Source organism: Pristiophorus japonicus, unplaced genomic scaffold, assembly GCF_044704955.1.
Source record: "Pristiophorus japonicus isolate sPriJap1 unplaced genomic scaffold, sPriJap1.hap1 HAP1_SCAFFOLD_79, whole genome shotgun sequence".
Lineage (NCBI taxonomy): Eukaryota > Metazoa > Chordata > Chondrichthyes > Pristiophoridae > Pristiophorus > Pristiophorus japonicus.
The window spans coordinates 545,917-825,804 of NW_027254707.1; the positions used below are offsets into that span (position 1 = coordinate 545,917).

At 46.9% G+C, this 279,888-nt stretch overlaps 1 protein-coding gene, 1 long non-coding RNA gene and 89 other non-coding genes across 93 annotated transcripts; 90 read left to right on the plus strand and 1 right to left on the minus strand.

Annotated features, from left to right (window-relative positions):
* Window positions 1–5,982: 5,982 nt before the first annotated feature.
* On the minus strand, window positions 5,983–19,253 carry LOC139256891 (uncharacterized). The gene is made up of 3 exons (XR_011592213.1): window positions 19,188–19,253; window positions 15,835–15,921; window positions 5,983–6,143 (listed from the first exon to the last, which is right to left on the minus strand). It is a non-coding gene; the product is annotated as an uncharacterized lncRNA (long non-coding RNA).
* A 38,117-nt stretch (window positions 19,254–57,370) lies between these two features.
* trnas-uga (transfer RNA serine (anticodon UGA)) lies at window positions 57,371–57,453 on the plus strand. Its single transcript has one exon. It is a non-coding gene; the product is annotated as a tRNA-Ser (tRNA).
* Window positions 57,454–71,293: 13,840 nt separating this feature from the next.
* Window positions 71,294–71,382, plus strand: trnar-ucg (transfer RNA arginine (anticodon UCG)). The gene is given in 2 exon segments: window positions 71,294–71,330; window positions 71,347–71,382. It is a non-coding gene; the product is annotated as a tRNA-Arg (tRNA).
* Window positions 71,383–71,620: 238 nt separating this feature from the next.
* On the plus strand, window positions 71,621–71,702 carry trnas-gcu (transfer RNA serine (anticodon GCU)). The gene has a single exon. It is a non-coding gene; the product is annotated as a tRNA-Ser (tRNA).
* A 2,256-nt stretch (window positions 71,703–73,958) lies between these two features.
* trnas-gcu (transfer RNA serine (anticodon GCU)) lies at window positions 73,959–74,040 on the plus strand. The gene has a single exon. It is a non-coding gene; the product is annotated as a tRNA-Ser (tRNA).
* Window positions 74,041–75,969: 1,929 nt separating this feature from the next.
* Window positions 75,970–76,058, plus strand: trnar-ucg (transfer RNA arginine (anticodon UCG)). Its single transcript is given in 2 exon segments — window positions 75,970–76,006; window positions 76,023–76,058. It is a non-coding gene; the product is annotated as a tRNA-Arg (tRNA).
* A 239-nt stretch (window positions 76,059–76,297) lies between these two features.
* Window positions 76,298–76,379, plus strand: trnas-gcu (transfer RNA serine (anticodon GCU)). The gene has a single exon. It is a non-coding gene; the product is annotated as a tRNA-Ser (tRNA).
* Window positions 76,380–78,304: 1,925 nt separating this feature from the next.
* Window positions 78,305–78,393, plus strand: trnar-ucg (transfer RNA arginine (anticodon UCG)). The gene is given in 2 exon segments: window positions 78,305–78,341; window positions 78,358–78,393. It is a non-coding gene; the product is annotated as a tRNA-Arg (tRNA).
* Window positions 78,394–78,638: 245 nt separating this feature from the next.
* Window positions 78,639–78,720, plus strand: trnas-gcu (transfer RNA serine (anticodon GCU)). The gene has a single exon. It is a non-coding gene; the product is annotated as a tRNA-Ser (tRNA).
* Window positions 78,721–80,645: 1,925 nt separating this feature from the next.
* Window positions 80,646–80,734, plus strand: trnar-ucg (transfer RNA arginine (anticodon UCG)). The gene is given in 2 exon segments: window positions 80,646–80,682; window positions 80,699–80,734. It is a non-coding gene; the product is annotated as a tRNA-Arg (tRNA).
* A 2,254-nt stretch (window positions 80,735–82,988) lies between these two features.
* trnar-ucg (transfer RNA arginine (anticodon UCG)) lies at window positions 82,989–83,077 on the plus strand. Its single transcript is given in 2 exon segments — window positions 82,989–83,025; window positions 83,042–83,077. It is a non-coding gene; the product is annotated as a tRNA-Arg (tRNA).
* A 245-nt stretch (window positions 83,078–83,322) lies between these two features.
* trnas-gcu (transfer RNA serine (anticodon GCU)) lies at window positions 83,323–83,404 on the plus strand. Its single transcript has one exon. It is a non-coding gene; the product is annotated as a tRNA-Ser (tRNA).
* Window positions 83,405–85,329: 1,925 nt separating this feature from the next.
* Window positions 85,330–85,418, plus strand: trnar-ucg (transfer RNA arginine (anticodon UCG)). The gene is given in 2 exon segments: window positions 85,330–85,366; window positions 85,383–85,418. It is a non-coding gene; the product is annotated as a tRNA-Arg (tRNA).
* A 2,583-nt stretch (window positions 85,419–88,001) lies between these two features.
* Window positions 88,002–88,083, plus strand: trnas-gcu (transfer RNA serine (anticodon GCU)). The gene has a single exon. It is a non-coding gene; the product is annotated as a tRNA-Ser (tRNA).
* A 1,929-nt stretch (window positions 88,084–90,012) lies between these two features.
* Window positions 90,013–90,101, plus strand: trnar-ucg (transfer RNA arginine (anticodon UCG)). Its single transcript is given in 2 exon segments — window positions 90,013–90,049; window positions 90,066–90,101. It is a non-coding gene; the product is annotated as a tRNA-Arg (tRNA).
* Window positions 90,102–90,340: 239 nt separating this feature from the next.
* Window positions 90,341–90,422, plus strand: trnas-gcu (transfer RNA serine (anticodon GCU)). The gene has a single exon. It is a non-coding gene; the product is annotated as a tRNA-Ser (tRNA).
* A 2,257-nt stretch (window positions 90,423–92,679) lies between these two features.
* trnas-gcu (transfer RNA serine (anticodon GCU)) lies at window positions 92,680–92,761 on the plus strand. The gene has a single exon. It is a non-coding gene; the product is annotated as a tRNA-Ser (tRNA).
* Window positions 92,762–94,686: 1,925 nt separating this feature from the next.
* trnar-ucg (transfer RNA arginine (anticodon UCG)) lies at window positions 94,687–94,775 on the plus strand. The gene is given in 2 exon segments: window positions 94,687–94,723; window positions 94,740–94,775. It is a non-coding gene; the product is annotated as a tRNA-Arg (tRNA).
* A 245-nt stretch (window positions 94,776–95,020) lies between these two features.
* Window positions 95,021–95,102, plus strand: trnas-gcu (transfer RNA serine (anticodon GCU)). The gene has a single exon. It is a non-coding gene; the product is annotated as a tRNA-Ser (tRNA).
* Window positions 95,103–97,027: 1,925 nt separating this feature from the next.
* On the plus strand, window positions 97,028–97,116 carry trnar-ucg (transfer RNA arginine (anticodon UCG)). The gene is given in 2 exon segments: window positions 97,028–97,064; window positions 97,081–97,116. It is a non-coding gene; the product is annotated as a tRNA-Arg (tRNA).
* Window positions 97,117–99,371: 2,255 nt separating this feature from the next.
* Window positions 99,372–99,460, plus strand: trnar-ucg (transfer RNA arginine (anticodon UCG)). The gene is given in 2 exon segments: window positions 99,372–99,408; window positions 99,425–99,460. It is a non-coding gene; the product is annotated as a tRNA-Arg (tRNA).
* A 245-nt stretch (window positions 99,461–99,705) lies between these two features.
* On the plus strand, window positions 99,706–99,787 carry trnas-gcu (transfer RNA serine (anticodon GCU)). The gene has a single exon. It is a non-coding gene; the product is annotated as a tRNA-Ser (tRNA).
* Window positions 99,788–101,712: 1,925 nt separating this feature from the next.
* Window positions 101,713–101,801, plus strand: trnar-ucg (transfer RNA arginine (anticodon UCG)). The gene is given in 2 exon segments: window positions 101,713–101,749; window positions 101,766–101,801. It is a non-coding gene; the product is annotated as a tRNA-Arg (tRNA).
* A 2,255-nt stretch (window positions 101,802–104,056) lies between these two features.
* On the plus strand, window positions 104,057–104,145 carry trnar-ucg (transfer RNA arginine (anticodon UCG)). Its single transcript is given in 2 exon segments — window positions 104,057–104,093; window positions 104,110–104,145. It is a non-coding gene; the product is annotated as a tRNA-Arg (tRNA).
* Window positions 104,146–104,390: 245 nt separating this feature from the next.
* On the plus strand, window positions 104,391–104,472 carry trnas-gcu (transfer RNA serine (anticodon GCU)). Its single transcript has one exon. It is a non-coding gene; the product is annotated as a tRNA-Ser (tRNA).
* A 1,929-nt stretch (window positions 104,473–106,401) lies between these two features.
* On the plus strand, window positions 106,402–106,490 carry trnar-ucg (transfer RNA arginine (anticodon UCG)). The gene is given in 2 exon segments: window positions 106,402–106,438; window positions 106,455–106,490. It is a non-coding gene; the product is annotated as a tRNA-Arg (tRNA).
* Window positions 106,491–106,735: 245 nt separating this feature from the next.
* On the plus strand, window positions 106,736–106,817 carry trnas-gcu (transfer RNA serine (anticodon GCU)). Its single transcript has one exon. It is a non-coding gene; the product is annotated as a tRNA-Ser (tRNA).
* Window positions 106,818–108,745: 1,928 nt separating this feature from the next.
* trnar-ucg (transfer RNA arginine (anticodon UCG)) lies at window positions 108,746–108,834 on the plus strand. The gene is given in 2 exon segments: window positions 108,746–108,782; window positions 108,799–108,834. It is a non-coding gene; the product is annotated as a tRNA-Arg (tRNA).
* A 245-nt stretch (window positions 108,835–109,079) lies between these two features.
* trnas-gcu (transfer RNA serine (anticodon GCU)) lies at window positions 109,080–109,161 on the plus strand. The gene has a single exon. It is a non-coding gene; the product is annotated as a tRNA-Ser (tRNA).
* A 1,929-nt stretch (window positions 109,162–111,090) lies between these two features.
* Window positions 111,091–111,179, plus strand: trnar-ucg (transfer RNA arginine (anticodon UCG)). Its single transcript is given in 2 exon segments — window positions 111,091–111,127; window positions 111,144–111,179. It is a non-coding gene; the product is annotated as a tRNA-Arg (tRNA).
* A 245-nt stretch (window positions 111,180–111,424) lies between these two features.
* trnas-gcu (transfer RNA serine (anticodon GCU)) lies at window positions 111,425–111,506 on the plus strand. Its single transcript has one exon. It is a non-coding gene; the product is annotated as a tRNA-Ser (tRNA).
* Window positions 111,507–113,420: 1,914 nt separating this feature from the next.
* trnar-ucg (transfer RNA arginine (anticodon UCG)) lies at window positions 113,421–113,509 on the plus strand. Its single transcript is given in 2 exon segments — window positions 113,421–113,457; window positions 113,474–113,509. It is a non-coding gene; the product is annotated as a tRNA-Arg (tRNA).
* A 245-nt stretch (window positions 113,510–113,754) lies between these two features.
* On the plus strand, window positions 113,755–113,836 carry trnas-gcu (transfer RNA serine (anticodon GCU)). The gene has a single exon. It is a non-coding gene; the product is annotated as a tRNA-Ser (tRNA).
* Window positions 113,837–115,765: 1,929 nt separating this feature from the next.
* Window positions 115,766–115,854, plus strand: trnar-ucg (transfer RNA arginine (anticodon UCG)). The gene is given in 2 exon segments: window positions 115,766–115,802; window positions 115,819–115,854. It is a non-coding gene; the product is annotated as a tRNA-Arg (tRNA).
* Window positions 115,855–116,099: 245 nt separating this feature from the next.
* trnas-gcu (transfer RNA serine (anticodon GCU)) lies at window positions 116,100–116,181 on the plus strand. Its single transcript has one exon. It is a non-coding gene; the product is annotated as a tRNA-Ser (tRNA).
* Window positions 116,182–118,109: 1,928 nt separating this feature from the next.
* On the plus strand, window positions 118,110–118,198 carry trnar-ucg (transfer RNA arginine (anticodon UCG)). Its single transcript is given in 2 exon segments — window positions 118,110–118,146; window positions 118,163–118,198. It is a non-coding gene; the product is annotated as a tRNA-Arg (tRNA).
* Window positions 118,199–118,443: 245 nt separating this feature from the next.
* On the plus strand, window positions 118,444–118,525 carry trnas-gcu (transfer RNA serine (anticodon GCU)). Its single transcript has one exon. It is a non-coding gene; the product is annotated as a tRNA-Ser (tRNA).
* A 1,928-nt stretch (window positions 118,526–120,453) lies between these two features.
* On the plus strand, window positions 120,454–120,542 carry trnar-ucg (transfer RNA arginine (anticodon UCG)). Its single transcript is given in 2 exon segments — window positions 120,454–120,490; window positions 120,507–120,542. It is a non-coding gene; the product is annotated as a tRNA-Arg (tRNA).
* A 245-nt stretch (window positions 120,543–120,787) lies between these two features.
* Window positions 120,788–120,869, plus strand: trnas-gcu (transfer RNA serine (anticodon GCU)). Its single transcript has one exon. It is a non-coding gene; the product is annotated as a tRNA-Ser (tRNA).
* A 1,924-nt stretch (window positions 120,870–122,793) lies between these two features.
* trnar-ucg (transfer RNA arginine (anticodon UCG)) lies at window positions 122,794–122,882 on the plus strand. Its single transcript is given in 2 exon segments — window positions 122,794–122,830; window positions 122,847–122,882. It is a non-coding gene; the product is annotated as a tRNA-Arg (tRNA).
* A 245-nt stretch (window positions 122,883–123,127) lies between these two features.
* On the plus strand, window positions 123,128–123,209 carry trnas-gcu (transfer RNA serine (anticodon GCU)). The gene has a single exon. It is a non-coding gene; the product is annotated as a tRNA-Ser (tRNA).
* A 1,928-nt stretch (window positions 123,210–125,137) lies between these two features.
* On the plus strand, window positions 125,138–125,226 carry trnar-ucg (transfer RNA arginine (anticodon UCG)). Its single transcript is given in 2 exon segments — window positions 125,138–125,174; window positions 125,191–125,226. It is a non-coding gene; the product is annotated as a tRNA-Arg (tRNA).
* A 243-nt stretch (window positions 125,227–125,469) lies between these two features.
* Window positions 125,470–125,551, plus strand: trnas-gcu (transfer RNA serine (anticodon GCU)). Its single transcript has one exon. It is a non-coding gene; the product is annotated as a tRNA-Ser (tRNA).
* Window positions 125,552–127,784: 2,233 nt separating this feature from the next.
* On the plus strand, window positions 127,785–127,866 carry trnas-gcu (transfer RNA serine (anticodon GCU)). Its single transcript has one exon. It is a non-coding gene; the product is annotated as a tRNA-Ser (tRNA).
* A 4,059-nt stretch (window positions 127,867–131,925) lies between these two features.
* LOC139256881 (zinc finger protein 239-like) lies at window positions 131,926–142,891 on the plus strand. Of its 3 annotated transcripts, none has more exons than XM_070874346.1 (3): window positions 131,926–132,117; window positions 133,136–133,222; window positions 142,086–142,891. In XM_070874346.1, exon 3 carries the CDS (start codon window positions 142,192–142,194, stop codon window positions 142,723–142,725), a length of 534 nt encoding a protein of 177 aa, XP_070730447.1. In that variant the 5' UTR covers window positions 131,926–132,117; window positions 133,136–133,222; window positions 142,086–142,191; the 3' UTR covers window positions 142,726–142,891. The 3 variants fall into 3 exon arrangements, with proteins under 3 accessions (XP_070730447.1, XP_070730448.1, XP_070730449.1); XM_070874347.1 differs by lacking the exon at window positions 131,926–132,117 and adding an exon at window positions 132,278–132,414; XM_070874348.1 differs by lacking the exons at window positions 131,926–132,117; window positions 133,136–133,222 and adding an exon at window positions 132,278–132,414.
* Window positions 142,892–164,870: 21,979 nt separating this feature from the next.
* On the plus strand, window positions 164,871–164,959 carry trnar-ucg (transfer RNA arginine (anticodon UCG)). The gene is given in 2 exon segments: window positions 164,871–164,907; window positions 164,924–164,959. It is a non-coding gene; the product is annotated as a tRNA-Arg (tRNA).
* A 245-nt stretch (window positions 164,960–165,204) lies between these two features.
* trnas-gcu (transfer RNA serine (anticodon GCU)) lies at window positions 165,205–165,286 on the plus strand. Its single transcript has one exon. It is a non-coding gene; the product is annotated as a tRNA-Ser (tRNA).
* A 1,928-nt stretch (window positions 165,287–167,214) lies between these two features.
* On the plus strand, window positions 167,215–167,303 carry trnar-ucg (transfer RNA arginine (anticodon UCG)). Its single transcript is given in 2 exon segments — window positions 167,215–167,251; window positions 167,268–167,303. It is a non-coding gene; the product is annotated as a tRNA-Arg (tRNA).
* Window positions 167,304–167,548: 245 nt separating this feature from the next.
* Window positions 167,549–167,630, plus strand: trnas-gcu (transfer RNA serine (anticodon GCU)). Its single transcript has one exon. It is a non-coding gene; the product is annotated as a tRNA-Ser (tRNA).
* A 1,924-nt stretch (window positions 167,631–169,554) lies between these two features.
* trnar-ucg (transfer RNA arginine (anticodon UCG)) lies at window positions 169,555–169,643 on the plus strand. Its single transcript is given in 2 exon segments — window positions 169,555–169,591; window positions 169,608–169,643. It is a non-coding gene; the product is annotated as a tRNA-Arg (tRNA).
* Window positions 169,644–169,888: 245 nt separating this feature from the next.
* On the plus strand, window positions 169,889–169,970 carry trnas-gcu (transfer RNA serine (anticodon GCU)). The gene has a single exon. It is a non-coding gene; the product is annotated as a tRNA-Ser (tRNA).
* A 1,926-nt stretch (window positions 169,971–171,896) lies between these two features.
* Window positions 171,897–171,985, plus strand: trnar-ucg (transfer RNA arginine (anticodon UCG)). The gene is given in 2 exon segments: window positions 171,897–171,933; window positions 171,950–171,985. It is a non-coding gene; the product is annotated as a tRNA-Arg (tRNA).
* A 245-nt stretch (window positions 171,986–172,230) lies between these two features.
* Window positions 172,231–172,312, plus strand: trnas-gcu (transfer RNA serine (anticodon GCU)). Its single transcript has one exon. It is a non-coding gene; the product is annotated as a tRNA-Ser (tRNA).
* A 1,926-nt stretch (window positions 172,313–174,238) lies between these two features.
* On the plus strand, window positions 174,239–174,327 carry trnar-ucg (transfer RNA arginine (anticodon UCG)). The gene is given in 2 exon segments: window positions 174,239–174,275; window positions 174,292–174,327. It is a non-coding gene; the product is annotated as a tRNA-Arg (tRNA).
* Window positions 174,328–174,551: 224 nt separating this feature from the next.
* trnas-gcu (transfer RNA serine (anticodon GCU)) lies at window positions 174,552–174,633 on the plus strand. Its single transcript has one exon. It is a non-coding gene; the product is annotated as a tRNA-Ser (tRNA).
* A 1,928-nt stretch (window positions 174,634–176,561) lies between these two features.
* On the plus strand, window positions 176,562–176,650 carry trnar-ucg (transfer RNA arginine (anticodon UCG)). Its single transcript is given in 2 exon segments — window positions 176,562–176,598; window positions 176,615–176,650. It is a non-coding gene; the product is annotated as a tRNA-Arg (tRNA).
* Window positions 176,651–176,874: 224 nt separating this feature from the next.
* On the plus strand, window positions 176,875–176,956 carry trnas-gcu (transfer RNA serine (anticodon GCU)). The gene has a single exon. It is a non-coding gene; the product is annotated as a tRNA-Ser (tRNA).
* A 1,927-nt stretch (window positions 176,957–178,883) lies between these two features.
* trnar-ucg (transfer RNA arginine (anticodon UCG)) lies at window positions 178,884–178,972 on the plus strand. The gene is given in 2 exon segments: window positions 178,884–178,920; window positions 178,937–178,972. It is a non-coding gene; the product is annotated as a tRNA-Arg (tRNA).
* Window positions 178,973–179,217: 245 nt separating this feature from the next.
* Window positions 179,218–179,299, plus strand: trnar-gcg (transfer RNA arginine (anticodon GCG)). Its single transcript has one exon. It is a non-coding gene; the product is annotated as a tRNA-Arg (tRNA).
* A 1,928-nt stretch (window positions 179,300–181,227) lies between these two features.
* On the plus strand, window positions 181,228–181,316 carry trnar-ucg (transfer RNA arginine (anticodon UCG)). The gene is given in 2 exon segments: window positions 181,228–181,264; window positions 181,281–181,316. It is a non-coding gene; the product is annotated as a tRNA-Arg (tRNA).
* A 245-nt stretch (window positions 181,317–181,561) lies between these two features.
* Window positions 181,562–181,643, plus strand: trnas-gcu (transfer RNA serine (anticodon GCU)). Its single transcript has one exon. It is a non-coding gene; the product is annotated as a tRNA-Ser (tRNA).
* Window positions 181,644–183,571: 1,928 nt separating this feature from the next.
* Window positions 183,572–183,660, plus strand: trnar-ucg (transfer RNA arginine (anticodon UCG)). Its single transcript is given in 2 exon segments — window positions 183,572–183,608; window positions 183,625–183,660. It is a non-coding gene; the product is annotated as a tRNA-Arg (tRNA).
* A 245-nt stretch (window positions 183,661–183,905) lies between these two features.
* trnas-gcu (transfer RNA serine (anticodon GCU)) lies at window positions 183,906–183,987 on the plus strand. Its single transcript has one exon. It is a non-coding gene; the product is annotated as a tRNA-Ser (tRNA).
* A 2,262-nt stretch (window positions 183,988–186,249) lies between these two features.
* Window positions 186,250–186,331, plus strand: trnas-gcu (transfer RNA serine (anticodon GCU)). Its single transcript has one exon. It is a non-coding gene; the product is annotated as a tRNA-Ser (tRNA).
* Window positions 186,332–188,259: 1,928 nt separating this feature from the next.
* trnar-ucg (transfer RNA arginine (anticodon UCG)) lies at window positions 188,260–188,348 on the plus strand. Its single transcript is given in 2 exon segments — window positions 188,260–188,296; window positions 188,313–188,348. It is a non-coding gene; the product is annotated as a tRNA-Arg (tRNA).
* Window positions 188,349–188,593: 245 nt separating this feature from the next.
* Window positions 188,594–188,675, plus strand: trnas-gcu (transfer RNA serine (anticodon GCU)). The gene has a single exon. It is a non-coding gene; the product is annotated as a tRNA-Ser (tRNA).
* Window positions 188,676–190,603: 1,928 nt separating this feature from the next.
* Window positions 190,604–190,692, plus strand: trnar-ucg (transfer RNA arginine (anticodon UCG)). The gene is given in 2 exon segments: window positions 190,604–190,640; window positions 190,657–190,692. It is a non-coding gene; the product is annotated as a tRNA-Arg (tRNA).
* A 245-nt stretch (window positions 190,693–190,937) lies between these two features.
* Window positions 190,938–191,019, plus strand: trnas-gcu (transfer RNA serine (anticodon GCU)). Its single transcript has one exon. It is a non-coding gene; the product is annotated as a tRNA-Ser (tRNA).
* A 1,928-nt stretch (window positions 191,020–192,947) lies between these two features.
* On the plus strand, window positions 192,948–193,036 carry trnaq-uug (transfer RNA glutamine (anticodon UUG)). The gene is given in 2 exon segments: window positions 192,948–192,984; window positions 193,001–193,036. It is a non-coding gene; the product is annotated as a tRNA-Gln (tRNA).
* Window positions 193,037–193,281: 245 nt separating this feature from the next.
* trnas-gcu (transfer RNA serine (anticodon GCU)) lies at window positions 193,282–193,363 on the plus strand. Its single transcript has one exon. It is a non-coding gene; the product is annotated as a tRNA-Ser (tRNA).
* A 1,928-nt stretch (window positions 193,364–195,291) lies between these two features.
* On the plus strand, window positions 195,292–195,380 carry trnar-ucg (transfer RNA arginine (anticodon UCG)). Its single transcript is given in 2 exon segments — window positions 195,292–195,328; window positions 195,345–195,380. It is a non-coding gene; the product is annotated as a tRNA-Arg (tRNA).
* Window positions 195,381–195,625: 245 nt separating this feature from the next.
* On the plus strand, window positions 195,626–195,707 carry trnas-gcu (transfer RNA serine (anticodon GCU)). Its single transcript has one exon. It is a non-coding gene; the product is annotated as a tRNA-Ser (tRNA).
* Window positions 195,708–197,635: 1,928 nt separating this feature from the next.
* On the plus strand, window positions 197,636–197,724 carry trnar-ucg (transfer RNA arginine (anticodon UCG)). The gene is given in 2 exon segments: window positions 197,636–197,672; window positions 197,689–197,724. It is a non-coding gene; the product is annotated as a tRNA-Arg (tRNA).
* A 245-nt stretch (window positions 197,725–197,969) lies between these two features.
* On the plus strand, window positions 197,970–198,051 carry trnas-gcu (transfer RNA serine (anticodon GCU)). The gene has a single exon. It is a non-coding gene; the product is annotated as a tRNA-Ser (tRNA).
* Window positions 198,052–199,979: 1,928 nt separating this feature from the next.
* Window positions 199,980–200,068, plus strand: trnar-ucg (transfer RNA arginine (anticodon UCG)). The gene is given in 2 exon segments: window positions 199,980–200,016; window positions 200,033–200,068. It is a non-coding gene; the product is annotated as a tRNA-Arg (tRNA).
* Window positions 200,069–200,313: 245 nt separating this feature from the next.
* trnas-gcu (transfer RNA serine (anticodon GCU)) lies at window positions 200,314–200,395 on the plus strand. Its single transcript has one exon. It is a non-coding gene; the product is annotated as a tRNA-Ser (tRNA).
* A 1,928-nt stretch (window positions 200,396–202,323) lies between these two features.
* trnar-ucg (transfer RNA arginine (anticodon UCG)) lies at window positions 202,324–202,412 on the plus strand. Its single transcript is given in 2 exon segments — window positions 202,324–202,360; window positions 202,377–202,412. It is a non-coding gene; the product is annotated as a tRNA-Arg (tRNA).
* A 245-nt stretch (window positions 202,413–202,657) lies between these two features.
* trnas-gcu (transfer RNA serine (anticodon GCU)) lies at window positions 202,658–202,739 on the plus strand. Its single transcript has one exon. It is a non-coding gene; the product is annotated as a tRNA-Ser (tRNA).
* A 1,928-nt stretch (window positions 202,740–204,667) lies between these two features.
* trnar-ucg (transfer RNA arginine (anticodon UCG)) lies at window positions 204,668–204,756 on the plus strand. The gene is given in 2 exon segments: window positions 204,668–204,704; window positions 204,721–204,756. It is a non-coding gene; the product is annotated as a tRNA-Arg (tRNA).
* A 245-nt stretch (window positions 204,757–205,001) lies between these two features.
* trnas-gcu (transfer RNA serine (anticodon GCU)) lies at window positions 205,002–205,083 on the plus strand. The gene has a single exon. It is a non-coding gene; the product is annotated as a tRNA-Ser (tRNA).
* Window positions 205,084–207,011: 1,928 nt separating this feature from the next.
* Window positions 207,012–207,100, plus strand: trnaq-uug (transfer RNA glutamine (anticodon UUG)). Its single transcript is given in 2 exon segments — window positions 207,012–207,048; window positions 207,065–207,100. It is a non-coding gene; the product is annotated as a tRNA-Gln (tRNA).
* A 245-nt stretch (window positions 207,101–207,345) lies between these two features.
* trnas-gcu (transfer RNA serine (anticodon GCU)) lies at window positions 207,346–207,427 on the plus strand. The gene has a single exon. It is a non-coding gene; the product is annotated as a tRNA-Ser (tRNA).
* A 1,928-nt stretch (window positions 207,428–209,355) lies between these two features.
* Window positions 209,356–209,444, plus strand: trnar-ucg (transfer RNA arginine (anticodon UCG)). Its single transcript is given in 2 exon segments — window positions 209,356–209,392; window positions 209,409–209,444. It is a non-coding gene; the product is annotated as a tRNA-Arg (tRNA).
* A 245-nt stretch (window positions 209,445–209,689) lies between these two features.
* Window positions 209,690–209,771, plus strand: trnas-gcu (transfer RNA serine (anticodon GCU)). Its single transcript has one exon. It is a non-coding gene; the product is annotated as a tRNA-Ser (tRNA).
* Window positions 209,772–211,699: 1,928 nt separating this feature from the next.
* trnar-ucg (transfer RNA arginine (anticodon UCG)) lies at window positions 211,700–211,788 on the plus strand. The gene is given in 2 exon segments: window positions 211,700–211,736; window positions 211,753–211,788. It is a non-coding gene; the product is annotated as a tRNA-Arg (tRNA).
* A 245-nt stretch (window positions 211,789–212,033) lies between these two features.
* trnas-gcu (transfer RNA serine (anticodon GCU)) lies at window positions 212,034–212,115 on the plus strand. Its single transcript has one exon. It is a non-coding gene; the product is annotated as a tRNA-Ser (tRNA).
* Window positions 212,116–214,043: 1,928 nt separating this feature from the next.
* On the plus strand, window positions 214,044–214,132 carry trnaq-uug (transfer RNA glutamine (anticodon UUG)). The gene is given in 2 exon segments: window positions 214,044–214,080; window positions 214,097–214,132. It is a non-coding gene; the product is annotated as a tRNA-Gln (tRNA).
* Window positions 214,133–214,377: 245 nt separating this feature from the next.
* Window positions 214,378–214,459, plus strand: trnas-gcu (transfer RNA serine (anticodon GCU)). The gene has a single exon. It is a non-coding gene; the product is annotated as a tRNA-Ser (tRNA).
* Window positions 214,460–216,386: 1,927 nt separating this feature from the next.
* Window positions 216,387–216,475, plus strand: trnar-ucg (transfer RNA arginine (anticodon UCG)). The gene is given in 2 exon segments: window positions 216,387–216,423; window positions 216,440–216,475. It is a non-coding gene; the product is annotated as a tRNA-Arg (tRNA).
* Window positions 216,476–216,720: 245 nt separating this feature from the next.
* On the plus strand, window positions 216,721–216,802 carry trnar-gcg (transfer RNA arginine (anticodon GCG)). Its single transcript has one exon. It is a non-coding gene; the product is annotated as a tRNA-Arg (tRNA).
* Window positions 216,803–279,619: 62,817 nt separating this feature from the next.
* Window positions 279,620–279,701, plus strand: trnas-gcu (transfer RNA serine (anticodon GCU)). Its single transcript has one exon. It is a non-coding gene; the product is annotated as a tRNA-Ser (tRNA).
* The last annotated feature ends 187 nt before the right edge of the window (window positions 279,702–279,888 follow it).

Here is a 279,888-nt window from a genome sequence, read left to right on the forward strand (position 1 = left end):
GAGATGGGACTTGTGTTGTGTGAGGGTCCTCCGGGAGATAGGACATGTGCTGTGTGAGGGTCCTCCGGGAGATGGGACATGTGCTGTGTGAGGGTCCTCCGGGAGTTGGGACATGTGCTGTGTGAGGATCCTCCGGGAAATGGGACATGTGCTGTGTGAGCCCCTCCGGGAGATGGGACATGTGCTGTGTGAGGGTCCACCGGGAGATGGGACATGTGCTGTGTGAGGGTCCTCCGGGAGATGTGACGTGTGCTGTGTGAGGGTCCTCCGGGAGATGGGACATGTGCTGTTTGAGGATCCTCCGGGAGATGGGACGTGTGCTGTGTGAGGGTTCTCCGGGAGATGAGACATGTGCTGTGTGAGCCCCTCCGGGAGATGGGTCATGTGCTGTGTGAGGGTCCTCCGGGAGATGGGACATGTGCTGTGTGAGCCCCTCCGGGAGATGGGACATGTGCTCTGTGAAACCCTCCGGGAGATGGGACATGTGCTGTGTGAGGATCCTCCGGGAGATGGGACATGTGCTGTGTGAGGGTCCTCCGGAAGATGGGACATGTGCTGTGTGAGCCCCTCCGGGAGATGGGACATGTGCTGTATAAGCCCCTCCGGGAGATGGGACATGTGCTGTGTGAGGGTCCTCCGGGAGATGGGACATGTGCTGTCTGAGGGTCCTTAGGGAGATGGGACATGTGCTGTGTGAGGGTCCTCCGGGAGATGGGACATGTGCTGTGTGAGGTTTCTCCGGGAGATGGGACATGTGCTGTGTGAGCCCCTCCAGGAGATGGGACATGTGCTGTGTGAGCCCCTCCGGGAGATGTGACATGTGCTGTGTGAGCCCCTCCAGGAGATTTGACATGTGCAGTGTGCCCCTCCGGGAGATGGACATGTGTTGTGTGAGGGTCCTCCGGGAGATGGGACATGTGTTGTGTGATGATCCTCCGGGAGATGAAACATGTGCTGTGTGAGGGTCCTCCGGGAGATGGGACATGTGCTGTGTGAGGGTCCTCCGGGAGATGGGACATGTGCTGTGTGAGACCCTCCGGGAGATGGGACATGTGCTGTGTGAGGGTCCTCCGGGAGGTGGGACATGTGCTGTGTGAGGGTCCTGCGGGAAATGGGACATGTGCTGTGTGAGCCCCTCTGGGAGATGGGACATGTGCTGTGTGAGCCCCTCCGGGAAATGGGACATGTGATGTGTGAGGGTCCTCTGGGAGATGGGACATGTGCTGTGTGAGCCTCTCCCGGAGATGGGACATGTGCTGTGTGAGCCCCTCCGGGAAATGGAACATGTGCTGTGTGAGGGTCCTCCGGGAGATGGGACATGTGCTGTGTGAGCCCCTCCGGGAGATGGGACATGTGCTGTGTGAGGGTCCTCCGGGAGATGGGACATGTGCTGTGTGAGGGTCCTCCGGGAGATGGGATATGTGCTGTGTGAGCCCCTCCGGGAGATGGGACATGTGCTGTGTGAGCCCCTGGCCTGTATGTTTAATAGCTCACTGCACTCTGGAATGGGCCTTACAGATAGGAAGGAGGCTAAAGTAGTCCCCATTTTTAAAACAATGTGACAAGGCAGACCTGGGTAACTATAGGCCCATCAGTTTAATATCAGTAATAGGTAAGATGCTTGAAAGAATCATAAGGGATGCAATATATGAATACTTGGATAGGGAGGGACATATTAGGGAAAGCCAACATGGCTTCATAAAGAGTTCATGTCTCACAACTCTAATTGTATTTTTTGAAGAAGTTACAATGTTGGTGGATGAGGGAAGCCCAGTAGACATTGTCTGCTTCGATTTCCAAAAACCTTTTGATAAGGTATCGCACAAGAGGCTTCTCTAAGATCGGAGTCTCTGGTATTAGTGAAATATATTGAAGTGGATACAGAACTGGCCGGCAGGATGTAGGTAAAGAGCAGTTTTTGATGGATTTGGATCTGTTTGGAGACCAGTCACCAGTGGTGTCCTGCAGGGATCAGTGTTGGGACCATTGCTTTTCCCTATTTTTATTAATGATCTGGATTTTGGGGTTGGGGCACAATTTTGAAATGATACCAAGATCTGTGCGAGTGCTCGAACTGTAGAAGTGGCTCGTCTGATTCAGGCAGATGTTGAAGTGTTGGGACACTGGCCTCATGACTGTGTTGTAGGTATTAGGCACCCTCGGGCAACGGCACCTGTAGGATAAGGTTAGAATTAAATATGTAACATGTAACTTGTACCATAAAATGGTAACCAGTGAAGCCTCAAGGGATTTCTGTTAGCTGAAATAGACTGCATTCCTGGAGACTGATACTTGTTGTTTCCCACACACAGGACCAGCATGCAAACTCTGCAGGTGTCTCTAATCAGCATACCTCAGGACCAAATGTTCTAGTAACAATACGGCTCTGTAGCTGGATGGGGATAAGGAGGCTACCCAATTCCAGCATCCAAGGACAGTAAGATAAGAGAAGCCCAGGCCATGTTACAAGACACATGAGTCATCCCTAGCAACACACCCCTTCGCAACACATCTCTTGGCAACACATGAGCCACTTTACGTTTAGAGACTAACGCTATTGGTCTAATGTAACTGTAGTAAACTGTTGTATGTAACTGTAGCAAACTGTTGTAAAACCTATAAAGATCTATGAAACCCTTTGTTCAGCGGAGAGAAGCCTGGACTCAGTCTTGCGATTTCCTCCCCGCTGGCGTAATTAAAGGACGCACTGGCGTTGGAACCGACTCTGAGTGTTGAGTGATTCTTCTGATAAAAACTAACACTAACAACTGGAAAATGATGTATAACTTAGATAAGTTCAGTGTTATGCATGTGGGCAGGGCAAATGCTCAACATTCATACACCCTCCAGGGAAAGGCATTAAAGATGGTGGAGATAGAAAGAGATTTAGACATTCTAGTGAATACACCCTTAAAGGTACACGAGCAATGCAGTGCAGCGACAGTTAGAGCAAATAGGGTGCTGGGGTGTATCCATAGGACAATTCAGTATAAGACGAGGAGTACTGTTTTGTCCGAGTACAAGACCTTAGTCAGGCCACACTTGGAATACTGTGTCCAGTTTTGGTCTCCTCACATGGTGGGTGATATTGAGGTTCTGGAAAGGGTCACTCGACTAATTCCAAGTCTAAAGGATCTTAGTTATCAAGATGGGTTAAAAGAGTTGGGACTCTTTACCTTAGAGCAGCGTAGACTTAGGGCGATATGATTGCGGTTTATAAGATAATGAAAGTGAAAGAGAGTGTTCCAGCTGACTGTTTATTTCACTTAAATAGGTTAGGCAGGACCAGGGGACACAAATTTCAGTTGTACAAGGCTAGATCTAGGTTAGACATCAGGAGGTGGTTCTTTTCCCAGAGAACAGTAGACCTCTGGAACAAGCTGCCCTCTCATGTGGTGGATACAGACTCATTGAATTCCTTCAAGTAAAAGCTGGATTTGTTTCTGGCTGCGGCGGAGATTAACACTTACAGAAGGTAGGTACTGCAGGGAGTTTCATGGCCAGAGTGATCTCCTGGACTAGGTTCCATCACTTGGGTTGGAGAGGAATTTCCCAGATTTTATTTTCCCAAATTGTCCTAGGTTTATTTTAAATCTGTATTTTTGCCTCTCCCAGGAGATCACATGGATTCGGGTGGAGTGGAGTGTATACGCTGTGATATATCGCAATTGTGTGGGACAGGCTTGATGGACCAGATGGTCTGTACCTGTCCGTCATTTTTCGTATGTATTAAAATGCTTCATCTACACTGTCCCATTTAACACGACCAGAGCAGGTACAGCACGGCTTAGATACAGAATAAATCTCAGGCCCCGAATTAGAGCCCACAGGCCCCGTGGTGACAGGCCCCGGGTGAGCGGTGTCACTGGCCGCCATCTTGCACAGGGCGGGATCAGGGCGCATGCGTGGCCATCTTCGTTCAGGATCAGAGAGTGGGCGGGGCTTCAGAGTCTCTGTTCCCAACTGGGTCCCAGTGCCTGGGAGAAGGAGCATCCTGGGCAACACATTTTTCTTCTTCATAGAATCAGAGACTGGTTACAAAATGGAAGGAGGCCATTTGCCCGTCGAGCCCATGCCGGCTATCTGCAAGAGCTTCTGCTAATCCCACTCCAGCTACTCTGACCAGACCTCTAATGATTTTGAACACCTCTGTCAAATCTCCTCTCAATCTTCTCTGTTCTGAGAACAACCTCAACTTCTCCAGACTATCCACGTAATTGAAGTCCCTCATCCCTGCATTCATTCTCGTAAATCTTTTCTGCACGCTCTTAAAAGGCCTTTTGCATGCTTACTAAAATGTGGTAGCCAGAATTGCTCCAGTTCAGTCAACAAGCTCCCCGCTGGAGTAGAACTATACTACAGAACCAGTGGGAACCTGTTCAACCTTCGTCGTCTCCAGGCCAGGTCCAAGACCACCTCAATCTCTGTCGTTGAGCTACCGTACGCGGATAATACCTGTGTCTGCGCATATATAGAGGCTGAACTTCAAATCATAGTCGACGTATTTACTGACGTTACGAAAGCATAGGCTTTACACGAAACATCCATAAGAGAAAGGTCCTCCACCAGCCTGTCCTCGCCACATAGCACTCCCCACTTCACCCACTAGTCATCAAAATCCATGGCACGGCCCTGGACAGTGTGAACCATTTCCCATACCTCAGGAACCTCTTGTCAGCAAGAGCAGACATTGACGACAAGATTCAACACCGCCTCCAGTGCAGCCTTCGGCCGCTTGACGAAAAGTGTCTTTGAAGACCACGTCCTCAAATCTACAACCAAGCACATGGTCTACAGGGCTGTTGTAATACCCACCCTCCTGTATGGCTGAGAGACATGGACTAAGTACAGTAGACACCTCAAGTTGCTGGAGAAATACCAATAACGATGTCTCCGCAAGATCATACAAATTACCTGGGAGGACAGACACACCAACGTTAGCATCATCGACCAGGCCAACATCTGCAGCATTGAAGCACTGACCACATTTGATCAGCTCCGCTGGGCAGGCCACAATGTTCGCATGCCAGACACGAGACTCCCAAAGCAAGCACTGTACTCAGAACTCCTTCACAGCAAACGAGCCAAAGGTGTGGCTGATGAAATGTTACAAGGACACCATCAAAGCCTCCCTGATACACCTGGGAGTCCCTGGCTAAAGACCGCCCTAAGTGGAGGAAGAGCATCCGGGAGGGCGCTGAGCACCTCGAGTCTCATCGCCGAGAGCATGTAGAAATCAACCGTGGCATCAAAAAGGGCGTGCGGCAAACCTGTCCCATCCACCCCTTCCCTCAACGACTATCTGCCCCACCTGTGACAGGGACTGTGGCTCTCGTATTGGACTGTTCAGCCACCAAAGGACTCATTTTTAGAGTGGAAGCATGTCTTCCTCGATTCGAGGGACTGCCTATGATGATGATGACGACCCAGAACTGCACACAATACTCCAGTTGAGGCCGAACCAGTGTTTTATGCAGGTTCAACATAATATCCACACTTCTGTACTCTATACCTCTATTCATGAAAAATAGGATCCCGTAAGTCTTTGTAACCACTTTCTCAACCAGCACTGCCACCCTCAGTGATTGGTGCACACATACTCCTGGGTCTCTCTGTTCACGCACCCCTTTACAATTGTACCCTTTAGCTTATATTTCCTCTCCTCTTTCTTCCGACAAAGATGTATCACTTTTGAACATTTCTACGTTAAATTTAATCTGCCACATAGACACGCTGGTGTAATGGGTGGGCTGTTCAGCCACCAAAGGACTCATTTTTAGAGTGGAAGCTAGTGGGCCTAAACACATTGGAGTGCAGAAGAATGAGAGGTGATTTTATCGAAACATAAGATAATAAGGGGGTTCGAAGTCTATCACTACCTCCTCACGGTTCACTGTACTTCCAAGTTTTGTGTGAGCTGTAGATTTGGAAATTGTGCCCTGTACATAGGTCATTAATGTAGATCAAAAAAAGCAGTGGACCCAATACCGACCCCTGGGGAACACCACTTCCTCCAGTCTGAAAAACAACCATTCACCACGACTCTGTTTGTGTCACTTAGCCACTTTCATATCCATGCTGCCACTGTCCCCGTTATTCCATGGGCCTCGATTTTGCTGGTATTGGTAACACGCCTGGAATCACTAAACACAAAACCCAGTCTGTTAATCACTTTCAGCTACTGGACTTAGCATGTACCCCACAGCATCTCTTCTACCTTTAATATGTGAATAGAGCATCACGCCTGTAAACCTGGTTTAAGTTCATATCCACTCAGCAAATCTATTAAAGAAAAGCCTATAGGCCAATGACACACTGTTAAGGTGCCAGTGTGTTGCTGGTTTGATTAGCATTTTGCCTGTAATAGACTCTGTATTTTGGTCTCCATATTTACAAAAGGATATATCTGCATTGGAGGCTGTTCGGAGATGGTTCACTCGGTTGATTCTGGAGATGAGGGGATTGACTTATGAAAATAGGTTGAGTAGATTGGGCCTAAACACATTGGAGTGCAGAAGAATGAGAGGTGATTTTATCGAAACATAAGATAATAAGGGGGTTCGACAAGGTGGATGCTGAGAGGATATTTCCACTCATAGGGGAAACTAAAAGAAGGAGACATAGTCTTAGAATAAGGGACCACCCAATTAAAACTGAGATGAGGAATTTCTTCTCTGAGGGTTATAAATCTGTGGAATACTCTGCCCAGGAGAGCTGTGGAAGCTGGGTCTTTGAATATATTTCAGGCGGAAACATAGACAGATGTTTGAGCGATTAAGGGAGTAAAGGATTATGGGCAGTGGGCAGGGAAGTGGAACTGAGTCCATGATCAGATCAGCCATGATCTTATTGAATGGCGGAGCAGGCCCGAGGGTTCAAATGGCCTACTCCAGCTCCTATTTATTATGTTCTCATGTTCTAACTGAACATTTCTACCAGTCTAACCTTGTCTGTAATGAAATATGTGTCATTTAATAAGCCTCAAGTCCTTGCTCATGTCTGCTGCAGATTCCAGAGTTGATTCCAGAGATGAGGGGATTGACTTATGACGATAGATTGATTAGGTTGGACCTAGACACATTGGAGTTCAATAGAATGAGGTGATCTCTGTGTGGCCCTGAAGGACTGTGTCCAGGCTGAAGTTCTGTTCCCCCTGTAAAATCCTCCCCACAGAATGTCCTTTCTCAGCTCCAATCAGGTGATGCGAAACACTCAGGTGGTAAAGACAAAAATCCACAGCAATGTGTTGAAAGCAACACTAATTTGTGTGTCTATATCCCAAATATTAAACTCCAATCCAGTTACAGGAGTTATTAACATCAGCGTTACAGGATTTATAAACCCCAACTATCAGAATTAACACAATTTAGTCCAGGATGTGATTACCAGCAGCAATAACAACAGAATCCAACCCCTGCATTCACTTGTGAACTCGCTGGTGTCTCAGCAGGTTGCCTGACAGAGAGAATCCCTTCCCACACTCAGAGCAGGTGAACGGCCTCTCCCCAGTGTGAACTCGCTGGTGTGTCAGCAGGTGGGATGACCGAGTAAATCCCTTCCCACACTCAGAACATTTAAAAGGTCTCTCCCCAGTGTGAAGTCGCTGGTGTTTCAGCAGGTGGGATGATGCAGTGAATTCCTTCCCACAGTCAGAGCAGGTGAACGGCCTCTCCCCAGTGTGAAGTCGCTGGTGTATCAGCAGGCTGGATGATGCAGTGAATCTCTTCCCACACTCGGAGCAGGTGAATGGCCTCTCCCCAGTGTGAACTCGCTGGTGTATCAGCAGGCTGGATGATACAGCGAATCCCTTCCCACACTCGGAGCAGGTGAACGGTCTCTCCCCAGTGTGAACTCGCTGGTGTATCAGCAGGCTGGATGATGCAGTGAATCCCTTCCCACAGTCGGAGCAGGTGAACGGCCTCTCCCCAGTGTGAACTCGCTGGTGTATCAGTAGGTGGGATAACTGAATGAATCCCTTCCCACACTCGGAGCAGGTGAACGGTCTCTCCCCAGTGTGAACTCGCTGGTGTTTCAGCAGGTGGGATGATGTAGCCAATCTCTTCCCACAGTCGGAGCAGGTGAACGGTCTCTCCCCAGTGTGAACTCGCTGGTGTATCAGCAGGTCGGATGACTGAATGAATCCCTTCCCACAGTCGGAGCAGGTGAACGGTCTCTCCCCAGTGTGAACTCGTCGATGTGTTTCCAGCTGGGACGGGCAGTTGAAACGTTTCCCACAGTCCCCACATTTAATTGGTTTCTCCCCAGTGTGACTGCACTTGTGTCTCTCCAGGTTGGATGATTGACTGAAGCCTTGTCCACACACAGAGCACGTGTACCGTTTCTCCCCACTGTGAACGGTGCCTTCTGCTTCCATGGTCAAAAGCTGATGATATTCCAGTCCCGATGTATTGAGTGACCGTCAGATCTTGAGGTGATGTTTGGTTTGAGCTTCCAGTCTACAAATCCTCTCCTTTTAACACCCTGTAAAGTGAATTTTAAACAGGAAAAAGTGAGTGTGAGAGAGAACCCACAAAAACACAAAGGCAGGTTGTGAAATTGAGCTTAATGAATCTGGTCATTTGTGGGGCCGGCACAAGAAAAAAGTGACCATGAAAGCTGCCGGATTGTCGTAAAAACACATCTGGGTCACTGTTGTCATTCAGGGAAGGGAACACACTCCCTCGACAGGCCCACATGGGAAATTGTTGTTCCCACTGGGCCCAGAATTACTGGGGGTGATACCCAGCAGCTTCTCCCCGCTCTCCATCCAGCTCAAACTGATGTAACAAATAGACCCACACAGGAGGCCAGTGAATAACTTCCACATCCAGCGCCCACCCTGATACAGAGCGGCTGGGAATTGCTGGGCCTGCTGTATGTTGTTGTTTGCCTGGTGTGGGGGAGGTGCTGCCCCCGGGGATTGCTGGGGCCGGGCCCGCTGGCTCTGACTCGGGGCCCGAGAGCCGCGTTTGGCATTGCCCGGGGACCGAGAGCCGCACTCGGTGTTGTCCAGGGACCGAGAGCCTCACTCGGTGTTGCCCGGGGACTGAGAGCCACACTCGGTGTTGTCCGGGGACTGAGAGCCACACTCGGTGTTGCCCGGGGACTGAGAGCCACACTCGGTGTTGTCCGGGGACTGAGAGCCACACTCGGTGTTGCCAGAGGAATGAGAGCCACACTCGGTGTTGCCCGGGGCCCGGAAGCCGCACTCGGTGTTGCCCGGGGACTGAGAGCCGCACTCGGTGTTGCCCAGGGACTGAGAGGCACACTCGGTGTTGCCCGGGGACTGAGAGCCACACTCGGTGTTGCCCGGGGACTGAGAGCCACACTCGGTGTTGTCCGGGGACTGAGAGCCGCACTCGGTGTTGGCCGGGGAATGAGAGCCACACTCGGTGTTGCCCGGGGACTGTGAGCCGCATTCGGTGTTGCCCGGGGCCCGGGAGCCGCACTCGGTGTTGCCCGGTGACTGAGAGCCGAACTCGGTGCTGCCCGGGGCCCGAGAGCCGCACTCAGTGTTGCCCGGGGCCCGGGAGCCGCACTCGGTGTTGCCCGGGGACTGAGACCCACACTCGGTGTTGTCCGGGGACTGAGAGCCACACTCGGTGTTGCCCGGGGACTGAGAGCCACACTCGGTGTTGTCCGGGGACTGAGAGCCGCACTCGGTGTTGCCCGGGGACTGAGAGCCACACTCGGTGTTGCCCGGGGACTGAGAGCCGCATTCGGTGTTGCCCGGGGCCCGGGAGCCGCACTTGGTGTTGCCCGGTGACTGAGAGCCGCACTCGGTGCTGCCCGGGGCCCGAGAGCCGCACTCAGTGTTGCCCGGGGCCCGGGAGCCGCACTCGGTGTTGCCTGGGGACTGAGAGCCGCACTCGGTTAAAAAGGAGGCAGACAAAAAGCAGGAAACTATAGACCAGTTAGCCTAACATCTGTGGTTGGGAAAATGTTGAAGAGTTCATTTTTAAAGAATCAATAGCACGACATTTGGAAAAGCATAATTCGGTCAGGCAGAGTCAGCATGGATTTATGAAGGGGAAGTTAAGTTTGACAAATTTGCTGGAATTCTTTGAGCATGTAATGAACAGGGTGGATAAAGTGGGTCTTTTGTATTTGGATTCCCAGAAGACATTTGACAATATGCCACATAAAAGGTTACTGCACAAGATAAAAGTTCACGGGGCTGGGGGTAATATATTAGCATGGATAGAGGACTGGCTAACTAACAGACAACAGAGAGTTGGGGTAAATGGTTCATTCTTGGGTTGGCAATCAGTGACTAGTGGGGTGCCGCAGGGATCAGTGCTGGGACCCCAGCTATTAACAATCTATATTAACGACTTGGAAGAAGGGACCGACTTTAACGTAGCCAAGTTTGCTGACGATATGAAGATGGGAGGAAAAGCAACGTCTGTAAAAGGACATAGACAGGCTAAGTGAGTGGGCAAAAATTTGGCAGATGGAGTATAATGTTGGAAAGTGTGAGGTCATGCATTATGGCAGAAAAAAATCAAAGAGCAAGTTATTATTTAAATGGAGAGAGATTGCAAAGTGCCGCAGTACAGCGGGACCTGGGGGTACTTGTGCATGAAACACAAAAGGTTAGTATGCAGGTGCAGCAAGTGATCAGGAAGGCCAATGCAATCTTGGCCTTTATTGCAAAGGGGCTGGAGTATAAAAGCAGGGAAGTCTTGCTACAGTTACACAGGGTATTGGTGAGGCCACACCTGGAATACTGCATGCAGTTTTGGTTTCCATATTTATGAAAGGATACACTTGTTTGCAGGAAGTTGAGAGAAAGTCCACTGAGTTGTTTCCGGAGATGAGGGGGTTGACTTATGAGAAAAGGTTGAGGAGGTTGGGCCTCTACTCATTGAATTCAGAAGAACGAATGAGAGGTGATTTATCGAAACGTATAAGATAATTAGGGGGTTTGACAAGGTGGTAGCAGAGAGGATGTTTTCACTGATCGGGGAGACTAGAAATAGGGGCCATAATCTTAGAATAAGGGGCCCTCCATTTAAAACTGAGATGAGGAGGAATTTCTTCTCTGAGGGTTGTAAATCTGTGGAATTCGCTGCCTCAGAGAGCTGTGGAATCTGGGACATGGACTATATTTAAGACAGAGATAGACAGTGTCTTAACCGATAAGGGAATAAGGGGTTATGGGGAGTGGGCAGGAAAGTGGACCCGAGTCCATGATCGGATCAGCCATGATCGTATTAAATGGTGGAGCAGGCTCGAGGGGCCGTATGGCCTGCTCTTGCTCCTATTTTTTATGTTCTTATTTTTTAATGTAGTCTCGTATGGGAGTGTGGATTTTACTCATATCTGTCCATCTCTGGTATGTGGATGAGGATTTTACTCTGTATGTTAGTTTCTGATACGAGAGCGTGGATTTTATCCTGTTCCTGTCAATTTCTGGTAATTGCCTGTGGGTTTCATTCTGTATCAAAAAGGGCCACATTACTACATAATTCTAAAAGGATAAAGAGTGTTAAAAAAACAAGCCTGAAGGCTCTGAGTCTCAAAGTGAGGATCATTGGTAATAAGGTGGACAAATTAACTGCACATATAGCTGTTAATGGATATGATGTAATTGGGATTACAGAGACATGGCTCCAGGGTAACCAAGGCTGGGAACATAATATGCAGGGGTATTCAATATTGAAGAAAGAAAAGGAGGTGGGGTAGAGTTAATGGTTAAAGAGGAGGTTAATGCAATAGTAAGGAAGGACATTGGCTGGGATAATGTGGAATCTGTATGGGTCGAGCTGCGAAACAACAAAGGGCAGAAAACGTTTGGTGGTCTGTAAACAAACCCAACTAACAGTAGTAGGAAGGTTGGGGATGGCATCAAAAAGGAAATTAGGGAGGCATGCAATAAGAGTACAGCAGTTACCATAGGTGACTTTTACCTACATATTGATTGGGCGAACCAAACCGGTAGCAATATTGTAGAGGAGGATTTCCTGGAGTGTATAAGGGATGGTTTTCTAGACCAATATGTCGAGGAACCAACTAGAGAGCCGGCCATCCTAGACTGGGTCTTGTATAACGAGAGAGGATTAATTAGCAATTAGTCGTGCGTGGCCCCATAGGGAAGAGTGACCATAATATGATAGAATTCTTCATTAAGATGGAGAGCGACACAGTTAACTCAGAGACTAGGGTCCTGAACTTGAAGGAAACTTCGATGGTATGAGACGTGATTTGGCTGGGATAAACAGGCGAATAATACTTAAAGGGTTGATGGTGGATAGGCAATGGCAGACATTTAAAGATCACATGGATGAATTAAAACTATTATACATCCCTGTCTGGCGTAAAAATAAAACATGAAAGGTGGCTCAACCGTGGCTAACCAAGGAAATTAGGGGCAGTGGCACATAAATTGGCCTGAAAAAGCAGCAAACCTGAGGACTGGGAGCAATTTAGAATTCAGCAGAGGAGGACTAAGGGTGTAATAAGGAGGGGGAAAATAGAATATGAGAATAAGCTTGCAGGGAACATAAAAAACTGACTGCAAAAGCTTCTATAGATATGTGAAGAGAAAAAGATTAGTGAAATCTAATGTCGGCCCCTTGCAGTCAGAATCAGGTGAATTTATAATGGGGAACAAGTAAATGGCAGACCAATTGAACAAATGCTTTGGTTCTGTCTTCACTAAGGAAGACACGAATAACCTGCCGAAAATACTAGGGGACCGAGGGTCTAACGGGAAAGATGAACTGAGGGAAATCCTTATTAGTCAGGAAATGGTTGTAGGGAAACTGATGGGACTGAAGGCCGATAAATCCCCAGGGTCTGATAGTCTGCGTCCCAGAGTAGTTAAAGAAGTTGCCCTAGAAATAGTAGATGCATTGGTGGTCATTTTCCAACATTCGATAGATTTTGGATCAGTACCTATGGATTGGAGGGTAGCTAATGTAAACCCACTTTTTAAAAAATGAGGGAGAGAGAAAACAGGGAATTATAGACCGGTTAGCCTGACATCGGTGGTGGGGAAAATGCTGGAATCAATTATTAAAGATGTAATAGCATAGCATTTGGAAAGCAGTGACAGGATCGGTCCAAGTCAGCATGGATTTATGAAAGGGAAATCATGCTTGACAAATCTTCTTGAGTTTTTTGTGGATGTAACTAGTAGAGTGGATAAGGGAGAACCAGTGGATGTGGTGCATTTGCAATTACAAAAGGCTTTTGACAACGTCCCACACAAGAGATTAGTCTGCAAAATTAAGGTACATAGTATTGGGGGTAATGTATTGATGTGGAGGGAGAACTGCTTGGCAGACAGGAAGCAAAGAGTGGGAATAAACGTGTCCTTTTCAGAATGGCAGGCATTGACTAGTGGGGTGCCGGAAGGTTCAGTGCTGGGATCTCAGTAATTTACAACATCCATTAATTATTTAGATGAGGGAATTTAACGTAATATCTACAAATTTGCAGATGATACTAAGCTGGGTGGCAGTGTGAGCTGTGAGTCGGATGCTAAAAGGCTGCAGGGTGACTTGGACAGGTTAGGTGAATGGGCAATTGCATGGCAGATGCAGTATAATGTGGATAAATGTGAGATTATTCACTTTGGGTGCAAAAACAGGAAGGCAGATTATCTGAATGGTGACAGATTAGTAAAATGGGAGGTGCAAAGAGACCTGGGTGTCATGGTACATCAGTCACTGAAGGTAGACATGCAGGTCCAGCAGGCAGTAAAGAAAGCAACTGGCATGCTGGCCTTCATAGCAAGGCGATTTGAGTATACGAGCAGGGAAGTCTTACTGCAATTGTACAGGGCCTTGCTGAGACCACACCTTGAGTATTGTGTGCAGTTTTGGTCTCTTAATCTGAGGAAGAACGTGCTTGCTATTGAGGGACTGCAGCGAAGGTTCACCAGACTAATTCCCGGGATGGCAGTACTGACATATGAAGAAAGGCTGGATCGGCTAGGCTTACACTCAATGGAATTTAGAAGAATAAGAGGGGATCTCATAGCAACATATAAAATTATGACGGAACTGGACAGGTTAGAGGCAGGAAGAATGTTCCTGATGTTGGGGAAGTCCAGAATCAGGGGTCACAGTCTAAGGATAAGGGGTAAGCCTTATCGGACTGAAATGAGGAGAAACTTTTTCACCCAGAGTGGTAAACCTGTGAAGTTCTCTACCACAGAAAGTTGTGGAGTACTGTTTGTTGGATTTATTCAAGAGGGAGTTAGATGTGGCCCTTACGGCTAAGGGGCTCAGGGGGTATGGAGAGAAAGCGGGAGTGGGGTACTGAAGTTGCATGATGAGCCATGATCATATAGAATGGTGGTGCAGGCTAGAAGGGCCGAATGGCCTGCTCCTGCACCTATTTTCAATGTTTCAATGTATCTTTCCATTTTTGGTGAGTGAGTGTGTATTTTGTGCTGTATCTGTCCATCTCTGTGATGTGAATGTGAGCTCTACTGCATACCCGTCATTCTCCAGTATGTTAGTATTGTTTTACTGTGTACCCCCAATCTCTTATAGTATTGGTTTTACTTTCTAACTGTCAATTTGTGTTATGGAGGTGAGTGTTTATGCTGAATCTGTCGGTCTCTGGTAAATGAGTCTGAGTTTCACTCTGTTTCTATCTGTGTCTGCGATGTGAGTGTGGGCCTTTCTCTGTATCTCCATTTCTGTTATGGGAGTCTAGGTTTTATTCTGTACCCGTCAAGTTCTGATATGTGATTGTGGGCCTTACTCTATAACTGCCAGTTTCTGTTTAATTGCGAGTGGGCTTTCCTTTGTACCTGTCAGTTTCTGGAATGAAAGAGAGCTCTTTACCTTGTACCTGTCAATTACTGGTTTGTGAGTCTGGGCATGTCACTGTATGTCAATTTATGTTATGGGAATATGGATTGTAATAAGTCAGCCTCTGATGTGTGAGTGTGGGTTTTATACTGTATTTCTCAGTCTCTCATATGCAAATGTGTGTATTTTTCTGTAACTGTCGGGTTTTGTTGTGTGTTCAGGTTTAATCTGTGCTTCTCAGTTTCTGCTATGTTAGACTGTACCTATTTGTTCCTGCTTCTTGATTGTATGTTTTAGACTGTACCTGTCAGTTGCTGCTATGTGAGTGTGGAATTTACTCTGTATCTGCTTGTCTCTGGTATGTGAACATGAGAATCAATTGAACTTTTAACCTGTATTTCTCTGATATGTGTGTGAAGATTTTGCCTTCTACCTGTCATTGTTCAGATATGTGTGTGTGGGTTTTATTCTGCCCCTATCAGTTTCTGCGATGCAAGTAAAAACTTTACTGACTGCCTTTCAGTTTTTCGATATGTGCTCATGGGATTTACACTTTACCTGTCACTCTCTGGTATGCAAGTGGGGATTTTATTCTGTTACTGCCACTTTCATAAATGTGGGTGTGTGTTGTATACTGTATCTGTCAGTCTGTGGTACGGGAATGTGGGGTTTATTCTGCACCTGTCATCTTCTGGTATGTTCGGGGGGTTTAAATACTGAATCTGTCAGATTCTGAAACATGAATATGGCTTTTGCTCTGTACCCATCAGCTTCTGATATGCTAATGTGGTTTATACTATCTGTTTGACATTTTTTCTGATAGATGATTGTCTTTTATTCTCTACCTGCCAGTTTCTGGCAAGTGAGTGTAGGTGTTTAATGTCAGTGTGATCTGTTTCAATGGTGAAACAGCATCTGATTCTACTGCTCCATGTGGCTGTAAGATTCACAATGTATCTCTGCCACTTCGGATCACTGTGGGACTGACAGCTTCTGCTGTCTGTGACGATAGACTTGAGGCCAGTTCTGTGTGTCTGTGCTCTGTGAGTGATAATCTACTTACTGTGTGTGAGAAGGAGCTGCCTGCACTGTTCCTTGTGTTCTGGGTGGAGGAAAGATCACATTTGTTCTGGCTGGTTGAATAATTTTGCTGTGAGAATAATAATACGAGAACATTATTAGTTCTAAGATATGGATGCAGGAGAGAATATGATGTACCTGAGGGAGCAACAATGTAGCTCTCAATCACCAGCAACACGGTTTTGGTGAACTCAGCTCACCGAAACAATATAACCCGTCTTTAAAATATCTTCTCCCACACTCCTCTCCTGTTGCCTGCAATAGATGACCTTGTGAAACTCCCCACATCCTCACTGTCAGGCTGTTTCCCCCGGACTCAATGCCGATCTCTGAGCCCATCTGCGGACACGCTCCCAATGCGCTGTGCTGCTGTAAGGAGGCTGCTGCTCGCTGCCTTACCCCGGGGCTACTGTGTCACCATTCCTGGCTGTTTTAAACCATCTTCTTCCGCTCACTGAGTGAATGGTGATTGCAGGCAGTGCTGGGGGAGGGGAGGGTGCATGTGCTCTTCTGCTCACTGGGAATTGACACAGGGGGTGGGGCTGAACCGCGCATGCGCAGCTCTCTGCAATAATTCAGCCTGTTAAAATCAAAGTGCACTTTTCCCAATTTACTTTTATCAGAATCTGAGCAAAGGAACTGGGCTTGGGGGGAAAGGACAGAGAATGATTAAAGCTGGGAGCTTTGTCCCTTGGAGATGCTCAATTTGAGATCATTCCGTGCAGGGTGTTTCTCTCCATGAGCCCATCTTCACAAAGCTATCCTGCAGCAACATCGGAGGGATGAGGGAGTGGGAGTGTTTGCTGGGACCGTGCAGGAGTTAATATCTAACAGAAACAAACTGAGATCAGTTTAATTAGAGTAAAACACTCGGTCACTGAGAGTAATACCGAAGTGGATAATCAAGGGGCTTTCATGAGGCAGGAACTTAATACAATCACTATTCATTATGAAGTAGAACTCGGTAAAATAATGGGACTAAAGGCAGGCAAGTCACCTTGCCCTGATGGCTTACATCGTAAGGTCTTAAGAGAAGTGGCTGCAAAGATGGTGGACACATTAGTTGTAATCTACCAAAATTCCCTGGATTCTGGGTTGGTCCCAACAGATTGGAAACCAAAAATGTAATGCCTCTATTTAAAAAAGGAGGCAGACAAAAAGCAGGAAACTATAGACCAGTTGGCCTAACATCTGTCATTGAAAAAATGCTGGAGACCATTATTAAGGAAGCAGTCGCGAAACATTTGGAAAAGCATGATTCAATCCAGCAGAGTCAGTATCGCTTTATGAAAGGGAAATCATGTTTGACAAATTTGCTGGAGTCCTTTGATGATGTAAGAAGCAGAATAGATAAGGCGGAACCAGTGGATGTGGTGTATTTGGATTTCCAGAAGGCATTTGATAAGGTGCCATATAAGAGATTACTGCACAAGATAAACCTCATAGTGTTGGGGGCAGTATATTAGCATGGATAGAGGATAGGTTAACTAACAGAAAACAGAGAGTCAGGATAAATGGGTCTTTTTCCGGTTGGCAAATGGTGACTAGTGGGGTGCCGCAGGAATCGGTGCTCGTTCCTCAACTATTTACAATCTATATTAATGACTTGGAAGAAGGCACCGAGTGTAATAGAGCCAAGTTTGCCGATGATACAAAGATGGGGGGGAAAGCAAATCGAGAACACGAAAAATCTGCAAAGGGATATAGACAGGCGAAATGAGTGGGCAAAGATTTGTCAGATGTAGTATAATATGGGAAAATGTGAGGTTATCCACTTTGGCAGAAATAATAGAAAAGCAAATTATAATTTAAATGGAGAAAAATTGCAAAGTGCTACAGGACAGAGAGACCTGAGGATGTTTGTGCATAAAACACAAAAAGTTAATGTGCAGGTACGGCAAGTAATCAGGAAGGCGAATGGAACATTGGCCTTTATTGCAAGGGGGATAAAGCAGAGAAGTCCTGCTACAATTGTACAGGGTTTTGGTGAGACCACACCCAGAATACTGCATGCAGTTTGGTCTCTGTATTTAAGGAAGGATATACTTGAATTGGAGGCTGTTCAGAGGTTAATTCTGGCGATGAGGGGATTGTCTTATGAGGATAGGTTGATTAGGGTGGGCCGATACACATTGGAGTTCAAAAGAATGAGAGGTGATCTTATTGAAACATATAACGAGGGGACTGGACAAGGTGGATCCAGAGAGGATATTTCCACTCAGGGTAAACTAAAACTAGTGTGCATAGTCTCAGAATAAGGGGCTACCCATTTAAAACTGAGATGAGGAGAAATTTATTCGCTCAGATAGTTGTAAATCTGTGGACTTCTCTGCCCGAGAGCTGTGGACGCTTGGTCATTGAATGTATTTAAGGCAGAGATAGACAGGTTTTTGAGCGATAAGGGATTAAAGGGTGATGGGGAGCGGGCAGGGAAGTGGAGTTGAGTCCATGATCAGATCAGCCATCATCTTATTGAATGGCAGAGCAGGATCCAGGGGCCAAATGATCCACTCCTGCTCCTATTTCTTAGGTTATTATGTTCTTATGAGATAATAACCCTGTGACTGTATATGGGGACTCTAACCCTGGGACTGTACATGGGGACTCTAACCCTGGGACTGTACATGGGGACTCTAACCCTGGGAATGTACATGGGGACTCTAACCCTGGGACTGTACATGGGGACTCTAAACCTGGGAATGTACATGGGATTCTAACACTGGGAATGTACATGGGGACTCTACCCCTGGGACTGTACATGGGGACGCTAAACCTGGGACTGTACATGGGATTCTAACACTGGGACTGAACATGGGGACTCTAACCCTGGGACTGTACCTGGGGACTCTAACCCTGGGACTGTACCTGGGGACTCTAACCCTGGGACTGTACATGGGGACTCTAACCCTGGGACTGTACATGGGGACTCTAACCCTGGGACTGTACATGGGGACTCTAACCCTGGGACTGTACCTGGGGACTCTAACCCTGGAAGTGAACAGCTCTGGGGCTTTCCTGTTACAATTGTCTGGGATGTAACCAGAAGCTGAGCACTGAGCAGCGCCTTTAGGAGATGGTGAGAAATCCGAGGCTTCAGAATATAACTCAGCTGTTACTTTACCAAGATGGCCGCGCATGCGCTTTGCTGCTCACTGAACAAAGATGGCGGAGAACAGACTCTGCCTTCCTGTACAAAGATGGTCGCCGTTATGCGGCCTGTGACCGGGAGAAAGCCTCGAGGCTGCAGGCGCCGATATTCCGGTTATTATTCCGGGCTTCCGGAAGGCACCAGGTGTTTATGAAGCCTCCCCGACTCCCCGCTGGTCCATTACTCACCTCCGCCCCGCTGAAAGTGAGCTGTTTTACGGAGCACATTTCACCACAGCCGCTCCGCCATTACACGCACCGCGCATGCTCCAAATACAGCCAGTTCTCGCGCGTGCGCACTGGTCCCCTGAAGTCTGGGGTCGGCACATTCTCCATCGCGGGGAATGCTGGGTAAATACCCAAGACTACTGAAGTGACTGGGACAGGAATTACTGGCCTCCCATTGGGCACTGAACCATGTTCATTCTGGCACTGAGACTTTGTTTCTGCTGCTCCAATAACCCTGTCCCTGAGCTGGAGATTAATGTTCTGTCTCAGTATTGTTTCAAACACCGGGTGTCCAATATTTCATTTCTCCACAACCATCATCATCATCACAGGCAGTCCCTGGAAGCGGGGATGATTTGCTTCCACGCCAAAAAGGAATGAGTTCACAGGTGTTTTAATGAAGGACCTAGTATTCCAGATCCCGAGCTACATCTTGAAGGGTGGAACCTGCCTGTGTTTGGATTTTGCACACCAGTCACCACACTGGCTTGTCAGAGCTCGGTCTTGGTCCAGTGCCAAGGATTACCCCAGACGACTGGAGACCAGCTGTGCTGCACGGACTGAGCGCACACATATACAAGTTTGGGCTGGCCCATGCTGCCCCTAGGCCCTTGCCGCTTCTGGGCCCTAGACTCATGCCTCTCCTGGGCCCCGGTCACGTCCTTCTATAATCTATTGCCGCTCCTTCGCCCCTCCTGCTGTGCCTGCCCGCACTGCAATTAGCGACGTGACTTTGCAGCGTTTACCATCCTACAATGGAATGCCACCGCCGCACCCTGCTCCCTCTGATGGCCCCGACCTGCTGATGGTCATCCAGGCCGGGACCATGCCGCTGCACGGGAGACTAATTCATGTTCCCTTCCCTTCCATTTTGGGCCTTTTCTTACTCTAGATTATTTCACTTCTCACGCAATTCATCTTTTGCGACATCAAATCCCAAGCTTGTTTCCTTTGAGCATACGGCTTGTGGATGTCATACACTGAACCGGCGTGTCTCACTTTACACTCATTTGACGTTCCTTGAAAGAACTATCTTGCTTAAGACTGGAACTCTCTTATTTTCTATATTGTTTAACGATTTTTGAATGCGGTTAATAGATCTCCACACATACTGCATATTGCCTTTGAAATGTTCTGGTCTTTGTAATTGTCTTTGCTAATTTTGATGGGTTATTTGATTATAATTACTTGTTACTAAATGCGTTGCAGAAATTTTTGCATCAAAATAATTGTTTAAACACTTCCTTTATCGGGTCTTTAGCTTCCCCACTGATCTCTGTTTCCTCTTGTGGGGGGAATCTAGAACTAGGTGGCAAAGTCTGAGCATAAGGGGTCACCCATTTTAACCGGAAATGAGGATGAATTTCTTCTCTCAGAGAGTAGTGAATCTTTGAAATTCTCTACCCCAGAGAGCAACGGAGGCTGGGTCATTGAATATATTTAAGTTGCAGAGAGACTGATTTTTGAAAGATAGGGAAGTCAAGCGTTCTGTGGAGAGGGCAGGGAAGTGGAATTGAGGCCAAGATCAGATCAGCCATGATATTATTGAATGGCAGAGCGGACTCAAGGGGCTAGATGACCTACTTCTGCTCCTATTTCTTATGTTCTTAGCATTGATTATGGGCTGGGTTTAGATGTAGGTTTAGTGGTTAGTGGGTGTGGTTTGTGGCTTTGTGTTAGGATTGGGATTAGTGATTGGGATAGTCAATATGATATTCGGCTTAGGATATAGTGATTAACGTAGAAAGCACTATTGGCAATATAAGTGTCACTGAACTTGCCCTTTTCCATTTCATGTTTTTAACCTCTCACAGACGAGTCACAAAACAGCCTCACAATGTGTTAATTCAAGGAACCTTCGTTTCTGCGCAAGCCTCATTTCCTCCCTTCTTTTACATCTCTACATTTCTCACAGAAAAATCAATTAGTGACATTAGATTTGTGGATTTTGGGACAATAACAGACGGATACAGTTGTTGTGCTGGTTACATTTAATCCTCAGCCTGCTTGAAAAGGGCTTCTGACAATAATCTGTCACCAGGCCTCACCAGTCACCGTCTGATTCCACCATCATATCTTCATTGATTACCCACCTTTCCCCTTAACTAGAGCTGCTTTCAGCGGCAGGGCCATTCCCCATACTGAGGCTCTCTAATTACCGAGCAGAGCATGAACACCGGCACAGACTGGTTTGTCTGAATGGCCCATTTCTATCCCATATATCTGATGTAATTCTATAGTCTCAGTGTAAGTGGTCCAAGGATTTGGTGCCTCAGTGTTATTGGTCCCTGGATTTGTTGTCACGTTATTAGTAGTCCCTCAATTTGGTGTCACGATGTAATTCATCATGGATTTGATGTGTCATTGTAACTGGTCCCTGTATTTGTTGCCTCAGTGTAAGGGGACCCTGGATTTGATACCTCAATGTAAGTTGTCCCTGGATTTGGAGTCACAATGTATGTGGTCCCTGGATTTGGTGTCAACAACTCTTCGTCGCTGGGACTGAGGGTAAACACGCCGCCCAGCCACGCATTCAGCACAGAATGATCCCACTCAAATCTATTCCCAATTAACACTGCCCACGTCTAACTTCAGTGAAACGCACAATACAAAACATTTTAAAGGAAAAATAAACCCCATCATAGTTCAACAAAGACAATTAAAGGGCTGTAAATCCCATTCACTCATATACCTTCTTCACCCCTACTCTCCACCTCCCCCTCCCCAACTACTCTTTGAACCCAACTCCCCAACCCCTCACCCCAACTCCTCTATCACCGTATTTCTCTCAAACCCTCAACCCAACTCCTCTTTTACGCCTACTCTCCAAACCCTCCTCACCCAACTCCTCTTTTAACCTACAATTTAATTTTTAACATCACTTACACAAGTCATCCATACTGGAGGTAAATCTCAGGACCTTCTGTGTAATGGTGAGGTGATCACTGGGCAATAAAATGCAGAGACTGGTGGGAGGCTGCTTATTACCCTCGGTGAGGTTTAATCCCCTCTCCCACAGTATACTGCGGACAAGTGGTCACCTTGGTAACATAGAAACATAGAAACGTAGAAACATAGAAAATAGGTGCAGGAGCAGGCCATTCATCCCTTCTAGCCTGCACCGCCATTCAATGAGTTCATGGCTGAACATGAAACTTCAGTACCCCCTTCCTGCTTTCTCGCCATAAACCTTGATCCCCCGAGTAGTAAGGACTTCATCTAACTCCCTTTTGAATATATTTAGTGAATTGGCCTCAACTACTTTCTGTGGTAGAGAATTCCACAGGTTCACCACTCTCTGTGTGAAGAAGTTTCTCCTCATCTCAGTCCTAAATGGCTTACCCCTTTTCCTCAGACTGTGACCCCTGGTTCTGGACTTCCCCAACATTGGGAACATTCTTCCTGCATCTAACCTGTCTAAACCCGTCAGAATTTTAAACGTTTCTATGAGGTCCCCTCTCATTCTTCTGAACTCCAGTGAATACAAGCCCAGTTGATCCAGTCTTTCTTGATAGGTCAGTCCCGCCATCCCGGGAATCACTCTGGTGAATCTTCGCTGCACTCCCTCAATAGCAAGAATGTCCCTTCTCAAGTTAGGAGCCCAAAACTGTACACAATACTCCAGGTGTGGCCTCACCAAGGCCCTGTACAACTGTAGCAACACCTCCCTACCCCTGTATTCAAATCCCCTCGCTATGAAGGCCAAAAAGCCATTTGCTTTCTTAACCGCCTGCTGTACCTGCATGCTAACCTTCAATGACTGATGTACCATGACACCCAGGTCTCGTTGCACCTTCCCTTTTCCTAATCTGTCACCATTCAGATAATAGTCTGTCTCTCTGTTTTTACCACCAAAGTGGATAACCTCACATTAATCCACATTATACTTCATCTGCCATGCATTTGCCCACTCACCTAACCTATCCAAGTCACTCTGCAGCCTAATAGCATCCTCCTCGCAGCTCACAATGCCACCCAACTTAGTGTCATCCGAAAATTTGGAGATACTGCATTTAATCCCCTCATCTAAATCATTAATGTACAATGTAAACAGCTGGGGCCCCAGCACAGAACCTTGCGGCACCCCACTAGTCACTGCCTGCCATTCTGAAAAGTACCCGTTTACTCCTACTCTTTGCTTCCTGTCTGACAACCAGTTCTCAATCCACGTCAGCACACTACACCCAATCCCATGTGCTTTAACTTTGCACATTAATCTCTTGTGTGGGACCTTGTCGAAAGCCTTCTGAAAGTCCAAATATACCACATCAACTGGTTCTCCTTTGTCCACTTTACTGGAAACATCCTCAAAAAATTCCAGAAGATTTGTCAAGCATGATTTCCCTTTCACAAATCCATGCTGACTTGGATCTATCATGTCACCATTTTCCAGATGCACTGCTATGACATCCTTAGTAATTGATTCGAGGTTCCAGGAGGTGTTGCTACAGTTGTACGGAATGGTCAGTGTGACATCACTTTCGAATCAAGAGCACACAAGAAATGGGTCATCAATAAATGGGAAAGAGATTGAACACTCTGCAATTACATTGTAAATAAGAGCAAATAAAATGCTGGAAAATAACTGGCGAAGACAATAGCTTATCTCTGTGGAATTCATTGTCAAACATTAAGAATGATGTGTTTTGTTTACATACACGCACACACACACACATATATAGCAAAGACTTTGTGTGTGCACTTTTCAGTTGTTGTGCTTAACCAGATGCGAATAAATTCTTCGGTCTTTAGGACCTTTTGGGAGCCCACCGGCGGTGCTTGCTGTGTGAGGATATAAGGAGACCCCGCGCGTTTGCTCCTCCCAAACCTGGGGGAATGGAGCAGATATTTAAAGGGACTCGGACTCCCTTTTCACTGCCTATTTATACTTAAAGGAACAGTGCAGTTTATCTCGGAGTGTCGGGGGACTTCACGAACCGACCTCCCATTAACAGTTGTTCCCTTCTGTACTGTGCAGTGATTGAAAAGCTGTCTATTTCAGTGACTTGCGCCTTTCTAAAATGTCACACACATTTTGATGATCCATTTGACTTGAATTTGGAAAGACTTCAGAATTGTGCAGTGTGACGAAAGTTTCGTTTAAAGCTGGAATAAAATGTGTTTCAAAATATCATTTCTAACCCTCCCCCCCATCCCCCAAATTTTAGAACACTCTGCAATATTGACTGGGAAGTTCCCAAGTTCGTTCCTTGATCTGTGCTGTTGGTTGATCTCAGCCAAGGCAGCAGTTCAGTGGTTAAATTTGTCCTCGGTACCAGTTGGCTAAATATGATTAAAAATTAGCCAGTGCCCCTGATCTTGATACCGATCCAATGACCTCAACTGGGAAATGACCTCAACTGGGAAGTGTGTGGTTGTAATTTGAGGGCAGGACTGGACTCGACTCTGATGCCTAGCACAGTGGAAATGTGTATCCTGTCCTTAAAGTAACAACGTTTGTAACCTCAATTTGCAGGGTATTAGAAGGTGAGGGTATACAGCTGGGAAGCTGAAACCAAACATCATGGCAAGATTTGAGAGATTCACCGGATTGATCAGGAGCACCCTATCATCAGCCTTTGGAAAAACACCAATCACAGCGGTGAGAAACAGGACACATGTTCTGTGCGTGGATGCACCTTCAACCAATCGTCTAGCCTGTGAGACTCGTGTGGCCAGCTGACTCAACACTGTGAATGTAGGGACAATGGGAATGGATGCAGATGCACGTTGGGTGGAAAGACATCAGGGAAGAGACCGTTTACCAGCTGAATGTGGAAAGTGATTCAGTCTCTCATCTCACCAACTGACATTCGAGGACGTAGATAACAGACTTTCTCCTGTGAATATAGAGCTGGGTTACTGGGCCGTGATATTTTTACTTGTTGAGTGTAAACCTTTGCCAATTACTTGACGTGATGGGTTTACTTGTACATTTTTCTTTAAATACATTTACTGAGTGGATTCAAATTTAAATTGAAACCAGATTTGCACGATTCTCTATTCACACATCGAAGGTGAGAGAGATGCTGCCAGGAACGCGCTAAGTCCTGTAGCAGAAATAGATTAACAGACTGTGTTTTGTGTTTAGTGATCCCAGGCGTGATAGCTATCCCTACTCTGGACACCAAGGCAAGGAGCGGCAGTCTGGAAGGTATAATTAACTGGGACTTCTCCCTGAGAGTAACCAAAGGCATGAGAACAGAAACAATCTAGAGATAGAAAGGAGAAAAGGACCAAAATATAACAGGACATCAATTAGTCTCCTCTTATCAAGGATATTTCAAATATCGACACATTGTATTATTTGAAATAACAAAATATTAAACTCCATCCCAGTTTTCGGGGTGAGTAATATCAGCAGAAACAAATCCCAACTGACAGAACGAACACGATTCAGTCAGGATGCGATTAACAGCAGTAATAACAGTAGAACATAACCCGTGCAGTCACTTGTGAACACGCAATTCAGATGACTGAGTGAATCCCTTCCCACACTTCCCCAGTGTGAACTCGCTGGAGTTTCAGCAGGTTGGATGACTGAGTGAACCCCTGCCCACACACAGAGTAGGTGACCGGCCTCTCGTCGGTGTGACTGTGACAATGAATTTCTAGATCAGACGGGGAACTGAATCCCTTCTCACAGCCTCCACATTCCCACGGTTTCTCCATGATGCAGGTGTCCTTGTGTCTCCTAGGTTGGATGATCAGTTGAAGTTTTGTCCACATACAGAACACGTGTAGTATCTCCCTGCAGTGAATGGTGCAATATTTTTTCAGCTGTGTATCTGATTGAAGCTCTTTCCACATTCAGTGCACTGGAACACTCTCACTCGGATATGTGTGTGCTTTTCCAGTCGAACTGATGTTTGAGATATTTTCCCACAGACATGTGGAAAAATATTTCCGAGACTGTATAATATATAAAGAGAGGTTTATTAAATCGGAGACAAAGCTCTGGGAGAAGTATTAGAGACCACTGTCTCTGAACCAGCTTCTCAATTTGATATCTCCAGTGAGGTTCTTTTATCTTACAAATTACGTCACTTTACATCACATGCTTTAGAACTAGTTCTTAAGTCTAATCATCGCATTACAAAGTTTACAAAGCTTTTCATACAATTACTATCCAAGGCTGAGCTCTTGATATAAACCATCCTCGCATTGTGACAGGGCATTATAAACAAGTGCAGGCTTTTTGCACCGGTATAGACAAACATACCCCCACTTATCTCTCCAGTCGTTCATTATCTCACTTTCCTATATACATAACTCAAGGCCAGCAGACCTTGAAGTCAAACTGTGTTTTTTTTATATAAAGCATAATGCATCAGTATTGTCCCTTACAAAATTCATTAAAGGGGAAAATAAAAACAAATGTTTGGTCCCGTATACTAGTCAAGTATATGTCCAAAAATCCGCTCCAACAATATTCCCCCTTTTGGTCCTGGAGGATGTTCACGAAATCCAGATGACCACAATGATAGTAGCATGGTGTCATATATTCGTCCTTTGGGGTATGTTACTTCCCTGATGTTGCGTATGTCCACCTTGCTTGTAGCTCTAGGCTACCCTTCAAAGACAGTGGTCGGTGTCATCGTCATCTGTTTCTTCATCCTTGGTGTCTTCAAGTATTTCCATCAGGTGTGCTTCTTCTTCGGCGATTACACTGGCTACTGCCAGCAGTCGAGCGATCATAACTTTACAGCAGATATTAAAACACCCGATAATCAGACAGCTAGTAATTATTATTACAACCAGAATAATTACTCCATGCATAAGATAGGACCCACAGGATTCCGCTAACAGCCAGTCAAACCAGCCAGATCCTCCTGCTGTCGTGGATAACTTCTTTACCTCCCTTCTTAAGTGATCAGCGAGGTTGGTTATGTTTTCTGAACTATCGGGAATGTAAGTGCAACATTCAGCTCCAATTAAGGCAAATGTGCCCCCACTTTGTGCTAATATATAATCTAGGGCCATTCGGTTCTGGAGTACCATTGTGCCTATGGCTACCATTTCAGCCGTTATGCCCTGCATTGCTTCAGCACTGTTGTTAACTATCTGTTCCAGTATACTCTCTAGATTACCTAATTCATCTATGGTGCATCCTATCCCGAATGTGAGCATCATGACCCCAAATAGCCTCTCTACCGGGGTAAGATATCGTCTTAGTCGACCCGGTGTCTGTACTTCTGCTAAAGTACGTACCCGTCTGACAAAAGGGAACACATATCCCAAATGACAGGACCCCCTCCAGTCCTGTGGCAATCAGGGGTAGGCCTTATGCCTGCACACAAAATACATGCCATTGTATGCTGTTAGATTCGATCCCAATCTCTCTCTCATTCCCCATCGCCACCTAATCTTCGGCTCCCAGTCCTGGCTACTTGTCTGATTCTTCAAACCCTCTATTTCAAAGAACCCCTGGTTTGTTGTTTCGCTGGCTATTATGTTACACCTGGCGTGGTTAAAGTATCCTACTACAAAACCTGTTTCCTCACCAGTCAGGGTTCTAGTGAAACAAATGTCAGCAGTGGGCCTTCCAACACCTGAGGTGTTGGTCAAAACCAGGAACGGGGTCGTACCTACCTATTGTATTCCGGCTGGTACCATCCGTCAATGCATCCAAAAGGTAACCCCCCCCGATCTCCACGTTTCTTTATCTCTACTCTGGTTCCAGGTATCATTTACTTCCCCTGTACCGTTTTGTCGCATTACCCACTCCGCAACTTCCGAGATGTTAAGGGAGATTGACCTCAAAGGGATGCCTCCTTTGCTATGTATGGGGATGTGCGAACATACCCAGCAACTGGAAAAGTTCTCATTTTGCGCATAAACATAAGACATGTACAAAAAGGTATTCACATGTAACTCTCGTTTCGGTCTAGCTAGCAGGCCGGACCTTACACGAACTATGATAATCTCACCGATTGCAATATATAGTTTCATCTTATTACTCTACAATTAACAAATAGTCAAAGGCAAAATGGCCGTATGGCTTTGAAGAATCTCTCGCTGTCAATCTGCAAGTAGACAAATAACAACAACTAATACGTGTGCTAAACGGCTGGTTCAAAAACCTTAAGCTGGGTCCGATGCTTCCATTGTCCGTTCCCTTTAACATCGATGCAGGCACAAGTATCCCTGCTGATTATAACCTCATACGGTCCTATTCATTTTTGGGGCAAACCACGGTTTTCCCGGGAGGACCCTTACCATAACGCGACTTCCCGCCAACGGGACTTCAGGGAGCTTTGTAAGCTCTGCTTCCGCGTCTCTTTCTTCCTGATTGTCCCTAACTAATTTACACATCCCTTTTAATTGAGTACTTAGTTCCAAAACATACCGTTTTATTTTGTCTTTTAATGGGCCTACATCGGCCCCCCCTGTTATGATGTTCTCTGGTAATTGCATCGCCCATCCTGTCATAAGTTCATAAGGGGGTAATCCGGTTGTCCGGTTTGTCTTGGCTCTTAACTTCATCAATATAATGGGTAATACTTCTGTCCACGTTTTTCCTGACGTTTTCATGGCCTTTGCCAGGGCGTTCTTAAGGGTATGGTTCATGCGCTCTACCATCCCAGAACTCTGCGGGTGGTAGGGGATGTGGAATTTTTGTTTTATGCCCATCAGCTGGCATATTGTTTTTACAATTTTCCCGGTGAAGTGGGTGCCTTGGTCAGAATATCCTTGCCACTGTTGAGGCAGTGCAATCACGTGTGGGGAAAGATTCCACCCACCGGGTAAATTGATCTATAATCACTAGGCAATATATTTTTCCATGGGATGGGGGCAAAGGACCTGTGAAATCAATTTGTATGTGTTCCCATGGCCCCCGTGGACGGGGCTGATGTCCAATTTTAATTTTAATGGGCCTGCCTGGATTATATTGTGCGCACGTAACGCATCGATGGCAATATTTGGCGATATCTCTCCCCATCTCTTTCCACCACCAATCTCTTCCAAGACTCCCGGACATGGCCTCTCGTCCTGAATGAGACAGGCCATGATGCAACTCCAATAAGGTATTCTGTATGCATTCAGGCGCCATTACCTTGTCGTTTCGTCTCCAAACGTTATCCTTCCCTTGTGTTGTGCCCTGCTTTGTCCACATACCTATTTCCTCCTCAGAAGTGTCCTGGTGTAGTTTCTCAACACTTATCAGTTCGTCTCGGGCCCCAGCGGCACTGACTGAGGCTTCCTCACACGCTTCCTGCTCTAATGCCTGCTGTGCAGCTACATCTGCAGCTTTATTTCCCTGGTGACTCAGCCAATCTGGTCTGGTTCGGTCCGGCTCCCTCCTGTGGGCTTTAATTTTAATAACCGGTACCTGTTTTGGTTTATTACTGGCTGCTAAAAGAGCTTCTCTTCTCAGCTGATGCTTTATGGGATGTTCGCTAGTTGTGATAAAACCCCTTCTCCCTCATGCTGTCATATAATCGTGTACTACCCCCAATGCATATCTACTGTCCATATAGATATTAACAATCTTATTTTCCGATAATTCCACTGCCCGTGTGAGGGCCACCAGTTCTGCCACTTGAGATGACGACGCCCATTAATTCGCCCTGATTCAACTCTCTCTAGATCCTGGTTAACTACGGCCCATCCGGGACGAGGTAGTCGCTCTACGTATTTTCGAGAGCCGTCCACAAACAAGGTTTGTTCTGCGGTTTGAAGGGGGGCGTCTTTTATTCTATCCTCTTCCATATCCTCACATACCTCTTCGCAAAAGTGGGGTTCCCCCTCACCCATCGTACCTTCTGCGGGATTGTTTCCTGCATCTCTCATTATGGTTACCGCCTTGTTGGGTGTTAAGAGGACTGCTTCCCAATTTGCCTGTCTCATATTAGATACGGTTCTCAGTTTTCCTGTGCTTAACATTTCTACCAATGTGTGTTTAGTGTCGCGAATGATGTTTCCAGTCATCACCACAGGCTCGCTTAATTTTTACCGCCCAATCTGCGCAATCTAGCGCGGCTATACATCTGGATAACCCAGTCACCACCGAGCTTTCGGTGGTAGAGTAATAGGCTATAAGTCTCCTTTTATCCCCGTGATCTTGGGTGAGCACGGCCATATAGAACCCATCTACATTGTTACAGTGGATGTGGAAATCCTTACCCATGTCAGGCAGTCCCAATCCAGGTGCGGAGACTAGTTCTGACTTGAGTTTACTATACGCCTGTTCTTGTTCAGGGCCCCACTCTATGAGGTCTAGGGCCGCTTTCCCCCCTTTCACTAATCTTTGTATTTGCTCAGCAATTTTTGCAAAATCAGGGATAAAGTTCCGGCTGTAATTAAAGATGCCCAGTACCTTCCTCACCCCCCCTTACCATTACTGGTCTAAGCATGTCCTTGACAGCCTTTTTCCTATCCGAGAGCATTTTTTTCAGTCCCTTTAAGAGGCAGTACCCTAGGTACAGTACCTGGGATTCCCCTACCTGGGCCTTTTTGGGGTTAACCTTAAGACCCACCGTTTCCAGAGCCCTTTATACTAAGTATAGGTTTGCCTGATGTCCTTCCTTGGTTTCTGAGGCTATTGTAAAATACTATTTCCTGCCGGTACCTCTATTTGTTTTAGTATATCCCTCATGACTCGATGGAATATGGCAGGACTATTATGGAATCCTTGCGGTAATCGGGTCCAAGTATATTGTTTATCCTCCACCGTGAAGGGAAATTTTTCTTGTGATTCTAGGTCGAGGGGAAGGGCCCAAAAACCATTGGCTATGTCCAGGACTGTAAAGATCTTATGTTCAGGTGATAATCCATTAAGGATTGTGGAGGGGCTGGCCACTATGGGGTGTAATTTGGGGGTGACCTTGTTTAGGGCAATGTAGTCGATAGTGAGTCTATAACTCCCATCTGGTTTCCCTACCTGCCCTGTTGGAGAGTTAGTGGTGCTAACTGTTTCTTTTACGATACCCTTTTCCACTAGCCCTTTTACTATTTCTACAACCGCCGTTCTCGCTTCAGGGCTTATAGGGTATTGTCGGTGTGGTTTATGAGGTGGTCCAGGGACTTTAATAGGGTCCATCTTCGCCTTTCTAGTATCTAACTTTGTCTGTGCGCTGACCCCGGGCACACAGGCATATATGCCTCCATACCCTCCAGTCCCGATAAGCCAGTCAGTTTTTGTGGCTGTAGTTACACCTATAATTTCCACATGGTGGGCTATCTGTCCTAAATCTTCCTTACTGCCATCGGCCTTTGGCCATGTCAGTTTCCCCTTGCCGCAATCAATCAGGGCCTTAAATTCCCTCATTACATCATTCCCCAATAGTGTTCCCTCACGATTCTTGCATACAGAAAATCTCATGGGTATATATAAGTTATCAATTTCCACCAATTCTGTGGTGCTCAGGTAGGCCAGTGTGGGCCGTCCATCTATTCCGTTTATCAGAGACTTCTTGTCGGTGACGAGAAGGGACATATTGGTAATGGATATTGAGGCTCCCGTGTCCACTAGGATTTCACACTGTCAGCCCCCTACTAGTGCAGACACATATATCCTTCCCTCCTTTTTACTTTGTACAGGGGCCGCCCGACATCACCGGTGGCTTTGTACGCCTGCCACTTCTGGTATTCCTGTTCTGACAGGGTCCTTGCCTTATTAGGATAGCCATTTTTACCATAGCATGTCGCTTCCAGGTGCCCTTTCTTAACACAATACGTACATTGCTTTTCACTGGCTTTCCCTTTCCATTCCTTGGCAAAATGGCCCGGTTTTCCTCAATTATGGCAAGTCCCGCTTTTCTGCCCTCCTCCTGTTCCCGTGGCAGAGACCTTTTCCTGCTTTATCTTTGTCTGAGATTTTTCATCGGCCCCTCCCTGGACGCCACTAGACCACTCGACCAGTTCATCATAATCCTGGGTTACAATTACTCCCATTTTTATAATGGTCTGGTGTACAGCGGATAGTCCATCCTTGAATGCCTGAATAAATGTTCGGTCACCGCGGCCTGGGTTTCCCTGTCCAGAGCATTCTTGATATATCGGGAACAATCGTTCCCCATACTCTGAGGCTCCTTCCCCTTTTTGCTGTTTGGTTGTAGTAATTTTAACCCAATTAGTAGGGGCGTGCCTAAAACCCGTTGGATCTCGGTTTTAAAAGGGACAAAGGCCGCCTGTTGACCATCTACTTCGGTGGTTAAAGGTACCGCGTGTGTCCAACGTCCCCCTGAAAAGTCGACATTGGCTGCTACCGCGGCTCCTCCGGCCACTACTCTCCACCGATCTGCCGGGCAAGCCGCTCGGACTAGTTGGTGCATATCTCTGAGGTGTAGTTGGTGGCCCACCCAAACTGTATCCAGCTCTGCCCAAAATTTAATATTCGCACATCGGGTCTGTAATTTACCCAGGGATGCTATTATCTGCTGTCTTTTGCCGGGGGTAAAGGGCTTATAGGTCGCAGTGGGATTTACGGCCGTCCCCCCTCTCGTTACCGGCGCCACCGGGAGGGTTTCTAAATCTTCCTGACCCGGGGCGGTTGCTTCGCATTGATAATTCTCGTAAGGGGGCAGCGATCCCCCCCATTGAGATCGATCCTGGATCTGTTGTTCCAGCACCAGGCATTTCTTTTCCCACTCTAAGTTTTTCCTTTTTGCCTGGTTTAATTGTTTACTTTTTTCATTCATTTTCTCTTTAACCTCCTTAACCTGTTCAATTAGTCCACCTAACTGATGCACCAATAATACTCCGGCTTTTTTAGTTTTATCTTTCTTTTGTTTAACTATCCAACTTCGCTGTTGTTCTAACGTCTGGGATACATCCCAAACGTACTTTTGCATTTTCTTGATTAAGACCTGTCGATCGGTCATATAGGAATTAATTAACGACCCAGGCGGCCCGTGTTTTACATTCCCTTCCTTACCTTCCATCTTTGCCAGTCTCGGACGTTTCCGTTTGTTCCTGTAATACTCACGGCCACGACTACTCAGTGGGGACTCTTTGTCTTCACAACAAAGCTAGCGTGTTTCCTTGTCACCGGAGTTTTTCGGCTCTTGGTTGGAGTGATCAGTTCCCTTCCGCAACGACCTTATTTACCAAAGGGTAAAATCAAACTGTTAGTCAGCCTCTTCCCGCTATCTAGTTACTCGTATCTTATACACTATCCCGTCGTGCCCGTACACCTCTATTTTCAGTCTCTAACACGAGATTCCAGATACTGTCTTAAGTGATCAAGTCTGATCGGACAGTATCCTGTCGTGACGCCATTTTTTTGTGGAAAAATATTTCCGAGACTGTATAATATATAAAGAGAGGTTTATTAAATTGGAGACAAAGCTTTGGGAGAAGTGTTAAAGACCCCTGTCTTTGAACCAGCTTCTCAATTTGGTATCTCCAGTGAGGTTCTTTTATCTTACAAATTACGTCACTTTGCATCACATGCCCTATCATTGCATTACAAGGTTTACAAAGCATTTCCTCCAAGGCTGAGACTTTTTGATATAAACCAGCCTGCATTATGACAGAGCATTATAAACAAGGGCATACTCTTTGGCACCGGTATAGACAAACATCCCACTTAATTATCTCTCCAGTTGTTCATTATCTCATTTTCCTATCTCCATAACTCAAGGCCAGCATATCTTAAAGTCTAACTGTGTGTTTTATACAAAGCATATTGCATCAGTATTGTCCCTTACAAAATTCATTAAAGGAGAAAATAAAGCAAATGTTTGGTCCCGTATACTAGTCAAGTATATGTCAAAAAATCCGCTCCAACATCCATTAGTAAGGGTTCCATTATTTTCCTATCTAAGAGACAATTATACCCCTTGACCAACGATCTGATTAGCTGAGACAAGCAGGGAGTGCAGTTTATTTTCCGCCGAAAGTGATTCAGCCTATCCCGCTTTCTACTGCGTAATACAGCGACATCAAGTTGTACTGTAGGTCTCGGATTAGTCTTTGTCTGTTTAAAATGGTTGTGCTGTCAGTGCTGCTTCACTCGGTGTGTGTTTAAAAATGCAATGTGCTATCTGCAGTGGTAATGTGCTTAAATCGTTGGATTCGGAATTTAATGGAATTGTTTCCGAGTCGGTTAGAGCCCTACTCGTAGTGAATCAGTAGGTGTCGGCATTTGTTCGTAATCCGCTCTGATTGGAGTTCATTTGAGCTGAAATTCTTCTGAATTATTTTGCAGCAACTTTTCGGCCACCTGTTGCATCACACTCCCCGAATCATCCACTCGTGTGAGTCCAGAGGATTGGGACATTTTTAAAATCCAGCCAAGAACTACAAAAAATATGATTAAAAGTGGATAGATTATGAATGTTAACTTACACGAAATATAAAATTAGATAGTAAGAGTTTCTACAGGTGTATAAAAAGGAAAAGAGTGGCTAAAGTAAATGTTGGTCTCCTGGAGGATGAGAATGGGGAATTAATAATGGCGAACAGGGAAATGGCAGAGACTTTGAACAAATATTTTGTATCAGTTCTCAGGGTAGAAGTCACTAAAAACATCCCAAAAGTAGATTATCCATGGGCTATAGGGAGGGAGGCACTTAATACTATCATTATCACGAATGAAGTAATCAGAGGTAAAATAATGGGACTAAAGGCGGACAAGTCCCCTGAATCTGATGGCTTATATCCTAGTGTCTTAAGAGAAAAGGCAGCAGAGATACTGGATGGTTTGGTTGTAATCTACCAAAATTCCCTCGATTCTGGGTTCGTCCCAGCGGATTGGAATACCACAAACGTAAAGCCCCTATTTAAATAAAGAGGCAGACGCAAAGCAGGAAACTATAAACCAGTTAGACTAACATCTGTCGTTGGAAAGAAGCTGGAGTCGATTATTAAGGAAGCAGTAGCAGGACATTTGATAAAACATGATTGAATCAAGCAGAGTCAACATGGTTTTATGAAAGGGAAGTCATGTTTGACAAATATCCTGCAAATCTTTGACGATATATCGAGCAGAGTGGATAAGGGGGAACAGGTGGATGTGGTGCATTTGGATTTCCAGAAGGCATTCGATAAAATGCCACATAAGAGATTACTGCACAAGATAAACGCTCACGGGATTGGCGGTAATATATTAGCTTGGATAGAGGATTGGCTTACTAACAGAAATCAGAGAGTCAGGATAAACGGGTCATTTTCAAGATGGGAAACAGAGACTAATGAGGTGCCGCAGAGATTTGTGCTGGGTCCTCAACTATTTAAAATCTGTATTAATTACTTGGATGAAAGGACCGAGTGTAAAGTAGCCAAGTTTGCTGATGATACAAAGATGCGTGGAAAAGCAAATCGTGAGCAGCACAAAAAAAATCTTCAAAGGGATTTAGACAGGCAAAGTGACTGGGCAATAATTAGGCAGATTGATTATAATGTGGGAACATGTGAGGTTATCAACTTTGGCAGAAATATTAGAAAATCAAATATTGGCCCTGAAATTCCGGCTTCCCCGGGTCTGTACAGAGTTCCTATGGACCTGGGAAGGCATCGGAAATGCCGGTTTTCAGTGTGCAAGTTTCTGACATGAGAGATGGCCGTATGTCTGGAGCAAGGACACTTGCAAGTGGAAATTTCCGATATTTATTCTTACTAATGTGCTCAACAATCTTGCGCCTGTAAAAGCAGGCGCATAGCCGAATTTTACAGGCGCAAATGTTTTACAAAACACAAAAACATATAAAAACAATGTTATTATAACATATTTTATCATTAAAAACCCTCCCCATAACGGTAAGTTTGTTAAAGAAAATGTTAAAAAATCGTGAGTTTTTTAAAGACATTATTAACTTTAATTTAAATGGAAGTAGTGTAATTATTTTCTTTATAATGTTTTAGCTGTTTGGATCTGTGTTTTAATGTTTCAGGCTCTATCACAATTATCGTAACAGGAGCACAGGATCCTGCGGAACTCCTATTACTATGATACCTCATTTGATTGGCTGCCCAAAGCCATGTGACTCCAGCTCCAGACCGTGCACACGCTGCGAAGCGCAATCGAAGGAGTCCTCAAGAAAGTCGAACGTGGTCAACAGCTTAATGTAGATGCGTATGTTTTGTCTAAAATGCCCGCGGGAAGGCCAAAACGGCATTTCATGGCCCACAATTTAAATGGAGAAACGTTGCAACATGATGCAATAAAAGGAGACCTGGGGGTCCTTGTGCATTAAACACAAATATGTTATTATTCAGTTACAGTATGTAATCAGGAAGGCATACAGCTTGTTGGCATTTATTGCAAGGGAGATAGAGTATAAAAACAATGAAGTCCTGCTACAGCTGTACAGGCTACCACGTGGAGTACTGCGTACAGTTTTTAAGGAAGGTTATACTTGCGTTGGAGGCTGCTCAGAGAAGGTTCACGAGGTTCATTCCGGAGATGAGGGCGTTGATTTGAGGATAGGTTTGGAAGGTTGGCCCTATAGACATTGGAGTTCTGAAGAATTCGAGGTGATCTGATTGAAACGTATAAGATCGATCGGGAGCTCGACTATAAGATCGATCGGGAGCTCGACTAAGTGGATGCAGAGAAGATATTTCCACTCATAGGAGAAAATAAAACAAGGGGATATAGTCTTAAAATAATGTGCCACCTATTTAAAACTGAGATGAGGAAACATTTAATCTCTCAGAGTTTTGTTAAACAATGCCCCAGAGCGCTGTGGAGGCTTGGTCTGAATATATTTAAAGCGGAAATAGATAGCTTTTTGAGCAATAATTGGGTGAAGGGTTATGGAGTGCGGACAGGGAAGTGGAGCTGATTCCATTATCAGATCAGCCATCATCTTATTGAATAGCCGAGCAGGGTCAAATAGCCTACTCCTGCTCCTATTTCTTATGTTCTTATGTTCCAAATACAACACATCTTCTGGAAACGGCAGTAGGGTGTGGCCCAGTGGATATGGCGTCTGACTTCGGTGCTAACCATGACCTGTCGGGGCCGTACAACTTACCGGGTAATACATTTTCTATTCTGCTGTGAAACTGTCTCAAAACTGGCCATTTCTGATACTCCCTCATCTAAAGTATTGGAAGGGCTTTTGCTGACAGAAGCTGATTGTAGACTTTGAACGTTGTCGACCTGGATGCTCGGGCCATTCAAGTGGTGAACTGCACTCTGTCGCAGGGTATATATGTTTGGATGCAAAAAAACAGGAAACCGAAGGGCAGATCGCACTTTAGGCCTCAGAAAAGGTGGCCGTGTGGTTAAGTCGATGTACTGCTGATCCCTTATACTCTGCACGTGTTGGTTCGGATCCCATTCTCGTAGTTTTTTTGTGGAATGTTTCATGCCTCTGTTTTTTTTCCATTGTACTTTTACCTTGAAGCTCATGTCCAAATTCATCTTTTTCTACCAAGCATGTTACACTCAGCTCATGAAATTTCTCAAATTAATATGCGAGCCTCGATGGCTTTTAGATAAAAGTAAATATATACTTATGAATTTGCTCCATTTTCCCCACATTTTCCGAAATCTCAGAGCTTCACATGAGCAACTAATGAAAACTAATCAACTGAGTAAAGTTAAATGTTTCCCGGTGTATGATGCGCTGTGTCGACTTGACGTCTGACACCCGTGTTCCATTCAGCACGCAGGAACTCGCCTGAATTTGGATACATTTAAATTCAGCGTCAATCTCAAAATAATCTTGAAAAATCCTCTGCACTGTATTTTAGTTAGTGCCCATTCTCTAGTGCTGAAGGTATTAAGGAGCTGGCCTTTGAATTAGTATCATGTGTGCCGAATGCATACGATTATTTAGGATATACAGAGCAGGCGCAGGCCATTCGACCCAACCAGTCGATTATCACCTTTATGGTCTACTGGACATCCTCTCGTCAGAATAAAGCTATATTCCTTTTTCGCACATATACTTATCTAACTGTCCTTTAAATGATTATATCCTACTTGCTTCAACAAATCCCTGTGACAGTGAGTTCCACATTCTCAATCTATGATAAATACGTTTCTTGTGAATTCTTTATTGGATTTGTTGGTGACGATCTTATATTGATACCTTCCAGTGACGGTCCTCCCCACATGTGGAAACTCTCTCTCTGTGCATTTAACGTATCAAACCCTTTCATGTCGAGCAGACCTCTATTCGGTCACCCTCAGACTTCTCTTTTCAAGCGAAAAGAGACGCGACCTGTTCATCCTTTCCTGATATATATCCTCGCATTTCATGTATCCTCCTTGTAAATCCTCTCTTTACCCTCTCCAGTTCCATTTTATCAATTTTGTAAATAATATGGCGACCAGATTTGCACACCGTACGCCCAATGTGGTCTATCTGTAGAGTATTCTGCAATGACTGGGAATGAACCCGGCGTCGCCAGGCTGTCTGATCAGAGTAAAAGGCTTCATTCGATAAGGTAGTTTAGAGCATTTCTGAAGGCATTTTGCTTGCAGAATCAGATTCTACATTTTGAACTTTGTCAATCTGGGTGCACGGGCAGGACTTTGAAGGTGAGGGGGACGTTCTAGCAGAGTATTTCTGGTTGGAGACTAACAACACCAGATTGAATAGCTGAGTTGTCTTCGACAGTCGACGGGATGTTAAGGCAACTGCCGCCTAAACCGTTCTGCTCATTTACTGTAAACTTTTGATGCTGAAGAATCAGTCCAGAATTTGACTGAAACTTACATACAATAGGCATTGAATCCAAATCTCCTTAAAACCACTGGTCTCTGCCCCAGCATTGTTCACGTCTTGTTAAAATGAACACTGACTATTGGAATTCTTCACTTCTTGAATGAAGGTGGAACAGAGATCCGGATCGGAGATGGAACTTTTCCTCACTTCTTCCTTCAGATCATTCGTCTGGAGTGAACTGACAAAGATTTTTTAAGAAATGACATTCAAAGAGAAAACGTGCACGACAGTTCTCTTTACCACAAGACCTGCCCGTGCACCCCGATCAACAATGTGAAAAACTGACAATCAGCTTCTGTGAGCAAAATTAATTTCGCTAAGTCCGTTACGTAAGGTCAGAGACTGTTAGAAATGGTCGGGTAAAAACAGTTCCTTTCCACGTTGGAAGCCACTGGACAAACCGACCTCAACAGACTTGAAACCACAATGTTATTTTCCATGAGGAGAGGTTGAGTAGACTAGGCCTATATTCTACAGAGTTTAGAAGAATAGGAGGTGATTTAATTGCGGAGCAGGCTCGAAGGGCCTTTCTACTAATGCTTATTTTCTTATGTTCGTCGCATGCTTTGCGGATGCCGCCAGATCGACAATGTGGAAAACGCAGAATCAGTCTCTGTAAGCAGGCGTTTCCATAACTTCAGTTGAGTAACTGTCAGAATTGGTCGCTTTTTGGGGAGATTCGGAACACAGAAGAATAAGTTTTGCCCGGTCAGTTAAACAACCGGAGCACAAGCCGAACCTGCAATCTTCTGACAACATCACGATTAAAACTGACGCGGATGCCTTATTCATTCGGCAATGTGTCCACAGCTGGTCACTTTGTTGTGGAGAGAATTGGGAGCTTTTTCAGGGCTTCAGCTATGATTAGAGAAAGGGTTTTACTCAAATATAAATACATTTTGAATTATTCAACAGGCGCGCTGTCAACTGGGTTCACTCCTACGCAAGGAAACCCATTTCGCTTTCAAATATATCACCTTAGAAATTCGGTCTTCACAACTGTAAGCACACTAATATTAAGCAGACACACGCACAGGATGATCCTGGACAGACAGCACATCCCTTTTATACTGACAAAGAATGAACTGAACTGACAGCATATCCATTTAAAGAGACACAGAATGATCCGGGACTGACAGCACAGACATATTTAAACACATATTGGTCTACTTTGCTCAATCCTAAAACTCCCCCATCATCATAGGCAGTCCCTCGGAATTGAGGAGGAGTTGCTTCCATTCCCAAAGTGAGTTCTTTCGTGGCTGAACAGTCCGATACGAGGTCCACAGACTCTGTCACAGGTGGGACAGACATTCGATGGGGGAAGGGGTCGGTTGGGCTGGATTGCCACGCACTCCTTCCGCTGCGTGCGCCTGGGCTCTTCATGCACCTTGCGTCAAGCCTTAAAGAGCTCAACGCCCTCCCGGATGGACTTTCTCCACCTCGGGCGATCTGTGGTCAGGGTCTCCCAGTTGTCTGTGGTGATGTCGCAGTTTACCAGGGAGGCTTCGAGGATGTTCTTATAACGTTTATGCTGTCCTCCTTTGGCTCGGTCACCATGAAGGAGCTCCGCCTGAAGCATTTGCTTCGGGAGTCTCGTATCTGGCATGCGGACTATGTGGTCTGCACAGTGAAGCTGATCGAGTGTGGGCAGTGCTTCAATACTGGGTATCTTAGCCTGGTCGAGGGCACTGATGTTGGTGTGCCTGTCCTCCTCGGAGATTTTCACGATCTGGCGGAGACATCGTTCGTGATATATCTCCTGCGACTTGAGGTGCCTTCTGTACATCGTGCATGCCTCAGAACCATACAGCCCTATCAACCATGAGTTTGGTCGTAGATTTGTTAAGATCCGATCTTAAAACACTTACTTCCGCAGGCGGCCGAAGGCTGTTCTGGCGCACTGGAGGCGATGCTGAATCTCTGCATTCACATATGCCTTTGTTGAAAAGAGGCTGCCGAGATATGTGAAATGGTCCACGTTATCCAGGGCCGTGCCTTGGGCCTTGATGATTGGAGGGCAGTGCTGTGCGGCGCTGGCAGGCTGGTGAAGGAATTTTGTCTTACGGATGTTCAGCGTAAGGCCCATGCTTTCATATGCCTCAGGGAATACAATGATTATACCCTGGAGTTCAGCCACTGAATGTGCACAGATGCAGGCATCGTCCGCATAGTGCAGCTCATTGACAGAGGTAGGGGTGATCTTGTACCTGCCCTGGAGGCGGCGTTGTTTAAACAGCTTCCCACTAGTCCTGAGTTTAAATGGGGAGCTTGTTGATTGTGAGGGGGAGAATGGCGGCGAGGAAAATTGAGATACGTATATGAGGGAGAAGGGAATAGAACATTAGGCTGATAGAGTTGACGAGGAAGGACAGGATGTATTTAATGAATTCAATTTAAATTCCACAGCTGCCATGGTTGAATGTGTACACATGCCTCTGAATTACTCAACCAGTAACATAACCACTGTGCAACCGTACTCTTAACTTCATCCTTTACTTGTGCAACTGGGTCAAGGGGGTGAATAGCCTCCTTCAGCTCCGATGTAACAAACTTGAGTGGCTGAATGACCTGCTCCGTTTCCTAAATACAAGGGTCGAGGGCATGAATCGCCTCCTCCTGGATCGACTGGCTTATATTAACTGGAATTTAGAAGAATGAGAGCGGATTGCATAGAAACAGATACAATTCTGACGGGATTGCACAGGTTAAATGCAGGAAGAAGGTTCCCGATGTTAGGGAAATCCAGAACTAGAGGTCAGAGTCTAAGGATAAGGGATAAGCCATTTAGGACTGAGATGAGGAGAAACTTCTTCACTCAGAGAATTGTGAATCTGTGGAATTCTCTATCACAGAAAGTTGTTGCTTCCAGTTCGTTAGATATATTCAAAAGGGAGTAAGATGTGCCACTTACTGCTAAAGGGATCAAGTGGTATAGAGAGAAAGCAGGAATTGTGTACTGATTTTGCATAATCAGCCATCAGCTAATGAATGGTGGTGCAGGCTCAAAAGGCCGAATGGCCTACTCCTGCATCCATTTTCTATGTTTGTATGTTTCTATGCATCCTGTTGATGTCTAATAGGCTGAACAACGTTTAATCATCCCCTCTATTCCAATGTAAGTGTTTTGAGGGGCCGAATAGTGTGCTTCTGTGTAACAATTTATGGAGGCTGAATGACGTCCTCTTGTTCCACTGCCACAGGCTCGAAGGACTGAATCGCCTCTATCCGTTCCAGTGTAACAGGCTCAAATGGATGAATGGCCTCCTCCTATTCTTGTGTAACAAGCTCGAGTGGCTGAATGCCCTCCTGCTGTCTTGTCTAACAAGCTTGAGGGAGTGAATGAACTCCTCCTGTTCCTGATTAACCAGCCTCTGTGGGTTGAATATTCTTCTCCTGTTCCTATGTAACTGGCTCGGGAGATTGAATGTCTTCCTCTTTTTCTAGTGTGGGAGCACCTATGGGCTTAATGACAACCTCCTGTTCCTATGCAATGGATTCGAGGGGCAGAATTGCCTTTTCCGATAACTATAAAACTGTCTGGATAGTGCGGAATGACCCACCTCCTGTTCTTATTTAAAACGCTTGAAAAGTTGAATGGTGGCCACCTGTTACTATTTAACATGTATGAGGGGATGAATAGCCTGCTCCTGCGTACAAGGGTCAAGGTACTGAAAGGCTTCTTCCTGTGCAATAGCCTCACATCATCATAGGCAGTCCCTCGGAATCGAGGAAAACTTGCTTCCACTCTTAGCATGAGTTGGTAGGTGGCTGTACAGTCTAATACGAGAACCACAGTCTCTGTCACAAGTGGGACAGACAGTGTTTGAAGTAAAGGGTGGGCGGGGAGTCTGGTTTGCTGCACGCTCTTTCCGCTGCCTGTGCTTGATGTCTGCATGCTCTCGGGGATGAGACTCGAGTAGCTCAGTGCCCTCCCGGATGCACTTGCTCCACTTAGGGCGGTCATGGGCCAGTGACTCCCAATTGTCAGTGGTAATGTCACACTTTATCAGGGAGGCATTGAGTGTGTCCTTGTAACGTTTCCACTGCCCACCTTTGGCTCGTTGGCCGTGGACAAGTTGTGAGCAGAGCGCTTGCTTTGGGTGTCTCGTGTCTGACATGCGAACTTTGTGGCCTTCCCAACGGAGCTGATCATGTGTAGTCAGTGCTACAATGCTGGGTATGTTGGCCTGGACGAGGATATTAAGTTTGGTGCGTCTGTCCTCCCAGGAGATTTGTAGGATCTTTCGGACAAATCGTTGGTGGTATTTCTCCAGCGACGTGCGGTGTCTACTTTACATGTTCCACATCTCTGAGCAGTCCAGGAGGGCGGGTATTACGACGGCCTGTCGACCATGAGCTTGGTGAAAGTATTGAAGTTCTGGTCTTCAAACACACTTTTCCACAGGCGGCCGAAGGCTGCACTGGCGCACTGGAGACGTTGTTGGAACTTGTCGTCAATGCCTGCTATTGTTGATAGGAGGCGCCAGAAATAATGAATTGGTCACGTTGTCCAGGGCCGTACCTTGGATGTTGATGACTGGGGGGGCAGTGCTGTGCAGCGAGGACTGGTTGGTGGAGGACCTTTGTCTTACTGATGTTTAGCGCAAGCGCCATGCTTTCGTGTGCCTCAGTAAATACCTCGACTGTGTCCTGGATTTCAGCCTCTGTGTGAGCACAGACGCAGGTGTCATCCGCGTACTGTAGCTCAAGACAGAGGTTGGGATGGGCTTAGACCTGGCCTAGGGATGACGAAGGATGAACAGGTTTTCCCTGGTTCTGTAGTTTAGTTCCACTCCAGCGGGGAGCTTGTGGACTGTGAGGTGGAACATGGCAGCGAGGAAGAATGAGAAGAGGGTTGGAGTGTTGACGCAGACTGCTTGACCCCCGATCCGGAAGTGGATTGCGTCTGTGATGGATCCGTTGGTAAGGATCACGGCCTGCATGTCATCGTGGAGCAGGCGGAGGATGGTGACGTACTTTTGGTGCCGTCTGAAACGGAGGAGGACGCTCCTTCGGCTCTCGTGGTTGAGAGTGGGAAAGGCATTTGTAAGGTCGAAGAAGGCCATGTTACCTGCATTTTTCCTGCAGCTGTCATGCTGCAAAAAATCATGTCCGTTGTTCCCCGGAAGGGACGAAATCCGCTCTGCAACTCCGTGAGGAGCTCCTCGGCCACAGGGAGAAGTCAGTTGAGGAGGAGGCGAGCGACGGCTTTCCAAATGGCTGATAGCAGGGAGATTCCCTTTTAGTTGCTGCAGTCGGACTTATTGCCTTGTTAAAGATGTTCACGATCATTGAATCACTAAGATGTCCCGGCATGCTTTCCTCCCTCCAGATGAGAGAAAGAAGGTCAGGTATTCGCGCCAGCAGTGCCTCACCGCCATACTTTAGTGCCTCAGCAATGATTCCGTCAGCCCCCGTAGCCTTGTTATTGTTTAGCTTTCTTATGGCGTTTTCCACCTCGTGCAGTGTTGGGTTCTCATTCAGGTGGTGGCGGGAATGGAGGCAAGTACACTCATGTCAAGCATTGGATTACATCGGATATACAGCACTGAAACAGGCCATTCGCCTCAGCCAGTCTTTTATGCTCCACTGGAGCCTCCGCTCAACATTCCTCAACAGCCTAATGCTCTATTCCCTTCTCTCTCATATGCCTGTCTAGCCCCTCCTTAAATACTTCCATACAATGCTCTTCAACCACTCCCTGTGGTACCGAGTTACACAATCTCACCACTCTTTGGGTAAATAAGTTTCTTCTGAATTCACTATTTTGATTTCATGGTGACTATCTTATATTGATAGCGTCTAGTTATTCTGATCCCCACAAGTTGAAACATTCTAACTGTATCCACTCCATCAAAATCTTTCATAATTTTAAATGTCTGTATCAGGTCACGCCTCAGCCTTCCTTTTTCAAGAGAAAAGAGACACTGCCTGTTCATCCTTTCCTGATTTGTATACGCTGGCTGTTCTGGTATCATCCTTGAAAATCTTCTCTGCATTCTCTGAAATGCCTCTCTATCCTTTTTATAATATGGCGACCAGAACTGTACGTAGTACTCTCAGCGTGATCTAATGAAGGTTAAATACAGGTTTAGCATAATGTCGCTGCTTTTCAATTCTGTATGTCTAGAAATAAATCAGCGTGTTTGGTTTGCTTTTTTATGGCCTTGCTCACTTATGCCGTTATTATTTAGAGTTTTTGTATTTGTTCTCCGATATCCCTTTGTTCCTGTACACTACCCAGACTGGCACCTTCCAATAATAAGTCACTAAGTCTCCTACTTAATTGTAACACCTCACATTTATATGGTTTGAAATTCATTTGGCAATTATATGCCCATTTTGCAAGTTTATTAATGTCCTCTTGTAAGTTGCTGCAGTGTTCCTCCGTATTGACTATCCCTCCTAATTTGGTGTCACCCGCACATTTAGAAATGTTGTTTTTAATTCCGAGGTCTAAATCTTTAATATAAATTTTGAACAACAGTGGTCCCAGCACCGATCCTTGTGGAACACCACTACCCGCCTTCTGCGTCTAAGAAACGCCAACCTTTACACCTACTCTTTGATTTCTGTCTTGAAGCCAGCTAGCTATCCATTCTGCTAGTTGTCACTTGACTCCGCATTCTCTGACCTGGCTTGAGGCTCTTCTTGTTCCGATGAACAATCTATATTTTTTATTTTATTCATTCAAGCATGTCGACATCGGTAGCAAAGGCCGGATTTGTTGCCATCTCCATCTGCCCTTGTGAAATTGTTGGTGAGTCACTTTACGCAACCGACTAACTCGCCAGGCCATTTCAGAGGTCAGTTAAGTGCCAACGACATTGCTGTGGGTTTGGAGTCCCATGTCGGCCCAGACCGGTAAGGACGGCAGAATTCTTTCCCGAAAGGAGTCAAGTGAACCAGATGAGGAGTTTGTTACAATGGTCATCATTATTGATACTTTTAAAATTCCAGATTTACTTAATTGAATTTAAATTTCCCCACTCTCGTGGTGGGCTATGATTTCTTCTCTCTGGATTATTAGTCCAGTGACATAACCATCATGCTACTATGATTGACCTCCATCTATGTAATGCGCTCAAGGGGCTGAATGACACCTCCTATTCCTTTGCAACAGGTTGAGGGAAGGAATGGTGTGCCCTGTTCCTACGCAAAAGGATCGGGAGATTGATTAGCCTCCTCCTGTTCCTGTATAACAGGTTCGTGAGTCGCAAATGCCTCATCCTCAGCCTTTCGAATGGCTAACTGGACTTCTACTCTTCTTATAGATAAGTCTCAGGGACCTGAATGGCTTCCGCCAGTCCTCTGCCTCAGGCCCGAGGGGTTAATGGCCTTCCCCTATCCTTGTGCAACAGACTGGAGAGGCTCAATGGCATCCTACTATTTCTGCTCAACAGCTTCGTTGGTTTGGCATTGCCTTCTGGTCAACTATGCAAAAGGTTCGAGCGACCGAATGGAGTTCGACATTTCTTGTAAAACAGGCGCACACAGCTGAATGGCTTCCTCCTGCCCTTTGCAATTGGTTTGAGCGGTTAAGTGACTCATTTGCCTCCACCTGTCCCTGAGTAACAGGCGCGATTGCTTGCATCTGTTACTGTGCAAAATATTCAGATGATACTTGGGAAGGACTGGAGCCACTTGTGTAACAGAAAGTGCAGGGACCACAGTTAGCCTTCTCTGAAGTATTGCTTTGATGCAAAGTTCACTATACGGCCCAGGCTCAAATCTTGACTCTGGTGGGAGTCGAGCACAAAAACTTTGAATGTTTAATATGCAAAGAATTAAAAATCTAACGTGCTATCCATTGCGCCACAGAGTCGCCAAATTGTGCATCAATACAAAAGTAAAATAGTGTTGTTGCGTAATCTGAGCTAAAAAAATCTGGAAACACGCAGCAGATGAGGCAGAATCTGCGGAGAGAGAAACAGAGTGAACGTTTCAGGTCGATGAACTTTCATCGCCATTGGATCAACCTCCGCCATCTAAAACGGATGCCCTGTCAGACCCGAATCATTATGTTTGAAAGGGATGTTTTGTCATGGACTCGGAGAACCTTTCAGCACGGAAGGAGGCTACTTCGGCCCAGCGTGTCCGCACCGTCCGAAAATTGCTATCCCACCTAATCCCACTTTCCAACTCTTCTTTTAACCATGTAACAGTCTATGTTTTTATTTTGTTCATTCAAGCATGTTGCCATCGCTAGCAAGCGGTTAATGGCCTTCTCCTGTTCTTGTGTAACAGACTGGAGAGGCTCAATTGCCTCCTACTATTTCTGAGCAACAGGTTCGTTGGTTTGGCATTGCCTTCTCCTCATCTATGCAACAGATTTGCGGGACCAAATTTGTTGCAGTCATCCTCAGTATTGAATATCCAACTAATTTGGCATCCTCCGCAAATTGAGAAATTGTGTTTTTGATTCCCAGGTAGAAGTCATTAATACAAATTGTAAACAACAGTGGTCCCAGCACTGATTCTTGTGGAACAGCACTACCCACCTTTTTCCACTCTAAAAAGCTAACTTTTACCCCTACTCTCTGCTTTCTGCCTTTAAGCCAGCTAGCTATGCATTTATCTAGTTGTCTCCAGACTCCATATTCTCTGACCTCTCTTGTAGTTCTTCTTTTTCCTGTGTAACAATCTAGAGATCCTATTGTTTATTTTATTCGTTCTAGCATGTGGACAATGCAAGCAAGGGCAGCCTTTGTTGTACTTCCCTAATTGCCCTTGTGAAGGTGATGGTTTGCCAACTAATGCAAATTAGTTTCTCGCTAGGCCTTTTCAGAGGGCCGTAAAGAGCCAACCACGTTGCTCTGGATCTAGAGCCACATTTGGGCCCAGACCAGTAAGGACGGCAAATCTCCTTCACTAAAGGAGACTATTGAACGAGATGGGTGTGTTGCATCAATGGTCAAATTATTAATACTTTTAAAATTCTAGATGTATTTAATTGAATTTAAATTGTCCTACTCCCTTGGTGGACTGTGATTTTCTCTCACTGGATTACGAGTCCAGTGCCACAGGCCTCCTGCTGTGTAATGTGCTAGAGGGGCTGAATGACTCAGGCTGTTCCTGTGCAATAGTTTGAGGGATGGATTGTCATCCCCCGCGTCCTATGTAACAGGTTCTAGGGCATCATTAGCCTCCACCTGTTCCTAAATAACTGGTCGGTTGGTCTGAAATGCCTCGTCCTAATCCTATGCAACATGTTCTATTAAGGGGAGAGCTGAGTGGGGTTCGGGATGTGGGGCCGGGGAGGGGGGGTGGGGGGGCGTGGTGCAGATAAATCTAGAATGCTAAAGAGAAATGAAAATGAAGCAATGCCGGAAAGTGATTGTTGTAATGTAACCACATTATGTCAAGAAGGGACAGAGTATACAAACAAAAGAGTGCACTAAAAAATAGGATCCTGATAAGAAATAAAGCGATAAGATAAATCGGGCTATAGTGCAAAAAAATGTTATGATCTCTAATATTGTTAAAAAGACAAATCCAAAAGCATTGTATCTGAATGGACGAAGCTTCTGTAATAAAGATAGAAGACTTAAAGCGCAAACAGATGTAAACAGATACAATATCGTTGCAATTACAGATATATGGTTGCACGGTGACCAGGGTTGGGAACTGAATATCAAATGATATTCGGCAGTTAGAAAGGACAGGCAAAAAGGAAGAGCGGGTTGTGTTGCGTTGTTGGTAAAGGATGATATCAGTGCAATAATGAGAAAGGTATTCGGCTCAGAAAGACAAGATGTACATTCAGTTGGATGGCGCTAAGGAGAATGAAGGACCAGAAAAGATTGGTGTGAGTTGTCCATAGGCCTCCAAACAGTTGTGGTAGTGTAGATGATAACATTAACAGGAAATTAGAGCTGCATGTAACAAGGGTACTACCATCATCGAAGGTGACTTTAAACTACATATAAATTAAAGTGATAATAATGTGGCCGATGAATTCCTGGCGTTTGTACCAGTTGTTGTTTTAGCCCAGTATTTTGCGGAGTGTAATAGGGAACAGAATATCCTAGATTGGGTCTTGTTTAATGAGAAGCGGTTAATTAAAAGTCAAGTTTTCTGGGGTCCTTTAGCGAAGAGTGGCAATAACTCGATTAAACTCGTTATTAAGATGGAAAGTGAAGTAGCCCAATCCGAATCTATGGTCCTAAATCTAAGCAAAGGAAACTACGAATGCATGGGGAATGATTTGCATGGGGTATGATAGATGGGGAAGAGTCGATAAACGTCATGTTGGTGGATGGGCAAGGATTAACATTTCAGGAACGAATGTATCAATTGCGGCAGTTGTACTTTCCTTTCTGGTGTAAAAATAAAAGGATGCTGGCCCAACCATGGTTAACAAAATAAATTAAGGAAAGTATTTGATTCAAAAAAGAGTTATACAAAGTTGCCAGAAAAAGTACAAGCCTGAGGATGGGGAACAATTTAGAATTCAGCAAAAATGTCCCATGAGATTGATTGTGAGGCGAGAAATAGAGTATAAGAGTGAACTTGCAACGAACATAAAAACCGCTGCCGTAGATTCTCCAAGTTCGTAAAAAGGAAAAGATTAGTGAAGACAAATGTAGGCCCTTTACAGACAGAAACGCGGGAATTTATAACCTGGAACAAGGAAATGGCAGGACAATTAAATAAATACTTTGGTTCTGTCTTCACGGAGGACATAAATAACATCCCAAAAATGCTTGTGAACCAAAGGTCTAGTGAGCAAGAGGAATTAACGGACATGATTATTTGTAAGAAAATAGTGCTGAGGAAACTAATGGGAATGAAGGCCGATAAATCCCCAGGGCCTGATGATCTGCATCCCAGAGTACTAAAAGAGGTTGCAATGGAAATAGTGCATGCATTGGTTGACAACTTCCAAACATCTATAGATTATGGAACAGTTCCTGCAGTTTGCACGGTGGCAAATGTAACCCCACTGTTTAAAAATGAGGGAGAGAGAAAACAAGGAACTACAGACTGGTTAGCCGAACACCAGTTGTAGGGAAAATGCGAGAATCTATAGTAAAGGATATTATAAAGGAACACTTAGATAATACCAAAGGGAATAGAAAAAGTCAACATGAATTCATGAAAAGAAAATCATGTATGACAAACCTACTCGAGTTTTTGAGGATGTAACTGATAGAAAAGTTAAGGGAGAACCAGTGGATGTAGTGTATTTGGATTTTCAGGTGGCCTCTGATAAAGTGCCATGTAAGATGTAGTGTGCAAAATTAAAGCATATATGATTGGGGGTAATATACTAGCATGGATTGAAATTTGGTTAATGGACAGGAAACAGGATCGATGGGCAGAGGGACCTGGTGTCCTTGTAAAATAATATATTGAAAGCATACATGCCGGTGCAGCAAGCAGTTAGGAAGGCAGATGGTATGTTGGCCTTCATTCCAAGAGGATGTGAGCAAATGAGTAAAGATGTGTTACTGCAGGTCTACACGGCCTTGGTGAGACCGCACCTGGAGTATTGTGTGCAGTGTTGCTTTCGTTACACAAGAAAGGATACACTTGCCATAGAGGGAGTGCAGCGAAGGTTCACCAGATGGATTATTGGGATGGCAGAACTGTCGTATGAGCAGAGATTGGGTCGACTCGGCCTGTATTCTGTAGAGTTTAGAAGAATGAGAGAGGATCTCATTGAAATGTATACCATTCTGAAAGGGTTGAATAGACTGGATGCGGGGAAGATGATTCACCTGATTGGGAAGGTTATAACAAGGGGTCACAGTCTTCGGATACGGGGTAGGAAATTTAGGAAGGAGAAGAGGAGGTTTTTTTCTTTCAGAGAGCAGTGCAGCTGTGGAATTCCCTTCCACAGAAGGCTGTGAATGCCGAGTCACTGAATATATTTAAGAGGGAGATAGATTTCTAGACACAAAAGACATCAAGTGATATGGGGGAAAAGCGTGAATATGGTGTTGAGATAGAGGATTAGGAATGATCATATTAAATGGCGGTGCAGACTCGAAGGGCCGAATGGACTAATACTGCTCCCGTTTTCTATGTTTCTATATTCTAGGATCTAAATGGACTTATACTCTTCTTGTAGAGCAAGCTCAAGGAACTGATCGGCTTCTGCCTCTCCGAAGGCTCAGATTTGAGGCATTAATGGCTTCCTCCTTTCCCTGTGCAACAGTGCGGTGCGGCTGAATGGCCTCCAGCTAATTCTGTGTAACAGGAAAGTGTGCGTCCTCGTCATCTATGCAGCAGGTACGAGCGGCCGAAGGCGTTCTACTATTCTTGTATAAAAAGCCCAAGTATCTGAATTACTTCCTCTTGTCCTTTGCAACTGGCTCGAGGGTCTAATGGAATTCTGCTGTCCTTCTGTAACAGGTTCGATGGCTTGCTCTTGTTCCTGTGTAATAGACTCAGGTTCTAAGAGTACTCAATGGAAAAGTGGGTAGGATTAGAGCCACTTGTGTAGCAGGAATTGCAGGGAACGCAGTCTCCCTTCTCTGAAGTATTGATTTGCGGCAAAATGCACTGAGCTGCCGAAGAAACACCAGATCATGACCTAAATTCCGACAAAAATCCGACCTATCCAGACTAATGCCACTTTCCAGCTCTTGGTCCATAGCCGTTTAGGTTACTGGAATTGAAGTGCACATTCAAGGACTTTTAAAAGTGGTGAGGATTTCTGTCTCTAAATCACTTTCAGGAGTGAGTTCCAGACTCTCACCACCCCTGGGTGAAAACAGTGTATCTCAAATTCCGGAAAACTTCCTACCAATTACTTTAAATCTATGACGCCTGGTTGTTGACCACTCTGCGAAGGGAAATAGATCCTTTCTATGCACTCGATCTAGGCCACTCATAATTTTATTCACATCAATACGGACCCTCTTAGCCTCCTCTGTTCCAAAGAAAACAAACCCAGCCGATGCAATATTTACTCAGAGCTAAATTCACCATCCGCCTAAATCTAACCTGTATGCTCACGAGTGCTGCCTGATCATTCCTGTAATAAGGTGACCAGAGAAGCATGCAATAATCTAGCGGTGGCCCAACTAGAGTTTTACAAATTTGAAGCATAACTTCCCCGATCTTATATTCTATGGCTCATCTAATGAAGGCAAGTATTCCGTGTTGCTCCTCAACATAGAAACATCGAAAATAGATTCAGCAGTGCGCCATTCGACACTTCGAGCCTGCACCACCACTCAATAAGATCATGGATGATCATTCCCTCAGTACCGCTTTCATGTTTCCTCCCTATCTCTTGATCCTTTTAGCCATAAGGGCCACAAGAACTCCCTGTTGAATATATCCAATGAACTGGCATCAACAACTCTTTGCTGCAAGGAATTGCACAGGTTAACAACTCTCTGAGTGAAGAAGTTTCTCCTCATCTATGTTCTAAATGGCCAACCCCTTATCCTAAGACTGTGTCCCCTGGTTCTGGACTTTCCCAACATTTTGAACATTCTTCCCGCATCTAACCTGTCCAGTCCCATCGGAAACTTACATGTTTCTACGAGATCCCCTCTCATCCTTCTAAACTCCAGTATATAAAGGCCCAGTTGATGCAGTCTCTTTTCATATGTCAGTCTAGCCATCCCTGGAATCAGTCTGGTGAAACTTCGCTGCACTCCCTCAATAGCAAGCACTTCCTTTCTCAGATTATGAGACCAAAACTGAACACAATATTCCAGGTGAGGTCTCACCAATGCCCTTTACAATTGCAGTAAGACGACCCTGCTCCTATACTCAAATCCCCGAGCTATGAAGGCCAACATACCATTTGTCTTCTTCACAGCCTGCTTTACCTGCATGCCAACTTTCAATGACTGATGAACCATGACACACAGGTCTCGTTACACCTCACCTTTTCCTAATCTGCCGCCATGCGGATAATATTCTGCCTTCGTTGTTTTGCCATAAAAGTGGATAACTGCACATTTATCAACATTATACTGCATCTGCCATGTATTTTCCCACTCGCCAAACCTGCCCAAGTCAACCTGCAGCCTCTTAGCGTCCTCCTAACGGCTCACACCGCCAGCTAATTTAGTTTCATCTGCAAACATGGAGATATTGCACTCAATTCTTTCATCTGAATCATTAATGTATTCTGTGAAGAGCTGGGGTCCAAGCACTGAGCCCTGAGGCTCTCCACTAGTCATTGCCGGCCATTCTGAAAAGGACCCGTTTATCCGGACTCTCTGCTTCCTGTTTGCCAACCAGTTTTCGAGACTTCGGTTCTGTCTTCACAAAGGAAGATACAGATCACCTTCCGAATGTACTAGGGGACAGTGGGTCTCGTGAGAATGAGGAACTGAAAGTTATCCTTATTAGGTGGGAAATTGTGTTAGGGAAGTTGATGGGATTAAAGGCCGATAAATCCCCGAGTCCTGATAGTCTGCATGTCAGAGTATTTAAAGAAGTGGCCCGATAAATAGTGGATGCAATGGTGATCATTTTCCAACAATCTATCGATCTGGATCAGTTCCTATGGACTGGAGGGTAGCTAATGTAACGCCACTTTTTAAAAATGGAGGGAGAGAGAAAGCCGATAATTATAAACTGGTTCGCCTGACATCCGTAATGGGGAAAATGTTGGAATCAATCATGAAGGAGCCCATTTAAAAAGCAGTGACAGGATCGGACCGAGTCAGCATAGATTTATGAAAGGGAAATCATGCTTGACGAAATTTCTGGAATTTTTTGAGGATGTCACTCGTAGTGTGCACAAGGAGAACCAATGGATGTAGTGTATTTGTACTTTAAAAAGGCTTTTGACGAGGTCCCGCACAAGAGATTGGTGTACAAAATCAAAGCACATGGTATTGGTGGTATTGTACTGACGTGGATAGAGATCTGTTTGGCAGACAGGAAGCAGAGCGTCGGGATAAACGGGTCCTTTCCAGAATGGCAGGCAGTGACTAGTGGGGTGCCGCAGGGCTCAGTGCTGGGACCCCAGCTCTTTACAAAATACATTAACGATTCGGATAAAGGGATAGAATTTGTGGATAACGATAAACTAGGTGGCGGTGTGAGCTGTGAGGAGGACGCTAAGAGGCTGCAGGGTCACGTGGGCAGATTAGGTGAGTGGCCAAAAACATGGCAGATGCGGTCTAATCTGGATAAATGTGAGGTTATCCATTTTGGGGGCAAAAACACGAAGGCAGAATATTATCTGAATGGTGGCAGACTAGAAAAAGGGGAGGTGCAGCGAGACCTGGGTGACATGGTTCATCAGTCTCTGAAAGTGGGCATGCAGGTACAGGAGGTGGTAAAAAAGCAAATGGTATGTTGGCCTTCGTAGCTAGGGGATTTGAATATAGGAGCAGGGAGGTCTTACTGCAGTTGTACAGGGCCTTAATGAGGCCTCACCTGGAATATTGTGTTCAGTTTTGGTCTCCTAGTCTGAGGAAGGACGTTCTTGTTATTGAGGGAGTGCAGCGAAGGTTCACCAGACTGATTCCAGGGATGGCTGGGCTGTCATATGAGGAGAGACTGGATCAACTAGGCCTTTATTCACTGGAGTTTAGAAGGATCAGAGGGGATCTCATAGAAACATATAAGATTCTGACGGGACTGGACAATTTAGATACGGGAAGAATGTTCTCTATAATTGGGAAGTCCAGAACCAGGGGAGACAGTCTTAGGATAAGGGACAGGCCATTTACGACTGAGATGAGGAGAAACTTCTTCACTCAGAGAGTTGTTGACCTGTGTAATTCCCTGCCGCAGAGAGTTGTTGATGCCAGTTCATTGGATATATTCACGAGGGAGTTAAATATGGCCCTTACGGTTAAGTTGATCAAGGGGTATGGACAGACAGCAGGACAGCGGTACTGAAGGAATGGTCAGCCATGATCTGATTGAATGCCGGTGCAGGTTCGAATGGCCGAATGGCCTACTCCTGCACCTATTTTCTTTGTTTCTCTGTTTCTATCCACGTAAGTACATCACCCCCAATATCATGTGCTTTGATTTTGCACACAGATCTCTTGTGTCGGACCTTATCTAAAGCCTTTTGAAAGTCCAAATACACCACATCCATTGGTTCTCCCTTGTCCACTCTGCAAGTTACATATTCAGAAAATTCTGGTTGATTCGTCAAGCTTGATTTTCCCTTCATAAATCCATGCTGACTTGGACCGACCCTGTCACTGCTTTCCAAATGCGCTGCGATTTCATATTTAATAATTGATTCCAACATTTTCCACACGACTGATGTCAGGCTAACCGATCTATAATTACCCCTTTTCTCTCTCCCTCCTTTTTAAAAAAGTGGTGTTACATTACCTACCCTCCAGTCCATGGGAACTGATCCAGAGTCGATAGACTGTTGGAAAATGATCACGAATGCATCCACCATTTCTCGGGACACTTCCTTAAGTACTCTGGGATGCAGACTATCAGGCCCCGCGGATTTATCGGCCTTCAATCCCATCAATTTCCGCAACACAATTTCGCATCTAATCAGCATATCCTTCAGTTCCTCCTTCGCACTAGACCCTCGGTCCCCTAGTACATTCAAAAGGTTATTTGTGTCTTCCGTCGTGAAGACAGAACCAAAGTATTTGTTCAATTAGTCTGCCTTTTCTTTGTTCCCCATTATAAATTCACCTGAATCCGACTGCAAGGGACCTACCTTTGCCTTCACTAATCTTTTCCTCTTCACATATGTATAGAAGCTTTGGCAGTAATTTTTTACGCTTCTGGCACGCTTCGTCTCGTACTCTTTTTTCCCCCTCTTAACAAAACCCTTAGTCCCCCTTGGCTGAATTCTAAATTTCTCGCAGTTCTCAGGTTTCCTGATTTTTCTGGCCAATTTATATAACTCTTCCTTGGATTTAACACTATCCTTAATTTACCTTGTTAGCCACGGTTGCGCCATCTTCCCCGTTGTATTTTTACTCCAGACAGGGATGTACAATTGTTGAAGTTCATCCATGTGGTCTTTAAATGTTTGCCATTGCCTATCCACCGTCAACCCTTTAAGTATCATTTGCCAGTCTATTCTAGCTAATTCACGCCTCATACCATCAAAATTACCTTTCCTAAAGTTCAGGTCCCTAGTTTCTGAATTAACTGTGTCACTCTCCATCTTATAAAGAATTCTACCATGTTATGGTCACTCTTCCCCAAGGGGCCTCGCACAACAAGATTGCCAATTAGTCCCTTCTCATTGCACATCACCTAGTCCACGATGGCCAGCTCTCGCGGTGGTTCCTCGACATATTGGTCTGGAAAACCATCCCTAATATACTCCAGGAAATCGCCCTCCACCGCATTGCTACCAGTTTGGTCAGCCCAATCAATATATAGATTACAGTCGCCCATGGTAACTGCTGTACCTTTATTGCACACATCCCTTATTTCTTGTTTGATGCTGTCCCCAACCTCACTACTACTGTTTGGAGGCCTGTACACAATTCCCACTAGCGTTTTCTGCCATTTTGTATTCTGCAGCTCCCCCCATACCACATCCAAATCATCCAAGCTAATGTCCCTCCTTATCATTTCATTAATTTCCTCTTTAACCAGCAACGCCACCCTGCCTCCTTTTCCTTTCTGTCTATCCTTCACAAGCATCTTATCTACCTGCCCTGCTACCGTCAAGGATTCTGTGGACATTTGCACCTCTACACTCATCAGTGACCTCACATTTAATGTTTATTCGCTTTCCCTATAAGCACTCCCCAAATGCATTATCGAACACTTCTCCGGGTTGAATTCCATTAAACCCCTGACCAGTTCTTTGATATCTACCTGCAAAGTACAGCTTTCTTCCTCATTATCAAGCATACCTGGTTGACCAATCTTTTAGTCACCTGCGCTATTTTTTATTTAGTAGCTCGGTGTCAAATTTGTATCGCATAATACTCTTGTGAAGCGCCTTGGACGTTTCGCTAATTTCAAGGTGCTAATTATATATAAGTTGTTGTTGTTTAAAATGTGTGTTACATAACGTTATATAGAGATTGCATCACAGAAAGAGACAATTGTACCTAACTGGTGTTGCTAGAGTTAATGCTGCACACTACCCTACTTCACTTGATCCTATCAGCATATTGTTCTATTGCTTTCTCAGTCATGTGCTTTGGTAATTTCCCTTTAAAATGAATCGGTGCTATTCGCCTCAACTGCTGCTTATGTAGCATCTTCCACATTCTAACCACTCTATGGTAAATAAGTTGCTCTTGAATTGTCCACTGAATTTACCGTTGATCTCCCGTTCTGAACTCCTGCACAATAGCAAACATTTTCTCCACATCAACTCGATCAAATACCTTCATAATGTTAAAAATATATCTCACTTGTTTTTCGAGAAAGAAGCTCCCCAGACTGTTCAGTTTTTCCCGAAATGTAAATTCTTTCAGTTCTAACCGAAATTTTTCCTTCTTTGCTGCGAGATTCTGCGATTCTATGATTTCATTTTCACATCGTCTGGGTGATCCAATAGGGCAAGCATGCAGGCGGTCTCTCTGATAAATTGCACCGACGATTCGACTATTAAAGCAGCTCTACTGTGTAGCTGCTATGGCCGAGTGGTTAAGGCGTTGGACTTGAAATCCAGTGGGGATTTCCCTGCCCAGGTTCGAACCCTGCCCGCAGTGATTCTGCAAGTGCTCTTTTTTATCGACACACGGGGATCTCAATGGAATCTGATTACAATTCCCTCCACTGCCCTTTGTTACACTGATTGACGCGAAGCTGTTGTTCGAACTGGAAACATTAATAGTTTATCGGTATTCATTGTTGGTTTGTTGGACACTATCTGCAAAAATCAGTGAGCAATATAGACAGTATAAAAAAATGCCTTTTAATAAAGTCAAGTGCATTGTTTGGGAGGAACTCACCTTTAGTTAATGAGTGCGAACGAGGTTTGGTTTTCTAAAGATGAACAAGTTTTGCCAAAATGACCAAGGCCGCGTTTGACGTTGCAATTTTCTGATAACATCAGTGTTTGCATCAACGTAGATGGCTTATCCATTAAGCGACGTGGCCCCTGCAGTTTGCAGCAGAATAATGTACAGCAAAATTCTAATGGGTCGAAGTGTAATAGAAAGGCAAGCATGAAATCTCGGTGCCGCAATGCAAGGAGTATTCGGAAACCAGGACAGGGCTCTGAGCTAGTTAGAGTGGTTGACAGCTCAGATCACAGGACCCCAAAAATGCAAAAGGCAGGAGGCAACAGAGCAGAGTAGCACTGGGGAAAGTGTAAACGACAAGGTGATAGGAAGAGACAATATGTATGAATATAAAGAAGCTGCAGGAGGGGTCAAAACTAAAAATCCTGGTTTAAAAACTAGTACTAAAACACTCTACCTAACCGCACGCAGCTTTTGAAATAAAGTAAATGATTTGACGGCACAACTCATCATAAATGGGTATGATTTGTTGGCCATTACAGAAACATTGCAGGTTGGCCAGAACAGGGAATTAAACATACAGCGGTATCTGACAATTCGGAAGGATAGACAAGAAGGGAAAGGAGGTGGGGTAGCTCTGTTAATAAAGGATGTTATCAGGGCAGGTGTGAGAGACGATATTGGCTCTAATTAACAAAATATTGAATCATTGTGGGTAGATATTAGAGATAGTAAGGGGAAAAAGGTACTGGTGGGCGTAGTTTATAGGCCCCCAAATAATACCTTCACGATGGGGCGGGCAATAACCAAGAGAATAATGGAGGCATGTGAAAAAGGAACGGCAGTAATCATGGGGGATTTTAACCTACATTTCGATTGGTCAAATCAAATCGCACTGCGTAGCCTTGAGGAGGAATTCATAGAATGCATACGGGATTGTTTCTTAGAACATTATGTTACAGAACGTAAAGGGAAGCAAGCTATCTTAGATCTGGTCCTGTGTAATGAGGCAGGAATAATAAACGATCTCCCAGTACAAGATCCTCTCGGAATGAGTGATCACAGTATGGTTGAATTTGTAATACAGTTTGAGGGTGAGGAAGTAGTGTCTCAAACGAGCGTACTATGCTTAACCAAAAGTGACTACAGTGGGATGAGGGCAGAGTTGGCTGAAGTAGACTGGAACACAGACTAAACGGTGGCACAATTGAGGAACAGTGGAGGAATTTTATGGAGCTCTTTCATAGTGCTCAACAAAAATATATTCCAGTGAAAAAGAAGGGCGGTAAGAGAAGGGATAACCAGCCGTGGATAACCAAGGAAATAAAGGAGAGTGTCAAAATAAAAACCAATGTGTAAAAGGTGGCTAAGTTTAGATGGAAATTAGCAGGTTGGGAAAATTTTAAACGACAGCAAAGAATGACGAAGAAAGCAATAAAGAAAGGAAAGCTAGATTACGAAGGTAAACTTGCACAAAACATAAAAATAGTTAGTAAAAGCTTTTACCGATATATAAAACGGAAAAGAGTGACTACAGTAAATGCTGGTGCCTGAGAAGGTGCGAAGGGGTATTTAATAATGGGAAATGTGGAAATGGCTGAGACCTCAAACAATTATTTTGCTTCGGTCTTCACAGTGGAACACACAAAAACCATGCCAAAAATTGCTGGTCACGGGAATGTGGGAAGGAAGGACCTTGAGATAATCACTATCACTAGGGGGCTAGTGCTGGACAGGTTAATAGGACTCAAGGTAGACAAGTCCCCTGATTCTGATGAAATTCAACCCAGGGTATTAAAAGAGATGGCGGACGTTCTAGCAGATGCATTCGTTATAATCTACCAAAATTCTCTGGACTCTAGGGAGGTACCAGTGAATTAAAAAGCAGCAAATGTAACGCCTCTGTTTAAAAAAGGGGGCAGACAAAAGGCAGGTAACAATAGGCCGGTTAGTTTACATCTGTAGTGGGGAAAATGCTTGAAGCTATCATGAAGGAAGAAATAGCGGGAACCGAGATAGGAACAGTGCAATCAAGCAGACGCAACATGGATTCAGGAAGACAAAAGCATGGTTAAATAATTTACTGGAATTCTTTGAGGATATAACGGGCATGGTGGATAGAGGTGTACCGATGGATGTGGTGTATTTAGATTACCAAAAGGCTTTCGATAAGGTGCCACACAAAAGGTTACTGCAGAAGATAAAGATACCTGGAGTCATAGGAAATCTATTAGCATGGATAGAGAATTGGCTAACGAACAGAAAGCAGAAAGTCTGGATAAATGGGTCCTTTTCGGGTTGGAAATCGGTGGTTAGTGGTGTGCCACAAGGATCGGAGCTGGGACCACAACTGTTTACAATATACATAGATGACCTGGAAGAGGGGACAGAGTGTCGTGCAACAAAATTTGCAGATGACACAAAGATTACTGGGAAAGAGGATTGTGTAGAGGACACAGAGAGGCTGCAAAGAGATTTAGATCGGTTAAGCGAATGGGCTAAGTTTTGGCAGATGGAATACAATGTCAGAAAATGTGAGGTCATCCACCTTGGGGAAAAACAACAGTAAAAAGGAATATTATTTGAATGGGGAGAAATTACAACATGCTGAGGTGCAGAGGGACCTGGGGGTCCTTGTGCATGAATCCCAAAATGTTAGTTTGCAGGTGCAGCAATAATCAGGAAGGCGAATGGAATGTTGGCCTTCATTGTGAGAGGGATGGAATAGAAAAGCAGGGAGGTCCTGCTGTAACTGTACAGGGCATTGTTGAGGACGCACCTGGAGTACTCCGTGCAATTTTGATCACCTTTCCTTAGGAAATTTATACTTGCTTTGAAGGGTGTACAGAGACGATTTAATAGGCTGATTCCGGAGATGAGGGGGTTACCTTATTAAGATAGATTGCGTCGACTGGGTCTTTACTCGTTGGAGTTCAGAAGGATGAGGGGTGATCTGAAAGAAACATTTAAACGAATGAAAGGGAGAGACAAGATAGAGGCAGAAAGGTTGTTTCCACTGGTCGGGGAGACTAGAACTAGGGGCACAGCCTCAAAATAAGGGGGAGCCAATTTAAAACCGAGTTGAGAAGGAATTTCTTCTCCCAGAGGGTTGTGAATCTGTGCACTTCTCTGCCCAAGGAAGCAGTTGAGGTTAGCTAATTGAATGTATTCAAATCACAGATAGATACATTTTTAACGAATAAGGGAATTAGCGGTTACGGGGAGCGGGCGAGTCCGTGGAGCTGAGTCCTCGGCCAGATCAGCCATGATCTTGTTGAATGCTGGATCAGGCTCAAGGGGCTAGATGGCCTACTCCTGTTCCAAATTCTTATGTTCTTATAATGAGGGATTATGCAGTAGAATTGTATTTAGATCAGTTCCATACTTTGCACTACAAACCAATCAGCGGCAGTGAGCCTATCACTGATTGAAATACGAGAAGTCACAAATCCCCGGAGGATATGGAATTATTCATTTAATGCTGGAAACACTCCTCAGGGCCACCAGCTCTCGGCAGAACTAATGTTTTGCAGCATTGCTTCAATGTATTACAGGTTTGGTGTGAGTTTCGTCCCTGAATGTTTAAGCTGCTCTAAAATACTTGCAGGCCAACCGCACCACCAAAAATAAAATAAATGGCCCGTAATGGGTTCGAACTCGCCAATTTGGCGTTAGTAAGACCAAGCGCTAACCAAGTGAGGGAATCGGCCTAAATGCCATGTACTTTCTTATGGCACTTTTACATTAAAATGATAGCATTCCTATAGCGACTTTTACCTCAGCACTTCCCAAAGCAGTTCAGATCAAATTAATTACTTTTAAGATGTGATCACTTTGTAGTGTAGGAAATGCAAAAATGTACAGCATGGAAGGAGGCCATTTCAGCCAATAGTGCCCGAGGAGGCCGATCAAGAGCTTTCCAGCCTAATTCCCACTTCCCAGCTCTAAGTCCGTCCTACGGGTTACAGCAATTTAAGTGGAATTCAAGTATTTTTAAAATGTGTGAGGGTTTCTGCCGCATTGAGACATTGAGTTTCCGACTACCATGACGCCTTGGGTAAAGACATTTATCCTCACAGCTCGTCTAACCCTCCCCCTAATTCATCATCATAGACAGTCCCTCGGAATCGAGGAAGACTTGCTTCCACTCTTAGCATGTGTTCTTCGATGGCTGTACAGTTCAATACGGGAACCACACTCTCTGACACAGGTCAGACAGACCGTCGTTGAGGCAAAGGATGGGCAGGGAGCCTGGTTTGCCGCAGCTCCTTCCGCTGCCTGCACCTGATTTCTCCATGCTCTCGGCGACGATACTCGATGAGTTCAGCACGCACCCCCATGCACTTCCTCCACTTAGGGCGATCTATGGCCAAGGACTCCCAGGTCACAGTGGGGATGTGACACTTTATCAGGGAGGCTTTAAGGGTGTCTTTTTAACGTTTCCTCTGTCTGCCTTTGGCTCATTTGCCGTGGACGAGTTCCAAGAAGAGCGCTTGCTCTGGCAGTCTCGTGTGTGGCATATGGCCTGCCCAGCGGAGCTGATCAAGTGTGGTAAGTGGTGCAATGCTGGGGATGATGTCTTGGACGAGGACGCGAATGTTTGCGCGTCTGTCCTGCCAGGGGATTTGCAGGATCTTGAGGAGACATCGCTGGTGGCATTTTTCCAGCGACCTGAGGTGTTTACTGTACATAGTCCACGTCCCTGAGCCACACAGGAGGGCGGGTATTACTACAGCCTTGGAGACCATGAGCTTGGTGACAGTTTTGAGGGAATCATCTTCAAACACTCTTTTCCTCAGGCGGCCGAAGGCTGCACTGGCACACTGCAGGCGGTGTTGGATCTCGTCATCAATGCCTGCTCTTGTTGATAGGAGGCGCCCGAGATAGGGAAATTGGTCCATCCCGAAATTAGTTTAAATCTATTCCCCCTGGTTGTTGACCACTCTGCAAACGGAAACAGGACCTTCCTTCCAACTCTATCTAGGGCCGTCATAAAGTTATGCACCTCAATATAGTCTCCCCTCAGCCTCCTCTGGTCCAAAGAAAACAGACTCAGCATTTCCAATCTTTCCTCGTCACCAAAATTCTCCATTCCAGGCAACTATTTTTGTAAATCTCCTCAGTACCCTTTCCAGCGTAATCACATCTTTTTTTTGAAATGTGGTGACCAGAACTGCACACAGTACTCCAGCAGCGGCCTAACCAATGTTTTATACAGTCAAGTGCAATGTCTTTGCTGTAACTAGCAGAGTTACGGACCGAGAGCTGGTAAGTGGGATTAGGCTGGATTACCTTTTGTTGGCTGGCGCAGATACGATGGTAAGTACTGCAGGGATTCCAATACGGCCAAGTTGATCTCGTGGACTAATTTGATCGCGTCGATGGAGAGGAATTTTAACAGATTTTTTTCCCATAATTAGCCTGGGGGATTTTTTTGCTTTTTTGCTTCTCCCATGCGTTCGCATGGCTCGGGTTGGGGTGGTGTGTATAATTTTTCGGTGCAAGGGTTGTAGAAGTTGTGTGGGGCGGACTTATTGGGCTGGGCGTTCTTTATCTTTCCGCCATTGTCATACTTCACAGGTTCATATATAGCCTTCAGGGTTATTGATCAAAGGGCCCTGTGGCTTTTTGTCGGCTGGCATGTATACTATGGGCCGAATTGGCCTCCTTCAGCGCTGTGGATTTCTAGATTTCTATGTACTTTCACAGCCCCAGACTATTCCTTCACAGAGCCAGACAGCTGCAACACATATTCAGACGGCTCTTTCACAGTCCCAGACTCGACCTTCACAGATTCACAATCTTCCGACACAGTACCACAATCTACATTCACAGATCCAAACTTTTCCTGCACCGACCCAGACAGCGGCTAAACAGACCCAGGCAGCTCCCGTACAGAGGGGTAGTGATCCTACACTGAGTCAGACATTACGGCACAGATCCATACACACTTGTGCAGATAGGCAAAGCGCATACACAGCATCAAAATGCTTGTGTACAGACTGAGACAGTTCTTTTCAGAGACCCAGCATCACCTACACAGGAGCAAACATGTCCTCATCAGCTGCAGACTATACCAACACATTTCCAGAGAGCTTCGACAGAGACACTGACATTTCCTTCGTGAAAGTAGGCAGCTCCTGTACAGAACCAGGCAGGTGCTACACTGAAGCAGGGATTAACAGCACCGGGATAAACCTTCCTACACAAACCCATACAGCTCCGTTCAAAGACAGTTGGACCTCCGAGACAGATTAAGTCCCTCCTACATAGACATAGACAGCTCTACCCTGGCCAAGGCATCACCAACACAGATCCAAGAACTCCTACACAGATATAAGCAGTTCTTGCACGGGCGAAGACTGTTCCGACAAAGGACCAGACTGCTCGTTCACCGAGCCAGACACCTCGCTTCGGAGATGCAGACATTTCATTTAAAGATAAAGACAGCACCGGTACTGAATCAAAAAGCTCAATGCAGAACCACACTGACCCAGGGAGATCAACCAGAGACAGACACACTCCATCACAGATGCAGACTCTGCGGCACAAAAACAGACAACTCTTGCAGAGACCCAGTCAGCTCCAAACCTGACACATGGAGCTGCAACACAAAGCCCAACGCTCCTACACAAACCCGGACAACACTTAAACAGACACAGTCAGCTAAAATTCTGATACAGGCAGCTGCAACACAGACCCAGACAGCACCTAAAGAGTCTCAGAAACTATTACACAGAAACAGAAGGCTCTTACAGTGACACAGACAGTCCTACCTATACTCAGAGAGCTTGTCATTGAATCCAATGCATAAAGCTGCAGATAACTGAATTAAATAGGCTTACAAAGGACAGCATAGCGTATACAGCCTTTCTCGAATATTCTGGAGTCTTTTTTCATTTAAATCTATCAGCATAGCCATCTATTCCTTTCTACCTCATATGCTTGTATAGCTTCTCCGTAAATGTATCTATAATATTCGCTGGAACCACTCCTACGCTTCTGAGTTCCACATTCTCATCACTCTTTCCAGAAAGAAGTTGCTTCTGAATTCTCGATTTGATTTCTGGATTTCTTGATGACTATCTTATATTGGTGGCCTCCAGTTATGCTCTTCCCCACATGTGAAAACATTCTCTCTGTAAACACTCCATCAAAATCTTTCATAATTTTAAATAAATCTATTAGGTCACCCCTATAGATCAATCTTCAAGAGAAAAGAGACCCAGCTTGTTCAGTATTTCCACTTATGAATAACCTCCCATTTCTGGTAGCATCCGTGTAAATCTTCTCTGCACCCTCCCAAATGCCTCTATATCATCTTTATCATAGGATGACCAGAACTGCATACAGTTCTCTAAGTGTGGTCTAACCCAGGTTCAATACAGGTTTAGCATAACCTTCCTATTTTGGAATTTTATAACACTAGAAATAACCTCCACTGCTTAGTTACCTTTATTTTGTCTTGATAAACTCTGTGACAATTTTTGTGATTTGTGTAGTTGTACTCAGAGATCCTATTGTTCCTCTACCCCACCGAGAGTCGTTTGTGCCAAGTAATTAGTGACCTCCATATTCTTCCTACCAAAATGTAATACCTCACATGTGTGTGTGTGGAACTTAATTGAAAATTATATGCCCATTCTGCGTGTTATTAATGTTGTCCTTAATTTGTTGCAGTCCTCCTCATTATAAATTTCCTCCAATTTGGTATCATTGGCAAATTTGGAAATTCTGTTTTTAGTTCCAAATTCTAAATCGTTAATATAAATTGTGAACAATTGTGGTTCCGGCATTGATCCTTTTGGAACACCACTACCCATCTTCTGCCAATGTGAATATCTGCCTTTTACCTTCAATCTCTGATTTCAGTCTTGAAGCTAGCTCGCTATGCATTCTGCTGCTTAGACCCTGACGTTGCTCAGCAGGTTATTATTGGGTATTATAGCGAGGGTCTTTTGAAAATCTAGATACCTTATACTTATTGCATGATCAATGTCTACCCTCTCTTTTACATCTTCAAACATTATGAGTTTGGTCCAGCAGTACTTTCCCTATTGAAATCCATGCTGATTATTCATTTTTATACTTTTGGTTTCTAGATGTTCTTCTATTTTCTCCATTAGTAAGGGTTCCATTATTTTCCTATATAAGTGACAAGCATACCCCTTGACCAACGAGCTGATTAGCTGAGACAAGCAGGGAGTACATCATTTAATTCCCGCCGAAAGCAATTCAGCCATTCCCGCTTTCTATTGTGTAATACAGCGACATCAAGTTGTTGTACTGTCAGTCTCGGATCAGTCTTTATCTGTTTAAAAGGCTTGCGATCTCAGTGCTGCTTCATTCAGTGTGTGTTTAAAAAAGTGCGACGTGCTAGCTGCCGTGGCTGGGTGGTTAAATCTTTGGATTAGGAATGTAATCGAATTGCTTCTGAGTAAGTTCGAGCCCTGTTCACAATGAATCAGTAGCTGTAGGCATTCGCACGTAATCCGCTCTGTTTGGAGGTCATTTGAGGTGTAATTGTTTTGAATTATTTTGCAGCAACTTTTCGGCCACCTGTTCCGTCACGCTCACCCAATCATCCACTCGTGCGTGTCCAGAGGATTGGGACATTTCTATAATCCAGCAAAGAATGACTAAAAATATGGTTAAAAAAGGGTAGATTATGAATGTTAACTTGAACGGAATATAAAAACAGATAGTAAGAGTTTCGACAGGTATGTAAAAAGGAAAAGAGTGGCTAAAGTAAATGTTAGTCTCGTGGAGGATGAGACTGGGGCATTAATAATCGAGAACAGGGAAATGGCAGAGACTTTGGACAAATATTTTGTTTCAGTATTCACGGTAGAAGTCAGTAAAAACATTCAAATAGTGGATAATCCAAGGGCTATATGGAGGGAGGAAATTAATACTATCATTATCACTAATGAAGTAGTATGAGGTAAAATAATGGGACTAAAGGCGGACAAGTCCCTGGACCTGATGGCTTATATCCAATGGATGCATTGGTTGTATCCACAGGATATAAGCCATCAGGTCCAGCGGTCCTATGGAGGAGTTGCTTCCACTCCCAAAGTGAATTCTTTGATGGCTGAGCAGTCCGATACGAGAGCCACAGACCATTTCACAGGTGGGACAGACATTCGTCAGGGGAAGGGGTCGGTTGGGCTGGTTTGCCGCATGCTCCTTCTGCTGCGTGCGCCTTGGCTCTTCATGCTCCTTGCATCGAGCCTCAAAGAGCTCAACGCCCTCCCAGATGGATTTTCTCCACCTCGGGCGATCTGCGGCCAGGGTCTCACAGGTGTCAGTGGTGATGTCGCACTTTCCCAGCGAGGCTTTGAGGGTGTCCTTATAACGTTTACACTTTCCTCCTTTGGCTCGTCTACCATGAAGGAGTTCCGCATAAAGCATTGCTTATAGAGTCTCACATCTGGCAAGCGTACTATGTGGCCTGCCCAGCGAATCTGATCGAGTGTGGTCAGTGCTTCAATACTGGGGTTGTTACCCTGGTCGAGGACACTGATGTTGATGCGTCTGTCCTCCCAGGAGATTTGCAGGATCTTGCGGAGACATCGTTGGTGATATATCTCCAGCGACCTGAGGTGCCTTCTGCACATCGTCCATGCCTCAGACCCATACAGAAGGGCGGGTACTACTACAGCCCTGCAGACCATGAGTTAGGTGGTAGATTTGAGGGCCTGGTCTGCAAACAGTCTTTTCCGCAGGCGGCTGAAGGCTGCACTGGAGCACTGGAGGAGATGCTGAATCTCCACATAAATTTCTGCCTTTGTTGACAAGAGGCACCCCCTCATTTCCAATGGAATTCTTCCAGTCACACAGCCTTCGTTCAATCAAAAAATATCAAGATTATGAATCAATTATTTATTTATTTAAAACAAATCAAATTCATTTTTTTTTAAATAAAAATTAAATGTATTTATTTTCTTAAGTTGTTTAATATACATATATTTTTAAATTGGCTTTCAGTGGACTGGTTTTACGTACCTTCCTCTTTCCTGTCTGTCGATCACCTGTGGCTTCAACAACCGTTTCTGCCAAGCGTGGTCCTGAGCCCCACTGCACAATTGCCTTGAGGGATGATAGAAATCTCACTTTATTCTTTTAAAAGGGAACTGCGGTCAGTCAACGGTCATTCTGCATCTGGGTAAAAGGGATGTCCTTGTAGTCCCCGATCATTCTGTATCTGTTTAAAAGGGTTGGTTGTCAGTTCCGGTTCATAATCTTTCCCTTTAAAACGGATTTTCTAATAAACCCGGGTCATCCTGTATAGTTTGAGAAGGAGTATGATTTCAGCTGCAATGACCGAATTGTTAAACTGTTGTGTTCCAATTTGCATCGGGGTTGCCTGCGCCGGGTTTGCACCCAGATCGCCGTGCATCTGTTCATTTACTCGAAATATGCTCATCTTTTCCGAAATCCACTCCTTGATTTTGCTCGCAATATACACAACAACACATTGGATGATGGTGGCAGCGGCCGCGTGGTCTAATGGAAACGGCGTCTGACTTCGATTATAACCGCGAACTTATCAAAACATTGCAGAGTCGTATCTTGCCGCGGTCAATTAACTCGCTGCCTGAAATGTTATATTTGTTGCGATTCTGCCGAAAAAACAACCATCTCCTCGAGTCACTCACCTGAAGTAAAGGAAGGCTGTTTGCTTTAAGAATCTAATGGCACGTGTTCATCATTGTCGATCTGCATGCACCGGCAGAGCAAGCTGTGATGTGGACTTTCTTGCACATTATTTCTGTTGGGTTACAAAAAGCAGGAGATTAAAGGCTGACGCTTGGCTGAATAAAAGACGAGGTGGCCGAGAAATTAAGGCGATGGACTACTAATCAATTTTGTTCTGCACGCAAGAGTTCGAATCCCATCCTCGTCGTATTTGTGTTCAGCTTTGACTCCCCTGGTCACTTTGTCAATCACATTAACCTCATCGCTGAATTTCCCTTTCACTGACAAGGATGCTGCACTTTGCTCATGTCATGTCTCAAATTAATAATATATTCGTCAAATGGATAACATTTGTCGGACTGCGGAGAGGGAGACCAATTAGATCGGTCTCTGAGTGACAGCACAAGCACGATGGACCGAACATCTTTTCTCACGACCGTCAGTATCTGAGAGCTGCACTCTTCACTGTCGGCGGCTCGTTGGTCTCGGGGTATGATTCCCGCTTAGGAATGATCACATTTGAAATGCGAGAGGTCTCGGGCCAAATCCTGAACGAGCGCCGCCATTTTTTATTCAAAATTCCGCACCTCACAGCCGCTTGACATGTGAGAAAGCAGATATATTTCACATTAAAACGTGTGATTTTGCGGCGATTGTTCGCACAGCGTCCAAATCCCAGAGCAAAGTGAAACTCACACAACTGAGTAAAGTTAAAATATCTCAGAGGTACTCGGCTCTGTGACTCGTTGGATAACCGAAAGCCTAGTTTGGTTCCGGCCGATACTTGATCAGTATATCTTCCTGTCTGTACGCATAACTTCACCTCAATTGGGATAAGCATACATTCAGCGTCAATCTCCACCTCTGCCCTGAATATGAGTGCGTCCTGTTTCTCTGGAGCTGAAAAGATGAGAGAAGCTGCCTTTTGAATTCGGCCCTTGGCTGCCGAATTCAAAGCGGACAGGAAATCAATCCGGGCTGGCAAAGCTGCCTGGTCTGATTAAAAGGCGATGACATTCTATATTGTAGGCATGTTCTCGTCTTCTGGCCTCAACATTAGGTTCAACGTATCGGATGATAAGCACCGCTCCCATTGTCTGGTAATGGTTCTGCTATTCCCACTAACACCTCCTCTGGACCATCCTTTGTTACGTTATTGCCCGATTACCACCCACTTTGCCTTTCTCCATTGTGCCATGTATTATTTATATCACTCCTGCGTTCCGCTGTATCACAGACGTTCCCATTTGATATTTCTCCCTGCGTATTTTTTCCAGGCGCTATTTTTGTTGAAAACATCTGTAATCTTTAACTTTTTCCTGAAATATCGGAATGATTATCCGACAGAACGTGAAATCGGATTCTTCCTCCACAAAATCTGCACGACCTGCCGAGTTTTACATATTTATCTGTTTTTATTCATTATATTTCTGTGTCCCTTTTAAGGGGATTTGCTGTCTGTCCGAGATCATTCTCTGTCTCTTTAAAATGGTGCGCTATCAGACCCTCATCATTCTGTGTCTGTTTCAAAGGGATGTGCTGTCTGTCCCAGATTTCCAATTTCCAATTTCAAAACTGCCTTTGGAGGTTAACGAATTTTAGTTTGCTTGTGTTTTTGTGTAAACTAGAGAGTGTGCAAACGTGCTGTGCGATCTTACTGTCATTTGAGAAAAATGCATTACATGCAACTTGAAACCGTACCGATTTGATTGATCACTCCTTCGTGGACTCTCTGACGGTTGAAGAATCTGCTGTGGGATTTTGCTATTCCACATCTGAAAGAAGGGAAAATACACAAGTTAGAAATATAGCGATTTTAGGCAGGGCTTGCGTGTGGGCTGTGTGACATGACGACATCCTCCATCCTTATTTGCAAATTCAAATCAAATCAAACCAATACAAGACATGACTGACTGACTGAATTTATTTATAGATGTATATATATATATATGTGTATATTTATATATAATCCCAAATTTTTAACTTGCAAAATAAATATGCTTTTTCTGTTCTGCCTGCGCTGCGCTCTCTTACATTTGACCTCTTTCACAGCACAAGCAGCTGCTGTCAGATCCAGCGGAAAGACACACTCGACTTTAAAAGATCGCCCTTGTAGCCCACGTCTTCCCTCATGGCTTGTCTTCCACCATGGGCTTACTGTGTTTGGGGAGTTATTGACTGCGCCTCTCATTTCCCAATGGAATTCCTATAGTTACACAGCCTTCGTTCAATAAAAAAATACATAGATTATGAATCAATTATTTAATTCATTATAACAACTCAAATTCAATTTTTTTTAAATACAATTTAAATGCATTTATTTTCTTAAAATGTTAAATATTTATATATTTCAGACTGGGCTGGTTTGACGTCCATCCCTCCCTCCTTCCTGCCTGTCTATCACCTGTGGCTTCAAGAACAGTCTCTGCGCCGCGTGGTCCTGAGCCCCACTGCACAATTGCCTTCAGGGATGAGCGAAATCTCACTTTATTCTTTTAAACGTGAACTGCTGTCAGTCAAGGGTCATTCTGCATCTGGGTAAAAGGGATGTCCTTGCAATCCCGGATCATTCTGTGTCTGTTTCAATGGGCTGGTTGTCAGTTCCGGTTCATAATCTTTCCCTTTAAAACGGATGTTCTCATAAACCCGGCTCATCTTGTATTGTTTGAGAAGGAGTATGATTTCAGCTGCAATGACCGAATTCTTAAACTATAGTGTTCCAATTTACATTGGGGTTGCCTGCGCCGGTGCGCACCCAGATAGCAGTGCATCTGTTCATTCAATTGAAATGTGCTCATCTTTTCCGAAATCCACTCCTTGATATTGCAGTTGCCCCGAATTTGCTCGCGATATACACAACAACACAATGATTAGTGCTGGCAGCGGCCGCGTGGCCTAATGGATAAGGCATCTGACTTCGATTACAACCGCAAAGTTATCAGAAGATTGCAAGTTCGAGTCCTGCCGCGGTCAACTTAGCTCGCTACGTGAAATTTTATATTGTGATTCTGCCGAGAAACCAACCATCTCTTCCCGTCACTCACCTGAAGTGAAGGAAGGCTGTTTGCTCAAAGAATCTCATTGCAAGTTTTCATCATTGTCGATATGCATGCACGGGCAGAGCAAGCTGTGAAGTGGACTTTTTTGCACCTTATTTCTGTTTGGATACAAAAAGCAGGAGATTGAATGGCTGACGATGTCTGATAGCAGAGACGAGGTGGCCGAGAGGTTAAGGCGATGGACTGCTCATCCATTGTGCTCTGCACACATGGGTTCGAATCCCATTCTCGTCGTCGTTGACTTGCAGCTTAACCACTTTTTGACATTCACATTTCACCACATCGCCAAATTCCCCTTTTACTTACAGGGATGCAGTACTTTCCTCATGTAATGTCTCAAATTAATAATATATTCGTCAAAAGGAGAACAGTTGCAGTACAATGGCGAGGGGCACTAATTAGATAGGTATCTGAGAGACAGCACATGCACGATTTGCCATAATATCATTTCTCACCACGGTCAGAATCTGAGAGCTGCGCTTTTCACTGTCGGCGGCTCGTTGGTCCATGGTTATGATTCTCCCTTCGGATTGATCACATTTGAAATGCGAGAGGTCACGGGCCAAATCCCGGACGAGCCCTGCCATGTTTTACTCAAAGTTCCGCTTCTAACAGTTGCTCGACATGTGAGAAAACAGACGTATTTCACGTTAAAACGTGTGATTTTACGCCGATGTTCCCTTAGCATCCAAATCGCAGAGCAAAGTGAAACCCGCCAAACTGAGTAAAGTTAAAATATCTCAGAGGTACTCGGCTCTGTAACTCGTTGGATAACCTAAAGCCTTGTTTGGTTCCGGCCGATACTTGATCAGTATATCTTCCTGTCTGTACGGATAAGTTCACCTCAATTGGGATAAGCATATATTCAGCGTCAATCTCCACCTCTGCCCTGAATATGTGTGCGTCCTGTTTCTCCAGAGCTGAAAAGATGAGAGAAGCTGCTTTTTGAATTCGTCCCTTGGCTGCCGAATTCAAAGCATACAGGAAATCAATCCGGGCTGGTAAAGCTGCCTGGTCTGATTAAAAGGCGGTTGCACCCTGTATTGTAAGCATGTTCTCGTCTTCTGGCCTCAACATTAGTTTCAACGTATCGGATGATAAGCACCGCTCCCATTGTCTGGTAATGGTTCTGCTATTCCCACTAACACCTCCTCTGGACCATCCTTTGTTACGTTATTGCCCGATTACCACCCACTTTGCCTTTCTCCATTGTGCCATGTATTATTTAATTACTCCTTCGTTCCGCTGTATCACAAATGTTCCCATTTGACATTTCTCGCTGCGTATTTTTTCCAGGCGCTATTTTTGTTGAAAACATATGTAATCTTTAACTTTTTCCTGAAATATCGGAATTATTATCCGACAGAACGTGAAACCGGATTCTTCCTCCACAAAATCTGCACGACCTGCCGAGTTTTACATATTTATCTGTTTTTATTCATTCTATTTCCGTGTCCCTTTTAAGGGGATTTGCTGTCTGTCCGAGATCATTCTCTGTCTCTGTAAAATGGTGTGCTATCAGACCCTCATCATTCTGTGTCTGTTTCAAAGGGATGTGCTGTCTGTCCCGGATTTCCAATTTGAAATTTCAAAACCTGCCTTTGGAGGTTAAGGAATATTAGTTTGTTTGTGTGTTTCAGACTGGACTGGTTTTACGTCCCTCCCTCCCTCCTTGTCTATCACCTGTGGCTTCAATAACAGTCTCTGCGCCGCGTGGTCCTGAGCCCCACTGCACAATTGCCTTCAGGGATGATCGAAATCTCACTTTATTCTTTTAAAAGGGAACTGCTGTCAGTCAAGGGTGATTCTGCATCTGGGTAAAAGGGATGTCCGTGCAATCCCGGATCATTCTGTGTCTGTTTAAAAGGGCTGGTTGTCAGTTCCTTTTCATAATCTTTCCCTTTAAAACGGATTTTCTCAGAAACCCGGGTCATCCTGTATTGTTTGAGAAGGAGTATGATTTCAGCTGCAATGACCGAATTGTTAAACTATAGTGTTCCAATTTACATTGGGGTTGCCTGCGCCGGTGCGCACCCAGATCGCAGTGCATCTGTTCATTCACTCGAAATATGCTCATCTTTTCCTAAATCCACTCCTTGATATTGCAGTTGCCCCGAATTTGCTCGCAATATATACAACAACACAATGAATGGTGTTGGCAGCGGCCGCGTGGCCTAATGGATAAGGCCTCTGACTTCGATTACAACCGCAAAGTTATCAGAAGATTGCAGGTGCGAGTCCTGCCGCGGTCAACTTAGCTCGCTACGTGAAATGTTATATTGTGATTCTGCCGAGAAACCAACCATCTCTTCCAGTCACTCACCTGAAGTGAAGGAAGGCTGTTTGCTCAAAGAATCTCATTGCAAGTTTTCATCATTGTCGATATGCATGCACGGGCAGAGCAAGCTGTGAAGTGGACTTTTTTGCACCTTATTTCTGTTTGGATACAAAAAGCAGGAGATTGAATGGCTGACGATGTCTGATAGCAGAGACGAGGTGGCCGAGAGGTTAAGGCGATGGACTGCTCATCCATTGTGCTCTGCACACATGGCTTCGAATCCCATTCTCGTCGTCGTTGACTTGCAGCTTAACCACTTTTTGACATTCACATTTCACCACATCGCCAAATTCCCCTTTTACTTACAGGGATGCAGTACTTTCCTCATGTAATGTCTCAAATTAATAATATATTCGTCAAAAGGAGAACAGTTGCAGTACAATGGCGAGGGGCACTAATTAGATAGGTATCTGAGAGACAGCACATGCACGATTTGCCATAATATCATTTCTCACCACCGTCAGAATCTGAGAGCTGCGCTTTTCACTGTCGGCGGCTCGTTGGTCCATGGTTATGATTCTCCCTTCGGATTGATCACATTTGAAATGCGAGAGGTCACGGGCCAAATCCCGGACGAGCCCCGCCATGTTTTACTCAAAGTTCCGCTTCTAACAGCCGCTCGACATGTGAGAAAACAGACGTATTTCACGTTAAAACGTGTGATTTTACGCCGATGTTCCCTTAGCATCCAAATCGCAGAGCAAAGTGAAACCCGCCAAACTGAGTAAAGTTAAAATATCTCAGAGGTACTCGGCTCTGTGACTCGTTGGATAACCTAAAGCCTTGTTTGGTTCCGGCCGATACTTGATCAGTATATCTTCCTGTCTGTACGGATAAGTTCACCTCAATTGGGATAAGCATACATTCAGCGTCAATCTCCACCTCTGCCCTGAATATGTGTGCGTCCTGTTTCTCCAGAGCTGAAAAGATTTGAGAAGCTGCTTTTTGAATTCGTCCCTTGGCTGCCGAATTCAAAGCATACAGGAAATCAATCCGGGCTGGTAAAGCTACCTGGTCTGATTAAAAGGCGGTGACACCCTGTATTGTAAGCATGTTCTCGTCTTCTGGCCTCAACATTAGTTTCAACGTATCGGATGATAAGCACCGCTCCCATTGTCTGGTAATGGTTCTGCTATTCCCACTAACACCTCCTCTGGACCATCCTTTGTTACGTTATTGCCCGATTACCACCCACTTTGCCTTTCTCCATTGTGCCATGTATTATTTCATCACTCCTTCGTTCCGCTGTATCACAAATGTTCCCATTTGACATTTCTCGCTGCGTATTTTTTCCAGGCGCTATTTTTGTTGAAAACATATGTAATCTTTAACTTTTTCCTGAAATATCGGAATTATTATCCGACAGAACGTGAAACCGGATTCTTCCTCCACACAATCTGCACGACCTGCCGAGTTTTACATATTTATCTGTTTTTATTCATTCTATTTCCGTGTCCCTTTTAAGGGGATTTGCTGTCTGTCCGAGATCATTCTCTGTCTCTGTAAAATGGTGTGCTATCAGACCCTCATCATTCTGTGTCTGTTTCAAAGGGATGTGCTGTCTGTCCCGGATTTCCAATTTGAAATTTCAAAACCTGCCTTTGGAGGTTAAGGAATATTAGTTTGTTTGTGTGTTTCAGACTGGGCTGGTTTTACGTCCCTCCCTCCCTCCTTGTCTATCACCTGTGGCTTCAATAACAGTCTCTGCGCCGCGTGGTCCTGAGCCCCACTGCACAATTGCCTTCAGGGATGATCGAAATCTCACTTTATTCTTTTAAAAGGGAACTGCTGTCAGTCAAGGGTGATTCTGCATCTGGGTAAAAGGGATGTCCGTGCAATCCCGGATCATTCTGTGTCTGTTTAAAAGGGCTGGTTGTCAGTTCCTTTTCATAATCTTTCCCTTTAAAACGGATTTTCTCAGAAACCTGGGTCATCCTGTATTGTTTGAGAAGGAGTATGATTTCAGCTGCAATGACCGAATTGTTAAACTATAGTGTTCCAATTTACATTGGGGTTGCCTGCGCCGGTGCGCACCCAGATCGCAGTTCATCTGTTCATTCACTCGAAATATGCTCATCTTTTCCTAAATCCACTCCTTGATATTGCAGTTGCCCCGAATTTGCTCGCAATATATACAACAACACAATGAAGGGTGTTGGCAGCGGCCGCGTGGCCTAATGGATAAGGCCTCTGACTTCGATTACAACCGCAATGTTATCAGAAGATTGCAGGTTCGAGTCCTGCCGCGGTCAACTTAGCTCGCTACGTGAAATTTTATATTGTGATTCTGCCCGAGAAACCAACCATCTCTTCCAGTCACTCACCTGAAGTGAAGGAAGGCTGTTTGCTCAAAGAATCTCATTGCAAGTTTTCATCATTGTCGATATGCATGCACGGGCAGAGCAAGCTGTGAAGTGGACTTTTTTGCACCTTATTTCTGTTTGGATACAAAAAGCAGGAGATTGAATGGCTGACGATGTCTGATAGCAGAGACGAGGTGGCCGAGAGGTTAAGGCGATGGACTGCTCATCCATTGTGCTCTGCACACATGGGTTCGAATCCCATTCTCGTCGTCGTTGGCTTGCAGCTTAACCACTTTTTGACATTCACATTTCACCACATCGCCAAATTCCCCTTTTACTTTCAGGGATGCAGTACTTTCCTCATGTAATGTCTCAAATTAATAATATATTCGTCAAAAGGAGAACAGTTGCAGTACAATGGCGAGGGGCACTAATTAGATAGGTATCTGAGAGACAGCACATGCACGATTTGCCATAATATCATTTCTCACCACGGTCAGAATCTGAGAGCTGCGCTTTTCACTGTCGGCGGCTCGTTGGTCCACGGTTATGATTCTCCCTTCGGATTGATCACATTTGAAATGCGAGAGGTCACGGGCCAAATCCCGGACGAGCCCCGCCATGTTTTACTCAAAGTTCCGCTTCTAACAGCCGCTCGACATGTGAGAAAACAGACGTATTTCACGTTAAAACGTGTGATTTTACGCCGATGTTCCCTTAGCATCCAAATCGCAGAGCAAAGTGAAACCCGCCAAACTGAGTAAAGTTAAAATATCTCAGAGGTACTCGGCTCTGTGACTCGTTGGATAACCTAAAGCCTTGTTTGGTTCCGGCCGATACTTGATCAGTATATCTTCCTGTCTGTACGGATAAGTTCACCTCAATTGGGATAAGCATACATTCAGCGTCAATCTCCACCTCTGCCCTGAATATGTGTGCGTCCTGTTTCTCCAGAGCTGAAAAGATGAGAGAAGCTGCTTTTTGAATTCGTCCCTTGGCTGCCGAATTCAAAGCATACAGGAAATCAATCCGGGCTGGTAAAGCTGCCTGGTCTGATTAAAAGGCGGTGACACCCTGTATTGTAAGCATGTTCTCGTCTTCTGGCCTCAACATTAGTTTCAACGTATCGGATGATAAGCACCGCTCCCATTGTCTGGTAATCGTTCTGCTATTCCCACTAACACCTCCTCTGGACCATCCTTTGTTACGTTATTGCCCGATTACCACCCACTTTGCCTTTCTCCATTGTGCCATGTATTATTTCATCACTCCTTCGTTCCGCTGCATCACAAACGTTCCCATTTGACATTTCTCGCTGCGTATTTTTTCCAGGCGCTATTTTTGTTGAAAACATATGTAATCTTTAACTTTTTCCTGAAATATCGGAATTATTATCCGACAGAACGTGAAACCGGATTCTTCCTCCACAAAATCTGCACGACCTGCCGAGTTTTACATATTTATCTGTTTTTATTCATTCTATTTCCGTGTCCCTTTTAAGGGGATTTGCTGTCTGTCCGAGATCATTCTCTGTCTCTGTAAAATGGTGTGCTATCAGACCCTCATCATTCTGTGTCTGTTTCAAAGGGATGTGCTGTCTGTCCCGGATTTCCAATTTGAAATTTCAAAACCTGCCTTTGGAGGGTAAGGAATATTAGTTTGTTTGTGTGTTTCAGACTGGGCTGGTTTTACGTCCCTCCCTCCCTGTCTATCACCTGTGGCTTCAATAACAGTCTCTGCGCCGCGTGGTCCTGAGCCCCACTGCACAATTGCCTTCAGGGATGATCGAAATCTCACTTTATTCTTTTAAAAGGGAACTGCTGTCAGTCAAGGGTGATTCTGCATCTGGGTAAAAGGGATGTCCTTGCAATCCCGGATCATTCTGTGTCTGTTTAAAAGGGCTGGTTGTCAGTTCCTTTTCATAATCTTTCCCTTTAAAACGGATTTTCTCAGAAACCCGGGTCATCCTGTATTGTTTGAGAAGGAGTATGATTTCAGCTGCAATGACCGAATTGTTAAACTATAGTGTTCCAATTTACATTGGGGTTGCCTGCGCCGGTGCGCACCCAGATCGCAGTGCATCTGTTCATTCACTCGAAATATGCTCATCTTTTCCTAAATCCACTCCTTGATATTGCAGTTGCCCCGAATTTGCTCGCAATATAAACAACAACACAATGAATGGTGCTGGCAGCGGCCGCGTGGCCTAATGGATAAGGCGTCTGACTTCGATTACAACCGCAAAGTTATCAGAAGATTGCAGGTTCGAGTCCTGCCGCGGTCAACTTAGCTCGCTACGTGAAATTTTATATTCTTTGTTGTGATTCTGCCGAGAAACCAACCATCTCTTCCAGTCACTCACCTGAAGTGAAGGAAGGCTGTTTGCTCAAAGAATCTCATTGCAGGTTTTCATCATTGTCGATATGCATGCACGGGCAGAGCAAGCTGTGAAGTGGACTTTTTTGCACCTTATTTCTGTTTGGATACAAAAAGCAGGAGATTGAATGGCTGACGATGTCTTATAGCAGAGACGAGGTGGCTGAGAGGTTAAGGCGATGGACTGCTAATCCATTGTGCTCTGCACGCATGGGTTCGAGTCCCATTCTCGTCGTCGTTGGCTTGCAGCTTAACCACTTTTTGACATTCACATTTAACCTCATCGCCAAATTCCCCTTTTACTTACAGGGATGCTGTACTTTCCTCATGTCACGTCTCAAATTAATAATATATTCGTCAAAAGGAGAACAGTTGCAGTACAATGCCGAGGGGCACTAATTAGATAGGTATCTGAGAGACAGCACATGAACGATGGGCCATAATATCATTTCTCACCACCGTCAGAATCTGAGAGCTGCGCTTTTCACTGTCGGCGGAACGTTGGTCCACGGTTATGATTCTCCCTTCGGAATGATCACATTTGAAATGCGAGAGGTCACGGGCCAAATCCCGGACGAACCCCGCCATGTTTTACTCAAAGTTCCGCTTCTAACAGCCGCTCGACATGTGAGAAAACAGACGTATTTCACGTTAAAACGTGTGATTTTACGCCGATGTTCCCTTAGCATCCAAATCCCAGAGCAAAGTGAATCCCGCCAAACTGAGTAAAGTTAAAATATCTCAGAGGTACTCGGCTCTGTGACTCGTTGGATAACCTAAAGCCTTGTTTGGTTCCGGCCGATACTTGATCAGTATATCTTCCTGTCTGTACGGATAAGTTCACCTCAATTGGGATAAGCATACATTCAGCGTCAATCTCCACCTCTGCCCTGAACATGTGTGCGTCCTGTGTCTCTAGAGCTGAAAAGATGAGAGAAGCTGCTTTTTGAATTCGTCCCTTTGCTGCCGAATTCAAAGCATACAGGAAATCAATCCGGGCTGGCAAAGCTGCCTGGTCTGATTAAAAGGCGGTGATCCCCTATATTGTAGGCATGTTCTCGTCTTCTGGCCTCAACATTAGGTTCAACATATCGGATGATAAGCACCGCTCCCATTGTCTGGTAATGGTTCTGCTATTCCCACTAACACTTCCTCTGGCCCATCCTTTGTTACGTTATTGCCCGATTACCACCCACTTTGCCTTTCTCCATTGTGCCATGTATTATTTCATCACTCCTTCGTTCCGCTGTATCACAAAAGTTCCCATTTGACATTTCTCGCTGCGTATTTTTTCCAGGCGCTATTTTTGTTGAAAACATCTGTAATCTTTAACTTTTTCCTGAAATATCGGAATTATTATCCGACAGGACGTGAAACCGGATTCTTCCTCCACAAAATCTGCACGACCTGCCGAGTTTTAAATATTTATCTGTTTTTATTCATTCTATTTCCGTGTCCCTTTTAAGGGGATTTGCTGTCTGTCTGAGATCATTCTCTGTCTCTGTAAAATGGTGTGCTATCAGACCCTCATCATTCTGTATCTGTTTCAAAGGGATGTGCTGTCTGTCCCGGATTTCCAATTTGAAATTTCAAAACCTGCCTTTGGAGGTTAAGGAATATTAGTTTGTTTGTGTGTTTCAGACTGGGCTGGTTTTACGTCCCTCGCTCCCTGTCCATCACCTGTGGCTTCAATAACAGTCTCTGCGCCGCGTGGTCCTGAGCCCCACTCCACAATTGCCTTCAGGGATGATCGAAATCTCACTTTATTCTTTTAAAAGTGAACTGCTGTCAGTCAAGGGTCATTCTGCATCTGGGTAAAAGGGATGTCCTTGCAATCCCGGATCATTCTGTGTCTGTTTAAATGGGCTGGTTGTCAGTTCCGGTTCATAATCTTTCTCTTTAAAACGGATTTTCTCATAAACCCGGCTCATCCTGTATTGTTTGAGAAGGAGTATGATTTCAGCTGCAACGACCGAATTGTTAAACTATAGTGTTCCAATTTACATTGGGGTTGCCTGCGCCGGTGCGCACCCAGATCGCAGTGCATCTGTTCATTCACTCGAAATATGCTCATCTTTTCCTAAATCCACTCCTTGATATTGCAGTTGCCCCGAATTTGCTCGCAATATATACAACAACACAATGAATGGTGCTGGTAGCGGACGCGTGGCCTAATGGATAAGGCGTCTGACTTCGATTACAACCGCAAAGTTATCAGAAGATTGCAGGTTCGAGTCCTGCCGCGGTCAACTTAGCTCGCTACGTGAAATTTTATATTCTTTGTTGTGATTCTGCCGAGAAATCAACCATCTCTTCCAGTCACTCACCTGAAGTGAAGGAAGGCTGTTTGCTTTAAGAATCTCATGGCAAGTTTTCATCATTGTCGATCTGCATGCACGGGCAGAGCAAGCTGTGAAGTGGACTTTCTTGCACATTATTTCTGTTTGGATACAAAAAGCAGGAGATTGAATGGCTGACGATCTCTTATAGCAGAGACGAGGTGGCTGGGAGGTTAAGGCGATAGATTGCTAATCCATTGTACTCTGCACGCATGGGTTCGAGTCCCATTCTCGTCGTCGTTGGCTTGCAGCTTAACCACTTTTTGACATTCACATTTAACCTCATCGCCAAATTCCCCTTTTACTTTCAGGGATGCTGTACTTTCCTCATGTCACGTCTCAAATTAATAATATATTCGTCAAAAGGAGAACAGTTGCAGTACAATGGCGAGGGGCACTAATTAGATAGGTATCTGAGAGACAGCACATGAACGATGGGCCATAATATCATTTCTCACCACCGTCAGAATCTGAGAGCTGCGCTTTTCACTGTCGGCGGCTCGTTGGTCCACGGTTATGATTCTCCCTTCGGACTGATCACATTTGAAATGCGAGAGGTCACGGGCCAAATCCCGGACGACCCCGCCATGTTTTACTCAAAGTTCCGCTTCTAACAGCCGCTCGACATGTGAGAAAACAGACGTATTTCACGTTAAAACGTGTGATTTTACGCCGATGTTCCCTGAGCATCCAAATCCCAGAGCAAAGTGAATCCCGCCAAACTGAGTAAAGTTAAAATATCTCAGACGTACTCGGCTCTGTGACTAGTTGGATAACCTAAAGCCTTGTTTGGTTCCGGCCGATACTTGATCAGTATATCTTCCTGTCTGTACGGATAAGTTCACCTCAATTGGGATAAGCATACATTCAGCGTCAATCTCCACCTCTGCCCTGAACATGTGTGCGTCCTGTGTCTCTAGAGCTGAAAAGATGAGAGAAGCTGCTTTTTGAATTCGTCCCTTGGCTGCCGAATTCAAACCATACAGGAAATCAATCCGGGCTGGCAAAGCTGCCTGGTCTGATTAAAAGGCGGTGATACCCTATATTGTAAGCATGTTCTCGTCTTCTGGCCTCAACATTAGGTTCAACGTATCGGATGATAAGCACCGCTCCCATTGTCTGGTTTGGTTCTGCTATTCCCACTAACACTTCCTCTGGACCATCCTTTGTTACGTTATTGCCCGATTACCACCCACTTTGCCTTTCTCCATTGTGCCATGTATTATTTAATCAGTCCTTCGTTCTGCTGTATCACAAATGTTCCCATTTGACATTTCTCGCTGCGTATTTTTTCCAGGCGCTATTTTTGTTGAAAACATCTGTAATCTTTAACTTTTTCCTGAAATATCGGAATTATTATCCGACAGAACGTGAAACCGGATTCTTCCTCCACAAAATCTGCACGACCTGCCGAGTTTTAAATATTTATCTGTTTTTATTCATTCTATTTCCGTGTCCCTTTTAAGGGGATTTGCTGTCTGTCCGAGATCATTCTCTGTCTCTGTAAAATGGTGTGCTATCAGACCCTCATCATTCTGTGTCTGTTTCAAAGGGATGTGCTGTCTGTCCCGGATTTCCAATTTGAAATTTCAAAACCTGCCTTTGGAGGTTAAGGAATATTAGTTTGTTTGTGTGTTTCAGACTGGGCTGGTTTTACGTCCCTCCCTCCCTCCTTGTCTATCACCTGTGGCTTCAATAACAGTCTCTGCGCCGCGTGGTCCTGAGCCCCACTACACAATTGCCTTCAGGGATGATCGAAATCTCACTTTATTCTTTTAAAAGGGAACTGCTGTCAGTCAAGGGTCATTCTGCATCTGGGTAAAAGGGATGTCCGTGCAATCCCGGATCATTCTGTGTCTGTTTAAAAGGGCTGGTTGTCAGTTCCTTTTCATAATCTTTCCCTTTAAAACGGATTTTCTCAGAAACCCGGGTCATCCTGTATTGTTTGAGAAGGAGTATGATTTCAGCTGCAATGACCGAATTGTTAAACTATAGTGTTCCAATTTACATTGGGTTTGCCTGCGCCGGTGCGCACCCAGATCGCAGTGCATCTGTTCATTCACTCGAAATATGCTCATCTTTTCCTAAATCCACTCCTTGATATTGCAGTTGCCCCGAATTTGCTCGCAATATATACAACAACACAATGAATGGTGCTGGCAGCGGCCGCGTGGCCTAATGGATAAGGCGTCTGACTTCGATTACAACCGCAAAGTTATCAGAAGATTGCAGGTTCGAGTCCTGCCGCGGTCAACGTAGCTCGCTGCGTGAAATTTTATATTCTTTGTTGTGATTCTGCCGAGAAACCAACCATCTCTTCCAGTCACTCACCTGAAGTGAAGGAAGGCTGTTTGCTCAAAGAATCTCATTGCAAGTTTTCATCATTGTCGATATGCATGCACGGGCAGAGCAAGCTGTGAAGTGGACTTTTTTGCACCTTATTTCTGTTTGGATACAAAAAGCAGGAGATTGAATGGCTGACGATGTCTTATAGCAGAGACGAGGTGGCTGAGAGGTTAAGGCGATGGACTGCTAATCTATTGTGCTCTGCACGCATGGGTTCGAGTCCCATTCTCGTCGTCGTTGGCTTGCAGCTTAACCACTTTTTGACATTCACATTTAACCTCATCGCCAAATTCCCCTTTTACTTACAGGGATGCTGTACTTTCCTCATGTCACGTCTCAAATTAATAATATATTCGTCAAAAGGAGAACAGTTGCAGTACAATGGCGAGGGGCACTAATTAGATAGGTATCTGAGAGACAGCACATGCACGATGGGCCATAATATCATTTCTCACCACCGTCAGAATCTGAGAGCTGCGCTTTTCACTGTCGGCGCCTCGTTGGTCCACGGTTATGATTCTCCCTTCGGATTGATCACATTTGAAATGCGAGAGGTCACGGGCCAAATCCCGGACGAACCCCGCCATGTTTTACTCAAAGTTCCGCTTCCAACAGCCGCTCGACATGTGAGAAAACAGACGTATTTCACGTTAAAACGTGTGATTTTACGCCGATGTTCCCTTAGCATCCAAATCCCAGAGCAAAGTGAATCCCGCCAAACTGAGTAAAGTTAAAATATCTCAGAGGTACTCGGCTCTGTGACTCGTTGGATAACCTAAAGCCTTGTTTGGTTCCGGCCGATACTTGATCAGTATATCTTCCTGTCTGTACGGATAAATTCACCTCAATTGGGATAAGCATACATTCAGCGTCAATCTCCACTTCTGCCCTGAACATGTATGCGTCCTGTGTCTCTAGAGCTGAAAAGATGAGAGAAGCTGCTTTTTGAATTCGTCCCTTGGCTGCCGAATTCAAAGCATACAGGAAATCAATCCGGGCTGGCAAAGCTGCCTGGTCTGATTAAAAGGCGGTGATACCCTATATTGTAGGCATGTTCTCGTCTTCTGGCCTCAACATTAGGTTCAACGTATCGGATGATAAGCACCGCTCCCATTGTCTGGTAATGGTTCTGCTATTCCCACTAACACTTCCTCTGGCCCATCCTTTGTTACGTTATTGCCCGATTACCACCCACTTTGCCTTTCTCCATTGTGCCATGTATTATTTCATCACTCCTTCGTTCCGCTGTATCACAAAAGTTCCCATTTTACATTTCTCGCTGCGTATTTTTTCCAGGCGCTATTTTTGTTGAAAACATCTGTAATCTTTAACTTTTTCCTGAAATATCGGAATTATTATCCGACAGAACGTGAAACCGGATTCTTCCTCCACAAAATCTGCACGACCTGCCGAGTTTTAAATATTTATCTGTTTTTATTAATTCTATTTCCGTGTCCCTTTTAAGGGGATTTGCTGTCTGTCTGAGATCATTCTCTGTCTCTGTAAAATGGTGTGCTATCAGACCCTCATCATTCTGTGTCTGTTTCAAAGGGATGTGCTGTCTGTCCCGGATTTCCAATTTGAAATTTCAAAACCTGCCTTTGGAGGTTAAGGAATATTAGTTTGTTTGTGTGTTTCAGACTGGGCTGGTTTTACGTCCCTAGCTCCCTGTCCATCACCTGTGGCTTCAATAACAGTCTCTGCGCCGCGTGGTCCTGAGCCCCACTCCACAATTGCCTTCAGGGATGATCGAAATCTCACTTTATTCTTTTAAAAGTGAACTGCTGTCAGTCAAGGGTCATTCTGCATCTGGGTAAAAGGGATGTCCTTGCAATCCCGGATCATTCTGTGTCTGTTTAAATGGGCTGGTTGTCAGTTCCGGTTCATAATCTTTCTCTTTAAAACGGATTTTCTCATAAACCCGGCTCATCCTGTATTGTTTGAGAAGGAGTATGATTTCAGCTGCAACGACCGAATTGTTAAACTATAGTGTTCCAATTTACATTGGGTTTGCCTGCGCCGGTGCGCACCCAGATCGCAGTGCATCTGTTCATTCACTCGAAATATGCTCATCTTTTCCTAAATCCACTCCTTGATATTGCAGTTGCCCCGAATTTGCTCGCAATATATACAACAACACAATGAATGGTGCTGGTAGCGGACGCGTGGCCTAATGGATAAGGCGTCTGACTTCGATTACAACCGCAAAGTTATCAGAAGATTGCAGGTTCGAGTCCTGCCGCGGTCAACTTAGCTCGCTACGTGAAATTTTATATTCTTTGTTGTGATTCTGCCGAGAAATCAACCATCTCTTCCAGTCACTCACCTGAAGTGAAGGAAGGCTGTTTGCTTTAAGAATCTCATGGCAAGTTTTCATCATTGTCGATCTGCATGCACGGGCAGAGCAAGCTGTGAAGTGGACTTTCTTGCACATTATTTCTGTTTGGATACAAAAAGCAGGAGATTGAATGGCTGACGATGTCTTATAGCAGAGACGAGGTGGCTGGGAGGTTAAGGCGATAGATTGCTAATCCATTGTACTCTGCACGCATGGGTTCGAGTCCCATTCTCGTCGTCGTTGGCTTGCAGCTTAACCACTTTTTGACATTCACATTTCACCACATCGCCAAATTCCCCTTTTACTTACAGGGATGCAGTACTTTCCTCATGTAATGTCTCAAATTAATAATATATTCGTCAAAAGGAGAACAGTTGCAGTACAATGGCGAGGGGCACTAATTAGATAGGTATCTGAGAGACAGCACATGCACGATTTGCCATAATATCATTTCTCACCACGGTCAGAATCTGAGAGCTGCGCTTTTCACTGTCGGCGGCTCGTTGGTCCATGGTTATGATTCTCCCTTCGGATTGATCACATTTGAAATGCGAGAGGTCACGGGCCAAATCCCGGACGAGCCCTGCCATGTTTTACTCAAAGTTCCGCTTCTAACAGTTGCTCGACATGTGAGAAAACAGACGTATTTCACGTTAAAACGTGTGATTTTACGCCGATGTTCCCTTAGCATCCAAATCGCAGAGCAAAGTGAAACCCGCCAAACTGAGTAAAGTTAAAATATCTCAGAGGTACTCGGCTCTGTAACTCGTTGGATAACCTAAAGCCTTGTTTGGTTCCGGCCGATACTTGATCAGTATATCTTCCTGTCTGTACGGATAAGTTCACCTCAATTGGGATAAGCATATATTCAGCGTCAATCTCCACCTCTGCCCTGAATATGTGTGCGTCCTGTTTCTCCAGAGCTGAAAAGATGAGAGAAGCTGCTTTTTGAATTCGTCCCTTGGCTGCCGAATTCAAAGCATACAGGAAATCAATCCGGGCTGGTAAAGCTGCCTGGTCTGATTAAAAGGCGGTTGCACCCTGTATTGTAAGCATGTTCTCGTCTTCTGGCCTCAACATTAGTTTCAACGTATCGGATGATAAGCACCGCTCCCATTGTCTGGTAATGGTTCTGCTATTCCCACTAACACCTCCTCTGGACCATCCTTTGTTACGTTATTGCCCGATTACCACCCACTTTGCCTTTCTCCATTGTGCCATGTATTATTTAATTACTCCTTCGTTCCGCTGTATCACAAATGTTCCCATTTGACATTTCTCGCTGCGTATTTTTTCCAGGCGCTATTTTTGTTGAAAACATATGTAATCTTTAACTTTTTCCTGAAATATCGGAATTATTATCCGACAGAACGTGAAACCGGATTCTTCCTCCACAAAATCTGCACGACCTGCCGAGTTTTACATATTTATCTGTTTTTATTCATTCTATTTCCGTGTCCCTTTTAAGGGGATTTGCTGTCTGTCCGAGATCATTCTCTGTCTCTGTAAAATGGTGTGCTATCAGACCCTCATCATTCTGTGTCTGTTTCAAAGGGATGTGCTGTCTGTCCCGGATTTCCAATTTGAAATTTCAAAACCTGCCTTTGGAGGTTAAGGAATATTAGTTTGTTTGTGTGTTTCAGACTGGACTGGTTTTACGTCCCTCCCTCCCTCCTTGTCTATCACCTGTGGCTTCAATAACAGTCTCTGCGCCGCGTGGTCCTGAGCCCCACTGCACAATTGCCTTCAGGGATGATCGAAATCTCACTTTATTCTTTTAAAAGGGAACTGCTGTCAGTCAAGGGTGATTCTGCATCTGGGTAAAAGGGATGTCCGTGCAATCCCGGATCATTCTGTGTCTGTTTAAAAGGGCTGGTTGTCAGTTCCTTTTCATAATCTTTCCCTTTAAAACGGATTTTCTCAGAAACCCGGGTCATCCTGTATTGTTTGAGAAGGAGTATGATTTCAGCTGCAATGACCGAATTGTTAAACTATAGTGTTCCAATTTACATTGGGGTTGCCTGCGCCGGTGCGCACCCAGATCGCAGTGCATCTGTTCATTCACTCGAAATATGCTCATCTTTTCCTAAATCCACTCCTTGATATTGCAGTTGCCCCGAATTTGCTCGCAATATATACAACAACACAATGAATGGTGCTGGCAGCGGCCGCGTGGCCTAATGGATAAGGCCTCTGACTTCGATTACAACCGCAAAGTTATCAGAAGATTGCAGGTGCGAGTCCTGCCGCGGTCAACTTAGCTCGCTACGTGAAATGTTATATTGTGATTCTGCCGAGAAACCAACCATCTCTTCCAGTCACTCACCTGAAGTGAAGGAAGGCTGTTTGCTCAAAGAATCTCATTGCAAGTTTTCATCATTGTCGATATGCATGCACGGGCAGAGCAAGCTGTGAAGTGGACTTTTTTGCACCTTATTTCTGTTTGGATACAAAAAGCAGGAGATTGAATGGCTGACGATGTCTGATAGCAGAGACGAGGTGGCCGAGAGGTTAAGGCGATGGACTGCTCATCCATTGTGCTCTGCACACATGGCTTCGAATCCCATTCTCGTCGTCGTTGACTTGCAGCTTAACCACTTTTTGACATTCACATTTCACCACATCGCCAAATTCCCCTTTTACTTACAGGGATGCAGTACTTTCCTCATGTAATGTCTCAAATTAATAATATATTCGTCAAAAGGAGAACAGTTGCAGTACAATGGCGAGGGGCACTAATTAGATAGGTATCTGAGAGACAGCACATGCACGATTTGCCATAATATCATTTCTCACCACCGTCAGAATCTGAGAGCTGCGCTTTTCACTGTCGGCGGCTCGTTGGTCCATGGTTATGATTCTCCCTTCGGATTGATCACATTTGAAATGCGAGAGGTCACGGGCCAAATCCCGGACGAGCCCCGCCATGTTTTACTCAAAGTTCCGCTTCTAACAGCCGCTCGACATGTGAGAAAACAGACGTATTTCACGTTAAAACGTGTGATTTTACGCCGATGTTCCCTTAGCATCCAAATCGCAGAGCAAAGTGAAACCCGCCAAACTGAGTAAAGTTAAAATATCTCAGAGGTACTCGGCTCTGTGACTCGTTGGATAACCTAAAGCCTTGTTTGGTTCCGGCCGATACTTGATCAGTATATCTTCCTGTCTGTACGGATAAGTTCACCTCAATTGGGATAAGCATACATTCAGCGTCAATCTCCACCTCTGCCCTGAATATGTGTGCGTCCTGTTTCTCCAGAGCTGAAAAGATTTGAGAAGCTGCTTTTTGAATTCGTCCCTTGGCTGCCGAATTCAAAGCATACAGGAAATCAATCCGGGCTGGTAAAGCTACCTGGTCTGATTAAAAGGCGGTGACACCCTGTATTGTAAGCATGTTCTCGTCTTCTGGCCTCAACATTAGTTTCAACGTATCGGATGATAAGCACCGCTCCCATTGTCTGGTAATGGTTCTGCTATTCCCACTAACACCTCCTCTGGACCATCCTTTGTTACGTTATTGCCCGATTACCACCCACTTTGCCTTTCTCCATTGTGCCATGTATTATTTCATCACTCCTTCGTTCCGCTGTATCACAAATGTTCCCATTTGACATTTCTCGCTGCGTATTTTTTCCAGGCGCTATTTTTGTTGAAAACATATGTAATCTTTAACTTTTTCCTGAAATATCGGAATTATTATCCGACAGAACGTGAAACCGGATTCTTCCTCCACAAAATCTGCACGACCTGCCGAGTTTTACATATTTATCTGTTTTTATTCATTCTATTTCCGTGTCCCTTTTAAGGGGATTTGCTGTCTGTCCGAGATCATTCTCTGTCTCTGTAAAATGGTGTGCTATCAGACCCTCATCATTCTGTGTCTGTTTCAAAGGGATGTGCTGTCTGTCCCGGATTTCCAATTTGAAATTTCAAAACCTGCCTTTGGAGGTTAAGGAATATTAGTTTGTTTGTGTGTTTCAGACTGGGCTGGTTTTACGTCCCTCCCTCCCTCCTTGTCTATCACCTGTGGCTTCAATAACAGTCTCTGCGCCGCGTGGTCCTGAGCCCCACTGCACAATTGCCTTCAGGGATGATCGAAATCTCACTTTATTCTTTTAAAAGGGAACTGCTGTCAGTCAAGGGTGATTCTGCATCTGGGTAAAAGGGATGTCCGTGCAATCCCGGATCATTCTGTGTCTGTTTAAAAGGGCTGGTTGTCAGTTCCTTTTCATAATCTTTCCCTTTAAAACGGATTTTCTCAGAAACCTGGGTCATCCTGTATTGTTTGAGAAGGAGTATGATTTCAGCTGCAATGACCGAATTGTTAAACTATAGTGTTCCAATTTACATTGGGGTTGCCTGCGCCGGTGCGCACCCAGATCGCAGTTCATCTGTTCATTCACTCGAAATATGCTCATCTTTTCCTAAATCCACTCCTTGATATTGCAGTTGCCCCGAATTTGCTCGCAATATATACAACAACACAATGAAGGGTGTTGGCAGCGGCCGCGTGGCCTAATGGATAAGGCCTCTGACTTCGATTACAACCGCAATGTTATCAGAAGATTGCAGGTTCGAGTCCTGCCGCGGTCAACTTAGCTCGCTACGTGAAATTTTATATTGTGATTCTGCCCGAGAAACCAACCATCTCTTCCAGTCACTCACCTGAAGTGAAGGAAGGCTGTTTGCTCAAAGAATCTCATTGCAAGTTTTCATCATTGTCGATATGCATGCACGGGCAGAGCAAGCTGTGAAGTGGACTTTTTTGCACCTTATTTCTGTTTGGATACAAAAAGCAGGAGATTGAATGGCTGACGATGTCTGATAGCAGAGACGAGGTGGCCGAGAGGTTAAGGCGATGGACTGCTCATCCATTGTGCTCTGCACACATGGCTTCGAATCCCATTCTCGTCGTCGTTGACTTGCAGCTTAACCACTTTTTGACATTCACATTTCACCACATCGCCAAATTCCCCTTTTACTTTCAGGGATGCAGTACTTTCCTCATGTAATGTCTCAAATTAATAATATATTCGTCAAAAGGAGAACAGTTGCAGTACAATGGCGAGGGGCACTAATTAGATAGGTATCTGAGAGACAGCACATGCACGATTTGCCATAATATCATTTCTCACCACGGTCAGAATCTGAGAGCTGCGCTTTTCACTGTCGGCGGCTCGTTGGTCCATGGTTATGATTCTCCCTTCGGATTGATCACATTTGAAATGCGAGAGGTCACGGGCCAAATCCCGGACGAGCCCCGCCATGTTTTACTCAAAGTTCCGCTTCTAACAGCCGCTCGACATGTGAGAAAACAGACGTATTTCACGTTAAAACGTGTGATTTTACGCCGATGTTCCCTTAGCATCCAAATCGCAGAGCAAAGTGAAACCCGCCAAACTGAGTAAAGTTAAAATATCTCAGAGGTACTCGGCTCTGTGACTCGTTGGATAACCTAAAGCCTTGTTTGGTTCCGGCCGATACTTGATCAGTATATCTTCCTGTCTGTACGGATAAGTTCACCTCAATTGGGATAAGCATACATTCAGCGTCAATCTCCACCTCTGCCCTGAATATGTGTGCGTCCTGTTTCTCCAGAGCTGAAAAGATGAGAGAAGCTGCTTTTTGAATTCGTCCCTTGGCTGCCGAATTCAAAGCATACAGGAAATCAATCCGGGCTGGTAAAGCTGCCTGGTCTGATTAAAAGGCGGTGACACCCTGTATTGTAAGCATGTTCTCGTCTTCTGGCCTCAACATTAGTTTCAACGTATCGGATGATAAGCACCGCTCCCATTGTCTGGTAATCGTTCTGCTATTCCCACTAACACCTCCTCTGGACCATCCTTTGTTACGTTATTGCCCGATTACCACCCACTTTGCCTTTCTCCATTGTGCCATGTATTATTTCATCACTCCTTCGTTCCGCTGCATCACAAACGTTCCCATTTGACATTTCTCGCTGCGTATTTTTTCCAGGCGCTATTTTTGTTGAAAACATATGTAATCTTTAACTTTTTCCTGAAATATCGGAATTATTATCCGACAGAACGTGAAACCGGATTCTTCCTCCACAAAATCTGCACGACCTGCCGAGTTTTACATATTTATCTGTTTTTATTCATTCTATTTCCGTGTCCCTTTTAAGGGGATTTGCTGTCTGTCCGAGATCATTCTCTGTCTCTGTAAAATGGTGTGCTATCAGACCCTCATCATTCTGTGTCTGTTTCAAAGGGATGTGCTGTCTGTCCCGGATTTCCAATTTGAAATTTCAAAACCTGCCTTTGGAGGTTAAGGAATATTAGTTTGTTTGTGTGTTTCAGACTGGGCTGGTTTTACGTCCCTCCCTCCCTCCTTGTCTATCACCTGTGGCTTCAATAACAGTCTCTGCGCCGCGTGGTCCTGAGCCCCACTGCACAATTGCCTTCAGGGATGATCGAAATCTCACTTTATTCTTTTAATAGGGAACTGCTGTCAGTCAAGGGTGATTCTGCATCTGGGTAAAAGGGATGTCCGTGCAATCCCGGATCATTCTGTGTCTGTTTAAAAGGGCTGGTTGTCAGTTCCTTTTCATAATCTTTCCCTTTAAAACGGATTTTCTCAGAAACCCGGGTCATCCTGTATTGTTTGAGAAGGAGTATGATTTCAGCTGCAATGACCGAATTGTTAAACTATAGTGTTCCAATTTACATTGGGGTTGCCTGCGCCGGTGCGCACCCAGATCGCAGTGCATCTGTTCATTCACTCGAAATATGCTCATCTTTTCCTAAATCCACTCCTTGATATTGCAGTTGCCCCGAATTTGCTCGCAATATATACAACAACACAATGAATGGTGCTGGCAGCGGCCGCGTGGCCTAATGGATAAGGCCTCTGACTTCGATTACAACCGCAAAGTTATCAGAAGATTGCAGGTGCGAGTCCTGCCGCGGTCAACTTAGCTCGCTACGTGAAATGTTATATTGTGATTCTGCCGAGAAACCAACCATCTCTTCCAGTCACTCACCTGAAGTGAAGGAAGGCTGTTTGCTCAAAGAATCTCATTGCAAGTTTTCATCATTGTCGATATGCATGCACAGGCAGAGCAAGCTGTGAAGTGGACTTTTTTTGCACCTTATTTCTGTTTGGATACAAAAAGCAGGAGATTGAATGGCTGACGATGTCTGATAGCAGAGACGAGGTGGCCGAGAGGTTAAGGCGATGGACTGCTCATCCATTGTGCTCTGCACACATGGCTTCGAATCCCATTCTCGTCGTCGTTGACTTGCAGCTTAACCACTTTTTGACATTCACATTTCACCACATCGCCAAATTCCCCTTTTACTTACAGGGATGCAGTACTTTCCTCATGTAATGTCTCAAATTAATAATATATTCGTCAAAAGGAGAACAGTTGCAGTACAATGGCGAGGGGCACTAATTAGATAGGTATCTGAGAGACAGCACATGCACGATTTGCCATAATATCATTTCTCACCACGGTCAGAATCTGAGAGCTGCGCTTTTCACTGTCGGCGGCTCGTTGGTCCATGGTTATGATTCTCCCTTCGGATTGATCACATTTGAAATGCGAGAGGTCACGGGCCAAATCCCGGACGAGCCCCGCCATGTTTTACTCAAAGTTCCGCTTCTAACAGCCGCTCGACATGTGAGAAAACAGACGTATTTCACGTTAAAACGTGTGATTTTACGCCGATGTTCCCTTAGCATCCAAATCGCAGAGCAAAGTGAAACCCGCCAAACTGAGTAAAGTTAAAATATCTCAGAGGTACTCGGCTCTGTGACTCGTTGGATAACCTAAAGCCTTGTTTGGTTCCGGCCGATACTTGATCAGTATATCTTCCTGTCTGTACGGATAAGTTCACCTCAATTGGGATAAGCATACATTCAGCGTCAATCTCCACCTCTGCCCTGAATATGTGCGCGTCCTGTTTCTCCAGAGCTGAAAAGATGAGAGAAGCTGCTTTTTGAATTCGTCCCTTGGCTGCCGAATTCAAAGCATACAGGAAATCAATCCGGGCTGGTAAAGCTGCCTGGTCTGATTAAAAGGCGGTGACACCCTGTATTGTAAGCATGTTCTCGTCTTCTGGCCTCAACATTAGTTTCAACGTATCGGATGATAAGCACCGCTCCCATTGTCTGGTAATGGTTCTGCTATTCCCACTAACACCTCCTCTGGAACATCCTTTGTTACGTTATTGCCCGATTACCACCCACTTTGCCTTTCTCCATTGTGCCATGTATTATTTCATCACTCCTTCGTTCCGCTGTATCACAAATGTTCCCATTTGACATTTCTCGCTGCGTATTTTTTCCAGGCGCTATTTTTGTTGAAAACATATGTAATCTTTAACTTTTTCCTGAAATATCGGAATTATTATCCGACAGAACGTGAAACCGGATTCTTCCTCCACAAAATCTGCACGACCTGCCGAGTTTTACATATTTAACTGTTTTTATTCATTCTATTTCCGTGTCCCTTTTAAGGGGATTTGCTGTCTGTCCGAGATCATTCTCTGTCTCTGTAAAATGGTGTGCTATCAGACCCTCATCATTCTGTGTCTGTTTCAAAGGGATGTGCTGTCTGTCCCGGATTACCAATTTGAAATTTCAAAACCTGCCTTTGGAGGGTAAGGAATATTAGTTTGTTTGTGTGTTTCAGACTGGGCTGTTTTTACGTCCCTCCCTCCCTGTCTATCACCTGTGGCTTCAATAACAGTCTCTGCGCCGCGTGGTCCTGAGCCCCACTGCACAATTGCCTTCAGGGATGATCGAAATCTCACTTTATTCTTTTAAAAGGGAACTGCTGTCAGTCAAGGGTGATTCTGCATCTGGGTAAAAGGGATGTCCTTGCAATCCCGGATCATTCTGTGTCTGTTTAAAAGGGCTGGTTGTCAGTTCCTTTTCATAATCTTTCCCTTTAAAACGGATTTTCTCAGAAACCCGGGTCATCCTGTATTGTTTGAGAAGGAGTATGATTTCAGCTGCAATGACCGAATTGTTAAACTATAGTGTTCCAATTTACATTGGGGTTGCCTGCGCCGGTGCGCACCCAGATCGCAGTGCATCTGTTCATTCACTCGAAATATGCTCATCTTTTCCTAAATCCACTCCTTGATATTGCAGTTGCCCCGAATTTGCTCGCAATATAAACAACAACACAATGAATGGTGCTGGCAGCGGCCGCGTGGCCTAATGGATAAGGCGTCTGACTTCGATTACAACCGCAAAGTTATCAGAAGATTGCAGGTTCGAGTCCTGCCGCGGTCAACTTAGCTCGCTACGTGAAATTTTATATTCTTTGTTGTGATTCTGCCGAGAAACCAACCATCTCTTCCAGTCACTCACCTGAAGTGAAGGAAGGCTGTTTGCTCAAAGAATCTCATTGCAGGTTTTCATCATTGTCGATATGCATGCACGGGCAGAGCAAGCTGTGAAGTGGACTTTTTTGCACCTTATTTCTGTTTGGATACAAAAAGCAGGAGATTGAATGGCTGACGATGTCTTATAGCAGAGACGAGGTGGCTGAGAGGTTAAGGCGATGGACTGCTAATCCATTGTGCTCTGCACGCATGGGTTCGAGTCCCATTCTCGTCGTCGTTGGCTTGCAGCTTAACCACTTTTTGACATTCACATTTAACCTCATCGCCAAATTCCCCTTTTACTTACAGGGATGCTGTACTTTCCTCATGTCACGTCTCAAATTAATAATATATTCGTCAAAAGGAGAACAGTTGCAGTACAATGCCGAGGGGCACTAATTAGATAGGTATCTGAGAGACAGCACATGAACGATGGGCCATAATATCATTTCTCACCACCGTCAGAATCTGAGAGCTGCGCTTTTCACTGTCGGCGGAACGTTGGTCCACGGTTATGATTCTCCCTTCGGAATGATCACATTTGAAATGCGAGAGGTCACGGGCCAAATCCCGGACGAACCCCGCCATGTTTTACTCAAAGTTCCGCTTCTAACAGCCGCTCGACATGTGAGAAAACAGACGTATTTCACGTTAAAACGTGTGATTTTACGCCGATGTTCCCTTAGCATCCAAATCCCAGAGCAAAGTGAATCCCGCCAAACTGAGTAAAGTTAAAATATCTCAGAGGTACTCGGCTCTGTGACTCGTTGGATAACCTAAAGCCTTGTTTGGTTCCGGCCGATACTTGATCAGTATATCTTCCTGTCTGTACGGATAAGTTCACCTCAATTGGGATAAGCATACATTCAGCGTCAATCTCCACCTCTGCCCTGAACATGTGTGCGTCCTGTGTCTCTAGAGCTGAAAAGATGAGAGAAGCTGCTTTTTGAATTCGTCCCTTTGCTGCCGAATTCAAAGCATACAGGAAATCAATCCGGGCTGGCAAAGCTGCCTGGTCTGATTAAAAGGCGGTGATCCCCTATATTGTAGGCATGTTCTCGTCTTCTGGCCTCAACATTAGGTTCAACATATCGGATGATAAGCACCGCTCCCATTGTCTGGTAATGGTTCTGCTATTCCCACTAACACTTCCTCTGGCCCATCCTTTGTTACGTTATTGCCCGATTACCACCCACTTTGCCTTTCTCCATTGTGCCATGTATTATTTCATCACTCCTTCGTTCCGCTGTATCACAAAAGTTCCCATTTGACATTTCTCGCTGCGTATTTTTTCCAGGCGCTATTTTTGTTGAAAACATCTGTAATCTTTAACTTTTTCCTGAAATATCGGAATTATTATCCGACAGGACGTGAAACCGGATTCTTCCTCCACAAAATCTGCACGACCTGCCGAGTTTTAAATATTTATCTGTTTTTATTCATTCTATTTCCGTGTCCCTTTTAAGGGGATTTGCTGTCTGTCTGAGATCATTCTCTGTCTCTGTAAAATGGTGTGCTATCAGACCCTCATCATTCTGTATCTGTTTCAAAGGGATGTGCTGTCTGTCCCGGATTTCCAATTTGAAATTTCAAAACCTGCCTTTGGAGGTTAAGGAATATTAGTTTGTTTGTGTGTTTCAGACTGGGCTGGTTTTACGTCCCTCGCTCCCTGTCCATCACCTGTGGCTTCAATAACAGTCTCTGCGCCGCGTGGTCCTGAGCCCCACTCCACAATTGCCTTCAGGGATGATCGAAATCTCACTTTATTCTTTTAAAAGTGAACTGCTGTCAGTCAAGGGTCATTCTGCATCTGGGTAAAAGGGATGTCCTTGCAATCCCGGATCATTCTGTGTCTGTTTAAATGGGCTGGTTGTCAGTTCCGGTTCATAATCTTTCTCTTTAAAACGGATTTTCTCATAAACCCGGCTCATCCTGTATTGTTTGAGAAGGAGTATGATTTCAGCTGCAACGACCGAATTGTTAAACTATAGTGTTCCAATTTACATTGGGGTTGCCTGCGCCGGTGCGCACCCAGATCGCAGTGCATCTGTTCATTCACTCGAAATATGCTCATCTTTTCCTAAATCCACTCCTTGATATTGCAGTTGCCCCGAATTTGCTCGCAATATATACAACAACACAATGAATGGTGCTGGTAGCGGACGCGTGGCCTAATGGATAAGGCGTCTGACTTCGATTACAACCGCAAAGTTATCAGAAGATTGCAGGTTCGAGTCCTGCCGCGGTCAACTTAGCTCGCTACGTGAAATTTTATATTCTTTGTTGTGATTCTGCCGAGAAATCAACCATCTCTTCCAGTCACTCACCTGAAGTGAAGGAAGGCTGTTTGCTTTAAGAATCTCATGGCAAGTTTTCATCATTGTCGATCTGCATGCACGGGCAGAGCAAGCTGTGAAGTGGACTTTCTTGCACATTATTTCTGTTTGGATACAAAAAGCAGGAGATTGAATGGCTGACGATGTCTTATAGCAGAGACGAGGTGGCTGGGAGGTTAAGGCGATAGATTGCTAATCCATTGTACTCTGCACGCATGGGTTCGAGTCCCATTCTCGTCGTCGTTGGCTTGCAGCTTAACCACTTTTTGACATTCACATTTAACCTCATCGCCAAATTCCCCTTTTACTTTCAGGGATGCTGTACTTTCCTCATGTCACGTCTCAAATTAATAATATATTCGTCAAAAGGAGAACAGTTGCAGTACAATGGCGAGGGGCACTAATTAGATAGGTATCTGAGAGACAGCACATGAACGATGGGCCATAATATCATTTCTCACCACCGTCAGAATCTGAGAGCTGCGCTTTTCACTGTCGGCGGCTCGTTGGTCCACGGTTATGATTCTCCCTTCGGACTGATCACATTTGAAATGCGAGAGGTCACGGGCCAAATCCCGGACGAACCCCGCCATGTTTTACTCAAAGTTCCGCTTCTAACAGCCGCTCGACATGTGAGAAAACAGACGTATTTCACGTTAAAACGTGTGATTTTACGCCGATGTTCCCTGAGCATCCAAATCCCAGAGCAAAGTGAATCCCGCCAAACTGAGTAAAGTTAAAATATCTCAGACGTACTCGGCTCTGTGACTAGTTGGATAACCTAAAGCCTTGTTTGGTTCCGGCCGATACTTGATCAGTATATCTTCCTGTCTGTACGGATAAGTTCACCTCAATTGGGATAAGCATACATTCAGCGTCAATCTCCACCTCTGCCCTGAACATGTGTGCGTCCTGTGTCTCTAGAGCTGAAAAGATGAGAGAAGCTGCTTTTTGAATTCGTCCCTTGGCTGCCGAATTCAAACCATACAGGAAATCAATCCGGGCTGGCAAAGCTGCCTGGTCTGATTAAAAGGCGGTGATACCCTATATTGTAAGCATGTTCTCGTCTTCTGGCCTCAACATTAGGTTCAACGTATCGGATGATAAGCACCGCTCCCATTGTCTGGTTTGGTTCTGCTATTCCCACTAACACTTCCTCTGGACCATCCTTTGTTACGTTATTGCCCGATTACCACCCACTTTGCCTTTCTCCATTGTGCCATGTATTATTTAATCAGTCCTTCGTTCTGCTGTATCACAAATGTTCCCATTTGACATTTCTCGCTGCGTATTTTTTCCAGGCGCTATTTTTGTTGAAAACATCTGTAATCTTTAACTTTTTCCTGAAATATCGGAATTATTATCCGACAGAACGTGAAACCGGATTCTTCCTCCACAAAATCTGCACGACCTGCCGAGTTTTAAATATTTATCTGTTTTTATTCATTCTATTTCCGTGTCCCTTTTAAGGGGATTTGCTGTCTGTCCGAGATCATTCTCTGTCTCTGTAAAATGGTGTGCTATCAGACCCTCATCATTCTGTGTCTGTTTCAAAGGGATGTGCTGTCTGTCCCGGATTTCCAATTTGAAATTTCAAAACCTGCCTTTGGAGGTTAAGGAATATTAGTTTGTTTGTGTGTTTCAGACTGGGCTGGTTTTACGTCCCTCCCTCCCTCCTTGTCTATCACCTGTGGCTTCAATAACAGTCTCTGCGCCGCGTGGTCCTGAGCCCCACTACACAATTGCCTTCAGGGATGATCGAAATCTCACTTTATTCTTTTAAAAGGGAACTGCTGTCAGTCAAGGGTCATTCTGCATCTGGGTAAAAGGGATGTCCGTGCAATCCCGGATCATTCTGTGTCTGTTTAAAAGGGCTGGTTGTCAGTTCCTTTTCATAATCTTTCCCTTTAAAACGGATTTTCTCAGAAACCCGGGTCATCCTGTATTGTTTGAGAAGGAGTATGATTTCAGCTGCAATGACCGAATTGTTAAACTATAGTGTTCCAATTTACATTGGGTTTGCCTGCGCCGGTGCGCACCCAGATCGCAGTGCATCTGTTCATTCACTCGAAATATGCTCATCTTTTCCTAAATCCACTCCTTGATATTGCAGTTGCCCCGAATTTGCTCGCAATATATACAACAACACAATGAATGGTGCTGGCAGCGGCCGCGTGGCCTAATGGATAAGGCGTCTGACTTCGATTACAACCGCAAAGTTATCAGAAGATTGCAGGTTCGAGTCCTGCCGCGGTCAACGTAGCTCGCTGCGTGAAATTTTATATTCTTTGTTGTGATTCTGCCGAGAAACCAACCATCTCTTCCAGTCACTCACCTGAAGTGAAGGAAGGCTGTTTGCTCAAAGAATCTCATTGCAAGTTTTCATCATTGTCGATATGCATGCACGGGCAGAGCAAGCTGTGAAGTGGACTTTTTTGCACCTTATTTCTGTTTGGATACAAAAAGCAGGAGATTGAATGGCTGACGATGTCTTATAGCAGAGACGAGGTGGCTGAGAGGTTAAGGCGATGGACTGCTAATCTATTGTGCTCTGCACGCATGGGTTCGAGTCCCATTCTCGTCGTCGTTGGCTTGCAGCTTAACCACTTTTTGACATTCACATTTAACCTCATCGCCAAATTCCCCTTTTACTTACAGGGATGCTGTACTTTCCTCATGTCACGTCTCAAATTAATAATATATTCGTCAAAAGGAGAACAGTTGCAGTACAATGGCGAGGGGCACTAATTAGATAGGTATCTGAGAGACAGCACATGCACGATGGGCCATAATATCATTTCTCACCACCGTCAGAATCTGAGAGCTGCGCTTTTCACTGTCGGCGCCTCGTTGGTCCACGGTTATGATTCTCCCTTCGGATTGATCACATTTGAAATGCGAGAGGTCACGGGCCAAATCCCGGACGAACCCCGCCATGTTTTACTCAAAGTTCCGCTTCCAACAGCCGCTCGACATGTGAGAAAACAGACGTATTTCACGTTAAAACGTGTGATTTTACGCCGATGTTCCCTTAGCATCCAAATCCCAGAGCAAAGTGAATCCCGCCAAACTGAGTAAAGTTAAAATATCTCAGAGGTACTCGGCTCTGTGACTCGTTGGATAACCTAAAGCCTTGTTTGGTTCCGGCCGATACTTGATCAGTATATCTTCCTGTCTGTACGGATAAATTCACCTCAATTGGGATAAGCATACATTCAGCGTCAATCTCCACTTCTGCCCTGAACATGTATGCGTCCTGTGTCTCTAGAGCTGAAAAGATGAGAGAAGCTGCTTTTTGAATTCGTCCCTTGGCTGCCGAATTCAAAGCATACAGGAAATCAATCCGGGCTGGCAAAGCTGCCTGGTCTGATTAAAAGGCGGTGATACCCTATATTGTAGGCATGTTCTCGTCTTCTGGCCTCAACATTAGGTTCAACGTATCGGATGATAAGCACCGCTCCCATTGTCTGGTAATGGTTCTGCTATTCCCACTAACACTTCCTCTGGCCCATCCTTTGTTACGTTATTGCCCGATTACCACCCACTTTGCCTTTCTCCATTGTGCCATGTATTATTTCATCACTCCTTCGTTCCGCTGTATCACAAAAGTTCCCATTTTACATTTCTCGCTGCGTATTTTTTCCAGGCGCTATTTTTGTTGAAAACATCTGTAATCTTTAACTTTTTCCTGAAATATCGGAATTATTATCCGACAGAACGTGAAACCGGATTCTTCCTCCACAAAATCTGCACGACCTGCCGAGTTTTAAATATTTATCTGTTTTTATTAATTCTATTTCCGTGTCCCTTTTAAGGGGATTTGCTGTCTGTCTGAGATCATTCTCTGTCTCTGTAAAATGGTGTGCTATCAGACCCTCATCATTCTGTGTCTGTTTCAAAGGGATGTGCTGTCTGTCCCGGATTTCCAATTTGAAATTTCAAAACCTGCCTTTGGAGGTTAAGGAATATTAGTTTGTTTGTGTGTTTCAGACTGGGCTGGTTTTACGTCCCTAGCTCCCTGTCCATCACCTGTGGCTTCAATAACAGTCTCTGCGCCGCGTGGTCCTGAGCCCCACTCCACAATTGCCTTCAGGGATGATCGAAATCTCACTTTATTCTTTTAAAAGTGAACTGCTGTCAGTCAAGGGTCATTCTGCATCTGGGTAAAAGGGATGTCCTTGCAATCCCGGATCATTCTGTGTCTGTTTAAATGGGCTGGTTGTCAGTTCCGGTTCATAATCTTTCTCTTTAAAACGGATTTTCTCATAAACCCGGCTCATCCTGTATTGTTTGAGAAGGAGTATGATTTCAGCTGCAACGACCGAATTGTTAAACTATAGTGTTCCAATTTACATTGGGTTTGCCTGCGCCGGTGCGCACCCAGATCGCAGTGCATCTGTTCATTCACTCGAAATATGCTCATCTTTTCCTAAATCCACTCCTTGATATTGCAGTTGCCCCGAATTTGCTCGCAATATATACAACAACACAATGAATGGTGCTGGTAGCGGACGCGTGGCCTAATGGATAAGGCGTCTGACTTCGATTACAACCGCAAAGTTATCAGAAGATTGCAGGTTCGAGTCCTGCCGCGGTCAACTTAGCTCGCTACGTGAAATTTTATATTCTTTGTTGTGATTCTGCCGAGAAATCAACCATCTCTTCCAGTCACTCACCTGAAGTGAAGGAAGGCTGTTTGCTTTAAGAATCTCATGGCAAGTTTTCATCATTGTCGATCTGCATGCACGGGCAGAGCAAGCTGTGAAGTGGACTTTCTTGCACATTATTTCTGTTTGGATACAAAAAGCAGGAGATTGAATGGCTGACGATGTCTTATAGCAGAGACGAGGTGGCTGGGAGGTTAAGGCGATAGATTGCTAATCCATTGTACTCTGCACGCATGGGTTCGAGTCCCATTCTCGTCGTCGTTGGCTTGCAGCTTAACCACTTTTTGACATTCACATTTAACCTCATCGCCAAATTCCCCTTTTACTTTCAGGGATGCTGTACTTTCCTCATGTCACGTCTCAAATTAATAATATATTCGTCAAAAGGAGAACAGTTGCAGTACAATGGCGAGGGGCACTAATTAGATAGGTATCTGAGAGACAGCACATGAACGATGGGCCATAATATCATTTCTCACCACCGTCAGAATCTGAGATCTGCGCTTTTCACTGTCGGCGGCTCGTTGGTCCACGGTTATGATTCTCCCTTCGGACTGATCACATTTGAAATGCGAGAGGTCACGGGCCAAATCCCGGACGAACCCCGCCATGTTTTACTCAAAGTTCCGCTTCTAACAGCCGCTCGACATGTGAGAAAACAGACGTATTTCACGTTAAAACGTGTGATTTTACGCCGATGTTCCCTGAGCATCCAAATCCCAGAGCAAAGTGAATCCCGCCAAACTGAGTAAAGTTAAAATATCTCAGACGTACTCGGCTCTGTGACTAGTTGGATAACCTAAAGCCTTGTTTGGTTCCGGCCGATACTTGATCAGTATATCTTCCTGTCTGTACGGATAAGTTCACCTCAATTGGGATAAGCATACATTCAGCGTCAATCTCCACCTCTGCCCTGAACATGTGTGCGTCCTGTGTCTCTAGAGCTGAAAAGATGAGAGAAGCTGCTTTTTGAATTCGTCCCTTGGCTGCCGAATTCAAACCATACAGGAAATCAATCCGGGCTGGCAAAGCTGCCTGGTCTGATTAAAAGGCGGTGATACCCTATATTGTAAGCATGTTCTCGTCTTCTGGCCTCAACATTAGGTTCAACGTATCGGATGATAAGCACCGCTCCCATTGTCTGGTTTGGTTCTGCTATTCCCACTAACACTTCCTCTGGACCATCCTTTGTTACGTTATTGCCCGATTACCACCCACTTTGCCTTTCTCCATTGTGCCATGTATTATTTAATCAGTCCTTCGTTCTGCTGTATCACAAATGTTCCCATTTGACATTTCTCGCTGCGTATTTTTTCCAGGCGCTATTTTTGTTGAAAACATCTGTAATCTTTAACTTTTTCCTGAAATATCGGAATTATTATCCGACAGAACGTGAAACCGGATTCTTCCTCCACAAAATCTGCACGACCTGCCGAGTTTTAAATATTTATCTGTTTTTATTCATTCTATTTCCGTGTCCCTTTTAAGGGGATTTGCTGTCTGTCCGAGATCATTCTCTGTCTCTGTAAAATGGTGTGCTATCAGACCCTCATCATTCTGTGTCTGTTTCAAAGGGATGTGCTGTCTGTCCCGGATTTCCAATTTGAAATTTCAAAACCTGCCTTTGGAGGTTAAGGAATATTAGTTTGTTTGTGTGTTTCAGACTGGGCTGGTTTTACGTCCCTCCCTCCCTCCTTGTCTATCACCTGTGGCTTCAATAACAGTCTCTGCGCCGCGTGGTCCTGAGCCCCACTACACAATTGCCTTCAGGGATGATCGAAATCTCACTTTATTCTTTTAAAAGGGAACTGCTGTCAGTCAAGGGTCATTCTGCATCTGGGTAAAAGGGATGTCCGTGCAATCCCGGATCATTCTGTGTCTGTTTAAAAGGGCTGGTTGTCAGTTCCTTTTCATAATCTTTCCCTTTAAAACGGATTTTCTCAGAAACCCGGGTCATCCTGTATTGTTTGAGAAGGAGTATGATTTCAGCTGCAATGACCGAATTGTTAAACTATAGTGTTCCAATTTACATTGGGTTTGCCTGCGCCGGTGCGCACCCAGATCGCAGTGCATCTGTTCATTCACTCGAAATATGCTCATCTTTTCCTAAATCCACTCCTTGATATTGCAGTTGCCCCGAATTTGCTCGCAATATATACAACAACACAATGAATGGTGCTGGCAGCGGCCGCGTGGCCTAATGGATAAGGCGTCTGACTTCGATTACAACCGCAAAGTTATCAGAAGATTGCAGGTTCGAGTCCTGCCGCGGTCAACGTAGCTCGCTGCGTGAAATTTTATATTCTTTGTTGTGATTCTGCCGAGAAACCAACCATCTCTTCCAGTCACTCACCTGAAGTGAAGGAAGGCTGTTTGCTCAAAGAATCTCATTGCAAGTTTTCATCATTGTCGATATGCATGCACGGGCAGAGCAAGCTGTGAAGTGGACTTTTTTGCACCTTATTTCTGTTTGGATACAAAAAGCAGGAGATTGAATGGCTGACGATGTCTTATAGCAGAGACGAGGTGGCTGAGAGGTTAAGGCGATGGACTGCTAATCTATTGTGCTCTGCACGCATGGGTTCGAGTCCCATTCTCGTCGTCGTTGGCTTGCAGCTTAACCACTTTTTGACATTCACATTTAACCTCATCGCCAAATTCCCCTTTTACTTACAGGGATGCTGTACTTTCCTCATGTCACGTCTCAAATTAATAATATATTCGTCAAAAGGAGAACAGTTGCAGTACAATGGCGAGGGGCACTAATTAGATAGGTATCTGAGAGACAGCACATGCACGATGGGCCATAATATCATTTCTCACCACCGTCAGAATCTGAGAGCTGCGCTTTTCACTGTCGGCGCCTCGTTGGTCCACGGTTATGATTCTCCCTTCGGATTGATCACATTTGAAATGCGAGAGGTCACGGGCCAAATCCCGGACGAACCCCGCCATGTTTTACTCAAAGTTCCGCTTCCAACAGCCGCTCGACATGTGAGAAAACAGACGTATTTCACGTTAAAACGTGTGATTTTACGCCGATGTTCCCTTAGCATCCAAATCCCAGAGCAAAGTGAATCCCGCCAAACTGAGTAAAGTTAAAATATCTCAGAGGTACTCGGCTCTGTGACTCGTTGGATAACCTAAAGCCTTGTTTGGTTCCGGCCGATACTTGATCAGTATATCTTCCTGTCTGTACGGATAAATTCACCTCAATTGGGATAAGCATACATTCAGCGTCAATCTCCACTTCTGCCCTGAACATGTATGCGTCCTGTGTCTCTAGAGCTGAAAAGATGAGAGAAGCTGCTTTTTGAATTCGTCCCTTGGCTGCCGAATTCAAAGCATACAGGAAATCAATCCGGGCTGGCAAAGCTGCCTGGTCTGATTAAAAGGCGGTGATACCCTATATTGTAGGCATGTTCTCGTCTTCTGGCCTCAACATTAGGTTCAACGTATCGGATGATAAGCACCGCTCCCATTGTCTGGTAATGGTTCTGCTATTCCCACTAACACTTCCTCTGGCCCATCCTTTGTTACGTTATTGCCCGATTACCACCCACTTTGCCTTTCTCCATTGTGCCATGTATTATTTCATCACTCCTTCGTTCCGCTGTATCACAAAAGTTCCCATTTTACATTTCTCGCTGCGTATTTTTTCCAGGCGCTATTTTTGTTGAAAACATCTGTAATCTTTAACTTTTTCCTGAAATATCGGAATTATTATCCGACAGAACGTGAAACCGGATTCTTCCTCCACAAAATCTGCACGACCTGCCGAGTTTTAAATATTTATCTGTTTTTATTAATTCTATTTCTGTGTCCCTTTTAAGGGGATTTGCTGTCTGTCTGAGATCATTCTCTGTCTCTGTAAAATGGTGTGCTATCAGACCCTCATCATTCTGTGTCTGTTTCAAAGGGATGTGCTGTCTGTCCCGGATTTCCAATTTGAAATTTCAAAACCTGCCTTTGGAGGTTAAGGAATATTAGTTTGTTTGTGTGTTTCAGACTGGGCTGGTTTTACGTCACTCCCTCCCTCCTTGTCTATCACCTATGGCTTCAATAACAGTCTCTGCGCCGCGTGGTCCTGAGCCCCACTACACAATTGCCTTCAGGGATGATCGAAATCTAACTTTATTCTTTTAAAAGGGAACTGCTGTCAGTCAAGGGTGATTCTGCATCTGGGTAAAAGGGATGTCCGTGCAATCCCGGATCATTCTGTGTCTGTTTAAAAGGGCTGGTTGTCAGTTCCTTTTCATAATCTTTCCCTTTAAAACGGATTTTCTGAGAAACCCGGTTCATCCTGTATTGTTTGAGAAGGAGTATGATTTCAGCTGCAATGACCGAATTGTTAAACTATAGTGTTCCAATTTACATTGGGGTTGCCTGCGCCGGTGCGCACCCAGATCGCAGTGCATCTGTTCATTCACTCGAAATATGCTCATCTTTTCCTAAATCCACTCCTTGATATTGCAGTTGCCCCGAATTTGCTCGCAATATATACAACAACACAATGAATGGTGCTGGCAGCGGCCGCGTGGCCTAATGGATAAGGCGTCTGACTTCGATTACAACCGCAAAGTTATCAGAAGATTGCAGGTTCGAGTCCTGCCGCGGTCAACGTAGCTCGCTGCGTGAAATTTTATATTCTTTGTTGTGATTCTGCCGAGAAACCAACCATCACTTCCAGTCACTCACCTGAAGTGAAGGAAGGCTGTTTGCTCAAAGAATCTCATTGCAAGTTTTCATCATTGTCGATATGCATGCACGGGCAGAGCAAGCTGTGAAGTGGACTTTTTTGCACCTTATTTCTGTTTGGATACAAAAAGCAGGAGATTGAATGGCTGACGATGTCTTATAGCAGAGACGAGGTGGCTGAGAGGTTAAGGCGATGGACTGCTAATCCATTGTGCTCTGCACGCATGGGTTCGAGTCCCATTCTCGTCGTCGTTGGCTTGCAGCTTAACCACTTTTTGACATTCACATTTAACCTCATCGCCAAATTCCCCTTTTACTTACAGGGATGCTGTACGTTCCTCATGTCACGTCTCAAATTAATAATATATTCGTCAAAAGGAGAACAGTTGCAGTACAATGGCGAGGGGCACTAATTAGATAGGTATCTGAGAGACAGCACATGAACGATGGGCCATAATATCATTTCTCACCACCGTCAGAATCTGAGAGCTGCGCTTTTCACTGTCGGCGGCTCGTTGGTCCACGGTTATGATTCTCCCTTCGGACTGATCACATTTGAAATGCGAGAGGTCACGGGCCAAATCCCGGACGAACCCCGCCATGTTTTACTCAAAGTTCCGCTTCTAACAGCCGCTCGACATGTGAGAAAACAGACGTATTTCACGTTAAAACGTGTGATTTTACGCCGATGTTCCCTGAGCATCCAAATCCCAGAGCAAAGTGAATCCCGCCAAACTGAGTAAAGTTAAAATATCTCAGACGTACTCGGCTCTGTGACTAGTTGGATAACCTAAAGCCTTGTTTGGTTCCGGCCGATACTTGATCAGTATATCTTCCTGTCTGTACGGATAAGTTCACCTCAATTGGGATAAGCATACATTCAGCGTCAATCTCCACCTCTGCCCTGAACATGTGTGCGTCCTGTGTCTCTAGAGCTGAAAAGATGAGAGAAGCTGCTTTTTGAATTCGTCCCTTGGCTGCCGAATTCAAAGCATACAGGAAATCAATCCGGGCTGGCAAAGCTGCCTGGTCTGATTAAAAGGCGGTGATACCCTATATTGTAAGCATGTTCTCGTCTTCTGGCCTCAACATTAGGTTCAACGTATCGGATGATAAGCACCGCTCCCATTGTCTGGTTTGGTTCTGCTATTCCCACTAACACTTCCTCTGGACCATCCTTTGTTACGTTATTGCCCGATTACCACCCACTTTGCCTTTCTCCATTGTGCCATGTATTATTTAATCAGTCCTTCGTTCTGCTGTATCACAAATGTTCCCATTTGACATTTCTCGCTGCGTATTTTTTCCAGGCGCTATTTTTGTTGAAAACATCTGTAATCTTTAACTTTTTCCTGAAATATCGGAATTATTATCCGACAGAACGTGAAACCGGATTCTTCCTCCACAAAATCTGCACGACCTGCCGAGTTTTAAATATTTATCTGTTTTTATTCATTCTATTTCCGTGTCCCTTTTAAGGGGATTTGCTGTCTGTCCGAGATCATTCTCTGTCTCTGTAAAATGGTGTGCTATCAGACCCTCATCATTCTGTGTCTGTTTCAAAGGGATGTGCTGTCTATCCCGGATTTCCAATTTGAAATTTCAAAACCTGCCTTTGGAGGTTAAGGAATATTAGTTTGTTTGTGTGTTTCAGACTGGGCTGGTTTTACGTCCCTCCCTCCCTCCTTGTCTATCACCTGTGGCTTTAATAACAGTCTCTGCGCCGCGTGGTCCTGAGCCCCACTACACAATTGCCTTCAGGGATGATCGAAATCTCACTTTATTCTTTCAAAAAGGGAACTGCTGTCAGTCAAGGGTGATTCTGCATCTGGGTAAAAGGGATGTCCGTGCAATCCCGGATCATTCTGTGTCTGTTTAAAAGGGCTGGTTGTCAGTTCCTTTTCATAATTTTTCCCTTTAAAACGGATTTTCTGAGAAACCCGGGTCATCCTGTATTGTTTGAGAAGGAGTATGATTTCAGCTGCAATGACCGAATTGTTAAACTATAGTGTTCCAATTTACATTGGGTTTGCCTGCGCCGGTGCGCACCCAGATCGCAGTGCATCTGTTCATTCACTCGAAATATGCTCATCTTTCCTAAATCCACTCCTTGATATTGCAGTTGCCCCGAATTTGCTCGCAATATATACAACAACACAATGAATGGTGCTGGCAGCGGCCGCGTGGCCTAATGGATAAGGCGTCTGACTTCGATTACAACCGCAAAGTTATCAGAAGATTGCAGGTTCGAGTCCTGCCGCGGTCAACGTAGCTCGCTGCGTGAAATTTTATATTCTTTGTTGTGATTCTGCCGAGAAACCAACCATCTCTTCCAGTCACTCACCTGAAGTGAAGGAAGGCTGTTTGCTCAAAGAATCTCATTGCAAGTTTTCATCATTGTCGATATGCATGCACGGGCAGAGCAAGCTGTGAAGTGGACTTTTTTGCACCTTATTTCTGTTTGGATACAAAAAGCAGGAGATTGAATGGCTGACGATGTCTTATAGCAGAGACGAGGTGGCTGAGAGGTTCAGGCGATGGACTGCTAATCCATTGTGCTCTGCACGCATGGGTTCGAGTCCCATTCTCGTCGTCGTTGGCTTGCAGCTTAACCACTTTTTGACATTCACATTTAACCTCATCGCCAAATTCCCCTTTTACTTACAGGGATGCTGTACTTTCCTCATGTCACGTCTCAAATTAATAATATATTCGTCAAAAGGAGAACAGTTGCAGTACAATGGCGAGGGGCACTAATTAGATAGGTATCTGAGAGACAGCACATGCACGATGGGCCATAATATCATTTCTCACCACCGTCAGAATCTGAGAGCTGCGCTTTTCACTGTCGGCGCCTCGTTGGTCCACGGTTATGATTCTCCCTTCGGATTGATCACATTTGAAATGCGAGAGGTCACGGGCCAAATCCCGGACGAACCCCGCCATGTTTTACTCAAAGTTCCGCTTCCAACAGCCGCTCGACATGTGAGAAAACAGACGTATTTCACGTTAAAACGTGTGATTTTACGCCGATGTTCCCTTAGCATCCAAATCCCAGAGCAAAGTGAATCCCGCCAAACTGAGTAAAGTTAAAATATCTCAGAGGTACTCGGCTCTGTGACTCGTTGGATAACCTAAAGCCTTGTTTGGTTCCGGCCGATACTTGATCAGTATATCTTCCTGTCTGTACGGATAAATTCACCTCAATTGGGATAAGCATACATTCAGCGTCAATCTCCACTTCTGCCCTGAACATGTGTGCGTCCTGTGTCTCTAGAGCTGAAAAGATGAGAGAAGCTGCTTTTTGAATTCGTCCCTTGGCTGCCGAATTCAAAGCATACAGGAAATCAATCCGGGCTGGCAAAGCTGCCTGGTCTGATTAAAAGGCGGTGATACCCTATATTGTAGGCATGTTCTCGTCTTCTGGCCTCAACATTAGGTTCAACGTATCGGATGATAAGCACCGCTCCCATTGTCTGGTAATGGTTCTGCTATTCCCACTAACACTTCCTCTGGCCCATCCTTTGTTACGTTATTGCCCGATTACCACCCACTTTGCCTTTCTCCATTGTGCCATGTATTATTTCATCACTCCTTCGTTCCGCTGTATCACAAAAGTTCCCATTTTACATTTCTCGCTGCGTATTTTTTCCAGGCGCTATTTTTGTTGAAAACATCTGTAATCTTTAACTATTTCCTGAAATATCGGAATTATTATCCGACAGAACGTGAAACCGGATTCTTCCTCCACAAAATCTGCACGACCTGCCGAGTTTTAAATATTTATCTGTTTTTATTAATTCTATTTCCGTGTCCCTTTTAAGGGGATTTGCTGTCTGTCTGAGATCATTCTCTGTCTCTGTAAAATGGTGTGCTATCAGACCCTCATCATTCTGTGTCTGTTTCAAAGGGATGTGCTGTCTGTCCCGGATTTCCAATTTGAAATTTCAAAACCTGCCTTTGGAGGTTAAGGAATATTAGTTTGTTTGTGTGTTTCAGACTGGGCTGGTTTTACGTCCCTCCCTCCCTCCTTGTCTATCACCTATGGCTTCAATAACAGTCTCTGCGCCGCGTGGTCCTAAGCCCCACTACACAATTGCCTTCAGGGATGATCGAAATCTCACTTTATTCTTTTAAAAGGGAACTGCTGTCAGTCAAGGGTGATTCTGCATCTGGGTAAAAGGGATGTCCGTGCAATCCCGGATCATTCTGTGTCTGTTTAAAAGGGCTGGTTGTCAGTTCCTTTTCATAATCTTTCCCTTTAAAACGGATTTTCTGAGAAACCCGGTTCATCCTGTATTGTTTGAGAAGGAGTATGATTTCAGCTGCAATGACCGAATTGTTAAACTATAGTGTTCCAATTTACATTGGGGTTGCCTGCGCCGGTGCGCACCCAGATCGCAGTGCATCTGTTCATTCACTCGAAATATGCTCATCTTTTCCTAAATCCACTCCTTGATATTGCAGTTGCCCCGAATTTGCTCGCAATATATACAACAACACAATGAATGGTGCTGGCAGCGGCCGCGTGGCCTAATGGATAAGGCGTCTGACTTCGATTACAGCCGTAAAGTTATCAGAAGATTGCAGGTGCGAGTCCTGCCGCGGTCAACTTAGCTCGCTCCGTGAAATTTTATATTCTTTGTTATGATTCTGCCGAGAAACCAACCATCTCTTCCAGTCACTCACCTGAAGTGAAGGAAGGCTGTTTGCTCAAAGAATCTCATTGCAAGTTTTCATCATTGTCGATATGCATGCACGGGCAGAGCAAGCTGTGAAGTGGACTTTTTTGCACCTTATTTCTGTTTGGATACAAAAAGCAGGAGATTGAAGGGCTGACGATGTCTTATAGCAGAAACGAGGTGGCTGAGAGGTTAAGGCGATGGACTGCTAATCCATTGTGCTCTGCACGCATGGGTTCGAGTCCCATTCTCGTCGTCGTTGGCTTGCAGCTTAACCACTTTTTGACATTCACATTTAACCTCATCGCCAAATTCCCCTTTTACTTACAGGGATGCTGTACGTTCCTCATGTCACGTCTCAAATTAATAGGAGAACAGTTGCAGTACAATGGCGAGGGGCACTAATTAGATAGGTATCTGAGAGACAGCACATGAACGATGGGCCATAATATCATTTCTCACCACCGTCAGAATCTGAGAGCTGCGCTTTTCACTGTCGGCGGCTCGTTGGTCCACGGTTATGATTCTCCCTTCGGATTGATCACATTTGAAATGCGAGAGGTCACGGGCCAAATCCCGGACGAACCCCGCCATGTTTTACTCAAAGTTCCGCTTCTAACAGCCGCTCGACATGTGAGAAAACAGACGTATTTCACGTCATAACGTGTGATTTTACGCCGATGTTCCCTTAGCATCCAAATCGCAGAGCAAAGTGAAACCCGCCAAACTGAGTAAAGTTAAAATATCTCAGAGGTACTCGGCTCTGTGACTCGTTGGATAACCTAAAGCCTTGTTTGGTTCCTGCCGATACTTGATCAGTATATCTTCCTGTCTGTACGGATAAGTTCACCTCAATTGGGATAAGCATACATTCAGCGTCAATCTCCACCTCTGCCCTGAATATGGGTGCGTCCTGTTGCTCTAGAGCTGAAAAGATGAGAGAAGCTGCTTTTTGAATTCGTCCCTTGGCTGCCGAATTCAAAGCATACAGGAAATCAATCCGGTCTGGTAAAGCTGCCTGGTCTGATTAAAAGGCGGTGACACCCTGTATTGTAAGCATGTTCTCGTCTTCTGGCCTCAACATTAGGTTCAACGTATCGGATGATAAGCACCGCTCCCATTGTCTGGTAATGGTTCTGCTATTCCCACTAACACCTCCTCTGGACCATCCTTTGTTACGTTATTGCCCGATTACCACCCACTTTGCCTTTCTCCATTGTGCCATGTATTATTTCATCACTCCTTCGTTCCGCTGTATCACAAATGTTCCCATTTGACATTTCTCGCTGCGTATTTTTTCCAGGCGCTATTTTTGTTGAAAACATATGTAATCTTTAACTTTTTCCTGAAATATCGGAATTATTATCCGACAGAACGTGAAACCGGATTCTTCCTCCACAAAATCTGCACGACCTGCCGAGTTTTACATATTTATCTGTTTTTATTCATTCTATTTCCGTGTCCCTTTTAAGGGGATTTGCTGTCTGTCCGAGAACATTCTCTGTCTCTGTAAAATGGTGTGCTATCAGACCCTCATCATTCTGTGTCTGTTTCAAAGGGATGTGCTGTCTGTCCCGGATTTCCAATTTGAAATTTCAAAACCTGCCTTTGGAGGTTAAGGAATATTAGTTTGTTTGTGTGTTTCAGACTGGGCTGGTTTTACGTCCCTCCCTCCCTCCTTGTCTATCACCTATGGCTTCAATAACAGTCTCTGCGCCGCGTGGTCCTAAGCCCCACTACACAATTGCCTTCAGGGATGATCGAAATCTCACTTTATTCTTTTAAAAGGGAACTGCTGTCAGTCAAGGGTGATTCTGCATCTGGGTAAAAGGGATGTCCGTGCAATCCCGGATCATTCTGTGTCTGTTTAAAAGGGCTGGTTGTCAGTTCCTTTTCATAATCTTTCCCTTTAAAACGGATTTTCTGAGAAACCCGGTTCATCCTGTATTGTTTGAGAAGGAGTATGATTTCAGCTGCAATGACCGAATTGTTAAACTATAGTGTTCCAATTTACATTGGGGTTGCCTGCGCCGGTGCGCACCCAGATCGCAGTGCATCTGTTCATTCACTCGAAATATGCTCATCTTTTCCTAAATCCACTCCTTGATATTGCAGTTGCCCCGAATTTGCTCGCAATATATACAACAACACAATGAATGGTGCTGGCAGCGGCCGCGTGGCCTAATGGATAAGGCGTCTGACTTCGATTACAGCCGTAAAGTTATCAGAAGATTGCAGGTGCGAGTCCTGCCGCGGTCAACTTAGCTCGCTCCGTGAAATTTTATATTCTTTGTTATGATTCTGCCGAGAAACCAACCATCTCTTCCAGTCACTCACCTGAAGTGAAGGAAGGCTGTTTGCTCAAAGAATCTCATTGCAAGTTTTCATCATTGTCGATATGCATGCACGGGCAGAGCAAGCTGTGAAGTGGACTTTTTTGCACCTTATTTCTGTTTGGATACAAAAAGCAGGAGATTGAAGGGCTGACGATGTCTTATAGCAGAAACGAGGTGGCTGAGAGGTTAAGGCGATGGACTGCTAATCCATTGTGCTCTGCACGCATGGGTTCGAGTCCCATTCTCGTCGTCGTTGGCTTGCAGCTTAACCACTTTTTGACATTCACATTTAACCTCATCGCCAAATTCCCCTTTTACTTACAGGGATGCTGTACGTTCCTCATGTCACGTCTCAAATTAATAATATATTCGTCAAAAGGAGAACAGTTGCAGTACAATGGCGAGGGGCACTAATTAGATAGGTATCTGAGAGACAGCACATGAACGATGGGCCATAATATCATTTCTCACCACCGTCAGAATCTGAGAGCTGCGCTTTTCACTGTCGGCGGCTCGTTGGTCCACGGTTATGATTCTCCCTTCGGATTGATCACATTTGAAATGCGAGAGGTCACGGGCCAAATCCCGGACGAACCCCGCCATGTTTTACTCAAAGTTCCGCTTCTAACAGCCGCTCGACATGTGAGAAAACAGACGTATTTCACGTCATAACGTGTGATTTTACGCCGATGTTCCCTTAGCATCCAAATCGCAGAGCAAAGTGAAACCCGCCAAACTGAGTAAAGTTAAAATATCTCAGAGGTACTCGGCTCTGTGACTCGTTGGATAACCTAAAGCCTTGTTTGGTTCCTGCCGATACTTGATCAGTATATCTTCCTGTCTGTACGGATAAGTTCACCTCAATTGGGATAAGCATACATTCAGCGTCAATCTCCACCTCTGCCCTGAATATGGGTGCGTCCTGTTGCTCTAGAGCTGAAAAGATGAGAGAAGCTGCTTTTTGAATTCGTCCCTTGGCTGCCGAATTCAAAGCATACAGGAAATCAATCCGGTCTGGTAAAGCTGCCTGGTCTGATTAAAAGGCGGTGACACCCTGTATTGTAAGCATGTTCTCGTCTTCTGGCCTCAACATTAGGTTCAACGTATCGGATGATAAGCACCGCTCCCATTGTCTGGTAATGGTTCTGCTATTCCCACTAACACCTCCTCTGGACCATCCTTTGTTACGTTATTGCCCGATTACCACCCACTTTGCCTTTCTCCATTGTGCCATGTATTATTTCATCACTCCTTCGTTCCGCTGTATCACAAATGTTCCCATTTGACATTTCTCGCTGCGTATTTTTTCCAGGCGCTATTTTTGTTGAAAACATATGTAATCTTTAACTTTTTCCTGAAATATCGGAATTATTATCCGACAGAACGTGAAACCGGATTCTTCCTCCACAAAATCTGCACGACCTGCCGAGTTTTACATATTTATCTGTTTTTATTCATTCTATTTCCGTGTCCCTTTTAAGGGGATTTGCTGTCTGTCCGAGAACATTCTCTGTCTCTGTAAAATGGTGTGCTATCAGACCCTCATCATTCTGTGTCTGTTTCAAAGGGATGTGCTGTCTGTCCCGGATTTCCAATTTGAAATTTCAAAACCTGCCTTTGGAGGTTAAGGAATATTAGTTTGTTTGTGTGTTTCAGACTGGGCTGGTTTTACGTCCCTCCCTCCCTCCTTGTCTATCACCTGTGGCTTCAATAACAGTCTCTGCGCCGCGTGGTCCTGAGCCCCACTGCACAATTGCCTTCAGGGATGATCGAAATCTCACTTTATTCTTTTAAAAGGGAACTGCTGTCAGTCAAGGGTCATTCTGCATCTGGGTAAAAGGGATGTCCGTGCAATCCCGGATCATTCTGTGTCTGTTTAAATGGGCTGGTTGTCAGTTCCGGTTCATAATCTTTCCCTTTAAAACGGATTTTCTCATAAACCCGGGTCATCCTGTATTGTTTGAGAAGGAGTATGATTTCAGCTGCAATGACCGAATTGTTAAACTATAGTGTTCCAATTTACATTGGGGTTGCCTGCGCCGGTGCGCACCCAGATCGCAGTGCATCTGTTCATTCACTCGAAATATGCTCATCTTTTCCGAAATCCACTCCTTGATATTGCAGTTGCCCCGAATTTGCTCGCAATATATACAACAACACAATGAATGTTGCTGGCAGCGGCCGCGTGGCCTAATGGATAAGGCGTCTGACTTCGATGACAACCGCAAAGTTATCAGAAGATTGCAGGTTCGAGTCCTGCCGCGGTCAATTTAGCTCGCTACGAGACATTTTATATTCTTTGTTGTGATTCTGCCGAGAAACCAACCATCTCTTCCAGTCACTCACCTGAAGTGAAGGAAGGCTGTTTGCTCAAAGAATCTCATGGCAAGTTTTCATCATTGTCGATCTGCATGCACGGGCAGAGCAAGATGTGAAGTGGACTTTCTTGCACATTATTTCTGTTTGGATACAAAAAGCAGGAGATTGAATGGCTGACGATATCTTATAGCAGAGACGAGGTGGCCGAGAGGTTAAGGCGATGGACTGCTAATCCATTGTGCTCTGCACGCATGGGTTCGAATCCCATTCTCGTCGTCGTTGGCTTGCAGCTTAACCACTTTTTGACATTCACATTTAACCTAATCGCCAAATTCCCCTTTTACTTACAGGGATGCTGTACTTTCCTCATGTCATGTCTCAAATTAATAATATATTCGTCAAAAGGAGAACAGTTGCAGTACAATGGCGAGGGGCACTAATTAGATAGGTATCTGAGAGACACCACATGAACGATGGGCCATAATATCATTTCTCACCACCGTCAGAATCTGAGAGCTGCGCTTTTCACTGTCGGCGGCTCGTTGGTCCACGGTTATGATTCTCCCTTCGGTATGATCACATTTGAAATGCGAGAGTCACGGGCCAAATCCTGGACGAGCCCCGCCATGTTTTACTCAAATTTCCGCTTCTAACAGACGCTCGACATGTGAGAAAACAGACGTATTTCACGTTAAAACGTGTGATTTTACGCCGATGTTCCCTTAGCATCCAAATCCCAGAGCAAAGTGAAACCCGCCAAACTGAGTAAAGTTAAAATATCTCAGAGGTACTCGGCTCTGTGACTCGTTGGATAACCGAAAGCCTTGTTTGGTTCCGGCCGATACTTGATCAGTATATCTTCCTGTCTGTACGCATAAGTTCACCTCAATTGGGATAAGCATACATTCAGCGTCAATCTCCACCTCTGCCCTGAATATGAGTGCGTCCTGGTTCTCTAGAGCTGAAAAATGAGAGAAGCTGCTTTTTGAATTCGTCCCTTGGCTGCCGAATTCAAAGCATACCAGGAAATCAATCCGGGCTGGCAAAGCTGCCTGGTCTGATTAAAAGGCGGTGACAGCCTATATTGTAAGCATGTTCTCGTCTTCTGGCCTCAACATTAGGTTCAACGTATCGGATGATAAGCACCGCTCCCATTGTCTGGTAATGGTTCTGCTATTCCCACTAACACTTCCTCCGGACCATCCTTTGTTACGTTATTGCCCGATTACCACCCACTTTGCCTTTCTCCATTGTGCCATGTATTATTTAATCACTCCTTCGTTCCGCTGCATCACAAACGTTCCCATTTGACATTTCTCGCTGCGTATTTTTTCCAGGCGCTATTTTTGTTGAAAACATCTGTAATCTTTAACTTTTTCCTGAAATATCGGAATGTCTATCCGACAGAACGTGAAACCGGATTCTTCCTCCACAAAATCTGCACGACCTGCCGAGTTTTACATATTTATCTGTTTTTATTCATTCTATTTCCGTGTCCCTTTTAAGGGGATTTGCTGTCTGTCCAAGATCATTCTCTGTCTCTGTAAAATGGTGTGCTATCAGACCCTTATCATTCTGTGTCTCTTTCAAAGGGATGTGCTGTCTGTCCCGGATTTCCAATTTGAAATTTCAAAACCTGCCTTTGGAGGTTAAGGAATATTAGTTTGTTTGTGTGTTTCAGACTGGGCTGGTTTTCCGTCCTTCCCTCCCTCCTTGTCTATCACCTGTGGCTTCAATAACAGTCTCTGCGCCGCGTGGTCCTGAGCCCCACTGCACAATTGCCTTCAGGGATGATCGAAATCTCACTTTATTCTTTTAAAAGGGAACTGCTGTCAGTCAAGGGTCATTCTGCATCTGGGTAAAAGGGATGTCCTTGCAATCCCGGATCATTCTGTGTCTGTTTAAATGGGCTGGTTGTCAGTTCCGGTTCATAATCTTTCCCTTTAAAACGGATTTTCTCATAAACCCGGGTCATCCTGTATTGTTTGAGAAGGAGTATGATTTCAGCTGCAATGACCGAATTGTTAAACTATAGTGTTCCAATTTACATTGGGGTTGCCTGCGCCGGTGCGCACCCAGATCGCAGTGCATCTGTTCATTCACTCGAAATATGCTCATCTTTTCCGAAATCCACTCCTTGATATTGCAGTTGCCCCGAATTTGCTCGCAATATATACAACAACACAATGAATGTTGCTGGCAGCGGCCGCGTGGCCTAATGGATAAGGCGTCTGACTTCGATGACAACCGCAAAGTTATCAGAAGATTGCAGGTTCGAGTCCTGCCGCGGTCAATTTAGCTCGCTACGAGACATTTTATATTCTTTGTTGTGATTCTGCCGAGAAACCAACCATCTCTTCCAGTCACTCACCTGAAGTGAAGGAAGGCTGTTTGCTCAAAGAATCTCATGGCAAGTTTTTATCATTGTCGATCTGCATGCACGGGCAGAGCAAGATGTGAAGTGGACTTTCTTGCACATTATTTCTGTTTGGATACAAAAAGCAGGAGATTGAATGGCTGACGATATCTTATAGCAGAGACGAGGTGGCCGAGAGGTTAAGGCGATGGACTGCTAATCCATTGTGCTCTGCACGCATGGGTTCGAATCCCATTCTCGTCGTCGTTGGCTTGCAGCTTAACCACTTTTTGACATTCACATTTAACCTAATCGCCAAATTCCCCTTTTACTTACAGGGATGCTGTACTTTCCTCATGTCATGTCTCAAATTAATAATATATTCGTCAAAAGGAGAACAGTTGCAGTACAATGGCGAGGGGCACTAATTAGATAGGTATCTGAGAGACAGCACATGCACGATGGGCCATAATATCATTTCTCACCACCGTCAGAATCTGAGAGCTGCGCTTTTCACTGTCGGCGGCTCGTTGGTCCACGGTTATGATTCTCCCTTCGGTATGATCACATTTGAAATGCGAGAGTCACGGGCCAAATCCTGGACGAGCCCCGCCATGTTTTACTCAAATTTCCGCTTCTAACAGACGCTCGACATGTGAGAAAACAGACGTATTTCACGTTAAAACGTGTGATTTTACGCCGATGTTCCCTTAGCATCCAAATCCCAGAGCAAAGTGAAACCCGCCAAACTGAGTAAAGTTAAAATATCTCAGAGGTACTCGGCTCTGTGACTCGTTGGATAACCGAAAGCCTTGTTTGGTTCCGGCCGATACTTGATCAGTATATCTTCCTGTCTGTACGCATAAGTTCACCTCAATTGGGATAAGCATACATTCAGCGTCAATCTCCACCTCTGCCCTGAATATGAGTGCGTCCTGGTTCTCTAGAGCTGAAAAATGAGAGAAGCTGCTTTTTGAATTCGTCCCTTGGCTGCCGAATTCAAAGCATACCAGGAAATCAATCCGGGCTGGCAAAGCTGCCTGGTCTGATTAAAAGGCGGTGACAGCCTATATTGTAAGCATGTTCTCGTCTTCTGGCCTCAACATTAGGTTCAACGTATCGGATGATAAGCACCGCTCCCATTGTCTGGTAATGGTTCTGCTATTCCCACTAACACTTCCTCCGGACCATCCTTTGTTACGTTATTGCCCGATTACCACCCACTTTGCCTTTCTCCATTGTGCCATGTATTATTTAATCACTCCTTCGTTCCGCTGCATCACAAACGTTCCCATTTGACATTTCTCGCTGCGTATTTTTTCCAGGCGCTATTTTTGTTGAAAACATCTGTAATCTTTAACTTTTTCCTGAAATATCGGAATGTCTATCCGACAGAACGTGAAACCGGATTCTTCCTCCACAAAATCTGCACGACCTGCCGAGTTTTACATATTTATCTGTTTTTATTCATTCTATTTCCGTGTCCCTTTTAAGGGGATTTGCTGTCTGTCCAAGATCATTCTCTGTCTCTGTAAAATGGTGTGCTATCAGACCCTTATCATTCTGTGTCTCTTTCAAAGGAATGTGCTGTCTGTCCCGGATTTCCAATTTGAAATTTCAAAACCTGCCTTTGGAGGTTAAGGAATATTAGTTTGTTTGTGTGTTTCAGACTGGGCTGGTTTTCCGTCCTTCCCTCCCTCCTTGTCTATCACCTGTGGCTTCAATAACAGTCTCTGCGCCGCGTGGTCCTGAGCCCCACTGCACAATTGCCTTCAGGGATGATCGAAATCTCACTTTATTCTTTTAAAAGGGAACTGCTGTCAGTCAAGGGTCATTCTGCATCTGGGTAAAAGGGATGTCCTTGCAATCCCGGATCATTCTGTGTCTGTTTAAATGGGCTGGTTGTCAGTTCCGGTTCATAATCTTTCCCTTTAAAACGGATTTTCTCATAAACCCGGGTCATCCTGTATTGTTTGAGAAGGAGTATGATTTCAGCTGCAATGACCGAATTGTTAAACTATAGTGTTCCAATTTACATTGGGGTTGCCTGCGCCGGTGCGCACCCAGATCGCAGTGCATCTGTTCATTCACTCGAAATATGCTCATCTTTTCCGAAATCCACTCCCTGATATTGCAGTTGCCCCGAATTTGCTCGCAATATATACAACAACACAATGAATGTTGCTGGCAGCGGCCGCGTGGCCTAATGGATAAGGCGTCTGACTTCGATGACAACCGCAAAGTTATCAGAAGATTGCAGGTTCGAGTCCTGCCGCGGTCAATTTAGCTCGCTACGAGACATTTTATATTCTTTGTTGTGATTCTGCCGAGAAACCAACCATCTCTTCCAGTCACTCACCTGAAGTGAAGGAAGGCTGTTTGCTCAAAGAATCTCATGGCAAGTTTTCATCATTGTCGATCTGCATGCACGGGCAGAGCAAGATGTGAAGTGGACTTTCTTGCACATTATTTCTGTTTGGATACAAAAAGCAGGAGATTGAATGGCTGACGATATCTTATAGCAGAGACGAGGTGGCCGAGAGGTTAAGGCGATGGACTGCTAATCCATTGTGCTCTGCACGCATGGGTTCGAATCCCATTCTCGTCGTCGTTGGCTTGCAGCTTAACCACTTTTTGACATTCACATTTAACCTAATCGCCAAATTCCCCTTTTACTTACAGGGATGCTGTACTTTCCTCATGTCATGTCTCAAATTAATAATATATTCGTCAAAAGGAGAACAGTTGCAGTACAATGGCGAGGGGCACTAATTAGATAGGTATCTGAGAGACAGCACATGCACGATGGGCCATAATATCATTTCTCACCACCGTCAGAATCTGAGAGCTGCGCTTTTCACTGTCGGCGGCTCGTTGGTCCACGGTTATGATTCTCCCTTCGGTATGATCACATTTGAAATGCGAGAGTCACGGGCCAAATCCTGGACGAGCCCCGCCATGTTTTACTCAAATTTCCGCTTCTAACAGACGCTCGACATGTGAGAAAACAGACGTATTTCACGTTAAAACGTGTGATTTTACGCCGATGTTCCCTTAGCATCCAAATCCCAGAGCAAAGTGAAACCCGCCAAACTGAGTAAAGTTAAAATATCTCAGAGGTACTCGGCTCTGTGACTCGTTGGATAACCGAAAGCCTTGTTTGGTTCCGGCCGATACTTGATCAGTATATCTTCCTGTCTGTACGCATAAGTTCACCTCAATTGGGATAAGCATACATTCAGCGTCAATCTCCACCTCTGCCCTGAATATGAGTGCGTCCTGGTTCTCTAGAGCTGAAAAATGAGAGAAGCTGCTTTTTGAATTCGTCCCTTGGCTGCCGAATTCAAAGCATACCAGGAAATCAATCCGGGCTGGCAAAGCTGCCTGGTCTGATTAAAAGGCGGTGACAGCCTATATTGTAAGCATGTTCTCGTCTTCTGGCCTCAACATTAGGTTCAACGTATCGGATGATAAGCACCGCTCCCATTGTCTGGTAATGGTTCTGCTATTCCCACTAACACTTCCTCCGGACCATCCTTTGTTACGTTATTGCCCGATTACCACCCACTTTGCCTTTCTCCATTGTGCCATGTATTATTTAATCACTCCTTCGTTCCGCTGCATCACAAACGTTCCCATTTGACATTTCTCGCTGCGTATTTTTTCCAGGCGCTATTTTTGTTGAAAACATCTGTAATCTTTAACTTTTTCCTGAAATATCGGAATGTCTATCCGACAGAACGTGAAACCGGATTCTTCCTCCACAAAATCTGCACGACCTGCCGAGTTTTACATATTTATCTGTTTTTATTCATTCTATTTCCGTGTCCCTTTTAAGGGGATTTGCTGTCTGTCCAAGATCATTCTCTGTCTCTGTAAAATGGTGTGCTATCAGACCCTTATCATTCTGTGTCTCTTTCAAAGGGATGTGCTGTCTGTCCCGGATTTCCAATTTGAAATTTCAAAACCTGCCTTTGGAGGTTAAGGAATATTAGTTTGTTTGTGTGTTTCAGACTGGGCTGGTTTTACGTCCCTCCCTCCCTGTCTATCACCTGTGGCTTCAATAACAGTCTCTGCGCCGCGTGGTCCTGAGCCCCACTGCACAATTGCCTTCAGGGATGATCGAAATCTCACTTTATTCTTTTAAAAGGGAACTGCTGTCAGTCAAGGGTCATTCTGCATCTGGGTAAAAGGGATGTCCTTGCAATCCCGGATCATTCTGTGTCTGTTTAAATGGGCTGGTTGTCAGTTCCGGTTCATAATCTTTCCCTTTAAAACGGATTTTCTCATAAACCCGGGTCATCCTGTATTGTTTGAGAAGGAGTATGATTTCAGCTGCAATGACCGAATTGTTAAACTATAGTGTTCCAATTTACATTGGGGTTGCCTGCGCCGGTGCGCACCCAGATCGCAGTGCATCTGTTCATTCACTCGAAATATGCTCATCTTTTCCGAAATCCACTCCTTGATATTGCAGTTGCCCCGAATTTGCTCGCAATATATACAACAACACAATGAATGTTGCTGGCAGCGGCCGCGTGGCCTAATGAATAAGGCGTCTGACTTCGATGACAACCGCAAAGTTATCAGAAGATTGCAGGTTCGAGTCCTGCCGCGGTCAACTTAGCTCGCTACGAGACATTTTATATTCTTTGTTGTGATTCTGCCGAGAAACCAACCATCTCTTCCAGTCACTCACCTGAAGTGAAGGAAGGCTGTTTGCTCAAAGAATCTCATGGCAAGTTTTCATCATTGTCGATCTGCATGCACGGGCAGAGCAAGCTGTAAAGTGGACTTTCTTGCACATTATTTCTGTTTGGATACAAAAAGCAGGAGATTGAATGGCTGACGATGTCTTATAGCAGAGACGAGGTGGCCGAGAGATTAAGGCGATGGACTGCTAATCCATTGTGCACTGCACGCATGAGTTCGAATCCCATTCTCGTCGCCGTTGTCTTGCAGCTTAACCACTTTTTGACATTCACATTTAAACTCATCGCCAAATTCCCCTTTTACTTTCAGGGATGCTGTACTTTCCTCATGTCATGTCTCAAATTAATAATATATTCGTCAAAAGGAGAACAGTTGCAGTACAATGGCGAGGGGCACTAATTAGATAGGTATCTGAGAGACAGCACATGCACGATGGGCCATAATATCATTTCTCACCACCGTCAGAATCTGAGAGCTGCGCTTTTCACTGTCGGCGGCTCGTTGGTCCACGGTTATGATTCTCCCTTCGGAATGATCACATTTGAAATGCGAGAGTCACGGGCCAAATCCCGGACGAGCCCCGCCATGTTTTACTCAAATTTCCGCTTCTAACAGCCGCTCGACATGTGAGAAAACAGACGTATTTCACGTTAAAACGTGTGATTTTACGCCGATGTTCCCTTAGCATCCAAATCCCAGAGCAAAGTGAAACCCGCCAAACTGAGTAAAGTGAAAATATCTCAGAGGTACTCGGCTCTGTGACTCGTTGGATAACCGAAAGCCTTGTTTGGTTCCGGCCGATACTTGATCAGTATATCTTCCTGTCTGTACGCATAAGTTCACCTCAATTGGGATAAGCATACATTCAGCGTCAATCTCCACCTCTGCCCTGAATATGAGTGCGTCCTGGTTCTCTAGAGCTGAAAAGATGAGAGAAGCTGCTTTTTGAATTCGTCCCTTGGCTGCCGAATTCAAAGCATACAGGAAATCAATCCGGGCTGGCAAAGCTGCCTGGTCTGATTAAAAGGCGGTGACAGCCTATATTGTAAGCATGTTCTCGTCTTCTGGCCTCAACATTAGGTTCAACGTATCGGATGATAAGCACCGCTCCCATTGTCTGGTAATGGTTCTGCTATTCCCACTAACACTTCCTCTGGACCATCCTTTGTTACGTTATTGCCCGATTACCACCCACTTTGCCTTTCTCCATTGTGCCATGTATTATTTAATCACTCCTTCGTTCCGCTGCATCACAAACGTTCCCATTTGACATTTCTCGCTGCGTATTTTTTCCAGGCGCTATTTTTGTTGAAAACATCTGTAATCTTTAACTTTTTCCTGAAATATCGGAATTATTATCCGACAGAACGTGAAACCGGATTCTTCCTCCACAAAATCTGCACGACCTGCCGAGTTTTACATATTTATCTGTTTTTATTCATTCTATTTCCGTGTCCCTTTTAAGGGGATTTGCTGTCTGTCCAAGATCATTCTCTTTCTCTGTAAAATGGTGTGCTATCAGACCCTTATCATTCTGTGTCTGTTTCAAAGGGATGTGCTGTCTGTCCCGGATTTCCAATTTGAAATTTCAAAACCTGCCTTTGGAGGTTAAGGAATATTAGTTTGTTTGTGTGTTTCAGACTGGGCTGGTTTTACGTCCTTCCCTCCCTCCTTGTCTATTACCTGTGGCTTCAATAACAGTCTCTGCGCCGCGTGGTCCTGAGCCCCACTGCACAATTGCCTTCAGGGATGATCGAAATCTCACTTTATTCTTTTAAAAGGGAACTGCTGTCAGTCAAGGGTCATTCTGCATCTGGGTAAAAGGGATGTCCTTGCAATCCCGGATCATTCTGTGTCTGTTTAAATGGGCTGGTTGTCAGTTCCGGTTCATAATCTTTCCCTTTAAAACGGATTTTCTCATAAACCCGGGTCATCCTGTATTGTTTGAGAAGGAGTATGATTTCAGCTGCAATGACCGAATTGTTAAACTATAGTGTTCCAATTTACATTGGGGTTGCCTGCGCCGGTGCGCACCCAGATCGCAGTGCATCTGTTCATTCACTCGAAATATGCTCATCTTTTCCGAAATCCACTCCTTGATATTGCAGTTGCCCCGAATTTGCTCGCAATATATACAACAACACAACGAATGTTGCTGTCAGCGGCCGCGTGGCCTAATGGATAAGGCGTCTGACTTCGATGACAACCTCAAAATTATCAGAAGATTGCAGGTTCGAGTCCTGCAGCGGTCAACTTAGCTCGCTACGAGACATTTTATATTCTTTGTTGTGATTCTGCCGAGAAACCAACCATCTCTTCCAGTCACTCACCTGAAGTGAAGGAAGGCTGTTTGCTCAAAGAATCTCATGGCAAGTTTTCATCATTGTCGATCTGCATGCACGGGCAGAGGAAGCTGTGGTGGACTTTCTTGCACTTTATTTCTGTTTGGATACAAAAAGCAGGAGATTGAATGGCTGATAATGTCTTATCGCAGAGACGAGGTGGCCGAGAGGTTAAGTCGATGGACTGCTAATCCATTGTGCTCTGCACGCATGGGTTCGAATCCCATTCTCGTCGTCGTTTGCTTGCAGCTTAACCACTTTTTGACATTCACATTTCACCTCATCGCCAAATTCCCCTTTTACTAACAGGGATGCTGTACTTTCCTCATGTCATGTCTCAAATTAATAATATATTCGTCAAAAGGAGAACAGTTGCAGTACAATGGCGAGGGGCACTAATTAGATAGGTATCTGAGAGACAGCACAGGAACGATGGGCCATAATATCATTTCTCACCACCGTCAGAATCTGAGAGCTGCGCTTTTCACTGTCGGCGGCTCGTTGGTCCACGGTTATGATTCTCCCTTCGGAATGATCACTTTTGAAATGCGAGAGGTCACGGGCCATATCCCGGACGAGCATCGCCATGTTTTACTCAAAGTTCCGCTTCTAACAGCCGCTCGACATGTGAGAAAACAGACGTATTTCACGTTAAAACGTGTGATTTTACGCCGATGTTACCTTAGCATCCAAATCCCAGAGCAAAGTGAAACCCGCCAAACTGAGTAAAGTTAAAATATCTCAGAGGTACTCGGCTCTGTGACTCGTTGGATAACCTAAAGCCTTCTTTGGTTCCGGCCGATACTTGATCAGTATATCTTCCTGTCTGTACGGATAAGTTCACCTCAATTGGGATAAGCATACATTCAGCGTCAATCTCCACCTCTGCCCTGAATATGAGTGCGTCCTGTTTCTCTAGAGCTGAAAAGCTGAGAGAAGCTGCCTTTTGAATTCGTGCCTTGGCTGCCGAATTCAAAGCGGACAGGAAATCAATCCGGGCTGGCAAAGCTGCCTGGTCTGATTAAAAGGCGGTGATACCCTATATTGTAGGCATGTTCTCGTCTTCTGGCCTCAACATTAGGTTCAACGTATCGGATGATAAGCACCGCTTCCATTGTCTGGTAATGGTTCTGCTATTCCCACTAACACTTCCTCTGGGCCATCCTTTGTTACGTTATTGCCCGATTACCACCCACTTTGTCTTTCTCCATTGTGCCATGTATTATTGAATCACTCCTGCGTTCCGCTGTATCACAGAAGTTCCCATTTGACCTTTCTCGCTGCGTATTTTTTCCAGACGCTATTTTTGTTGAAAACATCTGTAATCTTTAACTTTTATTGAAATATCGGAATGATTATCCGACAGAACGTGAAACCGGATTCTTCCTCCACAAAATCTGCACGACCTGCCGAGTTTTACATATTTATCTGTTTTTATTCATTCTCTTTCCGTGTCCCTTTTAAGGGGATTTGCTGTCTGTCCGAGATCATTCTCTGTCTCTTTAAAATGGTGTGCTATCAGACCCTCATCATTCTGAGTCTTTTTAAAAGGGATGTGCTGTCTGTCCCGGATTTCCAATTTCAAATTTCAAAACCTGCCTTTGGAGGTTAAGGAATTTTAGTTTGTTTGTGTGTTTCAGACTGGGTTGGTTTTACGTCCCTTCCTCCTTCCTTTCTGCCTGTCTATCACCTGTGGCTTCAATAACAGTCTCTGCGCCGCGTGGTCCTGAGCCCCGCTGCACAATTGCCTTCAGGGATGATCGAAATCTCACTTTATTCTTTTAAAAGGGAACTGCTGTCAGTCAAGGATCATTCTGCATCTGGGTAAAAGGGATGTCCTTGCAATCCCGGATCATTCTGTTTCTGTTTAAATGGGCTAGTTGTCAGTTCCGGTTATAATCTTTCCCTTTAAAACGGATTTTCTAATAAACCCGGGTCATCCTGTATTGTTTGAGAAGGAGTATGATTTCAGCTGCAATGACCGAATTGTTAAACTATTGTGTTCCAATTTACATTGGGGTTGCCTGCGCCGGTGCGCACCCAGATCGCAGTGCATCTGTTCATTCACTCGAAATATGCTCATCTTTTCCTAAATGCACTCCTTGATATTGAAGTTGCCCCGAATTTGATCGCAATATATACAACAACACAATGAATGGTGCTGACTTCGATTACAACCGCAAAGTTATCAGAAGATTGCAGGTTTGAGTCCTGCCGCGGTCAACTTAGCTCGCTACGTGAAACTTCATATTCTTTGTTGTGATTCTGCCGAGAAACCAACCATCTCTTCCAGTCACTCACCTGAAGTGAAGCAAGGCTGTTTGCTTAAAGAATCTCATGGCAAGTTTTCATCATTGTCGATCTGCATGCACGGGGAGAGCAAGCTGTGAAGTGGAATTTCTTGCACATTATTTCTGTTTGGATACAAAAAGCAGGAGATTGAATGGCTGACGATGTCTTAAAGCAGAGACGAGGTGGCCGAGAGGTTAAGGCGATGGACTGCTAATCCATTGTGCTCTGCACGTATGGGTTCGAATCCTATTCTCGTCGTCGTTGGATTGCAGCTTAACCACTTTTTGACATTCACATTTCACCTCATCGCCAAATTCCCCTTTTACTTCCAGGGATGCTGTACGTTCCTCATGTCATGTCTCAAATTAATAATATATTCGTCAAAGGAGAACAGTTGCAGTACAATGGCGAGGGGCACTAATTAGATAGGTATCTGAGAGACAGCACATGCACGATGGGCCATAATATCATTTCTCACCACCGTCAGAATCTGAGAGCTGCGCTTTTCACTGTCGGCGGCTCGTTGGTCCACGGTTATGATTCTCCCTTCGGAATGATCACATTTGAAATGCAAGAGGTCACGGGCCAAATCCCGGACGACCCCGCCATGTTTTACTCAAAGTTCCACTTCTAACAGCCGCTCGACATGTGAGAAAACAGACGTATTTCACGTTAAAACGTGTGATTTTACGCCGATGTTCCCTTCGAGTCCAAATCCCAGAGCAAAGTGAAACCCGCCAAACTGAGTAAAGTTAAAATATCTCAGAGGTACTCGGTTCTGTGACTCGTTGGATAACCTAAAGCCTTGTTTGGTTCCGGCCGATACTTGATCAGTATATCTTCCTGTCTTTACGCATAAGTTCACCTCAATTGGGATAAGCATACATTCAGCGTCAATCTCCACCTCTGCCCTGAATATGTGTGCGTCCTGTTTCTCTGGAGCTGAAAAATGAGAGAAGCTGCCTTTTGAATTTGTCCCTTGGCTGCCGAATTCAAAGCGGACAGGAAATCAATCCGGTCTGGCAAATCTGCCTGGTCTGATTAAAAGGCGGTGACCCCCTATATTGTAGGCATGTTCTCGTCTTCTGGCCTCAACATTAGGTTCAACGTATCGGATCGTAAGCACCGCTCCCATTGTCTGGTAATGGTTCTGCTGTTCCCACTAACACCTCCTCTGGACCATCCTTTGTTACGTTATTACCCGTTTACCACCCACTTTGCCTTTCTCCATTGTGCCATGTATTATTAATCACGCCTGCGTTCCGCTGTATCACAGACGTTCCCATTTGACCTTTCTCGGTGCGTATTTTTTCCAGGCGCTATTCTTGTTGAAAACATCTGTAATCTTTAACTTTTTCCTGAAATATCGGAATGATTATCCGACAGATCGTGAAACCGGATTCTTCCTACACAAAATCTGCACGACCTGCCGAGTTTTACATATTTTTCTGTTTTTATTCATTCTATTTCCGTGTCCCTTGTAAGAGGATTTGCTGTCTGTCCAAGATCATTCTCTGTCTCTGTAAAATGGTGTGCTATCAGACCCTCATCATTCTGTGTCTGTTTCAAAGGGATGTGCTGTCTGTCCCGGATTTCCAATTTCAAATTACAAAACCTGCCTTTGGAGGTTAAGGAATTTTAGTTTGTTTTTTGTGTTTCAGACTGAGCTGGTTTTACGTCCCTCCCTACCTCCTTCCTTCCTGCCTGTCTATCACCTGTGGCTTCAATAACAGTCTCTGCGCCGCGTGTCCCTGAGCCCCACTGCACAATTGCCTTCAGGGATGATCGAAATCTCACTTTATTCTTTTAAAAGGGAACTGCTGTCAGTCAAGGGTCATTCTGCATCTGGGTAAAAGGGATGTCATTGCAATCCCGGATCATTCTGTGTCTGTTTAAATGGGCTGGTTGTCAGTTCCGGTTCATAATCTTTCCCTTTAAAACGGATTTTCTCATAAACCCGGGTCATCCTGTATTGTTTGAGAAGGAGTATGATTTCAGCTGCAATGACCGAATTGTTAAACTATAGTGTTCCAATTTACATTGGGGTTGCCTGCGCATGTGCGCATCCAGATCGCAGTGCATCTGTTCATTCACTCGAAATGTGCTCATCTTTTCCTAAATCCACTCCTTGATATTGCAGTTGCCCCGAATTTGCTCGCAATATATACAACTACACAATGAATGGTGCTGGCAGCAGCCGCGTGGCCTAATGGATAAGGCGTCTGACTTCGATTACAACCGCAAAGTTATCAGAAGATTGCAGGATCGAGAGTCCTGTCGTGGTCAACTTAGCTCGCTACGTGAAATTTTATATTCTTTGTTGTGATTCTGCCGAGAAACCAACCATCTCTTCCAGTCACTCACCTGAAGTGAAGGAAGGCTGTTTGCTCAAAGAATCTCATGGCACCAAATCCAGGGACCCCTTACACTGAGGCACAAAATTCCTGGACCCCTAACACTGAGGCACCAAATCCAGGGACCCCTTACAATGAGGCACCAAATCCAGGCACTACTTACACTGAGGCACCAAATCCAGGGACCAGTTACAATGAATCATCAAATCCAGGGACCACTTACAATGAGACTACAAAATTACAGAATTACACAGAAATGAGCCACTCGGACTAACCAGTCTGTGCCGGTGATTATGCACTGCTTGATAATGAGATAGCCTCAGTATGGAGAATGGTCATGCCGGTGAAAACAGCTCCAGTTAGGGGGAATGGTGGATAATGAATGAAGAGACGATGGAGGAATCAGACGGTGACTGGTGGGGCCTGGTGACAGATTATTGCCAGAAGTCCTTTTCAGACAGGTTGATGATTAGATGTAACCAGTGCAACAACTGTATCCATCTGTTATTGTTCCAAAATACCCAAATCTAATGTCACTAATTTATTTTTCCATGAGAAATGTAGAGATTACGATGTGTTGTTGACAGAAAGAAATGAGGCTTGTGCAGGAAAGCTGGTTCATTGAATGAACACATTGTGAGGCTGTTTTGTGGCTCGGATCTGTGAGGTTAAAAACATGAAATGGAAAAGGGCATGTCCAGTAACACTTATATTGCCAATAGTGCTTTCTAAGTTAATCATTATATCCTAAGCCGAATATCCTATTGACTATCCCAATCACTAATTCCAATCCTAAACAAATAACCACAAACCACAACCACTAAACCTACATCTAAACCCAGCCCCTAACCAACGCTAACAACATAAGAAACAGGGGCAGCAGCAGCCATCAGGCCCCTTCAGCCCACCCTGCCATTCAATAAGGTCTTGGCTGATCTGATCTTGGCCTCAATTCCGCTTCCCTGCCCTCTCCTCATAAACCTTGACTCCACTCTCTTTCAAAAATCACTCTATCTGCAACTTAAATATTTTCAATGACCCAGACTCCACTGTTCTTTGGGGTAGAGAATTTCAGAGATTCACAACCCTCTGAGAGAAGAAATTCCTCTTCATTTCCATGTTAATTGGGGCCCCCCTTAAGCTCAGATTTTGCCACCTAGTTCTCGATTCCCCCACAAGAAGAAACAGAGATCAGTGGGGAAGCTAAAAACCTGATAAAGAAAGTATTTAAACAATTATTTTGATGCAATAAATACTGCAAGGTATGTTAGTAACAAGTAATTGTAATCAACTAACCCATCAAAATTAGCAAAGGCAATTACAAAGATCAGAAAATTTCAAAGTTGATCACATGCAGTATGTGTGAAGATCTATTAACCGCATTCAGCAATCGTTAAATACAGAAAATAACAGATTTACATTCTTACGAAAGATAGTTCTTTCAAGGGTTGGTTAAAAGGAACGTTAAATGAATGTAAAGTGAGACACGCCGGTTCAGTCTGAGACACCCACAAGCCGGATACTCAAATGAAACAAGTTTGGGATTTGATGTGGGAAAAGATGAATTACGTGAGAAGTGAAATAATCTAGAGTAAGAAAAGGCCCAAAATGGAAGGGACGGGAACATTAATGAGTCTATTTTTCTGGAGAAATCCAATATTGGACACAGGGTGTTTGAAACAATCCTGAGACAGAACATTACTGTCCAGCTCAGGGACAGGGTTATACAGAGCAGCAGGAACAATGACTGAGGGCCAGAATGAACATGTTCAGTGCCCAATGGGGGCCCAGTAAATCCTGTCCCAGTCACTGAGGTGGTCTTGGGTATTTACCCAGCATTCCCCGCGACGGAGGACGTGCCGAGCCCAGACTACAGAGACCCAGTGCGCAGGTGCGAGACCGAGCTGTGTTTGGAGCATGCGCGGTGCGTGTAATGGCGGTAAGGACATGGTGAACATCTGTTCCGCAAAACAGTCCATTCTCCGCGGGGCGGAGGGGAGTAAAGGACCAGCGGGGAGCCGGGGAGGCTTCATAAACAACCGGTGCCCGCCGGAAGCCCGGAATAACAACCGGAATATCGGCGGCTGCAGCCTCGAGGCTTTCTCCCGGTCACAGGCCCAGGGTAACGGCGGCCATCTTAGTACAGGAAGGCAGGGTCAGTCCTCCGCCATCTTGGTTTAGTGAGCAGCAAAGCGCATGCGCGGCCATCTTGGTAAAGTAACCGCTGAGTTCCTTTGCTCAGATTCTGATAAAAGTAAATTGATTTTTACAGATTGAATTAACACAGAGAGCTGCGCATGCGCGGTTCAGCCCACCCCCCTGTGTCATTCCCAGTGAGCAGAATAGCACATGCACCCTCCCCTGCCCCAGCCCTGCCTGGGATCACCATTCACTCAGTGAGTGGAAGAAGGTGGTTTAAAACAGCCGGGATTGGAGACACCACGACCCCAGGGTAAGGCTCAGAGATCAGCATTGAGTCCGGGGGGAGTTCAGGGGGAGTCGGGGGCTGTGTGTAAGGGGCAGAGTGGACCAAGAACCAGTCTCAGAGCGTGGTGTGAGTGGGGGAAGGGAGAGGCCATTCTCGGGCTGTGTCTGGACAGTGTGTGTCCAGGGTAAGGGAGACAGAATGGTCAGAATCCGCTATTTATAACCTGCTGCTTTCTCTCTCCACACCAGGAGTGAACGTTCCTGGTTTTGTTCCCTCGGGGGCTGTGTGTAAGAGGCAGAGTGGAGCAGGAAATAGTTCCGGGACATGGTGTGAGTGGGGGAAGGTGGAGGCCATTCTCGGGCTGTGTGTGGACAGTGTAAGGTAACAGAGAAAGTAAACCAGTCGCTCTTTCAAATCATTGCTGCTTTCTTTCCCCAAATCAGTAGTGAATGTTCCTGATTCAGTTCCAATCTCACCGTGTCTGTTGTTCTTGGACAGTGAGCAGTGGAAACACAGTCTGACAGTGAGGATGTGGGGAATTTCACAAAGTGCATCTATTGCAGGTACCAGGAGAGGAGAGTGGGAGAAGATATTTTAAAGACGCGTTATATTTCGGTGTACTGAGTTCCCCAAAACCGTGTTGCTGATGATCGAGAGATACATTGTCACTCCCTCAGATACATCGTATTGTCCCCCGAATCCATATCTTAGAACTAATAATGTTCTCGTATTATTATTCTCACAGCAAAATTCTTCAACCAGCCAGAACAAATTAGATCTTTCCTCCACCCAGAATACAAGGAACAGTGCAGGCAGCTCCTTCTCACACACAGTAAGTAGATTATCACTCACAGAGCGCAGACACACAGAACTGGCCTCAATCCTATTGTCACAGACAGCAGAAGCTGTCAGTCCCACAGTGATCCGAAGTGGCAGAGTTACATTGTGAATCTTACAGCCACATGGAGCAGTAGAATCACATGCTGTTTCACCATTGAAACAGATCACACTGACAGGTACATTAAACACACACACTCACTTGCCAGAAACTGGCAGGTAGAGAATAAAACACAATCAACTGTCAGAAAAAATGTCAAACAGAAAGTATAAACCACACTCGCATATCAGAAGCTGATGGGTACAGAGCAAAAGCCATATTCATGTTTCAGAATCTGACGGATTCAGTATTTAAACCCCCCGAACATACCAGAAGATGACAGGTGCAGAATAAAACCTACATTCCCGTATCACAGACTGACAAATACAATATACAACACACACCCACATATATGAAAGTGACAGTAACAGAATAAAATCCCCACTTACATACCAGAGAGTGACAGGTAAAGTGTAAATCCCATGGGCACATATCGGAAAACTGAAAGGCAGTAAGTAAAATTGTTACTTGCATCGCAGGAACTGATAGGGGCAGAGTAAAACCCACACATACACATCTGAACAATGACATGGAGAACGCATACTCTTCACTCACATATCAGAGAAATACAGGTAAAAATTAAAATTGATTCTCATGTTCACATACCAGAGACTGGCAAATACAGATTAAACTCAGACTACCTCAGCAGAAACTGAGAGGCACAGATTAAACCTCAATACACACCAAAACTTGACAATTACAGAAAAATACACACACTTGCATATCAGAGACTGAGTGATACAGTATAAAACCCACACTCACATATCAGAGACTGAGAGATACAGTATAAAACCCACACTCACATATCAGAGACTGAGTGATACAGTATAAAACCCATACTCACATATCAGAGACTGAGATATAGTATAAAACCCATACTCACATATCAGAGACTGAGTGATACAGTATAAAACCCACACTCACATATGAGAGACTGAGAGATACAGTATAAAACCCATACTCACATATCAGAGACTGAGTGATACAGTATAAAACCCACACTCACATATCAGAGACTGAGTGATACAGTATAAAACCCATACTCACATATCAGAGACTGAGTGATACAGTATAAAACCCACACTCACATATCAGAGACTGAGAGATACAGTATAAAACCCATACTCACATATCAGAGGCTGACATCTTAAAATCCATATTCCCTTAACATAAATTGACATACAGTGACATGCCCAGACTCACGTACCAGTAATTGACAGGTACAGGGTAAAGATCTCTCATTCATTCCAGAAACTAACAGGTACAAAGTAAAGTCCACTCACAATTAAACAGAAACTGGCAGCTATAGAGTAAGGCCCACAATCACAGATCAGAACTTGACAGGTACAGAATAAAACCCAGGCTCCAATAACAGAAATGGAGAGATACAGATAAAGGCCCACACTCACATACCAGAGACAGATAGATACAGAGTAAAACTCAGACTCATTTACCAGAGACCGACAGATTCAGCAGAAAACTCACCTCCATAACACAAATTGACAGTTCGAAAGTAAAACCAATACTCTATCAGGAATTGGTGGTACACAGTAAAACAATACTAACATATTGGAGAATGTCGGGTATGGAGTGGAGCTAACGTTCACATAACAGAAATGGACAGATACAGCGCAGAACACACTCAAACACCAAGAATGGAAAGAGACATCGAAAATAGGTGCAGGAGTAGGCCATTCGGCCCTTCGTGCCTGCACCACCATTCAATCTGATCATGCAACTTCAGTACCTCACTCCCGCTTTCTCTCTATACCCACTGATCCCCTTAGCCGTAAGGGCCACATCTAACTCACTCTTGAATATATCCAACGAACTGGACTCCACAACTTTCTGTGGTAGAGAATTGCACAGGTTTACCATTCTCTGGGTGAAAAAGTTTCTCCTCATTTCAGTCCGATATGGCTTATCCCTTATCCTTAGACTGTGACCCTGATTCTGGACTTCCCCAACATCAGGAACATTCTTCCTGCCTCTAACCTGTCCAGTCTCGTCATTATTTTATATGTATCTATGAGATCCCCTCTCATTCTTCTAAATTCCAGTGAGTGTAAGCCTAGCTGATCCAGTCTTTCTTCATATGTCAGTCCTGCCATCCCGGGAATTAGTCTGGTGAACCTTCGCTGCACTCCCTCAATAGCAAGCAAGTCCTTGCTCAGATTAATAGACCAAGACTGCACACAATACTCAAGGTGTGGCCTCACCAAGGCCCTGTACAACTGCAGTAACACCTCCCTGCTCCTATACTCAAACCCCCTCGCTATGAAGGACAGCATGCCAGTTGCTTGCTGGCACAATGCCAATTGTGTTGGGGAAATTGATGGGATTGAAGGCCGATAAATCCCCAGGGCCTGATGGACTGCATCCTAGAGTACTTAAGGAGGTGGCCTTGGAAATAGCGGATGCATTGACAGTCATTTTCCAACATTCCATTGACTCTGGATCAGTTCCTATGGAGTGGAGGGTAGCCAATGTAAACCCACTTTTTAAAAAAGGAGGGAGAGACAAAACAGGGAATTATAGACCGGTCAGCCTGACCTCAGTCGTGGGTAAAATGAGGGAATCAATTATTAAGGATGTCATAGCAGTGCATCTGGAAAATGGTGACATGATAGGTCCAAGTCAGCATGGATTTGTGAAAGGGAAATCATGCTTGACAAATCTTCTGGAATTTTTTGAGGATGTTTCCAGTAAAGTGGACAAAGGAGAACCAGTTGATGTGGTATATTTGGACTTTCAGAAGGCTTTCGACAAGGTCCCACACAAGAGATTAATGTGCAAAGTTAAAGCACATGGGATTGGGGGTAGTGTGCTGACGTGGATTGAGAACTGGTTGTCAGACAGGAAGCAAAGAGTAGGAGTAAACGGGTACTTTTCAGAATGGCAGGCAGTGACTAGTGGAGTGCCGCAAGGTTCTGTGCTGGGGCCCCAGCTGTTTACATTGTACATTAATGATTTAGACGAGGGGATTAAATGCAGTATCTCCAAATTTGCGGATGATACTAAGTTGGGTGGCAGTGTGAGCTGCGAGGAGGATGCTATTAGGCTGCAGAGTGACTTGGATAGGTTAGGTGAGTGGGCAAATGCATGGCAGATGAAGTATAATGTGGATAAATGTGAGGTTATCCACTTTGGTGGTAAAAACAGAGAGACAGACTATTATCTGAATGGTGACAGATTAGGAAAAGGGAAGGTGCAACGAGACCTGGGTGTCATGGTACATCAGTCATTGAAGGTTAGCATGCAGGTACAGCAGGCGGTTAAGAAAGCAAATGGCATGTTGGCCTTCATAGCGAGGGGATTTGAATACAGGGGCAGGGAGGTGTTGCTACAGTTGTACAGGGCCTTGGTGAGGCCACACCTGGAGTATTGTGTACAGTTTTGGTCTCCTAACTTGAGGAAGGACATTCTTGCTATTGAGGGAGTGCAGCGAAGGTTCACCAGACTGATTCCCGGGATGGCGGGACTGACCTATCAAGAAAGATTGGATCAACTGGGCTTGTATTCACTGGAGTTCAGAAGAATGAGAGGGGACCTCATAGAAACGTTTAAAATTCTGACGGGTTTAGACAGGTTAGATGCAGAAAGAATGTTCCCAATGTTGGGGAAGTCCAGAACCAGGGGTCACAGTCTGAGGATAAGGGGTAAGCCATTTAGGACCGAGATGAGGAGAAACTTCTTCACCCAGAGAGTGGTGAACCTGTGGAATTCTCTACCACAGAAAGTAGTTGAGGCCAATTCACTAAATATATTCAAAAGGGAGTGAGATGAAGTCCTTACTACTCGGGGGATCAAGGGTTATGGCGAGAAAGCAGGAAGGGGGTACTGAAGTTTCATGTTCAGCCATGAACTCATTGAATGGCGGTGCAGGCTAGAAGGGCTGAATGGCCTACTCCTGCACCTATTTTCTATGTTTCTATGTTTCTATGCTTTCTTTACTACCTGCTGGACCTGCATGCCTACCTTCAGTGACTTGATGTACCATGACACCCAGGTCTATTTGCACCTTCCATTTTACTAATCTCTCACCATTCAGATAATCTGCCTTCCTGTTTTTGCCACCAAAATGGATAACCTCACAATAATCCACATTATACTGCATCTGCCATGCAATTGCCCATTCACCTAACCTGTCCAAGTCACTCTGCAGCCTCTTAGCATCCTACTCACAGCTCACACTGCCACCCAGCTTAGTGTCATCTGCAAACTTGGAGATATTACCTTCAATTCCATCGTCTAAATCATTAATATATATTGTAAATAGTTGGGATCAATGCACTGAACCTTGCAGCAACCCACGAGTCACTGCCTGCCATTCTGAAAAAGACCCGTTTATTCCGACTCTTTGCTTCCTGTCTGCCAACCGGTTCTCTATCCATGTCAATACATTACCCCCAATACCATGTGCTTTAATTTTGCACACTAATCCCTTGTGTGGGACCTTGTCAAAAGTCTTTTGAAATTCCAAATACACCACATCCACTGGTTCTCCCTTATCCACTCTACTAGTTACATCCTCAAAACACTCTCGAAGATTTGTCAAGCATGAATTCCTTTTCATAAATCCATGCTGACTTGGACCGATCCTGTCACTGCTTTCCAAATGATCTGCTATTACATCTTTAATAATTGATTCCAGCATTTTCCCCACACCGATGTCAGGCAAACCGGTCTATAATTCCCTGTTTTCTCTCCCCCTCCTTTTTTTAAAAAGAGGGGTTACATTAGCTACCCTCCAATCCATAGGTACTGATCCATAGTCCATGAAATTCAGGAAAATTACCACCAATGCATCTTCTATTTCTAGGGTCATTTCTTTAACTACTCTGGGATGCAGACTATCAGACCCTGGGGATTTATCGGCCTTCAGTTCCACCAGTTTCCCAACAACCATTTCCTGACTAATAAGGACTTCCCTCAGTTCCTCCTTCCTGTTAGACCCTCGGTCCCCTAGTAATTTTGGGAGGTTATTCGTGTCTTCCTTCGTGAAGACAGAACCAAACTATTTGTTCAATTGATCTGTCATTTCCTTGTTACCTATTATGAATTCACCTGATTCTGACTGCAAGGGACCATGTTTGTCTTCATCAATCTTTTTCTCTTCACATATCTATAGAAGCTTTTGCAGTCAGTTTTTATGTTCCCTGCAAGCTTATTCTCATACTCTATTTTCCCCCTCCTAATTAGACCCTTTGTCCTCCTCTGCTGAATTCTAAATTTCTCCCAGTCCTCAGGTTTGCTGCTTTTTCTGGCCAATTTATATGCCTCTTCCTTGGATTTAACACTGTCCCTAATTTCTCTTGTTAGCCACGGTTGAGCCACCTTTTCGGTTTCATTTTTATGCCAGACAGGGATGTACAATAGTTGTAATTCATCCATGTGATCTTTAAATGTCTGCCATTGCCTATCCACCGTCAACCCTTTAAGTATCATTCGCCAGTTTATCCCAGCCAAATCACGTGTCATACCATTGAAGTTTCCTTTAAGTTCAGGACCCTAGTCTCTGAGTTAACTGTGTCACTCTCCAGCTTAATGAAGAATTCTACCATATTATAGTCACTCTTCCCCAAGGGGCCACGCATGACCAGATTGCTAATTAATCCTCTCTCGTTACACAAGACCCAGTCTAGGATGGCCTGCTCTCCAGTTGGTTCCTCAACATATTGGTCTAGAAAATCATCCCTGAGGCACTCCAGAAAAACCTCCTCCACAGTATTGCTAAGTTTGGTTAGCCCAATCAATATCGAGGTTAAGGTTACCCATGATAACTGCTGTACGCTTATTGCACGCATGCCTAATTTCCTGTTTGATGCCATCCCCAACCTCCCTACTACTGTTTAGTGGTCTGTACATAACCCCAACTAACGTTTTCTGCACTTTGGTGTTTCGCAGCTCTACCCATATAGATTCCACATTATCCCAGCTAATGTCCTACCTTACTATTGCATTGACCTCCTCTTTAACCATGAACACTATCCCACCTCCTTTTCCTTTCTGGCTATCCTTCCTGAATATTGAATTCCCCTGGATGTTATGTTCCCAGCCTTGGTTACCCTGGAGCCATGTCTCAGTAATCCCAATTACATCATATCCGTTAACAGTTATCTGTGCAGTTAATTCGTCCACCTTATTACGAATGCTTCTCGCTTTGAGACTCAGAGCTTTCAGGCTTGTTTTTTTTAAACACTCTTATTGTTGTAATGTGGCCCTTTTTGTTACAGAATGAAACCCACAGACAATTACCAGAAATTGACAGGTACTGGATAAAACCCATGCTCTCGTATCAGAAACTAACATACAGAGTAAAACCCTCATCCACATACCAGAGATGGACAGATACAGAATCAAATCCACACTCCCATACCAGACACCCACTATATAAGAAAATAAGAACATAAGAAATAGGAGCAGGAGTAGGCATACGGCCCCTCGAGCCTGCTCCACCATTTAATACGATCATGGCTGATCCGATTATGGACTCAGGACCACTTCCCTGCCCGCTCCCCATAACCCCTTATTCCCTTATCAGTTAAGACAATGTCTATCTCTGTCTTAAATATATTCAATGTCCCAGCTTCCACAGGTTTCTGAGGCAGCGAATTCCACAGGTTTATAACCCTCTGAGAGAAGAAATTCCTCATCCTCTCAGTTTTAAATGGGGGCCCCTTATTCTAAGATTATGCCCCCTAGTTGTAGTCTCCCCGATCAGTGAAAACATCCTCTCTGCTACCACCTTATCAAGCCCCCTCATTATCTTATACGTTTTGATAAATCACCTCTCATTCGTTCTTCTGAATTCAATGAGTAGAGGCCCAACCTCCTCAATCTTTTCTCATAAGTCAACCCCCTCATCTCCGGAATCAACCTCGTGAACTTTCTCTCAACTTCCTCCAAAGCAAGTATATCCTTTTATAAATATGGAAACCAAAACTGCACGCAGTATTCAAGGTGTGGTCTCACCAATAACTTTATAACTGTAGCAAGACTTCCCTGTTTTTATACTCCAACCCCTTTGCAATAAAGGCCAAGATTCAGTTGGCCTTCCTGATCACCTGCTATACCTGCATACCAACCTTTTGTGTTTCATGCACAAGTACCCCCAGGTCCCGCTGTACTGCAGCACTTTGCAATCTTTCTCAATTTAAATAATAACTTGCTCTTTGATTTTTTTTCTGCCATAATGCATGACCTCACACTTTCCAACATTATACTCCATCTGCCAAATTTTTGCGCACTCACTTAGCCTGTCTGTGTCCTTTTGCAGATTATTTGTGTCCTCCTCACACATTGCTTTTCCTCCCATCTTTATTTCGCCAGCAAACAGCAAACTCTCTGTTGTCTGTTAGTTAGCCAAACCTCGATCCATGCTAATATATTACCCCCAGCCCGTGAACTTTTATCTTGTGCAGTAATCTTTTATATGGCACCTTGTCAAATGCCTTCTGGGTGTCCAAATACACCACACCCACTTTATCCACCCTGTTCATTACATGCTCAAAGAATTCCAGCAAATTTGTCAAACTTAACTTCCCCTTCATAAATCCATGCCGACTCTGCCTGACCGAATTATGCTTTTCCAAATGGCGTGCTAATGCTTCTTTAAGAATGAACTCTTCAACATTTTCCTATCCACAGATGTTAGGCGAACTGGTCTATAGTTTCCTGCTTTTTGTCTGCCTCCTTTTTAACCGAGTGCGGTTCTCAGTCCCCGGGCAAGGCCGAGTGTGGCTCTCGGTCCCCGGGCAACACCGAGTGCGGCTCTCAGTCCCCGGGCAATACCGAGTGTGGCTCTCAGTCCCCGGGCAACACCGAGTGCGGCTCTCAGTCCCCGGGCAACACCGAGTGCGGCTCTCAGTCCCCGGGCAACACCGAGTGTGGCTCTTGGTCCCCGGGAAACACCGAGTGTGGCTCTCAGTCCCCGGGCAACACCGAGTGCGGCTCTCAGTCCCCGGGCAATACCGAGTGTGGCTCTCAGTCCCCGGGCAACACCGAGTGCGGCTCTCAGTCCCCGGGCAACACCGAGTGCGGCTCTCAGTCCCCGGGCAACACCGAGTGTGGCTCTCAGTCCCCGGGCAACACCGAGTGTGGCTCTCGGTCCCCGGGAAACACCGAGTGTGGCTCTCGGTCCCCGGACAACACCGAGTGCGGCTCTCGGTCCCCGGGCAACACCGAGTGAGGCTCTCGGTCCCCGGACAACACCGAGTGTGGCTCTCGGTCCCCGGACAACACCGAGTGTGGCTCTCGGTCCCCGGACAACACCGAGTGTGGCTCTCGGTCCCCGGACAACACCGAGTGTGGCTCTCGGTCCCCGGACAACACCGAGTGCGGCTCTCGGTCCCCGGGCAACACCGAGTGTGGCTCCCGGTCCCCGGGCAACACCGAGTGCGGCTCTCGGTCCCCGGGCAACACCGAGTGTGGCTCTCAGTCCCCGGGCAACACCGAGTGTGGCTCTCAGTCCCCGGGCAACACCGAGTGTGGCTCTCAGTCCCCGGACAACACCGAGTGCGGCTCTCGGTCCCCGGGCAATACCGAGTGTGGCTCTCGGTCCCCGGGTTCTCTTCTCTGAAGGACAGTACTGACCCAGATGTGTTATTACGACAATCCGGCAGCTTTCATGGTCACTTTTTTCTGGTGCCGGCCCCACAAATGACCAGATTCATTAAGCTCCATTTCACAACCTGCCTTTGTGTTTTTGTGGGTTCTCTCTCACACTCCCTTTTCCTGTTTGAAATTCACTTTACAGGCTGTAAAAAGGGGAGGATTTGTAGACTGGAAGCTCAAACAAACATCAACTCAAGATCTTGCAGTCACTCGGTACATCGGGACTGGAATATCATCAGCTTTTGACCATGGAAGCAGAAGGCACTGTTCACAGTGGGGAGAAACGGTACACGTGCTCTGTGTGTGGACAAGGCTTCTGTCAATCGTCCAACCTGGAGAGACACAAGTGCAGTCACACTGGGGAGAAACTGTGTAAATGTGGGGATTGTGGGAAACGTTTCAACTACCCGTCCCAGCTGGAAACACATCGGCGAGTTCACACTGGGGAGAGGCCGTTCACCTGCTCCAACTGTGGGTTGGGATTCACTGCATCATCCAACCTGCTGAAACACCAGCGAGTTCACACTGGGGAGAGGCCGTTCACCTGCTCCGACTGTGGGAAGGGATTCACTACATCATCCCAACTGCTGAAACACCAGCGAGGTCACACTGGGGAGAGGCCGTTCACCTGCTCCGACTGTGGGAAGGGATTCACTGCATCATACAACCTGCTGATACACCAGCGAGTTCACACTGGGGAGAGGCCATTCACCTGCTCCGACTGTGGGAAGGGATTCACTGCATCATCCAACCTGCTGACACACCAGCGAGTTCACAAGTGAACGCAGGGGTTGGATTCTGCTGTTAATCGCATTCTGGACTGCATTGACTTCATTTTGATAGTTGGGGTTTATAACTCCTGTAACGCTGATGTTAATAAATCCTGTAACTGGAAAGGGGTTTAATATTTGGGATACAGACATATAAATTAGTGTTGCTTTAAACACATTGCTGTGGTTTTTTGTCTTTCCCACCTGAGGGTTTAGCATCACCTGGCTGGAGTTGAGAAAGGACAATCTATGGGGAGGATCTTACAGGGGGAAACAGAACTTCAGCCTGGACACAGTCCTTCAGGGACACACTGAGATCACCTCATTCTTCTGAACTCCAATGTGTATAGGCCCAACCTACTCAACCTATCGTCATAAGTCAATCCCATCAACTCCGGAATCTGCAGCAGACATGAGCAAGGACCTGAGGCTTATTAAAAGACACATATTTCATTTCAGACAAGGTTACCCTGGGAGAAATGTTCAATTAGAACATGAGAACATAAGAAATAGGAGCTGGAGTAGGCCATTTGGCCCCTCGGGCCTGCTCCGCCATTCAATAAGGTCATGGCTGATCTGATCATGGACTCAGTTCCACTTCCCTGCCCACTCCCCAGAAGCCTTTACTCACTTATCGCTCAAACATCTCTCTATCTCCGCCTTAAATATATTCAAAGACCCAGCCTCCACAGCTCTCCTGGACAGAGAATTCCACAGATTTACCACCCTCAGAGAAGAAATTCCTCATCTCAGTTTTAATTGGGTGGCCCCTTATTTTAAGACTATGTCCCCTAGTTTTAGTTTCCCATATAAATGGAAATATCCTCTCTGCATCCACCTTGTCGAGCCCCCTCATTATCTTATGTTTCGATAAAATCACCTCTCATTCTTCTGAACTCCAATGTGCTCAGGCCCAACCTATTCAAGCTATCTTCATAAGTAAATTCCCTCATCTCCTGAATCAACCTCGTGAACCTTCTCTGAACTGCCTCCAATGCAGGTATATCCTTCCTTAAATACGGAGACCAAGATACGGAGTTCATTAAAGGCAAAATGCCAATCAAACCAGTAGCACACTGGCACCTTAACAGTGTCTCATTGGCCTACAGGCTTTTCTTAAATAGATTTGCTGAGTGGATATAAACTTAAACCAGGTTTACAGGCGTGATGCTCTATTCACATATTGAGGGTAGAAGAGATGCTGTGGGGTCCATGCTAAGTCCAGTAGCTGAAAGTGATTAACAGACTGGGTTTTGTGTTTACTGATCCCAGGCGTGTTACCAATACCAGCAAAATCGAAGCCCATGGAATAACGGGGACAGTGGCAGCATGGATATGAAAGTGGCTAAGTGACACACACAGAGTAGTGGTGATTGGTTGTTTTTCAGACTGGAGGAAGTGGTGTTCCCCAGGGGTCGGTATTGGGGCCACTGCTTTTTTTTTAATCTATATTAATGACCTAGACTTGGGTGTACAGGGCACAATTTCCAAATCTACAGCTCACACAAACCTTGGAAGTGCAGTGAACAGTGAGGAGGATGGTGATAGACTTCAGAAAGACATAGACAGGCTGGTGGAATGGGCAGATGTGGCAGATGAAACTTAACGGAGAAAAGTTTAAAAGTGATACATTTTGGGAGGAAGAAAGAGGAGAGTAAATATAAACTAAAGGGGTGCATGAACAGAGAGACCCAGGAGTATATGTGCACCAATCACTGAAGGTGGCAGCACTGGTTGAGAAAGTGGTTACAAAAACTTAAGGGACCCTTGGCTTCATGAATAGAGGTATAGAGTACAGAAGTGTGGATATTATGTTGAACCTGCATAAAACTCTGGTTCGGCCTCAACTGGAGTATTGTGTGCAGTTCTGGGTCATCATCATCATCATAGGCAGTCCCTCGGATCGAGGAAGACATGTTTCCATTCTAAAAATGAGTCCTTAGATGGCTGAACAGTCCAAAACGAGAGCCACAGTCCCTGTCACAGGTGGGATAGATAGTCGTTGAGGGAAGGGGTGGGTGGGACAGGTTTGCCGCACATTCTTTCTGATGCCTGCGGTTGATTTCTGCACGCTCTCAGCGATGAAACTCGAGGTGCTCAGCGCCCTCCCGGATGATCTTCCTCCACTTAGGGCGGTCTTTAGCCAGGGACTCCCAGGTGTCACTGGGGATGTTGCACTTTATCAGGGAGACTTTGCGGGTGTCCTTGTAACGTTTCCTCTGCTACACCTTTGGCTCATTTGCTGTGAAGGAGTTCTGAGTGGAGTGTTTGCTTTGGGAGTCTCATGTCTGGCATGCTGACAATGTGGCCTGCCCAGCGGAGCTGATCAAATGTGGTCAGTGCTTCAATGCTGGGGATGTTGGCCTGGTCGACGACGCTAACGTTGGTGCGTCTGTCCTCCCAGGGAATTTGCAGGATATTGCGGAGAAATCGTTGGTGGTATTTCTCCAGCGACTTGAGGTGTCTACTGTACATAGTCCATGTCTCTGAGCCATACAGGAGGGTGGGTATTACTACAGCCCTGTAGACCATGAGTTGGGTGCTGGGGGTGAGATACCTGCTGTGCATAGTCCATGTATCTGAGCCATACTGGAGGTGGGTATTACTACAGCCCTGTAGACCATGAGCTGGGTGCTGGGGGTGAGGTACCTACTGTACATAGTCCATGTCTCTGAGCCATACAGGAGCGTGGGTATTACTACAGCCCTGTAGACCATGAGCTGGGTGCTGGGGGTGAGATACCTACTGGACATAGTCCATGTATCTGAGCCATAGAGGAGGTGGGTATTATTACAGCCCTGTAGACCATGAGCTGGGTGCTGGGGGTGAGGTACCTACTGTACATAGTCCATGTCTCTGAGCCATACAGGAGGGTGGGTATTACTACAGCCCTGTAGACCATGAGCTGGGTGCTGGGGGTGATATACCTATTGTATATAGTCCATGTCTCTGAGCCATACAGGAGGGTGGGTATTACTACAGCCCTGTAGACCATGAGCTGGGTGCTGGGGGTGAGATACCTACTGTACATAGTCCATGTATCTGAGCCATACAGGAGGTGGGTATTACTACATCCCTGTAGACCATGAGCTGGGTGCTGGGGGTGAGGTACCTAATGTACATAGTCCATGTCTCTGAGCCAAACAGTAGGGTGGGTATTACTACAGCCCTGTAGACCATGAGCTGGGTGCTTGGGGTGATATACCTACTGTATATAGTCCATGTCTCTGAGCCATACAGGAGGGTGGGTATTACTACAGCCCTGTCGACCATGAGCTGGGTGCTGGGGGTGATATACCTACTGTACATAGTCAATGTCTCTGAGCCATACAGGAGGTGGGTATTACTACAGCCCTGTCGACCATGAGCTGGGTGCTGGGGGTGATATACCTACTGTACATGGTCCATGTCTCTGAGCTATACAGGAGGTGGGTATTACTACAGCCCTGTAGACCATGAGCTTAGTCGCAAATTTGAGGGCGTGCTCTTCAAACCCTCTTTTCCTCAGGCGGCCGAAGACTGCACTGGAGGCGGTGTTGACTCTCGTCATCAATGTGTGCTCTTGTTGATAGGAGGTTCCTGAGGAATGGGAAATGGTCCACATTGTCCAGGGCCGCGCCGTGGATCTTGCTGACTGTGGAGGGGGGGGGGTCGGGAGTGCTGTGTGGCAGATTACAGGTTGGTGGAGGATCTTTGTCTTACGGACGTTTAGTGTAAGGCCCTAAACATCCGTAAATACGTTGACTATGACTTGGAGTTCAGCCTCTGTATGTGCGCAGACACGTGTATTGTCAGCGTACGGTAGCTCAACGACAGAGATTGGGGTGGTCTTGGACCTGGCCTGGAGAAGATGAAGGTTGAACAGGATCCCACTGGTTCTGTAGTTTAGTTCCTCTCCAGCGGGGAGCTTGTTGACTGAGGTGGAGAAATTCTGGTTTCGGCATTTTAGTAAGTATACAAAGGCCTTTTGAGAGCGTGTAGAAAAGATTTACGAGAATGATTCCAGGGATGAGGGACTTCAGTTACGTGGATAGTCTGGAGAAGTTGGGGTTGTTCTCAAAACAGAGAAGATTGAGAGGAGATTTGACAGAGGTGTTCAAAATCATGAGAGGTCTGGACAGAGTAGCTAGAGTGGGATTAGTAGAAGCTCTTGCATATAGCCGGCATGGGCTCGATGGGCCAAATGGCCTCCTTCCATGTTGTATCCAGTCTCTGATTCCATGATGATGAAAAATGTGTTGCCCAGGATGCTCCATCTCCCGGGCACTGGGACCCAGTTGGGAACAGAGACCCTGAAGCCCCACCCACTCTCTGTTCCTGAACCAAGATGGCCGTGCATGCGCCCTGATCCCGCCATGTGCAAGATGGACGCCAGTGACCCCGCTCACCCGGGCCGGTCACCACGGGGCCTGTGGGCTCTAATTCGGGGCCTGAGATTTATTCTGTATCTAAGCCGTGCTGTACCTGCTGTACATGCCCTGGGATTGTTTGATGAGATAGTGTAGAGGTGCTTTACATTGAATCTAATCAGTGCTGTACCTGCCCTGGGATTGTTCGATGGAACAGTGCAGGGGAAATGTTTTAATACATACGATAAGTGATGGACAGGTAAAGACCATCTGGTCCATCAAGCATGTCACAGCGTATACACTCCACTCCACCCGAGTCCATGTGATCTCCTGGGACAGGCAAAAGTACTGATTAAAAACAAACTTCGGACAATTTGGGAAAATAAAATGTTGGAAATTCCTCTTCAAGTCATCTAAATGATCGAAACTAGTCCAGGAGAATACTCTGGCCATTAAATTCCCTGCAGTACCTACCTTCTGTAAGTATTAATCTCCGCCGCAGCCAGAAACAAATGCAGCTTTTACTTGAAGGAATTCAGTGAGTCTGCATCCACCACATGACAGGGCAGCGTGTTCCAGAGGTCTGCTGTTCTCTAGGAAAAGAACCACCTCCTGATGTCTAACCTAGATCAGCATTGTGCATCTGAAATTTGTATCCCTGGTCCTGTCTAACCTACTTAATTGAAATAAACGGTCAGCTGGAACACTCTCTTTCACCTTCAACATCTTATAAACCGCAATCATATCGCCCTAAGTCGAAACTGCTCTCAGGTAAAGAGTCCCAACTCTTTTAACCTACCTTGATAACTAAGATGCTTTAGACTTGGAATTAGTCGAGTGGCCCTTTCCAGAACCTCAATATCACCCACCATGTGAGGAGACCAAAACTGGACACAGTATTCCAAGTGTGGCCTGACTAAGGTCTTGTACTCGGACGAAACAGTACGCCTCACCTTATACTCAATTGTCCTATGGATACACCCCAACACCCTATTTGCTCTAGCTGTCGCTACACTGCATTGCTCGTGTACCTTTAAAGTACTATTCACTAGAATCCCCAAATCTCTTTCTATCTCCACCATCTTTAATGCCTTTCCCTGGAGGGTGTATGAATGTTGAGCATTTGCCCTGCCCACATGCATAACACTGAACTTATCTAAGTTATGCATCATTTTCCAGTCATGAGGCCTGTGTCCCAACACTTTAAGATCTGCCTGAATCAGACGAGCCACTTCTACAGTTCGAGCACTCGCACAGATCTTGGTATCATTTCAAAATAGTGGCCCCAACCCCAAAATCCAGATCATAAATAAAAATAGTAAAAAGCAACGGTCCCAGCACTGATTCCTGCAGGTCACCACTGGTGACTGTACTCCAAACAGATCCATATCCATCTATAACTGCTCTTTACCTACATCCTGCCAGCCAGTTCTGTATCCAGCTCAATATATTTCACGAATACCAGAGGCTCCAATCTTATCGAGAAGCATCTTGTGCGGTACCTTGTCAAAAGGGTTTTGGAAATCTAAGTCGACAATGTCTACTGGGCTTCCCTCATCCACCAACTTTGTAACTTCTTCAAAAAATACAATTAGAGTTGTGAGATATGAACTTTTTTTTTAATGAAGCCATGTTGGGTGTCCCTAATATGTCCCCCCCCTATCCAATTAATGTATTGCATTCCTTATGATTCTTTCAAGCATCTTACCTATTACTGATATTAAACTGATGGACCTATAGTTACCCAGGTCTGCCTTGTCACATTATTCGAAAAATGGGGATTACTTTAACCTCCTTCCGATCTGTAGGAACCATTCCATAGTGCAGTGAGCTATTAAACATATCGGCCAGGGGCTCGCACAGCACATGTCCCATCTCCCGGAGGACCCTCACACAGCACATGTCCCATCTCCCGGAGGGGCTCACACAGCACATGTCCCATCTCCCGGAGGGGCTCACACAGCACATCTGCCATCTCCCGGAGGATCCTCACACAGCACATGTCCCATCTTCCGGAGGGGCTCACACAGCACATGTCCCATCTCCCGGAGGGGCTCACACAGCACATGTCCCATCTCCCGGAGGGGCTCACACAGCACATGTCCCATCTCCCGGAGGACCCTCACACAGCACATGTCCCATCTCCCGGAGGGGCTCACACAGCACATGTCCCATCTCCCGGAGGACCCTCACACAGCACATGTCCCATCTCCCGGAGGGGCTCACACAGCACATGTCTCATCTCCCGGAGGATCCTCACACAGCACATGTCCCATCTCCCGGAGGGGCTCACACAGCACATGTCCCATCTCCCGGCGGGGCTCACACAGCACATCTCCCATCTCCCGGAGGATCCTCACACAGCACATGTCCCATCTCCCGGAGGACTCTCGGGTGGCTGCTCTATATATGTTTAAGTTCTTAATTTTTTCAAAAACAATATGCTTATCTTTGTTAATGTTACTGAGAAAAACTAGCATTATTAAATTCTAATATTTAAGCATGATCTTCAAGGGTGAAGATTGATGCAAGGTATTTCTGCCATACTCAGAGAGTGCTTTGTAACCTGTCCTTGAACACCCTTCAGTGGCCCAATACAGTCTTTGATAGTTCTCAGGCTCACTACTAAACACCACATCCAAAATATGATTTTCCTCAGTTACTTCATTAACATGTTCAGTCAGGAAACAGTCCTGTATATTTTCAATAAATAAAAACAGAAGAACATAAGAAATAGGAGCAGGAGTATGCCATAAGGCCACTTGAACCTGCTCCACCATTTAATATGATCGTGGCTGATCCAATCATGGACTCAGCTCCACTTCCCTGCACGGTCCACATAACCCCATATCCCCTTATCGCTTAAATACATTTAGACAGAAATAGTCAGTTTCTTAATATCCCAGCTTCCACTGCTCTCTGAGGCAGCGAATTCCACAGATTCACAACCCTTTGAGAGAAGAAATTTCTCATCTCAGTTCTAAATGGGCAGCCCCTTATTCTAAGATCATGCTCTCTAGTTCTAGTCTCCCCCATCAGTAGAAACATCCTCCCTGCATCCACCTTGCCAAGCTCCCTCATAATCTTGTACGTTTCTGTAAGATCACCTCTCATTCTTCTGAATTCCAATGAGTGGAGGCACAACCTATTCAACCTTTCCTCATAAGTCAATCCCCTCATCTCTGGAATCAACCTAGTGAACCTTCTCTGAACTACTTCCACAGCAAGTATATCCTTTCGTAAATATGGAAACCAAAACTTCACACAGTATTCCAGGTGTGGCCTCACCAATACCCTGTACAGTTGTAACAAGACTTCCCTGCTTTTATACTCCATCCCCTTTGCAATAAAGGCCAAGTGTCCATTGGCCTGCCTGATAGCTTGCTGTACCTGCATACTATCCTTTTGTGTTTCATGCACAAGTACCCCCAGGTCCCGTTGTACTGCAGCACTTTGCAATCTTTCTCCATTTAAATAACAACTTGCTCTTTCATTTTTTTCTGCCAAAGTGCATGACCTCACACTTTCCAACATTATGCTCCATCTTCCAAATTCTTGCGCACTCACTGAGCCTGCTTATGTCCTTCTGCAGTCTCTTTATGTCCTCCTCACACATTACCCTTCCTCCCATCTTTGTATCATCAGCAAACTTGGCTACGTTGCACCTAGTCCCATCTTCCAAGTCGTTAATATAGATTGTAAATAGTTGGGGTCCCAGCACTGATCCCTGCGGCACTCCACGAGTTACTGATTGCCAACCAGAGAATTAACCATTTATCCCGACTCTCTGTTTTCTGCTTGTCACCCAATCCTCTATCCGTGCTAATATAATACCCCAAACCTGTAAACTTTTATCTTGTGCCCAAGCACAGATGTTAGGGTTCAGCTGCACTGCCCCCAGCAGCAGCTAAAGCCCCGTACCCCTGAATGTCAGGCCAATGACAAAGAGCTTCCCTCAGGTCCATTCTCTCTCCACCCACACACACTGACTGAGCTCTCAGGCTGACTGTTCCCAGCACCTTCTCTCTATATTCTCTCACATTTAAGCATTCCTGCTGCTGGGTTCAGGGGCTGTGTGGGCGGGGCCGGGACAGCGAAGAAAATGTCGCGGTGTCAGGTCTGAGGCTTTCTATCACACACCCAGGGACTGTAAACTAACAGTAAGGGGCTGTAACTGAGCGGGGAAAGCGAGCCGCTTACTGTCAGCATCAGATCCCGGCTCACAATACAGGGCACGGCCCAGGGATGGAGGGAGGGCGGGGGCCCAGTCTGCAGCTGGCGGAGAAAGTGGCGCAGTAAAATCCCGGCCGCACCGCTCACAATGTGCAATCTCAGGCGCGGAGCCGGGATTTTACTGTGAACGGAAACCCAGAGCTTAACACAGGCCCGGAGCTGGGGCTTTGGGACATGTGGGAGATACTGTTCCTATCACTGGGCCCAGACAGTGTGTAACCCGGTGCCCAGGGAGATCAGACAGTGTGTAACCCGGGGGTGGGCCCAGTGAGATCAGACAGTGTGTAACCCGGGGCCCAGGGAGATCAGACAGTGTGTAAACCGTGGGTGGGCCCAGTGAGATCAGACAGTGTGTAACCCGGGGGTCCCATGTAATTAGACAGTGTGTAACCCGGGGCCCAGGGAGATCAGACAGTGTGTAACCCGGGGGTGGGCCCAGTGAGATCAGACAGTGTGTAACCCGGGGGTGGGCCCAGTGAGATCAGACAGTGTGTAACCCATGGGTCCCATGGAATCAGACAGTGTGTAACCCGGGGGGTGGGCCCAGTGAGATCAGACAGTGTGTAACCTGGGGGGTGGGCCCAGTGAGATCAGACAGTGTGTAACCCGGGGGTGGGCCAAGTGAGATCAGTCAGTGTGTAACCTGGGGGTTGGGACCAGTGAGATCAGACAGTGTGTAACCCGGGGGTGGGCCCAGTGAGATCAGTCAGTATGTACCCGGGGGTGGGCCCAGTGAGATCAGACAGTTTGTCACCTGGGGGTTGGGCCCAGTGAGATCAGACAGTGTGTAACCTGAGGGTGGGCCCAGTGAGATCAGACAGTGTTTAACTCGGGGGTAGGCCCAGTGTTATCAGACAATGTGTAACCCGGGGGGTAGGCCCAGTGTGATCAGACAGTGTGTAACCCGAGGGTGTGCCCAGTGAGATCAGACAGTGTGTAACCCGGGGGTGGGCCCAGTGAGATCAGACAGTGTGTAACCCGGGGGTGGGCCCATTGAGATCAGACAGTGTGTAACCTGGGGGTGGGCCCAGTGAGATCAGACAGTGTGTAACCCAGGGCGCAGGGAGATCAGACAGTGTGTAACACGGGGGTGGGCCCAGTGAGATCAGACACTGTGTAACCCGGGGGTGGGCCCAGTGAGATCAGACAGTGTGTAACCCGGCGGTGGGCCCAGTGAGATCAGACAGTGTGTAACCCGGGGGCCCAGTGAAATCAGACACTGTGTAACCCGGGGGTCACATGGAATCAGACAGTTTGTAATCCGGGGGTTGGGCCCAGTGAGATCAGACAGTGTGTAACCCGGGGATGGGCCCAGTGAGATCAGACAGTGTGTAACCCAGGGGTGGGCCCAGTGAGATCAGACAGTGTGTAACCCGGGGGCCCAGCGAGATCAGACACTGTGTAACCCGGGGCTGGGCCCAGTGAGATCAGACAGTGTGTAACCCTCGGGTGTGCCCAGTGAGATCAGACAGTGTGTAACCCGGGGGTGGGCCCAGTGAGATCAGACAGTGTGTAACCCGGGGGCCCAGTGAGATCAGACACTGTGTAACCCGGGGGTCACATGGAATCAGACAGTTTGTAATCCGGGGGTTGGGCCCAGTGAGATCAGACAGTGTGTAACCCGGGGATGGGCCCAGTGAGATCAGACAGTGTGTAACCCAGGGGTGGGCCCAGTGAGATCAGACAGTGTGTAACCCGGGGGCCCAGCGAGATCAGACACTGTGTAACCCGGGGCTGGGCCCAGTGAGATCAGACAGTGTGTAACCCTCGGGTGTGCCCAGTGAGATCAGACAGTGTGTAACCCGGGGGTGGGCCCAGTGAGATCAGACAGTGTGTAACCCGGGGGCCCAGTGAGATCAGACAGTGTGTAACCCGGGGGTGGGCCCAGTGTGATCAGTCAGTGTGTAACCCGCGGGTGTGCCCAGTGAGATCAGACAGTGTGTAATCCGGGGGTGTGCCCAGTGAGATCAGACAGTGTGTAACCCGGGGGGTAGGCCCAGTGTGATCAGACAGTGTGTAACCCGAGGGTGTGCCCAGTGAGATCAGACAGTGTGTAACCCGGGGGGTAGGCCCAGTGTGATCAGACAGTGTGTAACCCGGGGGTGTGCCCAGTGAGATCAGACAGTGAGCAACCCTGGGGTGGGCCCAGTAAGATCAGACAGTGTGTAACCTGGGCGTGAGCCCAGTGAGATCAGACAGTGTGTAACCAGGGGGCCCAGTGAGATCAGACAGTGTGTAACCCGGGGGTGGGCCCAGTGAGTTCAGACAGTGTGTAACCCGGGGGTGGGCCCAGTGAGATCAGACAGTGTGTAACCTGGGGGTGAGCCCAGTGAGATCAGACAGTGTGTAACCCGTGGTTGGGCCCAGTGATATTAGACAGTGTGTAACCCGGGGGTGGGCCCAGTGAGATCAGACAGTGTGTAACACGGGGGTGTGCCCAGTGAGATCAGACACTGTGTAACCCGGGGGTGGGCCCAGTGAGATCAGACAGTGTGTAACCCGGGGCCCAGTGAGGTCAGACAGTGTGTAGCCCGGGGATGGGCCCAGTGAGATCAGACAGTGTGTAACCCGTGGGTGGGCCCAGTGAGATCAGACAGTGTGTAACCCGGGGGTGGGCCAAGTGAGATCAGACAGTGTGTAACCTGGGGGTGGGCCCAGTGAGATCAGACACTGTGTAGCCCGGGGGTTGGCCCAGTGAGATCAGGCAGTGTGTAGCCCGGGGGTGTGCCCAGTGAGATCAGACAGTGTGCAACCCGGTGTTGGGCCCAGTGAGATCAGACAGTGTGTAACCCGGGGGTGTGCCCAGTGAGATCAGACAGTGTGTAACCCGTGGACCCAGTGAGATCAGACAGTGTGTAACCCGGGGGTGGGCCCATCGCGATCAGACGTTGTGTAACCCGGGGGTGGGACCAGTGAGATCAGACAGTGAGTAACCCGGGGGTGGACCCAGTGAGACCAGACAGTGTGTAACCCGGGGGTGGGCCCAGTGAGATCAGACAGTGTGTAACCCGGGGGTGGGCCCAGTGAGATCAGACAGTGTGTAACCCGGGGGTGGGCCCAGTGAGATCAGTCAGTGTGTAACCCGGGGGTGGGCCCAGTGAGATCAGACAGTGTGTAACCCGGGGGTGGGCCCAGTGAGATCAGACAGTGTGTAACCCGGGGGTGGGCCCAGTGAGATCAGACAGTGTGTAACCCGGGGCCCAGTGAGATCAGACAGTGTGTAGCCCGGAGGTGGGCCCAGTGAGATCAGACAGTGTGTAACCCGGGTGTGGGCCCAGTGAGATCAGACAGTGTCTAACCCGGGGCCCAGTGAGATCAGGCAGTGTGTAACCCGGGTGTGGGCCCAGTGAGATCAGACAGTGTGTAACCCGGGGACCAGTGAGATCAGACAGTATGTAACCCGGGGGTGGGCCCAGTGAGATCAGACAGTGTGTAACCCGGGGGTGGGCTTGTGAGATCAGACTGAGTAACCCGGGGGCCCAGTGAGATCAGACAGTGTCTAACCCGCGTGTGGGCTTGTGAGATCAGACTGTGTAACCCGGGGGCCCAGTGAGATCAGACAGTATGTAACCCGGGGGTGGGCCCAGTGAGATCAGACAGTGCGTAACCCGGAGCCCATTTAGATCAGACAGTATGTCAGCCGGGCCCAGTGAGATCATGAGAACCTGTATCACTGTAGCTACCAACTTTATATGTATTATCCGTACTAATTTCAAATGTATTAACTCTTTCTAAAATGGCCGCTCATGTTATTGCTGACTCTTTCGATCTCAGTGTCGGGGAAAACAATAGGTGACTTGTCTTTGTTAAACAACCTTGAGGAACCGTCTGATCATGGGAATGTAGCAACAGATGTAGGAGTTAAACTGTGGGAATACCCAGAGAAGCAGAACTGTGTCTTCCTTGACTGCAAAACAAAGATAAGCTGGAGATGACTTAATCTTCTCTCATGATTAGGGGCATTGCTTAATTAACTGTGTAAATAACTAATTTAGCTTGTATCTATGCCACGGTAGCTGATGTGATAGGACAAATAAAAAGGGGTTGTACCATTCACGAACTTTATTAATGTATTGAATTTGTCATGATTTTTTCTTGCTCTGATGGATTTGACAGACTCATTAAGTCGGTGCCCCTTTATCAGAGCAAGACCCTTCATCGATGAAGTCTGAATAACGTCAGTCTGAACGAAACTTTAAAGTGTTCAAATCAGTGCATTCGCTAAAACAGATTGAGGGAAAAGAATCCGTATCAACAATTGGTGTCAGAAGTGGTATCTCAACGGACGACTGCCAGAAGCTTGTGAATAAAGAACCGAATTAGCCTTGGATGAGACGGGAGGAAAATGGCCACATGAGTGAGTATTCATTAAATACCACTTCGGTTTTCTCGCGTCCAAAAGTTTGAGGAACGTTTGGCCACTCGCTGCTTCTCACGTAGCGTCTGAATGAGATCCAGGTCAATCTGTCGAATACCTTTTAAACTTAGAAAATAAGTGTCCAAGTCAGGTACGACGTCGACCTTGTATATCACTTGGCCCGCCTCAGCTCTGGATAAGATAAACTACCTTTTTACCGCGGGGCGACGCGAGTAATTGTGTAAAACTAAATCGCGGGGCGACGCGAGGAATTGTGTAAAACTAAATCGCGGGGCGATGCGAGGAATTGTGTCAGGATAAAAGGAATTGTGTAAGGATAACCTATTTCTTTACCGCAGGGCGATGCAGGAATGGGCAATCATGGACCCAAAAATAGAGCCGGCCAAAGAAAAAAATTAATTAATAAGCTTTGTTGAATGAAGAGAGATTTTTGTGAATGTTTGTCGTTGAGTGAGAGTCCTTGTGTGATTTTTTGACTGCGGAATGAATTTTTATCTTTTCATGTTTTTTAAAAGCCTGTTTGGAAAAGTGGTGCAGCTGCTTATTAATGTAGGATCTTCCCACTTCTCGAAACAGAGTGGAAGTTTTTTTTAACCCTTTGTAGTGTTATCCTGTATGTGGGAAGTTTTGAGACATTTTACGTTGGGAAAGCAGGTGTGGATATATTCGGATGATAAGTTATGGAGCTAGGAAATGCACAAAGGATAGGTTTGTTGAGTAAAAGGTAAAAAATACATGGTCCTGGTGGTTGAAAAAAATAATTTATTTGACATGCTCACTTACTTGTTGAAAGAAAACATGCAATGATTGATTACTTTGGGTTGAAAGACATAAATTTAGTCTAGGAATGAGATAAAGAATGACTTTTAAAAAAAAAAGCTTCCAGCTCAAAAATAAAGTTTTAAATAAAGATTGAAATTACAAAATTTGAATTGGGATTTTGAGATATTAAGAGAAGGCACAACAAAATATTGAGGTGGATTGAAAAAAAAATTATTAAATTAAATCTGAGCTCTTAAAGAAAAAAGGAGATATAAAACTAATAGGTTTTGAAACAATTTAGAAATACCTTCAGGAATCAGGTCAAACTCCTGGGGGAGTGGCGAGCTATCTGCGAAGGTCTAAAAAGGACTTTTGAAAAATGTTAAAAACAGCAAGCTTTAGCAGTTTAGAAGAGACATTTTAAGGACTTTTAAACTGGAGATTTTGAGATAATGAAAAGCAGCCCTCAAAGCCGACGTTGCGATGGAAAGACATACGAGTTGATATCGGCTGTGAAAAAGATAATGGTTTAATTGGAAAAATAAAAGAATTTGAAGTAGTAAAAGACAAACTCCATTGATAATGATTTTAAATTACGAGAAAGCTTCACTGCAGTTTGAAAGATTTCCAAAATGGATGTTGTTTATCAAGAAAAGTCCCGAACAGTCGAGACAAGCAGGAGGGTTTTGAAAATAACGAGGAGAAAAGATCTAAGCTATGCGAACTCAGCACAGAAAAAAAACTGGGAATTAGAGAATCTTACTGAATTTTTAAATTCTTATAGAAAATGGAACTGGCACAGATGTTTAGATTTTGTGCTGAGAGAGAAAAAAACCCCACAAGATTTGCACAGTGAACGGGACCGTAAAATAAAACGAAATGTCAGAATGTACACAGCGTGTGTGAAAATTGGATTTCAGTAAACACAATAGCTATTAAAAATGTGTGGTCTCGTTTTAAATCAATCAAAAAAAATCTTTGGCAATTCGAAGAAAACATTGGAGTTTACTCTAAAATGCCGCCTTTCCTGATGAGAAGACTTTTATTATGACGGCTTTACTAATGATTTCTGCTGTTTTAACCGATTCTGAATTTCTAAGCAAGTTTTGAAGGCACAAAGACTTTAAAAAAAAATTTTCCGGATGATTACGCGAAGTCACGTAATGACATCTGCTCTTCTTACAAACCTGTAAAGGAGTTAACCCTTTCCATTGACAGCTGTTTTATACTGGACATTATTAATTTGGATTTCATAATAGAATAAAAAAGACTCACCTAACAGAGGAAATGGTAGGATAGTCAGAATAAAAACAAAAGCAGAACTAGCCTATGTAATAATACTCGCCTGATACAAATCAAAGAAAGATGTTCAAACAAAACAAATTCAAGAGTTAAAAGCTAAGATAAATAAGATGGAAGAGATTTTTTTTTAAAAATGGGACCAGACGGATAGTGCAGTGCGCAGCCATAGCACCATCACCTCTGGCAATCGAGCCAATGTAACCCATGGTGGGTAAGTGTAGTCTACAAACCCAACCTAACCTTACCTCCGATTTCACAGAGTGACCGCAACATGCATGGATAAAAGATGAGTAGACCAGAACCTAACACCTGGTGACGACCAGGCTATATGTTTAAAATTTGCAGATATAACACTCACCGAGATGGGACCGCAGCGGCTACTTTGACTCTGGAGACTCAGGATACTGGGAACCGTAAGGCCCACACAAGCACTGATAATACAGATGGACTACGAGAGATATAGCACACGCAGGAAAGACTCAACTACATGAACTAGCTTTGTTTAATTTGACTGTCGAAATATGCATCCCAGCAGCCAAGGACTGGAGCAAGGACAGAACTTATATTAACGCATGGGTATGTATAGTGTATTAAGTAAGGTTCTAATGCAGCAGGCTGCCGATGCCATGGGCGTCAGTAGATTCCGAGGACAGGAGCAAGTTCATAGGACCAAATGGGAAGGTCGCAGAAATCCAACTGGATGGAATTTCAGTTCTAGAAGCTCATGCCTAGGCAGACCAAGCTGCAAACAAGCAGCCAAATGCACCCCACAAGAAACAGAAGGGTGGGAAGAGAACGGAGCAAATGGAGGTGGGGTAGTAATAAAAGAATCTAAAGAAAGGATATAATTTGGGGTACGTCAGCGAATACTTAACCTAAACCTAATGGATATAATTTTGTCCTAGCTTCTGTGGGAATGAAACTATAAGTCTATACCAGAACCTCGCACAACGGATCCTTGAAGGCCCGGAACCCACTACCCTGTGATTTAATGTCAGAAATGGAACAGGGCGAGGTCAAAAAATAAAAGAGGAATACTGGAAACACTACGCATTGGTTATGCGGCAGGGGTTATGATGATGAATTCCATAGGCCTGTATGCAATATACGACCGGGTTAACAAATTAATGGCGTAGTTTTGAGTGGTTTACAGGGGAGGGACTTGGAAAAGCAAGCCCTACATGTGCGGTGGGGAGATGGCGTGGAAGGGGAACTGTTACAAGTGGCCCATACATTGCCGAAATGCCTAGACAATAAAATTGAGCCACGCAATGGGGAAACATATAAGTAAACTATTACAGGCTGAGATAGTTTGCTCCGGGTATGGGTCCTGGATATTAATGAGGTACAACATAATATGGAGCAACTCCAGAATGGAGACACACCAGATTGGATTCCGAACAGCATACTTAACAATTGGACTCGAGATTTAAAAAAAATGAATAACAAATGCGAGGTACGAAGGAATAGTCACGCATGTGTGCCGAAATTCAGATTTATTAATGGGCCGTGAATATGATCGGATTTGTGTTGTCCATACAACAGTATGCTGTAACCAAAGGAGACCCCTTATATCAGATCGATAATATTGGTGAAGTGAGATACCAAACTCGGTTATGTTACCATCAGCCTGCCAGACGGATGGTTAAAATTAACAATAGTACCAAAGGCATTGACAGAACTGACTGCTATAAAATTAACCAATGGTTTTATGTCGAGGTACGTCATGAATGACGAATGATGATTGCAGATTCCACCAAACAAACGGATGCATGCTGAGTATCACTCCTCTCGAACACGATCTTGAGACCATCGCTGCCCCGCAAGGGAACGGAGAGTGATGCGTGAGCACGGGGGCAGCCAACTTATCCATTAAGACCAGTGGAGGAGTCACCCCCTGTGTCCTCATTATTCCTAACTTCTGCTTCAGACCCAAGGGAGAAATAGACATAGACAGATATCATATACATCCCGAGACAACGGAAATCATCGACGGAACAATCATGGATACCCTCCGAGAGGGGTACGAAGAGATGGTATGGGAACCGCAAGGCAAACAGATACTGGAACTAAATGAGGAACAATTACGTTTGGTGCAAGGAATCCAGAATCAAAAGACGACAGTATGTCCGGCTGATGGAAGAAATAGACAACTTACAGAGAGACACTATCGCAATGCTGGCTGATCAGCCCTGGTACTCAAAGCTGTGGGACATTGGACTTAATATTCAAATTCCCCCATGTATAAGAATAATATCACATGTACTTGTAGTAATACAGGGTCTGGTTCTGATGGTCATGATGGGATTAACAGGTGCACGAATTAAACAGGCCAAACGATAAGTCCGGGCACGCACTATGATTAAGGCCATAAGGGATGAAAATTTAAGCAGTCCTACAGGATGGACTTACTTTATATAGCTCTGTGGGAAGGTTTCAGGAGGTCCCAAAGCTTGGGAGATGGCCACCCAGGTGAACGAACCTATCTGGAACTTGCCTACAGAGAGATAGTTATTGGGAAATATGGCCAGCTTGGCGTATCACCAAGGGCCAAAAGGGAGGAAATGCAAGAGAAAAATTTGGCATTAGGGGTACCAGTGGGACAAGGGTTAAAGTGCTGGTTCCTGCACTGCCCATAAGGAGGTAAAAGGCTTCTCTTCGGTCTTGTATCAAGGCTACAGAAATATCAATTCTATAATATGCCGACAGGATACGATGTGAGAACCGAAACAGACATTGATAACACCTTGCGAAGAGGCTCGAGGCAGACTCACAGACAACAAGGAGGATCAGGAAAGAGAATGCGCACGCCTAAACGCAATACTCCTGGAATAAGCACCAGGTTTATCATGGAATGATAAAAGGGGGGAATGAGAATGTGTAAAAGGGTTGCGAAAGTGATAGATGGCTGGAGAAGGTGGCAAAAGGATGGAGATCGGGAATCATGGGAAAATAGCTAAAGAAATGATCAAGATGCAGACAACTGCAGAATCAACAGAAAAAAAAGGGTTATGAAGAGCTGAAGTTGAGGTTAGACACGGGTCATTAGAAAGCCCAAGGCAGCACAACGAAAGAAAGCAATTCTAGATAGGAAGGGAAAAGTAATAGCTTCTACTGATAAGGAGGAAGGGAAACTAATTGGGTTCTTTACTGATGAGGGAAGACAGTGTAGCAAAGCTATAACTAACCTACCTGACACCAGCCCTAATTGGGAGACTTTCTTGCCTGCCATTGGACGTACTCGGGGGGGAGGCAGAAAGAGATTGGATAGACCAATAAAAATATATATCTCCTGTGCTTTTCACGCTGAAAAGGGGCTTGTCCAGGGGAAGATAAACAGGCTCTGATTGAGAGTGTCCCTTTGTCTTGACAAGTCCCGGCCGGAGAATCTTCAATAAAGGTCTTTTACAGAAAAGGCAAGAGGTGTTCGCGTGTCAGTGTATTCGCTGAAACAGATTGAGGGAAAAATAATCCGTATTTACATTTGGTGTCAGAAGTGGGATCTCAAAGGACGGCTGCCGAAAGCTTGCGAATTAAGAGACAGACTAGCCTTGGACGAGACGGAAGGAAAGTGGCCACTGGAGTGTGTACCCTTTAAAATACCACTTCAGTTTCCTTCAGTTCCAAAAGTCTGAGGAAAGTTTGGCCACTCGCTGGTTCTCAGGTAGCGTCTGAACGAGATCCAGGTCAATCCGGCGAATACCTTTTAACTTCGGAAATAATTGTCCAAGTCAGGTACGACGTTGACTTTGTATATCACTTCGTCCATCTAGGCACTGATTGGACTTAAATCGCGCGGTGACGCGAACCGCGCTGCGACGCAGAGGGATTGGGAAATAGACAATCGCGCGGCGACAGGAATCACGCGGAGACGCGGAGGATAGGGAAATAGACAATCGCGCTGCGACGCGAATAGGAAAACCATGGGGCAACACGGAAGAAAATGGAAATTGTGTAGAACTAAACCGCGGGGCGAAGCGAGTAATTGTGTAGAACTAAATCAGGGGGCGACATGAGGAATTGTGTAAGGATAAATGGAATTGTGTAAGGATATAATATTTCTTTACCACGGGGCCACGTGGGAATGGGTAATCATGGATCCAAAAATAGTGCCGGGCAAAGAAAAAAAATAATTAATAAGCTTTGTTGAATGAAGAGAGACTTTTGTGAATGTGTGTTTTGAATGAGAGTACTTGTGTTATTTTTTGACTACGGAATGAATTTTTATGTTTTCATGATTTTTTTAAAAAGCCTGTTTGAAGGAGTGGAGCAGGTGGTTGCTTATTTTAGCTCAACCCACTTCTCCAAACAGAGTGAATGTTTTTTCAACCTTTTGTAGTGTTGTCCTGTATGTGGGAAGTTTTAAGACATTTTAAGTTAGAAACGCAGGTGTGGATTTATTCGGATGATAAGTTACGGAGCTGGGAAATGCCCAAAGGATAGGGTTGTTGAGTAAAAGATAAAAAATACAAGGTCCCGCTGGTTGAAAAAAAAGAATTTATTTGACACGCTCACTTAGTTGTCAAAAGAAAACATGCAATGATTGTTCACATTGGTTTGAAAGACATAAATTTTGACTTGGAATGATATAAAGAATGCCTTTTTAAAAAAAGCTTCTAGCTCAAAAAAAAGGCTTTAAATAAAGATTGAAATTACAAAGTTTGAATTGGGATTTTGAGATATTCAGAGAAGGCACAACAAAATACTGAGGTGGATTCAAAAAAAAATTGTTAAATTAAATCTGATCTCTTAAAGAAAAATGGAGATATAAAACTAAAAGGTTTGGACACAATCTAGAAATACCTTCAGGGATCAGGTCAAACTCCTGGGCGAGCTATCTGCGAAGGTCTAAAAAGGACTTTTGAAAAATGTTAAAAACAGCAAGCTTTAGCAGTTTAGAAGAGACATTTTAACGACTTTGAAACTAGAGCATTTTGGGATAACGAAAAGCAGCCCTCAAAGCCTAATTGCTGACTCCATTCTAGATATGGAGAAAAGAAAAAGATTAAGGCGCCACTTTGAAAGTTAACAAATGATTTTAAATTAAAAAAAATTATGGAGTCACAAGCCCTCCGTGTAAAATACAAAACCTAATTGAAGAAAGGAGATCTGATAAAAAAGATGTAACGTACTAAATAAGTTCTGAAAAAAATGTGTTTGTGATGGAAAATGACATAACTTACTAAATACTAGTTGATGTTTGCTGTGAAAAAGATATTGGTTTAATTAGGAAAAGGAAAAACAAATTGGAAGAGGTAAAAGACACTCTACAGTGATACTGATTTATATTATGAGAAAGTTTCACTCCAGTTTGAAAGATTTCCAAAATTGACGATGTTTATCAAGAAAAGTCCCGAACAGTCTAAGCAAGCAAGTGGGTTTTGAAAATAACGAGGAGAAAAGATCTAAGCTATGCGAACTCAGCACAGAAAAAAAACTGGGAATTAGAGAATCTTAACGAATTTTAAAATTCTTATAGAAACTGGAACTGGCATTTATGTTTAGATTTTGTGCCGAGAGAGAAATAAAATACAAGATTTGCCTAGTGAACAGGACCGTAAAATAAAACGAAATGTTAGAATGTACACAGCGTGTGTGAAAATTGGATTTCAGTAAACAAAATAGCAATTAAAAATGTGTGGTCTCGTTTTAAATAAATTAAAAAAAATCTTTGGCAATTAGAAGTTAACAAAACATTGGAGTTTACTCTAAAATGCCGTCTTCCCTGATGAGAAGACGTTTATTATGATGGCTTTACTAATGATTTCTGCTTCTTTAACAAATTCCAAATTCTAAGCAAGTTTTGAAGGCACAAAGACTTAAAAGAAATTTTTTTTTCGGATGATTACGTGAAGTCACGTAATTACATCAGGCTTTCTTACAAACCTGTAAAGGAGTTAACCCTTTCCATTGACAGCTGTTTTATACTGGACATTATTAATTTGGATTTCTTAATAGATAAAAAAGACTCACCTAACAGAAGAAATGGTGCGATAGTCATAATAAAAACAAAAACAGAACTAGCCTATGTAATAATGCTCGCCTGATATAAATAGAAGAAAGATACTCAAATAAAACAAATTCAAGAATTAAAAGCTAAGATAAATAAACTGGAAGAGATTTTTTTTAAAACGGGGCCAGACGGATAGTGCAGTGCGCAGCCATAGCACCATCACCTCTGGCAATCGAGCCAATGTACACCACGGTGGGTAAGTGTAGTCCACAAACCCAACCTAACCTTACCTCCGATTTCACAGAGTGACCGCAACATGCATGGATAAAAGATGAGTAGACCAGAACCTAACACCTGGTGACGACCAGGCTATATGTTTAAAATTTGCAGATAAACACTCACCGAGATGGGGCCACCGCGGCTGCTTCGACTCTGGAGACTCAGGATATTGGGGAACCTTAAGGCCCAAACAAGCACTGATAATACAGATGGACGACGAGAGATATAGCACACGCAGGAAAGACACAACTACATGAACTAGCTTTGTTTAATTTGACTGCCGAAATATGCATCCCAGCAGCCAAGGACTTATTTTAACGCATGGCTATGTATAGTGTATTAAGTAAGGTTGTAATGTAGCAGGCAGCCGATGCCATGGGCGCCAGTAGATTCCGAGGACAGGAGCAAGTTCATAGGACTAAAAGGGGAAGGGCGCAGAAATCCAACTGGATGGAATTTCAGTTCTAGAAGCTCATGCCTGGGCGGACCAAGCTGCAAACAAGCAGCCAAATCCAGCAGCAAAAACAGAAGGGTGGGAACAGAACGGAGCAAAAGATGGGTGGGACCCCAGGTTGTTTAGGAAAACTTGCCAGTGGGATAAAATTAAGACCAAGGTAGGTCTCTGGAATATAAGGTGCACGCCTGTCTTTGCTCAGGGAGACCACAACCAGGGGATACCAGTTGGAGAACATGCCCGACCTCCCCGTATGTGGGTACAGATCAGTGGTGTTGGGACATTCGAGTCCGGAATACTTACATCACCGGTGCACACCCAGATCGCAGTGCATCTGTTCATTCACTCGAAATATGCTCATCTTTTCCGAAATCCACTCCTTGATATTGCAGTTGCCCCGAATTTGCTCGCAATATATACAACAACACAATGAATGTTGCTGGCAGCGGCCGCGTGGCCTAATGGATAAGGCGTCTGACTTCGATGACAACCGCAAAATTATCAGAAGATTGCAGGTTCGAGTCCTGCCGCGGTCAACTTAGCTCGCTACGAGACATTTTATATTCTTTGTTGTGATTCTGCCGAGAAACCAACCATCTCTTCCAGTCACTCACCTGAAGTGAAGGAAGGCTGTTTGCTCAAAGAATCTCATGGCAAGTTTTCATCATTGTCGATCTGCATGCACGGGCAGAGCAAGCTGTGAAGTGGACTTTCTTGCACATTATTTCTGTTTGGATACAAAAAGCAGGAGATTGAATGGCTGACGATGTCTTATAGCAGAGACGAGGTGGCCGAGAGATTAAGGCGATGGACTGCTAATCCATTGTGCTCTGCACGCATGAGTTCGAATCCCATTCTCGTCGCCGTTGTCTTGCAGCTTAACCACTTTTTGACATTCACATTTAAACTCATCGCCAAATTCCCCTTTTACTTTCAGGGATGCTGTACTTTCCTCATGTCATGTCTCAAATTAATAATATATTCGTCAAAAGGAGAACAGTTGCAGTACAATGGCGAGGGGCACTAATTAGATAGGTATCTTTGAGACAGCACATGCACGATGGGCCATAATATCATTTCTCACCACCGTCAGAATCTGAGAGCTGCGCTTTTCACTGTCGGCGGCTCGTTGGTCCACGGTTATGATTCTCCCTTCGGAATGATCACATTTGAAATGCGAGAGTCACGGGCCAAATCCCGGACTGGCCCCGCCATGTTTTACTCAAATTTCCGCTTCTAACAGCCGCTCGACATGTGAGAAAACAGACGTATTTCACGTTAAAACGTGTGATTTTACGCCGATGTTCCCTTAGCATCCAAATCCCAGAGCAAAGTGAAACCCGCCAAACTGAGTAAAGTTAAAATATCTCAGAGGTACTCGGCTCTGTGACTCGTTGGATAACCGAAAGCCTTGTTTGGTTCCGGCCGATACTTGATCAGTATATCTTCCTGTCTGTACGCATAAGTTCACCTCAATTGGGATAAGCATACATTCAGCGTCAATCTCCACCTCTGCCCTGAATATGAGTGCGTCCTGGTTCTCTAGAGCTGAAAAGATGAGAGAAGCTGCTTTTTGAATTCGTCCCTTGGCTGCCGAATTCAAAGCATACAGGAAATCAATCCGGGCTGGCAAAGCTGCCTGGTATGATTAAAAGGCCGTGACAGCCTATATTGTAAGCATGTTCTCGTCTTCTGGCCTCAACATTAGGTTCAACGTATCGGATGATAAGCACCGCTCCCATTGTCTGGTAATGGTTCTGCTATTCCCACTAACACTTCCTCTGGACCATCCTTTGTTACGTTATTGCCCGATTACCACCCACTTTGCCTTTCTCCATTGTGCCATGTATTATTTAATCACTCCTTCGTTCCGCTGCATCACAAACGTTCCCATTTGACATTTCTTGCTGCGTATTTTTTCCAGGCGCTATTTTTGTTGAAAACATCTGTAATCTTTAACTTTTTCCTGAAATATCGGAATTATTATCCGACAGAACGTGAAACCGGATTCTTCCTCCACAAAATCTGCACGACCTGCCGAGTTTTACATATTTACCTGTTTTTATTCATTCTATTTCCGTGTCCCTTTTAAGGGGATTTGCTGTCTGTCCAAGATCATTCTCTGTCTCTGTAAAATGGTGTGCTATCAGACCCTCATCATTCTGTGTCTGTTTCAAAGGGATGTGCTGTCTGTCCCGGATTTCCAATTTGAAATTTCAAAACCTGCCTTTGGAGGTTAAGGAATATTAGTTTGTTTGTGTGTTTCAGACTGGGCTGGTTTTACGTCCTTCCCTCCCTCCTTGTCTATTACCTGTGGCTTCAATTACAGTCTCTGCGCCGCGTGGTCCTGAGCCCCACTGCACAATTGCCTTCAGGGATGATCGAAATCTAACTTTATTCTTTTAAAAGGGAACTGCTGTCAGTCAAGGGTCATTCTGCATCTGGGTAAAAGGGATGTCCTTGCAATCCCGGATCATTCTGTGTCTGTTTAAATGGGCTGGTTGTCAGTTCCGGTTCATAATCTTTCCCTTTAAAACGGATTTTCTCATAAACCCGGGTCATCCTGTATTGTTTGAGAAGGAGTATGATTTCAGCTGCAATGACCGAATTGTTAAACTATAGTGTTCCAATTTACATTGGGGTTGCCTGCGCCGGTGCGCACCCAGATCGCAGTGCATCTGTTCATTCACTCGAAATATGCTCATCTTTTCCGAAATCCACTCCTTGATATTGCAGTTGCCCCGAATTTGCTCGCAATATATACAACAACACAATGAATGTTGCTGTCAGCGGCCGCGTGGCCTAATGGATAAGGCGTCTGACTTCGATGACAACCTCAAAATTATCAGAAGATTGCAGGTTCGAGTCCTGCAGCGGTCAACTTAGCTCGCTACGAGACATTTTATATTCTTTGTTGTGATTCTGCCGAGAAACCAACCATCTCTTCCAGTCACTCACCTGAAGTGAAGGAAGGCTGTTTGCTCAAAGAATCTCATGGCAAGTTTTCATCATTGTCGATCTGCATGCACGGGCAGAGCAAGCTGTGAAGTGGACTTTCTTGCACATTATTTCTGTTTGGATACAAAAAGCAGGAGATTGAATGGCTGACGATATCTTATAGCAGAGACGAGGTGGCCGAGAGGTTAAGGCGATGGACTGCTAATCCATTGTGCTCTGCACGCATGGGTTCGAATCCCATTCTCGTCGTCGTTGGCTTGCAGCTTAACCACTTTTTGACATTCACATTTAACCTAATCGCCAAATTCCCCTTTTGCTTACAGGGATGCTGTACTTTCCTCATGTCATGTCTCAAATTAATAATATATTCGTCAAAAGGAGAACAGTTGCAGTACAATGGCGAGGGGCACTAATTCGATAGGTATCTGAGAGACAGCACATGCACGATGGGCCATAATATCATTTCTCACCACCGTCACAATCTGAGAGCTGCGCTTTTCACTGTCGGCGGCTCGTTGGTCCACGGTTATGATTCTCCCTTCGGTATGATCACATTTGAAATGCGAGAGTCACGGGCCAGATCCTGGACGAGCCCCGCCATGTTTTACTCAAATTTCCGCTTCTAACAGCCGCTCGACATGTGAGAAAACAGACGTATTTCACGTTAAAACGTGTGATTTTACGCCGATGTTCCCTTAGCATCCAAATCCCTGAGCAAAGTGAAACCCGCCAAACTGAGTAAAGTTAAAATATCTCAGAGGTACTCGGCTCTGCGACTCGTTGGATAACCGAAAGCCTTGTTTGGTTCCGGCCTATACTTGATCAGTATATCTTCCTGTCTGTACGCATAAGTTCACCTCAATTGGGATAAGCATACATTCAGCGTCAATCTCCACCTCTGCCCTGAATATGTGTGCGTCCTGGTTCTCTAGAGCTGAAAAGATGAGAGAAGCTGCTTTTTGAATTCGTCCCTTGGCTGCCGAATTCAAAGCATACAGGAAATCAATCCGGGCTGGCAAAGCTGCCTGGTCTGATTAAAAGGCGGTGACAGCCTATATTGTAAGCATGTTCTCGTCTTCTGGCCTCAACATTAGGTTCAACGTATCGGATGATAAGCACCGCTCCCATTGTCTGGTAATGGTTCTGCTATTCCCACTAACACTTCCTCTGGACCATCCTTTGTTACGTTATTGCCCGATTACCACCCACTTTGCCTTTCTCCATTGTGCCATGTATTATTTAATCACTCCTTCGTTCCGCTGTATCACAAACGTTCCCATTTGACATTTCTCGCTGCGTATTTTTTCCAGGCGCTATTTTTGTTGAAAACATCAGTAATCTTTAACTTTTTCCTGAAATATCGGAATTATTATCCGACAGAACGTGAAACCGGATTCTTCCTCCACAAAATCTGCACGACTTGCCGAGTTTTACATATTTATCTGTTTTTATTCATTCTATTTCCGTGTCCCTTTTAAGGGGATTTGCTGTCTGTCCAAGATCATTCTCTGTCTCTGTAAAATGGTGTGCTATCAGACCCTCATCATTCTGTGTCTGTTTCAAAGGGATGTGCTGTCTGTCCCGGATTTCCAATTTGAAATTTCAAAACCTGCCTTTGGAGGTTAAGGAATATTAGTTTGTTTGTGTGTTTCAGACTGGGCTGGTTTTACGTCCCTCCCTCCTTGTCGATCACCTGTGGCTTCAATAACAGTCTCTGCGCCGCGTGGTCCTGAGCCTCACTGCACAATTGCCTTCAGGGATGATCGAAATCTCACTTTATTCTTTTAAAAGGGAACTGCTGTCAGTCAAGGGTCATTCTGCATCTGGGTAAAAGGGATGTCCTTGCAATCCCGGATCATTCTGTGTCTGTTTAAATGGGCTGGTTGTCAGTTCCGGTTCATAATCTTTCCCTTTAAAACGGATTTTCTCATAAACCCGGGTCATCCTGTATTGTTTGAGAAGGAGTATGATTTCAGCTGCAATGACCGAATTGTTAAACTATTGTGTTCCAATTTACATTGGGGTTGCCTGCGCCGGTGCGCACCCAGATCGCAGTGCATCTGTTCATTCACTCGAAATATGCTCATCTTTTCCGAAATCCACTCCTTGATATTGCAGTTGCCCCGAATTTGCTCGCAATATATACAACAACACAATGAATGTTGCTGGCAGCGGCCGCGTGGCCTAATGAATAAGGCGTCTGACTTCGATGACAACCACAAAGTTATCAGAAGATTGCAGGTTCGAGTCCTGCCGCGGTCAACTTAGCTCGCTACGAGACATTTTATATTCTTTGTTGTGATTCTGCCGAGAAACCAACCATCTCTTCCAGTCACTCACCTGAAGTGAAGGCAGGCTGTTTGCTCAAAGAATCTCATGGCAAGTTTTCATCATTGTCGATCTGCATGCACGGGCAGAGCAAGCTGTGAAGTGGACTTTCTTGCACATTATTTCTGTTTGGATACAAAAAGCAGGAGATTGAATGGCTGACGATGTCTTATAGCAGAGACGAGGTGGCCGAGAGATTAAGGCGATGGACTGCTAATCCATTGTGCTCTGCACGCATGAGTTCGAATCCCATTCTCGTCGCCGTTGTCTTGCAGCTTAACCACTTTTTGACATTCACATTTAAACTCATCGCCAAATTCCCCTTTTACTTTCAGGGATGCTGTACTTTCCTCATGTCATGTCTCAAATTAATAATATATTCGTCAAAAGGAGAACAGTTGCAGTACAATGGCGAGGGGCACTAATTAGATAGGTATCTGAGAGACAGCACATGCACGATGGCCATAATATCATTTCTCACACCCGTCAGAATCTGAGAGCTGCGCTTTTCACTGTCGGCGGCTCGTTGGTCCACGGTTATGATTCTCCCTTCGGTATGATCACATTTGAAATGCGAGAGTCACGGGCCAAATCCCGGACGAGCCCCGCCATGTTTTACTCAAATTTCCGCTTCTAACAGCCGCTCGACATGTGAGAAAACAGACGTATTTCACGTTAAAACGTGTGATTTTACGCCGATGTTCCCTTAGCATCCAAATCCCAGAGCAAAGTGAAACCCGCCAAACTGAGTAAAGTTAAAATATCTCAGAGGTACTCGGCTCTGTGACTCGTTGGATAACCGAAAGCCTTGTTTGGTTCCGGCCGATACTTGATCAGTATATCTTCCTGTCTGTACGCATAAGTTCACCTCAATTGGGATAAGCATACATTCAGCGTCAATCTCCACCTCTGCCCTGAATATGAGTGCGTCCTGGTTCTCTAGAGCTGAAAAATGAGAGAAGCTGCTTTTTGAATTCGTCCCTTGGCTGCCGAATTCAAAGCATACAGGAAATCAATCCGGGCTGGCAAAGCTGCCTGGTCTGATTAAAAGGCGGTGACAGCCTATATTGTAAGCATGTTCTCGTCTTCTGGCCTCAACATTAGGTTCAACGTATCGGATGATAAGCACCGCTCCCATTGTCTGGTAATGGTTCTGCTATTCCCACTAACACTTCCTCTGGACCATCCTTTGTTACGTTATTGCCCGATTACCACCCACTTTGCCTTTCTCCATTGTGCCATGTATTATTTAATCACTCCTTCGTTCCGCTGCATCACAAACGTTCCCATTTGACATTTCTCGCTGCGTATTTTTTCCAGGCGCTATTTTTGTTGAAAACATCTGTAATCTTTAACTTTTTCCTGAAATATCGGAATGATTATCCGACAGAACGTGAAACCGGATTCTTCCTCCACAAAATCTGCACGACCTGCCGAGTTTTACATATTTATCTGTTTTTATTCATTCTATTTCTGTGTCCCTTTTAAGGGGATTTGCTGTCTGTCCAAGATCATTCTCTGTCTCTGTAAAATGGTGTGCTATCAGACCCTTATCATTCTGTGTCTCTTTCAAAGGGATGTGCTGTCTGTCCCGGATTTCCAATTTGAAATTTCAAAACCTGCCTTTGGAGGTTAAGGAATATTAGTTTGTTTGTGTGTTTCAGACTGGGCTGGTTTTACGTCCTTCCCTCCCTCCTTGTCTATTACCTGTGGCTTCAATAACAGTCTCTGCGCCGCGTGGTCCTGAGCCCCACTGCACAATTGCCTTCAGGGATGATCGAAATCTCACTTTATTCTTTTAAAAGGGAACTGCTGTCAGTCAAGGGTCATTCTGCATCTGGGTAAAAGGGATGTCCTTGCAATCCCGGATCATTCTGTGTCTGTTTAAATGGGCTGGTTGTCAGTTCCGGTTCATAATCTTTCCCTTTAAAACGGATTTTCTCATAAACCCGGGTCATCCTGTATTGTTTGAGAAGGAGTATGATTTCAGCTGCAATGACCGAATTGTTAAACTATAGTGTTCCAATTTACATTGGGGTTGCCTGCGCCGGTGCGCACCCAGATCGCAGTGCATCTGTTCATTCACTCGAAATATGCTCATCTTTTCCGAAATCCACTCCTTGATATTGCAGTTGCCCCGGATTTGCTCGCAATATATACAACAACACAATGAATGTTGCTGGCAGCGGCCGCGTGGCCTAATGAATAAGGCGTCTGACTTCGATGACAACCACAAAGTTATCAGAAGATTGCAGGTTCGAGTCCTGCCGCGGTCAACTTAGCTCGCTACGAGACATTTTATATTCTTTGTTGTGATTCTGCCGAGAAACCAACCATCTCTTCCAGTCACTCACCTGAAGTGAAGGAAGGCTGTTTGCTCAAAGAATCTCATGGCAAGTTTTCATCATTGTCGATCTGCATGCACGGGCAGAGCAAGCTGTGAAGTGGACTTTCTTGCACATTATTTCTGTTTGGATACAAAAAGCAGGAGATTGAATGGCTGACGATGTCTTATAGCAGAGACGAGGTGGCCGAGAGATTAAGGCGATGGACTGCTAATCCATTGTGCTCTGCACGCATGAGTTCGAATCCCATTCTCGTCGCCGTTGTCTTGCAGCTTAACCACTTTTTGACATTCACATTTAAACTCATCGCCAAATTCCCCTTTTACTTTCAGGGATGCTGTACTTTCCTCATGTCATGTCTCAAATTAATAATATATTCGTCAAAAGGAGAACAGTTGCAGTACAATGGCGAGGGGCACTAATTAGATAGGTATCTGAGAGACAGCACATGCACGATGGCCATAATATCATTTCTCACCACCGTCAGAATCTGAGAGCTGCGCTTTTCACTGTCGGCGGCTCGTTGGTCCACGGTTATGATTCTCCCTTCGGTATGATCACATTTGAAATGCGAGAGTCACGGGCCAAATCCCGGACGAGCCCCGCCATGTTTTACTCAAATTTCCGCTTCTAACAGCCGCTCGACATGTGAGAAAACAGACGTATTTCACGTTAAAACGTGTGATTTTACGCCGATGTTCCCTTAGCATCCAAATCCCAGAGCAAAGTGAAACCCGCCAAACTGAGTAAAGTTAAAATATCTCAGAGGTACTCGGCTCTGTGACTCGTTGGATAACCGAAAGCCTTGTTTGGTTCCGGCCGATACTTGATCAGTATATCTTCCTGTCTGTACGCATAAGTTCACCTCAATTGGGATAAGCATACATTCAGCGTCAATCTCCACCTCTGCCCTGAATATGAGTGCGTCCTGGTTCTCTAGAGCTGAAAAATGAGAGAAGCTGCTTTTTGAATTCGTCCCTTGGCTGCCGAATTCAAAGCATACAGGAAATCAATCCGGGCTGGCAAAGCTGCCTGGTCTGATTAAAAGGCGGTGACAGCCTATATTGTAAGCATGTTCTCGTCTTCTGGCCTCAACATTAGGTTCAACGTATCGGATGATAAGCACCGCTCCCATTGTCTGGTAATGGTTCTGCTATTCCCACTAACACTTCCTCTGGACCATCCTTTGTTACGTTATTGCCCGATTACCACCCACTTTGCCTTTCTCCATTGTGCCATGTATTATTTAATCACTCCTTCGTTCCGCTGCATCACAAACGTTCCCATTTGACATTTCTCGCTGCGTATTTTTTCCAGGCGCTATTTTTGTTGAAAACATCTGTAATCTTTAACTTTTTCCTGAAATATCGGAATGATTATCCGACAGAACGTGAAACCGGATTCTTCCTCCACAAAATCTGCACGACCTGCCGAGTTTTACATATTTATCTGTTTTTATTCATTCTATTTCCGTGTCCCTTTTAAGGGGATTTGCTGTCTGTCCAAGATCATTCTCTGTCTCTGTAAAATGGTGTGCTATCAGACCCTTATCATTCTGTGTCTGTTTCAAAGGGATGTGCTGTCTGTCCCGGATTTCCAATTTGAAATTTCAAAACCTGCCTTTGGAGGTTAAGGAATATTAGTTTGTTTGTGTGTTTCAGACTGGGCTGGTTTTACGTCCTTCCCTCCCTCCTTGTCTATTACCTGTGGCTTCAATAACAGTCTCTGCGCCGCGTGGTCCTGAGCCCCACTGCACAATTGCCTTCAGGGATGATCGAAATCTCACTTTATTCTTTTAAAAGGGAACTGCTGTCAGTCAAGGGTCATTCTGCATCTGGGTAAAAGGGATGTCCTTGCAATCCCGGATCATTCTGTGTCTGTTTAAATGGGCTGGTTGTCAGTTCCGGTTCATAATCTTTCCCTTTAAAACGGATTTTCTCATAAACCCGGGTCATCCTGTATTGTTTGAGAAGGAGTATGATTTCAGCTGCAATGACCGAATTGTTAAACTATAGTGTTCCAATTTACATTGGGGTTGCCTGCGCCGGTGCGCACCCAGATCGCAGTGCATCTGTTCATTCACTCGAAATATGCTCATCTTTTCCGAAATCCACTCCTTGATATTGCAGTTGCCCCGAATTTGCTCGCAATATATACAACAACACAATGAATGTTGCTGGCAGCGGCCGCGTGGCCTAATGGATAAGGCGTCTGACATCGATGACAACCGCAAAGTTATCAGAAGATTGCAGGTTCGAGTCCTGCCGCGGTCAACTTAGCTCGCTACGAGACATTTTATATTCTTTGTTGTGATTCTGCCGAGAAACCAACTGAAGTGAAGGAAGGCTGTTTGCTCAAAGAATCTCATGGCAAGTTTTCATCATTGTCGATCTGCATGCACGGGCAGAGCAAGATGTGAAGTGGACTTTCTTGCACATTATTTCTGTTTGGATACAAAAAGCAGGAGATTGAATGGCTGACGATATCTTATAGCAGAGACGAGGTGGCCGAGAGGTTAAGGCGATGGACTGCTAATCCATTGTGCTCTGCACGCATGGGTTCGAATCCCATTCTCGTCGTCGTTGGCTTGCAGCTTAACCACTTTTTGACATTCACATTTAACCTAATCGCCAAATTCCCCTTTTACTTACAGGGATGCTGTACTTTCCTCATGTCATGTCTCAAATTAATAATATATTGGTCAAAAGGAGAACAGTTGCAGTACAATGGCGAGGGGCACTAATTAGATAGGTATCTGAGAGACAGCACATGCACGATGGGCCATAATATCATTTCTCACCACCGTCAGAATCTGAGAGCTGCGCTTTTCACTGTCGGCGGCTCGTTGATCCACGGTTATGATTCTCCCTTCGGAATGATCACATTTGAAATGCGAGAGTCACGGGCCAAATCCAGGACGAGCCCCGCCATGTTTTACTCAAATTTCCGCTTCTAACAGCCGCTCGACATGTGAGAAAACAGACGTATTTCACGTTAAAACGTGTGATTTTACGCCGATGTTCCCTTAGCATCCAAATCCCAGAGCAAAGTGAAACCCGCCAAACTGAGTAAAGTTAAAATATCTCAGAGGTACTCGGCTCTGTGACTCGTTGGATAACCGAAAGCCTTGTTTGGTTCCGGCCGATACTTGATCAGTATATCTTCCTGTCTGTACGCATAAGTTCACCTCAATTGGGATAAGCATACATTCAGCGTCAATCTCCACCTCTGCCCTGAATATGAGTGCGTCCTGGTTCTCTAGAGCTGAAAAGATGAGAGAAGCTGCTTTTTGAATTCGTCCCTTGGCTGCCGAATTCAAAGCATACAGGAAATCAATCCGGGCTGGCAAAGCTGCCTGGTCTGATTAAAAGGCGGTGACAGCCTATATTGTAAGCATGTTCTCGTCTTCTGGCCTCAACATTAGGTTCAACGTATCGGATGATAAGCATCGCTCCCATTGTCTGGTAATGGTTCTGCTATTCCCACTAACACTTCCTCTGGACCATCCTTTGTTACGTTATTGCCCGATTACCACCCACATTGCCTTTCTCCATTGTGCCATGCATTATTTAATTACTCCTTCGTTCCGCTGCATCACAAACGTTCCCATTTGACATTTCTCGCTGCGTATTTTTTCCAGGCGCTATTTTTGTTGAAAACATCTGTAATCTTTAACTTTTTCCTGAAATATCGGAATTATTATCCGACAGAACGTGAAACCGGATTCTTCCTCCACAAAATCTGCACGACCTGCCGAGTTTTACATATTTATCTGTTTTTATTCATTCTATTTCCGTGTCCCTTTTAAGGGGATTTGCTGTCTGTCCAAGATCATTCTCTGTCTCTGTAAAATGGTGTGCTATCAGACCCTCATCATTCTGTGTCTGTTTCAAAGGGATGTGCTGTCTGTCCCGGATTTCCAATTTGAAATTTCAAAACCTGCCTTTGGAGGTTAAGGAATATTAGTTTGTTTGTGTGTTTCAGACTGGGCTGGTTTTACGTCCTTCCCTCCCTCCTTGTCTATTACCTGTGGCTTCAATAACAGTCTCTGCGCCGCGTGGTCCTGAGCCCCACTGCACAATTGCCTTCAGGGATGATCGAAATCTCACTTTATTCTTTTAAAAGGGAACTGCTGTCAGTCAAGGGTCATTCTGCATCTGGGTAAAAGGGATGTCCTTGCAATCCCGGATCATTCTGTGTCTGTTTAAATGGGCTGGTTGTCAGTTCCGGTTCATAATCTTTCCCTTTAAAACGGATTTTCTCATAAACCCGGGTCATCCTGTATTGTTTGAGAAGGAGTATGATTTCAGCTGCAATGACCGAATTGTTAAACTATAGTGTTCCAATTTACATTGGGGTTGCCTGCGCCGGTGCGCACCCAGATCGCAGTGCATCTGTTCATTCACTCGAAATATGCTCATCTTTTCCGAAATCCACTCCTTGATATTGCAGTTGCCCCGAATTTGCTCGCAATATATACAACAACACAATGAATGTTGCTGGCAGCGGCCGCGTGGCCTAATGGATAAGGCGTCTGACATCGATGACAACCGCAAAGTTATCAGAAGATTGCAGGTTCGAGTCCTGCCGCGGTCAACTTAGCTCGCTACGAGACATTTTATATTCTTTGTTGTGATTCTGCCGAGAAACCAACTGAAGTGAAGGAAGGCTGTTTGCTCAAAGAATCTCATGGCAAGTTTTCATCATTGTCGATCTGCATGCACGGGCAGAGCAAGATGTGAAGTGGACTTTCTTGCACATTATTTCTGTTTGGATACAAAAAGCAGGAGATTGAATGGCTGACGATATCTTATAGCAGAGACGAGGTGGCCGAGAGGTTAAGGCGATGGACTGCTAATCCATTGTGCTCTGCACGCATGGGTTCGAATCCCATTCTCGTCGTCGTTGGCTTGCAGCTTAACCACTTTTTGACATTCACATTTAACCTAATCGCCAAATTCCCCTTTTACTTACAGGGATGCTGTACTTTCCTCATGTCATGTCTCAAATTAATAATATATTGGTCAAAAGGAGAACAGTTGCAGTACAATGGCGAGGGGCACTAATTAGATAGGTATCTGAGAGACAGCACATGCACGATGGGCCATAATATCATTTCTCACCACCGTCAGAATCTGAGAGCTGCGCTTTTCACTGTCGGCGGCTCGTTGATCCACGGTTATGATTCTCCCTTCGGAATGATCACATTTGAAATGCGAGAGTCACGGGCCAAATCCAGGACGAGCCCCGCCATGTTTTACTCAAATTTCCGCTTCTAACAGCCGCTCGACATGTGAGAAAACAGACGTATTTCACGTTAAAACGTGTGATTTTACGCCGATGTTCCCTTAGCATCCAAATCCCAGAGCAAAGTGAAACCCGCCAAACTGAGTAAAGTTAAAATATCTCAGAGGTACTCGGCTCTGTGACTCGTTGGATAACCGAAAGCCTTGTTTGGTTCCGGCCGATACTTGATCAGTATATCTTCCTGTCTGTACGCATAAGTTCACCTCAATTGGGATAAGCATACATTCAGCGTCAATCTCCACCTCTGCCCTGAATATGAGTGCGTCCTGGTTCTCTAGAGCTGAAAAGATGAGAGAAGCTGCTTTTTGAATTCGTCCCTTGGCTGCCGAATTCAAAGCATACAGGAAATCAATCCGGGCTGGCAAAGCTGCCTGGTCTGATTAAAAGGCCGTGAAGCCTATATTGTAAGCATGTTCTCGTCTTCTGGCCTCAACATTAGGTTCAACGTATCGGATGATAAGCACCGCTCCCATTGTCTGGTAATGGTTCTGCTATTCTCACTAACACTTCCTCTGGACCATCCTTTGTTACGTTATTGCCCGATTACTACCCACCTTGCCTTTCTCCATTGTGCCATGTATTATTTAATCACTCCTTCGTTCCGCTGCATCACAAACGTTCCCATTTGACATTTCTCGCTGCGTATTTTTTCCAGGCGCTATTTTTGTTGAAAACATCTGTAATCTTTAACTTTTTCCTGAAATATCGGAATTATTATCCGACAGAACGTGAAACCGGATTCTTCCTCCACAAAATCTGCACGACCTGCCGAGTTTTACATATTTATCTGTTTTTATTCATTCTATTTCCGTGTCCCTTTTAAGGGGATTTGCTGTCTGTCCAAGATCATTCTCTTTCTCTGTAAAATGGTGTGCTATCAGACCCTTATCATTCTGTGTCTGTTTCAAAGGGATGTGCTGTCTGTCCCGGATTTCCAATTTGAAATTTCAACACCTGCCTTTGGAGGTTAAGGAATATTAGTTTGTTTGTGTGTTTCAGACTGGGCTGGTTTTACGTCCTTCCCTCCCTCCTTGTCTATTACCTGTGGCTTCAATAACAGTCTCTGCGCCGCGTGGTCCTGAGCCCCACTGCACAATTGCCTTCAGGGATGATCGAAATCTCACTTTATTCTTTTAAAAGGGAACTGCTGTCAGTCATGGGTCATTCTGCATCTGGGTAAAAGGGATGTCCTTGCAATCCCGGATCATTCTGTGTCTGTTTAAATGGGCTGGTTGTCAGTTCCGGTTCATAATCTTTCCCTTTAAAACGGATTTTCTCATAAACCCGGGTCATCCTGTATTGTTTGAGAAGGAGTATGATTTCAGCTGCAATGACCGAATTGTTAAACTATAGTGTTCCAATTTACATTGGGGTTGCCTGCGCCGGTGCGCACCCAGATCGCAGTGCATCTGTTCATTCAATCGAAACATGCTCATCTTTTCCGAAATCCACTCCTTGATATTGCAGTTGCCCCGAATTTGCTCGCAATATATACAACAACACAATGAATGTTGCTGGCAGCGGCCGCGTGGCCTAATGAATAAGGCGTCTGACTTCGATGACAACCGCAAAGTTATCAGAAGATTGAAGGTTCGAGTCCTGCCGCGGTCAACTTAGCTCGCTACGGGACATTTTATATTCTTTGTTGTGATTCTGCCGAGAAACCAACCATCTCTTCCAGTCACTCACCTGAAGTGAAGGAAGGCTGTTTGCTCAAAGAATCTCATGGCAAGTTTTCATCATTGTCAATCTGCATGCACGGGCAGAGCAAGCTGTGAAGTGGACTTTCTTGCACATTATTTCTGTTTGGATACAAAAAGCAGGAGATTGAATGGCTGACGATATCTTATAGCAGAGACGAGGTGGTCGAGAGGTTAAGGCGATGGACTGCGAATCCATTGTGCTCTGCACGCATGGGTTCGAATCCCATTCTCGTCGTCGTTGGCTTGCAGCTTAACCACTTTTTGACATTCACATTTAACCTAATCGCCAAATTCCCCTTTTACTTACAGGGATGCTGTACTTTCCTCATGTCATGTCTCAAATTAATAATATATTCGTCAAAAGGAGAACAGTTGCAGTACAATGGCGAGGGGCACTAATTAGATAGGTATCTGAGAGACAGCACATGCACGATGGGCCATAATATCATTTCTCACCACCGTCAGAATCTGAGAGCTGCGCTTTTCACTGTCGGCGGCTCGTTGGTCCACGGTTATGATTCTCCCTTCGGAATGATCACATTTGAAATGCGAGAGTCATGGGCCAAATCCCGGACGAGCCCCGCCATGTTTTACTCAAATTTCCGCTTCTAACAGCCGCTCGACATGTGAGAAAACAGACGTATTTCACGTTAAAACGTGTGATTTTACGCCGATGTTCCCTTAGCATCCAAATCCCAGAGCAAAGTGAAACCCGCCAAACTGAGTAAAGTTAAAATATCTCAGAGGTACTCGGCTCTGTGACTCGTTGGATAACCGAAAGCCTTGTTTGGTTCCGGCCGATACTTGATCAGTATATCTTCCTGTCTGTACGCATAAGTTCACCTCAATTGGGATAAGCATACATTCAGCGTCAATCTCCACCTCTGCCCTGAATATGAGTGCGTCCTGGTTCTCTAGAGCTGAAAAGATGAGAGAAGCTGCTTTTTGAATTCGTCCCTTGGCTGCCGAATTCAAAGCATACAGGAAATCAATCCGGGCTGGCAAAGCTGCCTGGTATGATTAAAAGGCCGTGACAGCCTATGTTGTAAGCATGTTCTCGTCTTCTGGCCTCAACATTAGGTTCAACGTATCGGATGATAAGCACCGCTCCCATTGTCTGGTAATGGTTCTGCTATTCCCACTAACACTTCCTCTGGACCATCCTTTGTTACGTTATTGCCCGATTACTACCCACTTTGCCTTTCTCCATTGTGCCATGTATTATTTAATCACTCCTTCGTTCCGCTGCATCACAAACGTTCCCATTTGACATTTCTCGCTGCGTATTTTTTCCAGGCGCTATTTTTGTTGAAAACATCTGTAATCTTTAACTTTTTCCTGAAATATCGGAATTATTATCCGACAGAACGTGAAACCGGATTCTTCCTCCACAAAATCTGCACGACCTGCCGAGTTTTACATATTTATCTGTTTTTATTCATTCTATTTCCGTGTCCCTTTTAAGGGGATTTGCTGTCTGTCCAAGATCATTCTCTGTCTCTGTAAAATGGTGTGCTATCAGACCCTCATCATTCTGTGTCTGTTTCAAAGGGATGTGCTGTCTGTCCCGGATTTCCAATTTGAAATTTCAAAACCTGCCTTTGGAGGTTAAGGAATATTAGTTTGTTTGTGTGTTTCAGACTGGGCTGGTTTTACGTCCTTCCCTCCCTCCTTGTCTATTACCTGTGGCTTCAATAACAGTCTCTGCGCCGCGTGGTCCTGAGCCCCACTGCACAATTGCCTTCAGGGATGATCGAAATCTCACTTTATTCTTTTAAAAGGGAACTGCTGTCAGTCAAGGGTCATTCTGCATCTGGGTAAAAGGGATGTCCTTGCAATCCCGGATCATTCTGTGTCTGTTTAAATGGGCTGGTTGTCAGTTCCGGTTCATAATCTTTCCCTTTAAAACGGATTTTCTCATAAACCCGGGTCATCCTGTATTGTTTGAGAAGGAGTATGATTTCAGCTGCAATGACCGAATTGTTAAACTATAGTGTTCCAATTTACATTGGGGTTGCCTGCGCCGGTGCGCACCCAGATCGCAGTGCATCTGTTCATTCACTCGAAATATGCTCATCTTTTCCGAAATCCACTCCTTGATATTGCAGTTGCCCCGAATTTGCTCGCAATATATACAACAAGACAATGAATGTTGCTGGCAGCGGCCGCGTGGCCTAATGGATAAGGCGTCTGACTTCGATGACAACCGCAAAGTTATCAGAAGATTGCAGGTTCGAGTCCTGCCGTGGTCAACTTAGCTCGCTACGAGACATTTTATATTCTTTGTTGTGATTCTGCCGAGAAACCAACCATCTCTTCCAGTCACTCACCTGAAGTGAAGGAAGGCTGTTTGCTCAAACAATCTCATGGCAAGTTTTCATCATTGTCGATCTGCATGCACGGGCAGAGCAAGCTGTGAAGTGGACTTTCTTGCACATTATTTCTGTTTGGATACAAAGAGCAGGAGATTGAATGGCTGACGATATCTTATAGCAGAGACGAGGTGGCCGAGAGGTTAAGGCGATGGACTGCTAATCCATTGTGCTCTGCACGCATGGGTTCGAATCCCATTCTCGTCGTCGTTTGGTTGCAGGTTAAACACTTTTTGACATTCACATTTAACCTAATCGCCAAATTCCCCTTTTACTTACAGGGATGCTGTACTTTCCTCATGTCATGTCTCAAATTAATAATATATTCGTCAAAAGGAGAACAGTTGCAGTACAATGGCGAGGGGCACTAATTAGATAGGTATCTGAGAGACAGCACATGCACGATGGGCCATAATATCATTTCTCACCACCGTCAGAATCTGAGAGCTGCGCTTTTCACTGTCGGCGGCTCGTTGGTCCACGGTTATGATTCTCCCTTCGGAATGATCACATTTGAAATGCGAGAGTCACGGGCCAAATCCCGGACGAGCCCCGCCATGTTTTACTCAAATTTCCGCTTCTAACAGCCGCTCGACATGTGAGAAAACAGACGTATTTCACGTTAAAACGTGTGATTTTACGCCGATGTTCCCTCAGCATCCAAATCCCAGAGCAAAGTGAAACCCGCCAAACTGAGTAAAGTTAAAATATCTCAGAGGTACTCGGCTCTGTGACTCGTTGGATAACCGAAAGCCTTGTTTGGTTCCGGCCGATACTTGATCAGTATATCTTCCTGTCTGTACGCATAAGTTCACCTCAATTGGGATAAGCATACATTCAGCGTCAATCTCCACCTCTGCCCTGAATATGTGTGCGTCCTGGTTCTCTAGAGCTGAAAAGATGAGAGAAGCTGCTTTTTGAATTCGTCCCTTGGCTGCCGAATTCAAAGCATACAGGAAATCAATCCGGGCTGGCAAAGCTGCCTGGTCTGATTAAAAGGCGGTGACAGCCTATATTGTAAGCATGTTCTCGTCTTCTGGCCTCAACATTAGGTTCAACGTATCGGATGATAAGCATCGCTCCCATTGTCTGGTAATGGTTCTGCTATTCCCACTAACACTTCCTCTGGACCATCCTTTGTTACGTTATTGCCCGATTACCACCCACTTTGCCTTTCTCCATTGTGCCATGTATTATTTAATTACTCCTTCGTTCCGCTGCATCACAAACGTTCCCATTTGACATTTCTCGCTGCGTATTTTTTCCAGGCGCTATTTTTGTTGAAAACATCTGTAATCTTTAACTTGTTCCTGAAATATCGCAATTATTATCCGACAGAACGTGAAACCGGATTCTTCCTCCACAAAATCTGCACGACCTGCCGAGTTTTACATATTTATCTGTTTTTATTCATTCTATTTCCGTGTCCCTTTTAAGGGGATTTGCTGTCTGTCCAAGATCATTCTCTGTCTCTGTAAAATGGTGTGCTATCAGACCCTCATCATTCTGTGTCTGTTTCAAAGGGATGTGCTGTCTGTCCCGGATTTCCAATTTGAAATTTCAAAACCTGGCTTTGGAGGTTAAGGAATATTAGTTTGTTCGTGTGTTTCAGACTGGGCTGGTTTTACGTCCTTCCCTCCCTCCTTGTCTATCACCTGTGGCTTCAATAACAGTCTCTGCGCCGCGTGGTCCTGAGCCCCACTGCACAATTGCCTTCAGGGATGATCGAAATCTCACTTTATTCTTTTAAAAGGGAACTGCTGTCAGTCAAGGGTCATTCTGCATCTGGGTAAAAGGGATGTCCTTGCAATTCCGGATCATTCTGTGTCTGTTTAAATGGGCTGGTTGTCAGTTCCGGTTCATAATCTTTCCCTTTAAAACGGATTTTCTCATAAACCCGGGTCATCCTCTATTGTTTGAGAAGGAGTATGATTTCAGCTGCAATGACCGAATTGTTAAACTATAGTGTTCCAATTTATATTGGGGTTGTCTGCGCCGGTGCGCACCCAGATCGCAGTGCATCTGTTCATTCACTCGAAATATGCTCATCTTTTCCTAAATCCACTCCTTGATATTGCAGTTGCCCCGAATTTGCTCGCAATATATACAACAACACAATGAATGTTGCTGGCAGCGGCCGCGTGGCCTAATGGATAAGGCGTCTGACTTCGATGACAACCGCAAAGTTATCAGAAGATTGCAGGTTCGAGTCCTGCCGCGGTCAACTTAGCTCGCTACGAGACATTTTATATTCTTTGTTGTGATTCTGCCGAGAAACCAACCATCTCTTCCAGTCACTCACCTGAAGTGAAGGAAGGCTGTTTGCTCAAACAATCTCATGGCAAGTTTTCATCATTGTCGATCTGCATGCACGGGCAGAGCAAGCTGTGAAGTGGACTTGCTTGCACATTATTTCTGTTTGGATACAAAAAGCAGGAGATTGAATGGCTGACGATGTCTTATAGCAGAGACGAGGTGGCCGAGAGGTTAAGGCGACGGACTGCTAATCCATTGCGCTCTGCACGCATGGGTTCGAATCCCATTCTCGTCGTCGTTGGCTTGCAGGTTAAACAGTTTTTGACATTCACATTTAACCTAATCGCCAAATTCCCCTTTTACTTACAGGGATGCTGTACTTTCCTCATGTCATGTCTCAAATTAATAATATATTGGTCAAAAGGAGAACAGTTGCAGTACAATGGCGAGGGGCACTAATTAGATAGGTATCTGAGAGACAGCACATGCACGATGGGCCATAATATCATTTCTCACCACCGTCAGAATCTGAGAGCTGCGCTTTTCACTGTCGGCGGCTCGTTGGTCCACGGTTATGATTCTCCCTTCGGAATGATCACATTTGAAATGCGAGAGTCACGGGCCAAATCCCGGACGAGCCCCGCCATGTTTTACTCAAATTTCCGCTTCTAACAGCCGCTCGACATGTGAGAAAACAGACGTATTTCACGTTAAAACGTGTGATTTTACGCCGATGTTCCCTCAGCATCCAAATCCCAGAGCAAAGTGAAACCCGCCAAACTGAGTAAAGTTAAAATATCTCAGAGGTACTCGGCTCTGTGACTCGTTGGATAACCGAAAGCCTTGTTTGGTTCCGGCCGATACTTGATCAGTATATCTTCCTGTCTGTACGCATAAGTTCACCTCAATTGGGATAAGCATACATTCAGCGTCAATCTCCACCTCTGCCCTGAATATGTGTGCGTCCTGGTTCTCTAGAGCTGAAAAGATGAGAGAAGCTGCTTTTTGAATTCGTCCCTTGGCTGCCGAATTCAAAGCATACAGGAAATCAATCCGGGCTGGCAAAGCTGCCTGGTCTGATTAAAAGGCGGTGACAGCCTATATTGTAAGCATGTTCTCGTCTTCTGGCCTCAACATTAGGTTCAACGTATCGGATGATAAGCACCGCTCCCATTGTCTGGTAATGGTTCTGCTATTCCCACTAACACTTCCTCTGGACCATCCTTTGTTACGTTATTGCCCGATTACCACCCACTTTGCCTTTCTCCATTGTGCCATGTATTATTTAATCACTCCTTCGTTCCGCTGCATCACAAACGTTCCCATTTGACATTTCTCGCTGCGTATTTTTTCCAGGCGCTATTTTTGTTGAAAACATCTGTAATCTTAAACTTTTTCCTGAAATATCGCAATTATTATCCGACAGAACGTGAAACCGGATTTTTCCTCCACAAAATCTGCACGACCTGCCGAGTTTTACATATTTATCTGTTTTTATTCATTCTATTTCCGTGTCCCTTTTAAGGGGATTTGCTGTCTGTCCAAGATCATTCTCTGTCTCTGTAAAATGGTGTGCTATCAGACCCTCATCATTCTGTGTCTGTTTCAAAGGGATGTGCTGTCTGTCCCGGATTTCCAATTTGAAATTTCAAAACCTGCCTTTGGAGGTTAAGGAATATTAGTTTGTTTGTGTGTTTCAGACTGGGCTGGTTTTACGTCCTTCCCTCCCTCCTTGTCTATCACCTGTGGCTTCAATAACAGTCTCTGCGCCGCGTGGTCCTGAGCCCCACTGCACAATTGCCTTCAGGGATGATCGAAATCTCACTTTATTCTTTTAAAAGGGAACTGCTGTCAGTCAAGGGTCATTCTGCATCTGGGTAAAAGGGATGTCCTTGCAATCCCGGATCAATCTGTGTCTGTTCAAATGGGCAGGTTGTCAGTTCCGGTTCATAATCTTTCCCTTTAAAACGGATTTTCTCATAAACCCGGGTCATCCTGTATTGTTTGAGAAGGAGTATGATTTCAGCTGCAATGACCGAATTGTTAAACTATAGTGTTCCAATTTACATTGGGGTTGCCTGCGCCGGTGCGCACCCAGATCGCAGTGCATCTGTTCATTCACTCGAAATATGCTCATCTTTTCCGAAATCCACTCCTTGATATTGCAGTTGCCCCGAATTTGCTCGCAATATATACAACAACACAATGAATGTTCCTGGCAGCGGCCGCGTGGCCTAATGGATAAGGCGTCTGACTTCGATGACAACCGCAAAGTTATCAGAAAATTGCAGTTTCGAGTCCTGCAGCGGTCAACTTAGCTCGCTACGAGACATTTTATATTCTTTGTTGTGATTCTGCCGAGAAACCAACCATCTCTTCCAGTCACTCACCTGAAGTGAAGGAAGGCTGTTTGCTCAAACAATCTCATGGCAAGTTTTCATCATTGTCGATCTGCATGCACGGGCAGAGCAAGCTGTGAAGTGGACTTTCTTGCACATTATTTCTGTTTGGATACAAAAAGCAGGAGATTGAATGGCTGACGATGTCTTATAGCAGAGACGAGGTGGCCGAGAGGTTAAGGCGACGGACTGCTAATCCATTGCGCTCTGCACGCATGGGTTCGAATCCCATTCTCGTCGTCGTTGGCTTGCAGGTTAAACAGTTTTTGACATTCACATTTAACCTAATCGCCAAATTCCCCTTTTACTTGCAGGGATGCTGTACTTTCCTCATGTCATGTCTCAAATTAATAATATATTGGTCAAAAGGAGAACAGTTGCAGTACAATGGCGAGGGGCACTAATTAGATAGGTATCTGAGAGACAGCACATGCACGATGGGCCATAATATCATTTCTCACCACCGTCAGAATCTGAGAGCTGCGCTTTTCACTGTCGGCGGCTCGTTGGTCCACGGTTATGATTCTCCCTTCGGAATGATCACATTTGAAATGCGAGAGTCACGGGCCAAATCCCGGACCGGCCCCGCCATGTTTTACTCAAATTTCCGCTTCTAACAGCCGCTCGACATGTGAGAAAACAGACGTATTTCACGTTAAAACGTGTGATTTTACGCCGATGTTCCCTCAGCATCCAAATCCCAGAGCAAAGTGAAACCCGCCAAACTGAGTAAAGTTAAAATATCTCAGAGGTACTCGGCTCTGTGACTCGTTGGATAACCGAAAGCCTTGTTTGGTTCCGGCCGATACTTGATCAGTATATCTTCCTGTCTGTACGCATAAGTTCACCTCAATTGGGATAAGCATACATTCAGCGTCAATCTCCACCTCTGCCCTGAATATGTGTGCGTCCTGGTTCTCTAGAGCTGAAAAGATGAGAGAAGCTGCTTTTTGAATTCGTCCCTTGGCTGCCGAATTCAAAGCATACAGGAAATCAATCCGGGCTGGCAAAGCTGCCTGGTCTGATTAAAAGGCGGTGACAGCCTATATTGTAAGCATGTTCTCGTCTTCTGGCCTCAACATTAGGTTCAACGTATCGGATGATAAGCATCGCTCCCATTGTCTGGTAATGGTTCTGCTATTCCCACTAACACTTCCTCTGGACCATCCTTTGTTACGTTATTGCCCGATTACCACCCACTTTGCCTTTCTCCATTGTGCCATGTATTATTTAATTACTCCTTCGTTCCGCTGCATCACAAACGTTCCCATTTGACATTTCTCGCTGCGTATTTTTTCCAGGCGCTATTTTTGTTGAAAACATCTGTAATCTTTAACTTTTTCCTGAAATATCGCAATTATTATCCGACAGAACGTGAAACCGGATTCTTCCTCCACAAAATCTGCACGACCTGCCGAGTTTTACATATTTATCTGTTTTTATTCATTCTATTTCCGTGTCCCTTTTAAGGGGATTTGCTGTCTGTCCAAGATCATTCTCTGTCTCTGTAAAATGGTGTGCTATCAGACCCTTATCATTCTGTGTCTGTTTCAAAGGGATGTGCTGTCTGTCCCGGATTTCCAATTTGAAATTTCAAAACCTGCCTTTGGAGGTTAAGGAATATTAGTTTGTTTGTGTGTTTCAGACTGGGCTGGTTTTACGTCCTTCCCTCCCTCCTTGTCTATCACCTGTGGCTTCAATAACAGTCTCTGCGCCGCGTGGTCCTGAGCCCCACTGCACAATTGCCTTCAGGGATGATCGAAATCTCACTTTGTTCTTTTAAAAGGGAACTGCTGTCAGTCAAGGGTCATTCTGCATCTGGGTAAAAGGGATGTCCTTGCAATCCCGGATCATTCTGTGTCTGTTTAAATGGGCTGGTTGTCAGTTCCGGTTCATAATCTTTCCCTTTAAAACGGATTTTCTCATCAACCCGGGTCATCCTGTATTGTTTGAGAAGGAGTATGATTTCAGCTGCAATGACCGAATTGTTAAACTATAGTGTTCCAATTTACATTGGGGTTGCCTGCGCCGGTGCGCACCCAGATCGCAGTGCATCTGTTCATTCACTCGAAATATGCTCATCTTTTCCTAAATCCACTCCTTGATATTGCACTTGCCCCGAATTTGCTCGCAATATATACAACAACACAATGAATGTTGCTGGCAGCGGCCGCGTGGCCTAATGGATAAGGCGTCTGACTTCGATGACAACCGCAAAGTTATCAGAAGATTGCAGGTTCGAGTCCTGCCGCGGTCAACTTAGCTCGCTACGAGACATTTTATATTCTTTGTTGTGATTCTGCCGAGAAACCAACCATCTCTTCCAGTCACTCACCTGAAGTGAAGGAAGGCTGTTTGCTCAAACAATCTCATGGCAAGTTTTCATCATTGTCGATCTGCATGCACGGGCAGAGCAAGCTGTGAAGTGGACTTTCTTGCACATTATTTCTGTTTGGATACAAAAAGCAGGAGATTGAATGGCTGACGATGTCTTATAGCAGAGACGAGGTGGCCGAGAGGTTAAGGCGACGGACTGCTAATCCATTGCGCTCTGCACGCATGGGTTCGAATCCCATTATCGTCGTCGTTGGCTTGCACGTTAAACAGTTTTTGACATTCACATTTAACCTAATCGCCAAATTCCCCTTTTACTTACAGGGATGCTGTACTTTCCTCATGTCATGTCTCAAATTAATAATATATTGGTCAAAAGGAGAACAGTTGCAGTACAATGGCGAGGGGCACTAATTAGATAGGTATCTGAGAGACAGCACATGCACGATGGGCCATAATATCATTTCTCACCACCGTCAGAATCTGAGAGCTGCGCTTTTCACTGTCGGCGGCTCGTTGGTCCACGGTTATGATTCTCCCTTCGGAATGATCACATCTGAAATGCGAGAGTCACGGGCCAAATCCCGGACGAGCCCCGCCATGTTTTACTCAAATTTCCGCTTCTAACAGCCGCTCGACATGTGAGAAAACAGACGTATTTCACGTTAAAACGTGTGATTTTACGCCGATGTTCCCTCAGCATCCAAATCCCAGAGCAAAGTGAAACCCGCCAAACTGAGTAAAGTTAAAATATCTCAGAGGTACTCGGCTCTGTGACTCGTTGGATAACCGAAAGCCTTGTTTGGTTCCGGCCGATACTTGATCAGTATATCTTCCTGTCTGTACGCATAAGTTCACCTCAATTGGGATAAGCATACATTCAGCGTCAATCTCCACCTCTGCCCTGAATATGTGTGCGTCCTGGTTCTCTAGAGCTGAAAAGATGAGAGAAGCTGCTTTTTGAATTCGTCCCTTGGCTGCCGAATTCAAAGCATTCAGGAAATCAATCCGGGCTGGCAAAGCTGCCTGGTCTGATTAAAATACGGTGACAGCCTATATTGTAAGCATGTTCTCGTCTTCTGGCCTCAACATTAGGTTCAACGTATCGGATGATAAGCATCGCTCCCATTGTCTGGTAATGGTTCTGCTATTCCCACTAACACTTCCTCTGGACCATCCTTTGTTACGTTATTGCCCGATTACCACCCACTTTGCCTTTCTCCATTGTGCCATGTATTATTTAATTACTCCTTCGTTCCGCTGCATCACAAACGTTCCCATTTGACATTTCTCGCTGCGTATTTTTTCCAGGCGCTATTTTTGTTGAAAACATCTGTAATCTTTAACTTTTTCCTGAAATATCGCAATTATTATCCGACAGAACGTGAAACCGGATTCTTCCTCCACAAAATCTGCACGACCTGCCGAGTTTTACATATTTATCTGTTTTTATTCATTCTATTTCCGTGTCCCTTTTAAGGGGATTTGCTGTCTGTCCAAGATCATTCTCTGTCTCTGTAAAATGGTGTGCTATCAGACCCTCATCATTCTGTGTCTGTTTCAAAGGGATGTGCTGTCTGTCCCGGATTTCCAATTTGAAATTTCAAAACCTGCCTTTGGAGGTTAAGGAATATTAGTTTGTTTGTGTGTTTCAGACTGGGCTGGTTTTACGTCCTTCCCTCCCTCCTTGTCTATCACCTGTGGCTTCAATAACAGTCTCTGCGCCGCGTGGTCCTGAGCCCCACTGCACAATTGCCTTCAGGGATGATCGAAATCTCACTTTGTTCTTTTAAAAGGGAACTGCTGTCAGTCAAGGGTCATTCTGCATCTGGGTAAAAGGGATGTCCTTGCAATCCCGGATCATTCTGTGTCTGTTTAAATGGGCTGGTTGTCAGTTCCGGTTCATAATCTTTCCCTTTAAAACGGATTTTCTCATCAACCCGGGTCATCCTGTATTGTTTGAGAAGGAGTATGATTTCAGCTGCAATGACCGAATTGTTAAACTATAGTGTTCCAATTTACATTGGGGTTGCCTGCGCCGGTGCGCACCCAGATCGCAGTGCATCTGTTCATTCACTCGAAATATGCTCATCTTTTCCTAAATCCACTCCTTGATATTGCACTTGCCCCGAATTTGCTCGCAATATATACAACAACACAATGAATGTTGCTGGCAGCGGCCGCGTGGCCTAATGGATAAGGCGTCTGACTTCGATGACAACCGCAAAGTTATCAGAAGATTGCAGGTTCGAGTCCTGCCGCGGTCAACTTAGCTCGCTACGAGACATTTTATATTCTTTGTTGTGATTCTGCCGAGAAACCAACCATCTCTTCCAGTCACTCACTTGAAGTGAAGGAAGGCTGTTTGCTCAAAGAATCTCATGGCAAGTTTTCATCATTGTCGATCTGCATGCACGGGCAGAGCAAGCTGTGAAGTGGACTTTCTTGCATATTATTTCTGTTTGGATACAAAAAGCAGGAGATTGAATGGCTGACGATGTCTTATAGCAGAGACGAGGTGGCCGAGAGGTTAAGGCGATGGACTGCTAATCCATTGCGCTCTGCACGCATGGGGTCGAATCCCATTCTCGTCGTCGTTGGCTTGCAGGTTAAACACTTTTTGACATTCACATTTAACCTAATCGCCAAATTCCCCTTTTACTTACAGGGATGCTGTACTTTCCTCATGTCATGTCTCAAATTAATAATATATTGGTCAAAAGGAGAACAGTTGCAGTACAATGGCGAGGGGCACTAATTAGATAGGTATCTGAGAGACAGCACATGCACGATGGGCCATAATATCATTTCTCACCACCGTCAGAATCTGAGAGCTGCGCTTTTCACTGTCGGCGGCTCGTTGGTCCACGGTTATGATTCTCCCTTCGGAATGATCACATTTGAAATGCGAGAGTCACGGGCCAAATCCCGGACGAGCCCCGCCATGTTTTACTCAAATTTCCGCTTCTAACAGCCGCTCGACATGTGAGAAAACAGACGTATTTCACGTTAAAACGTGTGATTTTACGCCGATGTTCCCTCAGCATCCAAATCCCAGAGCAAAGTGAAACCCGCCAAACTGAGTAAAGTTAAAATATCTCAGAGGTACTCGGCTCTGTGACTCGTTGGATAACCGAAAGCCTTGTTTGGTTCCGGCGGATACTTGATCAGTATATTTTCCTGTCTGTACGCATAAGTTCACCTCAATTGGGATAAGCATACATTCAGCGTCAATCTCCACCTCTGCCCTGAATATGTGTGCGTCCTGGTTCTCTAGAGCTGAAAAGATGAGAGAAGCTGCTTTTTGAATTCGTCCCTTGGCTGCCGAATTCAAAGCATACAGGAAATCAATCCGGGCTGGCAAAGCTGCCTGGTCTGATTAAAAGGCGGTGACAGCCTATATTGTAAGCATGTTCTCGTCTTCTGGCCTCAACATTAGGTTCAACGCATCGGATGATAAGCATCGCTCCCATTGTCTGGTAATGGTTCTGCTATTCCCACTAACACTTCCTCTGGACCATCCTTTGTTACGTTATTGCCCGATTACCACCCACTTTGCCTTTCTCCATTGTGCCATGCATTATTTAATTACTCCTTCGTTCCGCTGCATCACAAACGTTCCCATTTGACATTTCTCGCTGCGTATTTTTTCCAGGCGCTATTTTTGTTGAAAACATCTGTAATCTTTAACTTTTTCCTGAAATATCGGAATTATTATCCGACAGAACGTGAAACCGGATTCTTCCTCCACAAAATCTGCACGACCTGCCGAGTTTTACATATTTATCTGTTTTTATTCATTCTATTTCCGTGTCCCTTTTAAGGGGATTTGCTGTCTGTCCAAGATCATTCTCTGTCTCTGTAAAATGGTGTGCTATCAGACCCTCATCATTCTGTGTCTGTTTCAAAGGGATGTGCTGTCTGTCCCGGATTTCCAATTTGAAATTTCAAAACCTGCCTTTGGAGGTTAAGGAATATTAGTTTGTTTGTGTGTTTCAGACTGGGCTGGTTTTACGTCCTTCTCTCCTTGCTTGTCTATCACCTGTGGCTTCAATAACAGTCTCTGCGCCGCGTGGTCCTGAGCCCCACTGCACAATTGCCTTCAGGGATGATAGAAATCTCACTTTATTCTTTTAAAAGGGAACTGCTGTCAGTCAAGGGTCATTCTGCATCTGGGTAAAAGGGATGTCCTTGCAATCCCGGATCATTCTGTGTCTGTTTAAATGGGCTGGTTGTCAGTTCCGGTTCATAATCTTTCCCTTTAAAACGGATTTTCTCATAAACCCGGGTCATCCTGTATTGTTTGAGAAGGAGTATGATTTCAGCTGCAATGACCGAATTGTTAAACTATAGTGTTCCAATTTACATTGGGGTTGCCTGCGCCGGTGCGCACCCAGATCGCAGTGCATCTGTTCATTCACTCGAAATATGCTCATCTTTTCCGAAATCCACTCCTTGATATTGCAGTTGCCCCGAATTTGCTCGCAATATATACAACAACACAATGAATGTTGCTGGCAGCGGCCGCGTGGCCTAATGGATAAGGCGTCTGACTTTGATGACAACCGCAAAGTTATCAGAAGATTGCAGGTTCGAGTCCTGCCGCGGTCAACTTAGCTCGCTACGAGACATTTTATATTCTTTGTTGTGATTCTGCCGAGAAACCAACCATCTCTTCCAGTCACTCACCTGAAGTGAAGGAAGGCTGTTTGCTCAAACAATCTCATGGCAAGTTTTCATCATTGTCGATCTGCATGCACGGGCAGAGCAAGCTGTGAAGTGGACTTTCTTGCACATTATTTCTGTTTGGATACAAAAAGCAGGAGATTGAATGGCTGACGATGTCTTATAGCAGAGACGAGGTGGCCGAGAGGTTAAGGCGACGGACTGCTAATCCATTGCGCTCTGCACGCATGGGTTCGAATCCCATTCTCGTCGTCGTTGGCTTGCAGGTTAAACAGTTTTTGACATTCACATTTAACCTAATCGCCAAATTCCCCTTTTACTTACAGGGATGCTGTACTTTCCTCATGTCATGTCTCAAATTAATAATATATTGGTCAAAAGGAGAACAGTTGCAGTACAATGGAGAGGGGCACTAATTAGATAGGTATCTGAGAGACAGCACATGCACGATGGGCCATAATATCATTTCTCACCACCGTCAGAATCTGAGAGCTGCGCTTTTCACTGTCGGCGGCTCGTTGGTCCACGGTTATGATTCTCACTTCGGAATGATCACATTTGAAATGCGAGAGTCACGGGCCAAATCCCGGACTAGCCCCGCCATGTTTTACTCAAATTTCCGCTTCTAACAGCCGCTCGACATGTGAGAAAACAGACGTATTTCACGTTAAAACGTGTGATTTTACGCCGATGTTCCCTCAGCATCCAAATCCCAGAGCAAAGTGAAACCCGCCAAACTGAGTAAAGTTAAAATATCTCAGAGGTACTCGGCTCTGTGACTCGTTGGATAACCGAAAGCCTTGTTTGGTTCCGGCCGATACTTGATCAGTATATCTTCCTGTCTGTACGCATAAGTTCACCTCAATTGGGATAAGCATACATTCAGCGTCAATCTCCACCTCTGCCCTGAATATGTGTGCGTCCTGGTTCTCTAGAGCTGAAAAGATGAGAGAAGCTGCTTTTTGAATTCGTCCCTTGGCTGCCGAATTTAAAGCATACAGGAAATCAATCCGGGCTGGCAAAGCTGCCTGGTCTGATTAAAAGGCGGTGATACCCTATATTGTAAGCATGTTCTCGTCTTCTGGCCTCAACATTAGGTTCAACGTATCGGATGATAAGCATCGCTCCCATTGTCTGGTAATGGTTCTGCTATTCCCACTAACACTTCCTCTGGACCATCCTTTGTTACGTTATTGCCCGATTACCACCCACTTTGCCTTTCTCCATTGTGCCATGTATTATTTAATTACTCCTTCGTTCCGCTGCATCACAAACGTTCCCATTTGACATTTCTCGCTGCGTATTTTTTCCAGGCGCTATTTTTGTTGAAAACATCTGTAATCTTTAACTTTTTCCTGAAATATCGGAATTATTATCCGACAGAACGTGAAACCGGATTCTTCCTCCACAAAATCTGCACGACCTGCCGAGTTTTACATATTTATCTGTTTTTATTCATTCTATTTCCGTGTCCCTTTTAAGGGGATTTGCTGTCTGTCCAAGATCATTCTCTGTCTCTGTAAAATGGTGTGCTATCAGACCCTCATCATTCTGTGTTTGTTTCAAAGGGATGTGCTGTCTGTCCCGGATTTCCAATTTGAAATTTCAAAACCTGGCTTTGGAGGTTAAGGAATATTAGTTTGTTCGTGTGTTTCAGACTGGGCTGGTTTTACGTCCTTCCCTCCCTCCTTGTCTATCATCTGTGGCTTCAATAACAGTCTCTGCGCCGCGTGGTCCTGAGCCCCACTGCACAATTGCCTTCAGGGATGATCGAAATCTCACTTTATTCTTTTAAAAGTGAACTGCTGTCAGTCAAGGGTCATTCTGCATCTGGGTAAAAGGGATGTCCTTGCAATTCCGGATCATTCTGTGTCTGTTTAAATGGGCTGGTTGTCAGTTCCGGTTCATAATCTTTCCCTTTAAAACGGATTTTCTCATAAACCCGGGTCATCCTGTATTGTTTGAGAAGGAGTATGATTTCAGCTGCAATGACCGAATTGTTAAACTATAGTGTTCCAATTTATATTGGGGTTGTCTGCGCCGGTGCGCACCCAGATCGCAGTGCATCTGTTCATTCACTCGAAATATGCTCATCTTTTCCTAAATCCACTCCTTGATATTGCAGTTGCCCCGAATTTGCTCGCAATATATACAACAACACAATCAATGTTGCTGGCAGCGGCCGCGTGGCCTAATGGATAAGGCGTCTGACTTCGATGACAACCGCAAAGTTATCAGAAGATTGCAGGTTCGAGTCCTGCCGCGGTCAACTTAGCTCGCTACGAGACATTTTATATTCTTTGTTGTGATTCTGCCGAGAAACCAACCATCTCTTCCAGTCACTCACCTGAAGTGAAGGATGGCTGTTTGCTCAAACAATCTCATGGCAAGTTTTCATCATTGTCGATCTGCATGCACGGGCAGAGCAAGCTGTGAAGTGGACTTTCTTGCACATTATTTCTGTTTGGATACAAAAAGCAGGAGATTGAATGGCTGACGATGTCTTATAGCAGAGACGAGGTGGCCGAGAGGTTAAGGCGACGGACTGCTAATCCATTGCGCTCTGCACGCATGGGTTCGAATCCCATTCTCGTCGTCGTTGGCTTGCAGGTTAAACAGTTTTTGACATTCACATTTAACCTAATCGCCAAATTCCCCTTTTACTTACAGGGATGCTGTACTTTCCTCATGTCATGTCTCAAATTAATAATATATTGGTCAAAAGGAGAACAGTTGCAGTACAATGGCGAGGGGCACTAATTAGATAGGTATCTGAGAGACAGCACATGCACGATGGGCCATAATATCATTTCTCACCACCGTCAGAATCTGAGAGCTGCGCTTTTCACTGTCGGCGGCTCGTTGGTCCACGGTTATGATTCTCCCTTCGGAATGATCACATTTGAAATGCGAGAGTCACGGGCCAAATCCCGGACGAGCCCCGCCATGTTTTACTCAAATTTCCGCTTCTAACAGCCGCTCGACATGTGAGAAAACAGACGTATTTCACGTTAAAACGTGTGATTTTACGCCGATGTTCCCTCAGCATCCAAATCCCAGAGCAAAGTGAAACCCGCCAAACTGAGTAAAGTTAAAATATCTCAGAGGTACTCGGCTCTGTGACTCGTTGGATAACCGAAAGCCTTGTTTGGTTCCGGCCGATACTTGATCAGTATATCTTCCTGTCTGTACGCATAAGTTCACCTCAATTGGGATAAGCATACATTCAGCGTCAATCTCCACCTCTGCCCTGAATATGTGTGCGTCCTGGTTCTCTAGAGCTGAAAAGATGAGAGAAGCTGCTTTTTGAATTCGTCCCTTGGCTGCCGAATTTAAAGCATACAGGAAATCAATCCGGGCTGGCAAAGCTGCCTGGTCTGATTAAAAGGCGGTGACAGCCTATATTGTAAGCATGTTCTCGTCTTCTGGCCTCAACATTAGGTTCAACGTATCGGATGATAAGCATCGCTCCCATTGTCTGGTAATGGTTCTGCTATTCCCACTAACACTTCCTCTGGACCATCCTTTGTTACGTTATTGCCCGATTACCACCCACATTGCCTTTCTCCATTGTGCCATGCATTATTTAATTACTCCTTCGTTCCGCTGCATCACAAACGTTCCCATTTGACATTTCTCGCTGCGTATTTTTTCCAGGCGCTATTTTTGTTGAAAACATCTGTAATCTTTAACTTTTTCCTGAAATATCGGAATTATTATCCGACAGAACGTGAAACCGGATTCTTCCTCCACAAAATCTGCACGACCTGCCGAGTTTTACATATTTATCTGTTTTTATTCATTCTATTTCCGTGTCCCTTTTAAGGGGATTTGCTGTCTGTCCAAGATCATTCTCTGTCTCTGTAAAATGGTGTGCTATCAGACCCTCATCATTCTGTGTCTGTTTCAAAGGGATGTGCTGTCTGTCCCGGATTTCCAATTTGAAATTTCAAAACCTGCCTTTGGAGGTTAAGGAATATTAGTTTGTTTGTGTGTTTCAGACTGGGCTGGTTTTACGTCCTTCTCTCCTTGCTTGTCTATCACCTGTGGCTTCAATAACAGTCTCTGCGCCGCGTGGTCCTGAGCCCCACTGCACAATTGCCTTCAGGGATGATAGAAATCTCACTTTATTCTTTTAAAAGGGAACTGCTGTCAGTCAAGGGTCATTCTGCATCTGGGTAAAAGGGATGTCCTTGCAATCCCGGATCATTCTGTGTCTGTTTAAATGGGCTGGTTGTCAGTTCCGGTTCATAATCTTTCCCTTTAAAACGGATTTTCTCATAAACCCGGGTCATCCTGTATTGTTTGAGAAGGAGTATGATTTCAGCTGCAATGACCGAATTGTTAAACTATAGTGTTCCAATTTACTTTGGGGTTGCCTGCGCCGGTGCGCACCCAGATCGCAGTGCATCTGTTCATTCACTCGAAATATGCTCATCTTTTCCTAAATCCACTCCTTGATATTGCAGTTGCCCCGAATTTGCTCGCAATATATACAACAACACAATGAATGTTGCTGGCAGCGGCCGCGTGGCCTAATGGATAAGGCGTCTGACTTCGATGACAACCGCAAAGTTATCAGAAGATTGCAGGTTCGAGTCCTGCCGCGGTCAACTTAGCTCGCTACGAGACATTTTATATTCTTTGTTGTGATTCTGCCGAGAAACCAACCATCTCTTCCAGTCACTCACCTGAAGTGAAGGAAGGCTGTTTGCTCAAACAATCTCATGGCAAGTTTTCATCATTGTCGATCTGCATGCACGGGCAGAGCAAGCTGTGAAGTGGACTTTCTTGCACATTATTTCTGTTTGGATACAAAAAGCAGGAGATTGAATGGCTGACGATGTCTTATAGCAGAGACGAGGTGGCCGAGAGGTTAAGGCGACGGACTGCTAATCCATTGCGCTCTGCACGCATGGGTTCGAATCCCATTCTCGTCGTCGTTGGCTTGCAGGTTAAACAGTTTTTGACATTCACATTTAACCTAATCGCCAAATTCCCCTTTTACTTACAGGGATGCTGTACTTTCCTCATGTCATGTCTCAAATTAATAATATATTGGTCAAAAGGAGAACAGTTGCAGTACAATGGCGAGGGGCACTAATTAGATAGGTATCTGAGAGACAGCACATGCACGATGGGCCATAATATCATTTCTCACCACCGTCAGAATCTGAGAGCTGCGCTTTTCACTGTCGGCGGCTCGTTGGTCCACGGTTATGATTCTCCCTTCGGAATGATCACATTTGAAATGCGAGAGTCACGGGCCAAATCCCGGACGAGCCCCGCCATGTTTTACTCAAATTTCCGCTTCTAACAGCCGCTCGACATGTGAGAAAACAGACGTATTTCACGTTAAAACGTGTGATTTTACGCCGATGTTCCCTCAGCATCCAAATCCCAGAGCAAAGTGAAACCCGCCAAACTGAGTAAAGTTAAAATATCTCAGAGGTACTCGGCTCTGTGACTCGTTGGATAACCGAAAGCCTTGTTTGGTTCCGGCCGATACTTGATCAGTATATCTTCCTGTCTGTACGCATAAGTTCACCTCAATTGGGAGAAGCATACATTCAGCGTCAATCTCCACCTCTGCCCTGAATATGTGTGCGTCCTGGTTCTCTAGAGCTGAAAAGATGAGAGAAGCTGCTTTTTGAATTCGTCCCTTGGCTGCCGAATTTAAAGCATACAGGAAATCAATCCGGGCTGGCAAAGCTGCCTGGTCTGATTAAAAGGCGGTGACAGCCTATATTGTAAGCATGTTCTCGTCTTCTGGCCTCAACATTAGGTTCAACGTATCGGATGATAAGCATCGCTCCCATTGTCTGGTAATGGTTCTGCTATTCCCACTAACACTTCCTCTGGACCATCCTTTGTTACGTTATTGCCCGATTACCACCCACTTTGCCTTTCTCCATTGTGCCATGCATTATTTAATTACTCCTTCGTTCCGCTGCATCACAAACGTTCCCATTTGAAATTTCTCGCTGCGTATTTTTTCCAGGCGCTATTTTTGTTGAAAACATCTGTAATCTTTAACTTTTTCCTGAAATATCGGAATTATTATCCGACAGAACGTGAAACCGGATTCTTCCTCCACAAAATCTGCACGACCTGCCGAGTTTTACATATTTATCTGTTTTTATTCATTCTATTTCCGTGTCCCTTTTAAGGGGATTTGCTGTCTGTCCAAGATCATTCTCTGTCTCTGTAAAATGGTGTGCTATCAGACCCTCATCATTCTGTGTCTGTTTCAAAGGGATGTGCTGTCTGTCCCGGATTTCCAATTTGAAATTTCAAAACCTGCCTTTGGAGGTTAAGGAATATTAGTTTGTTTGTGTGTTTCAGACTGGGCTGGTTTTACGTCCTTCTCTCCTTGCTTGTCTATCACCTGTGGCTTCAATAACAGTCTCTGCGCCGCGTGGTCCTGAGCCCCACTGCACAATTGCCTTCAGGGATGATAGAAATCTCACTTTATTCTTTTAAAAGGGAACTGCTGTCAGTCAAGGGTCATTCTGCATCTGGGTAAAAGGGATGTCCTTGCAATCCCGGATCATTCTGTGTCTGTTTAAATGGGCTGGTTGTCAGTTCCGGTTCATAATCTTTCCCTTTAAAACGGATTTTCTCATAAACCCGGGTCATCCTGTATTGTTTGAGAAGGAGTATGATTTCAGCTGCAATGACCGAATTGTTAAACTATAGTGTTCCAATTTACTTTGGGGTTGCCTGCGCCGGTGCGCACCCAGATCGCAGTGCATCTGTTCATTCACTCGAAATATGCTCATCTTTTCCTAAATCCACTCCTTGATATTGCAGTTGCCCCGAATTTGCTCGCAATATATACAACAACACAATGAATGTTGCTGGCAGCGGCCGCGTGGCCTAATGGATAAGGCGTCTGACTTCGATGACAACCGCAAAGTTATCAGAAGATTGCAGGTTCGAGTCCTGCCGCGGTCAACTTAGCTCGCTACGAGACATTTTATATTCTTTGTTGTGATTCTGCCGAGAAACCAACCATCTCTTCCAGTCACTCACCTGAAGTGAAGGAAGGCTGTTTGCTCAAACAATCTCATGGCAAGTTTTCATCATTGTCGATCTGCATGCACGGGCAGAGCAAGCTGTGAAGTGGACTTTCTTGCACATTATTTCTGTTTGGATACAAAAAGCAGGAGATTGAATGGCTGACGATGTCTTATAGCAGAGACGAGGTGGCCGAGAGGTTAAGGCGACGGACTGCTAATCCATTGCGCTCTGCACGCATGGGTTCGAATCCCATTCTCGTCGTCGTTGGCTTGCAGGTTAAACAGTTTTTGACATTCACATTTAACCTAATCGCCAAATTCCCCTTTTACTTGCAGGGATGCTGTACTTTCCTCATGTCATGTCTCAAATTAATAATATATTGGTCAAAAGGAGAACAGTTGCAGTACAATGGCGAGGGGCACTAATTAGATAGGTATCTGAGAGACAGCACATGCACGATGGGCCATAATATCATTTCTCACCACCGTCAGAATCTGAGAGCTGCGCTTTTCACTGTCGGCGGCTCGTTGGTCCACGGTTATGATTCTCCCTTCGGAATGATCACATTTGAAATGCGAGAGTCACGGGCCAAATCCCGGACCAGCCCCGCCATGTTTTACTCAAATTTCCGCTTCTAACAGCCGCTCGACATGTGAGAAAACAGACGTATTTCACGTTAAAACGTGTGATTTTACGCCGATGTTCCCTCAGCATCCAAATCCCAGAGCAAAGTGAAACCCGCCAAACTGAGTAAAGTTAAAATATCTCAGAGGTACTCGGCTCTGTGACTCGTTGGATAACCGAAAGCCTTGTTTGGTTCCGGCCGATACTTGATCAGTATATCTTCCTGTCTGTACGCATAAGTTCACCTCAATTGGGATAAGCATACATTCAGCGTCAATCTCCACCTCTGCCCTGAATATGTGTGCGTCCTGGTTCTCTAGAGCTGAAAAGATGAGAGAAGCTGCTTTTTGAATTCGTCCCTTGGCTGCCGAATTCAAAGCATTCAGGAAATCAATCCGGGCTGGCAAAGCTGCCTGGTCTGATTAAAAGGCGGTGACAGCCTATATTGTAAGCATGTTCTCGTCTTCTGGCCTCAACATTAGGTTCAACGTATCGGATGATAAGCATCGCTCCCATTGTCTGGTAATGGTTCTGCTATTCCCACTAACACTTCCTCTGGACCATCCTTTGTTACGTTATTGCCCGATTACCACCCACTTTGCCTTTCTCCATTGTGCCATGTATTATTTAATTACTCCTTCGTTCCGCTGCATCACAAACGTTCCCATTTGACATTTCTCGCTGCGTATTTTTTCCAGGCGCTATTTTTGTTGAAAACATCTGTAATCTTTAACTTTTTCCTGAAATATCGCAATTATTATCCGACAGAACGTGAAACCGGATTCTTCCTCCACAAAATCTGCACGACCTGCCGAGTTTTACATATTTATCTGTTTTTATTCATTCTATTTCCGTGTCCCTTTTAAGGGGATTTGCTGTCTGTCCAAGATCATTCTCTGTCTCTGTAAAATGGTGTGCTATCAGACCCTTATCATTCTGTGTCTGTTTCAAAGGGATGTGCTGTCTGTCCCGGATTTCCAATTTGAAATTTCAAAACCTGCCTTTGGAGGTTAAGGAATATTAGTTTGTTTGTGTGTTTCAGACTGGGCTGGTTTTACGTCCTTCCCTCCCTCCTTGTCTATCACCTGTGGCTTCAATAACAGTCTCTGCGCCGCGTGGTCCTGAGCCCCACTGCACAATTGCCTTCAGGGATGATCGAAATCTCACTTTGTTCTTTTAAAAGGGAACTGCTGTCAGTCAAGGGTCATTCTGCATCTGGGTAAAAGGGATGTCCTTGCAATCCCGGATCATTCTGTGTCTGTTTAAATGGGCTGGTTGTCAGTTCCGGTTCATAATCTTTCCCTTTAAAACGGATTTTCTCATCAACCCGGGTCATCCTGTATTGTTTGAGAAGGAGTATGATTTCAGCTGCAATGACCGAATTGTTAAACTATAGTGTTCCAATTTACATTGGGGTTGCCTGCGCCGGTGCGCACCCAGATCGCAGTGCATCTGTTCATTCACTCGAAATATGCTCATCTTTTCCTAAATCCACTCCTTGATATTGCACTTGCCCCGAATTTGCTCGCAATATATACAACAACACAATGAATGTTGCTGGCAGCGGCCGCGTGGCCTAATGGATAAGGCGTCTGACTTCGATGACAACCGCAAAGTTATCAGAAGATTGCAGGTTCGAGTCCTGCCGCGGTCAACTTAGCTCGCTACGAGACATTTTATATTCTTTGTTGTGATTCTGCCGAGAAACCAACCATCTCTTCCAGTCACTCACCTGAAGTGAAGGAAGGCTGTTTGCTCAAACAATCTCATGGCAAGTTTTCATCATTGTCGATCTGCATGCACGGGCAGAGCAAGCTGTGAAGTGGACTTTCTTGCACATTATTTCTGTTTGGATACAAAAAGCAGGAGATTGAATGGCTGACGATGTCTTATAGCAGAGACGAGGTGGCCGAGAGGTTAAGGCGACGGACTGCTAATCCATTGCGCTCTGCACGCATGGGTTCGAATCCCATTATCGTCGTCGTTGGCTTGCACGTTAAACAGTTTTTGACATTCACATTTAACCTAATCGCCAAATTCCCCTTTTACTTACAGGGATGCTGTACTTTCCTCATGTCATGTCTCAAATTAATAATATATTGGTCAAAAGGAGAACAGTTGCAGTACAATGGCGAGGGGCACTAATTAGATAGGTATCTGAGAGACAGCACATGCACGATGGGCCATAATATCATTTCTCACCACCGTCAGAATCTGAGAGCTGCGCTTTTCACTGTCGGCGGCTCGTTGGTCCACGGTTATGATTCTCCCTTCGGAATGATCACATCTGAAATGCGAGAGTCACGGGCCAAATCCCGGACGAGCCCCGCCATGTTTTACTCAAATTTCCGCTTCTAACAGCCGCTCGACATGTGAGAAAACAGACGTATTTCACGTTAAAACGTGTGATTTTACGCCGATGTTCCCTCAGCATCCAAATCCCAGAGCAAAGTGAAACCCGCCAAACTGAGTAAAGTTAAAATATCTCAGAGGTACTCGGCTCTGTGACTCGTTGGATAACCGAAAGCCTTGTTTGGTTCCGGCCGATACTTGATCAGTATATCTTCCTGTCTGTACGCATAAGTTCACCTCAATTGGGATAAGCATACATTCAGCGTCAATCTCCACCTCTGCCCTGAATATGTGTGCGTCCTGGTTCTCTAGAGCTGAAAAGATGAGAGAAGCTGCTTTTTGAATTCGTCCCTTGGCTGCCGAATTCAAAGCATTCAGGAAATCAATCCGGGCTGGCAAAGCTGCCTGGTCTGATTAAAAGGCGGTGACAGCCTATATTGTAAGCATGTTCTCGTCTTCTGGCCTCAACATTAGGTTCAACGTATCGGATGATAAGCATCGCTCCCATTGTCTGGTAATGGTTCTGCTATTCCCACTAACACTTCCTCTGGACCATCCTTTGTTACGTTATTGCCCGATTACCACCCACTTTGCCTTTCTCCATTGTGCCATGTATTATTTAATTACTCCTTCGTTCCGCTGCATCACAAACGTTCCCATTTGACATTTCTCGCTGCGTATTTTTTCCAGGCGCTATTTTTGTTGAAAACATCTGTAATCTTTAACTTTTTCCTGAAATATCGCAATTATTATCCGACAGAACGTGAAACCGGATTCTTCCTCCACAAAATCTGCACGACCTGCCGAGTTTTACATATTTATCTGTTTTTATTCATTCTATTTCCGTGTCCCTTTTAAGGGGATTTGCTGTCTGTCCAAGATCATTCTCTGTCTCTGTAAAATGGTGTGCTATCAGACCCTCATCATTCTGTGTCTGTTTCAAAGGGATGTGCTGTCTGTCCCGGATTTCCAATTTGAAATTTCAAAACCTGCCTTTGGAGGTTAAGGAATATTAGTTTGTTTGTGTGTTTCAGACTGGGCTGGTTTTACGTCCTTCCCTCCCTCCTTGTCTATCACCTGTGGCTTCAATAACAGTCTCTGCGCCGCGTGGTCCTGAGCCCCACTGCACAATTGCCTTCAGGGATGATCGAAATCTCACTTTGTTCTTTTAAAAGGGAACTGCTGTCAGTCAAGGGTCATTCTGCATCTGGGTAAAAGGGATGTCCTTGCAATCCCGGATCATTCTGTGTCTGTTTAAATGGGCTGGTTGTCAGTTCCGGTTCATAATCTTTCCCTTTAAAACGGATTTTCTCATAAACCCGGGTCATCCTGTATTGTTTGAGAAGGAGTATGATTTCAGCTGCAATGACCGAATTGTTAAACTATAGTGTTCCAATTTACTTTGGGGTTGCCTGCGCCGGTGCGCACCCAGATCGCAGTGCATCTGTTCATTCACTCGAAATATGCTCATCTTTTCCTAAATCCACTCCTTGATATTGCAGTTGCCCCGAATTTGCTCGCAATATATACAACAACACAATGAATGTTGCTGGCAGCGGCCGCGTGGCCTAATGGATAAGGCGTCTGACTTCGATGACAACCGCAAAGTTATCAGAAGATTGCAGGTTCGAGTCCTGCCGCGGTCAACTTAGCTCGCTACGAGACATTTTATATTCTTTGTTGTGATTCTGCCGAGAAACCAACCATCTCTTCCAGTCACTCACTTGAAGTGAAGGAAGGCTGTTTGCTCAAAGAATCTCATGGCAAGTTTTCATCATTGTCGATCTGCATGCACGGGCAGAGCAAGCTGTGAAGTGGACTTTCTTGCATATTATTTCTGTTTGGATACAAAAAGCAGGAGATTGAATGGCTGACGATGTCTTATAGCAGAGACGAGGTGGCCGAGAGGTTAAGGCGATGGACTGCTAATCCATTGCGCTCTGCACGCATGGGGTCGAATCCCATTCTCGTCGTCGTTGGCTTGCAGGTTAAACACTTTTTGACATTCACATTTAACCTAATCGCCAAATTCCCCTTTTACTTACAGGGATGCTGTACTTTCCTCATGTCATGTCTCAAATTAATAATATATTGGTCAAAAGGAGAACAGTTGCAGTACAATGGCGAGGGGCACTAATTAGATAGGTATCTGAGAGACAGCACATGCACGATGGGCCATAATATCATTTCTCACCACCGTCAGAATCTGAGAGCTGCGCTTTTCACTGTCGGCGGCTCGTTGGTCCACGGTTATGATTCTCCCTTCGGAATGATCACATTTGAAATGCGAGAGTCACGGGCCAAATCCCGGACGAGCCCCGCCATGTTTTACTCAAATTTCCGCTTCTAACAGCCGCTCGACATGTGAGAAAACAGACGTATTTCACGTTAAAACGTGTGATTTTACGCCGATGTTCCCTCAGCATCCAAATCCCAGAGCAAAGTGAAACCCGCCAAACTGAGTAAAGTTAAAATATCTCAGAGGTACTCGGCTCTGTGACTCGTTGGATAACCGAAAGCCTTGTTTGGTTCCGGCGGATACTTGATCAGTATATTTTCCTGTCTGTACGCATAAGTTCACCTCAATTGGGATAAGCATACATTCAGCGTCAATCTCCACCTCTGCCCTGAATATGTGTGCGTCCTGGTTCTCTAGAGCTGAAAAGATGAGAGAAGCTGCTTTTTGAATTCGTCCCTTGGCTGCCGAATTCAAAGCATACAGGAAATCAATCCGGGCTGGCAAAGCTGCCTGGTCTGATTAAAAGGCGGTGACAGCCTATATTGTAAGCATGTTCTCGTCTTCTGGCCTCAACATTAGGTTCAACGCATCGGATGATAAGCATCGCTCCCATTGTCTGGTAATGGTTCTGCTATTCCCACTAACACTTCCTCTGGACCATCCTTTGTTACGTTATTGCCCGATTACCACCCACTTTGCCTTTCTCCATTGTGCCATGCATTATTTAATTACTCCTTCGTTCCGCTGCATCACAAACGTTCCCATTTGACATTTCTCGCTGCGTATTTTTTCCAGGCGCTATTTTTGTTGAAAACATCTGTAATCTTTAACTTTTTCCTGAAATATCGGAATTATTATCCGACAGAACGTGAAACCGGATTCTTCCTCCACAAAATCTGCACGACCTGCCGAGTTTTACATATTTATCTGTTTTTATTCATTCTATTTCCGTGTCCCTTTTAAGGGGATTTGCTGTCTGTCCAAGATCATTCTCTGTCTCTGTAAAATGGTGTGCTATCAGACCCTCATCATTCTGTGTCTGTTTCAAAGGGATGTGCTGTCTGTCCCGGATTTCCAATTTGAAATTTCAAAACCTGCCTTTGGAGGTTAAGGAATATTAGTTTGTTTGTGTGTTTCAGACTGGGCTGGTTTTACGTCCTTCTCTCCTTGCTTGTCTATCACCTGTGGCTTCAATAACAGTCTCTGCGCCGCGTGGTCCTGAGCCCCACTGCACAATTGCCTTCAGGGATGATAGAAATCTCACTTTATTCTTTTAAAAGGGAACTGCTGTCAGTCAAGGGTCATTCTGCATCTGGGTAAAAGGGATGTCCTTGCAATCCCGGATCATTCTGTGTCTGTTTAAATGGGCTGGTTGTCAGTTCCGGTTCATAATCTTTCCCTTTAAAACGGATTTTCTCATAAACCCGGGTCATCCTGTATTGTTTGAGAAGGAGTATGATTTCAGCTGCAATGACCGAATTGTTAAACTATAGTGTTCCAATTTACATTGGGGTTGCCTGCGCCGGTGCGCACCCAGATCGCAGTGCATCTGTTCATTCACTCGAAATATGCTCATCTTTTCCGAAATCCACTCCTTGATATTGCAGTTGCCCCGAATTTGCTCGCAATATATACAACAACACAATGAATGTTGCTGGCAGCGGCCGCGTGGCCTAATGGATAAGGCGTCTGACTTTGATGACAACCGCAAAGTTATCAGAAGATTGCAGGTTCGAGTCCTGCCGCGGTCAACTTAGCTCGCTACGAGACATTTTATATTCTTTGTTGTGATTCTGCCGAGAAACCAACCATCTCTTCCAGTCACTCACCTGAAGTGAAGGAAGGCTGTTTGCTCAAACAATCTCATGGCAAGTTTTCATCATTGTCGATCTGCATGCACGGGCAGAGCAAGCTGTGAAGTGGACTTTCTTGCACATTATTTCTGTTTGGATACAAAAAGCAGGAGATTGAATGGCTGACGATGTCTTATAGCAGAGACGAGGTGGCCGAGAGGTTAAGGCGACGGACTGCTAATCCATTGCGCTCTGCACGCATGGGTTCGAATCCCATTCTCGTCGTCGTTGGCTTGCAGGTTAAACAGTTTTTGACATTCACATTTAACCTAATCGCCAAATTCCCCTTTTACTTACAGGGATGCTGTACTTTCCTCATGTCATGTCTCAAATTAATAATATATTGGTCAAAAGGAGAACAGTTGCAGTACAATGGCGAGGGGCACTAATTAGATAGGTATCTGAGAGACAGCACATGCACGATGGGCCATAATATCATTTCTCACCACCGTCAGAATCTGAGAGCTGCGCTTTTCACTGTCGGCGGCTCGTTGGTCCACGGTTATGATTCTCACTTCGGAATGATCACATTTGAAATGCGAGAGTCACGGGCCAAATCCCGGATTAGCCCCGCCATGTTTTACTCAAATTTCCGCTTCTAACAGCCGCTCGACATGTGAGAAAACAGACGTATTTCACGTTAAAACGTGTGATTTTACGCCGATGTTCCCTCAGCATCCAAATCCCAGAGCAAAGTGAAACCCGCCAAACTGAGTAAAGTTAAAATATCTCAGAGGTACTCGGCTCTGTGACTCGTTGGATAACCGAAAGCCTTGTTTGGTTCCGGCCGATACTTGATCAGTATATCTTCCTGTCTGTACGCATAAGTTCACCTCAATTGGGATAAGCATACATTCAGCGTCAATCTCCACCTCTGCCCTGAATATGTGTGCGTCCTGGTTCTCTAGAGCTGAAAAGATGAGAGAAGCTGCTTTTTGAATTCGTCCCTTGGCTGCCGAATTTAAAGCATACAGGAAATCAATCCGGGCTGGCAAAGCTGCCTGGTCTGATTAAAAGGCGGTGATACCCTATATTGTAAGCATGTTCTCGTCTTCTGGCCTCAACATTAGGTTCAACGTATCGGATGATAAGCATCGCTCCCATTGTCTGGTAATGGTTCTGCTATTCCCACTAACACTTCCTCTGGACCATCCTTTGTTACGTTATTGCCCGATTACCACCCACTTTGCCTTTCTCCATTGTGCCATGTATTATTTAATTACTCCTTCGTTCCGCTGCATCACAAACGTTCCCATTTGACATTTCTCGCTGCGTATTTTTTCCAGGCGCTATTTTTGTTGAAAACATCTGTAATCTTTAACTTTTTCCTGAAATATCGGAATTATTATCCGACAGAACGTGAAACCGGATTCTTCCTCCACAAAATCTGCACGACCTGCCGAGTTTTACATATTTATCTGTTTTTATTCATTCTATTTCCGTGTCCCTTTTAAGGGGATTTGCTGTCTGTCCAAGATCATTCTCTGTCTCTGTAAAATGGTGTGCTATCAGACCCTCATCATTCTGTGTTTGTTTCAAAGGGATGTGCTGTCTGTCCCGGATTTCCAATTTGAAATTTCAAAACCTGGCTTTGGAGGTTAAGGAATATTAGTTTGTTCGTGTGTTTCAGACTGGGCTGGTTTTATGTCCTTCCCTCCCTCCTTGTCTATCATCTGTGGCTTCAATAACAGTCTCTGCGCCGCGTGGTCCTGAGCCCCACTGCACAATTGCCTTCAGGGATGATCGAAATCTCACTTTATTCTTTTAAAAGTGAACTGCTGTCAGTCAAGGGTCATTCTGCATCTGGGTAAAAGGGATGTCCTTGCAATTCCGGATCATTCTGTGTCTGTTTAAATGGGCTGGTTGTCAGTTCCGGTTCATAATCTTTCCCTTTAAAACGGATTTTCTCATAAACCCGGGTCATCCTGTATTGTTTGAGAAGGAGTATGATTTCAGCTGCAATGACCGAATTGTTAAACTATAGTGTTCCAATTTATATTGGGGTTGTCTGCGCCGGTGCGCACCCAGATCGCAGTGCATCTGTTCATTCACTCGAAATATGCTCATCTTTTCCTAAATCCACTCCTTGATATTGCAGTTGCCCCGAATTTGCTCGCAATATATACAACAACACAATCAATGTTGCTGGCAGCGGCCGCGTGGCCTAATGGATAAGGCGTCTGACTTCGATGACAACCGCAAAGTTATCAGAAGATTGCAGGTTCGAGTCCTGCCGCGGTCAACTTAGCTCGCTACGAGACATTTTATATTCTTTGTTGTGATTCTGCCGAGAAACCAACCATCTCTTCCAGTCACTCACCTGAAGTGAAGGAAGGCTGTTTGCTCAAACAATCTCATGGCAAGTTTTCATCATTGTCGATCTGCATGCACGGGCAGAGCAAGCTGTGAAGTGGACTTTCTTGCACATTATTTCTGTTTGGATACAAAAAGCAGGAGATTGAATGGCTGACGATGTCTTATAGCAGAGACGAGGTGGCCGAGAGGTTAAGGCGACGGACTGCTAATCCATTGCGCTCTGCACGCATGGGTTCGAATCCCATTCTCGTCGTCGTTGGCTTGCAGGTTAAACAGTTTTTGACATTCACATTTAACCTAATCGCCAAATTCCCCTTTTACTTACAGGGATGCTGTACTTTCCTCATGTCATGTCTCAAATTAATAATATATTGGTCAAAAGGAGAACAGTTGCAGTACAATGGCGAGGGGCACTAATTAGATAGGTATCTGAGAGACAGCACATGCACGATGGGCCATAATATCATTTCTCACCACCGTCAGAATCTGAGAGCTGCGCTTTTCACTGTCGGCGGCTCGTTGGTCCACGGTTATGATTCTCCCTTCGGAATGATCACATTTGAAATGCGAGAGTCACGGGCCAAATCCCGGACGAGCCCCGCCATGTTTTACTCAAATTTCCGCTTCTAACAGCCGCTCGACATGTGAGAAAACAGACGTATTTCACGTTAAAACGTGTGATTTTACGCCGATGTTCCCTCAGCATCCAAATCCCAGAGCAAAGTGAAACCCGCCAAACTGAGTAAAGTTAAAATATCTCAGAGGTACTCGGCTCTGTGACTCGTTGGATAACCGAAAGCCTTGTTTGGTTCCGGCCGATACTTGATCAGTATATCTTCCTGTCTGTACGCATAAGTTCACCTCAATTGGGATAAGCATACATTCAGCGTCAATCTCCACCTCTGCCCTGAATATGTGTGCGTCCTGGTTCTCTAGAGCTGAAAAGATGAGAGAAGCTGCTTTTTGAATTCGTCCCTTGGCTGCCGAATTTAAAGCATACAGGAAATCAATCCGGGCTGGCAAAGCTGCCTGGTCTGATTAAAAGGCGGTGACAGCCTATATTGTAAGCATGTTCTCGTCTTCTGGCCTCAACATTAGGTTCAACGTATCGGATGATAAGCATCGCTCCCATTGTCTGGTAATGGTTCTGCTATTCCCACTAACACTTCCTCTGGACCATCCTTTGTTACGTTATTGCCCGATTACCACCCACATTGCCTTTCTCCATTGTGCCATGCATTATTTAATTACTCCTTCGTTCCGCTGCATCACAAACGTTCCCATTTGACATTTCTCGCTGCGTATTTTTTCCAGGCGCTATTTTTGTTGAAAACATCTGTAATCTTTAACTTTTTCCTGAAATATCGGAATTATTATCCGACAGAACGTGAAACCGGATTCTTCCTCCACAAAATCTGCACGACCTGCCGAGTTTTACATATTTATCTGTTTTTATTCATTCTATTTCCGTGTCCCTTTTAAGGGGATTTGCTGTCTGTCCAAGATCATTCTCTGTCTCTGTAAAATGGTGTGCTATCAGACCCTCATCATTCTGTGTCTGTTTCAAAGGGATGTGCTGTCTGTCCCGGATTTCCAATTTGAAATTTCAAAACCTGCCTTTGGAGGTTAAGGAATATTAGTTTGTTTGTGTGTTTCAGACTGGGCTGGTTTTACGTCCTTCTCTCCTTGCTTGTCTATCACCTGTGGCTTCAATAACAGTCTCTGCGCCGCGTGGTCCTGAGCCCCACTGCACAATTGCCTTCAGGGATGATAGAAATCTCACTTTATTCTTTTAAAAGGGAACTGCTGTCAGTCAAGGGTCATTCTGCATCTGGGTAAAAGGGATGTCCTTGCAATCCCGGATCATTCTGTGTCTGTTTAAATGGGCTGGTTGTCAGTTCCGGTTCATAATCTTTCCCTTTAAAACGGATTTTCTCATAAACCCGGGTCATCCTGTATTGTTTGAGAAGGAGTATGATTTCAGCTGCAATGACCGAATTGTTAAACTATAGTGTTCCAATTTACTTTGGGGTTGCCTGCGCCGGTGCGCACCCAGATCGCAGTGCATCTGTTCATTCACTCGAAATATGCTCATCTTTTCCTAAATCCACTCCTTGATATTGCAGTTGCCCCGAATTTGCTCGCAATATATACAACAACACAATGAATGTTGCTGGCAGCGGCCGCGTGGCCTAATGGATAAGGCGTCTGACTTCGATGACAACCGCAAAGTTATCAGAAGATTGCAGGTTCGAGTCCTGCCGCGGTCAACTTAGCTCGCTACGAGACATTTTATATTCTTTGTTGTGATTCTGCCGAGAAACCAACCATCTCTTCCAGTCACTCACCTGAAGTGAAGGAAGGCTGTTTGCTCAAACAATCTCATGGCAAGTTTTCATCATTGTCGATCTGCATGCACGGGCAGAGCAAGCTGTGAAGTGGACTTTCTTGCACATTATTTCTGTTTGGATACAAAAAGCAGGAGATTGAATGGCTGACGATGTCTTATAGCAGAGACGAGGTGGCCGAGAGGTTAAGGCGACGGACTGCTAATCCATTGCGCTCTGCACGCATGGGTTCGAATCCCATTCTCGTCGTCGTTGGCTTGCAGGTTAAACAGTTTTTGACATTCACATTTAACCTAATCGCCAAATTCCCCTTTTACTTACAGGGATGCTGTACTTTCCTCATGTCATGTCTCAAATTAATAATATATTGGTCAAAAGGAGAACAGTTGCAGTACAATGGCGAGGGGCACTAATTAGATAGGTATCTGAGAGACAGCACATGCACGATGGGCCATAATATCATTTCTCACCACCGTCAGAATCTGAGAGCTGCGCTTTTCACTGTCGGCGGCTCGTTGGTCCACGGTTATGATTCTCCCTTCGGAATGATCACATTTGAAATGCGAGAGTCACGGGCCAAATCCCGGACGAGCCCCGCCATGTTTTACTCAAATTTCCGCTTCTAACAGCCGCTCGACATGTGAGAAAACAGACGTATTTCACGTTAAAACGTGTGATTTTACGCCGATGTTCCCTCAGCATCCAAATCCCAGAGCAAAGTGAAACCCGCCAAACTGAGTAAAGTTAAAATATCTCAGAGGTACTCGGCTCTGTGACTCGTTGGATAACCGAAAGCCTTGTTTGGTTCCGGCCGATACTTGATCAGTATATCTTCCTGTCTGTACGCATAAGTTCACCTCAATTGGGATAAGCATACATTCAGCGTCAATCTCCACCTCTGCCCTGAATATGTGTGCGTCCTGGTTCTCTAGAGCTGAAAAGATGAGAGAAGCTGCTTTTTGAATTCGTCCCTTGGCTGCCGAATTTAAAGCATACAGGAAATCAATCCGGGCTGGCAAAGCTGCCTGGTCTGATTAAAAGGCGGTGACAGCCTATATTGTAAGCATGTTCTCGTCTTCTGGCCTCAACATTAGGTTCAACGTATCGGATGATAAGCATCGCTCCCATTGTCTGGTAATGGTTCTGCTATTCCCACTAACACTTCCTCTGGACCATCCTTTGTTACGTTATTGCCCGATTACCACCCACTTTGCCTTTCTCCATTGTGCCATGCATTATTTAATGACTCCTTCGTTCCGCTGCATCACAAACGTTCCCATTTGAAATTTCTCGCTGCGTATTTTTTCCAGGCGCTATTTTTGTTGAAAACATCTGTAATCTTTAACTTTTTCCTGAAATATCGGAATTATTATCCGACAGAACGTGAAACCGGATTCTTCCTCCACAAAATCTGCACGACCTGCCGAGTTTTACATATTTATCTGTTTTTATTCATTCTATTTCCGTGTCCCTTTTAAGGGGATTTGCTGTCTGTCCAAGATCATTCTCTGTCTCTGTAAAATGGTGTGCTATCAGACCCTCATCATTCTGTGTCTGTTTCAAAGGGATGTGCTGTCTGTCCCGGATTTCCAATTTGAAATTTCAAAACCTGCCTTTGGAGGTTAAGGAATATTAGTTTGTTTGTGTGTTTCAGACTGGGCTGGTTTTACGTCCTTCTCTCCTTGCTTGTCTATCACCTGTGGCTTCAATAACAGTCTCTGCGCCGCGTGGTCCTGAGCCCCACTGCACAATTGCCTTCAGGGATGATAGAAATCTCACTTTATTCTTTTAAAAGGGAACTGCTGTCAGTCAAGGGTCATTCTGCATCTGGGTAAAAGGGATGTCCTTGCAATCCCGGATCATTCTGTGTCTGTTTAAATGGGCTGGTTGTCAGTTCCGGTTCATAATCTTTCCCTTTAAAACGGATTTTCTCATAAACCCGGGTCATCCTGTATTGTTTGAGAAGGAGTATGATTTCAGCTGCAATGACCGAATTGTTAAACTATAGTGTTCCAATTTACATTGGGGTTGCCTGCGCCGGTGCGCACCCAGATCGCAGTGCATCTGTTCATTCACTCGAAATATGCTCATCTTTTCCGAAATCCACTCCTTGATATTGCAGTTGCCCCGAATTTGCTCGCAATATATACAACAACACAATGAATGTTGCTGGCAGCGGCCGCGTGGCCTAATGGATAAGGCGTCTGACTTTGATGACAACCGCAAAGTTATCAGAAGATTGCAGGTTCGAGTCCTGCCGCGGTCAACTTAGCTCGCTACGAGACATTTTATATTCTTTGTTGTGATTCTGCCGAGAAACCAACCATCTCTTCCAGTCACTCACCTGAAGTGAAGGAAGGCTGTTTGCTCAAACAATCTCATGGCAAGTTTTCATCATTGTCGATCTGCATGCACGGGCAGAGCAAGCTGTGAAGTGGACTTTCTTGCACATTATTTCTGTTTGGATACAAAAAGCAGGAGATTGAATGGCTGACGATGTCTTATAGCAGAGACGAGGTGGCCGAGAGGTTAAGGCGACGGACTGCTAATCCATTGCGCTCTGCACGCAAGGGTTCGAATCCCATTCTCGTCGTCGTTGGCTTGCAGGTTAAACAGTTTTTGACATTCACATTTAACCTAATCGCCAAATTCCCCTTTTACTTACAGGGATGCTGTACTTTCCTCATGTCATGTCTCAAATTAATAATATATTGGTCAAAAGGAGAACAGTTGCAGTACAATGGCGAGGGGCACTAATTAGATAGGTATCTGAGAGACAGCACATGCACGATGGGCCATAATATCATTTCTCACCACCGTCAGAATCTGAGAGCTGCGCTTTTCACTGTCGGCGGCTCGTTGATCCACGGTTATGATTCTCCCTTCGGAATGATCACATTTGAAATGCGAGAGTCACGGGCCAAATCCAGGACGAGCCCCGCCATGTTTTACTCAAATTTCCGCTTCTAACAGCCGCTCGACATGTGAGAAAACAGACGTATTTCACGTTAAAACGTGTGATTTTACGCCGATGTTCCCTTAGCATCCAAATCCCAGAGCAAAGTGAAACCCGCCAAACTGAGTAAAGTTAAAATATCTCAGAGGTACTCGGCTCTGTGACTCGTTGGATAACCGAAAGCCTTGTTTGGTTCCGGCCGATACTTGATCAGTATATCTTCCTGTCTGTACGCATAAGTTCACCTCAATTGGGATAAGCATACATTCAGCGTCAATCTCCACCTCTGCCCTGAATATGAGTGCGTCCTGGTTCTCTAGAGCTGAAAAGATGAGAGAAGCTGCTTTTTGAATTCGTCCCTTGGCTGCCGAATTCAAAGCATACAGGAAATCAATCCGGGCTGGCAAAGCTGCCTGGTCTGATTAAAAGGCCGTGAAGCCTATATTGTAAGCATGTTCTCGTCTTCTGGCCTCAACATTAGGTTCAACGTATCGGATGATAAGCACCGCTCCCATTGTCTGGTAATGGTTCTGCTATTCTCACTAACACTTCCTCTGGACCATCCTTTGTTACGTTATTGCCCGATTACTACCCACCTTGCCTTTCTCCATTGTGCCATGTATTATTTAATCACTCCTTCGTTCCGCTGCATCACAAACGTTCCCATTTGACATTTCTCGCTGCGTATTTTTTCCAGGCGCTATTTTTGTTGAAAACATCTGTAATCTTTAACTTTTTCCTGAAATATCGGAATTATTATCCGACAGAACGTGAAACCGGATTCTTCCTCCACAAAATCTGCACGACCTGCCGAGTTTTACATATTTATCTGTTTTTATTCATTCTATTTCCGTGTCCCTTTTAAGGGGATTTGCTGTCTGTCCAAGATCATTCTCTTTCTCTGTAAAATGGTGTGCTATCAGACCCTTATCATTCTGTGTCTGTTTCAAAGGGATGTGCTGTCTGTCCCGGATTTCCAATTTGAAATTTCAACACCTGCCTTTGGAGGTTAAGGAATATTAGTTTGTTTGTGTGTTTCAGACTGGGCTGGTTTTACGTCCTTCCCTCCCTCCTTGTCTATTACCTGTGGCTTCAATAACAGTCTCTGCGCCGCGTGGTCCTGAGCCCCACTGCACAATTGCCTTCAGGGATGATCGAAATCTCACTTTATTCTTTTAAAAGGGAACTGCTGTCAGTCATGGGTCATTCTGCATCTGGGTAAAAGGGATGTCCTTGCAATCCCGGATCATTCTGTGTCTGTTTAAATGGGCTGGTTGTCAGTTCCGGTTCATAATCTTTCCCTTTAAAACGGATTTTCTCATAAACCCGGGTCATCCTGTATTGTTTGAGAAGGAGTATGATTTCAGCTGCAATGACCGAATTGTTAAACTATAGTGTTCCAATTTACATTGGGGTTGCCTGCGCCGGTGCGCACCCAGATCGCAGTGCATCTGTTCATTCAATCGAAACATGCTCATCTTTTCCGAAATCCACTCCTTGATATTGCAGTTGCCCCGAATTTGCTCGCAATATATACAACAACACAATGAATGTTGCTGGCAGCGGCCGCGTGGCCTAATGAATAAGGCGTCTGACTTCGATGACAACCGCAAAGTTATCAGAAGATTGAAGGTTCGAGTCCTGCCGCGGTCAACTTAGCTCGCTACGGGACATTTTATATTCTTTGTTGTGATTCTGCCGAGAAACCAACCATCTCTTCCAGTCACTCACCTGAAGTGAAGGAAGGCTGTTTGCTCAAACAATCTCATGGCAAGTTTTCATCATTGTCAATCTGCATGCACGGGCAGAGCAAGCTGTGAAGTGGACTTTCTTGCACATTATTTCTGTTTGGATACAAAAAGCAGGAGATTGAATGGCTGACGATATCTTATAGCAGAGACGAGGTGGTCGAGAGGTTAAGGCGATGGACTGCGAATCCATTGTGCTCTGCACGCATGGGTTCGAATCCCATTCTCGTCGTCGTTGGCTTGCAGCTTAACCACTTTTTGACATTCACATTTAACCTAATCGCCAAATTCCCCTTTTACTTACAGGGATGCTGTACTTTCCTCATGTCATGTCTCAAATTAATAATATATTCGTCAAAAGGAGAACAGTTGCAGTACAATGGCGAGGGGCACTAATTAGATAGGTATCTGAGAGACAGCACATGCACGATGGGCCATAATATCATTTCTCACCACCGTCAGAATCTGAGAGCTGCGCTTTTCACTGTCGGCGGCTCGTTGGTCCACGGTTATGATTCTCCCTTCGGAATGATCACATTTGAAATGCGAGAGTCACGGGCCAAATCCCGGACGAGCCCCGCCATGTTTTACTCAAATTTCCGCTTCTAACAGCCGCTCGACATGTGAGAAAACAGACGTATTTCACGTTAAAACGTGTGATTTTACGCCGATGTTCCCTTAGCATCCAAATCCCAGAGCAAAGTGAAACCCGCCAAACTGAGTAAAGTTAAAATATCTCAGAGGTACTCGGCTCTGTGACTCGTTGGATAACCGAAAGCCTTGTTTGGTTCCGGCCGATACTTGATCAGTATATCTTCCTGTCTGTACGCATAAGTTCACCTCAATTGGGATAAGCATACATTCAGCGTCAATCTCCACCTCTGCCCTGAATATGAGTGCGTCCTGGTTCTCTAGAGCTGAAAAGATGAGAGAAGCTGCTTTTTGAATTCGTCCCTTGGCTGCCGAATTCAAAGCATACAGGAAATCAATCCGGGCTGGCCAAGCTGCCTGGTCTGATTAAAAGGCGGTAACACCCGACATTGTAGGCACGTTATAGTCTTCTGGCCTCAACGTTAGGTTCAACGTATCGGATCATAAGCACCGCTCCCATTGTCTGGTAATGGTTCTGCTATTCCCACAACACCTCCTCTGGGCCATCCTTTGTTACGTTATTGCCCGATTACCACCCACTTTGCCTTTCTCCATTTGTGCCATTTATTATGTAATCACTCCTGCGTTCCACTGCATCACAGACGTTCCCATTTGACCTTTCTCGCTGAGTATTTTTTCCAGGCGCTATTTTTGTTGAAAAATCTGTAATCTTTAACTTTTTCCAAAAATATCGGAATGATTATCCGACAGAACGTGAAACGGATTCTTCCTCCACAGAATCTGCACGACCTGCCGAGTTTTAAGAACATAAGAACATAAGAGCATAAGAATTAGGAACAGGAGCAGGCTATCTAGCCCCTCGAGCCTGCTCCGCCACTCAATAAGATCATGGCTGATCTGGCCGTGGACTCAGCTCCCCTTACCCGCCCGCTCCCCGTAACCCTTAATTCCCTTTTTGGTTTTAAATCTATCTATCTGTGATTTGAATACATTCAATGAGCTAGCCTCAACTGCTTCCTTGGGCAGAGAATTCCACAGATTTAAAACCCTCTGGGAGAAGAAATTCCTTCTCAACTCGATTTTAAATTGGCTCCCCCGTATTTTGAGGCTGTGCCCCCTGTTCTAGTCTCCCCGACCAGTGGAAACAACCTCTCTGCCTCTTTCTTGTCTATCCCTTTCATTATGTTAAATGCTTCTATAAGATTACCCCTCATCCTTCTGAACTCCAACGAGTAAAGACCCAATCTACTCAATCTTTCATCATAAGGTAGCCCCCTCATCTCCGGAATCAGCCTAGTTAATCGTCTCTGTACCCCCTCCAAAGCTAGTATATCCTTCTTTGAGATGGTGACCAAAATGCACGCAGCACTCCAGGTTGGCCTCACCAATACCCGATACAGTTGCAGCAGGACCTCCCTGCTTTTGTACTCCATGCCTCTCGCAATGAAGGCCAACATTCCATTCACCTTCCTTATTACCTTCTGCACCTGCAAACTAACTTTTTGGGATTCATGCACAAGGACCCCCAGGTCCCTCTGCACCGCAGCATGTAGTAATTTCTCCCCATTCAAATAATATTCCCTTTTACAGTTTTTTTTTCGAAGGTGGATGGCCTCACATTTTCCAACATTGTATTCGATCTGCCAAACCTTAGCCCATTCGCTTAACCTATCTAAATCTCTTTGCAGCCTCTCTGTGTCCTCTACACAACCCGCTTTCCCACTAATCATTGTGTCATCTGCAAATTTTGTTACACGACACTCTGTCCCCTCTTCCAGGTCATCTCTGTATATTGTAAACAGTTGTGGTCCCAGCACCGATCCCTGTGGCACACCACTAACCACCGATTTCCAACCCGAAAAGGACCCATTATTCCGACTCTCTCCTGCCTGTTAGCTAGACAATTTTCTATCCATTGTAATACATTTCCTCTGACTCCGCATACCTTTAGCTTCTGCAGTAACCTTTTATGTGGCCCCTTATCGAATGCCTTTTGGAAATATAAATACACCACATCCATCGGTACACCTCTATCCACCATGCTCGTTATATCCTCAACGAATTCCAGTAAATTAGTTAAACTTGATTTCCCCTTCATAAAACCATGTTGCGTCTGCTTGATTGCACTATTCCTATCTAGATGTCCCGCTATTTCATCCTTAATGATAGCTTCAAGGATTCTCCCCACGACAGATGTTACTCTAACCGGCCTATCGTTACCTGCCTTTTGTCTGCCCCCTTTTTTAAACAGAGGCGTTACATTAGCTGATTTCCATTCCGCTGGTACCTCCCCAGAATCCAGAGAATTTTGGTAGATTATAACGAATGCATCTGCTATAATTTCCGCCATCTCTTTTAATACCCTCGGATGCATTTCATCAGGACCAGGGCACTTGACTACCTTGAGTTCCATTAGCCTGTCTAGCACTACCCCGCTAGTGATAGTGATTGTTTCAAGGTCCTCCCTTCCCACATTCCGGTAACCAACAATTTTTGGCATGGTTTTTGTGTCTTCCACTGTGAAGACCGAAGCAAAATAATTGTTTAAGTTCTCAGCCATTTCCACATTTCCCATTATTAAATACCCCTTATCATCTTCGAAGGAACCAACATTTACTTTAGTCACTCGTTTCCATATTTTTTATCGGTAAAAGCTTTTACTATCTGTTTTTATGTTTTGCGCAAGTTTACTTTCGTAATCTATCTTTCATTTCTTTATTGCTTTCTTAGTCATTCTTTGCTGTCGTTTAAAATTTTCCCAATCTGCTAGTTTCCCACTAATCTTGGCCACCTTGGCAAGGCATTGGTTTTTAATTTGATACTCTCCTTTATTTCTTTGGTTATCCACGGCTGGTTATCCCTTCTCTTACCGCCCTTCTTTTTCACTGGAATACATTTTTGTTGAACACTATGAAAGAGCTCCTTAAAAGTCCTCCACTGTTCCTCAATTGTGTCATCGTTTAGTCTGTGTTTGCAGTCGACTTTGGGCAACTCTGCCCTCATCCCACTTTAGTCCCCTTTGTTTAAGCATATTACGCTCGTTTGAGACACTACTTCCTCACCCTCATTCTGTATTTCAAATTCAACCATACTGTGATCACGCATTCCGTGAGGATCTTTTACTAGGAGATCATTTATTATTCCTGTCTCATTACACAGGACCAGATCTAAGATAGCTTGCTCCCTTGTAGGTTCTGTAACATATTGTTCTAAGAAACAATCCCGCATGCATTCTATGAATTCCTCCTCAAGGCTACCCCGTGCGATTTGGTTTGACAAATCGATATATCGATTAAAATCCCCCATGATTACTGCCGTTCCTTTTTCACATGCCTCCATTATTCCTTTGATTATTGCCCGCCCCACCGTGAAGTTATTATTTGGGGGCCTATAAACTACGCCCACCAGTGACTTTTTCCCTTTACTATCTCTAATCTCCACCCACAATGATTCAACATTTTGTTCATTCGAGCCGATATCGTTTCTCACAACTGGCCTGATATCATCCTTTATTAACAGAGCTACCTCACCTCCTTTTCCTTCTTGTCTATCTTTCCGAATTGTCAGATACCCCTGTATGTTTAATTCCCAGTCTTGGCCACGCTGCAACCATGATTCTGTAATGGCCACCAAATCTTACCCATTTGTAATGATTTGTGCCGTCAACTCATTTACTTTATTTAGAATGCTGCGTGCGTTTAGGTAGCGTGTTTTAATACTAGTTTTTAAACCATGATTTTTAGTTTTGACCCCTCCTGCAGCCCCTTTATATTCAGACATATTGTCCCTTCCTATCACCTTGTGGTTTACACTTACCCCAGTGCTACTCTGCTGTGTTGCCTCCTGCCTTTTGCATTCTTTCTTGGGATTCTGATCATCTGAGCTCTCATCCACTCTAACGAGCTCAGAGCCCTCTCCTGGCTTCCGAATACGCCTTGCATTGAGACACCAAGCCTTCATGATTGCTTTTTTAATACACTTTGACCCTTTAGAATTTTGCTGTACAGTGGCCCTTTTTGTTTTTTGCCTTGGGTTTCTCTGCCCTTTATATTTACTCATCTCCTTTCTGTCTTTTGCTTTTGTCTCCATTTTGTTTCCCTCTGTCTCCCTGCATTGATTCCCACCTCCCTGCCATATTAGTTTAACTCCTCCCCAACAGCACTCGCAAACACTCCCCCGAGGACATTGGTTCTATTCCTGCCCAGGTGCAGACCGTCCGGTTTGTACTGGTCCCACCTCCCCCAGAACAGGTTCCAATGCCCCAGGAATTCGAATCCCTCCCTGCTGCACCACTACTCAAGCCACGTATTCTTCTGAGCTATCCTGCGATTTCTACTCTGACTAGCACGTGGCACTGGTAGCAATCCTGAGATTACTACTTTTGAGGTCCGGCGTTTTAATTTAGCTCCTAGCTCCTTAAATTAGTCTTGTAGGACCTGAACCCTTTTTACCTATATCGTTGGTACCAATGTGCATCATGAAACTGGCTGTTCTACCTCCCTTTTCAGAATGTCCTGCACCCACTCCGAGACATCCTTGACCCTTGCACCAGGGAGGCAACATACCATCCTGGAGTCTCGGTTGCGGCCGCAGAAACGCCTATCTATTCCCAGTACAATTGAATCCCCTATCACTATCGCCACGGTGCCATGAACTTGGCTGCTGCTACCCTCCCCTGATGAGTCACCCCCCTCAACAGTACTCAAAGCGGTGTATCTGTTTTGCAGGGGGATGACCGCAGGGGACCCCTGCACTACTTTCCTTGCACTGCTCTTCCTGCTGGTCTTCCCTTCCCTAGCTGGCTGTGGACCCTTAACCTGCGGTAAGACCAACTCGCTACGCGTGCTACTCACATCATTCTCAGCATCGTGGATGCTCCAGAGTGAATCCACCCTCAGCTCCAATTCCGCAACGCGGACTGCCAGGAGCTGGAGGCGGATACATTCCTGCACACGTAGTTGTCAGGAACACCGGAAGTGTCCCTGAGTTTCCACATGGTACAGGAGGAACATATCATATGTCCGAGCTCTCCTGCCATGACTTAACCCTTAGATTAACTTAATTGGCAACAACAGTATTAAAAGTTCCTCACTGATATAGAAGAGGAAAAAGAAAAACTACTTACAAGTCACCAGCCAATCACTTATCCCCTTGGCTGTGACATCACCTTTCTATTTCTTTCTACTTCTTTTTTGCCTCCTCCTGTAGTCGCACAAGCACAGATTCGGAAAAGGGGAGGTGCAACGACACCTGGGTGTCATGGTACATCAGTCATTGCAGGTTGGCATGCAGGTACAGCAGACGGTTAAGAAAGCAAATGGTATGTTGGCCTTCATAGCGAGGGGAGTTGAGTACAGGAGCAGGGAGGTGTTGCTACAGTTGTACAGGGCCTTGGTGAGGCCACACCTGGAGTATTGTGCACAGTTCTCGTCTCCTAATTGAGGAAGGACATTCTTGCTATTGAGGGAGTGCAACGAAGGTTCACCAGACTGATTCCCGGGATGGCGGGACTGACCTATCAAGAGAGACTGGATCAACTGGGCTTGTATTCACTGGAGTTCAGAAGAATGAGAGGGGTTCTCATAGAAACGTTTAAAATCCTGATGGGTTTAGACAGGTTATATGCAGGAAGAATGTTCCCAATGTTGGGGAAGTCCAGAATCAGGGTTCACAGTCGAAGGATAAGGGGTAAGCCATTTAGGACCGAGATGAGGAGAAACTTCTTCACCCAGAGAGTGGTGAACCTGTGGAATTCTCTACCACAGAAAGTAGTTGAGGCCAATTCGCTGAATATATTCAAAATGGAATTGGATGAAATCCTTACTACTTGGGGGATCAAGGGGTATGGCGAGAAACAGGAATGGGGTACTGAAGTTTCATTTTCAGCCATGAACTCATTGAATGGCGGTACAAGCTTGAAGGGCCGAATGGCCTAGTCCTGCACCTATTTTCATTGTTTCCTTATTTGTATGTTTCTCTCCAATGAACCTCCTCGACGCTGCTCCCGACTCAGTATAGGGGGAGGGGGTTGTGGGGGACTGGGGTTGTAGGGGTGGGGGTTGTGGGGGGGTAGTTATAGGGGTGGGAGTTGTGGGGTGGCTTGTAAGATTGGAGCCTGTCGGGGATGGGGTTGTAAGGTGGGGGTTGTAGGGGTGGTGGTTTTGGGCGAGCAGGGTTGTAGGGGGTGGAGGGTGTATGGGAGGGGGGTGTAGAGTTGGGGTGTGAGGGGGTGTTGCAGGGGTGGGGGTTGTGGGGGGTGTAGGGGCAGGGTTTGTGGGGGGTGTATGGGGTGGGTGTTGTGTGAGGTGTAGGGGCAGGTGTTCTGGGGGCTGTAGGGGGTGGGGGTTGTGGGGGTGTCGGGTGTGTGACTTGTGGGGTGTGTAGGGGTGGGGTTGTGGGGGGTGTAGGGGTTGGGGTTGTTGGGGGTGTGGGTTGTGGGGGTTGTGGGGGGTGTAGGGTGTGTGGGTTGTGGGGGGGTGTCGGGGTGGGGGTTGTGGGGGATGTAGGGGTGGGGGTAGTGGGGGTGTAGGGGTGGGGGCTGTGGTGGGGGTGTAGGGGTGGGGGTTGTGGGGGATGTAGGGGTGGGGGTAGTGTGGGTGTAGGGGTGGGGGCTGTGGGGGGGGTGTAGGGGTGGGGGTTGTGGGGGATGTAGGGGTGGGGGTAGTGGGTGTGTAGGGGTGGGGGTTGTGGGGGGGGTGTAGGTGTGGGGGTTGTGGGGGGTGTGGGGTGTGGGGGTTGTGGGGGGAGTGGGGTGTGGGGTTTGTGGGGGGAGTGGGGTTTGTGGGCGGAATTGGGTGCAGAGTTTGTGGCGGTTGTAGGGGGTGGGGGTTGTGGGGGGTGTAGAGGTGGGTTTGTGGGGGGTGTATGGGTGGGGGATGTGGGGGGTGTAGGGGGTGGGGGTTGTGTGGGATGTAGGGGGTGTGGATTGTGGAGGGTGTAGAGGTGGGTTTGTGGGGGGTGTATGGGTGGGGGATGTGGGGGGTGTAGGGGGTAGGGGTTGTGGGGTGTGTAGGGGATGGTGTTTGTGGGGTTGTAGCGGTGGGTTTGTTGGGGGGGGTTATAGTGGTGGGGTTGTGGGTGGGGTGTAGAGGTGGGTATTGTCAGGGGTGAGGGCGCGGAGGTTGGGGAACAGTTTCCTTTATGTTTAATTTCTATCTCCCTGAGGTGCGGAGGATTGGCAGAATAGTCATTCCCCCACAACACTGACCAAGTGCCACCTACACTCACTCACAAGCCCGATGTGCAATTAAACTGGTTTACCTCCTTCCTGCATGATGCATTCTCCACCCCAGCCAGTACTATCAGCCAATGGAAAGCTAAGAGTTCGATGATTGATGGGGTTGAGTGGCGTCTCATTTAGTCTTTGATTTACAGTCTTAACAACCCAAAATGTCTGCACCAACAACCCAAAAATACCCAGGCGAGCAGACTTGCCTTTGATGCTTGATGGGCCAAAGTGTCTTTTTATTCATGAAAACTGTTTGGCCACGAGTTTGGCTTCATTCTTAGAAATGGAGAAAAGAGAAGACCCAGAAAACGGAGCTTAGAGCCACCTTCATTATAATAATGGCATCACACACACGAAAACTTATGCTGGGGGAGAAGATGGATTCATGGCTGTCCATTTATCTGACGTAATTTCTGTGCAAAGCCTCCATATTATAGGTTGTGCTCTGCCGTGCCCAAGCTATGCCAGGATTGTGCCAGACTCCATATGGACCCAGGCAACTTTTAGTCGTTCAGAGCACACGCCTGAAAACAACGGCTGGTCTAACAAATACATGTAAATCAGGACTCGGCGCCTGGTTAATGATCCCTCGGCTCAATTGGATCTTGGAAGCACTGTATTTGATTTGTAACATAAAATCTGACTGCAAAAGCTTCTATAGATATGTGAAGAGAAAAAGATTAATGAAGACAAATTTGGGACCCTTGCGCTCAGAATCAGGTGAATTTATAATTGGGAACAAAGAAATGGCAGACCAATTGAACAAATACTTTGGATTTGTCTTCACCAAGGAAGACACAAAGACCTTCCGGGAATACTAGGGGTTCGACGGTCTAGCGAAAAGGAGGATTTGAATTAAATCCTTATTAGTCAGGAAATTGTGTTCGGTAATTGATGGGATTGAAGTCCGATAAATACCTAGGGCCTGATAGACTGCATCCCAGAGTACTTAAGGAAGTGGCCCTAGAAATAGTAGATACATTGGTGATCATTTTCCAACATTCTATTGACTCTGGATCAGTTCTTATGGACTGGAGGGTAGCTAATGTAAAACCACTTTTTAAAAAAGGAGGGAGAGAGAAAACAGCGAATTATAGACCGGTTAGCCTGACATCGGTAGTGGGGAAAATGTTGGAATCAATTATTAAAGATGAAATAGCAGCGCATTTGGAAAGCATGGACAGGATCGGTATAATTCAGCATGGATTTATAAAAAGGAAATCATTCTTGACAAATCTTCTAGAATTTTTTGAGGATGTAACTAATAGAGTGGACAAGGGAGAACCATTGGATGTGATATATTTGGACTTCCAAAAGGCTTTTGACAAGGTCCCACACAAGTGATTAGTGTGCAAAATTAAAGCACATGTTATTGGGGGTAATGTATTGACGATTGACATGGATAGAGAACTGGTTGACAGACAGGAAGCAGAGTCGGAATAAACGGGTCCTTTTCAAAATGGCAGGCAGTGACCAGTGGGGTGCATCAGGGTTCAGTACTGGGACCCCAGCTATTTACAATATACATCAATGATTTAGATGAAGGAATTTAATGTAATATCTCCAAGTTTGCAGATGACACTAAGCTGGGTGGTGGTGTGAGCTGTGAGGAGGATGCTAAGAGGCTGCAGGGTGACTTGGACATGTTACTTTGGTGGGCAAATGCATGGCAGATGCATATTAATGTGGATAAAAGTGAGGTTATCCACTTTGATGGCAAAAACAGGAAGACATAATATTATCTGAATGGTGACAGATTAGGAAAAGGGGAGGTGCAAAGAGATCTGGTTGTCAGGGTACATCAGTCATTGAAGTTTGGCATGCAGGTACAGCAGGCGGTGAAGAAGGCAAATGGCATGTTGGCCTTTATAGCGAGGGGATTTGAGTATAGGAGCAGTGAGGTCTTACTGCAATTGCACAGAGCCTTGGTGAGACCACACCTGGAATATTGTGTTCAGTTTTGTTATCCTAATTTGAGGAAGGACGTTCTTGCTATTGAGAGAGTACAGCAAAGGTTCACCAGACTGAACCCCGTGATGGCAGGACTGACATATGTGGAGGGACTGGATCAACTGGGCTTGTATCCACTAGAGTTTAGAAGAATGAGAGGGGATATCATAGAAACATGTAAAATTCGTACGGGTTAGAGGCAGGAAGAATGTTCCCGCTGTTGCGGAGTTCCAGAACCAGGGGTCACAGTCTAAGAATAAGGGGTAAACGATTTAGGACCGAGATGAGGAGAAACGTCTTCACTCAGAGAGTGGTTAACCTGTGGAAGCATTTACCGCAGAAAGTTGTTGAGGCCAGTTCATTAGATATATTCAAAATGGAGTTAGATATGGCCCTTCTGGCCAAAGGGATCAAGGGGTATGGAGATAAAGCAGGAAAGAGGTACTGAGGGAATGATCATCCATGATCTTATTGAATGGCGATGCAGGCTCGAAGGGCCGAATGGCCTGCTCCTGCACCTCATTTCTATGTTTCTATGTATGATCTGTATGAAGTGCTGTATCCCAAAGCAAGCGCCCTACGCGGAACTCCTACACGGCAAGTGAGCCCCAGGTGGATAGAGGAAATGTTTCAAAGACACCCTCAAAGCCTCCCTGATAAAGTGCAACATCCCCACTGACACCTGGGGAGTCCCTGGCCAAACATCGCTCTAAGTGGAAGAAGAGCATCCGGGAGGGTGCTGAGCATCTCGAGTCTCGTCGCCGAGAGCATGCAGCAAACAAGCGCAGACAGCAGAAGCAGCGTGCGGCAAACCAGACTCCCCACCCACCCTTTCCTTCAACCACTCTCTGTCCCACCTGTGACAGAGACTCTAATTCCCATATTGGACTGTTCAGTCACCTGATAACTCACTTTGAGAGTGGAAGCAATTCGATTTCGAGAGACTGTCTATGATGTTGCTTTGCTCAATAACAACAACAACTTCCATTTATATGGCGTGTTTAGTATATTCATTGTAAAACCTGCCCACAAACCCTTGATGATGAGAGTCGGGTAAAGGCTGTTATTTAACACTATTTACTGGGATGCTCAGCAACATTCGGCAAGTCTCTGGTACTTTGTAAATGTGGTGAGGTTTTCTGCCTCTACCACCCTTTCAGGCAGTGAGTTCCAGATCCCCACCATCCTCTGGGTGAAGAGATTTCACCTCAAACCCCCTGTTACCCTCCCCCCAATTAGTTTAAAGCTATGCCCGGTCTGCTAAGGGAAATAGGTCGGTCTTATCAACTCTATCTAGGCCCCTCATAATTTCCTAAACCTCACTAAGTACTTCCCTCAGCCTCCTCTGTTCCAAAGAAAACAAGCCCAATTTCTGACTGTGTTCGCTGCTCTGACTGAGTTGTAAAATTGTGAATTTGAAGCTGCAGGTCAGTCTGGCCAGGGGCTTGTGAACAAAGTCACTCTGCCCACATTGGGCATGTTGCTCAGTCTGCCCCAGGGGCTGGAGTACAGCAAGGATGGAGAGGAGCAAAGCCTGCAGCTGCTGGGAAGGGAGGGCGTAGGAGGGTAGAGAGCAGGAGGGGAGGTTACAGGAAGGGAGGGTGCAGGAGGGGAGGGCATAGGAGGGCAGGGTGAAGGAGGGGAGGGTTTAGGAGGGGAGGGTGTAGGAGGGCAGGGTGTAGGAGGGGAGGGTGTAGGAGTGCAGGGTGCAGGAGGGGAAGGTGTAGGAGGGGAGGGTGCAAGTTGCCTTATACCACCCGAGTGCACAGGAGCAGAACATCTTTCCAGTGGGCATCACTCAGGTTCCGGGCAAAATCGATAGAACCCACATAAACCTGTGCGCCACTCATCAAACAATCAGCCATAGTGTGATGCCAGGCAGAGCATCATACAGGTCTGCGCTTGGTAAAGGGATCAAGGGGTATGGAGAGAAAGCAGGAGTGGGGTACTGAAGTTGCACGATCAGCCATGAACACATTGAACGGCGGTGCAGGCTCGAGGGACCGAACGGCCCACTCTCGCACACATGTACCACGTTTCTATGTTTCGTGCCAGTTGTCACAATGCCTTTAGCCTGCACAGGCCTCAATCCCAACATCTCTTCTAGCCATACCATCAGATGTCAGGCTTGCTGCTTGTGGACAAGTGTATCTCCTGAGGACGTGGCTTCTGGCACCTGTCAGGAAGCCGACCTCAGATACAGGGAGCATTACAATCAGAGCCACGCCTCTACCAAAGCTCTAATTGAGCAAACAGTTGAAGCAGAGGTTGCGTCGCTTGGATAGATATGAAGGCATCTTGCAATATATCCCCGATAGAGTCTGCAGATTTGTTGTAATTTGCTGCATGCTCCATAACTTTGTTCTGCATTGGGGGCTCCTGGGGAGGAAGAAGTGGATGCGCGGGAGCAGGAAGAGCAGCAGACGCTGCGGTTACCGAGCAACAATAAGGGCCACTAATTCTACCCGCCGCCAGGGCTGAACAACAACAAATCATCAAACTAATAGAGGCATTTAACATTGTGAAAGGTTTTGGTAGAGTCGACACAGAGAGAATGTTTCCACTTGTGGGGTGAGCAAAACTAGAGGCCATCAATATAAGATAGTCACCAAGGAATCAAACAGGTATTTCAGAAGAACCTTCTTTACCCAGAGAGTGGTGAGAATGTGGAACCCGCTACCACAGGGAGTGATTGAAGCGAATAGTAACGATGCATTTAAGGGGAGGCTAGACAAGCATTTGAGGGGGAATGGAATAGAGGGTTATGTTGATTGATTTAGATGAGGAAAGATGGGAGGAGGCTCGAATGCAGCATAAACGCCGGCATGGACTGGTTAAACATACAAACAAAAGGAATAGGAGCAGGAGTCGGCCATTCAGCTCCTCGAGCCCGCTCCGCCGCCCTACAAAGATCATGATCGATCTTCCACCTCAACTTCACTTTCCTGCGCTATCCTCATATCCCTTGATTCCCAAATGGTCTGTTTCTGTGCTGTATATCCTGTGTAATCCTATGATCATCATCACAGGCAGTCCCTCGTAATCGAGGAAGGCTTGCTTCCACTCTGAAAGTGTATAAAATTATGAGGTGCCTCGATCGAGTGGATAAGATCTATTTCCCTTAACAGAACGCGGCCGGGCCATTGTCAGCAGCATTGTCAGCAGCACCCGATAAGTCCAGGGTACTGCTGACAACACTAGGTTCGGTGTGACTCCTGTGGCCCAGAAAATGTTCTGGTCAAGTTCCAAGGGTGTCGCACTGGAGAGGTTCAACTGTCTGCGTATGACCTCACTAGGCATGGTCAAGCTAATCCAAAGAAACAGCGCACACAAGTAGATTGTTTCCAAATCGTTCATTTTTCAGTTGTGAACAAAAATGTCGGAGAACTAAAGGTCACTGTCAGGCAAACGCTTAGTGCCTGTCTTCAGTGCTCCATTGTCGAATCTGGTACCCCCCCGAAACGCCAGCCCAGTGGCTATGACGTGGGAGGTGGAAGGCCGTTGATCATCCCAAGAGGGCCAAAACACACGAATGTCCAGCTGCAGTCTGCAGCCTGTTGGCGTCCGCTGGGGCAGTCTTGCACCAACCCGAGCACTGGTCAATGGGCTGGCAGAGGGAGCACGTATGCTATTGATGATTGTAATGAGCAGGAATGTGAACTCTAGCTGATTTTCTCCACTCCCTAGCCCAGAGGAGCATTGGAGGTCAACAGTGACATCTTTACCGCCATTGCAGCTGAGATCCACGAACTGAACAAGAGACTGGTTGTTAAAGGAGAGACCTTTTGGTTTGCTTGGATCAATGCATTCCCTCCTGCCCCTCCCCAATGCCCCTTCTCCGCCTGAATGTTATTGGGAGTGAGAGCTAGTTTCCTTTAGACTTCATTTTTATCTCCCTGAGGTGAGACGATGGATGGGCAGTATAGTATCCCCCCTCCCCCCCACACAGCCGACCACCCAAGGGCCACCTGCACTCTTCCAGAAGCAAGGCATCCAATTGACATTGGTTTACTGTTCCCTCTTAGTCTTTGTCTCCTTCTCCCTGATTTCAAAACATGTCACTCCACCCTCCTCGCTGCAGGAACTTAGCACGGGTGAACTCCACTGTTGGCTTCACCAATTCCATCAAGCCGGACTGCTCCACTCCTGTCGTAGATTTATGTCCCCCAGTCATAAAAAATATGAGCAGGAATAGGCCATACGGCCTTTCAACTCCCAGGTCACAGCCACTGGACCAGCAACTCACAGGGGCATCAGATTAGGCAAAGTAGCACTTTAGTATTCAATAGCTTATCAGAAAATGACTGGACAATGTTCTTTTTATTATTCATTAAGTTATAACAGTGGGGATGGCTCGATTCTCTAACATAGCTGCATATTTCACAAAGGAAACAGGATGCACGCATAGAAATCAATCTACTGTCAACAGAAATGGTGATAGTTCAGGTGGATGGCAATACCTTCCTTTATTGAAATCGAAGTCCTTAAATCTATGCGACAAGGACTTTACAGATAATGCCTAACTAGAGTCTACCCATTATCACTTGCAGCTAACTGGAAACAAAAACATGAATTGTCATTAATAAAAATATTTTTATTTCGACTTTCACCAAAACTCCCCCACTCCATTACTCTCCCCACATGGGCCCACCCCCCTTCAACTGAATATGAGCCATATTTATCAGGCAACCTTTCGGCCACCTCAGCAGTTAGCTTGAGTTGTACATATGTTTCGCGTTACAGTCCCTCCTGAAGCCCGAGATCATTCAAGCATGCCCATTCTAAATTGGATGAATGCAGGGAACCCACATGAAGCCCTGTGAGTAAGAATATTGAAGAAATCAACAGAAAGGAAGGTGGGGGGTGACAATCTAATCATTTCGGATTTATGTATGAACACCATTCTTGGTACTTAACGGCTGGGTGAAATTCTCCTTAGCATGAGGCTATGGAAGCAATTTACGCTGACATGCTATTCTAATTAAAGAATCTTCCTTAGAGAGGCTGCAAGAGTAGAGACACCGACTGTAGATGGTCCTCCGCCTTGGTTGGACTTGGTTGGGGCTGTGAAAGGTGACCTCTTTAATTCATTCGATGAACGATATACATCTAATTGGAAGCACTTAATGGAAAAATGTTGATCACGCCTTAACTTGAATGACCACATAGGCTCAATGAAGCTGTATTTTGTAATTTTATGACTATTTATAGAGGGCAATCCATTCAACCATAAGGCTAGACTAACAAGATCCTTGCTGGCAAGATAACAAAATAATCAGAAAGTTGGACAAAAATTAATAAATGTCCAAACCAGATGTTTGTCAGTGTAGTTACTTGCTTCAACTCCAGATAATTTATTTGAATGCTGATGCGATGTGAAGTTTATGCTTTGTTTCCACCGAGCTTGTGGTATTCTACCCAAGGGACCACCTTCGAGGAAGTGCCATGTTACCCTTGAGATTAACAAGAAGATTCCGAGTTGTTTCAGGCTTCAAGCCTGGATTCAAGCCCTAGCACCTTCATTCAGATCATTGGGATACGAAGTCAGATTGGTCAACACCACGTGCGTGAGCAGAGCTTTGCCAGAACCGGTTATAGCTAGCATTTTCAAACTAGGAGCCTCATCTCCAATTTTTAGAAGTCCCGAATTGGATTAAAGAAGCCAAAGTGGAAAGAAAGTTAATTCAGTTTTGATCCACAACCTCTAGATTTCTTCAGCACGGTTTGTAGGCAATAAAAGTTATTTTGCTTATTTTTTACTGAAGAACCTGGGTGAAAGGTCACGGATCATAATGTAAAGCAACAGGATTGAAAGATTAAGAGAGAAGATTAGATAAATCAATTGGTGGTTGGGTGACGCCAGGCTTGAGATTTGAATGCCGATGGAAGGGAACAAGTTCCGCAGTTCTGAATCCAAAAAAGGAATGAATTGGCGATAGTGCGATCCTGGTTAACCCAGGCCACTGGTTAAAGACCCGGCTATGGCAAGCCCGCGCGGCGGCCGATGTGCAACGGCCAAAACATAGAAACATACAAAATAGGTGCAGGAGTAGGCCATTCGGCCCTTCTCGCCTGCACCGCCATTCAATGAGTTCATGGCTGAACATGCAACTCCAGTACCCCATTCCTGCTTTCACGACATAGCCCTTGATCCCCCTAGTAGCAAGGACTTCATCTAACTCGTTTTTGAATATATTATTGAATTGGCCTCAACAACTTTCTGTGGTAGAGAATTCCACAGTTTCACCGCTCTCTGGGTGAAGAAGTTTCTCCTCATCTCGGTCCTAAATGGCTTACCCCTTATCCTTAGACTCTGACCCCTGGTTCTGGACTTCCCCAACATTGGGAACATTCTTCCTGCATCTAACCTGTCTAAATCCATCAGAATTTTAAACGTTTCTATGAGGTCCCCTCTCATTCTTCTGAACTCCAGTGAATACAAGCCCAGTTGATCCAGTCTTTCTTGATAGGTCAGTCCCGCCATCCCAGGAATCAGTCTGGTGAACCTTCGCTGCACCCCCTGAATAGCAAGAATGTCCTTCCTTAAGTTAGGAGACAAAAACTGTACACAATACTCCAGGTGTGGCCTCATCAAGGCCCTGTACAACTGCAGCAACACCTCACTGCCCCTGTACTCAAATCCCCTCGCTATGAAGGCCAACATGCAATTTGCTTTCTTAACCGCCTGTTGTAGCTGCATGCCAACCTTCAATGACTGATGTACCATGACACCCAGGTCTCGTTGTACCTCCCCTTTTCCTAATCTGTCACCATTCAGATAATAGTCTGTCTCTCTGTTTTTACCACCAAAGTGTATAACCTCACATTTATCCACATTATACTTCATCTGCCATGCATTTGCCCACTCGCCTAACCTATCCAATTCACTCTGCAGCCTCATAGCATCCTCCTCGCAGCTCACACTGCCACCCAACTTAGTGTCATCCGCAAATTTGGAGATACTACATTTAATCCCCTCGTCTAAATCATTAATGTACAGTGTAAACAGCTGCGGCCCCAGCACAGAACATTGCGGTACCCCACTAGTCACTGCCTGCCATTCTGAAAAGTAACCATTTACTCCTACTCTTTGCTTCCTGTCTGACTACCAGTTCTCAATCCATGTCAGCACACTACCCCCAATCCCATGTGCTTTAGCTTTGCACATTAATCTCTTGTATGGGACCTTGTCGAAAGCCTTCTGAAAGTCAAAATATAACACGTCAACTGGTTCTCCCTTGTCCACTCTACTGGAAATATCCTCAAAAAATTCCAGAAGATTTGTCAAACATGATTTCCCTTTCACAAATCCATGCTGACTTGGACCTATCATGTCACCTCTTTCCAAATGCGCTGCTATGATATCCTATATAATTGATTCCATCATTTTACCCACTACTGAGGTCAGGCTGTCCGGTCTATAATTCCCTGTTTTCTCTCTCTCTCCTTTTTTAAAAAGTGGGGTTACATTGGCTACACTCCATTCGATAGGAACTGATCCAGAATCTATGGAATGTTGGAAAATTACTGTCAATGCATCCGCTATTTCCAAGGCCACCTCCTTAAGTACGCTGGGATGCAGTCCATCAGGCCCTGGGGATTTATCGGCCTTCAATCCCTACAATTTCCCCAACACAATTTCCCGACTAATAATGATTTCCCTCAGTTCCTCCTTCTTACTAGACCCTTTGACCCCTTTTATATCCGGAAGGTTGTTTGTATCCTCCTCAGTGAATACCGAACCAAAGTACTTGTTCAATTGGTCTGCCATTTCTTTGTTCCCCGTTATCACTTCCCCTGATTCTGACTGCAGGGGACCTACGTTTGTCTTTACTAACCTTTTTCTCTTTACATATCTGTAGAAACTTTTGCAATCCGCCTTAATGTTCCCTGCAAGCTTCTTCTCGTACTCCATTTTCCCTGCCCTAATCAAACGCTTTGTCCTCCTCTCCCCTCCCCTCGGGACACTCTCCCCTCTCCCCGGGCACTCTCCCCTCTCCCCGGGCACTCTCCCCTCTCCCCGGGCACTCTCCCCTCTCCCCGGGCACTCTCCACTCCCCCTGGGACTCTCCTCACTCCCCCCGGGGCACTCTCCTCTCCCCCCGAGATACTCTCCCCTCCCACCGAGACACTCTCCCCTCCCCCCGAGATACTCTCCCCCCCACCGAGACACTCTCCCCTCCCCCGGAGACACTGTCCCCTCCCCCGGAGACACTCTCCCCTCCCCCCGAGACACTCTCCCCTCCCCCCGAGACACTCTCCCCTCCCCCCGGGACACTCTCCCCTCCCCTCCGGACACTCTCCCCTCCCCTCCGGACACTCTCCCTTCCCCCCGAGACACTCTCCCCTCCCCGCGAGACACTATCCCCTCCCCCCGAGACACTCTCCCCTCCCCCCGGGACACTCTCCCCTCCCCTCCGGACACTCTCCCCTCCCCCCGAGACACTCTCCCTTCCCCCCGAGACACTATCCCCTCCCCCCGAGACAATCTCCCCTCCCCCCGGGACACTCTCCCGTCCCCTGAGTCACTCTCTCCTCACCTCCTCTCCCCTCCCCCAGGGACACTCTCCCCTCCCCCTGAGACACCCTCCCCTCCCCCCGGGACACTCTCCCCTCCCCTGAGTCACTCTCTCCTCACCTCCTCTCCCCTCCCCCCGGGACACTCTCCCCTCCCCCCGAGACACTCTCCCCTCCCTCCGGGACACTCTCCCCTCCCCTCGGGACACTCTCCCCTCCCCCCGAGGCACTCTCCCTTCCCCCCGATACACTCTCCCCTCCCCGCGAGACACTATCCCCTCCCCCCGAGATACACTCCACTCCCCCTGAGACACTCTCCCCTCCCCTCGGGACACTCTCCCCTCCCCCCGAGGCACTCTCCCTTCCCCCCGATACACTCTCCCCTCTCCTCGGGACACTCTCCCCTCCCCTCCTCCTGGGACACTCTCCCCTCCCCCTGAGACACCCTCCCCTCCCCCCGGGACACTCTCCCCTCCCCTGAGACACTCTCTCCCCCCGGGACACTCTCCCCTCCCCCCGGGACACTCTCCCTTCCCCCCGGGACACTCTCCCCTCCCCCCGAGACACTCTCCCTCCCCTCGGGACACTCTCCCCTCCCCCCGGGACACTCTCCCTTCCCCCCGGGACACTCTCCCCTCCCACCGGGACACTCTCCCCTCTCCTCCCCTCGGGACACTCTCCCCTCCCCCCGAGACACTCTCCCCTCCCCCCGGGACACTCTCCCCTCCCCCGCGACACTCTCCCCTCCCCTCCCCTCCCCTCGGGACACTCTCCCCTCCCCCTGGGACACTCTCCCCTCCCCTCCCCTCGGGACACTCTCCCCTCCCCCCGAGACACTCTCCCCTCCACCCGGGACACTCTCCCCTCCCCTCCTCCTGGGACAATCTCCCCTCCCCCTGGGACTCTCTCCCCTCCCACTGGGACACTCTCCCCTCCCCTCCCCCTGGGACACTCTCCCCTCCCCTCCCCCTGGGACACTCTCCCGTCCCCTCCCCCCGGGACACTCTCCCCTCCCCCCGAGACACACTCCCCTCCCCTCGGGACACTCTCCCCTCCCCCCGGGACACTCTGCCTTGCCTCCGGGACACTCTCCTCTCCCCCCGGGACACTCTCCCCTCCCCCCGGGACACTCTTCCCTCCCCTCCCCCTGGGACACTCTCCCCTCCCCCTGGGACTCTCTCCGCTCCCCCCGAGATACTCTCCCTTCCCACCGAGACACTCTCCCCTCCCCTCTGGACACTCTCCCCTCCCCCCGAGACACTCTCCCTTCCCCCCGGGACACTCTCCCCTCCACCCGGGACACTCTCCCCTCCCACCGGGACACTCTCCCCTCCCCTCCCCTCGGGACACTCTCCCCTCCCCCCGAGACACTCTCCCCTCCCCCCGGGACACTCTCCCCTCCCCCGCGACACTCTCCCCTCCCCTCCCCTCCCCTCCCCTCCCCTCCCCTCGGGACATTCTCCCCTCCCCTCCCCCCGGGACACTCTCCCCCTCCCCCTGGGCACTCTCCCCTCCCCTCCCCTCGGGACACTCTCCCCTCTCCCCGGGACACTCTCCCCTCCACCCGGGACACTCTCCCCTCCCCTCCTCCTGGGACAATCTCCCCTCCTCCTGGGACTCTCTCCCCTCCCACTGGGACACTCTCCCCTCCCCTCCCCCTGGGACACTCTCCCCTCCCCTCCCCCCGGGACACTCTCCCCTCCCCCCGAGACACACTCCCCTCCCCTCGGGACACTCTCCCCTCCCCCCGGGACACTCTGCCTTGCCTCCGGGACACTCTCCTCTCCCCCTGGGACACTCTCCCCTCCCCCTGGGACACTCTCCCCTCCCACCGGGACACTCTCCCCTCCCCCTGGGACACTCTCCCCTCCCACCGGGACACTCTCCCCTTCCCTCCCTCGGGACACTCTCCATTCCCTCCGGGACACTCTCCCCTCCCCCCGGGACACTCTCCCCTCCCCCCGGGACACTTACCGCTCCCTCCGGGACACTCTCACCTCCCCTCTGGACACTCTCCCCTCCCCTCGGGACACTCTCCCCTCGCCTCGGGACACTCTCCCCTCCCCTGAGACACTCTCCCCTCCCCCTGGGACACTCTCCCCTCCCCTCCCCTCCCCTCCCCTCCCCTCGGGACACTCCCCTCCCCTCGCCCCGGGACACTCTCCCCACCCCCTGGGACAGTCTCCCCTCCCTCCCCTCGGGACACTCTCCCCTCTCCCCGGGACACTCTCCCCTCCCCTCCCCCTGGGACACTCTCCCCTCCCCTCCCCAAGGGACACTCTCCCCTCCCCCCGGGACACTCTCCCCTCCCCCCGGGACACTCTCCCCTTCCCCCGGGACCGTCTCCCCTCCTCCCGGGACACACACCCCTCCCCTCGGGAAACTCTCCCCTCCCCTTGGAAAACTCTCCCCTCCCCTGGGAATTCTCTGCCCTCCCCCTGAGACACTCTCCCCTCCCCCCGGGACACTCTCCCCTCCCCCCGGGACACTCTCTCCTCCCCTCCCCTTCCCCTGGGACACTCTCCCCTCCCCCCGGGACACTCTCCCCTCCACCTGAGACACTCTCCCCTCCCCTCGGGACACTCTCCCCTCCCCCCGGGACTCCCTCCCTTCCCTCCGGGACACTCTCCCCTACCCCAGGGACACTCTCCCCTCCCCCCCGGGACACTCTCTCCTCCCCCCGGGACACTCTCCCCTCCCCTCCCCTCTGGCCACTCTCCCCTCCCCCCGAGACACTCTCCCCTCCCCCCGGGACACTCTCCCCTCCTGCCGGGACACTCTCCCCTCCCCTCGGGACACTCTCCCCTCCCCCTGGGTCACTCTCCCCTCCCCCCGGGACACTCTCCCCTCCTCCCGGGACACTCTCCCCTCCCTCCGAGACACTCATTCCTCCCCCCGGGACACTCTCCCCTCCCCCCGAGACACTCTCCCATCCCCCCGGGTCACTCTCCCTCCCCTCGGGACACTCTCCCCTCCCCCTGGGACACTCTCCCCTCCCCTCCCCTCGGGACACTCTCCGCTCCCCTCCCCTCGGTACACTCTCCCCTCCCCTCCCTCCGGGACACTCTCCCCTCCCCCTGGGACACTCTCCCCTCCCCCTGAGACACTCTCCCCTCCCCCCGGGACACTCTCCCCTCCACTCGGGACACTCTCCCCTGCCCCCGGGACACGCTCCCCTCCCCCCGGGACACTCTCTCCTCCCCTCCCCCTGGGACACTCTCCACTCCCCTCGGGACACTCTCCCCTCCCCTCGGGACACTCTCCCCTCCCCTCCCCCTGGGACACTCTCCCCTCCCCTCGGGACACTCTCCCCTCCCCCCGGGACACGCTCCCCTCCCCTCCCCCCGAGACACTGACCCCTCCCCTCCCCCCGAGACATTCTCCACTCCCCGCCCCCCCGAGACACTCTCCCCTCCCCCCGAGACACTCTCCCCTCCCCCTGAGACACTCTCCCCTCCCCTGAGACATTCTCCCCTCCCCCTGAGACACTCTCCCCTCCCCCGAGACTCTCTCCCCTCCCCCTGAGACACTCTCCCCTCCCCCGAGATTCTCTCCCCTCCCCCCGAAACACTCCCCTCCATCTGAGACAATGTCCCCTCTCCCCGAGACATTCTCCCCTCCCCCCGAGACACTCTCCCCTCCCCCCGGGACACTCTCCCCTCCCCCCGGGACACTCACCGCTCCCTCCGGGACACTCTCACCTCCCCTCTGGACACTCTCCCCTTGCCTCGGGACACTCTCCCCTCCCCTGAGAAACTCTCCCCTCCCCCTGGGACACTCTCCCATCCCCTCCCCTCCCCTCCCCTCCCCTCGGGACACTCCCCTCCTCTCGCCCCGGGACACTCTCCCCTCCCCCTGGGACAGTCTCCCCTCCCCTCCCCTCGGGACACTCTCCCCTCTCCCCGGGACACTCTCCCCTCCCCTCCCCCTGGGACACTCGCCCCTCCCCCCGGGACACTCTCCCCTCCCCCCGGGACCGTCTCCCCTCCCCCCGGGATACACTCCCCTCCCCTCGGGACACTCTCCCCTCCCCTTGGAACACTCTCCCCTCCCCCTGGGAATTCTCTGCCCTCCCCCTGAGACACTCTCCCCTCCCCCCGGACACTCTCCCCTCCCCCCGGGACACTCTCTCCTCCCCTCCCCTTCCCGCGGGACACTCTCCCCTCCCCCCGGGACACTCTCCCCTCCATCTGAGACACTCTCCCCTCCCCTCGGGACACTCTCCCCTCCCCCCGGGACTCCCTCCCTTCCCTCCGGGAGACTCTCCCCTACCCCAGGGACACTCTCCCCTCCCCCCCGGGACACTCTCTCCTCCCCCCGGGACACTCTCCCCTCCCCTCCCCTCTGGCCACTCTCCCCCTCCCCCCGAGACACTCTCCCCTCCCCCCGGGACACTCTCCCCTCCCGCCGGGACACTCTCCCCTCCCCTCGGGACACTCTCCCATCCCCCTGGGACACGCTCCCCTCCACCCGGGACACTCTCCCCTCCTCCAGGAACACTCTCCCCTCCCTCCGAGACACTCTCCCCTCCCCCCGGGACTCTCTCCCATCCCCCCGGGACACTCTCCCCTCCCCTCGGGACACTCTCCCCTCCCCCTGGGACATTCTCCCCTCCCCTCCCCTCGGGACACTCTCCCCTCCCCTCCCCTCGGTACACTCTCCCCTCCCCTCCCTCCGGGACACTCTCCCCTCCCCCTGGGACACTCTCCCCTCCCCCTGAGACACTCTCCCATCCCCCCGGGACACTCTCCCCTCCACTCGGGACACGCTCCCCTGCCCCCGGGACACGCTCCCCTCCCCCCGGGACACTCTCTCCTCCCCTCCCCCTGGGACACTCTCCACTCCCCTCGGGACACTCTCCCCTCCCCTCGGGACACTCTCACCTCCCCTCCCCCTGGGACACTCTCCCCTCCCCTCGGGACACTCTCCCCTCCCCCCGGGACACGCTCCCCTCCCCTCCCCCCGAGACACTGACCCCTCCCCTCCCCCCGAGACATTCTCCACTCCCCGCCCCCCCGAGACACTCTCCCCTCCCCCCGAGACACTCTCCCCTCCCCCTGAGACACTCTCCCCTCCCCTGAGACATTCTCCCCTCCCCCTGAGACACTCTCCCCTCCCCCGAGACTCTCTCCCCTCCCGCTGAGACACTCTCCCCTCCCCCGAGATTCTCTCCCCTCCCCCCGAAACACTCCCCTCCATCTGAGACAATGTCCCCTCTCCCCGAGACATTCTCCCCTCCCCCCGAGACACTCTCCCCTCCCCCCGGGACACTCTCCCCTCCCCCCGGGACACTCACCGCTCCCTCCGGGACACTCTCACCTCCCCTCTGGACACTCTCCCCTCGCCTCGGGACACTCTCCCCTCCCCTGAGACACTCTCCCCTCCCCCTGGGACACTCTCCCCTCCCCTCCCCTCCCCTCCCCTCCCCTCGGGACACTCCCCTCCTCTCGCCCCGGGACACTCTCCCCACCCCCTGGGACAGTCTCCCCTCCCCTGCCCTCGGGACACTCTCCCCTCTCCCCGGGACACTCTCCCCTCCCCTCCCCCTGGGACACTCTCCCCTGCCCCCGGGACACTCTCCCCTCCCCCCGGGACCGTCTCCCCTCCCCCCGGGATACTCTCCCCTCCCCTCGGGACACTCTCCCCTCCCCTTGGAACACTCTCCCCTCCCCCTGGGAATTCTCTGCCCTCCCCCTGAGACACTCTCCCCTCCCCCCGGGACACTCTCCCCTCCCCCCGGGACACTCTCTCCTCCCCTCCCCTTCCCGCGGGACACTCTCCCCTCCCCCCGGGACATTCTCCCCTCCATCTGAGACACTCTCCCCTCCCCTCGGGACACTCTCCCCTCCCCCCGGGACTCCCTCCCTTCCCTCCGGGAGACTCTCCCCTACCCCAGGGACACTCTCCCCTCCCCCCCGGGACACTCTCTCCTCCCCCCGGGACACTCTCCCCTCCCCTCCCCTCGGGACACTCTCCCCTCCCCCCGAGACACTCTCCCCTCCCCCCGGGACACTCTCCCCTCCCATCGGGACACTCTCCCCTCCCCCTGGGACACGCTCCCCTCCCCCCGGGACACTCTCCCCTCCTCCCGGGACACTCTCCCCTCCCTCCGAGACACTCATTCCTCCGCCCGGGACACTCTCCCCTCCCCCCGGGACTCTCTCCCATCCCCCCGGGACACTCTCCCCTCCCCTCGGGACACTCTCCCCTCCCCCTGGGACACTCTCCCCTCCCCTCCCCCTGGCACACTGTCCTCTCCCCCTCGGGACATACACCCCTCCCCTCCCCCTGGGACACTCTCCCCTCCCCTCCCCTCGGGACACTCTCCCCTCCCCTCCCCTCGGTACACTCTCCCCTCCCCTCCCCCTGGGACACTCTCCCCTCCCCTCCCCCTGAGACACTCTCCCCTCCCCCCGGGACATTCTCCCCTCCACTCGGGAAACTCTCCCCTGCCCCCGGGACACTCTCCCCTCCCCCCGGGACACTCTCTCCTCCCCTCCCCCTGGGACACTCTCCACTCCCCTCGTGACACTCTCCCCTCCCCCCGGGACACTCTCTCCTCCCCTCCCCCTGAGACACTCTCCCCTCCCCCCGGGACACTCTCCCCTCCACTCGGGACACTCTCCCCTCCCCCCGGGACACTCTCCCCTCCCCTCCCCCTGGGATACTCTACCCTCCCCTCGGGACACTCTCCCCTCCCCTCGGGACACGCTCCCCTCCCCTCCCCCCGAGACACTGACCCCTCCCCTCCCCCCGGGACATTCTCCACTCCCCGCCCCCCGAGACACTCTCCCCTCCCCCCGAGACACTCCCTTCCATCTGAGACAATGTCCCCTCTCCCCGAGACATTCTCCCCTCCTCTCCCCCCGGGACACTCTCCCCTCCCCTCCCCTCCTCCCGGGACACTCTCCCCTCCCCTCCCCTCCCCTCGGGACACTCTCCCATCCCCCCGGACACTCTCCCCTCCCCTCCCCTCGGGACACTCACCCCTCCCCTCCCCCTGGGAGACTCTCCCCTCCCCTCGGGACACTCTACCCCCCCCCTGGGACACTCCCCTTCCCCTCCACCCGCGACACTCACCCTCCCCTCCCCTCCCAACCGGGACACTCACCCTCCCCCCCTCCCTCCGGGACACTCACGCTCCCCTCCCCTCCCCCAGGGATACTCACCTTCCCCTCCCCCCGGGACACTCACCCTCCCCTCCCCTCCCCCCCGGGACACTCACCCTCCCCTCCCCCCAGGACACTCACCCTCCCCTCCCCTCCCCCCGGGACACTCTCCCTCCCCTCCCCTCCCCCCGGGACACTCACCCCCCCCTCCCCTCCCCCCGGGACACTCACCCTCCCCTCCCCTCCCCCCGGGACACTCTCCCTCCCCTCCCCTCCCCCCAGGACACTCACCCTCCCCTCCCCTCCCTCCGGGACACTCACGCTCCCCTCCCCTCCCCCAGGGATACTCACCTTCCCCTCCCCCCGGGACACTCACCCTCCCCTCCCCTCCCCCCCGGGACACTCACCCTCCCCTCCCCCCAGGACACTCACCCTCCCCTCCCCTCCCCCCGGGACACTCTCCCTCCCCTCCCCTCCCCCCGGGACACTCACCCTCCCCTCCCCTCCCCCCCGGGACACTCACCCTCCCCTCCCCCCGGGACACTCTCCCTCCCCTCCCCTCCCCCCGGGACACTCACCCTCCCCTCCCCTCCCCCCGGGACACTCACCCTCCCCTCACCTCCCCCCCCCCCCCCGGGACACTCACCCTCCCCTCCCCATCCCCCGGGACACTCACCCTCCCCTCCCCCCCGGGACACTTGCCCTCCCCTCCCCTCCCCCCGGGACTCTCACCCTCCCCTCCCCCCAGGGACACTCAACCTCCCCTCCCCCCCGGGACACTTGCCCTCCCCTCCCCCCGGGACTCTCACCCTCCCATCCCCGCGGGACACTCACCCTCCCCTCCCCTCCCATCTCCCCCCGGGACACTCACACTCCTCTCCCCCCGGGACACGCACCCTCCCCTCCCCTCAGGACACTCTCCCCTCCCCCGAGACACTCTCCCCTCCCCTCCCCTGCCCCCGGGACACTCTCCCCTCCCCTCCCCTGCCCCCGGGACACTCTCCCCTCCCCTCGGGACACTCTCCCCTCCCCTCCCCTACCCCCGGGACACTCACCCCTCCCCTCCCCCTGGGAGACTCTCCCCTCCCCTCGGGACACTCTACCCCCCCCGGGACACTCCCCTTCCCCTCCACCCGCGACACTCACCCTCCCCTCCCCTCCCCCCCGGGACACTCACCCTCCCCTCCCCCCGGGACACTCACCCTCCCCTCCCCTCCCCCCCCCCCCCCGGGACACTCACCCTCCCCTCCCCTCCCCCCGGGACACTCACCCTCACCTCCCCTCCCCCCGGGACACTCACCCTCACCTCCCCTCCCCCCGGGACACTCACCCTCCCCTCCCCTCCCCCCGGGACACTCACCCTCCCCTCCCCTCCCCCCGGGACACTCACCCTCACCTCCCCTCCCCCCGGGACACTCACCCTCCCCTCCCCCCGGGACACTCACCCTCCCCTCCCCTCCCCCCGGGACACTCTCCCCTCCCCTCTCCTCCCCTCGGGACACTCTCCCCTCCCCCCCGGACTCTCTCCCCTCCCCTCCCCCCGGGACACTCTCCCCTCCCCTCCCCCCGGGACACTCTCCCCTCCCCTCGGTACACTCTCCCCTCCCCTCCCCCCGGGACACTCTCCCCTCCCCCCGGGACACTCTCCCCTCCCCCCGAGACACTCTCCCCTTCCCTCCCCCCGGGACACTCTCCCCTCCCCTCCCCTCGGTACACTCTCCCCTCCCCTCCCCCCGGGACACTCTCCCCTCCCCCCGAGACACTCCCCTCCATCTGAGACAATGTCCCCTCTCCCCGAGACATTCTCCCCTCCCCCCGATACACTCTCCCCTCCCCCGAGACACTCTCCCCTCCGCCCGAGACACTCTCCACTCCCCCCGAGACACTCTCCCCTCCGCCCGAGATACTCTCCCCTCCCCCCGAGACATTCTCCCCTCCCCTCCCCCCGGGACACTCTCGCCTCCCCTCCCCCCGGGACACTCTTCCCTCCCCTCCCCTCCTCCCGGGACACTCTCCCCTCCCCTCGGGACACTCTCCCCTCCCCCCGGACACTCTCCCCTCCCCTCCCCCCGGGACACTCACCCCTCCCCTCCCCCTGGGAGACTCTCCCCTCCCCTCGGGACACTCTACCCCCCCCTGGGACACTCCCCTTCCCCTCCACCCGCGACACTCACCCTCCCCTCCGCTCCCAACCGGGACACTCACCCTCCCCCCCCTCCCTCCGGGACACTCACGCTCCCTTCCCCTACCCCAGGAATACTCACCTTCCCCTCCCCCCGGGACACTCACCCTCCCCTCCCCTCCCCCCGGGACACTCACCCTCCCCTCCCCCCGGGACACTCACCCTCCCCTCCCCCCGGGACACTCACCCTCCCCTCCCCTCCCCCCGGGACACTCACCCTCCCCTCCCCCCAGGGACACTCACCCTCCCCTCCCCCCCGGGACACTTGCCCTCCCCTCCCCACCCCCCGGGACTCTCACCCTCCCATCCCTCGGGACACTCACCCTCCCCTCCCCTCCCCTCTCCCCCCGGGACACTCACCCTCCCCTCCCCCCGGGACACTCACCCTCCCCTCCCCTCCCCCCGGGACACTCACCCTCCCCTCCCCCCAGGGACACTCACCCTCCCCTCCCCCCCGGGACACTTGCCCTCCCCTCCCCACCCCCCGGGACTCTCACCCTCCCCTCCCCCCCGGGACACTCACCCTCCCCTCCCCCCCGGGACACTTGCCCTCCCCTCCCCACCCCCCGGGACTCTCACCCTCCCATCCCTCGGGACACTCACCCTCCCCTCCCCCCCGGGACACTCACCCTCCCCTCCCCCCCGGGACACTCACCTTCCCCTCCCCCCCGGGACACTTGCCCTCCCCTCCCCTCCCCCCGGGACACTCACCCTCCCCTCCCCTCCCCTCTCCCACCGGGACACACACACTCCCCTCCCCTCGGGACACACACCCTCCCCTCCCCTCCCCCCGGGACACTCAACCTCCCCTCCCCTCTCCTCTCCTCTCCCCCCGGGACACGCACCCTCCCCTCCCCTCAGGACACTCTCCCGTCCCCCGAGACACTCTCATCTCCCCTCCCCTCCCCTCGGGACACTCTCCCCTCCCCCACGGGCACTCTCTCCTCCCCTCCCCCCGGACACTCTCCCCTCCCCTCCCCACCCCGCGGGACACTCTCCCCTCCCCTCCCCTGCCCCCGGGACACTCTCCCCTCCCCTCGGGACACTCTCCCCTCCCCTCCCCTCCCCCGGGACACTCACCCCTCTCCTCTCTTCTCCCCCCGGGACACGCACCCTCCCCTCCCCTCAGGACACTCTCCCCTCCCCCGAGACACTCTCAAACACCCCCTCCCCTCCCCTCGGGACACTCTCCCCTCCCCCATGGGTACTCTCCCCTCCCCTCCCCCCGGGACACTCTCCCCTCCCCTCCCCTGCCCCCGGGACAATCTCCCCTCTCCTCCCCTCCCTTCGGGACACTCTCCCCTCCCCTCTCCTGCCCTCGGGACACTCTCCCCTCCCCCCCGGACTCTCTCCCCTCCCCTCCCCCCGGGACACTCACCCCTCCCCTCCCCCGGGGACACTCTCCCCTCCCCTCCCCCTGGGACACGCTCCCCTCCCCTCGGGAAACACTCCCCTCCCCCGGGACACTCATTTCCCCTCCACCCGGGACACTCACCCTCCCCTCTCCTCCCCCTGCGACACTCACCCTCCCCTCCCCTCCCCCGGGACACTCACCCTCCCCTCCCCGCCCCTCCCCCCCGGCCTCTCTTCCCTCCCCTCCCCCCGGGACACTCTCCCCTCCCCTTCCCCTGGGACACTCTCCCCTCCCCTCGGGACACTATACCCTCCCCCCGGGACACTCACCCTCCCCTCCCCTCGGGACACTCACCCTCCCCTCCCCTCTCCCCCGCGACACTCACCCTCCCCTCCCCTCCCCTCCCTTCAGGACACTCACCCTCCCCTCCCCTCCCCTCCCCCCCGGGACACTCACCCTCCCGTCCCCCCGGGACACTCACCCTCCCCTCCCCTCCCCCCCGCGACACTCACCCTCCCCTCCCCTCCCCCCCGCGACACTCACCCTCCCCTCCCCTCCCCCCGGGACACTCACCCTCCCCTCCCCTCCCCCCCGGGACACTCACCCTCCCCTCCCCACCCGTCTGGGACACTCACCCTCCCCTCCCCCCCGGGACACTCACCTCCCCCTCCCCCCCGGGACATTTGCCCTCCCCTCCCCTCCCCCCGGGACTCTCACCCTCCCCTCCCCTCGGGACACTCACCCTCCCCTCCCCTCCCCTCTCCCCCCGGGACACGCACCCTCCCCTCCCCTCCCCCCGGGACTCTCACCCTCCCCTCCCCTCGGGACACTCACCCTCCCCTCCCCTCCCCTCCCCTCGGGACACTCTCCCATCCCCCACGGGCACTCTCTCCTCCCCTCCCCCCGGACACTCTCCCCTCCCCTCCCCTCCCCGCGGGACACTCTCCCCTCCCCTCCCCTGCCCCCGGGACACACTCCCCTCCACTCCCCTCGGGACACTCTCCCCTCTCCTCCCCTCCCCCCAGGACACTCAACCTCCCCTCCCCTCCCCTCTCCTCTCCTCTCCCCCCGGGACACGCACCCTCCCCTCCCCTCAGGACACTCTCCCCTCCCCCGAGACACTCTCATCTCCCCTCCCCTCCCCTCGGGACACTCTCACCTCCCCCACGGGCACTCTCCCCTCCCCTCCCCCCGGGACACTCTCCCCTCCCCTCCCCTGCCCCCGGGACAATCTCCCCTCTCCTCCCCTCCCCTCGGGACACTCTCCCCTCCCCTCTCCTCCCCTCGGGACACTCTCCCCTCCCCTCCCCCCGGGACACTCTCCCCTCCCCTCCCCCGGGGACACTCTCCCCTCCCCTCCCACTGGCACACTCTCCCCTCCCCTCGGGACACACTCCCCTCCCCCGGGACACTCACCTTCCCCTCCACCCGGGACACTCACCCTCCCCTCCCCTCCCCCCGCGACACTCACCCTCCCCTCCCCTCCCCCGGGACACTCACCCTCCCCTCACCGCTCCTCCCCCCCCGGCCTCTCTCCCCTCCCCTCCCCCCGGGACACTCTCCCCTCCCCTTCCCCTGGGACACTCTCCCCTCCCCTCGGGACACTCTCCCCTCCCCCCGGGACACTCACCTATCCCTCCCCTCGGGACACTCACCCTCCCCTCCCCTCCCCTCCCCTCCTCTCGGGACACTCACCCTCCCCTCCCCTCCCCTCCCACCCGGGACACTCACCCCTCCCCTCCCCCCGGGACACTCTCCCCTCCCCTCCCCCCGGGACAGTCTACCCTCCCCCCGGGACACACACCCCTCCCCTCCCCCCGGGACACTCTCCCTACCCCTCCCCCCGGGACAGTCTCATCTTCCCTCCCCCGGGGACACTCTCCCCTCCCCTCCCCCTGGGACACTCGGCCCTCTCCTCCCCCTGGGACACTCTCCCCTCGCCTCGGGAAACTTTACCCTCCGCCCGGGACACTCTCCCCTCCCCCCGGGACACTCACCCCTCCCCTCATCCTGGGACACTCACCCCTCCCCTCCCCCTGGGACACTCTCCCCTCCCCTCCCCCTGTGACACTCTCCCCTCCCCTCGGGACACACTCCCCTCCCCCGGGACACTCACCTTCCCCTCCCCCCGCGACTCTCACCCTCCCCCCCCCTCGGGACACTCACCCTCCCCTCTCCTCCCCTCTCCCCCCGGGACACACACACTCCCCTCCCCTCGGGACACTCACCCTCCCCTCCCCTCCCCCCGGGACACACAACCTCCCCTCCCCTCCCCTCTCCTCTCCTCTCCCCCCGGGTCACGCACCCTCCCCTCCCCTCAGGACACTCTCCCCTCCCCCGAGACACTCTCATCTCCCCTCCCCTGCCCTCGGGACACTCTCCCCTCCCCCACGGGCACTCTCTCCTCCCCTCCCCCCGGACACTCTCCCCTCCCCTCCCCTCCCCGCGGGACCCTCTCCCCTCCCCTCCCCTGCCCCCGGGACACACTCCCCTCCCCTCCCCTCCCCTCCCCTCGGGACACTCTCCCCTCTCCTCCCCTCCCCCCGGGACACTCAACCTCCCCTCCCCTCCCCTCTCCTCTCCTCTCCCCCCGGGACACGCACCCTCCCCTCCCCTCAGGACACTCTCCCCTCCCGCGAGACACTCTCATCTCCCCTCCCCTCCCCTCGGGACACTCTCCCCTCCCCCACGGGCACTCTCCACTCCCCTCCCCCCGGGACACTCTCCCCTCCCCTCCCCTGCCCCCGGGACAATCTCCCCTCTCCTCCCCTCCCCTCGGGACACTCTCCCCTCCCCTCTCCTCCCCTCGGGACACTCTCCCTTCCCCCCCGGACTCTCTCCCCTCCCCTCCCCCCGGGACACTCTCCCTTCCCCTCCCCCGGGGACACTCTCCCCTCCCCTCCCATTGGGACACTCTCCCCTCCCCTCGGGACACACTCCCCTCCCCCGGGACACTCACCTTCCCCTCCACCCGGGACACTCACCCTCCCCTCCCCTCCCCCCGCGACACTCACCCTCCCCTCCCCTCCCCCGGGACACTCACCCTCCCCTCACCGCCCCTCCCCCCCCGGCCTCTCTCCCCTCCCCTCCCCCCGGGACACTCTCCCCTCCCCTTCCCCTGGGACACTCTCCCCTCCCCTCGGGACACTCTCCCCTCCCCCCGGGACACTCACCCTCCCCTCCCCTCGGGACACTCACCCTCCCCTCCCCTCGCCCCCCGCGTCACACACCCTCCCCTCCCCTCGGGACACTCCCCCTCCCCTCCCCTCACCCCCCGCGTCACACACCCTCCCCTCCCCTCGGGACACTCACCCTCCCCTCCCCTCCCCTCCCCTCGGGACACACACCCTCCCCTCCCCTCCCCTCCCACCCGGGACACTCACCCCTCCCCTCCCCCCGGGACACTCTCCCCTCCCCTCCCCCCGGGACACTCTACGCTCCCCCCGGGACACACACCCCTCCCCTCCCCCCGGGACACTCTCCCTTCCCCTCCCCCCGGGACGCTCTCATCTTCCCTCCCCCGGGGACACTCTCCCCTCCCCTCCCCCTGGGACACTCGGCCCTCTCCTCCCCCTGGGACACTCTCCCCTCGCCTCGGGACACTTTACCCTCCGCCCGGGACAATCTACCCTCCCCCCGGGACACTCACCCCTCCCCTCATCCTGAGACACTCACCCCTCCCCTCCCCCTGGGACACTCTCCCCTCCCCTCCCCCTTGGACACTCTCCTTTCCCCTCCCCCCGGAACACTCTCCCCTCCCCCCGGGACACTCTCCCCACCCCTGGGACACTCTCCCCTCCCCTCCCTTCGGGACACTCTCCCCTCCCCCTGGGACACTCTCCCCTCCCCTCCCTTCTGAACACTCTCCCCTCCCCTCCCCCCGGGACACTCTCCCCTCCCCTCCCCCGGGACACTCTCCCCTCCCCGCGGGACACTCTCCCGTCCCCTCACCTCCCCCTGGGACACTCTCCCCTCCCCCTGGGACACTCTCCCATCCCCTCCCCTCCCCCCGGGACACATTCCCCTCCCCTTCCCCCGGGACACTATCCACTCCCCTCCCCTCAGACACTCTTCCCTCCCCTCCCCCCGGGACACTCTCCCCTCCCCTCCCCCTGGGACACTCTCCCCTCCACTCCCCCTGGGACACTCTCCCCTCCCCTCGGGACATTCTCCCCTCCCCTCCCCTCGGGACACTCTCCCCTCCCCTCCCCCTGGGACACTCTCCCCTCCCCTCCCCCCGGTACACTCTCCCCTCCCCCCGGGACACTCTCCCCACCCCTGGGACACTCTCCCCTCCCCTCCCTTCGGGACACTCTCCCCTCCCCCTGGGACACTCTCCCCTCCCCTCCCTTCTGAACACTCTCCCCTCCCCTCCCCCCGGGACACTCTCCCCTCCCCTCCCCCGGGACACACTCCCCTCCCCGCGGGACACTCTCCCTTCCCCTCCCCTCCCCCTGGGACACTCTCCCCTCCCCCTGGGACACTCTCCCATCCCCTCCCCTCCCCCCGGGACACATTCCCCTCCCCTTCCCCCGGGACACTCTCCACTCCCCTCCCCTCAGACACACTCCGCTCCCCTCCCCCCGGGACACTCTCCCCTCCCCTCCCCCTGGGACACTCTCCCCTCCCCTCCCCCTGGGACACTCTCCCCTCCCCTCGGGACACTCTCCCCTCTCCTCCCCTCGGGACACTCTCCCCTCCCCTCCCCCTGGGACACTCTCCCCTCCCCTCCCCCCGGGACTCTCTCCCCTCCCCTCCCTCCGGGACACTCTCCCCACTCCTCCCCCCGAGACACTCTCCCCTCCCCTCCCCCCGGGACACTCACCCCTTCCCTCCCACCGAGACACTCTCCCCTCCCTTCCCCCTGAGACACTCTCCCCTCCCCTCCCCCCGAGACACTCTCCCCTCCCCCGAGACACTCTTCCCTCCCCCTGAGACACTCTCCCCTCACACTGAGACACACTCCCCTCCCCCTGAGACACTCTCCCCTCCCCCTGAGACACTCCCCTCCGCATGAGACACTCTCCCCTCCACCTGAGTAACTCTCCCCTCCACCGGAGACACTCTCCCCTCCCCTCGAGACACTCTCCCCTCCCCCGAGAAACTCTCCCCTTCCCCCGGGACATAGAAACATAGAAACATAGAAACATAAAAAATAGGTGCAGGATCAGGCCATTCGGCCCTTCTAGCCTGCACCGCCATTCAATGAGTTCATGGCTGAACATGAAACTTCAGTACCCCCTTCCTGCTTTCTCGCCATACCCATTGATCCCCCGAGTAGTAAGGACTTCATCTAACTCCCTTTTGAATATATTTAGTGAATTGGCCTCAACAACTTTCTGTGGTAGAGAATTCCACAGGTTCACCACTCTCTGGGTGAAGAAGTTTCTCCTCATCTCGGTCCTAAATGGCTTATCCCTTATCCTTAGACTGTGACCTCTGGTTCTGGACTTCCCCAACATTGGGAACATTCTTCCTGCATCCAACCTGTCTAAACCCGTCAGAATTGTAAACGTTTCTATGAGGTCCCCTCTCACTCTTCTGAACTCCAGTGAACACAAGCCCAGTTGATCCAGTCTTTCTTGATAGGTCAGTCCCACCATCCCGGGAATCAGTCTGGTGAATCTTCGCTGCACTCCCTCAATAGCAAGAATGTCCTTCCTCAGGTTAGGAGACCAAAACTCTACACAATACTCCAGGTGTGGCCTCACCAAGGCCCTGTACAACTGTAGCAACACCTCCCTGCCCCTGTACTCAAATCCCCTCGCTATGAAGGCCAACATGCCATTAGATTTCTTGTCAACCTTCAATGACTAATGTACCATGACACCCAGGTCTCGTTGCACCTCCCCTTTTCCTAATCTGTCACCATTCAGATAATAGTCTGTCTCTCTGTTTTTACCACCAAAGTGGATAATCTCACATTTATCCACATTATACTTCATCTGCCATGCATTTGCCCACTCACCAAACCTATCCAAGTCACTCTGCAGCCTAATAGCATCCTCCTCGCAGCTCACACTGCCACCCAACTTAGTGTCATTCGCAAATTTGGAGATACTGCATTTAATCCCCTCGTCTAAATCATTAATGTACAGTGTAAACAGCTGGGGCCCCAGCACAGAACCTTGCGGTACCCCACTAGTCACTACCTGCCATTCTGAAAAGTACCCATTTACTCCTACTCTTTGCTTCCTGTCTGACAACCAGTTCTCAATCCATGTCAGCACACTACCCCCAATCCCATGTGCTTTAACTTTGCACATTAATCTCTTGTGTGGGACCTTGTCGAAAGCCTTCTGAAAGTCCAAATATACCACATCAACTGGTTCTCCCTTGTCCACTCTACTGGAAACATCCTCAAAAAATTCCAGAAGATTTGTCAAGCATGATTTCCCTTTCACAAATCCATGCTGACTTGGACCTATCATGTCACCATTTTCCAAATGCGCTGCTATGACATCCTTAATAATTGATTCCATCATTTTACCCACTACTGAGGTCAGGCTGACCGGTCTATAATTCCCTGTTTTCTCTCTCCCTCCTTTTTTAAAAAGTGGGGTTACGTTGGCTACCCTCCACTCCATAGGAACTGATCCAGAATCAATGGAATGTTGGAAAATGACTGTCAATGCATCCGCTATTTCCAAGGCCACCTCCTTAAGTACTCTGGGATGCAGTCCATCAGGTCCTGGGGATTTATCGGCCTTCAATCCCATCAATTTCCCCAACACAATTTCCCGACTAATAAGGATTTCCCTCAGTTCCCCCTCCTTACTAGACCCTCCGACCCCTTTTATATCCGGAAGGTTGTTTGTATCCTCCTTAGTGAATACTGAACCAAAGTACTTGTTCAATTGGTCTGCCATTTCTTTGTTCCCCGTTATGACTTCCCCTGATTCTGACTGCAGGGGACCTACGTTTGTCTTTACTAACCTTTTTCTCTTTACATACCAATAGAAACTCTTTGCTTCTGTCTGCCAACCAGTTCTCTATCCAGGTCAATACATTACCCCCAGTAGCATGTGCCTTAATTTTGCACACTATCTCTTGTGTGGAACCTTGTCAAAAGCCTTTTGAAAGTCCACATGCATCAAGTCCACTGGTTGTCCCTAATCCACTCGACAAGTTACATCCTCAAATAACCCTAGAAGTTTTGTCAAGCATGATTTCCCTTTCATAAATCCATGCTGACTTGTACCGATCCTATCACTGCTTTCCAAATTACATGTTTAATAATTAATTCCAGCATTTTTCCCACTACCGATGTCAGGCTAACCGCTCTATAATTCCCTGCTTTTTTTCTCTCCCTCCTGTTTAAAATGTTGGGTTACATTAGCTACCCTCCAATCCATAGGTACTTATCCAGAGTCCAAGGAATTTTGGAAAATGACCAGCAATGCATCTACTATTTCTAGGACCACTTCCTTAATACTCTGGGATGCAGACTATCAGGCCCTGGGCATTTATCATCCTTCAGTCCCTTCAATTTCCCTAACACCATTTCCTGACTGATAAGGATTTCCCTCAGTTCCCCCATCTCGATAGACCCTCGCTCCCCTAGAATTTTCGGGAGGTTATTTGTATCTTCTTCAGTGAAGACAGAATCAAAGTATTTGTTCAATTGGTCTGCCATTTCCTTGTTCCCCATTATGAATTCACCTGATTCTGACTGCAAGGGACCTACATTAGTTTTCTTTTCACATATCTATAGAAGCTTTTGCAGTCAGTTTTTATGTTCCCTGCAAGTTTACTCTCATACTCTATTTTCCCCCTCCTAATTACACCCTTAGTCCTCCCCTGCTGAATTCTAAATGTCTCCCAGTCCTCAGGTGTGCTACTTTTTCTGGCCAATTTATATGCCTCTTCCTTGGATTTAAAACTATCCCTAATTTCCCTTGTTAGCCACGGTTGAGCCACCGTTCCTGATTTATTTTTACGTCAGACAGCGATGTACAATAGTTGTAATTCATCCACGTGATCTATAAATGTCTGCCATTACATATCCACCGGCAAACCTTTAAGTATCATTCACCAGTCTATCCTAGCCAAATCATGTCTCATATTGAAGTTTCCTTTCTTTAAGTTCACGACGCTAGTCTCTGAATTAACTGTGTCGCTTTCCATCTTAATGAAGAATTCTACAACTTTTCCCCAAGGGGCCCCACATGACCAGATTGCTAATTATTCCTCTCTCGTCACACAAGACCCAGGCTAGGATGGCCTGTTCTCTAGTTGTTTCCTCGACATATTGGTCTAGAAAACCATCCCTTATACCCTCCAGAAATCCTCCTCCACTGTATTGCTACCAGTTTGGTTAGCCCAATCTATATGTAGATTAAAGTCACCCATGATAACTGCTCTACCCTTATTGCAGCATCCCTAATTTCCTGTTTAATGCGTCCCCAAACTCACTACTATTGTTTGGTGGTCTGTACACAACTCCCACTGACGTTTTCTGCCCTTTAGTGTTTCGCAGCTCTACCATATAGATTCCACATGATGCAGATTTACGAGTTACATTGAAAAGTCGCAGTCTGTTTATTCTAAATGGTCTTAAAACCATTTGAACAGTAGAAATTGAGAGATTGGCTCTGTTTCCACTGACAATTATACACAAGCACAATCAAGGATGACATCATTTATACAACCGTTAAAAATTGCACATTGAAGTGCTACTTTAATGCTTTTGAAATCGCGCTTAGAAATAATTATGTCTCTCGAAAAATGATTTAATCCGCAAATTGTGCCCAGATCAGCGATTAGATCGGGCTTGCTCATTGTCAACGTGCTGTCACTCCTGAGAAAGGCCAATGCACATGTCGATTTCGCAGAATATCTTTTGAGAATGGCCACAAGTAATGCACCATTATACAGCACATTCCTTCCCCAAGTGTTATTTATTCCTGGCATTGGCCAACCACATCAATCTCGACAACCCTCTTCCAGTCAAAAATCTAAACTTAAATTATTACTGGCATAGGGGAAAGGGCTTACACTGAAAATCGTGAATGCAATGTCCAATGTTCCCAGGTCCATTTAGTAATATCTCCACTGTGCTAATTAAATGGGATAATATTAAAGTGAGGGAATAATGTGCAAGAATTAATAACCCCACTAACAGTGATTGCTGAGAGCAAAGTGTTACATTGGTAAATGTGAAAGAGGCCAACTCAGTGTTGATCATCACTCCCACTTCTAGTCTCCCAATAATTTATCAACATACATTTTAGATGGTAGTCAGATACTATCTTAGGTACACTAAACGCTGTGTCAAATTGTAAAACCTTCTGTTTCTCAATGAATGAAATGATTTATCGATCGATTAGAAGCCGTACTGAAAGTCTAAGTGGCTGTTTGGCAGAGTGGCTCGGGTTTGTGGGACCTCCAACACCAGAGGTGTTCTCTTTATAGTGCGCTGAGTACGGGAGCCCAAGGACACGCAAGGCCTGAACTACAATCAGTGCTATTGCCTGGAGTCCCTGTGATCCAGGATCCACTCCAGTGTCTAACACGGTGATGTGAACCCCTGCCATCCTACTCTGATACCGGGTATTAAAACATATTCTGTCAGGGATTATTGACTGCTCAAAGGGCCCACAACACACTGAATTTACAGATCAAGGAGGGAAGCACATCTCCCTCTGCTTCTATCTACTTACCTCTCCTTTCTCTCTCTTCCCGTCGCTCTGTCTCTTTCTCCTTCTCTTCCACTGTATGTCGTTATTTTTTCTCCCTCCCTGTCTGTCGGTCTCTCTCCCTCTCCCCAGCTATATTTCTCTGTCTCTACTTTTCTGTCCCTCATTCTCTGTCTCTCCCGTCATTTATTTCTCTCTCACTCTCTCTTTATCTCTCACTGTCTCTCTCTATTTATCTATATCTATAATCTATATATGTATAGATCTGTCTCCCCATGCCCCACTTTATATCCATTTGTCTTTCTCTCACTCTCTCTCTCTCATTCTTTCTTTCTCCCTCTCAGTTTATCTCTCACTGTCTCACTTTAGCTCTCTCTCTCCATGTCTATCTCTCTATATATACATACATATATATATATATACACATATATATCATAGAAACCTAGAAACATAGAAAATATAAGGAGTAGTAGACCACTTGGCCCTTCGAGTCTGCATCAACATTCAATATGATCATGGCTGATCCTCTATCTCAACACCCGCTTTTTCCCCATACCCTTCATGCCTTTTGTTTCTAGGAATCTAGCTATCTCCCTCTTAAATATATTTAGTGACGGCCTCCACAGCCTTCTGTGGTAGAGAATTCACAGAGATATCTCCCTGCTCCTATCTCTACTCCATCTCTCTGCCTCGCTCTCTTTCTATCTCTCACTGTCTCACTTCCTGCCGCTCTCTCTCTCTCTCTCTCTCTCAATACATATATCTCAATTTCTCTCTGTCTCCTTGTCTCTTGTTCTGTCACTCTCACTTTCTCTGTCTCTCTGTGCCGGCTCACTCCCTCTCTTCCCCTCTTTCTTTCTCTGTCTCTCTGTCCTTGTCCTTCACTTTATGTATCGCCCGCTGGTCCCTGTCTCGCGCTCTCAAGCTGCCTCTTTCCTGCCATCTTGTCTGTCCTTCTCTCACTCTTGTCTCTGCTTCTCTTTTCTTTTCTCTCGTTGTCTTTCTATCTCTCACTATTTTTCATCCCATCAGTTTCTCACTTTCTCCCACTGTCTTTCTACTTCTGTATATCTCCTTGTCTTTCCCTGTCTTCCCTTTTCCTCTCTCTACTCTCTGATTCCTGCTCTCTGTCTCTCTGTTTCAGTCTCTCCCATTCTTTCACTCTTGACTCTCTCTATATCGCAGATTCTGTGTCTCTGTGTGTTTTACTCTTTGTTTTTCTCTGTCTCTCTCCCCTTCCCTTGTTCCCTGTCTCTTTTTCACTCTGTCTCTATCTCTCACTCTGACTCTCTCTCACTCTGAATCACTCTCTATGGTGTGTTTCTCTATCTCTCACTGCCTCTCTCTCTGACTCTCTATCTCTAACTCACTCTATATAGTGTGTCTCTCTATCTCTCACTCTGTCTCTCTCTCTCTGTCTCTCTATCCCTAATTCACTGTCTCTGTGTGTCTCTATCTCGCAGTCTGTCTCTCTCTCTCTCATTCTAAATCACAGTCTATGGTGTGTGTCTCTCTCTGTCTCTCTATCTCTAACTCACTGTCTCTGTGTGTCTCTATTTCTCACTCTGTCTCTCTCTCACTCTGAATGACACTCTATGGTGTGTCTCTCTGTCTCTCTATCCCCAACTCACTGTCTCTGTGTGTCAATCACTCTGTCTCTCTTTCACTCTGTCTCTCTATTTCTCACTCTGTGTCTCACTCTGTCTCTCTATCCCTAACTCACTGTCTCTGTGTGTCAATCACTCTGTCTCTCTCTCACTCTGTCTCTCTATCTCTAACTCACTGTCTCTGTGTGTCTCTCTATTTCTCACTCTGTCTCTCTCTCACTCTGAATCACACTCTATGGTGTGTCTCTCTGTCTCTCTATCCCTAACTCACTGTCTCTGTGTGTCAATCACTCTGTCTCTCTCTCACTCTGTCTCTCTATCTCTCACTCTGTGTCTCACTCTGTCTCTCTATCTCTAACTCACTGTCTCTCTGTGTGTCTCTCTAGTTCTCAATCTGTCTCTCTCTCTCTCTCACGTTCTCTTTATATTTGCCTGTGATTCACTTGATCTCTGTCTGTCGCTCTGCTTTACTCTCACACTAACTATTTCTCTCAGTCTCACTTTCTCTCTCGCTCTTTCTGTCTCTGTCTCTCGGTCTGTCCCTCTATTTCTATCCATCTCGCTGTCTCTGTTTTTCTCTGTCACTCCCTCTCAGTATCTCTCTGTTTTTATCTCCCTCACTCCTTCGCTCTCTCTCTGTCTCTGTGTGTCTAGCTCTCGTTCTCTCTCTTTCGCTCTCACTCTGTCTCTTTCTATCACTCTGACAGTTCCCTCTGCTGGTAGATGCTCTCACTGAGTGTCTGGGCTGACAGCGGAGATCAGGCCCTTGGGGTGAGGTACCAGTGATGCAGTCTGGGTCTCTGGATCCTGACCCTCGGCGGCAATCTGCTCTTGTGGAGATTGAGGGAGGGGGGTAAGAAGGAGAGCTCAATGTGAAGTAAATCATCAATGTTACCAGTGTCACTGGTAATTGGGAAGGGTCAATATTGGCTGCATTTCACCAACAGGCCACAAGAGGGAGTGGGAATATTTTAGGCAATGGCGCCGCCTCCTGGTTGCAGAGAGTGTTACACCTCAATATTTCTGGCATTACACAACAGGACGAGGCTATTCAGCCCATCGTGCCTTTAGTCCCCCTCGCTTCCTATTTTTCCAAAGCCCCGCCAATTTCTTCCCTTTCAAGTCTGTATCCAATTCCATTTTGTAAGTTGCTGTTGGTTTTACTTCCACTGGCATTTCCGGCAGTGAATTCCAGATCGTAATAACCCATTGTTTATAAACAATTCTCATCGTCTCCCCATTATTGGAGGGAGTGAAGATTGAATCCCCGTTTTAACATCTCTCCTCTTCCCAGTTACCCTGTCAGTGTTCCGTGACCTTGATCCTGGGCCCATAAAGAGAAATAAACACTGGAACAAGTCGTTTCAAATGAGATGATATCGAGCAATGGACACCTGTTGGTTAAAATCGTGGTGTGTAAATGTAGCTGATTTCCATAAAGAATGCTATTTTAAATAGGCACAAACTGTTTTTACACATACATGATTTTAAATTATTCATCCATTGTTTAAACATATACTTCTTTTCTGAAATTTGAGATATGCTATTTCAATTTATAGATAATTTGCCTTACACTGCACAGGCATACACACACATACATACATATGTATATAGTTTCCAATAATAATGTTAACTTATACATACAATATTGTAAATATATGCTGTGTTAGGAGATGTGTATACTGGATACATTGTGCACATGCTGCCTTAGATTATATACATGTTGCTTAGATTTATATTTATAATGTTGTGACTTATAGAAAGGCCAGTTTATTCATACTTAATGTTCTAAATTATATAACGGCTGATTTGAAGTGTACATATAAAACATTAAATTATATACTTATTCTGTAACTCTCTGATATCTATAAACTAAAGAGGTTGCATTTACGTAGCGCCTTTAAAATAGTTGCACATCACAAGGTGCTTCACAGGAGCGATTTTCAGAACGGTTTTGACACCAAGCCATATATTAGTGCAGGGAACTGAAAGCTTGGGAAAAGACGTAGGTTTTAAGGAGCATCTTAAAGGAGATACTGTCTCCCTCACAGTCAAATCTGCTGTCATCACCTCCCTTCTTTAAATATCCTCCCTTGACCCCTCCGTCCTTGCAAAGCACCTCCCCATCTCCAACCTCGCCTTCTCCAAAGTCCTTGAGCATGTTGTCATCTCTCAAATCCATGCCGATCTCTCCTGAAACTCCATATTTGAAACAGGCCAATCAGGTTTCTGCCTGAAATGGATCAAAGTCACAAATGATACCCTATGTGACTGATCATGTAAAACCGCCTCCTCATCGTTCTTGACCTGTCTGCAGCCTTTTGTAAAGTTGACCACTCCATAGTCCTTGTGCATGAAACAAAAAACTTTATTATGCAGGTACAGCAAGGAATCAGGAAGGAAAAGGTAATGTTGGCCATTATTGCAAGGGGAATAGAGTATAAAAGCAGAGAAGTCCTGCTCCAACTGTATAGAGTATTGGTGAGGACACAACGAGAGTATTGTGTACAGTTTTGGTCATATTTAAGGAAGGATACACTTGAAATGGAGCCTGCTCAGAGAAGGTTCACTCAGTTGATTCCGGAGATGGGGGCTGACTTCTGAAGATAGGTTGAATAGGTTGGGCCTATACTCATTGGAGTTCAGAAGACTGTGGTGATCTTATCGAAACATGTATGATAATGAGGGGATTCGACAAGTTGGATGCAGAGAGGATATTTCTACATAGCGGAAACTGAACCTTGGGTTCATAGTCTCAGAATAAGGGGCCGCTCATTTAAAACTGAGATGAGGAGAAATTTCTTCTCTCAGACGAATGTAAATCTATGGAATTATCTGCCCCAGAGAGCTGTGGAGGCTGGCTCTTTAAATATATTTCAGACGGAGATAAACATATTTTTGAGCGATAAGTGAGTAAAGGGTTATGTGAGCAGGCAGGGATGTGGAACTGAGTCCATAATCAGATCAGCCATGATCTTATTGAATGACAGAGCAGGCCCGAGGGGCCAAATGGCCTACTCCTGTTCCTATTATGTTCTTATTTTCTTACAAATATCCCGGTCAATCGGGGGAAAAAATCTGGGAAAATTTCTCTCCTACACATCTAGGCGATCGAAACTAGTCGAGGAGACCACCTGGCTGTATCAGATTCCACGACGTATTACCATCGTGTCTGTGCCACCCAACAAGAAGTTATCCATTCTAATCCCACTTACCAGCCTTAGGTCCGTAACCCTGCAGGTTACCGCACTTCAAGTGCACATGCAAGCACCTTGTAAATGTGGTGAGGGTTTCTCCCTCCACGACCCTTCTAGGCAGCGTGTTCCAGACCCTCACAACCCTCTGCGTGAAGAAGCTTTCCCTCAAATCCCCTCTAACCCTTTCACCAAACTCATTAAATCTATGCCCACTCGTAATTTACCCCTTGATTTCCACTATATCCAGTCCCCTCAAAATTTTATACACCACATTGAGGTCTCCCCTCAACCTCCTCTGTTCCACGGAGAGCAAACCCAAATGTCCATTCTGTCCTCAGAGCTTAGAGTCTCCATTCCAGGCAGTATCCTCGTAATTCTCCTCTGCACCTTCTCTCGTGCAATCATGTCCTTCCTGGAATACTGCGACCAGATCTGCACGCAATACTCCAGCTGAGGCCTAACCAGTGTATTATACAATTTAAGTATAATCTCCCTGCTCTTGTATCCTACGCCTCGGTCAATAAAGGCAAGCGTTCTGTATACCTTCTGAACCATCTTATCCACCTGGCCTGCTACATTCAGGGATCTGTGGCCAAACACTCCAAGTTCCCTTTGTTAATCTACACATCCACGTGGCCTATCGTTTAATGTGTATAAATTGTCTTATTAGCCCTCCCCAAGTGCATTACCTCACACTTCTCCGAATTAAATCCGGTTGCGTCATAAATACACCAATATAAAAACTGTTCATTTAGATGGTGGAATCGTGTGATACCGCATGATTTACTTTAAGTGACGGCTTTCAAACCCTCTCCAGCTTCCGTGGGTTGTGAGGCAGCCATGAGTAACAGCAGTTCCTATCAGCTCCCATAACCCGCTCGCTTCTGCAGCCTGTTGCCAGTGATCTACAAACAATTCAATTGCAGAGATAGGGCGCAAAGAATCATCAGGGAGAGCTGCATGGGCTCAAACACTAAACCAGAGGGACAGGATCAGTGGGACAGATAATGTTCTGGGGCATGGTCATCGGTCAAAGCTGCAAACACATCAATGTAAGATGGAGAGAACATTTTTCCTCTGGAGGAAAGGTCCAGCTCAGTGGGTATTGATCCTGCAGGGAGAAATGATTGACAGTTACTTTGTAATCGCCACAAATTCACGGCAAATCACGACGAACCAGAGCCTCAGACCAAGGAGGCAGAGGTATATGGGGTGCACACATTTACCACAAAGTGTCCCCCGATAATGCTTACATTTGAATTAACTGGATTCCCGGTGTCAATGGAGCTGGACACGGGCGCGAGCCAGTCCATTATGAGCAAAATGATTTTAAATAAATTGTGGTGCAGCAAGGCCTCAAGGACAGTCTTGCCTCCCATTCGCATGAAACTGAGAACTTACACAAATGAACTGATTCCCGTAATCCGCAGTGCTACTGTAAAGTTATCCTCCGGTGGAGCGGTGCACAAGCTATCACTCTGTGTGCTACCGGGCGATGGTCCCACGCTGTTCGGCAGGAGCTGGCTGGCAAAGATACACTGGAACTGGGATCCTGTCAGAGCGCTCTTGTCCACTGACGACACTTCGTGTGTCCAGGTCTTAAACAAGTTCCCTTCGCTGTTCAAACTAGGCATCGGGAAGTTCCAAGGAGCAAAAGTATAAAATCCATCTCAGTCCGGGGGCGCGACCCATCCATCACAAGGCGAGAGCAGTATCGTACATGATGAGAGAAAGAATAGAGATCAAGCTGGACTGCTGCAATGAGAGGGCATCATTTCGCCAATCGAATTCAAGGAGTCCGATTGTTCCAGTCCTCAAGGGAGATGGCACCATCAGAATTTGTGGCGATTACAAAGTCATTATCAATCGTTTCTCCCTACAGGATCAATACCCACTATCAAAAGCTGACGACCTTTTTGCGAAGCTGGTGGGAGGAAAGACGTTCACGAAGCTGGACTTGACCTCGGACTACATGATGCAGGAGTTGGAGGAATCATCGAAGGGCCTCACCTGCATCAACACGCACAAAAGTCATTTCATTTACAACAGATGCCCATTTGGGATTCGATCAGCCGCTGTGATATTCCAGAGAAACATTGAAAGCTTACTGAAGTCAGTCCCGCGCACGGTCGTCTTCCAGGATGGCATATTGTTTACAGGTCGGACACAGTCGAGCATCTGTAGAACATGGAGTCGGATCTTAATCGACTCAACTGCGTGGGGCTCAGGTTAAAACGCTCGAAGTGCGATTTCCTGGTGCCTGAGGTGTAGTTCCTGGGGAGAAGAATCACGGCGGATGGTATCAGGCCCACCGATTCGAAGATTGAGGCAATCGAGAACACACCGAGGCCACAGAACGTGATGGAGCTGCTATCGTTTCTAAGACTCCAGAACTACTTTGGCAACTTCTTACCGGGTCATAGAGGTTCACAGCATGGAAGGAGGCCATTTCAGCCCATCGTGTCCGTGCCGGCCAACAAGAGGCTATACAGCCTAATCCCACCTTCCAGCTCTTGGTCCGTAGCCCTGCAGGTTACGGCACTTCAAGTGCCCATTCAAGTACTTTTTTTAATGTGGTTAGGGTTTCTGCCTCTATCACCCTTTCAGGCAGTGAGTTCCAGATCCCCTCAACCCTCTGGGTGAAGAAATTTCCCCTCAGATCCCCTATGAACCTTCGGCCAATTAATTTAACCCTATGCCCTCTGGTTGTTGACCCCTCTGCTAAGGGAAATAGGCCCTTTCTAACCACTGTATCTAGGCCCCTCAAAATTGTATACACCTCAATGAGGTCTCCCCTCAGCCTCCTCTGTTCCAAAGAAAACAAACCCAGCCTATCCAATCTGTCTTATAGCTAAGATGTTCCAGTTCCGGCAACATCCTCGTAAATCTCCTCTGTACCCTTTCCAGTGCAATCACATCCTTCCTATAATGTGGTGATCAAACTGCACGCAGTACTCCAGCTGTGGCCTAACCAGTGTTTTATATATTTCAAGCATAACCCCTCTGCTCTTATATTCTATGCCTCGACTAATAAAGGTAAGCATTCCGTATGCCTTCTTAACTACCTTATCTACCTGGCCTGCTACCTTCAGGGATCTGTGGATATGCACTCCAAGGTCACTTTGTTCATCTCCGCTTCTCAGTGTCCTACCATTTAATGTGTATTTTCTTTCCTTGTTAGCCCTCCCCAAATGCATTTCCTCCCACTACTCTGGATTAAATTCCATCGGCCACTGTTGTGCCCACCTGACCAGTTGATTGATATCTTCGTGCCGTCTGCAGCTTTCTTCTTCATTATCAAACACACAGCCAATTTTAGTATCATCTGCAAACTTCTTAATCATAGCCCTATATTCAAGTCTAGATATTGATATATACCACAAAAAGCAAGGGTCCTAGTACTGAGCCCTGTGGAACCCTACTGGAAACATCCATCCACCATTACCGTTTACTTCCTGCCTAATCTTGGATCCAATTTGCCACTTTGCCTCGGATCCCATGGGCTTTTACTTTCGTGACCAGTCTGCCATGTGGGACCTTATCAAAAGCTTTGCTAAAACCCATATACACTACATCATACACACTGCCCTCGTCGATCCTCCTGGTTACCTCCTCAAAAAATTCAATCAAGTTAGTCAGATACGATCTTCCCTTAACAAATCCCTGCTGACTGTCCTCAATTCTCCTTGATTTATCATGTCCTTCAGGAATTTTTCCAATAATTTCCCCACCATTGAGGTTAGGCTGACTGGCCTGTAATTACTCTAATTATTCGGTCTATCCCTTTCTCCCTTCTTAAACACAATAGCAATCCTCCAAGGGCAACCTGAATGCACAGCCTGCACATGGACAGAAAAACATGATTTTATCAAACTTGTATTAAAAGGATTTGAGCACACAATCTAGTTTGACATTCAATGCAGTACTGAAGGAGTCCATTCCTGACCGCACCGTGATTCAGTGTCGCAAATGGCTCAACGACATAATTAGCCTCATAAAAGTAAGTAAGGGTCTCAGCACATTGTTCGAACCACTGCATGCCTTACTGCGTAGAGGAGACGAATGGGTATGGGGCAAAAGCCAAGAAAATGCCTTTGGAAAAGCTAGAAAATTGTTATGCTCAAACAAATTGCATGTGTTGTAGAAACCATGTAAACGTTTGGGCAGAGCATGTGATGTGTCATCATATGGCGTTGGGTGTGTATTGCAACACGCTAATGATTTTGGGAAATTGCAACCGGTTGCTGATGCATCCAGGAGTCTGTCTAAGGCTGAGGGAGCCTACAGCATGCTTGAAAAAGAATCGTTAGCGTGTGTTTATGGGGTAAAGAAAATGCAATAATATCTGTTTGGGCTCAAATTTGAATTGGAAACTTACAATAAGCCACTGATAACCCTTTTTTCCGAAAGTAAGGGGATAAATTCGAATGCATCGGCCCGCATTCTGAGATGGGTGCTCACATTATCCCCATACAACTACGCCATCCGCCACAGGCTAGGCAGGGAAAACCGTGCCGAGCTCTCAGTAGGCTGCCATTGCCCACCACGGGGGTGGAAATGGAGCAGCCCGCAGATTTAGCCATGGTGATGGAAGCATTTGAGAGTGAGCAATCACCTGTCACAGCCCAACAGATTAGAACCAGGATGAGCCAGGACCCCTTACTGTCCTAGTAAAAAATTGATGTGCTTCACGGGAGCTGGTCTAGTGTCCCATTGTAAATGCAGGAAGAGATAAAGCCGTACCAGTGGCGCATGGATGAAATGTCTATACAGGCAGACTGCCTTCTGTGGGGTAATCAGGTAGTGGTCCTTCATCAGTGATCTCCACAGTATTCACCCAGGCACTGTAATGATGAAAGTGATAGCCAGATCCCACGTGTGGTGGCCCGGTATCGATGTGAACCTAGAGACCTGCGTGCAGAAATGTAACACATGCTCACAGTTAAGCAATACACCCAGGGAGGAGCCAGTAAGTTTATGATCTTGGCTCTCCAAGCTGTGTTCCAGTGTCCATGTCGACTATGTAGGCCCATTGTTGGGTAAAATGTTCCTAGTGGTTGTGGATGCATATTCCAAATGGATTGAATGTGAGATAATGTCAGCTAGCATGTCCGCTGCCACCACTGAAAGCCTGTGGGCCATGTTTGCCACGCACGGCCTGCCTGATGTCCTTGTGAGTGACAATTGGCCGTGTTTCACCCGTGCCGAGTTCAAAGAGTTCATGATCCGTAATGGGATCAAACATGTTACATCTGCCCCGTTCAAAACAGCAGAGAGAGCAGTGCAAACTATCAAGCAGAGCTTGAAGAGGGTAACTGAAGGCTCACTGCAGACTCGCCTATCCCATATCATGATTAGCTACCACACGAGACCCCATTCTCTCACTGGGATTCCACCTGCTGAACGGCTCATGAAAAGAGCACTTAAAACAAGTCTCTTGTTAGTCTACCCTGGCCTACATCAACAGGTAGAGAGCAGGCGGCTTCAACAAAGTACATATGATGATAGCGCAAATGTGTCACGCGAGATTGAAATCAATGATCCTGTATTTGTGTTGATCTATGAACAAGGTCCCAAGTGGCTTCCCGGTATTGTCGTGGCCAAAGAGGGTAGCAGGGTGTCTCGGGTCAAACTTTCAAATGGACTCATTCACCGGAAACACTTGGACCAAATGAAACTCAGATTCACGGACAATCCTCAACAACTCATATTGGACCCTACCTTCTGTGACCCCACAACATACACACCAGTGGCAACAGACACCGCGGTTGGCCACGAAGCAGAACCCATCACCCGCAGCAGCCCAGCAGGACTCACCACACCAGGCAGCCCATCTAGGCCAGCTGCACAGTAGCCCAGCGATGGCTCAACAAATGACTCACCAAAACCAGCATTTGTACTGACACGATCAACCAAGGAAAGAAAGGCCGCAGATCGACTCAACTTCTAAATAGTTACACTATTGACTTTGGGGGGAGTTTTATTATATCTGCAAATCTTTAAATACCTTGTATAGCCACCAGAGGACACATCCCATGGAGTCCCAAGGGAGTCCACAATCCCTTGGGAGCACCTGTATTCAGGAGGCCTCACAGGCTGGAGAGGCACTCTGGTGACCTGTAATAAAAGACTAAGGTCACACTTTACTTTGAGCTCACAGTATCTAGTCAGACCCTGTATTGATGCACAACACCAAGGGCCAAGAGACAAGTCGCTGATGGCCAGGTGACCAGTTGTCAATGGCCAACTCACTGGTTGCTGAGGGGCAAGGGACCGGTTGCTAAGGGCGAAGGGAGTAGTTGCTTAGGACCAAAGGACCGGAGGTTGAGCACAATGGGACCGGTTGCTTCAGGCCAAGGGGCCCGTTGCTAAAGGCCAAGTGGGTGAGCGGTTAGGGTCCAATTGCTAACGGCCAATTGTTTATTGCTAACAGCCAAGGTACTGGTTGCTAAGGGTTTTGGGACCGGTTGCTGGTGGCCAAGATACCAGTTGCTAAAGACCAAGGGTCCCGTTGCTGTGGGCCAAGTGTTGATTGCTGTGGGCCAAGCCACCATTTGCGAAGGGCCAAGGGACTGGATGCTTCACGGAAAGGGCCGTTTTTTAAGGGCCAAGACACCGGTTGCTATAGGCCAAGTGTCCGGCTGTTAAGAACCAAGTGACTGGTGACTAACAGCCAAGGGACCAGTGGTCGACGGTGAATGGGCTGGTGGCCGAGGGCCAAGTTTCTGAGGGCCAAAGGACCTGTGGCTAATGGGCCTGTTGCTGACGGCCAAGGGTCGGGTGCTGAACGTCAAGGGATCGGTGGCTGAGGGCCAAGGGACCAGTGGCTGAGGGCCAAGGACCCAATGGCTGAGGGCCAAGGGACTGGTGGCTGAAGGCCAAGGACCTGATCCTAAGGTCCAAGTGACTGGTTGCCAATGACCAACTGACTGGTTAATCAGGGCAAAAGACCGGAGGCTGAGGGCCAAGGGATTGGTGGTTAATGGCCATGTGACCGGTGGCTGAGGGTCAAGGGACCAGTGGCTGAGGGCCAAGGACCCAATGGCTGAGGGCCAAGGGACTGGTGGCTGAAGGCCAAGGACCTGATCCTAAGGTCCAAGTGACTGGTTGCCAATGACCAACTGACTGGTTAATCAGGGCAAAAGACCGGAGGCTGAGGGCCAAGGGACCGGTGGCTGAGTGTCAAGAGACCAGTGGCTGAGTGTCACGAGACCGGTGGTTAATGGCCATGTGACCGGTGGCTGAGGGTCAAGGGACCGGTGGCTGAGGGCCAAGGGACCGGTGGCTGAGTGTCAAGAGACCGGTGGCTGAGGGCCAAGCGACTGGTGGCTGAGGGCCAAGCGACTGGTGGTTAATGGCCATGTGACCGGTGGCTGAGCGTCAAGGGACCGGTGGCTGAGGGCCAAGGGACCGGTGGCTGAGTGTCAAGAGACCGGTGGCTGAGGGCCAAGCGACTGGTGGCTGAGAGCCAAGGGTCTAGTCACTGAGGACCAAGGGACCGGTTGCTGAGGCTGTGCCCGCTAGTTCTAGTCTCCCCGACCAGTGGAAACAACCTCTCTGCCTCTATCTTGTCTATCCCTTTCATTATTTTAAATGTTTCTATAAGATCACCCCTCATCCTTCTGAATTCCAACGAGTAAAGACCCAGTCTACTCAATCAATCATCATAAGGTAACCCCTCATCTACGGAATCAGCTTAGTGAATCGTCTCTGTACCCCCTCCAAAGCTCGTATATCCTTCCTTCAGTAAGGTGAACACAATTACACGCAGTACTCCAGGTGTGGCATCACAAATACCCTATATAGTTGCAGCAGGACCTCCCTGCTTTTGTACTCCATCCCTCTCGCAATGAAGGCCAACATTCCATTCGCCTTCCTGATTACCTGCTGCACCTGCAAACTAACTTTTTGGGATTCATGCACAAGGACCCCCAGGTCCCTCTGCACCTCAGCATGTTGTAATTTCTCCCCATTCAAAAAATATTCCCTTTTCTGTTTTTTTCCCCCAAGGTGGATGACCTCACATTTTTCGACATTGTATTCCATCTGCCAAACCTTAGCCCATTCGCTTAACCTATCTAAATCTCTTTGCAGCCTCTACACAACCCGCTTTCCCATTAATCTTTGTGCCATCTGCAAATTTTGTTACACTACACTCTGTCTCCTCTTCCAGGTCATCTATGTATAATGTAAACAGTTGTGGTCCCAGCACCGATCCCTGTGGCACAACACTAACCACCGATTTCCAACCCGAAAAGGACCCATTTATTCCGACTCTCTGCTTTCTGTTCGCCAGCCAATTCTCGATCCATGCTAATACATTTCCTCTGACTCCGTGTACCTTTCGCTTCTGCAGTAACCTTTTGTGTGGCACCTTATCGAATGCCTTTTGGAAATATAAATACACCACATCCATCGGTACACCTCTGTCCAACATGCTCGTTATATCCTCAAAGAATTCCAGTAAATTAGTTAAACATGATTTCCCATTCATGAATCCATGTTGAGTCTGCTTGATTGCACTGTTCCTTTCTAGATGTCCCACTATTTCTTCCTTAATGATAGCTTCAAGCATTTTCCCCACTACAGATGTTAAACTAACCAGCTTCTAGTTGTCTGACCCCTTTTTTAAACAGAGGCGTTACATTAGCTGCTTTCCAATCCGCTGGTACCTCCCCAAATTCAGAGAATTTCGGTAGATTATAACGAATGCTTCTGCTATAACTTCCGCCATCTCTTTAAATACCATGGGATGCATTTCATCAGGACCAGGGGACTTGTCTACCTTGAGTCCCATTAGCCTGTCCAGCACTAGTAATAGTGATTGTCTCAAGGTCCTCCCTTCCCACATTCCCGTGACCCACAATTTTTGGCATGGGTTTTGTGTCATCCGCTGTGAAGACCGAAGCAAAATAATTGTTTAAGGTCTCAGACATTTCCACATTTCCCATTATTAAATCCTCCTTCTCATCTTCTAGTCACTCTTTTCCGTTTTATGTATCCGCAAAAGCTGTTACTATCTGTTTTTATGCTAAGGGGCTCGATGCTAAGGGCCAAGGGACTGGTTGCTCAGGGCCTAGGGACTGGTTGCTAAGGGCTAAGGGACTGGTTGCTCAGGGCTAAGGGACTCGTTGCTCAGGTTTAAGGGACTCGTTGCTAAGGGCCAAGGGACTGGTTGCAAAGGGCCAAGGGACTGGTTGCTAAGGGCCTAGGGACTGGTTGCTCAGGGCTAAGGGACTCGTTGCTAAGGGCCAAGGGACTGGTTGCTCAGGGCCTAGGGACTGGTTGCTATGGGCCAAAGGACTGGTTGCTAAGGGCCAAGTGCCTTGCTGCCAAGAGTGAAACGACCAGTGGCTGAGGGCTGAGGAAACGTAGCTCAGGGCGAAGGACCAGTGGCTGAGGGCGAAGAGACCAGTTGCAAAGTGGCAAATGTTGGCTGCTAATGGCAAATGGGCTAGTTGCTATTGTCCAAGGGGCTGGTTGCTAAGGGCCAAGGGACTGGTTGCTAAGGGACAAGTGTTGGTTGCTGTAGGCCAAGGAACCAGTTGTCGAGAGCGAATGGATCGGTTGCTCAGGACAAAGGGACCGGTGGCTGACGGCCAAGGGATCGGTTCCTTTGGGCAAAGGGACAATTGCTCAGCACCAAGGGACCAATTGCTGAGGGCCAAGGGACCCGTTGCTCAGGACAAAGGACTGGTGGCTGAGAGCCAAGGGGCTGGTTCCTTCGGGCACGGGACTGGTTGCTAAGCAGCAAGGAACCAGTTGCTAAGGGCCAAGTGTCTTTGCAGCTAGGAGCGAAATGACCGGAGGCAGTGGGCTTAGGATCGGGTGAATGAGCATGAAGGGACTGATGGCTGAGGGCCAAGTCACTGGTTGCTCTGGGCCAATATTGGTTGATGTGGGGCAAGGAACCAGTTGCTATGGGCCAAAGGACTGGTTGCTAAGGGCCAAGTGCCTTGCCGCTAAGAGCGAAACGACCAGTGGCTGAGGGCTGAGGAAACGTTGCTGAGGGCAAAGAGACCGGTTGGTAAGTGGCAAGTGTTGGCTGTTAACGGCAAATGGGCCAGTTGCTAAAGGCCAAGGGACTGGTTGTTTTGCACCAATGGACCGGTTGCTCAGGGCCAAGGGAACGCCTGCTAAGGGCCAAGGGACTGATTGCTAAGGGCCAAGGGACTGGTTGCTAAGGGCCAAGGGACTGGTTGCTAAGGGCCAAGGGACTGGTTGCTAAGGGCAAAACAACCGGTGACTGAGGGCTAAGGATTAGGCAGCTGAGTGTCTCGGGACTTGTCACTGAGGGCCAAAGCACAGGATGGTAAAGACCTAATGTTGGTTGCTGTGGGCCAAGGAACCAGTTGCTAAGGCCGAAAAGACTGGTGGCTCAGGGCGGAGGGACCGGTGGCTGAGAGCCTTGGCACTGATGACAGGAGCCAAACAACCGGTTGCCAAGGGCCTACAGACTGGTTGCTAAGGGCCAACAGAACAGTTGCTAAGTGCCAAGAGCCAGGTTGCTAAGGACCAAGGGACCGGTTGGTAAAGGCCAATGGACCTTTTGTTAAGGGGCAAGTACCTTGCTGCTTAGAGTGAAACGACTGGTGACTGAGGGCTAAGGATCAGGTGGCTGAGCGTGAAGGGACTGGTGGCTGAGGGCCAAGTGCCTTGCTGCTAAGAACAAAAAAACGGTGGCTGAGAGCTGAGGTCTGGTTGCTCAGGGCGAAGAGATCAGTGGCTGAGGGCGAAGAGACAGGTTGCTAAGTGGCAAGTGTTGACTGCTAATGGCCAAGGGACCGGTTGCTTAGCGGCAAGAGACTGGTTGCTAATGGCCAAGGGATTGGTTGCTAATGGCCAAGGGACCGGTTGCTTGGTGGCAAGAGACTGGTTGCTAATGGCCAAGGGACCGGTTGCTAATGACCATGGGACCGGTTGCTAAGTGCCAATGGACTAGTTACTAAGTGCCAAGGGACCGGATGCTAAGGGCCAAGGGACTTGTTGCTAAGGGCCAAGGGACTGGTTGCAAAGGGCCAAGGGACTAGTGGCTAAGGGCCAAAGTCCTGGTTGCTAAGGGACAAGGGACCAGTTGCAAAATGCCAATGGACCTGTTGGTAAGGTCCAAGGGTCCAGTTGCTAAGGGCCAAGTGACCGGTTGTTAAGGGCTAAGGAACTGGTTACTAAGGGCTAAGGGACTCATTGCTCAGGGCGAAGGGTCTGGTTGCTAAGGGCCAAAGGACTGGTTGCTACGGGCCAAAGGACTGGTTGCTAAGGGCTAAGGGACTGGTGGCTGAGGGCTAAAGCACCGGTTGCTCAAAGACAAGTGACCGGTTGCTAAGTGCGAAGGGACTTGTTGCTAAGGGCCAAGCAATTGGTTCCCTAGGGCCAAGCTACTGGTTGCTTGGGCAAGGCACCGGTTCCTTAGGGCAAGGGACCATTTCCTTTGGGCAAGGGACTGGTTCCTTCGGGCCAAAGGACCGGTTCCTTAGAACCAAGGGACTGGTTCCTTAGGTCCAAGGTTCCGGTGGCTGAGGGCCAAGGGACTGGTTGCTCAGTACAAAGAGATTTGTTGCTCAGGGCCAAGGGACTCGTTCCTTCGGGCAAAGGGACTGGTTGCTCAGCACCAAGGGACCAGTTGCTAAGGGCAAACGGAAACGTTGCTCAGGGTGAAGTGACCCGTTGCTCAGGGCCAAGGGACTGATTGATAAGGGCCAAATGACCAGTTGCTTGTGGCCAAGGCACCAGTGGCTGAGGGCCAAAGGGACCAATGGCTGAGGGCCAAAGGGGCCGGTGGTTGAGAGCAAAGGGACCGGTGGTTGACGGCCAAGGGACTGGTGGATCAGGGCCAAGGGACCAGTGGCTGAGGGCCAAAGGGATCGGTGGTTGAGAGCCAAAGGGACCGGTGGCTGAGAGCCAAAAGGACCAGTGGCTGAGGGCCAAAGGGACCAGTGGCTGAGAGACAAAGGGACCGGTGGCTGAAAGCCAAAAGGACCAGTGGCTGAGGGCCAAAGGGACCGGTGGTTGAGAGCCAAAGGGACCAGTGGCTGAGGGCCAAAGGGACCGGTGGTTGAGAGCCAAAGGGACCGGTGGCTGAGAGCCAAAAGGACCAGTGGCTGAGGGCCAAAGGGACCAGTGGCTGAGGGCCAAAGGGACCAGTGGCTGAGGGCCAAAGGGACCAATGGCTGAGGGCCAAAGAGGCCGGTGGTTGAGAGCCAAGTGACCGGTGGCTGAGGGCCAAAGGGACCAGTGGCTGAGGGCCAAAGTCACCAGTGGCTGAGGTCCAAAGAGGCCAGTGGTTGAGAGCCAAGTGACCGGTGGTTGAGGGCCAAGGGACCGGTGGCTGAGGGCCAAAGGGACCAGTGGCTGAGGGCCAAAGTCACCAGTGGCTGAGGGCCAAATGGACCGGTGGTTGAGAGCCAAGTGACCGGTGGCTGAGGGCCAAAGGGACCAGTGGCTGAGGGCCAAAGTCACCAGTGGCTGAGGTCCAAAGAGGCCAGTGGTTGAGAGCCAAGTGACCGGTGGTTGAGGGCCAAGGGACCGGTGGCTGAGGGCCAAAGGGACCAGTGGCTGAGGGCCAAAGTCACCAGTGGCTGAGGGCCAAATGGACCGGTGGTTGAGAGCTAATGTACTGGTGGCTGAGGGCCAAGGGACTGGTTGCTGAGGGCCAAACTGCTGGTTGCTGAGGGCAAAGCCATGGTGGGTCAGGGGCAAGGGACCGGTTGCTTAGAGCGAATGGTTGGGTGCTAATGGCCAAGTGAATGATTGCCGAGCGCCTTGGCACTGGTGGCAGAGGGACAAGAGACAAGTTGCTAAGTGCAAAGGAGCTGTTGGTAAGGGCCAATGGTCCAGTTTGTCAGGGCCAATGGTCTAGTTGGTCAGGGCCCAGCGACTGGTTTGTCAGGGCAAAGATTCTTGCTGCCAAGAGCGAAACGACTGGAGGCTGTGGGCTTAGGATCGGGTGACTGAGCATGAAGGGACTGGTGGCTGATGGCCAAGGCACTGCTTGCTACGGGTCAATGTTGGTTGCTGTGGGGTAAGGGACCGGTTGCTATGGGCCAAAGGACTGGTTGCTATGGGCCAAGTGTTGTGCCATTAAGAGCGAAATGACCAGTGGCTGAGGGCTGAGGAAACGTTGCTCAGGGCGAAGGGACCAGTGGCTGAGGGCGAAGAGACAAGTTGCCAAATGGCAAGTGTTGGCTGCTAATGGCAAATGGGCCAGTCGCTAATGTCCAAGGGACTGGTTGCTTTGCACTAAGAGACTGGTTGTTAAGGGCGAAGGGACCGCCTGCGAAGGACTGAGGGACTGGTTGCTAAGGGCCAAGGGACTGGTGGCTCAGGGTGAAGGGACCGGTGGCTGAGGGCCAAGGGACCGGCTGCTGATTGAAAAACAGCTGGTTGTTGAGGGCAAAGCAATGGTGGTTCAGGGCCAAGGGACTGGTTGCTTAGAAAAGGGTTGTGTGCTAAGGGCCAAGCGACGGGTTGCCGAGGGCCTTGGCACTGGTGACAGAGAGCCAAACAACCAGCTGCCAAGGGTGTACAAACTGGTTGCTAAGGTCCATCAGAACAGTTGCTAAGGACCATGAGACGAGTTGGTAAGGTACAAGGGACTTTTTGTTAAGGGGCAAGTGCTTTTCTGCTCGGAACGAAATGACCGGTGGCTGAGGGCTAAGGATCGGGTGGGTGAGCGTGAAGGGACTGGTGGCTGAGGGCCAAGTGCCTTGCTGCTAAGAGCCAAACAACCGGTGGCTGAGAGCTGAGCTCCGGTTGCTCAGGGCGAAGAGACCAGTGGCTGAGGGCGAAGAGACTGGTTGCTAAGTGGCAAGTGTTGCTCATGTCATGTCGCAAATTAATAATATATTCGTCAAAAGGATAACATTTGCTGGACTATGGCGAGGGGGACTAATTAGATAGGTCTCTGAGGGAAAACACAAGCACCATGGGTCTAATATCATTTCTCACTACCGCCAGAATCTGAGAGCTGCGCTTTTCACTGCCGGTGGCTCGTTGGTCTCGGGTTATGATTCTCGCTTCGAAATGATCACATTTGAAATGCGAGAGGTCTTGGGCCAAATCCCGTACGAGCCCCGTCATTTTTTACTCAAAGTTCCGCTTCTCACTGCCGCTCGACATGTGAGAAAAGACTCATATTTTACATTAAAACGTCCAAATCCCAGAGCAAAGTGAACCCCGCCAAACTGAGTAAAGTTAAAGTATCTCAGAGGTACTCGGCTCTGTGACACGTTGGATAACCTAAAGCCTTGCTTGGTTCCGGCCGATACTTGATCAGTATATCTTCCTGTCTGTAAGCATAAGCTCACCTCAATTAGGATAAGCAAACATTCAGCGTCAATCTCCACCTCTGCCCTGAATATGAATGCGTCCTGTTTCTCTAGATCTGAAAAGATGAGAGAAGCTGGCTTTTGAATTCGTCCCTTGGCTGCCGAATTCAAAACGGACAGGAAATCAATCCGGGATGGCCAAGCTGCCTGGTCTGATTAAAAGGCGGTGACAGCCTATATTGTAGGCATGTTCTCGTCTTCTGACCTCAACATTAGGTTCAACGTATCGGATGATAAGCACCGCTCCGATTGCCTGGTAATGGTTCTGCGGTTCCCACTAACACCTCCTCTGGACCATCCTTTGTTACGTTATTGCCCGATTACCACCCACTTTGCCTTTCTCCATTGTGCCATGTATTATTTAATCACTCCTGCGTTCCGCTGTATCACAGACGTTCCCATTTGACCTTTCTTGCTGCGTATTTTTTCAAGGCGCTATTTTTGTTGAATAAATCTGTAATCTTTAACTTTTTCCTAAAATATCAGAATGATTATCCGACAGAACGTGAAACCGGATTCTTTCTCCACACAATCTGCACGACCTGACAAGTTTTACAGATTTATCTGCTTTTATTCATTCTATTTCCGTGTCCCTTTTAAGGGGATGTGCTGTCTGTCCGAGATCATTCTCTGCCTGTTTAAAATGGTGTGCTATCAGACCCGCATCATTCTGTGTCTGTTTAAAAGGGATGTGTTGTCTGTCCCGGATTTCCAATTTCAAATTTCAAAAACTGCCTTTGGAGGGTGCAGGAATTTTAGATTGTTTGTGTGTTTGTGTAAGCCAGAGTGTGTGCAAACGTGCTGTGCGATCTTACTGTCAGGTGAGAAAAATGCATTACATGCAATTTGAAACCGTACTGATTTGTTTGATCACTCCTTCGTGGACTCTCTGATGGTAGAAGAATCAGCTGTGGGATTTTGCTATTCCACATCTGCAAGAAGGGAAAATGCACAAGGAGGAAATATAGCGATTCTAGCGAGGGCTGTGTGACATGATGACATTCTCCATCCTCATTTTCTAATTCAAATTCAAATCAAATCAAACCAACACAAGACAAGACATGACTGACTGACTGACTTTGTATATACATGTATACATATTTGTATATTTATATATAATCCCAAATTTTTAACTTCCAATATAAATATGCGTTTTCTGTTCTACCTGCACTGGGCTCTATTACATTTGACCTCTTTCACAGCACAAGCAGCTGCTGTCAGATCCAGCAGAAAGACATTCGCGACTTCAAAAGATCGCCTTTGTAGCCCACATTTTCCCTCGTGGCTTGTCTTCCACCATGGGCTTACTGCGTTTGGGTATTTATTGACTGCACCCTTTTCCAATGAAATTCTTCCAGTCACACAGCCTTCGTTCAATCAAAAAATATATAGAATATGAATCAATTATTTATTTATTTAAAACAACTCAAATTCAATTTTTTTAAAATACAATTTAAATGCATTTATTTTCTTAAAATGTTAAATATTTATATATTTCAGACTGGGCTGGTTTTACGTCCCTCATTCCACCTGCCTGTCTATCACCTGTGGCTTCAATAACAGTCTCTGCCCCGCGTGGTCCTGAGCCCCACTGCACAATTACCTTCAGGGATGATCGAAATCTCACTTTATTCTTTTAAAAGGGAACTGCTGTCAGTCAAGGCTCATTCTGCATCTGGGTAAAGGGGATGTCCTTGCAGTCCCGGATCATTCTGTGTCTGTTTAAACGGGCTGGTTGTCAGTTCCGGTTCATAATCTTTCCCTTTAAAATGGATTGTCTCATAAACCCGGGTCATCCTGTATTGTTTGAGAAGGAGTATGATTTCAGCTGCAATGACCGAATTGTTAAACGGTTGTGTTCCAATTTACATTGGGGTTGCCTGCGCCGGTGCGCACCCAGATCGCAGTGCATCTGTTCATTCACTCGAAATATGCTCATCTTTTCCGAAATCCACTCCTTGATATTGCAGTTGCCCCGAATTTGCGCCCAATATAAACAACAACACAATGGCTAATGATGGCGGAGGTCGCGTGGCCTAATGGATAATGCGTCTGACTTCAATCATACCCGCGAAGTTATCAGATAATTCCAGGCTCGAGTCCTGCCGCAGACGACTTCGCTCAATGCGTGAAATGTTATATCCTTTGTTGCGATTCTGCCGAGAAAGCAACCATCTCTTCCAGTCACTCACCTGAAGAAAAGGAAGGCTGTTTGCTGATGGAATCTAATGGAACGTTTTCATCATTGTCGATCTGCATGCACGGACAGAGCAAGCTGTGAAGTGGACTTTCTTGCACGTTATTTCTATTTGGAAACAAAAAGCAGGAGATTGAATGCCTGACGATGGGCCACCGAAGAGACGAAGTGGCCGAGAAGTTAATGCGATGGACGACTAATCCATTGTGCGCTCCACGCATGGGTTCGAATCACATCTTTATTGTCGTTGTCTTCCAGCTTTGACCTCCTTGGTCATTCACATTTAACCTCATCGCCAATTTCACCTTTTACTTAAAAGGATGTTGTACTTTGCTCATGTCATGTCTCAAATTAATAATATATGCGTCAAAAGGATAACGTTTGCAGGACTATGGCGAGGCGGACTAATTCGATAGGTCTCTGAGGGACAGCACAAGCACGATGGGACTAATATTTTTTCTCACCACCATCAGAATCTGAGAGCTGCGCTTTTCACTGTCGGCGGCTCGTTGCTCCACGGGTATTATTCTCGCCGAGGAATGATCAAATTTGAAATGCGAGAGGTCACGGGCCAAATCCCGTACGAGCCCCGTCATTTTTTAGTCAAAGATCCGCTTCTCACAGCCGCTCGACATGTGAGAAAACAGACATGTTTCACGTTAAAACGTGTGATTTTGCGCCGGTGTCCCCACAGCCTCCAAATCCCAGACCAAAGTGAAACCCGCCAAACTGAGTCAAGTTAAAGTATCTCAGAGGTACTCGGCTCTGTGACTCGTTGGATAACCTAAAGCCTTGTTTGGTTCCGGCCATTACTTGATCAGTATATCTTCCTGTCTGTACGCATAACTTCACCTCAATTGGGAAAAGCATACATTCAGCGTCAATCTCCACCTCTGCCCTGAATATCAGTGCGTCCTGTTTCTCTCGAGCTGAAAAGATAAGAGAAGCTGGCTTTTGAATTAGTCCCTTGGCTGCCGAATTCAAAGCGGACAGGAAATCAATACGGGCTGGCAAAGCTGCCTGGTCTGATTAAAAGGCGGTGACACCCTATATTGTAGGCATGTTCTCGTCTTCTGGCCTCAACATTAGGTTCAACGTATCGGATGATAAGCACCGCTCCCATTGTCTGGTAATGGTTCTGCTATTCCCACTAACACCTCCTCTGGACCATCCTTTGTTACGTTATTGCCCGATTACCACCCACTTTGCCTTTATCCATTGTGCCATGTATTATTTAATCACTCCTGCGTTCCGCTGTATCACAGACGTTCCCATTTGACCTTTCTCGCTGCGTATTTTACCAGGTGCTATTTTTGTTGAAAACATCTGTAATCTTTAACTTTTTCCTAAAATATCGAAATGATTATCCGACAGAAGGTGAAACTGGATTCTTCCTCCACAGAATCTGTACGACCTGTTTAAGATATTTATCTGCTTTTATTCATTCTATTTCCGTGTCCCTTTTAAGGGGATGTGCTGTCTGTCCGAGATCATTCTCTGTCTGTTTAAAATGGTGTGCTATCAGACCCGCATAATTCTGTGTCTGTTTGAAAGTGATGTGCTGTTTGTACCGGATTTCCAATTTCAAATTTTAAAAACTGCCTTTGGAGGGTGCAGGAATTTTAGTTTGTTTGTGTGTTTGTGTAAGTCAGAGTTTGTGCAAACCTGCTGTGCGATCTTACTGTCATGTGAGAAAAATGCATTTCATGCAACTTGAAACCGTACTGATTTGATTGAACACTCTTCGTGGACTCTCTGACAGTAGAAGAATCTGCTGTGGGATTTTGCTATTCCACATCTGAAAGAAGGGAAAATACACAAGTTAGAAATATAGCTATTTTAGCCATGGCTGTGTGACATGATGACATCATCCATCCTCATTTTCTAATTCAAATTCAAATCAAATCAAACCAACACAAGACAAGACATGACTGACTGATGGACTTTGTTTATACATGTATATATATGTGTATATTTATATATAATCTCAAATTTTTAACATCCAAAATAAATATGCGTTTTCTGTTCTGCCTGCACCGAGCTCTATTACATTTGACCTCTTTCACAGCTCGAGCAACTGCAGTCAGATCCAGCAGAAAGTCACACACGACTTTAAAAAATCGCCTTTGTAGCCCACACCTTCCCTCGTGGCTTGTCTTCCACCATGGGCTTACTGTGTTTGGGTATTTATTGACTGCATTCAATGAAATTCTTCTAGTCACAAAGTCTTCGTTCAATCAAAAAATACATAGATTATGAATCAATTATTTATTTATTTAAAACAAATCAAATTCAATTTTTTAAAAACAACATTTAAACGTATTTGTTTTCTTAAAATGTTAAAAATATATATATTTCAGTCTGGGCAGGTTTTAGGTCGCTCCCTGCTTCCTGCCTGTCTATCACCTGTGGCTTCAATAACCGTCTGAGCCCCGCGTGGTCCTGAGCCCCACTGCACAATTGCCTTCAGGGAAGATAGAAATCTCACTTAATTCTTTTAAAAGGCAACTGCCGTCAGTCAAGGGTCATTCTGCATCTGGGTAAAAGGGATGTCCCTTGTAGTCGCGGATCATTCTGTGTCTGTTTAAACGGGCCGGTTGTCAGTTCCGATTCATAATATTTCCCTTTACAACAGATTTTCTCCTCGGGGTTGCCTGCGCCGGTGCGCACCCAGATCGCAGTGCGCCTGTTCATTCATTCGAAATATGCTCATCTTTTCCGAAATCCACTCCTTGATATTGCAGTTGCCCCTAATTTGCTCCCAATATACACAACAGCACAACGTACGCTAATATCAGAGGCCGCGTGTCCTAATGGGTAAGGCGTCTGACTTCGATCACAAACCACAAAATTATCAGAATAGTGCAGGTTCGAGTCTTGCTGCTGTCGTATTCGCTCACTGCTTGAAATGTTATATTCTTTGTTGCGATTCTACTGAGAAACCAACCATCTCTTCCAGTCACTCACCTGAAGTGAAGGAAGGCTGTTTGCTGATGGAATCTAATGCAACGTTTTCATCATTGTCGATCTACATGCACAGGCAGAGCAAGCTGTGAAGTGGACTTTCTTGCACATTATTATTGTGTGGATACAAAAAGCAGGAGATTGAATCGCTGAAGATGAGCTATGGAGTGGATGAGGTGGCCGAGAGGTTAAGGCGATGGCCTGCTTATTCATTGAGCTCAGCACGCATGGGTTCGAATCCCATCCTCGTCGTCGTTTTCCTACAGCTTTGACCTGCCTGGTCGTTTTGTCATTCACATTTAACCTCATCGGCAAATTGTCCTTTTTCTTACAAGGATGTTGTACTTTGCTCATGTCATGTCTCAAATTAATAATATATTCGTCAAAAGGATGACAGTTGCAGGACTGTGGCGAGGGGGACTAATTAGATAGGTCTCTG

Excerpts from the sequence above, each read along its gene's own strand:
- LOC139256881 (XM_070874346.1), top strand. The coding sequence starts at position 142,192 with ATGGAAGCAGAAGGCACTGTTCACAGTGGGGAGAAACGGTACACGTGC.